This window comes from Micropterus salmoides, unplaced genomic scaffold (genome assembly GCF_014851395.1).
Source record: "Micropterus salmoides isolate LMB-PRFRI ecotype aquatic unplaced genomic scaffold, ASM1485139v1 Ms_hic_scaffold_18, whole genome shotgun sequence".
Taxonomy (NCBI): Eukaryota; Metazoa; Chordata; class Actinopteri; order Centrarchiformes; family Centrarchidae; genus Micropterus; species Micropterus salmoides.
The window spans coordinates 4621599-4909956 of NW_024040928.1; the positions used below are offsets into that span (position 1 = coordinate 4621599).

The 288358-nt window shown below is 40.6% G+C and overlaps 3 protein-coding genes and 2 long non-coding RNA genes across 6 annotated transcripts in view; 3 read left to right on the plus strand and 2 right to left on the minus strand.

The window, feature by feature from the left end:
- LOC119908477 overlaps positions 1-3461 on the minus strand; it is a 4748-nt gene extending 1287 nt beyond the window's left edge. Inside the window, exon 1 of the long non-coding RNA XR_005445292.1 lies at positions 2448-3461. This is a non-coding gene — a long non-coding RNA (uncharacterized LOC119908477). The remainder of the gene's footprint in view (positions 1-2447) is intronic.
- Positions 3462-49962: 46501 nt separating this feature from the next.
- lrfn2b (leucine rich repeat and fibronectin type III domain containing 2b) lies at positions 49963-207964 on the plus strand. Its single transcript, XM_038727542.1, has 6 exons — positions 49963-50396; positions 92903-92960; positions 126033-126142; positions 138111-138210; positions 192006-193402; positions 204921-207964. Exons 5-6 carry the CDS (start codon positions 192027-192029, stop codon positions 205888-205890), a joined length of 2346 nt encoding a protein of 781 aa, XP_038583470.1. The 5' UTR covers positions 49963-50396; positions 92903-92960; positions 126033-126142; positions 138111-138210; positions 192006-192026; the 3' UTR covers positions 205891-207964.
- A 16824-nt stretch (positions 207965-224788) lies between these two features.
- Positions 224789-227421, plus strand: zgc:112001 (uncharacterized protein LOC550384 homolog). Its single transcript, XM_038727278.1, has one exon. It carries the CDS (start codon positions 225026-225028, stop codon positions 225920-225922), a length of 897 nt encoding a protein of 298 aa, XP_038583206.1. The 5' UTR covers positions 224789-225025; the 3' UTR covers positions 225923-227421.
- Positions 227422-238539: 11118 nt separating this feature from the next.
- LOC119909578 (G-protein coupled receptor family C group 6 member A-like) lies at positions 238540-252214 on the plus strand. Its single transcript, XM_038727843.1, has 6 exons — positions 238540-238750; positions 240598-240889; positions 242877-243719; positions 244515-244730; positions 249139-249256; positions 250046-252214. Exons 1-6 carry the CDS (start codon positions 238542-238544, stop codon positions 251185-251187), a joined length of 2820 nt encoding a protein of 939 aa, XP_038583771.1. The 5' UTR covers positions 238540-238541; the 3' UTR covers positions 251188-252214.
- Positions 252215-284177: 31963 nt separating this feature from the next.
- LOC119908456 lies at positions 284178-284969 on the minus strand. 2 transcript variants are annotated; one of them, XR_005445276.1, is made up of 3 exons: positions 284871-284969; positions 284626-284754; positions 284178-284351 (listed from the first exon to the last, which is right to left on the minus strand). It is a non-coding gene; the product is annotated as an uncharacterized LOC119908456 (long non-coding RNA). The 2 variants fall into 2 exon arrangements; XR_005445275.1 differs by lacking the exon at positions 284178-284351 and having other exon boundaries at positions 284355-284754.
- Positions 284970-288358: the final 3389 nt, after the last annotated feature.

A 288358-nucleotide genomic window follows, 5' to 3' on the forward strand; every position in this document is an offset into this window, starting at 1 on the left:
TTCAATTTGAAATGCAGGACCTTCCGTTTTAATGCAGATTTCAGATAGACTTAATAAAGAAATTGCAGTATATTTCCAATTATATTGATAATGATCCAGAAGAATGGAGAATTACACAAACCAGCGTGTCAGTGATCTCAGTCTGTCAATTAAGTTCTACCTTTCTGTCTGTCAGCCTGTCAGTCTTTGTTCCCTGCACCCCCACCACAATGCCAAATAAACTGTCCCACTCACTCATTCACTGACTATGGGCACCCCTCTGACAATTTATCAAGTTTCAGACAAGCAGCTTGCCAGGCAGGCGGTGGAGCTGATGAAAAACAAGGTGTTATATATAAAGCTCTGGAAAGTGGGTCAGCCTGCTCCTGAACACAGAGGTTAGTGCATCTGATGGTCCACGCTGGTAGGCCTCATAATTAATGAATCTGTCCGCTTAAAGCTCTGTGAGAGATTTATACAGCACAATAATCCTTCTATAAATGATCCAGCGCTTTACCTAAACCTCACACATTACAGCACACAAAACTACTGCACAGTTTTTCATAATCAGTCAACTCAGCTTCAGCGAAATGTCCATTGGAAGTACATAGATGTTGCAGCAATGTGTGATTTGCAGGGTAATATCATCAAGATCTATTTGTTTTATTAGCCCCAAAATACAGAGCTAAGTTAAAGTGTCTTAAACATGTAGATGTAATGTAAACTACATGTGCTGCTGTGTGCTGCACATGGGAAATAATGTTTACTGTGTTGAGAGATGGGGACTCGAGTTTTTGACTCATGTCGTGACTTGAGACTCGGACTTGAGATGTGGGATTTGTGAACAATCTTTTTATTTTTTTCAGCATTAACATTAAGGAAATGTCTGAATGTCATTCCTGCCGTTATTATTAGAATGCGTAACCTTATGCTTCTTGTGCACTCAGCTACAGATGACCGTAAAGCTACAACAACAACAACAACAACAACACCATGGATAGCACATCTGCAGCTGTTGTGCTATAACCTTTGGCTATCCTTACTGTGAAGGAAATTCTTGTGAGCTAGTTATTGATGACGAAGGCTTTAGTTCAGAGACAGCAGTACAGAGTGAGAACAGAGTGTAGTACCAAAGGATAGAAGGATACCTCCTGTTGGGGATATTTATCCTTCCTAAAAGATACTGTTCCCCCTCTACATGTGTGTAATGATTCTGTTGGATATTGGATCAAAATAAGACACTATGCTTACCTAAGCTAACCTAAGTCATCCAAGTCACATGCAACACTTTGTACATTCAGCCAGTGAGTCTGTCTGTAACGAAACAAAATAATCTTGACCTTGGGTTACCCAGGAGATGGACCACAGCGTGCATCCTCATCAAAGTAGCTGTGTCAGACAGTCACAGGCCTGTGTCACCTTCAGCTTAAACTGATTTCTGACAGTTATAAAAGGGAGTTACAGTAGTCGAGGGGAGAGGAGCTAAAAGCTTGGATGAGTTTCTCCAGATCTGTGGCATAAAATAAAATACTTAACCTTGGCTGTATTTCTCAAATGATAAAAACAAAACAACTTTCCTTACATGGGGTTAACAAAACGAGTCCTAATCAAAACCTACCCCAAGATTTCTGGCCGAGGGCTTAACATAAGTTGCTGGTTTGCATGATGATGATGATGATGATTTCTGTATGCTGTGGGACCAAGTACAATGTCAGATTTTGTAAGGTTTAATTGTATATATTTTTTTCACAACTTACATTAGATTATGAAAGGGAAGAGAGGGAAGGTAAGTAGGGTTTGATTCTGATCAGTGGGAATGGTAATAGTTTCTGGGTTCAAGGTTTGCTTCACCATAATTTTAGTAATCTTTCTTAAACACTTAAACTCTTTAATAACAGCCGATACTCAGGCTCATACCATCAATTTTACTATTCAGACTCACATAAAGGCTCTTTCCAAAAGGACAGCAAATAACAGAAGACTGATGGGCTGGCCAAAAATAACAAAAGGCAGGGATCCCTTCCAGACTAACCCACAAACGATCATAGGATCTGGGTTATCCCCTCTAAAATGAGCTAACCTTTGAACTAAACAGAATTAACAGAAATAAAGCCGCTAAAAGTGGACTACCGGACCCATCAAAACAAAGTGTGACAGCCCCTCTGCAGGGTTCACACTGCTGTTGGTGTGCTTTCTGTCTCCAGGGCTGCAGACCTGATTGGCAGGGTAATCAGCGGCATGGGACACAGCTGGGCCCAGTGTGCCCCATGCATATAAGCCAGAGCAGCAGTCAGTCTTGGGTTAACTGCCTCATCTCATAACCTACCTATGTTTGGTTTCTTGTTGTTTTTACAGCACAACAGCCATGCAGCACTTTCTCACTCAAACACTACTGACTTTACAGTTTCTTCACATTCATTGGTTTCGCTTATTTTCTTATTAATAAGTCACTTTGTTATTTAGTTTACCTGTGTGTCTCCCTTTTTTTGTCCAGTCCATGAGCCGGGCTGTGACAAATGGGGGCTCGTCCAATGCGATCTGTTTCTTTTGGCCTTTGTAATGTTTCTGGTAACTTGGAGTAGTGCAATTTGTCCACTCTTTCCCCCTGTCTTCTCAGGAAGACTTGGTAAGGTATCAAGGAAAGCTGCGGCTTGGTAGGTGGAGTTTGTGATTAGGGACTGAAATGTGTAATTAGTGGAACTTGTCTCTGGTGTGTTGGTACCACATGTCCACAGTACAGTAGAATAGTAAATTGCATTAAGTGCTACAGGAAATCTATTTTGAAGGATAACTTGTTTGAGGATGGCGTTTTCAAGGGCACTGTGCATCCTTTTGATTCTACCTCTGGTCTTTGCTAAAATCCTGGCTTTATTTTTGATCAGCAAAAAGAACTGTTTTTGGACGGCTGAGAAAATGAGACAGAACTTAAAACACTTGAGCTAGAACAGTATAAGCTAATCTCCCGTATTTGTCACAGCCCGGCTCATGGACTGAACAAAAACGGGAGACACAGGGGAAAACTAAATAACAAGATGATTAAGAAAATAAGTGAAACCAATGAGTGTGAAGAATCTGTAAAGTCAGTAGTGTAGGGACTGTCCAGTCGCTCCATGATCCAAAATGGCGGGCAGGCCCGCGAAGCTAAAACAAAGGGTTAGGAACCAAAATTGGGTACACGCTCTATCTGCCCTCACAGAGATGGCATGGAGCACAACTTGAGTACCGTGCTATCTGTGGGTTCCAGATGGATGTGTGTAATTTGTGTAGAGTGTGTGTGAGAAAAGGCACAGAGACAAAGGTACATAAGATCCTGGTTGCCACAGCAAGACAAACCACTTTATCACACCAGAACCCCAATCGTCTTCTTTTAACATATTAACAGACCCTTACAACAGTGGTTCCACTGTTGTAAGGGTCTGTTGTACTTCTACTGTGCATGCACGGAAGTGGTGACGCATACGTAGTAGAAGTATAACCGGTCGGGAAAAATGCTTTTTAAACTTTTCAGCGATTTTTATCAGATTTGAATGCTGATTCTATTCATGTAGTTTTTATGTCCCAATGACCAGTAAAAGTACAGTTCTGGCTCTCTCCCCATTCATTCAGAGAGCCTGGTCTTGTTAGTCCGAAATAGCAGCCCAGAGGCGTTGCCAAGATGGTGCCCGAGTGGCATGACTGCCTATAAGGACTTTGGTAGCAGCCTGGTAACATGCGAGAGGGGGGCTTAAAGAGACAAGAGCATCTACAGCTTGTTTCAGACAGAGGCTGAAATGAAGGCCTACATGAACAAACCAGTACATGAAGAACCAGTATAAGACTTATTGTATTGAACTTTGAATCGTGCAAAGCTGCCATACAGGAGTCACAGAACTAAAATATAGGACTGGAAATGCAGTATAATAGGTCTCCTTTAAAGGTTGTGAGGTTGTCCCAGAAGAAAGTTGTCTGGGGCACTGAAAGTGATTTTTTAAGATACATTTTGAACAGCAACCATTGTGCTTTGATTTAAATAAATAGAGCTATAGGAGCTTCATCTACAGAAACCACAGGAAAGAATAAGACAGTATCACTCACACTGTTTCACAGTACACTGTAAAAAAGGATTGGATCAATAAGTTAAAGTAACTTCTTTCTATAATTTACCTCCACTTAACATAAAAAAATTTACGTAATTTAATGAGTTATCACTATTCCAGCTCAGGGTCGTAAGCCAGTTCAGTGAAATGTGTGTGTGTGTGTGTGTGTGTGTGTGTGTGTGTGTGTGACTTGATAAAACGCAGTTATTTGCTGTGTTCTGCGGCAGGACACAATATTACCACTTTGTCACAAAGAGAGGAGAGACAGAGTTTGAATTATTTGGGAGCGTCACAGGCTACCACCTTTGACTTACTTTATCTCAGCCAATAATCCTAACTTGACTTGACACCCGTGCGATACTATCCTTGAAGCAATATTATGTTAATTCACTGCTATCGATCACAAACTAGTAAGTCGAAAACTTTGCTAACACAGCTAAACATCATGCTAGTGTGACAACTCAGGACTTAGTGCTGTCCCCAACAACAGATTTACATAGCCCAATCAGAATTTTCAAGTCTTGCCTGTGGTCGACTGATCGTCGAAGCGTGTGTGTGTGTGTGTGTGTCACTGTAAATTACACTGTACATTCCAGATAAACTGAGGCTTATGGGGTGGTGGTGGTGAAAGTATTATAGTAACATAACGAGTAGTGATCAAAATATTATTTAATATTACAAGTGCACTGAGCTGCTCTGGGTGCGAGACGCACTCATTCTTGGCAGCAAAAATTGCCATGCTTCTCCTCCCACTGGGGTGCATGGCGAGTCACCATAGCAAAATAATAAAACATGCAGACCATAAAATATTATAATGGAGTTTGGTTTAATGAAGATCTTAAGCTTTATAACTTAACTTTTCAAGACACAGCTTTTCACAGTAGTTTGAAAAGCTGTGTCTTGATTTCTTAGCAGCTTTAATCACTATTCCAGCTGAAACACTGTGTTCAGCACACAAAGATTTCAAGCAGGTTGGTCAGGCTTCTGTGGTCGGCTAATTACCTAATTTGGTTATAATTACAGCTGCCACAAATTAGCTAAGTGCAAATCTAGTGTCAAAAGCTAGAATTTGTGTTCGTACACCCCATTTGTTTCTCATCCCTTTCAGCCATTGACCTGCCGCTTCCCAGAACTGCATGGTTGGATGGATCGACTTAAAGGGACTGTTAAAGATAAGTAGGATAGGATTGTTGCAGTGCCTGCTAGGTCACCTTAGCCATTTAAACCATGTTAAACAAAGGGAAAGAGGTGGAAGCCAAGGTCATGGCTTTTGCTAAGTTTAGACAGGGGGCACAGGCTGATAATGTTCCTTCAAGGCTTATGTGAAATCCCTTGTGTAAAATAACAGTGGAAGACAGCAATGAAGAAAATCCTCAAAGCTCTCTTCTCTGAGGAGCTTGTTTCCTGTCTCCTATGCTGTTACGTGATTTGTTAATCGTTAGTCGCTTTCTCTGGAGTCTGAAAGAGAGGCTGTGGGAGCCCCAATATCAAGAATAAAGCACAGTCTAAAACATGACATTGGTGCGCTCTCTCCAGCCTCCCAGTGATTGTGTCTGATTATGTGTTTGTGCCAAGGGCTGGCGTTACTGTCAGATACTCAACAGGTAAATAAGTGCTGAACCAGGCACACACAACCACAACCACCCAAACCGGATCATTTAAGCTAATAATCTGAAATTTTATGTATAGTAATGCTGATTTATGTAATGTACGTATACATCACTATAATAGAAATTCAACATAGTATATATACACTTCAGTTAAGCTTTTACATTAGTGTTTTTTTTAAAGGTTATGAGGTTGTCAAGGGAAAAAAATTGTCTGGGGCACTGAAAGTGATTTTTAAAAATACATTTTTAACAGCAACTATTGTGCTTTGATTTGAATAAATAGAAAAAGAACTAGGAAAGCTATAACAGCTTCACCTACAGAGACTCCAGAAAAGAATAAGATCACTCACATTGTTTCACAGTAACCACAGCAATGCATGCTCAATAGTAATTTTATTTATAAAGCTCTTTTCAAAATAGTTACAAAATGGTTAACATGGGGAAATCAAGAAAAAACAATTCAATACAGCCACAACTACAGAGAAGAAAACTGAGTGAAATAACCAACAACACCATAATATAAATTTAAGATAAAAAGGGTTAAATATTAAACAAAACAGATGTTGTGTTTAGTGTTTTTAACAATGTAACATTTAGGTAAGTTGTGGAATCTCACCTAGAGATTCCATTCAATATCCGTTGTGTGTCATGGTTTGGGGGTTTTGATGTTTGGTTTGTCTTTTGGTTATGGTGTTTAGTCTTCCCTGTGGTGCCTTTTAGGTTTCAATTCCCATATATTTGTGTGGTCTCGTCTCTCTGTTGTATTTTCTCTCTATTGTATTTTCCTTATGTCATTTGTTCCTTCATTCTGTTTCCTGTCTTACTTTGAAAGTGTGTTTCCTTGTGTTTTTTTTTTAACTGACTTTATTGAAAATGTCAGCACAAACATACAACATATAAAGACATACAACATTTCATTCTCCAGAGGTACAAAAATAATTTAATATTCATTAAGGCTTTCTGATTTAAAAAGTCCAGGTTAAAGCACCAAACTGAGTTCTTGAGTTCCAATATCAGTCACTTCCATGAGGTCACAAGTGTTGAATATAGTTGTACAGTCCTTTTGAGCTGTGCAGTTTTTTGAATATTTTATGGATCCATATATGCTTGTTCACTCAAAGACAGCTAAGAATGGTTTAGAACCAGTCAATTTACATTTGTGGACATGGTATTTGGCAAGTAAGAATAACAGAAAACATTTTTCTCTGCAGCTTTACAGAAGGAACACTCAGTTTCAATATTCAATTTAAATCTTTTAAAGAAAGATTTTGCTGGGTAGAGCCGGCAAATCAATTTAACCCTTGTGTTATCTTCGGGTCAAATTTGACCCGTTTTGAAATTCTTTTGTATGAAAAATATGGTTTTATTTCATAAAATTACACCAAAATAACATGGATGCTTCCACACTACGCTCTAAACAAACAAACAAAATGATCACTACTTTCACTGAATTGTGGGTATTTTATTCAAATGTGTTCCATATTTGGTCTTCCCGGGTCAGATTTGACCCGGTGTTGCAAAAGGGTCAATAAGTCACGGTGTTTTGGTTTTCAGCAGATGAAATCCCCCCCCCACACACACACACACACCCACACACATACACACATACACACACCCACATCCCACACCCACCCACGGTAAATGCTCCGTAGTTGTATAGCGCCTTTCTAGTCTTTTCGACCACTCAAAGCGCTTTTACACTACATCTGCATTCACCAGTCACTCACATTCATACACTGAGCCTAAGTGCTGAAACGGAAACTAACATTCACACACATTCATACACTGGCGGAACAGCCACCAGGGGAAATTCGGGGTTCAGTATCTTGCCCAAGGACACTTCGACACGCAACCAGGGGGAGCCGGGGATGGTACCACCGACCTTCCGATTAACGGCCAACCCGCTCTACCTCCTGAGCCACAGCCAAGAAATCCAGACAGATGGACCCTCTACCTCCGCAGCAGCTTCTACTAACCCAGCTGCAGCCACAAGGAAGAGGTGCCGATTCTGCACTGGCAAGAGTGATCTCAAAACCTGCATCAGGTGCCAAAATTGCATGGCAAACATTTGCAAAAAACATGCCATTACCACCACACACTGCCTATCATGCAAATGATAGCACATTCACACAGAGACACACACCTGCACTTACACATGTAAGTAATAAACATGTATATTATACAAGTTTTGAAATGTTGAAGTTTTAGAAATAAATGTTGACTGTTCTATGTAAATGAATTTATTTAGCTCTTTATTTACTCTGGTATTTGTGAATAAAATTCCATCAAATGTTGACCTAGGAATATATATCAGTCTGTGATTATCCAAAATATATATAATAATTTCTGCTGGTTTCCTAAAAAAATTTAAAATTTAATGTAAATGAGGTTTATTGAAGTGTAAAATGAATTGGTGATGAGCTGGAATAAAGTTTGCTGACATTGTGTAACACAGAATTGGGTGATCATTTTTTACATTATGCTTTAGAAACAAGCAAACCAGACCGGGTCAGTTTTGACCCATAAGGACAACAGGTGTGTATATGTGCTACCTTTAAAAATAATGCAATGCTTCTAAAACAGTATCCTGACTCAACTTTGACAAATACCAGTCTGTGATAGTCCATCAACTTATAGTCCTCTGATTTATACTATTAGTCAAGATAACTTAGAGTTTCTGCATTTTTTAACTAAAAAATAAGATAAATGAGATTGATTGACCATGAATTCCAAGAAGAAGTGTAGAACTAGTGGTAATGAGTTAGAATGGAGTTGGCTAAGAAGGTGTAACACAGAATTGGGTGATAAGTTAAACTGGATGCTTTAAAACCAAGCAAACTGGACCGGGTCAACTTTGACCCGGGAGGACAACAAGTGGGATTATTTGCAGTCATTAAAAATAATGAAATGGTTTAAAAACACTATCCAGACCAAACTTTGACATATACTAGTCTGTGATAATCCATCAACATATAGTCCTCTGATCTTAACTATTATTCAAAAGAATTCATAATTTCTGCTTTTTTTAGCTTATAAATTTCGTATAGTTTCATAAAAATGAGACATATTGACCATAAATTCCATCAAGAAGTGTAGAACTAGTGGTAATGAGTTAGAATGGAGTTGGCTAAGAAGGTGTAATACAGAATTGGGTGATAAGTTAAACTGGATGCTTTAAAACCAGGCAAACCGGACCGGGTCAACTTTGACCCGGGAGGACAACAAGTGGGATTATTTGCAGCCATTAAAAATAATGAAATGGTTTAAAAACACTATCCAGACCAAACTTTGACATATACTAGTCTGTGATAATCCATCAACATATAGTCCTCTGATCTTAACTATTATTCAAAAGAATTCATAATTTCTGCTTTTTTTTAGCTTATAAATTTCGTATAGTTTCATAAAAATGAGACATATTGACCATAAATTCCATCAAGAAGTGTAAAAATAGTGGTAATGAGTTAGAATGGAGTTGGCTAAGAAGGTGTAACACAGAATTGGGTGATAAGTTAAACTGGATGCTTTAAAACCAGGCAAACCGGACCGGGTCAACTTTGACCCGGGAGGAAAAAAAGTGCATGGTTGACGGGAAGAAAACACAAGGGTTAAACAAAACTTCTCACTTTATTAGTAAGCAAATATTTAAATGGTAATAACCACACGTTATCCCAAGGCACACTCTTATACTATTCCAATACGATATTACATACGAAATAGAAACAATATCTTTTTGGAATAAAACTTTTAGTTTATTATTTACCTGTTGCTTTGTGGAAAAGCATAAACTCCCCACAGCAGTGTCAAATAAATTGATGGTGTGATTAAGTGGCCATGGGAAGTTAACGCCCCCCAGCAGCATTCTGACTCCTGAAGGAACGGCATCAAAAACAATATATAGTCTCCCATTAGTATCAAACAGCTGACCAACAGGTAAAATATTGACTTGTTTTTATACAGAATGTCCTTATTATTCCAAATATAACATCAGTGTGGAGAGAAGTTGTGTTTAAATAAGAGAGACCAGGACAAAAGCATCTGCTTATGAAAGTTTGATAGTTTGACAGGGAGTTTGCTGATATTATAATTACACAATAAAAGAAAGGCCAGGCCACCAATCTTGGAAAACATTGCATTTGGAAAGAAATTCCATAATGACAAAGAATTATTAACAAATTGTCTAAGCCAATTGATTTTGAAGGTGTTGTTTAGAGTTGTGAAGTCCAGAAAATTCTAACCCCCACACTGAGTAGTGTTCATAATCACAGACTTTGTAACGTAGTGAGTTTTGTTTTTCCATACAAAACTGAACAACATTATCAATTCTTTTGGATAACATAGTGTCATCATCCAAAGACAGAGCCAAGTAAGTGAGTCTGAATATGTATCTGCTTTAGATAGTAATATTCTGCCTCTCAAAGATAAATCCCTGGTTTAATTTCTCAATGATTGAGTTAAAATTGAACAGACTTCTTGCATTTTGGTCTGTGGAGATAACTGCTTCGAGGTACGTTACCTAATCCATCACAGGGATATCACATAAAGAAGAGACATTATACTGTTAACTGCCATTAGTTCACATTTTCACAAGATGCCTGTGAGAAACCATGAATTAATTCTATTGCAGGAGGAATCTTTCAGGAAAACAGTTGTGTCATCGCCCAGCTGACTAATAATATTATGTCTATTAGCTATAGTTATCTCCTCCCAAGGCACTGTTAGAGACATGAGGAGCGAGGAGTTGAGAGGCAATCAAGAACAAATAAGGAGAAATTGGGCATCCTTGTTTGATGCCATTTCACACTCTGAATCTAGGCGAAGTGCCAAATTTTAATTTGACTGCATTACTGCCTTTCTTATGTAGGGTTCTGACAGTTCTACAGAAACCATCTCCAAATCCAAGTTTTTTAAGGGCTTTCAAAATAAAACAGTGTTGAAGTGAATTAATCGCCTTGTAAAAATCAAGAAACAGTATGAAGCTATCGTCATTAATGAACTCATTATTATCTAATGTCCAGTACTCATCTAATGTTGTTTGCAATGTCGTTTCCTCATGAACACGGACTGTGATTCATCTATTTCAGTCCAACACTTCTTTAAGTTCATTATCAAAAATAAGGGCAAACATTTTATAATCATTGTTTATGATCATCAGTGTTGTTAATCACTGACGAGGTGCAGGTGCGGGTCGTTGGCTGGGCTCAGCAGCGGAGGGAGAGAGAGAGAGAAAGCACACACAGGGGAGGAGACACGGGGAGGCAGGCAGAGAACAGAGAAAACCATGACTGTTTGAGGTAACCTCGTTAAATGTGCATGTGGCACCTTTTTACGTCAGTTTAATTCAGTTAGAAACTCCTGGACTTTCATAGCTCCTGTGTTTCAGCAGGTTTTCTGCTCATGTTCAAAGTTCTGCACATTCAGAATCTAACTGGGTTCTCTTCCAGAATAAAGGATGTTTTGAGAGGTTAAAGGATAAATCATCATAAACTTTACCGTGTGGAAGGGATCCATACCACGGATTCTGCAACCCGTTGCACCACCACTACCCGTGGTACTGTGGGGATTTAATTCTTGCATGTTTTGTTGTACAGGATCACAGCCCCTGTGTGGTCCACATGAGGAAAGGTCTAGATAGACTATCAGAGTAAAAATGGACTGTCTACTGCATAAGACTAGGCAACTTGATGAGTTTATTTTTTGAAGTAGCCCATTAAAATATTCCTGCAAATGCAGTGAAGAAGCTGAGACAATTATTTTCCTTTTTAAATCTCCATGAAGGCGTTTATAAGATCACTTTAAAATATCACTTTTGCTGCCCAGCCAACTAGTGTTACCTGTGCCTTTTAATATGGAGATGTAGCCAACCAAACGACTTGTTTTGCAGTAGCACAGGCTGCCAATACAATCTGATTATTCCTGAAGCATCTAAATCTTCACAACGGAAAGAATTATTGTCGCAGTAACATGAGAGCAGCTCATTGTTGAAGCAGACCGAGGAAGCTGTGCGTCATGCGCAAAACCCAACAGGACTGTTTTATCCACCATATTCTCTCTCTCTCTCTCCCCCCTGTCTGTGCATCAGCTGGTAGCTGCTGAGTGAAAGATTCACCGGCGACCTTCTGTTTATGGACTCACCGTCGGACAGCGCTATAAAACAAATAGTAACCAATGTGTATTAAAGAAAAGAAACAGGCTAATGTCCAAAGCGATGCTCTGTTCAACAGCGCCGTTAATGAAAAGTGAAAGTGTTTCACTTGCCGGCTAGTGAAAGAGCGAGACCTAGGCTGCTTTCCAACAGGCCACCAGTGCCATGGTGTGCGCTGAAAAGATATTTGCCTGATTTTCTAAATGTTTGCATCCGCCCAGCTCTGTGACTGTGGCAAGCGCCCGACCAGCGCTTACTGCATAACCTCGCGCACATAGCCTGGATGACAGCTCATTTCGGTTAATGAAGCAAATTACAGACCGGTTAAGTTATAAAAGGTATGAATGGAAAATGTAGCGAAATTAAGAGTAGTCTTACATTAGATATACCCACCCCTGCTGAAGACATCATCACTGCTGCCTTCAGCTAGAAGTAACAGCAGCACAAAAGAAAAAGCTGCACCGGCCTCGAGCAACTTTTTTTCCCCCTCCCTCAACATTTCTATAGGCTACATTTTGTCCGCGACTGAGTGTGTGAGTGATTGACTGGTCACTTAGTAAACCGCCTCCTATATGAGCCAGCTCCGAAATCGCCTGAGCCAGGAAGGCAATGCGAAATAAAACTTTACATTAGGAAAGAGGGGGGGAACAAAACATGTATAATGGCTGCTACACGTATCAGGTGATTAACCTCACCTTAAGTCCACACACGTTCAATTCAGTGACTCTGAAAAAGTGCAGTTCACAGCCACTTCAGGTGGAGCAGAGAGGATAGACACAGAGCTACAGCTGTGGCCCATCATCTTATTCGCACGCTAATTTGCAGGAGAATAAATAATAATTAAATCTCTCTCTCTCATGTAATGTTAAGCGAGTAAAGTAAAATTTTTGGCCTTTTTGATGTTTGATTTTTAAAAATCCTTCTGACATCCGGGGCTAACGACGCCACTGATCTAACATATGCTCCCTTAGCGTTTGCTTTATATATGTCATTTATTTTGTAGTTTATTATATTCACATCTCTCCTCATCAGAAAGATCCTCCCTTTGGGAAAGAGAAGCTAGTTGTACAAAACTTCATCTTCAGCCGCTCTTTTCTCCTTTAACCGACCAAATTTATTGAGAAACCTCTCCATCTCACTGGCTAGTTTGCCAACATTTGCAAAATCTAAAAATGTTTAATAGGCACCACTTCCAATTCATCTTAAGCCCTGACGCCTCGGTACCAGTGGCAGGATGCAAATATCGCGGAAAATGCAGATTGAGAAATTCATCTGGGACTAGTGCACTACTACTACTACTGCATCACCCAATCCATGCTAGACACCTCTGTGAAGTTAGGAGGCTCAGTTAGAAGCCCAAACCAACCATTTTTATCCATACCAAACACACAAACACCAAGCATCTAAATGAGCTCATATCACAACATAAATCTCTCTGTCATCACTGTACATGGCCGCAGTTATAAGCATCCAGTTATCTCTAATCACAACGTATCCTCATGTTTTTACTTGCTTGGAATATTCCAACAGCCTTTTCACTTGTTTAATCCAAAAATCTATTGATCGACTCCAGACTGTCCAGAACTCAGCTGCCAGGCTTTTAACCAGAACAAAGAAATTTGATCATATCACTGCTGTTTTAGCTTCATTACACTGGCTCCCAGCATGTTTTAGAATTGACTTTTTATTGATCACTTTTAAAGCTCTTCATGGCCTCTCGCCTTGTTATATCACTGGAAGTTTAGTTCCACACACACCAGCACATACCTTAAGATCCTCGGGCAGAGTTCTGCTGTCTGTTCCAGAGTGTCGACTGAAAACTAAAGGGGACAGAGCGTTTGCTCAGGGGCTCAGGGGCTCAGGGGCTCCCCCCCCCCCCGTTACTCAGACTGCCTGCATTTAGAGAGAGCACGAGACAGAGAGTGTGAGAGAGAAAGCGCATTGCTCACAGCTTCAGGGCCTCTCCGCGACTTCTGAATTGCAAAATTGTAATCAGTACATTTAAATATAAATGTTTAACACCGCATAGTAATTAGAGAATATCATGACACCTGACGCTCTGGGTCCTGCTGTCTCTGTACCCCTCGCTGTGAGACACTAATGTTTTAGGGTTCTCTCACACCTGTAGTCCGGTTCATTTGGTCCGGACCAAATGAAAAAAAGAATTATACACTGTTGCATTTTAGTTCTGGTCCGGTTCATCTTCACACTGTAGTTTCACAAACGAACCAGAGAAGTAACCATGACGTTACACAGACGTACACGTAACTTGATTGGACAGCTTTGGCGACTGTCATCCTGCATCATCAGGACCCACATGGGGAAATCAAACTCGTGACTGAGAAGTTTGTGCAGCCCTTTAATGCTTCAGATCTGTATCGCAAAGAGATCACAAAGTAATCATTAATTAAAAGCATGATTAGTAATGCTAGACAGTATAGTATACTGCGGTATCCCTGTCATACATTTTTTATGGACTTAATGAACTGACAGGGTAAACGGAATACTACTTGCCCTCTTTTTTAAAAACAGATTTTAAACCTATTAATCAGGGAAATACCCACGCTGACAAGTAGGCTATACCTTTATAAAATGATTTTCATAAACAAAGCGGCTCATATAGATCAATTAAAAGATCGGTGAACACACGTCACCTACAGCAGATGGATTTATTAATGGTTTAGCTTTGGGAATAAATAATGCTCATTTCGTCTATGAAGATTCTCAGTCATACATCGTTGGTATCTTCACCTGAGGCCAAGACTGAACGACCATCGTTGGTATCTTCACCTGAGGCCAATAGGTTGCGTTTGTTGAGTTTCCTGGGAAGTGATGAAAGGACAGCATTGTAAGTGGGGGATAAGTGGTGGCGTAGACCCCCTCCCCTGTTCAATGACGGCTTCTCAACCCTGGTGTAGATGGCTTCCTTGACACCTCTTTCAAACCATCCATCTTCTCTGTCTAAAATGTGCACCTGGTGGTCCTCAAACGAGTGTCCTCTGTCCTTCAGATGTAAGTAGACAGCAGAGTCTTGACCTGAGGAGTTGGCCCTTCTGTGTTGAGCCATGCGTTTGTGTAGTGGTTGTTTAGTCTCCCCAATATACAGGTCTGTGCATTCCTCACTGCATTGGACCGCATACACTAGATTGCTTTTCTTGTGTTTGGGTGTGCGGTCTTTGGGGTGTACCAGTATCTGTCTTAGTGTGTTCTTGGGTTTAAAAAACAGAGGGATGTTATGTTTGTTAAAAATCCTCCTGAGTTTCTCTGATACTCCAGACACATATGGAATCACAATGTTGTTGCGTTTGACCTTCTTTTCCTCCTCCCCTGTAGTTTTGTTCTTCTTGGATTTTGTGGCTGTCTTCACAAAAGCCCATTTAGGGTATCCACAGGCTGTAAGTGCCCCCTTCAGGTGGTTCTGTTCCTTCTCTCTGGCTTGGGCGCTTGTTGGTATGGTTTCTGCTCTGTGGTACAGTGTTTTCATGACCCCTAGCTTGTGCTCCAGTGGGTGGTGTGAATCGAAGAGTAGGTATTGGTCTGTGTGTGTGGGTTTTCTGTAAACACCAATCTGCAGGCTCCTGTCCTCTTCAATGTGTACAGCACAGTCCAGGAAGGCCAAACTGTTGTTGTGAACATCTTCTCGTGTGAACCTGATGTTACTGTCCACAGAGTTGATGTGTTCTGTGAAGGCTTGCACTTCCTGGCTTTTGATTTTGACCCAGGTGTCGTCCACATATCTGTACCAGTGGCTCGGTGCTATTCCTCTGAAGGAGTTGAGGGCTTTATTCTCCACTTCTTCCATGTAGATGTTGGCCACAATCGGGGATACCGGTGAGCAAATGGCACAGCCATGCTTCTGTCTGTAGAATCCACCGTTGTACTGGAAATAGGTGGTGTTTAGACAGAGGTCGAGTAATTTGCAGATTTGGTCAGGGCTGAGTCTGGTTCTGTTGTCCAGGGTGTTGTCTTGTGTTAGCCGTTTCCTAACGGTTTCTACTGCCTCTATGGTGGGGATGCAGGTGAACAGTCGTCGTGTCGTGTCGTTCAGTCTTGGCCTCAGGTGAAGATACCAACGATGGTCGTTCAGTCTTGGCCACAGGTAGTCTCAACGACTGTAACGACTGTCGTCACAGCAACAAGGAACACTAACGAACCAGCGGTATCGATGACCCGAGATAACGACCCCACTGAGGTTAATAGCTGAGTTTCCCTGCCAGTCAGTCAGAACTGAAGAAGTCCTTTGGATAAGGGACGAAACGTCTTCCAGTAGCTTCAACCAAGTCCAGTTGCCCTTCATTTTAACCTTCGTTGAATGCTCATTTCACATCTCTGCTATCATCCTGTGTTTGGTTCGTTTGCTTTCACACCACAAGCGAACTGCACCAGAGTTTGTTTGAAAGCGTATCAAGTATCCTTGAAGAGGTGGTCTCGGTAAAAAAAAAAAACAGAACAAAACACACCAAGCATGCCTCATTCACCCAAAGGAAAAAACAAATCAAAACACACTCTGTCCTTAACCCAGGTGAGAGATCCAGGGTTCATGACAGTACCCCCTCCCCTACGGGTGCCCTATCAGGCCTGTCAGGATGCAGTCTATGAAATTCCCTGACAAGGGAGGCATCCAGGATCTGCCAGTGGGGAACCCAGCTCCTCTCCTCAGGGCCAAAGCCGTCCCAGTCAACAAGGTACTGGAACCCATGACCACGGCAGCACGAGTCCAAAATCCGGTGGACCATAGAAGCGGGGAAGCCATTAATCATCTGTGGAGGCGGAGGAGCCAACGGGCTGGTGGAAATCGGTTTGATGTGAGAGACATGGAACAAAGGGTGGACCCAAAGGGAGCGAGGAAGTTTCAGTCTGACCACCATGGGGTTGATAACTCTGTCCACTACAAACGGGCCAATGAATCTAGGTGACAGCTTCCTGGAGTCTGTTTTAAGGGGTAAGTCCCTGGTGGAAAGCCAAACCCTATCTCCCACAGATTAGTTGGGCGCCGGGATGTGGTAGCGGTTGGCAAAACGTTGGTACCGACCCAAGGCCTTGAGAAGAGCTGAACGGGCCCGAAGCCAGGTTCGGTGGCAACGGCAGATGTGGGCTTGGACCGAGGGCACAGGAACGTCCCTTTCTTGGGATGGAAAAAAAAAAGGGGGGGTTGGTAACCATATAGGCATTCGAACGGGGACAATCCTGTGGCAGAAGTAGGCAGGGTGTTCAGGGCATAATCCACCCATGAAAGCTGAGAGACCCAGGTGGACGGGTTGGAGGACACCAATAGGGTTGAAACAATTCATCGATAAAATCGATTAATAAAATACATCGACACAAATTCTTTGCATCGATGCTTCTTTAATCCATTTAACTACACAGCACAGTGTTTCGCACAGACATTTATTACTGTCGCACATCGCGCTTATGCTGAGAACACGACGTGATTATAATGGAGCTGTTTGCAAAGTGGAGGAAGAGAGAGAAAACAGCGAGGGACAAAGAAGAAAGTGTCCAAAGTATGGGATTATTTCAAGCTAAAGAAAACAACTCTGTAATGTTACCATCCGTCCACTGTAAAACGAAACTTATGTCGCCTCTGCAACAGCGCGATGGCAGCCGAATAAAAAGCAGCCAGTGGTCTGCTAGTGGACCACAGACAAGGTAACAGCAACTGTAGCATTTAACTGAAATCACGATTGATTGTTGAGTTGAAGGCTAGCCAAAGTAAGCCGCAGACCTCAGCTGAAAATGTGCACACGTGCGTTTGTTGTTCTCCTTTTTGGGCCGTGACTTGTAACCTCGCACTCACGAGTTAACTGGGTATCGGGGAGCTGCACCGCCGGCAAGCAAAAGTACTGCTTAAACGACGCATCGATGAATCCTTGAAATAATCTATCGAAGCTTCGAATACTAAAGTCATCGTTAGCTGCAGCCCTAGACACCAAGCAACGCAGCGCTGTCTCCATCTTCTGATTTGTCCTCTCAGCTTGCCCATTCGATTGCAGGTGGAAACCCGACGTGAGGCTGATGGTGGCACCAATGGTGGAACAGAAGGCCTTCCACATAGCTGAGGTAAACTGAGGTCCCTGGTCCGAGACGATGCCAGTGGGGAGGCCGTGGACCTGAAAAGATCTAAGACTGCCGTCTTACCCTCTGAGGGGGGGCAGTCCAGTGACGAAATCCAACGCCAGGTGTGACCAAAGGCGCCGACGGACTGGCAGGGGGAGTAGCAGGCCGGAACTGGGCTGACTGGACACTTTATTCTGGGCACAAGTAGAGCAGGCAGAGATAAAAGACTTGGTGTCTGCCTCCATGAACGGCCATCAAAACAGTCTGCGGAGGAAGGCCAGTGTTCAGGTCACACCAGGATGACAGACTAATCTAGAAGAATGTGCCCACTGTAAGACAGAACTGCTGACTGAGTCTGGTACAAAAAGACGTCTGGGGGGGGGAGTTACCTGGATCAGGTTGAGTGCGTAGGGCTGCCCTGACCTCCTTCTCAATTCCCCAGGTCAGAGTGAAGTTAAATCTACCAAAAAACAAGGCCCACCTGGCTTGGCGGGAGTTGAGGAGCCTGGCTGAGCGGATATATTCCAAACGACGAATGGCTGTTCTGCCCCCTCCAGCCAGGGCCTCCATTCTTCCAAAGCCAACTTGACAGTCGTAGGGGTGATGAGGCGGTAGGGATAGCGCCTGCTGCTTACTGAAGACCTCCTGGAGGTCATGATAATCTTCGGGAACAAGGGAGAGGTGAGGCGCGGGTGGGCTGGCTACTTGGCGGGAAAGAGATTGGGGCAAGGTAGAATTCAGATTACAGGCATGGCAATGGGTACTCCAACTGGTAATCTTAGCTGAGGTCCAGTCAACACTCGGGTTGTGTTTTACCAGCCAGGGATGGCCCAAGATAACAGGAACAAAAGGTGAGTCAATTATGTAAAATCTTTTCTTGATGGTTACCAGACAACTGGAGATGTACGGGGCTGGTTTGGCTTGTAACTGTAGCGTGGAGGCTCACTGGGAGTTTTGAAAAGTGCTCTACAAATAAAAATTATATTTATATTACTTTATAACTTTACAGCTTTCAAGAACATCAATAAAAAAACTTTACAATCAGTTCGAGATAGCAGTAGTTTGAAAAACTGTCTTGATTTCTTAGCAGTTTTAATCACTATTCCAGCTGAAACACAGGTTGGTCAGGCTTCTGTGGTCAGCTAATTACCTAATTTGGTTGTAATTACAGATGCCACAAATTGGCTAAGTGCAAATCTAGTGTCTGTGTTCGTACACCCCATTTGTTTCTCATCCCTTTCAGCCATTGACCTGCCGCTTCCCAGAACTGCATGGTTGGATGGATCAACTTAAGGGACTGTTAAAGATAAGTAGGATAGGATTGTTGCAGTGCCTGCTAGGTCACCTTAGCCATTTAAACCATGTTAAACAAAGAGAAAGAGGTGGGAGCCAAGGTCATGGCTTTTGCTAAGTTTAGACAGGGGGCACAAGCTAATAATGTACCTTCAAGGCTTATTTGAAATCCTTTGTGTAAAATAACAGTGGAAGACAGTAATGAAGAAAATCCTCAAAGCTGTCTTCTCTGAGGACCTTGTTTCCTCTCACCTATGCTGTTACTTGACTTGTTTATTGTGCCACTTTCTCTGGAGTCTGAAAGAGAGGCTGTGGGAGCCAAATTATCAAGGATATAATACAATCCAAAACATCACATTGGTGCGCTCTCTCCAGCCTCCCAGTGATTGTGTCTGATTATTTGTTTGTGCCAGAGGATGGAGTTACAAGATGGCGCTGAGTATAGCTGCCTCGGTGTTAGATGCGCTTTGTTTTGTTTTTGTGTGTTAATTCAGTTTTTGGCTGTGATTCCCGGAGCTCTTTCACCAGGGAGGAGCTCATGAACATCAGGGGAACAACTCAAACGGATTTAATTCCAACTTTTTATAGGACATTTTTGGTGAAGGGTTCTCTTGCTGTCGTTCGCTCTCAGCTGAGCGTGCCTGACTCCACCTGCAGGTGGATCACAGACTTCCTGACGGACAGTAAGCGGCACGTGAAGCTCGGAAAACATGTCTCTGACTCCAAGACCATCAGCACCGGATCCCCTTAAGGCTGCGTTCTTTCCCCCCTTCTCTTCTCCCTGTACACCAACAGCTGCACCTCCAGTCAACAATCCGTCAAGCTCCTGAAGTTTGCGGATGACACCACCCTCATTGGGCTCATCTCAGGTGGGGATGAGTCCGCCTACAGGTGGGAGATCAACCATCCGGTGACCTGGTGCAGCCAGAACACTCTGGAGCTGTGGAGATGGTCGTGGATTTTAGAAAGAGCCCAGCCCCACCCTCCCCCATCATCACTGTGTGACTCCCCAGTCACCACTGTGGACTCCTTCGGCTTCCTGGGCACCATCATCTCCCAGGACCTCAAGTGGGAACTGAACATCACTTCCCTTACCAAGAAGGCCCAGCAGAGGATGTACTTCCTGCGGCAGCTGAAGAAGTTCAGCCTACCAAAGACAATGATGGTGCACTTCTACACCACCATCATTGAGTCCATCCTCACCATCTGGTACGCTGCTGCAACTGCCGGGGACAAGGGCAGGCTGCAGCGCATCATTCGCTCTGCAGAGAAGGTGACTGGCTGCAATCTTCCTTCTCTTCTGGACCTGGAACTGTTTCAGACTCTCCCCTCTGGCAGGAGGCTGCGGTCCATCAGGACCAAAACCTCTCGCCACAAAAATAGTTTCTTCCCGTCTGCAACTAGCCTCATTAACAAGGCCCGGGTCCCCCACTGACACTCCCCCCTTGCAAATGATACAAATGTCTCTGTACATGTAAATACGGTTTCATCTCGTGTCGTGCACAGACCTGGCACGTTGCAGATATCTGTTGTTGTATATTTTTATGTTGTCAGTGTATATATTTATATGTACACAATATTCTCTTCCGTTGCGTTACTTCTGCACGGCACAGACCCAGAATAATGCACATGTATATATCTGCAACGTTGTTCTTCTATTCCATATTTATACATTTCTACATTTATTTATGTCAACTGTTTGTTTGTATATGTGTAGTACCTTATCACCACAGCTAATTCCTTGTATGTGTAAAACACTACTTGGCAATAAAGCTCTGATTCTGATACTCAAGTAAGTGCTGAATCAGGCACACACAACCACAGCCACCCAAACTAGATCATTTAAAGGAGACCTATTATGCTTTTGCACACAAACTATTGTGCTTTGATTTAAAAATGGCTACAAAGTGTTTAATATGGGGAAATCAAGAAAAATTCTATTCAATACAGCCACTACAACTACAGAGAAGGAAACTGAGTGAAATAACCAACACCATAATATAAAATAAAGGGTTAAATATTATACAAAACAGATACAAAATGTTGTGTTTAGTGATTTTAACAATGTAACATTTAGGTAAGTTGTAGAGATTTGTTTTAATATATGTTGTGTGTTGTTGTGAAACAACAGTGTGGATTTGTGCATTTTATACCAAATAAGTTTGGACTACAAATTCTTTCTCTCTCCCTGAGAGAAGGAGGAGGGGGTTTTGATTATCAACCCTCTACAGACAGCCAAAGCAACTCCAAGCAAGAGGAGAAAGGTTTATCTCCCTTAGTGCTGTTTCTGGGCAGTCTGATCGTAAAACTTGCCACCTCTGATACCGCAGCCAGATAACGCGGTGCCAGACTGTTAAAATGACAAAAGAAACACTGACCAGAGATTAGCGTTCTCAGGAACAGCCTATCAAAACTCTTCGTAAGAGAGGGCAGGAGAAACCCTAAACTGCCCTTCCATACATGTAACCATGGCAACTATCCTTGCTCTTTGTTTAATTACCTCACATCAAAGGATATTCTCTTCTTCATGCCCAGGTGTGAGGAACTCCAGGACACCCAGGGACAGCCCTAAATTCCTTTGTGTAAACAGAGTACTGTCTCCTCAAGATTTAATTACATTTTTCAGTCACTTAACTAGGTCTCCCCATTCCATTTTAGTAGTTATGTTACCATGTTGTTGTTGTTGTTGCTATTTTTGAAAAGAATCTAAATAAGTTAATTGTGCAGTGTTGTAATTTTCAGCAAGGTCACCTGACGTTATTTATTTTATTTGTAACCGATGCTTTGTTCACAATACTTTCTGACACTTCCTTTATAAATTATGATAAAGAAATGTCATCCTATACTTGATTAATTTTCCAGCTCAAATTTAAGGTTAAAATGACTAAATTCCCCAGCTCCTGAGAAGATTGTTTTAGGGTGAAACAAAGGCTTGTTTAAAGAATAATCAAAATTCAAGATCTACTCCTCATGTAACCTGAGCTCCCCCAAGTGGACAAAATAAGTATTACATGCCATTGTCTGAAATGTCGTTTAATGTATGTATGTATCATGTCCAATAATCTGCTTATATTCTCTAAGAACGTGTAACCGCCAATATTTCCAGAAAGCTAGTTAAATTCTTCTCCTGTGATGTGATTCATTCTGAAATGCTAACTTCAAAGTTGAACTACTGACAATTGTTTTCCTTTTTATCAAGTGCTTAAAACTAAGAACGAAACAACCGTTTGGCAAAGGAAAGACAGTCTCTCGGGAAACTGGAGACAAGCCCTTCCTCAAGGAAACAAAGGACTGCCCTCTGGGAACCACGCCCCAACAGAGAAAACAGCAACACATGCGCTTGTTCGCGCTCTCTTGTCCTCTGCTTGTTCCTGGCTCTCCAACTGCGCTTCGGCACGCGCCCAGCGTGCCCCTCTCCTGGCAACACTCTAAGATTCGACCCGGCACAGCAAAGGCTTGTTCGTTTCAAGCCATGCACGCGAAGTGCAGCGATCTCAGCTTTCCCTCTTTTCAGCAGCTTACTTGCGTTTTATTTTCTTTGGTTTTGTTTTGTTAAAAGTTATCAGTACGTTAAGTTACACTAGTTTAATTGAAGAACGACCAAGTTCTTTTCTTTTTAAGCTTGATTCGTCGAGCTAATCTCACTGAGGTCAGACCCTGCTACGTGGTCCCGCCAGCAGTAACAAAGGACGACCAAACCTTTGACCCAAGCCAGGGTTGAAAGGCCCCATTGCGAGTTTCTTCAGTAAGCCGACAAAAGACGGACGTCCGGAGCAATTCCCTGGCAGAGAAAGCGACTGGCCGACGGCTTTAAACTGTCCTAACCGAGAACACACGGATCTCAGCCAGTGTGAGGCTGTTGACCAGCACCCGGCTGGGAGAAGCGACACGCAGTAAGACCAAAACCCTGCACTCTGTGGTCAGTGATGTCCCATAGTTGTTAATAGATTATCTTTAACTCTTAAAACTTATAGATCGCGTTCCTTAGCTGCCCGTATGAGTCAAATTCTCCCCACAATAGAACCCACATTCTCATTGTTTAGCCATTGTTTATTTCTTGGATGTATTTAACCGCATTTTTATATCACCTTAGTTAGTTAGTTAATAAACTTCACTGTAATCAAGGAATTGTGTGTGTATTGCCTGTCTCCAAGTACCTGCCATGAGAATTTACCCCTTTGATATGAGATTGACTGACTGATTTATTTAAGATAATTGAGCGATTATTAACTAACTGATCACTAATGAATAATTGTATAATTATTAAAACGCTACCCAGAGGTCCGGAGACTCTGGGTTAATCAAAACTCCGGTGGTAATATTTTCTGAATATTAAAATTCATAATTTGGTATTAATTCTCACAAATTTATTAAAACAATGTAGTCATGCTACAGATGTTTGGTCTTCCCTCTGTTGTCTTTTGTATTTCACTTCCCATATATTTGTGTGGTCTCGTCTCTCTGTTGTATTTTCTCTCTATTGTATTTTCCTTGGGCGGCACAACCTCACAGCATTAGGTTGTGGGTTCAAACCCCGGTTGCCCTGGCCTTTCTGTGTGGAGTTTACATGTTCTCCCTGTGTCTGGGTGGGTTCTCTCCGGGTGCTCTGGCTTCCTCCCACTGTCCAAAGACATGCGGGAACCCTAAATTGTCCTTAGGCGTGAATGGTTGTTTGCCTATGCCCTGCGATGGACTGTCCAGGGTGTACCGCACCTTTCGCCTGATGTCAGGCGGGACTGGCACCAGCCCCCCGCGACCCCGTACGCAGGATGAGTGGTTGACGATGGATGGATTTGTTTTCCTTATGTCATTTGGTCCTTCGTGCTGTTTCCTGTCTTACTTTGAAAGTGTTCTTCCTAGTGTGTTTTGTGCTGCTTTTACTCCCTGTGTCATCCTTAATTGTTTGTACATGTCTGTTCCCCTGATTGTGATCACCTGTGTCTCATTATCCTCATCCTTCCTGTGTATTTAAGTGGTTAAGTGGTCTGTCTGTTGTTAGTTGTGTGCTCATTGTGCTCCTCGGTCTTCACCAGTGTTTCTGTGCTGTTTTCTTTACAGTGGCTACCAGTGTTATACGGATGTCTCTTGTGTCCTCCACTGTTTGTTTTGTTTTTATATTTTGCTCTGTGAAGAAGAGCGGCAACGGCATGATGTAATTCATTTTTGTTTCTTATATTAATGAGGAAGGTTATATCTTATTATCAGTCTAAGCATATATAGTTACTTGCCAGTGGAGCAGGAAGCTTCACGTACGTAATGATTTATTTCTGTGGTCTGTGTCCATTGTGCTTTGTCACATTTTGTTTTATATTGATCCACCTCAGTCAAGACAATTTTTTTTCACATTTTTAAATGTGGAAATAAAAAAATTAAATTTAAATGAATGTGCATAGAAGTAGGTGTATGTACATTTACTTATTGTTTTGTCAACTGATTATTCCTATGGAAGCCCTAGGCGGCCATCCATTCCAATTTTTTTTACTCGTTTTCCCATGATAATGGGATAAGTATCTTGTGATCTCGAGATAATGACTGTTGTTTTCTTGAATGCATGGCTGCTTAGGGCTTCCCCAGATTCCTAGGCCAAGAATGAACAATTTATTTTAACCGAAATCTGGACAGTAATTTTTAAAGACATTGCACTAGAACAAAGTGTTGGGCAGATAGGTGGCCATCCTTAGTCCTTGTCAGCAGTAGGAGAAAAATGAAAACTAGCTCTTAGATGACAGCCTGACATATAATGCAATTGTACAGTACCTGACATAATATAGAGAGCAGTAAAACCTTTTTGAATGCATGTAGAAAAATTGTAACCATGTGCACATTCCCTCAAACAGCTCCACTGAACCTTTTTACATGTGTGTTTTTTTGTCGCAGATGAGTGACACATGCCACAGCTGTTCCAGCACTCATTAAAATCATCAGCGGAACAGCCATCTGCTCTCAGGGAGAGAAGGTGCAGCACACAGAAAAAACGAGGAGAGCTCTCCCACCTGCTGAGGAGTCATTTCCCCTCCATTCTCAGTACAAAGTAGTTCATTGGTCTTTGGTTTCTGGAAGTCAGTTGAGTAACAAAAGGTTGGGCAAATGTGGAAGATTTTATTATCCTCATTAACAGAATTACTGTTGCTTCAATGAAATTCTGATTCAGTATTTTAAAAAACTGTTTCATAAGTGAAATGTTACATTTTACATTATCAGAATAAATTCTACCAATCATTGGTATGAGGGAGAAAACTACACCACTAAATAAGTGTGATGATCATGTATGTTGATTCAAATCCAGTCTTACCTGTTTATCAATTTTGTCTCATTCTAGGTTGTGTTTACACAGACCTCTGAACTGCGGGCGCTGCAATGCAATCTCTATGGGTTCCTGGAGGGCTGGCACTGACGTGTTTACGTCATGCGCCCAGCAGCAGAGCTACGCTTCTGCTGCCTACTAGCTTGTTGCTTTCACTATCAGCTGCTGTTTCAACAAAAAGTACATTCAGGCTGAAAATTCAACCATGGTGCTGTGTCGGGAGATGCAGTTACTTCACCAGTGGTGAGTTTGACATAATACAGGAACAGTCCACTAGGCAAATTTATGCTGTATAAAATGCCATAGGCGAAGCTAGAGCTAAGCTAGTTAGAATTTTATGCTTCTGTTAAATTTGATTGTTATTAAATCGTGTTTTGTGTGTGGTAGTGGAGTCAATTTAAAGTTAACTTTACTGCACATAAGCTAACCAGTAAGTTAACAATTATTTTGCGTGTTATTTTTCTTTTATTGCCAGAAACCACAGAAGAAAGAGGCGGTAGCTTGATGTGGCCATCACTGGCATCTTTGTCAGAAGAGGATAAAAAGAAGATGAAGGAAAAGTAGGAAAGCAATACAGAAAATAAACCAAAAACAATAGAATATACCTTTTTATATTTCCCTTTTATGCATATAGCACAACTATCTGTTGCTAACAGTTAGCTATTCAGGCAGTTCGGACTTCTGTACTTTAAAGCTTGGACTTGGCAAGTTCGGTTTGGGAGTACAAACTCCCAGGAATGGAGCACGCTGTACGTCATTCAACAACAGCAGCAGACTTGATGACAGCCGGACCCGTTAGCGGGCAGGACCTCACATCTCCAAAAACATCGTACCAAATCACCTTTAAATCACCTCTGTCTTGACAAACCACATATCTGGATTTTATACAGCTATATTCCCTCATAAAAAACACGTAAAACTACTATATGTGACACAAGAAGAGCAGTATTATAACCCAGCAGTATTAAATACTTCTTATAACCTTTAAGCCACCGTGTGGTTCTTTAGTTAAATGCTTTTACCGTGAAGAAGCAGACTGCCAGTAAAAACTAAATCTTCTACCAGTCAAAAAACGTCTTTACAGATTGTAAATACATTGAATACTATGTATTACTGAACAAATTAAATACAACCATAAAAATTATCAAATATTTTTTATTTAATGAAAACCTCAAGGATTATAACTTTAACATGTTTCAAGACAGGTAGAAACCCTACATACCAAAATACTTTTTTAAGGTGAATTAACAGTGGGCTGATCTTCCATAAGGATGCTAATAGCGGCACACCCTGAGCTTCTTCCCCTCTCTGCTGCCAGGCTGAAACACCATATTTTCTGTTTTAGGATATCATCTGTGGCAGCATGGGAGATATGACTCTTTCTCACAGCATCTGTAATCACACAAGGAGATTTTCATACAAAATTTCATGAACTCCTATTGCAACCAACAGTTTTTACAAAAGGATACATGCGGACCACCACATATTGATTTTTTACTAGGCCTATTTAAAATAGGCCTTTAAAATGATTGCAGAGCGTCGTAACGCGGCACATCCTCTCTCTCACTCTATGGTCACCGGTGATCTAGTCGGCGAAAGTCGGCTGCAGTCCTCTCGAACGCACATAATATTTCTTCCTCACCAGCTTTGCGCAGCACTCCCTGCGATTGGCTAGTACTCGTTGTCTCCGTTGGGTAGGATGGCTGAGGTTAGGATTAGCCTATCAGAGGCAGAGTAGGGGCAGGCTCAAAGCTGGTGGGGGCGGGGGTGAGACAGTGGAAACAGCCTGGCTCTGTCCACATGTAATAAAACCCACTTCACTGTACCTCTAAAGATCACTAATCAGCGCTTTCTGTTATTCACAGTAGTTTATTCTAAACAAAAAACAAATTATAACAAGTGGTTATATAATTAACTATATATTGGCCACAACCTGGAACCAGCAGAGACATCAGGAAAGCACTTCAGCTTTTTTACACATTAAACAAACAAGGTATTTTCTGGAGATTAAGACAGTGTTCAGACCGAAAACAGCACTGTGTTCAAAAAACTTGGTGGAGGCATGTCCTCATGTGCCAATTAGAAAAACACTGTATAACTGTTTATAATATTATGAGAAACTATATAACAACTCTGGAAAGTAGTGCGCCAAAAATTATTTTATCTTGCATGACAACAAAAATCATAATTTAACAGTCAAGTTTCAGAGTCTACCAGAAATGTGTATTAGTAGTAGTAATGTGTATCTTGGCAATTCAGTGCTTTGCCAGATGCTGTGTTATGTTGTCAATTTTTTAGCCAACAGACCCTGCAATGTTTTGTGAAACCCCCAGCGTTGACTCCCAATCCTCTGCGTTGATTAATAATCATGGTTGTGTTTATTTAAAGTAGTGCTAATGCCAGTTTGAACACTTCCTAAGACTGCTGTGTGACTTCAGATTGTTTTAAATATATATTACAATCACTTAGACAGGAGCAACATCTCCAATGCCATCTGGCATAGAGTGTTGCATGGTGATCCCTTTCCAATTTATCCTCTTCCCCGCATCATCATGTGGGCAAGGATGTACCATGTGGAACGTTTTCTGTTGTGGCCCCTCTGGCTTCCAGGAAGATTCAATTTTTTGTAATTTTCAATCATGTAACCAGGTGTAAATACTGTTAATTAGATTTTTTTTTATTCCCAAGACCTTGGTAACCAATTTTTAAATCAGCCTAAACCTAGCCAAAAGAAATATGTATGTATTCATGTATGTATATAGTCCAACAACTTCAACAGAATGAGACATCCTCTACTAAAACTATCAGCTGATCCAGTTTCAGTAGAAAATAAATAAAATACTAACAAAATATATATAATACAGTGTTTCCCACACATAGGCCCAGGTAGATTAACAGCCATCCAAGTAAATTTGGTGACCCATTTTAAAATCGTTTTTGATAGCAGCGCTGCGCAGTGCAGATTCGCTCAGCACATCCTCTCACTCGGTCGCTCTCTCAAACATGGACCCGTCTGTGAATTGAATGGTTGGCATCAGAAACAACGCTGCACAAATCTGTCCAACACAACTCTGTCAGTGACGTAGACCCATCTTTAAAACAGTTATTAGCAAGCATGTAAGGAGCCCAGCTAATAAGGAGAGCTAAGTTAACTTTAGAAAACAGCTGTCGAAGTTAGCACGCTATAACTGGTAGTCAACAGGTGCGTTTGAGATAACTGGCTGACTTTCGCCGACTTCATTGATAAGGGAATAAAAACAGATTTTTGCTAAATGGGGTTTGGATCCAAACTAAATCTTTTAACCTCTTAACATTCCAACGGCTCGCCCACAGGCTGTCAGTTCCTGGCAGCGGCTTTTGGTATGTGCACCCAACTGCTATGTTAACTTCATACTCATGTGATACACCGTTTGAAAGCTAAAATCCTTGTGATTCGACCAATGCAAACTATTTCAAGATACAATCACCACAGTGGGTACAATCAGCCGCTGAACTCTGACCTTTCGACTGACACCAAATCCGACCCAACAGGAGCTCACATGTCCCTTTCACAGCCTTCAATAGCCAACGAGAGTCCGCGCTGTAAGGAAGGGCCAGCCCCTATTATTTCATGGGTAGGCCAAGCCAATTGCAAGCAATTGTGCCGATGACTGGCACTTTGTGTAGCTAATAAAATTCTGAAAATAACGATATCCAGCTTTAAGTAGGAAGTTCATGATCTACCAGCAAAAAAACACATCTGCGTCAAGCAGCCGCCTGCCGCCAAGGGGCGGTGCTGTTTTAGAAAAAATACATACAGACAAGTGTAAGACATACACTCAGAAAACCCTGTGTAAAATAGTCATTTTTCATGGTATTGCTATGAAATTTTAAACTAGGACTAGGTAAGGCTTTATCCTGTGGTCCTACAGTGTTTTCCAGCTAATAGGTCCCTGCTATAGTTGTCTGCATGCATTTGTTAGCAAGCATTTTCAAGCGGAAAATTTAAAATATATTGGTGTGTTATTGTGTAAACTTATATTAATCAATTCCAATAGCACTTACAATCATTACTTTTGGGTTAGACACTCCAGAGTGTTATCTTTCAGAGAAGCCCAAAACCATGCATATACTCCAAATGGTTCAAGAACAACATTCAATTTACTTTGGATATGCCTTGAATAGGCATTTTGCATGAATTTTACAGGAATGTTTTAAACACCAAAGGCACACAATCAAGGCAGAGGTAGACCAGCAACTCCCATGTTCTGCAAGTTAAAATTACTGTTTTTTCAGTGGCTAAAATACATTTTGCTGCTGCCTATGTCCACAGCAGTACATTGCTTAGCTTCCATGCTGGTTCTCCCGCCTGCTTCTCCAAAAAAGAGGGCCTGACACCTGATTATATATGGTAAGTTTAAGTCATGCAGGGGCTAGTAACTTAATCAGTATATATACACACAAACTAACTTTAAGGGAACATTACAATTAAATAATAATATATACATAATTACAGAACCATTTAAAAAATGACTGCATAAACTACCACTAACAGCTTTCACTGCTGAGCTGTTTGTGGATATATACCAGAGATCAACTGTCCGACAGTGGTGTGAAACTGTGACGACTTTGTCCTTTGACTTTTTGTAATTGCCCTTTTCTTTGTCTGCTTACTGACTGTGTGTGAGAAGGTCTGTGGTCTGCATAGGATTCATCAGAGTATACAGTGGCTGTGTCCAAAATCACTATATAGTGGAATATATAGTGAGCTCGCCATTTTGTAGTGCTGTCCGAATGTATAGTGATAATTATTATACCCTATATAGTCCACTTAATGTATCCCAGAATGCATTTTGAAAAGTAGTGTACAGCCGATGGTCACTAACATGCGTGCGTTGCACTAATTGTCTGACGGCAATGACGTAATTAACAGCGTCGAAATAACGATCGGAGTAGTGTCGGAAAGTGTTGTTTTAATAATGCGAGTGAGCTCACTATATAGTGCTCTACATTCATCTCCCTACATAGGGAGTAGGGAGTAGTGAATGAGTGGGGATTTCGGACACTTTGCTCTCTAAAAAACTAAATAAGTGATTTTCGGATACACTTGACCTCCAGATTCAGGCACAAACAGGGCACATTTGTCAGCCCTATTTGGAGGTTGGGCTGAGTGAAATTTAAAAGTGATAAAATTATCTTACCCTGAAACACACTTTAACCATCATGCCAAGTATTTGGCACAGATAATGTTGTTAGTATTTCACACTCCTCCTCCGTGGTTTTAACGCAGTGGTGAAACAGCCTCCACACTGTGTTGTGTATTGCTCTGCTGGGCCTTTGAACTGCCAACCTTACTGCAGAGCTTTGGAATCAGTTGGCGGGCTAAATCTCCAGAGTCCCCCACTGTTCTTTCACAAAGGTGACATCTTATTCCAAGTGGCATGACACAGTTATTACTCATTTAAAATGGCTTAGGGCAGACTCCATGTTAACTTCCTGTTAATGTCCCATTACGGTTACACCAGCTGAAACTTGTTGGATGCTGGTGCCACCTACACCAGTGACATTCAGAAGAGGGAGACCTAAAGTAGACTAATGTTTCTATTATCGCTTGGTCAACCAACCATAGCCTCTGCGCCAGTCTAGACCTGACATTGGCCATGGTCAAGCTGTTGCTTAATAAAGCAGGGCATATACCTGCTGTGAGTTTTAATGAGGGTGACTCAATAATTGACAGAGAGCAAAACATTTTCATCATGACATGTTATTTAATTACATTTTACCATTGCCTACTATCTGCCTTGGCCCACAGTTAAATTCAGTTCAGTGGTTCCTTTTAAAATCACTCAGTGAATCTGAAACAGATCAGAAAGTTTAACACTAGTTGAGTCCCCTTTTTGTTTTGTTTTTTGGTAAAAGGACATTTAACAACTTTATAATACACTTGTAAAAGTTACATTTCCGACATCTTTTCAGTTGAAAATTATAATTGTTCACCTTCTAGAAAACCTTTCAGTATTTGAGGCATAATTGACTAACATGAGTGCCTTTACATTTTTGTTCAGTGGAACCTAGGTTGATCTATTCTGGAACTGTCAGGTTCAAATTGACTGTTATTTCAGTCAGAACTGGGGATGTATGTATGTCTTGAAAAGATAGCTCCAAGGGCAAAACATACCACGTGATAACTTCTTCACTTAATAAGCCCTTAGCCAGGAGCTTCTAAAAAGAAAACTGAACATGGTGGGAACAGTCCTAAGAAACAGACCCTCAAGGATATATTAACTTGTTTTTGTGAAAAAGTTATTCTTGTAAAAAATTTGGGGAAAATCTGTCACTTAACAAGTGTCACTCTGTCATATAATTAAAATATTTGGAATAATGTGTACAACTTGGAGTCATGAATATGAAGGAGTTGGTAAACAGTATGTGTATTTGATGAATAAAAAATTATATTTATGGTAAATTTTTTTACCACTTAAAAGCGTGAAAAACAAGCTGTGAAACCATGAAACAAAAAGAACTCCACAAAGCTCAACTATTTACTTCTCAAATAACCCTTGTACACTAAAACTACATTTAGTGTATATGCTTTGGTAGAGTTTGGGGTTTCTGTGTTTCTGGCAGTGTACATGCGTGATAAGTTGGCTCCACTGGCATTACATCAAACTTTTTTTGAGAGAGCGTTTAAAACCCCTCTCAGACTGTTTCCACTGCTACTTGTCAATGCAATTTCACAGATGACTGTGAACTCCAGTCCACTTTGAACTCCTTGAGATGCCCTCACTGTAACTGAAGAAAAGGGCAAACAGTTGGAGATGCTGCAGAGATCTGAAGTCTTAGTTATATCCATAGACTTCTATTCAATTTTTAAGTTCCAAAAACAGCCTAGGGTATGTTTTGAATCCTAAAGAGGGTGGTTTGAAGACTTTTTTTCTTGGCCACAAAAAATAAAAATGTATTAAAATTCAACATCAAACCCAGTAACGTTTTTTACATTTTGTATAACCCTACACTTGCTGCTTTTAGATTTAAATCACCTGCCCCTTAGTGAAGGCAGCAGTACGAGTAGACTAGCAGCTGTCCCAGTCAATTGACTCTAGCATCAATAGAGAATTATAGCATGTAATCCTAAAACCAGACGTATTTGATCCATGGACTCCCTTTTCTTCTACTCTGTGGTTGTCAGCGGGAAAAGAGGTTTAATATTTGGTCCTAAAATGTGTGTCAAACTCAAGGCCAGATCTGGACAGGACAAAATTGTCAAAGATGATTTTGATTTTCAGTTTACATGCCTTCAGTATTCTCCCCAACACCCCACAACATTCTGTGTTCTAAACAAATGTGGTCTCCACTTGAAAATGTAACATAGTGACAAAAAAGCAGAGAGTATAAATCCTTAAATGCCGACTTGGTTTTTCAGTGGACACGGAAAACAGAACTTATGCAAATTGATGACATAAGCTGCCCAGAGAGGGCCAGCCTGTGTGTGGCAGTTAAAGGTTTAGTAGGTAACTTTAATAAAAACAACTTCTTGGCATATTTGCTGGAAGTATCACTATATCCTGAAAGTACTACCAGAAAGATAATGGGTTCTTCTGTCTCCTCCTATGGCATTTGCAAGAAGGAACAAAAACAAGAATGTTACAGTCGGGGGCAGTCTGTAACTCGGTGTCAGTCACTGCTCGTGCACACACTGCGCAGCCCCCCTTCTCGCACATGCTCTCACAAGCTCAATATCTTCAGCATGTGGCTCTACATGAAGCTTCGGGCTCAGTATGTACGATGCTATGGCACACGTATAGATGAGTGGGAAAGAGACATGATGACAAACAGTGGGGAATTAACTAACTGTGGTTGAGTGGTGTGTGTGGTGTGCTAGCCTCTGATCACGCTGTTAGACAGCTTCACAATTGCCTCTGACACCTGGGGGCTTCTGCCCTGAAGTGCTGGAGGGACGTCTTGGAGAAGACGAAAGGGCCCTCTGAAGGATGAGGGCATCCGGCTCCTTCTGCTGCTATACAAACTTGTAGGTTTGTAGATAGTGAGAAGAACAGGTTTTGATTTGTGTGTGTACAAAGGTTTCTGTCGCCTCTAACATTCTCTGTGGTCATTCATTTTAAATGTCAATATAGCCACAGACACAGCAGAGCTGTTGTCATGTCATGCTTATCAACTATTTCATACTTTTGTGTGACCACAGAAACAGAAAAATATGTAAATGAGAGCAGTATATTTTGAATATGGCTGCATTAAAAATCTGGATGTGTTCACAGAAAGCAGGAGAATAAACAGAAGCATAACAGGCTGCCAATCAGAAGAGTAGCCGACTGTGTTGCTGTCTAAAAAACAACTTTGTCATTTATCTCATTTTAAATTCCAATATAGCTGATCACACAGCAGAGCTGTTGTCATTAATGTGTATTTATGTTTATTTTGTGAGATATTGCAGCCATAAAATAATGATAGGATCATTCTTGCTTTCTGTCCCAATCCTGTCATAATGTCACGACATTCTGGGGCCAAAAGCAAACAGAGAAGGGCTGAGGAGGAGATACTACAGGACCGTAACATGTCAGATGTAATGCCTTTTTGTTGTTTGCCAACTGAAAAGAAGAACAAGAAGAAATGTATCCATTTTCATATTGTTCAGGTGTCTCACTGTGGACAGAGGTCTCTACTACAACAAGCTGGAAACATTAGTGAAAAAGTCATTTTCCAACAGCAGATTAAAATGTATACAGCTTAATGTAGATGTTCTCACAGAATTGTTATTTGATGAAACAATGATGTCACCTGCCTTAACAATGAATAACTGACCTATTCAGGAAGAACTATCACTGCTTAATTATTTATTCATTTGTGCTTATAGGCAATGTCGGCGTCAAAGCTAAATCATTATACATTGCATTAATTAATGCGTAATTAATCAAAATATTACCAAAATTGCAATATGGCCAAGTGCAATATCCAAATGAATGAATTACTGCAGTTGTCGCACTCTGCCTGTCAGCCATGCCATGTTTTGCACTCTTGAGTTTTGGCCAGTTGATTATCTGTTATTTTGGTCTGTTGGGTATTGGGGAACACAGTCAGCTCTTTGAATGCTGAGGTGTTTATCAGTGGCCCTATACCACCAATCCGAAGAGGAGCTGAGAGATTCAGCAGATTGATGGCACTGAACACGTGGCTCTCAATGGCATGTACTGTCCATTCAGTGTATTTCATTGAAAACTTTTACTTTTTACTTCCTGTGGGACCGCAGACATCTTTTTAAGGCAGATGGAATTTGCCTTAACAAGTTAGGAGTTAAATTGTTTAGCTCCAACCTGTTTTACTTTCTGCGTCACTCATCTGTTCCCTCTGCCAAGGACAAGAGACAAGAGGAATCTAAACAAGAAGAAGACCTAACACAACACACCAGAAACCTTGAAGGAGAGCCACCCCAGCCCCCACCGGAAGAGAGCTCTGATCATGGGGAACATCTGAGCCAAGAGGAAGAGCCTCCACCTCCCTCACTGAAATCCAACAGTGAGGATTCACCATCTCTACCCCCCCAATCCCCATCTAGGTCACCCTTATCTCCAGACACCCTTTCTCCCCTCTTCCCCCTGTTGGACTTCACTGATCACATGGAAGACCTGATTAGAGCTTGGACCAAATTTACTCCCCGCCCCTTCCCTCACTCCACTCCCATTTTCTCTACCCTAAACCCCCCACACCGTCCACCTCCACCAAGTCCTCCAGGTTTGACACATGTGTCACAAATACAGCGCACAACCCGCCTTCCCGCTCCGCAATGGTGAAAAAGCCCAGTAAGCTCTGTTTGATATGTGCTGGGTCTAGGCTACAAGGAAAATAGCACTCATGACTCTTCCCAGGACAAGCCGGGGCCCATAGTGCTGGTAGTCTTCTCCATCCCTGTCTTGATAGGTAACAGAAAAAGCACGGTGAATGTGTTAAGAAACAGGAAGCACTCAACAGATCCTGCAAATTTAGTATTAATTCCTCGTCAGCCACAGCCTGTTGAAAAAAGTGGGCCAGATAATGTTTTTAACACACTAAATTTAGCTTTGTTAAACATTAGGTCTTTGGCAGGAAAAACATTTTTAATCAATGATTTTATAATCACTCACAATCTTAATTTCATGTTTTTAACTGAAACTAGGTTGGACCAAGATAACAGTCCAGCTGTCCTTATCGAGTCTACCCCTCCCAACTTCAGTTTTATGAGTGAAGCTAGAGTGCATAAGAGAGGAGGTGGAGTTGCCATTTTGTTTAATGACTCCCTCCAATGCATAAAGATGTCTTATGGGAATTTTGCTTCTTTTGAATATGTGGCTCTTCAGCTGAATTCCTCTTCTCAAGCAAATTTTCTAAATATGTACAGGCCCCCTAAATAATGTGCAAACTTTTTTGATGACTTTGGTGAACTGCTGTCTATAATCTGTATTGACTTTGACTGTGTGGTTATTGTTGGTGATTTTAACATCCATGTTGACGACCCCCAGGACAGAGGGACTAAAGAACTGTGTTGTGTTCTTGATAATTATGGACTGACCCAACATGTGATGGAGCCCACACACAATAAGGGGCACACTTTGGACTTGGTCATCTCCAAGGGTCTGGACATTTCCAAGGTTGTGGTGACTGATGTTGCTCTCTCTGATCATTCCTGTGTTTTCTTTGAGAGTGCTATCTGCGTGCACACAAATGTTAAAACAGAGGTAATCACAAAACGGCATATCACTGAAAACACTAGTGAAAAATTTATTGAGGCTTTCTCCTCGACACCCGCCCTCTCACGGGTCTCAGTCATTGAGCTTGTAGATAATTTCAGTTCTAAAATTACAAATGTTATTGGTGAAGGTGGTCTCTGGTAAGAGAAGATCTCCATGGAGAAATGCCACGCTGGTTAGAACTCAAAAAAGAGAGTGTTGAAAAGCTGAACGCAGGTGGCGGAAAACAAATCTCCAGGTTCATTATGACATCTATAAAGAGAGACTTCGCATTTATAATTTAGAGCTGAGAAATGCAAGGCGGTCCTTCTTCTCTGACATCATCACCAAAAACACTAATAATGCACGTGCCCTGCTTGCTACTGTCGACAGGCTAACCAACCCTCGTGTGTCTGTAGCTTCTGACGTTCTATCCACCAGGGCCTGCAATGAATTTGCCTCCTTCTTCACAGACAAAATTCAAACAATTAGACAAGCAATCAGTGCCTCAGGTACAGGATATGTCTTGTCCCTGTGTCCACTTAAAAACAATTCATATAGCATGAGACAATTTGATTCTATTAACCATAAAAACCTGGGGGACATAATACAACATCTGAAATCCACCTCATGCTGCTTTTATATCTGCCGACAGGTTTTTTCAAAAATGTTTCTAAATGCATGGCCTCAGATCTACAACAAATTGTCAACATGTCTCTCCTCTCAGGTTTTTTCCCATAGGTCATTAAGCCACTCTTAAAAAAGAGCAATCTAGACAGGTCACTAATGAGCAATTATAGGCCCATATCAAATCTCTCGTTTTTAAGTAAAATCATTGAAAAAGCTGTTTTTCTACAGCTTAGTGCTTTCTTGGCACTAAATAACTGTTTTGATGTCTTCCAGTCAGGTTTTCGACCACACCACAGCACTGAGACGGCTCATGTTAAGGTCTTCAATGACATCCATTTAAACACTGACAATGGCAGAATTTCAGTCTTAGTATTATTGGATCTCAGTGCTGCATTCGACACGGTCGACCACAACATATTACTAGACAGACTTGAAAACTGGGTTGGACTTTCTGGCACAGTACTAAACTGGTTTGAATCCTACTTAAAGGACAGGGACTACTATGTGTCTATAGGTAATTACACATCTGAGCTGACAAAAATGACGTGGAGTTCCCCAAGGCTCCATTCTGGGGCCTCTTTTGTTTAACATTTACATGCTTTCACTGGCTCAGATTATGAACAACACAATATGTTACCATAATTATGCAGATGACTCACAGATTTACACAACCATTTCACCAGGGGACTATGATCCCATACAGGCACTGAGTAACTGTATTGAGCAGGTCAATGATTGGATGTGCCAGAATTTTCTTAAATTAAACAAGGATAAAACTTCCTCAAGTTATTGTTTTTGGAGCCATGGAGGAACGATTGAAAGTCAGTGCTCGACTTCAATCTGTAATGTTAAGAACCAGAAATCAAGCCAGAAATCTAGGTGTAGTCATGGACTCAGACCTGAATTTAAGGAGCCACATTAAGACAATTACAAAGTCAGCCTACTATCATCTGAAAAGTATATCAAGGATTAAAGGACTTACGTCTCAGCAAGACCTGGAAAAACATGCATTTATCTTCAGTCGATTCGACTACTGTAACAGTGTCCTTACAGGGCTAACTAAGAAATCCATCAGACAGCTGCAGCTGATTCAGAACGCTGCTGCTTGAGTCCTCACTAAGACCAAAAAGGTGGATCACATCTCTCCAGTTCTGAGGTCTTTACATTGGCTTCCTGTATGTCAAAGAATTGATTTCAAAATCCTGCTGTTAGTTTATAAAGCACTAAATGGTTTAGGGCCAAAATAAATTTCTGATCTTCTGCTTCGTTATGAACCATCCAGACCTCTCAGGTCATCTGGGGCAGGTCTGCTTTCTGTCCCCAGAGTCAAATCTAAACAAGGAGGAGCAGCGTTCAGTTATTATGCTCCGTATATCTGGAACAAACTCCCAGATAACTGCAGGTCTGTTGAAACTGCCAGTTCTTTTAAATTAAGACTGAAGACTTTGCTTTTAATTGAATATTTAAGATTTTTCTTTTTATTGATAACTTACACTGCACTGTAACTTTTACTGTCCTGTTTTACTCTTTGTTTTTAGCTTTTTACCTTTGCTTTTAATTAAATATTTACACAGTGATAAATGAGTAGGTAATTGAGTGAAAAGATAATGGGAGTGAGATTGAACAGAGTGAAGGAAGTGGTCTTAAATCTCGCACCCGAGGGATTTGCAGGAACCTCTGTCCACCTGTAAACGCGCAGGTGGGTCCAGAGTATAACTCAAAGTGGCCTGCTGACAGACATGTCCTGGTTTTTCTGTAGTGTCCGAAGGTTTTTGGAGTTTCAGTGGACCCAAAGATTGCTATGGACCCGAGTACAGGCTAGCTAGAGAGAGTAGATTAAGTGTACTTCTCTGTTTATTCTCTTTTCAAAATAATTGTAACTCAATTATTTGCTCAAGCCCTCAGCCTTTTTTTATTTTCCTTTAAACCCTTTTAACCCTGATTGTAACATTGTAACTTTCATTATATTTTATGTTGCTTTTAAACTTTTTCACATTTCCCTGTTGGTTTTATGTTGTATGTAAAGCACTTTGAATTACCAGTTGTTCCATGCTTCCTGTTATGAGGTTCGGTTCCTGGTCCTGTGTTCTCTGTTTAGCCTTGTGTATTTCCTAGTTTATGTACTGGTTCTGTTTAGCTCACTTTGTACCTGTCTGTCATGTATTATAGATTTAGTCCTGCATCTTAGCCCTGTGTCTTAGCTCCTGCAGCTTAGCTCCTAGCTCTGTGTCTTAGTTCATGTCTTAGTGTTTACTTTTGGTCTATGGACTTCTGTGTTATTTTGCCCTTGTCTGCTCTGTGTTCTCTTTAATCCCAGCTTCAGTCTGTATTCATTGTTGGTTGCAGTTCTTGGTGATCTGTTATGTGTTCAGTAACCTATGTCATGTCTGTTCCTCCAGTTATCACACTGCATGCCAGTCTCTCTGTTTTCCCCTGCTCTCTCTCTGCCTGCCTGTGTCTCGTGAGCATCATGCCCCTCACCTGTGTACCTCCTCCCAGCTCATTATCCCTGTGTATATATCCTTGCTTGTTTCCCTCAGTCTTTGTCCGGTCATTGTCGTGTGTATACGTCGTGTGGATATCTGTCTGTAACCTCGCCTGTCTGTGTTTTGGATCATGTTTTTGGAGTCAGCCACTGACTGTAAGTGTGCTCACCTGTTGTTGGTATTAAACCCTTTGAACTGTTCCTGCCTGTTTACCGTGTCTGCGTTTGGGTCCACCAACGTGCCTTACCACACAACCCTGACAGTAGTGCTGCAGAGATCTTGTTCTCCAGATGTACAGACCCAAACTAATTTCACATCATCCAGATTTTAATGGTTGTTTAGTGAGAATGAAAATTATGATGCAAAAAGTATCAATGCCACTAATTGAGAATCCTATCATAAATTGTTATCTGTAAAAATAATTGCAATGTGATTTACCATATCATGCAACCCTAGATTACATCAACTTTATATACTTACACTTCCACAACGTAAAAATAATCTTCAGTGATGCTGTTTTGTGCTGCCCAGGTTGTGTACAGTGGGTTTATTGCTGAGTTTGTCACTACAAAAACCTGAGGTGAGGTAATATCCAGACTGGAATAAACAGACAACTTAAAAATATGCATTAACATGATTTTTCAGTTCATGTAAAAAGCCATTTTTGATTTTCGGCTGTTTACCTGTTTTACCCCCACCAGTGGCTGGGTCAGTAATGTCTGTTGGTCCACCGATTCATTTCAGACTGAAATATCTAGAAAAACATGAAATTAACTGGCACCAAAGTTGGTTCAGACATTCATGTTCCCCAGAGGATGGAGCCCAGTAACTTTGATCATCTGACATTTCATCTAGCACCATCAGCAGGTTGACATTCTCTGCTTCAGATTAAAATACCTTGACAAATATTGGATGGATTGGGTTCAGATACTCCCCTGACTGTCCATCTGAAAATTTTACAATAGTTTGGGTTATAACTAAATACCTGAGAGACCAATGACATTCCCATCAGCCTCAGCTGTACTTTGTGTTTAGTGCTATTTAGCAAATATTATCTTGCTAATGTGCTTATTTAAGATAATATACAATGTATCCTGCTGCACCTGATATATCACTTCTCACTTCTCACTGTAGCAGATGAAAAGTGCATTTGAAATGTTGGGGGGGGGGATGTGGATTTTTGTGCCCCTGACAATAAAGTGTGACAGGCTTACAAAATGTCCAAAAGCTTCTTACCTGAAAAAAAGGTAAGAAGGTGAAACAAATCTAACATTAGCACCAACTTTGCAGCTGCACGGAAAAGGATTATAATTGTGCCTTACATTCAGCTTTCAGATTCTTCAATTCCCTGATGAAAACATCAATGTTCTCATCAACTGTTTGTTCTGCTTGGGGGGAGACTACATCACGCAGATGGAGCTGTCAGCTATTAACAAACACCTGCCTTCCAATGAAATTATTTAACGGATGACTTCAGCATCTTTTCGCCTCGAGGCATACTGTGATATCTGAAATATCTTTCTGTAGTCTTCACAGCTTCAGGTTGGAACTATTCATTAGTTTCCAGCATGTATTGCTAAGAGGAGACATTTCTCCTGTGTGGTTTTTAATTTTTTTTGATTGAAACTTAATGATTTTATGTGGTAATAAAATGTGTGTGGCTATATTACTGAATTATTTAATTATATTGCTTTTGGTTATAACATGGTTATAATTGCTCATTGCAATAAAAGGCATTTACTTAGATCATCTATGCATTTGGACGTGTACACAACCAGAACACTGGTTTTCTGCAAGACCTTCAAATTATACAACAAAATACATTGTTTGTCCATGCCCTTTAGATCCGAATAGCAGGATGGCATCACTTGACATTAACTTCCAAAACTGTTTGGTCTTTTGGTGTGATGTTAGGTTAGGTTAAGTTTAGGAACAAAACCAACTTGGTTATGTTTAGGGAAAGATGGTTTGGGTCAAAATGACTTTTTTAAGGTCAGGGGACTTCCATCATGATGGTCCAAATAATAATTGAATAACATTTTATTTATATAACGAAAATTTATAACAGAAGTTAACTCATTGCACTCTTCATAGAGCTAGTCTACACCATATTCTTTGTAATATTATTAACAGACCCAACAATTCCCACCATGAGTGAGTACTTGGCAACACGGGCAAAGAAAATACCTTTTAGCCGTTAGAATCCTTGAACAGAACCATCTGTACAACAACTGTACATAGAGACATACTCCTTCCATTTTAGTTAGATAGGTTTTGTAGTTGAAATGATTTAAGTAAACCTAAATTCTACATTTCTGTGATCTACTTTAAATTATTGAATATTTCTTCACTTTCATGGAAGTGATTTAAAAAAAGAAATGTGCAATACATCACATTTAAAGATAAGACGATAGTTTGAGAGACAGATAAATGGTACAATAACACAATTTCTTGCTTGGTATTTCAATGTTATGTTATTGCATAAGCGTACTTTAAATCACTTTAATTTAACTTGTCAGTCTTTAACACTACCCGGATCTCCAGTGGAATAGGTTCTCACATAGGCATATATCTGTTAAGCATTATTTGTCTTGGTGCTAATGGATCAGAGAGCTGATCTGGTCCTCAGCTCTGTGGTATTACACAAAGCAGATGGAGGATTTATCTGACTAAGACATGGTACAGTAGTCTATTGTTAAGGCCACAGAGATGATGGTGCTGTTTAAGTGTCTCGACCTGACCTCTGAGCTGCACATGGGGGATGAAATCCTGTGCTCCAAAGTGACATCTGGTTAATCCTCAGCTCTGAAAGACCTGAGCATCTCGTGATCAGTGTCCTCTCCAGTCCTCTTTTCTCTCATAGCTTCCATCTGTAACAGGTGCCAGGAAAAACAGCCTTCTGCAGCACTGCATCCTTCCCTCCCAGTGTCACAGGAGCTCTGTTCCAAAAGCGAGCCTCACTTTGATGCTGCTTGGCTGGAAATGAGATCCCTGCTGCCAGCCTGCTACCTGACTGCTAATGCAAAGTGGGGAGGAATCCGTCCCACAGGCCATCTGTAGAAAACCTGTGTTTTGCATATTGCTCCTCATGAGAGTCTTCAGTGGATAGGCAAATGGGATTAAAAAGCAGTCAGCTTCCATGTCTTGTTAATGGATAGAAATTAGATGGAAGCGCAATGCTATCTGCGTTGGATGACATGCAGACCCAGGACCCACCACATTCTGAGCCTCTAGGGGCTCTAGGCAAAGTGCTGCAGAAAATACCCACATCCACAGGTGATTTCATCCTCTATTCAGTTTTAATGGAAAACTCTATGTTTATATGACATGTACATTCAGCAGTGCATTAAGTAAAGATGTCCATTAAAGGGCATTCATGAGCGCACATGCTCTTACATCTTTCTCAGCAAATAAAATGTTTCAATTAATTTATTTATTTCAATGGTGTTCTGTGTTTTTGTTACATCTTCTGACTAGGTTTAGGTTTCCAAGTCATTCAGAATGTTTGTTCAGCTTCTGAATGTATAGCCTACTTCAGTACCCCGCATGCAGAATGTGACTTATTCACTTGTCCCGGTGTGTCTGAACAGGACATATAGTTTATACTGGAGGGCTGTCCACAGAGGCTCTGTCCCTGGGGGTGGTCTCATTTACCAGTGGAGGTATGTTGTGTGGTTCACAGCATGGCATTACAGTTGCTTCATTCATTCACGTCATCAAATCAAGTTTTGTCATGGTGTTGACAGACATTTCTGTTTGCAGCACCACCTACGCTGGGTGTTTGTGCCCTTTGTACATTTTATATATATATATATATAAAATATATGTATGTATTAGGGCTGACCCAGAATAGTCGAAGATTCGATGCTTTGATGGGCGGAGCCTGATTTGACTGTCAATCTCACAGTCGAAGCTTCGCAGCGAAAGAAGGATCCTGCCATTTTGGTGATATGGGGGTGCTCAATGTCTGATTTTGACAATAAGTTAATGTACAGCCTATTACAATATACATTTCAACGTTTAATGCTGTAAATAAACATGTAAAAGAAATTTATTGTCGTTGATGAACCACACAAAGAATATTACATCGTTTTTAAATAGCCGCCTACTTGAAATAGACCCTCGAGGAACCACGACGTGCATGCAGTTGTCGGCAGCACGACATGCACGTAAAACTCTGCACAAGATCAGTGAAAGGCAGGCAAGAGAGAGAAAAGTGTCAACAATGAGCCTCAGTTTACCTGGAAATTTACAGTGTAAGTTGAATGAATAGAAACTGAGAAACACACACTGTTCAGCCATAACATTATAACCACTGACAGGTGAAGTGAAGAACCCTGAATATCTTGTTACAATGGCACCTGTCAGTCAGTGGGATTTTTTAGGCAATAAGTGAACATTTTGTCCTCATAGTTGGAGTGTTAGAAGCAGGAAAAATGGGCAGCGACTTTGACAAGGGAATTTTGGTGGCCGGTCTGCAGTGGTCAGTACCTATCAAAAGTGGTCCAAGGAAGGAAAAGAGATGAACCGGCAACAGTTCTGTTGAGCAGATTATTATGTTTTGCTTAAGTTTTTTATTTGGACAAAGCAGAGGTTTCTTCTACATATACATACCATTGCAGGTTTTCTTACCGCTTCACCTCCACTCTCCTCCTGCTCTCTCTGTCCTCGGCCCCTGTCACTCTGTCCCTCTGTCACACAGATATCGGTTATTATCACACATTTAGCAGCAGCCGTCTGAAGATTTTTTATTTCTTTTTTGGCCTGAATGGAAGCAACAGACAGGGCAGAGGGGGAGGGAGTGGGAGCTAGTTAGGCTGTGATTGGGCCGGCCCAGTCTCAGCCTAGAAAATTACCCAACGGGCCGCTGTCAGTGCTTTATGGGCTGATCGTTATTTATATAAATAATTTTTTACGTTACTCCAGCCCCAAAGGTTCATCGGCCCATTTGCCCGGTATGCCAGATTACCAGTCCAGCCTGTGTGTAATAGCAAGGCATAAAGCTATTTCAACCTGTGTCAGGCCTTGATTGAGGAGAAACATGACGCAGTGATCAAAATTCCCCTGCTCCTCTGACATTGCTACACTGACACAGATAGCTTGTCATGATCTGGATCTCTGCCTGTTTGTTGTGTGGCTTTTATGTGATCTGTGCCTGTCTTCGTTCTTGGTTTATTCTGTCTTCTAGTGTTAGTTTGTGATCTGCTTTAGTCTGATTTAGTCTCTCTAGTCTTTGTCTGCCTGTACTGGTCAGGAACCCCGGTCTGTCACTCAGTGTTTTTGCATTTCAGTCTGGTCCTGTCTCTTTGTGTCTTGTTGTGGAGTTTGTCTGTGATGTTCTGTTATCTAGTCTACTTTATCCATTCTGTGTTATTAGTCCAGTGCCTGTTTGTTTTGTTGCTGACGCCTTGTGTTCAGACCCTCTGTTTGCTGTTCTGTTTAGCTTAGACATATTTTACAGTTCGCACTGTTTCTTAGTTTGCTATCTCTACTTAAGCAATAGCTCACGACAGGCTGTGGTCTACGATTACTATATCAAATCAGCAACAGCCTGAAGTGAGCTATTGCCTTTATAAAATAGTTACCAAGTATGGCAAAAAGAAAGTAGGCTAACAGATGCACTACAATTTGACAATTTCATCAACAGACATTTCTTTATGAATACAAAAAGTACTTCTACCAGGCTGCCGGTAGGCTACATAGCGCATGACGGTTGCTAAGCAACATCAAAGGCTAGAATTATTAGAACTATTTATTTATATCTATTTGCACGTTTGTTGTGCAGCCACTAAAAAACTGTCCAGCATCAGGAGATAGACTTTGGTAACTTTAATTTACATAATAATATGCTTGCTACTGTGTGCCTGCAGCCAGCAGTGCCTAAAATAATAACACTTTAATATTATACCTACCATAAAGGGCGGAATTGCGTCTCTCCTTGAGCAATAGTCTTTGAACAGGCTATTGAAACTTAAACCTTGATGCAATATCTATAACATCTGGGGCAAGTAGTGGACTGCTGTGTGCGTGTGTGTGTGTGTGTGTGAAAGAGGGAAATGTTGATCATGTAATGAGCAACGATTTCTCTCTACCTCTCTCTCACGCTCTCATTATTTATTTATTTATTTATTAATCTCCGCCGGTAAAATGCGATCTGTAGCAGATTGTATCAGATCTGGATCAGATCGCATTTTAATACGAGGTGTAAATGGGGTGTGAGACCCCCATGAAGCTTAGATTACAACTCGAACCCAGTTTGTCGCAGATCACCTGTCACCTGTTGTGGTCCCGCCCTGTTCGTTGCCTGGTGTATAAGTGTTTGCTTGTTTCTTTAGTCTGTGTCCGGTCATTGTTGTTGTTGTGAATAGAGTTCTCCACCTGTCGTTGTGTTTCCTGATCTGTTTCCTGATCTGTTGCCTGGACCGTGACAACCTCAATGTCCTGTAAGCCTGATCTTTTGTTGTGTGTGATTTAAAACCTTTGCAACATCTGTCAGCTCCTCGTGCATTTGGGCTCAAACCTACTGCTCACTTCTACCAATCCTGACATATCTGGCCTTGGCCAGATTAGTTTGACAACAGCTGGAGCTGAACTAGATCTCAGTCTTGACAGTAGCAGTTACTCACACAGTATCACTTTCTCTTTCGTGATTTTGCCTACAAAATAAAAGTTTAAGAAAGTTGAGTTAAATGATAACTTAATTTGAAAAGTTCTGAAATGCATTAAAAAGTGTCTGTGGCTTGTATGACCAGTGTTGGACAAGTTACTCAGAAATTGTTATAAGTTAAATGTAAAAATATTACTTTACTTATTACTGGGTGATAATAGTGACTAGTTACGTTACTCATTATGTTACTATATTACTTTCACTACCCACCCCTCAAAACAAAGAAGTCTCTCCTGACTTTTTAATCATATTCGTAACAGCAGTAAGGAGTGTGGTGTTTACAAAACATATTACATCTCTAACGCCACCGGCTGACATAAAAAAATTAAGTAAGTCAATCCTGAGTTTTGATCTACTGTTAACGCCCCTCTCTCCTGACGAGTCCAAGTATCACTGGCAGTAGCGGCTGGAGTTTCTTTCTTTCTTTCGTCTAGGATGGTGCGTTCAGTAACGCAGTGTTACTTGGATTAGTATTGTAATATAACTGTTTTGGAAATGGTAATCTCTTACACTACTAGTTACTAGGAAGAGTAAAAATTACCTATAATATATGACACATGACACACCTCTGAAATAGCCATCAGGAAATGTGAGATTGGATTCCCCTGAACGAGAAGCGCAGGAATCTCCTCTGCCCGGAGATGCTGGGGAAATGAGATCCAAAAGCATCCATAGGTTGATGGAATGCTGACAACTGAAACTATCCTTTGACTATTGCCTGCCATCTAATGGCTAAAAAACTGGCCCGATGCCACATTTATTTGCCGACCGCTGTGCTACGCTATAATTTTGTTTTCTTGAGATCTCTAATTAATTATGTCGTTATCTAGGGAAGTGATCCAGTGACCTCAGGAAAACCACGTTATTTTGAGGCAATGACAAAAATAAGTCGAGATCTCGAGAAAACAAATTAAATTAACTTGTTATCATGTAAAAACAGAGTATATAAAATGTATTAATGTATGGCCTCTTAGGGCTTCCGTACTATACACTGATAAGTGAGTATCATAAAAAGCATTCTGCCAGTCAAACATGATACAGTTGTTGTCTCTCAAGGTTCTGAGTAACTGACTTTAAACAGTAGTACCAGAAGAGTAGGCGACACAGGTTTTGGTGGAAAGCATGAAGATTATACAGTATGTTTCGTTTGTGTCCTGAATTGTGTTGCATGAATTCACAGAGAATATGGATTGGCAGCAATCACTCAATATATATATGAGATTTGATGGTGACAAACTATGACAACTACACTCCAGTCGAGCCTTGCACAAGCAGGAGGAGTGAGCCTGTGTGGCTGTGGAAAGTTCAATTCCCTCCAGGCTCCTGCAGGATTTCTGAGTGCTTAGACCATTTCTGTTTGTGTAAGAGCGTTCACATTTTTGTGGCACTCCATTCAAAGACTTCTGACTCCTCAGCATGAGCCTGGGAATTTACTGATTCCTCTCTTCCTACGCGGTTTATTGTGAAATGAAAGTGCATTAGAGATTAGCTTTCACATTCAGTCAGTGCTGCTGGGACCTCCGAACATTCTCTCACAGTGCAAGACAAAAGCTCTTCTCTTCGCACCATTCAAAACCTCCAGCTTTTCTTGCAGCTTTTTGGAGGCATACAGTGCTCTACAAGCCGAGATGTGCAAACAACTGCTGTTTTAAACAATCCACCTTTGAAAAGCTTTTAAATGTATGTAAATACCTAAAAACATCTGTCCATCATGCTGTTTGAATAACTGTGCATTTCCTGGTGTATCAGTTTGCTGGCTACTTGCTATTTAAAGTTCTATAGAGATTATTTTTCTTTTCTTTTATTAACAATGTGTAATGAGAAAGGGATCACCCTCTGTGCAGTTTTTCATGACATACAGTAGGTTTACTTATGTTTCATGATATCCAGGCTGATTTGGCTACTTTGCGGTTCAACTAGCTTGTGGCCAGGATCTCTTTTGTTTTGATCAAGGCTTGTTATAGGCCTTTTCCTTGGATCAGTTTGGAATAATACTTCTGTTCTCTTAACCCAAATCACCAGTTTACACCTGCAGACCCTAGGAGGGTGATTCTTACTGTTGTTGGTGACCCCCTGACCTGGCCAAAACATTCCATTGTGCAAAAGAAATGTAAAAATCTCAATTAATTAAGAATTCGGCGGATTAGATTTAGAGGCATGAGTATGTCAGTGCTCACCAGGGGATGACGTTTTTCCATTTTGGACACTCCATGAGCTTTGTACTAGCATCCACAACTTGACACACAGAACTGTTTTGTAATCGAACAGGCAGATTTGCAAAGCACGTTTATTGAGAGGACCTTAAGAACGTGACTTTAACAAAGTTGAGTGATTAGGTGTCGGTGAAATTAAAGTGAATTTATGTTTTTTTTTGTTTTCTTTTGACGTTTACCCTACTAAATAGATGTTTACTTCCTTGTGATGTTCATTGATCATCATTATCTCGATCTTTGTTATCATTTTTTAAAATAAATTATTTGCCCAAAGCTTAAGGCAGTTTAAGTTTAAAAATTAGATGCCATTTGGCCAATAGATGTTGCAGCAGTTTCTTTTAACTAGGAAGTAATCTCTTTCTGTCTCTGTGTGTGTGTGTGTGTGTGTGTGTGTGTGTTTGTGTGTACGTGTGATTGACAGTCCTTAGCGTATCTCGAGAACCGTTCCATCCAATTGACTTCACACTTGGCGGGTGTATTGCTGAGGGAGCGCAGTGTCGAGTGTGAAGTTGATCGAATGAGTTTTCGAGAACACTGCAAGCAGCACTTCCAGTAGCCGAGCAACAGGACAACGGCCACGCCCTGACCAGACACTGCAATGATGCATTATGATCTTTGTTAACAAGTTTAACTGCATAATTGATGGTGTATTACCGTTTATTGTTGACATTTTATAACACATCCACCACACACCCAAAGGTTACTAGTACAGAAGCAATGAATGGCAATTTGAACCTAATTAGCAACTAAATAATTAATTGTGAGATTTTACCCATTGCTTAATATTTAATGTTGAAACTGAAGTTTCACCCCATAGTCTGGGTTAGTTGTTACATACCCTGGGTTGAAATGTAATATTATGTAATAAGGAGTATGAGAAAAACATGGTATTCAAAGCTTTTTAATCAACACTTAAAATATTTTTTAACATAATCGGTGTATCTGTGGGTGGGGGGGTGGGTCGAAGTACTGTTGTTGCTGTCAGTCACTGTAGTGAACATAATAATACAACTGAACAAAATGTGCAAATGTACACCAACTTAATATTAATGTGTGTGTTTGTACTTCTTTGTCTTGCACCATCAAAGTGGTGGCAGACATGCAGCACTCATTGGTCCTCGGAAAGGCCTTACACTAACATTTGAAAATAATAAAACATTTCTGTGAATGTCAGACACATACTGAAATTCAAAGAAAACCTATAAATACAACTAAACATTTTCCCCATGTTACAACCATCCCCGGTCCTCCCCACTGCTGAATTTGTTGCATTGAAATATCTTTTTAGAAAACCAGAAGGTAAGTTCTAGGCTATGACTTTGGAATCACTAATTAAATTAGAAAAGTGTGTCCAACATTAAAAAACACATTAAAGTGCCTTCATTTCAGCTGCTCCTTTTTGGATCCAAAAAGTCAAATCAAGTAAAATAAACTGTGTTGCTCAAATTTGACCCTCTGAAATCCAGACCAAAATTTAGGATGAACACAAAATCTGGGATACCAAGGCTCACAGTGATCCAAGGAAAATAATTTCAAATGACCAACTACAAATCTCATCCATCCATCCATCCATTGCCAACCGGTTATTCTGCATACAGGGTCGGGGGGCTGGAGCCAATATTTGCTATATAAGCTGCTGTTTCTATTAATGATAAACTGAGCGTGATATGAGAAGCCCCATGTTTGCATTTTAAATGTGTCATATGTCAATACATTTCCAGTCCACTTGCTGCCTCTCTCACTGTCTCTGCCGTCAACTCACAGGGCGCAGTCAGTGCGTGGAGGGAACTACAGGCTGCAGGCAGGCGCATCAAAACGCAGACAACATCGCAGAGCGCGGAGATTTTCATTCCGCTCCGAGAGGACACTGTCTTCTTTCTTCCCTTCAGAGCGATGTGAGTGGATGTTTATTTAAACGCGTATCAGAGCAGAAATGCCTGACTCCCCTGAAAGTTTATTCATGCTTTCGCGTCTTCTCAAACTTAAAATAGCCCACATTTGGAGCTGATCGATGCTGGGAGCCAGTGGAGTTGCGTGCTCGCAGTAGTGTGGTGAGAGCGGTGGCTCGCTCGGGTTTCACGCGCAAGGGGAAAAGAGTGATCCACCGGCAATACCGGGGATCCAAGAGGGGAGATTACAAACGGTAATGGAATTATGTTGAAGTGAAAAACTACAATGCCTTGATCATCGACTGCATCTCCTGGACGTGGAAACCCTTCGAAAACGCCTGATCCAAGAGGTAAGAAGTCTATGTATATTACCTGGTATGAGTTGTTGCAGCAGGGAATGGGTCAATGTAATACTTTGTGATAATTGGACCAAACGCGGTGTCTGCTGCACCTTCACCCCAGTGCCCAATTTAGCTCCAGGCAGTGGCCATCTAACGGAGTGGAATATCAACGCTGATCATTATTTCCCGCCATGTAGGATCCCAGGCTGATGTTAATGTAGGAGATTCTCAAGCGAAGATACCCAGTGTGCCCCCCCCCCCCGTGCACTCTCATTCTGCTCATTATATTGTTGCAGGACAAATGAAATGCAGCTGGGGCATTTAGTCAATACTCTGCCTCTGACAGTGTTTTCATATACTGTATGCACCAGCATACAGTCCTAATGGAAAAAAAAACCCCACATGAAACTAGTTCAGCTTGTCCCTGCAATGATGAAAGCAGCTGATTAAAACCCCAGCAGAGGGGAAAATGCAGCAGGTGAATTGGTCTGAGCACAATCTCCTGCTTGACCATATTAGCAGCTTGATTATTGAACAGAGCACATTTGGAATTTGGCTCTCCTTTCTTGTCTTGTCCTGGCCTTGGGGCGAACATTTGTTAATGTGTGTGGCCTTTATCCAGACACTTTATTGCAACCTTGACTTTTACCATGCTTCTTGCTCAGTTAACCATGTGGTGGTGGTGGCGGAGGGCTGAATAATACATGGCATTGTAAGTCCATCTCAGTGGTGAGTTTTCCACAGATGGGGGCGGATGGCTAGAGTTGTTTACTGGGCTGCAGCTTTCTTGCAGAGGATTGGAGGACGTGGATTCAGGTGGAGCACCACCCCAAGCGAGGGAACCTCCCGCCATAATCCTACTGTCTACTAAGAGATGAACTTTGCCTCATGTGGATTAGATCCACACTCTAATTGACTTACCATTAACCCTTCCAACACATATTTTGGTGTAACGATGGAGGCAAAGCAGCACCGTGTCCTGATTGTTGGGGGTGGGGACATAAATCTACCTCATCGTCCGTCACTGAGTTCCCAGGCGGGGCGCCACAGTGAAACTGCTAATCCCTCTGTAATCATAGCTTAAATCTGTCAGAGCTATGACTTGCTTTACCTCACTGGTGCACTAAATGGAAAATGAGTGAGAATGCTCTACTGCGAAGCAGGAAATGTGCCACGGGGGACCCGTATTTCAGTTTAGTTAGTTCTAGTGTGGTAAAAAGTGTCACTTCAGAATGAGAAGCTGGCTTTCTGTTGTCTTACATCCACGCTTTTGTTTTAGCTCATCACTTGGGATGTAGTAAATACTGGTCTCAGCGATACTTGATTATCTTGGCTGTAATTCTACTCTGATGGCAGTATTAGTACCTCTCCTGAGGAGAGAGGTTTGTGTCGTGTGTTTGTGGGTTCTTATGTGCTGCTAAATATTCTGTGAGCTTGATGGTGGGCAAGTTGGTGTTTGGGTTCTCAAATTAATACCTTCTCTAAGCAGCCCCTGGGCCTCTCAGCGGATCTGCTGGCTATAAATAATGGCACATATGTCACCATGCTCTTGGCTGACGTACACTAAGACTCATCCTGAGCTCCATAGGGACCAGCAGAGAGCTGCGTCTCAGCCGTGAATGAGGCACGGACAAAGGCACACCTCAGGCTTCATCCACATCCTCCATTTACATTTTGTCTCTACCTTTCTGTCATCTCTGCTCATCAACCCTCTCTCCCCCCCACCCGCCGCCGCCAGCAGTGTGTTTGTTTAATGGTACCTTATGTGCTGTGAAAAGTCCAATCACTGTGAGCAGCAGGAGACAAGAGCGGCAGTCTGGGACAGATCGAGACGCCAGTCATTGAGTCATCGTCTCATAGAAACAGCAGCAGGGCTTTAAACAACGCTATAGCACCGTCATGTACACTCCTGAATCATAGTTTGTACGGCTGACCCCATGCTCAACATGGAGACGATTAACAGCCTGTTTATTCCCACAGAACAGTAACAGAAGGCCAGTTCAAGCTTTAGATGTGCAAATGTCCACGTGGTGTAAATTTCTGTCAGCAAGTCTTTGTGCCCCAGAAAAATAAACTGGACACTTGTTTCATGTACTCTACATTATGTACTGTATTTCCCATGCTTGGTTCTATTTAATTATACTTAGTCATTAAGTGATCACACACACTGATTTCTTTTTTGGCTTTTTCGTACAATACAACAGAAGCTCTTCTACCTGCTGTCAAGTTGCATCACGTTTTCTACTGATTTTCGGAACATAACTTTGTATACAATCCCACCTTCAACCCGATTTATAATACGTATAGAAGCTTGAGCATGTCCGCGGTCCACAAGCCTACCGGAGCAGGATCAAGGCTTTGCTCACCCAGCATTTCCATACCGTATCCTCAAGTTTATAAAATAAACATCACACACACTGATAGACCAAAGTTCATGTTTTCTGAAAGAGACACTGTCAACCTTGGATTTGGGTTTAACACTCGCAGCAATCTTTGGCAGTTACTGGAGCGAGAAACACCAACACTGTCTTCTAGAAATGCGTATATTCTACTAATCTACACCAAAAAATACGTTAAAAAAATGCACTGCAGCCTGGATCACCCTGTGATGTTCACTGACAGTGTATTTCATTGGTTTTCCTACAAGATTATCTTCCGCCAGCCAAGGCATGTTTTTCTTTTTTATGGTCATGTTTCCGCACTCGAATCACTTGATGTTTAGAGAAAGATGGTGGTGTGACTGGTCTTGTCAGTCTCCCTTCTTCAGCATTGTAGAAATACGAACCACTTCTTCCACTAGACAAAACACTGCCAGTGAACATAATCCATTTCCTCCTAAATATATTTGGGAAAAAGTTTAGTGGTGTGCAAACATAATTTTTAGGACATGGGATTGAAAAAATTTAGGGTAACTTTTAGTGAATTTTCGGCAGAGTGGTGGAACTGAAGTGGGCCTAGTAATGAGTATTCATTATGGTTAAGTGTGATAGGCCGTTGCAGCTGTCAGTCAAACACAAACTCGGTTACTGAAATTGACCTTGAAAACAGCAGTTCAAAATGATCTCAGCACAAGGCCAATTTAGTAGCTTTTCTAAGGCTTTTTTCATTGTATATCACATGATCTTCCATATGCATGCAGTTGCCTGGTTGTATTAAATGTATACACCCAAAGTTGACTATAAAACACTGGGTAATATTAGTTTGAGCTGGAATAAGATGAACTCAACATGTAATTCCGAATTTTAGGAAAAAGATGAGTTGAAAATATCTGCCATGGGTGTGATGTTTTACTGTAGGTGTTAACAAAACAGCACAGAGGAAAAGGAGTCAAACGATTTCTTTGACTCTTCTTGATGTAAGTGAAAAATCTGTTAAATTCTTTCTTCAGGATCATTCAGTGCTTGCAAATGAATGCAAAGGGAATGTTTCAGTAGGCATTTAGCCTTTTATCAGCAGAAAGTGGACAGGTGACAGGAAATAAGGGTGAGACTGGACTTGAACCAGGGCTGTAGCAATTTCATGGTCAACGATTTCAACCCTTGCCCACCAGGATGCCACAATCTGGTGTTTATGAAATTAACAAAATTGTCAGAATCAGCAAACACCCTAACAATCACTGACTAAGAGGGGGCAGCCCCAGTGTATCTGTCCACTGCTGATGATCAGTAACAAACCTTTGCTTCAAGCAGACGTAGCCTTGCTGCCAGAGCGAGCAATTCCTGCCTCCGTGGTGCTCTGTGTTGCTGTAAGGTCACAGTCAGCCGGACCTACTGTTGTGACGGTCAGTAAAGGAGCAGCCACTGAGTCAGTTACAGCAGCCGACCGGGCTGGAAAGAATGAAAGGCGGGAGGTAGAAAGGGCGATGCACAGCGGGACTCTGCTCCCCCCCCCCCCCCCCCCCCCGCCCCACTCCTTCCCGGTTGAGTCCTGATGTCAGACTCTCATCTGTTGCTATGGAGGATGGCTGCACTGTCCCCTCATAGTCCATCAATTCTGCCTCTCCCTGAACATCCCTAAAGCTGGGATTATATAGTCATGCCTACAAGTTCGTCAGCCTCAATTTTCTCCAAGAAAAACTGTGTAAGTGGATATGTATGAGAGACTAGTGTTCATACTCCTGAGAGATCTGCCTTGGACAGAGAGAGAGTGTGTGTGTGTGTGTCTGTCCTTGGCAGGCTGGTAGGAAGTAACATACAGCATGCCAGGCCTTCTGAGCCTTCTTCTAGGTGGCGGAAGCAGCGTTTGGGTTAGTGGTCTGTCATCCATATGCCCTCCACCTGCCTGAAGTAACACATGACCATCTGGGGGAGATTATCATTTCTTGCATCAGTGTGCACAACGGATTACACAGAGCTCCTTCAAATGGAACACAAACAAATGTATGTATTAGAAACAATCCTAACTGAGTGGTCAGCCCTGTGGGGATTCTACGTGACATACGGTACATCTAACAAACTTAGTGGTAAGTCTCAAAAGGGAAAGGGACTTTGTTTTAATGCAGTTAAGTGGCTGCATTTCTGGCACGGTTGTCAGGATTTTGAATTAGTGCTGAAATGATAATAAATGTTGAATAGTAAATTCATCAAGTAGTGTATGGACAGAAAATTGCTACAAACAATTTTGATAATCACCGAAGTCATTTATCAGGCCAAACACGATCTGCTTCCAGCTTCTCTAATGTGTTGCTTTTCTGTTTTCTCTCTATATCTTTGTAAAGTTAATTTGAATTCCGTTTGAGCTCTGGAATTTTATGGCGTTGTAGTGTTTGTAATTACTGTTCATGTATTCTAGATTAAATCCTTAATCTGTTTATTAATACAAATGAAATACTTGTTAGGTGAAACTCTTGTGGGTATTTCAATAAGTAATAAATTAGCAGTTACCATACATTTACAATTTAATCCATTAACAGTATATGAACTGAAAATGTAGAGACGATGGAGGTGTGCCGTTTGTTGGCGTACAAGCTTGCGTCCTTAGGTGCTGCCTCTGTTTGTCTAATAAGATGCTGCGCTCACTGTGGCAGCCATGAGAGGAGTAACGCTGCTGACTGAGTAAGCTGTAACGCCCTATGCATCTACAGCTGCTTTTATTTCAAGCAGTCATAATGTGCAAACAAGTATCACTTTATGTCCGTGGTAGCAAAGGTAATGCTTCTTGTAACGGAATAATCACAGTTGTGTTTGCAGTTTCTAGTAATCAGGCCTGACAAAACGTTATTATAGGTAATAAAAATAGCCTATTGTTGCCGATGACGTTTGTGTTTGGAAGGCCTATGTTTAATATCCTTGTTTATATCTGGAAAACAGACTGTAGTCTTTAATTAAAATGATTCACGGCTGGGTTAGGCTATAAATAAAAAAAGGGAGTGTGTCTCTTGCAATTATCCTTGTGACATTATTTTTGCTTGCTCTGTGCCAACCAATCAAGTCCTTTTACAAACAGTTGCAATATGGAGTTTTGTAGTATTGCACTTGCCAAAAAGAAAGTATAGCTCAATCAGTCCTTTTTACCGGTTGAAATACATTTAAATAGCCAATACAGCCCATATAGCCTATGTAGTTTTGCATTTGTAAGTGTTGATCAATGAGCCTCCTACCTTTTGATTGAAAGGTTCTCAAAATGAATTGATTTTATTTATGAGCGTTATATTTGAGTTGTGGCTGATTTTAGCTCACCCAGTCCTTTTAACCTGTTGAAATACCTTTAGAGGGCCAATACAACCATTGACAGGTAGTTTTCCACTTGCCAAAAATTGATTACAGGCAACAAAAGTGTGTCTGGTCAGCTTCTGTCTGGGCAGTGTGAACTGACAGTTGGTTTTCTGAACATGCTAAAGACTGAAACCAACTACTTAGAACCAACTTAGAATGTTGGTGTTAGTTGGGCGCAGCCTGGGCAGTATAAGCGACTCCTTCAAAGGGGGGGGCCACAGGATGAGAAGTGAGGCAAAGATATTGTGTGAGGTGAAAGGGAAAAGTGCTTGACGGTGTTCTAAAAATGACAGGAAATTAGTTATTGTAGTTTTGCCTGCTTATCAACATGGCCAGCAGTAGCAGCAGCAATTATTTCCCCTTGGAGTCAAAAACTCAGTCAAGGTACAAGTTTGTTTATTAGTCATTATACAGAACAAAATGAAATTTGTAGTTTACATTTAGCTGACGCTTTTATCCAAAGCGACTTATAATTGCTGTACATGTCAGAGGTCACACGCCTCTGGAGCAACTAGGGGTTAAGTGTCTTGCTCAGGGACACAATGGTGGATGTCTCACAGTGGGAATCGAACGCAGGTCTCCCACACCAAAGGCAAGCATCTTATCTATGCACCATCTCCACCCCTCAGTAGTTCCTTCATGCTACGCACACAACATATAATTAAGTGTAGGCCTATATTAAAATATGGTAAGGAATAAAATAAAATGAAATATATATTCAATTATTTATATACATATAGGCTATAAAAACATGTAGCCTATACATCCTGAACATTCCACAGTGCATTTTTTGAATTTGCATCTGGGGTGAATGTAAACAGCAGCAACCAGATGATAATATTAAAGTTTCATCTTCACAATAAACCTTCAACAGTCTCTGAATTCTGTTGTCTGCTCAACACGAGTCCCATTTTGTCCACTGCACCTGCCGTGGCGCCTGGTCTGGTTTTTTGGGCTGGGTGGTCTGCTGCTCTCCAGCAAAACCTGTTTTCATCTTCCAATGACTGTATTTATGTCATGTTTTGGCAATAAAGCCGGGGGAAAAAACCCATTAAAAACAAAAGTGTAGCAAAGTTTGAAGAAGCTATGGGCTGCTGCTTCTACAAGCGCTGCCTGTTGTCGAATTTGGACATGACACATATTTTTAGATTTAGTGTGATGTACAATGGCAGATGATATCATTCTAATTTATTTTTACCTCCTGTGTCCTTGGCCCCGCGTCCTGGGCGAATATTGTAGATAGGGGCTGCTGTGGGGGGGCACCTTTGAGGTTGAAAATGTGTTTCCATTTGCCTAATCAACAGGAACTGCCTGCTCTTCCACAATGAAAAAGATTACCCGTACATGCATTCGCCTGTGTGTTTATAATCTCTGAACGGTAGTATATAAGAAGAAGGGCTCATGTTAAAGCGTGCAGCGAAATAACTGTTCCCATGGCAATGTTATACTTGTACCTGTTTACTTCACAAATGATGGGAACTGCTGTACGAAAGTTTTCCCCAAATCGAAGTAATGATAGCAGTGACAAATCCGATATTTATTATTTTTGCACTACCAATGTCATAATATAAAGCTCACAATGCAGTTTTTTCACATAGAACATGATTCTTATGTTACTGGAATACTCTCCTCTCTCCATTCATAGACAGATATTTGCCTGTGTTGGAAAGCTGTGGCACAACATTTTAAATTAGGCCTGGGGGGTGATGGTTTGGAGGGCAGCAGTTGTTACTATGTTTTCTTGGGTTTAAAAGTCATGATATCAACAGAACTCAAACGGTAGCCAAAATGATCCTCCTAATTAACTGAATTGAAGCTAAACTGACCTCCACACAGTTCTGACACGGGGGTGGGGGGGGCTTTGGCGGGGATGAGGCTCTGGAAATGAGGCTCTGGCATGTTGTTGAGCTCAGTCCTGAGGGAACGTCTGGCTCTGTGAGTGCTGACCTGTCAGAGCCAGGACTGGGTCGGCTATACGAGAAGGGATCAGAAACCATGAATAAATGAGCAGGGGCTTGGCATTGGGCCAACACTGCTGACAGGCACTCAGGATCTAGAGAGGATTAGGTCTGGTCCTCATACAACAGTCCACTAGACATATCATTTACCTGACTATTTATCTTGCACTTCATTCTGAAAAGGGCTCCAACAATAATAGTAATTTTTAGCATTAATGATTAATCTGTAAATAATATATGATGAATTGTTCAGTCTATACAATATGAATAAATGTGACTCCTAAGGGATCACTACTACATGAAAAGCCAAATGATCAAAAAAAGCAGCCAAAGGAATTGCCGGGCTACTTTTTGGTAGTTTGACAGAATCTCAACTCAAAGACGACTTACTAGTTTTTGGCAGTAATTTCAACCACAGCTGATGTGGTGAACACATATTCAGTATAAACTGATTTTCGAACCAGCTATTTTTTCTCTTTTACTTTTTGTGAAATATATTTATATTTAGTGTTCTCAAAAAACTGTATCCCCCTCTGGCTTAAACCATGTATAAGCTTATCAACTAATCAGTTAATTGACTAATATTTTCACCATTAGTTAATTAATATGGGACACAATTGGGTTGGTAGAAAGCATCTTTGGTCTTTGCGCTAGCAGCCTCTCTGCAACTCTACTCTGCAGTTTCTGTCACTTTATCCTTCCGGTACCACAACGTATCTGTAACATAAGGATGCGCTCAAATCAGATTTTCCAGGCTGACAAGAAACCCTCTTTGTTTCCTGGAATGAGGTCACACAACTGCGGCAGAAAAAATCGGTCAACGGAAAAGCTTTTTAGATGTCATCTTCTAATCAGAATATGCTTTTCTCATCGGAAATACCGCTGTGCTCTGGATCTAAATAGATCATGAGGCTGTGCTGCTCACTGTTTGACATTCAGCATAAGCAGCTTATTTCCTGGCTGCAATTGCTATTTCTTAAATGTCCTATCTAGTAAATAACCTGCAGTATTTGTCTCTGTGTGCAGCCCCTGTGGGACCTTGAATGGTCAGGAGGGTACAGAGATATGAAAACAGAGACATTGAGCTGTGTGTCTGAGTCAAAGAAGCCCAGTGTCAGCTCTTTCCAATGTGGCCATGAAACGGGTCCACTCTAAGCCATCAGACTTACCACTGCTCCAGTTGGCCTTTTTATAACTTTTTAATATTCGCTTTGCATTGGTCACCAGAAATTCATTGCCACTCTATAGCCATGTAGGGACGAATGTTAACAAATTTTAAGGTAAAAGAGATAAGAGAAGAACAACAAATATTTGGGGCCAAAAAGGAGAGAATGACTTAGAAATGCATGTATTTGTACGTATGTAAGTATGTGTGTTAGTATGTGTGTGTATGCATGGTATGCACACATACATTTTAAGTCAAAAAATTCTAATTAAAATACAAAACTCAAAAGGTAAAGTCCACAAAAACTATACATGTTTGTATCATATTCCACAGAAAGTGATTTCTCATGTATTTATTTTAGTTATAGTTATCCCGTTTTGGTCGAGGTTTTCAGTTATAAATTACATGATCCTCTAGGCTGAAGTTGCATAAACACCACATGTGTTATGATCTATTTCTGTGATGAAATTCCAAGTTTCACCTGTGAAAATGCCTCAAGTCATAGCCTACAGGAGGCAAATGGCTTTTAAATTTGTCACTCTTCAGCCGGAGTCCCGAATAATGCACTTTTTTTGCAGTGATATACAGTTAACTATGATGAGATCACTGAGTTTGTTTATTTAGTGATAGCTGTCTGTGAAAAACATTGGTGGCAATGTAACTGGAACTAGAGAGAAAAGTAAGGAGGAGGTTGGGGTGAGCAGATGGATCCGGAACCCAACTTTCACCCGGAGACCCATGTTTGTTTCTTGTGTGAAACAAAAAGTCAACAATGATGCTTTTTCGTTATGTTACATAAGTTACTTTAGTGACATTACTTAGTTAGAAGAATTTGCAATAAATGCATAATATACGTTGATTACAGCGGTTGACTACAGTCTTCTGACCGGCTACCGAAGCGATTTTGAACCGAAACGAGGATCTTTTTCTGCGATGTTTCACAATGTAAACCACTAGTTTTATTTTAAAAGTCTAACTGGACGTTGCATATCTATTATTGCTAACTTGACCTCGGAGCCCTACACGTGCTAAAAAGGTACCCAGGGTATTAAGAGTGTTGACCAAGCGTCTATGTTTGATGAGTTTGGAATGAGAACGTGTTGGTGTGAAAGCATATGACGTAATCAAATAAAATATGAGAAATCCAAAATAGTTTAGTTAGAAGTTGAGAAATAGTATAGAAACCAAACAGCTTCCTTCTATTACTAAACTGGCGTTCTAGTTTAGTAAAAGTTTGTTAACATACATACATCTAGTTTGTTTGTTTTCTCCGTTCTTTACTTTTCATAACATGCTGTGTATAGATATAGCTACTTGCCAACCCTCCATATTCTCCTGAGAGTCCCAATTTTAAATGCCCATACCCCTCTTCATGCTGACTCGGCAACAAAATGACTCCACATTCCAGTTTGGTCTCCTAATTTAGGCCTTGATGTCTGCAGGTTGGCAAGTATGCTGCACTGCATCCCTGAGTTAAGTTATACTATTAATAAAGTTCTGGTTGACCCTTAGAAGAAGATCTCAGGAAACTCAAGATGGCTTACACAGCATTGTTTATTAAAGCCCGGTTGAGGATATCATAGGATTAGGATACAGACTGAGAACACAATGCCTAGCCAACACCACAAAGTAAAGAATCCCTCTTGGTCCACAATATTTATCCCTACTTTGTATTCTTAACAAGGCCATTTTTAACTGCCATAATTATGTGTTGTCATCCTGCTGGATGCCAGACTCTAATGCGTTTACCTACATTGGGATTTGAAGTCACATGTGTTGTATTCTGTGCGGAGACATTCAGTCTGTTAACATCTAAGAATGAAGTCTTACCCCAAACTTCTCATATCTTTTAGCCTTGGCTTACCCAGAGGTAACATCCTATGCTCAGATCAGCTGTCTGGTTTTCTGACAGTGCATACAGTATATTTGTGATATTGTTAAATGTTAATCAGTTAGCAGGACCCGGGGCTCAGTTTTTCTGTTGGGCTGCCTAATACAAACACGTTCAACTCAGTATTGGTCCATACAGCATACAGTATGTGTGAAAAAGCAAGATGTGAGAATAAAAACAGCGAGAGGTAAAAAGCAAAGAGAGGTGGAGGGAGGTTGATGCATGCAGAGAGCAGAAAATGTGGAGGAAGAAGAAGAAAGTGTTTTATTTTGGTATCACGTCTTTGTTAGAGGGCCTATCAGAGGGTTACTGTGTCAGTCACTGCACCACAGCCCTTTAGCCAATTAGAGGCTCCACTAGCCCAGTGTTGTTTCCTTTGCCTCGCTCTCCCTCTCCTGCACGTTGAGCCCCTGAGCCTGAAAGGGAGGATGCTTTTACTTTTGTTTGTTTGTCTCTCCAGTTCCCTTAATTAGCAGAATGGAAAGCAGGTAGATTGAATGAAAAGCGGATCCTATTTGCTTTGGCAGAGCAGGTGCCTCTTGGGGTCTCTGTTGTGTTGTTCCTGCTCCCTAATGAATGGAGCTCTGTACTGCCACTGCCCAATCAGCCAGCTGATTCCCTGCTCCCTCTCATTATGCACACACACACACACACACACACACACACACACTCATAGACTCATTTTACACAACATGGCGCATGGCTTTCTTGGTATTTTTAGCCACTACTTCTATGAACTGTCCTTTTTTTAAAAACAGCGTGTCCAGAAAGGATTGGTAAGTGAATTTTGACGGCCTATAGGAGCCCGGAGTTATGTAACATCTCTCTTAATGTTTGACAGCATTTCCATGTTTTCCACTAACATTGCGTCATCAGTGACATACTCACTGTTACGGTTCTAAAGTGTCCAGCCCCCTTTGTTGTTAGACATAATTAATGCCTCCCTCTCTAGAGATTCATACCACCCAACCAGGCACTCGAGGGGAACAGATAACAGAGCTACCAGCTTTACCAGTTTTAACTTAATATTCATGGTCTTCTGCAGCGGAGATAATCAAATAGGAAGGGATTTCCTTTGAATATTTTATTAAAATAGTGGCTGGGGCCTCTATTTAACTGCAGAGAAAACTAGGCCTTAATTCTGGAATTCCCCTGTTCTCTAAGTACATTTGATCATATTTTGCTAATACGCCTCCCTGTTTTCTGATCTCTTACTGTTTTAATTTGCTGCTAATTCAAACCCAGCAGCTCTCTCATGTTTACCTGTTGATGTGGGAAACTTGTAACTCTGGTCATTCTTCCCACACAAATCTGGCATCAGGAGGTAGAGCGGGTTTGCCGTTAATCAGAAGGTCGGCGGTTCAATCCCCGGCTCCCCCAGGCTGCATGTCGAAGTGTCCTTGGGCAAGATACTGAACCCCGAATTGCCCGTGGCGGCTGTTCCTATGAATGTGTGTGAATGATAGTTTCTGTTTGAGCACTTAGGCTCAGTGTATAAATGTGAGTGAATGGTGAATGCAGATGTAGTGTAAAAGCGCTTTGAGTGGTCGAAAAAAGACTAGAAAGGCGCTCCAAGGTCCCCACCTAGTAACGAAAGCAGTGCATAGATGTGAGGGTTTTGTGCAATGGAGGTGCAGGGTGGATGCCAGTTGAAGGAAGCCCATGAGCCAGTTTAGCTATAAGAAGCCTTGGGGAGGTTGATTAGCTGACAACCATCCACTGTCAGCCAATTGTCTCTTGCTGCTGAACATGACAGCCCACTAGACTATTAAAGCCTTCCATTGACTCATATAGTGTAATCCTTCCCTGGTAGGCTTTTAATTTTAATGTGCAAGAGGTTTTATCGCCGATAGCTTAACATCGAAGGAAAGAACAGCAGAGTAGAAATTATTAGTTAATTAGTGAGTTAAAATAACACACTGAGTACTGACAGAATTAATACTTCGGAAATGGTGGTTGTGGTGAATTTACCATGTTGTACCATGTGTAATGTAGTACCATCATAGTACAGGTAAAATTAGCTGCTGGCCTTTATTATGTACTGGCCATGCTAGCTATTATTTGAGACTGTATTACGCAGAGTAACAGTGATTCAGCTCTCAAAATTGTCCGTGTTTAATCAGTGAATGTCGGGGAATGGTGTCTTTAATAGTTACCCATGATGTGACTTCTTTCAGTCGTTGCTATCATGTTGTCTGTTTCAGTTTTTTTTCAGCGGTAGATACAACCAAACAAGGACGCTTGGGTTTTTGGTTTAAAAGCTCAACCCGTTCTCATCTCAGGCGTCGTATATACATGCTTTGATAAAACTGTGGCTATTGTACGCAAAACGTTATATTCAAAATCAACGGCCGATGTGCTAGCAGGTAGACATGCATATATTTACTGACTTAGGTTTAGGTTCTAACTTCTGTTACTGTTACGGTTAGGGTAAGTTGCCTCGGGACTGTCAACGCCTTAAACACAAACATCGCTAGTTAGCTAGCTAGTTAGCGACAGGAAGCACTACTATCGTCATATACGGTCTCTATATATGCAAAATTGACGTGAAATAAATATGCTTCAAGTGTGTATATATGACGCCTGGCACGAGAACAGGCTGAAAAGCTTGTGGGATAACTTAAGCCTAATGACCAAGTGCTATGTGGGAGTGCTAACTCCAAGCTGCAGCTTGTTTATAGTAGTTTTGCTCACACATATGCATTGTGTTACTGATTTGCTCACTGCATAGCTGTTATCGTGAGGCAAACCTAGAAAAGAGGAGGGAGGGCCTAGGGGACTGGAACAGCAAGAAAAAAAAGGCTTTGAAGTGAAGCTAATGGTGGAGGAAGAAATCAACATACATACTGTACAAGGAGCATGTGTGCCTGCTATCCCTGCTGTGTTTGGGCCTGTGTTCTGCATCTGGTATTCTACCTTTACCACATTATAATAATAATGTTAAATCCAGATTGGTGTTTCACCCATTTACCAGTCACTGAATCAGGGGATAAGAATCAGAAGACAAATGTAGTATGTGTGTTTATTCAGTACATTTCAGTACTTTGTGATAATGTCAGTTCACTATACTATAGGAATTCTCCTCACTAACACTACAAAACAGCAATAGTTGATTGTGTTATGAAAACGAAATGAATTTGTGCACAGTCCTAGGCAGACTCTCAACACAATACCATAAATTCTCAAACCGTTGTCAGGGTCTATTTACCACAATGTAGCGACAACCAGGCTTTTGTTTAGAACTGATTTATGTGAGACATACCTTTTATCCAATACCCTCTGTTAATGTAAACTCAAAAACGTTGTCATGATAAATTCAGTATAAAGTACATTTCCACAGCACTAATTCCAACCAGAGTCATGTCTTTCTCACCACTCCACTGATCTCACTTTAATTTCCTTCCCCGAAATACTGATTTCAATTACCAATTCTTTTCCACTTCTATTTTGGCAATTTTAGGGCTTGATGTTTAGTTACTATGAATTACCAAACAGTGACCATGCAGATTTGTTTTCAATGGGTGTAATCACTCCCTCAGAAGACTGTAGTCAACCGCTGTAATCAACGTATATTAAGCAATTTTTGTAAATTCTTGTTGACTTAATAATAAACTGCCATTTCAGAGATGGATCTGTTAGGTCAGCGAAACCGGACGTAATGTTTAAGTCAGCTGCTAGCCAAAAGGCTAAAGGAAGAATGAGGGAGAGAGGCGTTCTTTCTACAGCTGTAAGTACTGTCATTAGGCCTAGCTTAGCTGTGTCACACACAGAGATGCAAAGAACTTGGTCTTCCGTAAACGTTGTGCAACCAGCAAAAAGTTTTCAACCATGAACAATTTTGGATTGAAGCATCTGCTAAGAAACTTGAAACTTAGCCTGTAGAAAGAAACTCCGGCTGCTAATATTACTGCCATTGAAGCATCCACTCGGCAGGACAGAGTGGCGTCAATCACCGTTTTGTGTTTTGTAAAACCACTGAATACTTCTCTTCTAAATGCATGTGCAAAACAGTAACGTTAGTTCTGAAGTTTAGACACTTGCTTGATTTATTTTTTTTTATCTCAAACAGTGGCATTAAAAACGTTATATGCTTCGTAAAAACTATACTCATTGAAACCGTTATGAATACTCGATTAGTTCACTAAATCGGGGGAGACTTGCTTTGTTTTTTCTATGACGTTAGGGAATGGTATGTTGTCTGGAGGGACCTGCTTTGCTTTTTATTATTTTTAAATAGCCTATATCCATAGCTTATAGATACAGCATCCTCTGGTCTGAGAGGCTGCAGTGTTTTCAGTTTGGCTGCTTGTTGACTCCTCAGGTTAATTTTTGCTCCAGTAAAGTGGATTCATTTCTAAAATGCGCTGCTGAACAGGTTTCCTGTCACTTTTAAGGATGGGGTGCGGTGGTTGAAAGTAATTGTAATGGAACGAGTAACGTGACTATTTACTTTTAATGCCCAGTAATAAGTAAAGTAATATTATTGCTTTTTAAATGAGTAATAAGTAAAAAGTAAGTCATTCCAATTTCTTGAAATTGCTAGATATGCTGCTCATGTGCCGCGAAGGCAGAGTGCTGCTTTCTGCCCCCGGTTGCGCGCACATCTCTGTGATGATGTTGCACAGAAACCTGTCTACACTGCAGCAATTATGACAGGAGCAGAGGAGCAAGAAGGTGATGCTGTTATAGAGCAATAGAGTCCAAGGAGGGAGATTGGGCTGGATGACGTTGTCCAGGACGTAAGATTAGAAAACACTTCTGTGTGTTGTTCTAGATGACATTGGCACACAATGTATTTTGTGGTTTTGAGGACCTGCTGGTACATTATGTTGAATTTATAATGTGAGCCATCATAGTTACAGGTTATTCTGCCCTGTCAGTGTTTTTTATCTGGCCTTTATCACCTTTATTTGTTCATGCTGCCAATGATTGGAGATTATTTAAATACTGGCTTTATTATTTATTTATTTATTTTTTAGTAATTTTAGTAATAATAGTGACATCATCATTAGAAATAATGATAATAATAATCATGTTGTGTTGAAGAAGACTGTAAATGATAATAATTCTCTTCAATACGAAGAGAAAGAGCCCACTGGGATGTTCTGTTCTCAAGCTGTGGCCTGTAAAATATGGGAGTGCTTTTGGTCATATATATTGACTGTTTTTATCAATATTTCAATGTTTTGAAGATAACTTCCAATAAAAGTGAACATATAAACAGTAAATATGGCCAAAACATGGACATTCGCCTGGTATATGTTTGAAAGATTGTATAATAACTGTTGCATATCAGTTTCTTTTCATCAAATTTACAGTTACAGTTGTATTCAAGGTGTATTAGAAGATATTCAGGTGCATTATAATCTACCTTATGATGGTTTATTGCATGAAAATATAGCTTTTTTTTACTAGGCGAGGATGAAAATATCATATTTTTTCTGTATTGCATCTCCATGTATTCTGTAATGGTAAAATAAATATGTTAATGTGCAATGGATTTATATTTCTTTGCTTCTTTGCAGAATTATGCATCTAGGCCTAATGGTTGTGGAGATACTACTGTTTTATTTTTGGTATGTTATTCTAGGCGTTTTTCCTGGAAATAGGTGCCAGGGTCCATGTGGTTATGGTCCTGTCCATGAATATCACAAACATGATCGGAGGCAAGGGGCAACCAGAAGAGTCCAACACCCACTGAAAACGTGAAAAATCAAAAAACAATTTAAATCTAATCTAAGATTGACAGCAGTTCAATATTGAGTAAAACAACAGCAACATGGAAGTGACGGAAAATAGTATACTATATACTGTATATGTCATGTTTGTGTTGAAAATACACATTGAAAAATGCAGTGTGGTGAACAGGACAATTGGTCTGTTTTTGTACAGATGCAATTAGTGCTATGGAAAAAGAAATTCCACCCCCTTAATATTTTTTAGCCATCCTTACTAACTTTCATTTGTTCGTGTTGACCGCTATGGCTTTTATATAACAATTTATGATATGTCACACGCTCTGATCCATTCAGCATCATAGAGAGTGCAGTAATCAATGTGCATGTCTTTACTGTATGTAGGTGAAATATTCAGCACAGTGGTGACTGAGGTTACTGTTGTTTACTCCAGATTCCAGTGTTTACTGTAGAGCAGACCGCAGTGTCCTTCAGGATTTGTCTGGCAGTTGGTTCTGTACTGTTGGCTCACATCAGGTGTCCAGCAGCGTTTCTCACACAATCTGAACATTTTCGCTGACATATCTCTGAGGACGGTCCCAGGGATTAGTCCCTTTCCCCCTCATGCAGTGGCCTGCCATCCAGCCCCAGGATGGCTGCCAGCCTCCTGGATTGGCCCAGATCAGCCAGTGTCTTTAATTCTGTAAATGAAGGATCAGAGGGGCAGAATTACAGGCTGTATGTTGATATTCGATATAGATAAGGTCAGGATGCCTACAGATTCACATAAAACACACAGCAGTTGCGAGGTGATTGTGTCCTATCTAGCATAAGGATGGTTTGCTGTATTATGTGGTTTTAGCTTGGATGTTGAAAACGCAATATGTCATGGTATTAGGAATGCTTTTGTAAAGGAATAGTTTAAAGGTTTTCACAGTTTGCTTAACACACATCCGGCAGCATTTGTGTGCTTGCATGTGTGTAATAAAATCTTGTTACTGAAAGTTCTCTTGCCATGACTAAAATATTTTTTAAAACATATGATCTGCTTAATGAGGTAGCTTAAGATGGTGTTAACCATTCCTGCTGCAGTTTTTTCACTTTTACCCAGCAGCTGGGAAGCACGACTTCTTGGGTTTTGAAGAGCTGCAGCATTTATTCGTGGACAAACTGTAACCTAGACTGTACATTTACTGCCTCTTTGTGTGTCCTCTTGTGAAACACAATTAAGTGAAACATTTTCTTGCTACCAGAATACATCTCAGAAACTACAACTCTGAGCCATCAGTTCAGCTTTTACATTTTAGCACATGAACATTGACCCTTTGTATTCTTCAATTTTCCTTTAAGTGTGCCCGTTGCATTTTCCTTCACCTGTGTGATGATGGGACAGTGGATAAAACACAGGCCTTTGGTGTGAGAGACCTGGGTTCAATTCCCCACTGGTTTAAATACCCACATGTACCAATGTGACCCTGAGCAACACACTTACCCCTAGTTGCTCCAGAGGCGTGCAGCCTCTGATATAGGTGTATAGAGGCGCTTTGTTGTACCTGTAACCACACATTTTGTCAAAAAGACCTTCAAACTCTGTTTAGCTCTGTTTTGGTCTCTACCAACTCCTGAGAAAAATATTTGTCTTTTTAGCTGCTTAATGCCCGTGTGTTCCATTATGTTCACCAGCTAGTCTGTAACCGCCTCTGTGTTAGTGTATGGGCAGGTGGCCGGCAAAAACAAAACAATGAGCTAGAAGAGGGTCAGAAGCTCAGTACAACTGACGGGAACTGCAGAGTTGACCCTTTATATCTATAGAGGGAGCACAACGTTAAACATTTTTGCTACTGGCCCCACCGGGCCAGTGGGTTTGAAACTTACCCGAAGACAACTTCGACTGTCCTTCCCTCCAAAAGTTGGAATTTATGAGTCTTACAACCAAACCAATGAATTAAGCCCCTTTTCCACTGCATGGTACCAGCTCGGCTCGGCTTGGCTTGGCTTGGCTCGACTCGCCTTTGTTTGGTTTTCCATTGCGGAAAATTTGTACCTGTACCTGCTTCCAGCTACTTTTTTTCATATCACCTCCGTTCAACAGCGCTTGTGATATTTACACAGTGCAGTGGATACGAGTCGCCTCTTGCCATTGGTAGCGATATGTCAATCACAAGGTAGTCCCGCCCTAAAGCATACCATGCTTCATCTTCAATTTTCCCCTAAATAGGACCATCATTTACTAAATGAACATCATGTTGTGTTGAAGAAGACTTTAAACTAACAACTGAGATCATAAACTCATTATGAAAGTGGGAAATAGGCTAATTTTACCATTATTTTTAACGGAACTGGACATCTCTTTGCAACCAGAGGAGTCGCCCCCTGCTGGCTGTTCGAAAAAATGCAGGTTTAATGCAGGTTACTTCCGCTTCACTTTTTAGACCCAGAGGTTCCCGCTTGATTGAGATTACAGATTAGACATTGATTGGCCAACGGTGCATGCCAAAAGCTGTAAACAACTGAGTTTATTATGCTTTTCAATATATTCAAAATAGTATATCCAGATGTTTTATATTTCCTTATATTGCTTTTATGTTCTATGTAAAGCACTTTAAATTGCATTGTTGTTGAAATGTGCTATACAAATAAACTTGCCTTGCCTTGGTTAATTTACATCAATTACACTGATAAAGAGTGCAGACAGATTATTATTATCATTATTGCCACTCATGTTAAATCAGATATTAGCATGAATGCAGGAGACAAGGATTCAGAGCGGTCTTAATGTGATACATCCACTCCAACAAAAATGTTCCTTGTTTTTACTCCATTGCCTCTGTTGCAGCTGTAAAGAAGTAGATACAGTTTTGAGCGTCTCAAAAACAAAATGACTTGTTTCATGATCAGAATTTGATTAATTCAGTCTGATAACATTTGAAAAGTCTGGAACAGACTGAACAAGACTGAATTATTTTACCTCTATTCAAATTAGCATAAGGCTAAACCCGGGAGTTAGCTGGCTCCACCAGGGGATCTCTCTGGTGTCGTGTGCTCTTTGATTAGCCATTCAGAAAGGCCATACCTCATTAAAGCAACAGAAAAACAACAAAACAAAAGCAGGTTGTTTAATTTAGTCCTTCATTGTCATCCCTTTTTTTTCTTTTCGTGGCACAAATTGGGTTCCATATGGTCGTGCTTTTAACACAATGCTTGTCTTCATGTTGTCATTCGCTCTCTTCAAACCTAGTGGCTTGATCTCCTGTTGTGTTCCATTGTATTATATATTATTATATTATCTTTATTGTAAAGTTGGTGTGCATTCTGTATATTTCCTCTCATCCTGTGCATGATTTAATGCTGTGTTACATGTTATCAGCTTCCCTGCTCTTTGTGGAACAAAAGAGGAACACAAATATCCAGCATGGTTTAAGAAGCAGATTAACATATCAGACTGCGGTATTCTCCAACTGGCTGCAATGAAATTAGTCCTCGCTGATTAAATCTCACTGCATTAAAGTCATCCCAGCACTCTGTGAGGGAAAAAGCACAACTTAATGAATAATTGTGTAATATATCCTGTGGCTATGTTGATTGCAAATTACTTAAGTGCTCCTGAAGACATGCGGTGTGTTTTATTAATGACTGACTCAGTGAGGACCAGTCACTGTTAATATGCTTAAGCAGGCCTTTGAATCAATTGTGAATCATAAGAAGTGAAGACATGCAGGAAAACCCGCTCAGCATTTCCAGGCCTGTTCTTATACTTTCCATATAAAATATTTATAATCTTTATTTCTACCAATGATCCCTGTGTACTAAGCACATTCAGCCCTGTTCATATACTCCTCAAGTGGATATTTATGACTTATATTTGCTTCAAAATGAAGTAGAGCTTCCCTGAATTAAACCCAGATTTAACAAAAGTGCTGGGGCTGGAGTGAAACATCAGGGGAATACAAATCACCTCCTTGCTTCTTGGTGAAAAATTGCAGCGTTCCCATTGGATCGTTTTGCCCGCTGTGCTGCTATTTTTATCTTATTAACATTAACAAGCACTTATGAGGCTCTCAGTGGTGCAGAAGTGCCAGTGGTCATAATATTTTTTCCAAACACAACCGTCTTCTCTGGGCATAACAAATTCCTACGGCCTTCCTCCGTTTCATTACAGGCTTCCACTGATTTGTCTCTCGTGTGGAACAGCGTGTACTATAACCTCATTACCAATTTAATCTGCCTGCTACCTCACTGTGTCACGCATTTGGTACACGCTATCACTACAAGTGCCCAAAATACATTAGGAGATACCCAAATAACTCCTAACCCTAACCCCTGCAACAAACAGATTTATTTATAACTCTTTCCTACAGCTCCTATGACTTCCTCCCTGCCTGCCATACTGTTGTAGTCCTGTTCCCACATTCAGAAGCTATGGGATGCAGTCAAAGCACACTGATACTGTGTGGATGGTTATACTCTGCAAAATGCTTGGCTTTATCTTTTGATGTATTTCTTTTATGAAACAAAAGCAGTTTAACCAAATAAACAGCTGTTTCAGTTGCAATATATGTTGGGCTGGACAATAACAATCCAATAATTATCACGATATAATTTTTTTCAATAACAATATAACAAATGTTCAATAAACATTCAATAAATGTGTGATTGTATTCAATTGAATCATACAAATTAGGACTTAATTTTTTTATTAAGATGTTTATTTTGTTGAGGAGAAAGGACTGACTTTCATTTTACTCATGCATATTTGTAAACAAAGATTTTATCATAATTGTTTTGAATGTTCTACCTCCGATTTGTGAAGTGTTCCACTGTTTGGCCTCAAGTGTTGACCATAAAGAAGAGTTTAAACCACATTTAACCATCAGGTTTCTTCAACTTTCACTCAGGAGAAAAAAATCAGCTTTTAAACTTGAAGGGAATAATGATTTGATACTTATTGTGATAATTATCGATATCATAAGATATGAAACTTTTCATCATGATAACATTTTTGGCCATATAATCCAGCCCTAAATATACTTTTTTGTAGAATTCTGTATCATGAAATATATGTTCCCACTGCCAACTTTCCAAAACAGCAGCTTGGATGACGTTCTCTGTAAAGTGCAATTTATACTTCTGCGTAAAATCGTCACCTATGGCGTAGCCTGACATGCACCTCCTCAAAAATGTAACTACACGTCGAGTCGGCGCGGACTGTAAGCTCTGTGATTGGTTGCATGGTAAGCCTCGCAATGCCTCTGAGCCGACAGGAAGTGTCCCGTGCTTTGAAGTAATTTTTACTAGCAGCCAAAACGGCGGCTGTAACACGGAGGATGAAATGACTCGTTTCATTATCAGAATGTGATTCATTTGGTCGATAACATTTGAAAAGGCTACACCAGCCGCACATTTACAATTTTACCCCCATTCATGTTAGCGGAGGGCTAAACCAGAAGTTAGCCTGCTCAGCTGGCAAAAGTCAACACAGTGGACGCAGTAGCGCTACTGCCGACTAGCGTTTGGGGTGTAATTGCAGATTGACAAACACACGGACGCACAAGTATAAATGCCTGGCTACGTGCAAAGCCTACAGCGTAGCTACGCACATAGACCCTACGCAGAAGTATAAATCAAGCTTAACCCTCTATTGTCAATCTAGCACAGAAATGTCCTTTCAGAATAATACACATGGTCAACATTGTGAAACGGTTGTAGTTTGGTTAGGTTAAGGCACAATATTTTACTCTCTCTGTTACATGTACTTAAGTACATTTTTTGAGTAAATTGTGCTTATGTTTAACGCTGGATACTTTTTACTCGAGTTGTTTAGAGAAAAATGATTACTTTTACTCTACTATTTATTCATTTACTATCTGTTTAGATGCAGATGGTCAGCTGGTCACAGGTCAAATAGTGCTAGCAGCTGATATTTACACACTAACTAAATGCTGGTCTGAGGTCACTACGCCAGCGAACCGAGCTGACACTGAGCAGACAGAGAGCAGAAAGTGTCTGTGGTGTTAATGCTAATACGTTTCATAATATACTGTATGCACAGTATATCATGCCTCAGAACTACCACTACTCCTGCTTTCTGCCGTAGTGTAAGTATTCAGTCTAATGGTGTGCGAGCAGTGTGCTAAGATACCAAATCAAGCCTTTGAGCAGTGTTTCTCAAAAGGGGGCTTTCAGCGGACGACGGGGAGCACTGGAAGCTATATTTTGGAAAGAAGGGTTATTGTGCTGCTCTTGGGGGGCGTTAGTTTTGTTTTACGAGTTTATACCATTTAAATAAAAATGTTATCTGCAACATTAAAACCTGCCAGTTTGCTCCACTGTGACTGGAGGAGACAGTGTGTATCTTAACTCTTCTTCTCTTCCGTGTTTCTGTCAGCTTCTTGTAGCTCAGCTCAGAGCATCATCTATAAAATCGACACATGGCGTTTACTTTGTGAACTCTGGAAACTCTGGCTTTCTTTCTTGGTTTTGTCCAGGGAAAAATGTCTATCTCTTAAAAGCCTTGTTTTTGCAGCAGTTACAAATTTACAAGAGAGATATCCCACTGTTAGACTTCCCCTGAAAGCAACTTCATCCATTCAGCACCTGATGCGACACCAGTGAATGTCGTGATAGTAATTAATTTAACTTGCAGAGTTTTAACGAAAAAACTGAGGAGCAAACTTGTTCTTTTAGACTGTGAACTTCGATTTAACAGAGGTGATGATGTTAACAATTGTGTAGATTTGTGCTGAGATTTCTGTCTGATGAGAAGTGTTTTTTTTTAGAGATGTGCAGAAAGTTTTTTGAACATGAGGTGAAAATACTGCAGGAGCTATTAAAGTCTCGGAGTTTATAACTGAATTTAATTAAATTAATTTATCATTGAGGTGAAAAGGTCCCACTGTCACATTCAAAGAGGTGACTTCTCCAAACAAAGAGTATAAGGGACCTCCATGATGGTAGGAGGCCGCTGGCCCAAAAAAGGTTTACAACGACTAATCTCATTGTCTTCATATGATGGAGAGACCTGGATCTTGGTGGCTCACCCCTGATCTGGGGCTGTCTGTGATGGGAACTGGGGCTTCTCTACTAGAATCATCAAAGCTTAAAGGCATAATGAGTAGGCTTTACTGGTTGCAGTGGTATTTTCTTGATAGGACAGGTGAAGAGAGACAGGAAATGTGGGAGAGAGAGACAAGGCATGAGATGCAGCAAAGGGCTGCAGGCTGGACCTAGGCAGCTGTGTAAAGGACTCCGCTTGGTGAACATACAGAGAGCAGCGGAGTGAGATGGAGACATGGATACAACTTACTTGCTACGTTTCTATAGAATCCTGATGTCACACCCGGCTTGCTGTTATTGGCTGGGTGCTACACACCCTCTGCCCAAAGTTAAGTTACAGACTGGGAGCTTGTAGCCCGAGCCTTAAAACCTCCTCCTAGCAGTCCAAAGCTCCTGTACTAGCCAACATTCCCCGCTGCTCAGAGCTCCCAGGCCGGGCTGAGATACCTAAGCCAATAGTGCTGGGTAGGGCAGCTACAGTTAGCAGCAGTTAGCTGTTACTTAAAAGCAATCTGTCCATTGGGAAACTCTGTAAGTTACTCAGGGTTACTGAGTGATGCTCATTTTACTTGCTATTGTTGTGTTGTACAGTTTTCTTTTTTTTCAGCTATGATTGTTTTTAAACGTGCTATATAAATACAATTTGACTTCTAGAATTTGAGTTAACTACTTATTGTAGCTCAAGGGGAATTACCTATCTCAGTATTTATGCTCTATACACTTTTTTTGTGTGTACATAGTGTTTCAAAGTCATTAGCTAAATTAGCTAACATGTGCAAAAACATTGGTATGGTTCTAAAAATATTCATTAAATCACGTCTAGCTCATTTGTTTATGCACAGGGCTCACTAATCCCTCTGTAGATGTATCTCAGGAAAATTAGTTAAACAGATCAATGTACCTCTGCCCCCCTTTCTGTGGAATCTCTGCTTGCAGAAAGCAGGTCACGTTATAAATAGCATTTAATACCATCCTCTGTACTTCTGTGCTTTAAATTAGCAGCGCATGTGTGTGTGTGTGTGTGTACACACTGTGGCTTTACAGTGAATGCATTTGTATAGAAATAGTGTATAAATAGGCTTCCATTCAAATTCCTACCAATGAGTAATTATAGTATTATTCTGATTCTTATCATCAAGTGTAACCTTAGATATAGTTGATAGATAGTTGCAATGAAAACTTTGGAGAAAGTGATAATTTTAGAAATGTTAACATGTTTGTTGGGGACTATTTTCACAGGTGGATGAATCCACATTTGGTGCTCTAGTGAGTGTTTGGGCCAGCAGGACGCTTTATGTGGGACCGGGTCTACAGTGTGTGTGTTCATGGTAACATGTCATCCAGTGCAACAGTGCTGCTCACTGATGAGTTTTACAGATACACACACACACACACACACACACACACACACACACACACACACACACACACACACACACAGTACTTGTCACTAGATACATTCACTGTTGGTTTGGGTCTGCACATGGGATTTGTTTGTTGTTTGTTTTATGTTTTTCATAGATATACATATTTGTCATTGTAAGTAAAGATTTATAAACCTTAAGTTAGACAATCTTTCATGTAAATCTGTGATCTAAAATCCGAGGAAACCCATAAATTAGAATCAATTCAAGTTAATGGCTTCACTTCACAACCTGTATGGTAAGAATGATCAATTATCCATATGTAGGTTCCGTATCCGTATGTAAGTTTTAGTGGCATCTAGTGGTGAGGGTTGTGAATTGCAACAAATGGCTCACTGTGCATCCACTTGCTCCTCGGATGAAATCAGTAAATAAACTATATATACTTATTATAATAAAAGTAATTATTGTAAATTCAGCAATAAAAGAAAACTAACCTTACGTTTTCTCCATGAGGTTGTACACTATATCAATTTAAATTCTAAATCCAACATCAAAAGGGCTGGGAAAACTGTCAACGTATGGTCCTCTTTTAATATCTTTATATAATATAGACTAGCCCTGGCAAAGTTATTATTATTTGTATTAGAGCACTACAAACTCCCATTTCTAGATCACAGGGAGAAGTGGGATAAAGTATACCATCAGTTCAAGATTTAAAATGAAGGTCAAATTTAAAGATGCAATACTTCACCACAAGTGTGTGGACACTGTTTGGTGCTGTTTTTTAAGGTTTGAGCTAGGCTCAGATGAAAAGAAATGTTAATGCTGCAGAATGCAATTATGTTTTAGACAATAGCTGGCTTTCTAGCCTGGTTCCAGACCTCAAGTTGTCAAATACCGACGTTTTGTCATTCCCCTGACATAGAAGTACCTTTTATCGTCTGTATGATACAGACCAAGCTTTCAACTAACTACAACATAACCCATTCATGTCAGGTGATACTTGTTCATTAATCAAAGTTTTACAGTTTTTTGCCGTTGCTTAAACTTAAAACCAGGCTTTTGAACTAAAATAACTCAATTCTTCAAAAAGGAAACACAGTAAAAATTGATAACACACTAATCAGAAGCTTCAGTAGCTAGCTAGCAGGAGTGATATCAACAATACTGAATGTTAGTACTTTCTAAATGACCACATGGTGCAGGCGATGAGAAATGAAGGGATTTGTGTGAAGAGTTCAGGGAAAAGAATGTGTTTGAAATTTTAGTTCAAAAGCTTGCTTATAGTGTTTAAGCAATGGAGAAAAACTGGAATAACCAGTTTTTGTTGTATTGTTGTGAATTTATCTCACCAATGTGTAAGACTGTGTTGTAGTCTGTGTGTTTTTGAGGGCTTATGTGTCCTGTTTGAGGGTAAAGTTTGTTTTTTCAGCAAGATTGAATAGTTTTGAGTGGAGAGCTTCATTTTGACCTGAAAATAGGAAGTTTGGGGAATTGGGTGAGAAGTTGTGGATTTGTGTTTAGAGTTTCAAGAAAAAGAGGCACAATTTCAAGAAGTGTGTTTAAGCAATCGAGACAAACTGTGAGCGACATCACGTTACATACATATTTTAACCCAAACCGTGATCTTTTCCAAAACATTCTACAGCATGTTACACTCTGCTGGTATTCTCTTTCACAGGGCTGCACAGGCCTGTGCTCTGAGAAGTGAGAGCAGTGCGGCGTGGCAGGCAGTAACCTGCACCGGGTGAGAATCTAACCCTATGTGGTGTGGAAGCACAGACATGGTCTCTGCTGATGAGCACTTCTCTGGGTGGATGTGGGAGACAGCAGAGGATGGATGCTGGGGGAAAGAACCAGCAGGCTGCTGTAAAATCAGCAATTAGGAGTGTGTGAGTGTGCATGCTGGGAGTGTGTACGCATGTCTGTGCTTATTTAGTAGACCTCACCACCATCAGTGTGTATTTATATTCTTCTTATAGTTAAATTTCACTCCTTACCATCCAGATTTTTGGGAGAGAGGAGTGTGATGACTCATTCTCATAGCTTGAGGAGACGATTAAAAAATAAATAGACAGTTTGGGTTACTCAGGGGAGTAAAACGCATTAACTTGTGAGCTTGAAAAAAAACTTGGAGTTGCCGTTTTTTTAGCCTTGCTCTCGCTCACACTGACATCTCACTGTCTTCTCCTGCCTCTTTTTCGATTTACCATGAAATAGGCTTACTTGGTGGATCTAGGTAAAAACTAAGAGGGGCTGGTTAAGATGAGGTGTGGCTAGTGCAAAAGGTGACATGGCTCAGTATTAGCACCCAATGGGTTGTTTGGTAAAGGAAAAAAAAAAATTGCATCTCTCTATGAAGTCAAATCATTATAGCTTGTTCAGGTTTGATTATTTTATTATTATAAAATGCAGAGACATGTGAGCATAGAAGCAGTGTCTGTATATAATACACAAAAGGCATGGCAGGTAAACAGTGCAGTATAACAGGGATTGTGTGATGGCTGAGGTACATTTTATTACAACATTAACACATGTAGTATGAATATTTTACATTGCAGATGTAATATGAATTGTGTGTAATATAATCAAATCTCTGACAGTCGACAAAAATTAAAGAAATTAATTTTTAAATAATAACAGTACAGTTAGTGTAGACTGAAATGTGGACTTTGTTGCTTTCACACAAAATGCATTGAATAACCTCACTCAGTCCTAGGGTGTCGTATTTGGTAGGAAAGGTCCCTACTGATATCCAGCGACTACTGAATTGTCCATACCAATAATTTAAATCCAAAAATCGTACATAAGTTTACATACAATATAAGCACGCATCAAATTTGAGTCAATGTACTGTATTTGATACACAAATGGTTAACAGCTCTCATTCCCTACCACAAGTCCAATACAGTTTGAAAGATAATATTCGTCCCCCTTCACAGTGGTTTGGTCTGCTTCCTACCTTTTTCAGACCCTCAGCGATTTTATTTCTAAAAGGTCAGTTAGGGAAAGTGAGAAATATAGAAGCTAATTTATTCCCTTGAATGCTGCTCAGAGTAATCTCAGAGAGCGTCTCTCCCTCTCCTCTCGCACCATGCGGGAGGAGTGAGTGAGTTCTGTGGTTATGGGGATGCTCTGTGTGTCCGTCGTCGGTCGCTCAGTGCAGCAGACAATGTAGTAGTTTCATTAATTGGCGTCATTAGTTGAAGTAGAATCAACCACCACCAAGCCTCTGTGTATTTACACTCCATTTTATGCATGTTTACAATCCATCTCAGAACGGTGTTACTTTTCCTTTCACCTTACTATCCATCCCTCAGCCCTACAGAGAAAACTGTTTCCTTGTGGAGGTGGGAAGTTTATGACCAGCGGGGCATGCTGGATGTCTGGACATATCTGCTGCAGACAGTCAGGATGGATCAGACAACAAAAAGATCCATTCTCAGGTGGATTAGAAGAACAGAAGGTCTGATGTGGATGAGAACTAGTGGCCAAATGCAGAAGGCAGGGTTGAGCACTGCTGTGTTTCAATATCATTAGCTGTCCTGCACATTTACTTTATGTAGAGTGAATTGTAGTTTAGTTTTGTGTTAAATTACTGGAATTGCTTTAGTATTATTTTTTTGCACTTTGGAGTTACTCTTTGCGAAAAAGCAGGTCACAGCGTTTCTGATTAATTTATGTGACATAAAAGGTGAGGCGTGCAGTAAAGAAGTGACATTATTTCTGTTGTAATAGAATCATGGTTTATGCCACATACCGTAAAACTTTGAATAATAGCCCGGGCTTTTATTTGCTAAAATCATGAATTGACCCTGCCTAAATTTGGGACAGGCGTCCATATGGGACAGGCCTTTAATTCCTTTTGCACAAAACTGAAACTACTATGAAACAGTTTATTTATTTCAAACAGAATAATACTTGTATAAAAATGATCAAATAATATAAAATACACGTCATTCATTTGATCTAGCTCCGACAGACGGCTTATGCGCTTTAGGCAGCAACCGTAATGAAAACAACAACAGGGTGCAGGATGAGAGAAGTGCGGCAGAAGTTAGCAGGCAGCGATGGACTTCACATGACAGGATTTACAACTTGGATTAATTTTTATGAAAAGCTGTTTTGATTCTTTGGATGGGTGGACCCTTACAGACAAAGAATCAAGGAACGGACACATTCGGACTTCACAGCGGACTTAACGAGCGCTTCAAAGGTAACAGCAGTCATCACTTTTTTTCTTGTACCAGGCAGGTTACACCAGTAAATCTATAAGAATTAGACTTTGGGTCTTGTTTGCGTTAAATGAACTGAAAGATAGAATTGTGGAGAATCTAACCGATCTAACGATGTTCAGCATGTCCATACTGACACATTGATCATACGTTTAAACATTAATATTTGCATTAACGATCTGAGCAGCTTAGAAGCAGCTAAAGCAGGCAGCCCCGCGGAGTTTAAGAGGTTTTATACATCCAAAGAACTTCTATAAAAACCAGACCAGGCGTTTAATGGAGACCTGCGTTTATTTGTCAGAATGTGTTCCCACACCAGGCCAGTCAACGGGGTAGGCGGCTATTTGGGACTCGGCAATTAATTGAAGTTTTACGGTAAATAAATAAAAGATACTTTTAGTACTACCAGTAGTGACACTAATTGCAGTGCTCTCTGTTGTTAGTTATTTTATGGCCAGTATACAATGAGTGTTTCTGTTGGCCTTCAGTGTTCAGGTACAAGAGTCGATCCTGGGACAAAGTATTTTTGGTGTATCAGTGTATTTTGGATGTGAGCTTCAGGGAGAGTTTTGATAACCGATGCATTCCATTTAGGTTTGTGGGAGTTTTTCCTTTCTTCTTCTTCCTTTCTGAAAAGTCATAATGTCTGCTGTGAAAAGGACTTTTATAAGTACCTGGGACCTGGGAAAATAAAAACAATTAGCCCAGGTCACGTGGACTGTCAAGGAGGTCATTTTGGCCTCATGTCGTTTCACCTTTTGCGTCCTGATTTTCAGTTCTATGTTGTCTTAAATTAGAAGGAATACATTTGAAATACATACTTTAACCACTTTTCAATTAGTATTTTTCACAAGTTAAGTCCAGCAGCAGAAGCTCTGAATATGAATAAAAATGATGCAACCATAAGACAACAATCAGACTCTTGACAGATAGTCAAGACTGTAGGGGGGTCTTTCTCCCAGGGTGCCTATGAAGACACCACTGAGGAAGAAATGCATAAAATTATGCAGCTGGATTCTAGGGCTGTTGCGATAACCACAAAATTGAAATACTGCGCTATTGGCCAAGCCTACTGCAACCGCAACGTTCATACTTTACACTTTAGGGCGTGTAAATTAATAAATTAGTGCTTCAAAAGTTCCACAACCGTAACGGTTCAAGGACGGACCGCCATGGGTTGTACGTGACCTGACTTCAAACTTGGAAGCTGTCAGAGTTGCCGTGTTTTCTGTTGTTTTACTGTTTATTTTAAAGGTTAGCTAACTTGGGGTTAGCATATTGCACGGCTAATGTGGCTAGCACGCTCGGCGAAGTTGGACTAACGTTGTAAAACAGTCGAGAGAAACTGAACTGTAAGCCTCATTTGAAGACTAACTAACGAGCGTAGTGTGCTGGATGCCTGCAGCTGTTTTCATGTTGCTTTCTGTGGTAACGATATAGCTACGTGTGAAAAACACACAGTCAAACTACAGAAATTATTTTGCTCTGCAATGTTGTGTAACTCTGACTAGCACCCAGCAGCTAGCTTGCTCCAACCATAAAGCTGCTGTTAGCGGCTCACTGTGCACTGAGGTGACAGACACACTTCCTATGCTGTATGGCACCAAATTACTTCATTTATCAAAAATAGCAATAATAGCGCATACCGTTCCTTTGAGCCCCAACAAATTACTGCGGGGAAATTACTTCACTGTGACAGCCCTACTGGATTCTCCCATGAGCCCCTTCCATATAGCCTCTGCCAGCAGATATGAATATGTTCAGGTCTTTGTAGTACAGTGTTGCTGTTAAGGTGCCTGTGAAGATACAGAGCTGTGTGTGTGTGTGTGTGTGTGTGTGTGTGTGTGTGTGTGTGTGTGTGTGGAGGTCTCTGGATTTAGCCTGGCTAATCAGATCAACTTGGCATGAAAGACAAATAGGCCTCAGGCATTACTGTGCTCAACTCATTTAAGTGGAGCATTCCAACTCTTAACAGTCCACTGCTCGGTGAAGAACCTGCACACGCATCACTCCGTTCTCACTGTTTTGGTATAGATTTGACTGCTCGATGATGAACCATTTTTGTAGTTTCCACACAGCAGTTATACCACACAGCCACTTCGTATTACAGTTGTAATAGTGGCTGCCAAGTACCGCAGGACTCTCTGTAGTGCCACTAATAAAACACCTTCTGTAGAACAATGGCTTTTGACAACAGTTAAAGGGTTGATTTACCCAAAACTCTAAAAGAAACATTCCCTCACTTCCCTATCTAATCATGCAGATAATTTTATCTCTGAAATATCCACCTCAATCACAGTGCAATGGAGATTGATGAAATTTGTGGTGCTGAAGGTGAATTAAGCTTTAAAATTTTTAACAACATCCAGAAACAACTGGATTATGCACATACCTCACTGTCATCATTTTTACTGGAATAACTTTTTATTGGAGAGTCAAACCCTATGAAACCAAAACTACCTGCATTGATTCCACCAAAGGAAAGTGATGAAATAATTTAGGTGATGCAATCCTTACCCAGCAGCTGTTTCGCTCTCTTGTGAGACTGCACCAGACATTGTGGTACATACTACAGCAATTTTCCTTCTGGTTGCGCAGCACAATTTCAGCTAAATTGAACTTTGACCCCAAATACTGACCTTCACAGCACATGTCCAATGGGTGAGTGAAATCAGTTTACATAAGTAACATGATCTGAATGTGATACATGATCTGGATAATAAAGAATCTGATCAGAGGTCTTTGAGGGGTAATTAAAGGTTAATTTCGGGCCCTAGTTTCACATATTTTGTGGTTGATCAGACTCAGGCTGTTATACTAGGTTTTAGAAAACATCATGGAATGGATCCCTAAGAGTGACTCCAGGTGACACCCTCTGTTTAGACCCAGAAACGCTAGGAAATAAAGTCTTGCTAACAGCTCCTCTGTGTACACAACAAACTCCTCTCACATGACTCACATTTCCACCATCGATCCGATATAAAATCTGCAGATATTGGGCATATTTTCATTATCAAAGAACGCTGTAACATGCGCCGCTGCTGTTGTCACGCTCTGGGCATCATGTGCTGCGCCTGGATAGAGCCACTCAGACGCAGTGCATGCAGCAAGAGCCAAACAAACATGCCATTGATGTTTTTCACTGTTTAAGAAGAAGACAGCTCCATTGCAAATTGGCACCAGTCCGTCCTCCTCCTCCCCTCTCTGCTATGATTCACTGCAGGTAACAATGTGCCAAGTTTTAAATTACATGACAAAGGAAGCTGAAAAGTTACACCACAGACAGCTTTCAATTTAGCTGGTTTGTACATTTTCAGCCTTGTTTGTTCGCACATCCTATGGACTGAAGTTTTAGGTCTAGACAACATTTGCTTTTATTTTGTGCCATAGACAGCTCCTGTTACAGTGCTGTTTGCAGCTCAGTAAACATATGGAGCTTGGTTGTTACGGTTTTACATAAAAATAAAATGTGGCACTGGCATTTTATCCCCTTTAATTTACTTATTTTTCAGGAGTTTCATGTCTATGTCTACATTTGTAAAATGATGTTTTTTTGTAGAATCACATGTTATTTGTCTTATTTAATAACTGTTTCTACAACAAATGAGTAATAGGGTATAAGTAGTACAGGAGAGACTTAGTATTCTCTTCAGTGAAATGTATGGGCATCGGCCAAAATGAGTTTAAACATATCGCCATATCAAATATCGGCCAAAATCCAACATCATGCATCCCTAAAAATAGGGTCCAGGTTTAAAAAATAATCAATACCGAATGTTCTTGTTTCTCTCAACTCTGCCTGCATTCTGATGTCAATATGCAAATTAGGTAGAGGTGGGTGGAGCTGGCAGACAAGTCAACAAACATGACATGTCTCAGGTGAAGAGATTCTCTTGAAGGACCACTACAACAGGCAAGGTGGGGGTCGCACGTTGGAGGAAGTCAATCAGAGGCCTCTGTAGCCAGTGGAGAAGCTCGCTAACACCGGCGCCCACTTGGCGTGACACTCATCTTGCAGGTCCGAGCGTCTCTTGAGAGTGTCCTGAAGGGATTTTTCCTGATCCAGCTTGGATACACAGATACAGATAACATGTAACACCAGGTGGAAATAAGATCTTTAAGCCAAAACCCCTCCGGTGCATGTGAGGTTAACCTTTTTTTAATTTAAAGCATACCCTCTTTGTCAGACAAGCTCCACTCTCAGAACATCCTCCAAGTGCTACACCTCTGGTGATTATGGATGATCTATTCAAAACCCCTTAGCCATAACCTTTTATTCTTCTACATATTTTATTCCTTATATATTGTGCATTTCTTTTGACTTGCTGCATCACATTATGAAGCGCACTATTCCTGGTTTTTTGGGTTTTGCAAATCCATATTATCTAGCAAGAGAAGGCAGGCAAAGTTCTTAGAATCTGCACGTGTTGTAGTGAGATGTTTACATCAATATGAAAACTTGACATTTTCCATATCCTGTAGAGTAACAGCAAAGTGCAAATTTGTATCTCAAGATTTAGTTTGAAGGTGAGCTTAAAGACACATTCCCCCGATTGTCTTTATGGCATCTGCCGGTGCCCACAAATCCTAAATGGTGCTTGCAGCTCAGCAGTTTGAAACTCAGCTATGGCGTTATAATGACGATAAATAAGACATTAGTCTGGCTGGATCCCACAGGTCACCAGCTGTTCGAGACATTCTCCCTCCACAATAACAGTAAAGTAACTTAATACATTTGCATATGTTACAAATACACTTGTTAATATTTAACATTTACTTACCAAAACTAAAACAATGTGTCCAAAATGTCCACGGCTCATTATTCAAACATAACTAGTTCAACAGTTTATATGAAGGACATGACGTACATCTCAACCAGATCCTAAGCAGTAATGGCAGAAGTTATGTGTCTGTAAGTAAATCTTCCACAGAGCAAGGTCACAAAGTACCTTACACATGCAATACTGTTAAAAATAACACCATTAATCTGTACAAAGAAACAAACAAAACAACATTACAAACACTAGACAGCACGAGGCAAGGGCCAGTTTGAATAAAAGAGAAGACCAAAGTGACCTAGTGGTGCTATAAGGGTGGTGTGTGTGTGTGTGTGTGTGTGTGTGTGTGTGTGTGTGTGTGTGTGTGTGTGTGTGAGAGAGAGGATGTTTCACTCTCCGCAGATGGACGCCACATTCCTCCTGAACGTGACCTGAACTACATTTTACTCCCTGATGCAGTAGACTCAAAGCTCTGTGAGCACTCAGCTCAAGGAAACAAAATGAGGCTGTGCGTCCTGAAAACAGAGGCAGAGAAATATCTAAATGACAGACACGTAAGTGTTGGGTAAAAGACGGACCAAACACAGACGCAGCACACTGCCCTTGACCTTAATGGTTGGCAGTTCTCCTTCCTTCAGCAACTTTTGTGAAGGTGCTAGTCTAATTACTCCACTGATGCTCCTTAATAATCCAAAGGAGCAGATTGTGTTTGCATGTGGCAGCTGTTAGCACAAACCTAGAACACATATCATTAATACCTTAATTAATAAATTTAAATTAATAGGCGAGTCATAAATAGCTCCCAACTACTTATAATGGCCGGTTGTGGGTCTGCATTTTAACCAAATATGCAGGTCTCGTTTAGACAACTGGTCTGTTTTTTATGGAAGTTTATGTATAAAACCTCGAAAACCCTGCCAGTTCACCTGCTTTAGCTAGTTCTAAGCTACTTAGATTGTGAATACAAATGTTTAAATTTTTGTCCTTAGATTCTCCACAATTCAATCGTTCAGAAACGAACAATGAGCACCAAAGTCCAATTCAATCAAATTTACCGGCATGCTAAACAAGAAATGAACAAAAAAAAATGTGCCAGCTCCCGACCTTTGAAGTAGTCGTAAAGTCCAAATGTGCCCATTCCTCGAATATTTATATTACTTTAGTCTGTGGCTAAACTGCTGTCTAACAGGACAGCGAGGCATCAAGTGCTGTTCCTGTCTCATGAAATGCCTCATGAAATGCCTCATGAAATGCCTTGAAACTGCCCCCCTGGCCAACAGCCAGTTCTGAAGGCAGCATCTTGATGCCTGTGACCCATAAACTAGAGCGGATGGAGGACAAATAAGCCGAATTACATACATATATATACAAATATACTGTACGTTTCCAGTTTCCAGTTTTCTCGCTTCGATTATTGAACTATCATATTAGTCCGTGACTGTAACCAACCAAGTTTGATCAGTATGATTTCTGAGGCGTCTGTTAGCCATTTGTCTTTTCAATAGCTAGTTAGCTGATGTTAGGGCTTGCGTCCCTTCTGACAGCATAAGAGGCGCAAGATGGCGTGCTGACGTCACATGTTGCCCTAAGTGCTGCCCTAGAAGGCTGTTCGAAACCAATGTTAACAGGGATGCCTTCACTTGAAAATTATGCCCTCTGAGGCAGCTGTCTATTATGGTAGCGAGGCAGCTGCCTTCAGTTTCTAACACAGCCTGTAAGTAAGGGTCCACTGATCAAACGAATCAAAACAGCTTTTCATAACAATTCATCCAAGTTGTGAAGATGTGAAGTCCATCGCTCACTGCCTGTTAACTTCTTCCACACTTCTCTCTGCATCCTGCACATGTTGGGTATGCTTGTTTTCGTTACCTTGATGCCTTAGGAAAAAAGTGCATAAGCTGTTGGCTAGATCAAATGAATGATGTGTAATTTACATTATTTGATATTGGATTATTTTAAGTAATGTTCATACTGTTTGAAATAGTTGCCTAGAAATTTGTACGAAAGTACTTAAAGGCCTCCTATCCCAAATATAGGCAGGGACAATTCAGTGATATTAGCAAAGAAAAGCAAAGTTTTATTGTACTTATACATTCTTACTTAACACAGTGTGGTGTAAAATTGGCATGTGACGTCCCACTGTCCCTGCCTATATCCCAAATATAGGCAGGGACAATTCAGTGATATTAGCAAAGAAAAGCAAAGTTTTATTGTACTTATACATTCTTACTTAACACAGTGTGGTGTAAAATTGGCATGTGACGTCCCTATTAGCTACATTCTGCGGAGTTTTGCTCTTTGCTCTAGCTTGTTGCTGTTTATTGCTACAGTGACCTAGTTTCCCTGTGGTGATGATCAGACTTTCATCTCATTTTATCTCAGAAGTATGTATGTGAAAAGAACAAATATTACATGCAAGGAGAATTGGCAGCTGAAAAACATGGCTTTACATCTGTTTTTCATCTAAATGATTGCTTCAGTTTTATACTGCCAGTGCATTAAAAGCAGAACTGACGTGCTCAACAACCCATGGAGATTCCACATTAGTACATAATTTCAGTTTGGTTGTTCTCCCTGTTGTTCCAGAAAGTCATTCACTGAAGAATTGGGCATTTAATGTGTTTTTTATGTAGGGAGATCATTACATTTTGTTTGTGTGCCTGACAGTACTGTTCCTTTCATTCCTCTCTGATGTAATTATAGCCATTAGGTCTGTGTCAGGGTGTCATATTGCCAATAGAAGCTGACAGCTTCTGCATACATGCACAAGTTGTTAATCGCTTCCCATTGAATTCATAGTGTGTATATCCAGTGAAAGACAGACCTGGCTGCTGCCATAGACAGCACAGGTAGATCTTCTGGGTGAGATTAAAAGCTGATTCTTGTCAATAATAGTATTCAATGTTTCAACTCTTTGTAGAAAGTTTTTAACTATGTTAACTACATGCCGTATCTGCAGCCTCTAATTTAGCATTTAGGACTCTGTAATTTAAGCAGAGCCTCTACTGTACAGCGCGGGTACCTTTAACAATGATATAAATCTTCCGACACAGCACCTGAGCAGTAATTTATCCTGCTTCACCCACTTTCTGCATGAGCTGTTGCAGCGAGTCATGAGATGGCAGTCCTAGAGGCGATGCAGTAATTATACTGTTCCATGAATCTAAAGCCCTATTAAATTATTATTTTGTGCTAACAGCATAGAACACTGACCTCTAACGACACCACTTGATTATCTGGTTTGATTTGTTTTGTGCAACAAGCACAAACATTTAATATTGATGTATTATCACTACATAAAGCTCTTACGGTGAATTGTTGCCTAATTAGACAGAGATACAGAGAAATATAAGCATTCACTTGGAGTCATGTTTCTGAACCCTTGATGAATCTTAGTCCAACATTCACTCTCCTTTTAGTTCTAGTTTGGTCTCCACCAACTCCTGAGAAACATTTCTACATCTTACGCTGCTGAAAGCTCCACTGTGTTCACCAGCATGGCGAGCCTGGTGTTTGGTGATGTAGTGCACAGTGGCTTTTTTAGAGCTTTTGCCGCTGGAAACAGCTGTGTGCTGCTGCTAGAAACGAGGCGGAGTGAGTAAAATAGCTGGCCTAGAGAGGCTAAAAAGCCCTGCAGAGCTGAGTGGAGCTGCAGAGAGGGTTGATAATTCACATCAGTATGACGAAGACCTTTCACATGACACATTGTCATTTGATCCATTGAATAAAATTAATCAGTTAATGCATCTTTATGGAAATCTTAAAATTGCATTTACTCTTAATAATCAAAATAAATTTTGTTGAATTATTGTGGAGAGTTTTAGGTGTAAGTGGTCAGGAAGTTGCTGTTGTCATTACAGTTGTAGCATTACTCTGCCCATGTAAATGTACCTTTGCTATCAACTAATTAAATTCCCTTACAGTAGACGTTAATTATGGAAACGTGCTTTTTCATGTATAATAAATGTGTGCATATCATATACACACTTCAGGACACTAAAAGAGATTCAGCACCTTCTGAAATGTAAATTCAACAACATCTGCCCTTGAAAGCGTAGCTTGCAGGCTGTATAATAAACATTGTATATTAATATTTGTGGTATTTTGTATTTTTTCTAAGGCATTTTCAGAGCTTTCCTAGAACGCTACCTTGGCTAGAGCAGGTTATGTTAAAACAGCAGAGCAACAGTGAAAACATCCCATCCAATATACTGATATGTGAATGTAAATGAGACTTGTAAGAACACTCTGCACATGTGCACACAGCCTTAGAAAAAAAAGCACTGCTCCTCTCTTGTTTGTGCTTTGTTTCACTTTGCGGCTGCCAGTGACAAAAGTTCATTTGGGTCCGTCAGGAATGATAAGCATGCACCACGCTCAGATTAAAACTTAATGTGCTCTTGCCGGCTGACTGCTTGTCAATGGAATGGACAAAGCAATAGGAGGCAGTGCAGTGGAAAGATGGAAAGTGAATCTGCTCTCTCCATCCTGAAGCCCAGAAAAAGCTTTTCCCCGAGTCAGCCTTGTTTTCTCTTGCAGCCAGTAATACATCACAAGTGCAAGCAACATATCAGCTACTTCAACCAGTTACCAAATCATTGCTCTTCATCACGGCTTCTCCTATGAGTTGTGCTCTAGTGTGCATGCAAATATCCTCCACTTTTTAGCTGCAAATGGATTCATTAATCATACAAAAGTGTATTAGTCACTTTCAGAGTGAGAACCAGCGAGCACAGGTATTTGTCTTAGCCACACTGCTGCACAGAAAGGTAAGTTGTTACTTCATCATCAGCTGCTGCATGTTGTGCAAATGCTCTACAGAGTCACAAGTCAGTGGGCACATTCACAATACATTTACAGTACAATCACCTCGCCCACATGCACCCCTCACTCTTCAAAATCTAAATTTTTGTCGCCCTACTTTTTCGGAGAGAAGCTTTGATAGAAACATCCAGGTTGTCTTTTATTTATTTATTATTACTGTGTAGTTGCAGTAATAAGATTCATTAATAGATCTGTTTTGCCCTGGGTTTCACCTCTCAGGCTTCCTCCTGGCTGTCCTAACCCTCTGATTGGGCGAGGTTTTTGTGGCCATACATAGCCTGTTGTTAGAGACTTGACTTAACACAAATGCGATGTCATTTTAATGATCAGCAGTCCAAAACCTGAAAGATTTACACGTGACCTGCAATTTTCACAACAAAACTCAAGGTCTGCATACTTTTTCCTGAGCTTTCAAATGCATCTCCTGGTCTTTAAAGAATGAACAATGACTCAACAGACTTGTGACAGGACATCAGATTTAACTTGAGACTTATTGCTTAAATGTGTCTGCTTGGATTTGATGTCCTCTTCCCTAACCATGATGAAATAGGTAAGACTCTGAGGTGTATTTCTTCCATTAACCTACCTGGGTGGGTTAGCAGTGTCCATGCAAAGTATAAAAGGCAGAACGCTGGAAGAGCATATCCACACTGTAGCCAAGTCAAGTAGGCTTTTATTGTCATTTCAACCGTATATGCAGTACACAGTGAAGAGGATTACATTAAAGTGCACACACATTACAAAACAATTGACTAAAACAACAGACAGACAGAGCATAACAGACTCTGAGGTGTATGTACAGGGTATGGTTAAACACACAGAGGTGTCTAACAGGACAGCAAGGCATCAAGTGCTGTTCCCGTCTCATGAAATGCCTCCTGAAATGCCTTCAAACTGCCCCCCTGGCCAACAGCCTGTTCCGAAGGCAGAGAACTGAGAAAATACAACGTGTGTCTTTCGCACATAGCTGCTGCCTGGTAACGTCCCAAGACTCCATAAGTAGAGGTGGAGAGACAGCATTGATTTACCCCTAATCTGTGGCAGTAAACACTACACATACAGTATAAGACACTATTTATGCTATATTCAGAGAGACATTTATTGCAGACAAACAATAATGTTAACCGTGATGTACTGACACAGACACACAGCAGAGAGAGTTGAGGGACCTGCTGTGCATGTTTTTTGTGGAGAAAAAATATGTAAATATATACATATAATATGTTGTAAATATAATAAATATTTTTTGTAATATTTTAAACTCCAGGTTCATTTAAATGTTTTGTACCACATTCTTTAGCAAATAGAATTTTGCTGGGTCATCACTGGACCTAAATACACAGGTTAAGTACAGACAAAATGACCACCTTTCATCACGTGAACGAAGTTCTGTATAGCAGTGGAAATCACCAGTTTCATCATATTAAGTACAAAAAAATTAGCAGGAAGTAGAATTCAGTCTATTTTTAATAATAATTAATACACATGGATAAAGTGCAGTTTGTGCATTTAACATAATATGACATTAGAAGCCTTCATCTGTAACATTACTTTAATAATATATGGAGACTGTGATTCAGCAGAGCAGTTAATCAAACTCTGCAGTCACGTTTGCAGGAGGTGATGATTTGTCTGTAAACTCTCTTAATGATTAACAGGCTGTAAACTATTTATTTTGATGGAGCAGCAAACTGGCAAATTGAAACTCCCACATTTTTTCTCCACAGATTATAGATGTTTACTTGACTTTGCCTGAGCCAGACCGGCGACTCTTTTGAAGCAGCTTCAGAGGCTGACAGGCAGAGTAGAGACCTCGTCTCCGTGGCAGCAGTGTCAGCCCACCTGAGTGACTGACAGCAGGCCACCGCACGGATCCCGCTCATGTTTATTAATAACCCAGTTTCCCGGCCTGTGTATAGACCCCGACAAGGAAAGATGCAGCACTCGCACAATGGTTTTATAAGGTGAAGGGAGGCATTCCGAGGCTGTCGCTTGTAAATCGCTCTCGCTGTTATAGATCAAGATCCAGTGACTCAAAAACACCAGTGGGAAAACACTGAGCTGCAGCACACACCTCTCCCTTCCAAACACTATGGACAATGGACAGAAAGTTGTTACTGTGATGTAGAGACAGAGCTCAGTTAAAACTTTCTGGATGAAAGATACTTTTGTTACAGATTAATAACTCACCACTCTGAAACTCTTGCTCCAGTCCATGTTGCAAAGCTGGTCAGCTACAGCTGAATCGAAGCTGTTTACGGGCTTCTCACTGACCCGCCCTTCTCTGCTTCTGATTGGCTAGGAGTCCTTAACTAGGAACTGCGCAAGTGCAACTCCCAACAAAGATCATTTAGAGACAAGATGTGTCACTCCATAGCTAAAACGAAGCCTTCAACACAGGGTGAAAAGAGGAGCTGCAGCAATGTGCAGTGTGACAAAATATAAGGTGTTTTTTTTGAAAATTAAACCATGTAAACCTGTTCTGGTACAACCCCTAAATAGGATTTTGAACCTGAAAACGAGCATAATACCACCTCTTTAAAGCAAAGCTGGAAAGGTTTATGAATATTTCAACAAAAAACAAGGAACTGATAGGGATAGAATGAACAAGATTTGTTAAGTAAAAACTGTTATTCAGGTTTTGACTTATGTTGTACTGACCGGATTAATGAGATAAGCATACGTTTAACACACGTTTGTCAATTATTTACCTTCAAAAAAAGTTTAAAAGCTCAGTCACACCAGCTCCATGCTTCACATTGAGATTAAGTGGATGTTATTCACTTCATCATCGTCTGTTTTTTCAGCCAAGGCAGGGATTCAAACCCACTGCATTACCATTGCATTTGCTTTGCATCCTCAATCAATGGGACAATGCACACATCTCTCTTTCAATAGAATGTATTTATAGACCAAAGGGTTAATCGACTAAATTTGTCAGATTAATCGATTCAATTCAATTTTCACCTAAATTTTTAAATCCCAACAGAAGTTATCTCATTACGCTTTTTCATATATAGAGCGTCTCTGTGATATTATTTACACAGACCCAACAATTCCTATCATGAGCAAGCACTTGGCCACAGTGGCAACAGAGGCAGAAACCTCAAGCAGAACCTAGACTCAGGGTGGGCGGCTGTGGGGGGTAAGGAGAGAAAAAGAGAGAGAGAGATAATCGTTAGTTGCAGCCCTAATCACACTCACAAACTATCAGGGGGGGTTGGGGGATTTTATCTTGGTTATTTAAAACCACTTTTTTTGGTGTAAACAGATTTTGCAGAGCTGCTTATGCTTAAGCTTTGACCTACTGTTCTAGACTGACATTTCAACTGCTTTTGCCTTCAAACTTGTTAAAGAAGGTTAAACTGCTTTCTGTGAATACATTTTAACTGACACTTCGGCTCCTGGTGATGTTTAACCTTCAGCTGACACATCGACTGCTTTTACTGCTCACACTTGACTAGCATCTCAGTTCCCTTTGATGCTCTCACACGGCCTGACATCTTTCCCGCTTTAATATTATTAGATGCATTCAAATGCTACATTTTAATGGACAGTTCAAATGCTTTCATACTTTCATTTCAGCTGAAATTTCAGCTCCTTTTGGTAATTATCTTTCAACTGACATATCAGCTGTTTTTCATTGTCTACAACAGACGCTTCAACTCTTTAGGAACTTCAAGTTCAACTGGAACTAAAAAAAAACGTTTCAAAACAGTCACGCCTGTTTAAAGTGTTCAAAACTACAATGACGTTTTCAGCACAAGAGAACACACTTTCTTAACAAAATGTATCCTTTTGTATTTGGGTGTGTTTAAAAACTGATGTTCATGTTTGGTGTTTTTCTTTTTACAGAGATGGCCTTGCACTCCGTTGTAAAGCTGTGTCCCTACCACATCTTAGCAATTAACAGGTGAGTAAAAAGTTACCATAGCTGAGAGTTGTGGTGGCCAAAACTTGTAACCTGTTTATCATTAAGCTAACCAGTGGACCAAAAGAGCTTCAGTAGATGTTTGAACATTCTAAGTAGATCATTACTATCCTCAATGAGATTTGACTTGCATGCTGCATACAGAACTTCAAAGTAAACTTGGCATTTTGCTTTTAATTCTGTTAACACTTCTAGACTTCCATGTTGTTCATCTTGGAATTATAAACTATACCCTTGACTCGATAATGCTTCGCAGAGTGCTGGATTTGAGGGATTATGTTTGAAGCAGGATAAGTTTTACCAAAACTATCCAAATCTCTCGACTTAAAGGGTTTTCAGGTGATCTTTTTGAGTCTGGGAAGAGCTTCTGCCTCTCATGACTCAATAAGAGGAGACAGCTTCAGACGTGTGCTAGCAGTAGCCCTCTAATCCACGCCAGCGATGGGCAGTGTGTTTGAGGCTTTAGCCGGACCCGATGAAGGAGAAGCTCTTACAGGCCTAGACGGCCATGATCTAAGTAGGCAGCCAGTGAGGCAGCGGATTGAGGTCACGTCAGCCCATCCAGAGCCAGAAAACCTTTAATGCGGCCGGCTGGGCTTGTTTTGTGGACTTGTGGTGACAGGATGGTTTTCATGCTTGGGTGTGAAGGCATAGAGGAACATATAGGTATCATTTTTATACCGCGAGGAAACTAATTCAGAGCAGAGGAACGGGGCATTTGTATTTGTGACAGTGATATTAAGTTTGCTCTTGTGGTTTACAGCCAGAAACCCATCAGGACTTGTTGAGATGCTTTGTGTTGTTGTTTATTCCTGCCAAAGAGCCGCTGTGCAGGCTCCCGTATCATCTGACAGCTTTCAGAGACAAGGGTGGATCCGCTCAGATTACTGCCTGTGTTCCAGCAGAGTCCCCAGAACCCATCCTGTGACACGCCGCAAGTCACCAATCCATGATTTATTTTATACAACACGGGGTGCTTCCTAATCAATGGGCCATGCAATCGCAGGGGGTCCCAGCACCCCTTCACCTGCAGCGCTAACATACAGATCGGAGGACCGATTCATGATGCAGACGGAACAAAATAACTTTAAACCTTCTACCACCAAGTGTGTCCTGTTATGTCTGATTTCATAGTTCTTTTGAATGAAAAGTCCCTTCAGTGAGTCATTCTAAATCATTTTCCGTGACATTGTTGGCGATTGGAACAGTTGTGAATGGTGAGCAAATTCATTTCATTTGAACATTTTCATTACCTCTGAATCTGCTTGTAGCGCCAGTCCATGGCTTCAAAGTTTTGGCTATCGTTCCTATAAGTTACAGAGTTTTTTTTCAGGTCTTATTTATCTAAAGCCATTTACTTGGAAGTGTAAACAAAGAAAAATGCTGAAGTCACTACCCAAGTTTCTGTTGAAAATATTCAACAGATTTCCTTCCTAGATCAGCTTTGACCTGCTGTATCTACTGCTGCACTTAGATTTCACACATTAAGTGGCTTTCCAACTGAAACTCAGCTGACCTATCGACTGCTTTCATTGTTTACACATCACATCACATCACATATTTGCTGTTAATGCAAACTCAAAACCTCCTCCATGTTTGTCTGCTGTAGTTTGTTTCCATAGTTTCCCCAGCACTAACTCTATCAGTACAACAGAGTCATGCCATATTCATCACTCTGCTGCTCAGCTTTTCTTTTTAACAGAAATAATCATTCAATTATTAATTAGTTTGTTCTACTTGTTGTTGTTTTTTTCAATCCGTTATATGTGACTGTCAGTGAAGCTCAACATGTCCTCCAGACATCCCACATTAAAAGCCTCTCAGCAGCTAGCACATAGAAGCGACTGAAAACAATCTGTGACAAAAATACTTTTCTCTTCAGTAAGAGAAAATGAGTGATGACTCTGCTTTTGTACCGATGGAAACTATTAATAGTTCTGTGAAAGTAGCTGCATTTCTATGTGAGCAACTAAAGTGCAGGGAAATCCCAACCAACAGGACTTTTTTTTATTTTTATTTTTTATTTGAGACTTAATTTAATACTATCCAAGGAAGGTTAAAATCCTTCCTTGGATAGTATAACTATGACCTGATTAGTGGTGTAAACAAACACCAACACTTGCCCGGTAGTACAATTAGCAGCAGTGCCATGTATAATAATACATCCATGAGCAGTGTGTGCCAGTAAGTGACTTCTGGACAAGAGAAAAGGTCCTTGTTGCAACATTCCCCTGATACTTTTAATCCGGCCCTAACGTTAAGGATCCTGAATGAAGCTTGAAGCTGTTGGGGGGGTTATTCTGCAACTGACCAATGAATAATGGTTTAGTCAGCTATGGGCAGCCCTAGACATTTGATGTTCTTGAGAAGCATGAGCAGCATGGGGTCACTATTCTGTAATATTGCACATTAAAGTATTTTTTTTTTTGTCTATAAACAAAAAATATGATTAAAAAACATGATTCACAATGCAAATTGCATTTAGTTGCGTAAAAAAAGCTGAAGATTATTACTGCAGATTTAAGAGGATGAAACGAAAAGCTTTAGTTAAAGAAGGTCTTCACTCTGATCAGGATTGTAGCTTTGGTCAATATATACGGTGTACTGTACTGCGTGCAAACCAAGCTCCTCAGCTTACCTGCTCTGATTGTCCCAGGTGTCTGTGGCAGCTCTGCTGAAGGTGGGTTAGTCTCGGAGCAAACTCGCAGCACCGTGAATGGTCTCTCTCTCTCTAGCCTGTGGCACTGGAGGTATCACTCTGGCAAAGGGAATTATTAAAAACATGTTCCCCATAGAACCACTTTTCCCCACGGTGAGAGAACAGACACCTGGCCACTGTGTCTTTAAGCTGAATCGATTTCTGTTGCAGCAGACCCACAATCCCACAGCACAGCATGCTGAGTGCTCTCTGTCTGGGTGTACAGGGTGCTGCACAGAGGCAAACCAGCCAACCACTCCCACTGTTACATTGTACATTGATTTTTACTGCCTTATATTGCAAAATGACCATAATATATCAATATAGAGGAGAGAGGGCGGTAATGGGATTATTGGTCAATTCAAATGATTCCATTACTTCAGCAGATTGTAGATTTTTTGGCTTTCAAAGTGTGCTTTCTGCAGTGACAAGGCCAAAATGAGTGAGACAAAAGTCAAAATAGTATTAATTTTACAGTATTTTTCATGGTGATATACAGTTTGCCTCTGTTGAGGAAATGTAACATTATTCATGTTAACTACAGCTCAGTTTCATATATAAGGGGGCAGAAGAGGTAGGTTGGTGGGTTCTGTGCCACAAGATGACACCAGGCTGAGAAAAATAACATTGAGATATATTGTTACCATTCCTCCAGTGGCCTGTGCTATGATGCAGGATGTGAGTTTAGCAACTTCAGGGTTAAACCTGGATTTTCAGTCCTACGATGGTTTTTCACCTCTTACCGGGTTACATCGCTGTGCTAACTTATGTTGAGTGGCTAACACGCTCTGGAGGAGGTTATGTTTGAGATAAGATCTATAAAAGCACCACCAATCGGTTCTCTGTGGGTACGATGTGTTGGGTAGGCCACTTTTACATTGAAATTACCTGAGACATGCTAAAACACCATGTAACAGTAGCCCAAGTCAACAAGAGTTGTAAAGTTATTGAGCTGCCCCAGTAATAATTGCTAATATTAGCTACATTAGCCACCACTGGTCATAGCAGCAAGTGTTTTGAACAACCCGATCTCGAATTGAATTGAGTGTGTTTTATTGCTTGTGAATTAAACTTTTCATTTGTCAGACGAAGAATGTGTTGTTTCTTCTGTCACGAGTTTCATAGTCTCACTCAAAACACCAAATAGAAACTACCATGGCTAAGTGGTGAAGCCAGTGCTCAAGTGCAAGTGTAGCTGCAGTTCTTCTAGTGGCAGCTAGGGGCTAGCTCACAAAGAAGGCAAAGGAATTATTTCTTTTAAAATACAGGTTGAACAAATTATTTGTAGCTGTGTTTAAAATCTTTGTCCAGATATTTTATCTAACATAAAGCATGGATTGGGTTGTCAGCCTTTCACACTCGTTCATGGTGGTCACCAGTGCAGTGTGTATGCTGCATTTATGTAATGCTGGCAGAATGAACAGAACAGTGCTCATGCATTTTTCCAAGGTTAACCCCATAGTCACACACCATATAAATAACCGAAATGAGCTACTTGTTGTGTTAGATATTTGTGATGGTTCACTGACAAAGCTGACAGCAGACACAAACGGTGTGTAGCTCCTTTATAATTACCTTTATTAACTAAATTAGAGTTCATATGTGAATGTGATTTTATGTTATGTTATTTAGGGTTTGTGGCCATGTTTTCAGACACTTGTAGGCTATAGCTTTTTTTTTTACCAAGAGGGAGATAAAGTTGTTTTGTCAGTAAGTGGCAGACCTGAATCAAACATTATCTTAAAACTAGACTGTGCCAAAGCTGCACACTTCTACAGTTTATGAATTACAACATCATTATGTGCTGAATGGCAAAATTAACCTGATACACAGGCTGAATTTCTCTTTTGTTTTCACTTATCCAGTCTGACATCGTGTTCAAGTCAGCCGTTTTCACAGGAAGATCATGAATTATGAGGTGTAGGCGGTGAACCAGAGGTCTGAAACCAGGCTAACTTTCTTTTGCTTTTTGTTTTTTGTTGCTGTTCTTGTGTTGATAATGTACTCCCATTCCTGCTCTACAGCACTGATAGAAGTGGCAGTACTACAGTGTTCACAGTCTGTGAACAGGGGGGAAAACCGTTCAAGGGCAGCTAATGCATTTGTTTGCCGTACATATTCCTGAGAGGGCAAGTAATGTGTTTAGCATAAGAACAAAACTGGGAACATAGAGTCTTGTTATGGGCTGCAGCCGCACAGAGCACCCAGCCTGATGATGCTGCAGGAGTGAAGGTTCTTCATGCTGCTGTGGGAGTGTCTGCTCATCAGACCGCAGCCGTGTGCACATGCGTTACCAGTTTTACCGTGCTGCATACTGTCCATGCTGGGCGCCTCGCAGCTCTCATATAAAAGAGGATGTGGAAAGTATTAACAGTGTGTAGGTCAGCACCTTTCAGTTCAGTCTTTGATCAAAGGCACCGCTGTGGACTCCTATTCCCAGATGTCCACAGATGATTCTGATAACGAACGCACTCTTTTCTACACAAGAACTTATTAATAATTTACTGGATATTTGCATGTGCACACTAATAGAAGGCCCCCAGCCTGTGCCTTTGATGCATCTCCTGTGTCCTGCATTAGTGCCTAAGTGGCTATAGTCTGTGACTAAATGTGAAGAAGGGGATTTAGTAATGAAACAGTTTCTCTCCCTCTACTGACTGGATTTTACTCAGAGGCTTTGCAGAAATGCTACAGTAAACAAGTAACCCCCCTTCCAGCATATTTAAATAATGCAGTGCAGGAGCGGAGGTAAGTCAGGGGCAAATGTCTCTATGAAACGTGGCCTTGTAGCTACAGACACGTTGGCGCGGGCAATGATGACAGTGTAGGGGGGCAGGGACATATGGGACTCACCATGCAGATTCAAAGTGGCAGGCTCTCTGCTGTCCCTCATGAGCCTGAAACTTGAGGGTATTTGTGCTGAATACGTAATTTAAACACTGCTCTGGTTGGGAAGCTTGTTTCTTCATTTGCCATTATACATGCATATGACAACATTTTTAATTTCCTGGGTGTATTCCCATGCATCATTTTTCTTATTCTGTACAGAATCTGGAAGCTGTTGATTGCAACAAGCAGGGTGTCCTCCTTTTGTTTAAAGTTCTTTCGAGTTATTAAAAACAAGATTTTGTAAAGATTCTTTTATTACTGAAAATTGTGCTAAAATTTAAACCATTTACATTGTTTTACAAAATCTGTTTTATTTTCTAATTATTTAATTGTCCATGTATGTGGAAACCTTGCAACAAACACCTGACAATATGGAATAGTAGTTTTTTTGTCATGTTATGCTACGTATTTAAGCTCATTTATTCAAAACTAACAATTAAACACATATTTTAGGAACAAATAGAGGAAGAACACTACTCTAAAACCTTTTTTTATGACTATAGCAATGTGGGCAAATAATGGATAACATTCACTGCTGATAAAGCAACAACTCATTATGTTTTTATGCTTATCTAACTTCATGTTGCGTCATCTCAGTTATAACATATAATTTAACAGATTAAATAGTACTAGTTAAAACTGATTTCTTTACAGTACGCGAGTATGATACTTTTCTTATATCATGTGAAAGCCCTCAAAGCAGTGAGGACAGAGGGCAACCTGAAACTGCACACAGACATATGTGGTTCCCTTTTCAAAGCAGCATCTCATGGTTCTTGATGACAGTACTTCTTGGCAGTGCTTCTCAAAGAAACATGTTAATCAAACTTTACTGCACATACAACTTTATATATTTATATTTTATTTTTCTTACCTAGATTGACCTCCTTGAAATGTTTTTTTCACAGATATGCCTGAGGCATTTAGCACATGGCAATCACTTTTGGCCATCTTGGATGGATGAGGTCATCAAGCAATGAATATTTACCTAATATTTACCTTGAAAGTCTTTGAGTAGTGGTGGGCAGGGCCATTTCTTCAAGGTTCAGCTCACAATGAATGGCATCTAGTATCGCAGTAGGTAGTCAGAGGCCAACCAGAACAGATGCCAGAGGTACAACAAAGATGGCAACAGGACAAAAGCCACTCAAATCTGACAAATGATGGATGAAAAATACCACAAATTACTAAAACTCTGTACTATAACTCACTGTTTAACTGTCCTACTAAAAATCTGATCCCACTTGGAGTGAAATTTGAAAATGAAAGCGAGATCATGATCTTGCAAAGCCACTTTCGCCTATCAGTGTTCTCTGGGAATCTGGCAAGGTTGAGTCTTACAAGAATGTTTACAAGAAACGGTTTGTTATTGGTCAAAAGATTTCTGTGTCAACGTTTAGCAGCTCAGAAAAAACGTTCTTTCTACAAACATCTCAAAATGGACGTCTTCTGCTCATTCCATTCCAAAATCACTTTCTTAGCAAGTTGTCTATGTCTGTGTTTTCTTAAAACAAATGTGGACCAACCAACTTTCTGTATTTTTGGAAACTGAAATAATTGTGTGGCCTGCTTTATTCTGTCCCATTTCTAGAGAATCTAGAATTGTATTTCTATTGGATAAAGGTTGAAACTGGCGCAATTTTCTTTTTTTTAACATTAGGAATCAGATCAGGCACAGGACAAACCCGATAAGGATTTTTTTTTTTTGCAGTTTTTTGTTGTGTTCTGTCTGTGATTAATCATAATTAGTTCCTTAAAAGTTCACTAGTCAGACATTCTTTATCTTAACACAGGAGTCATGTTAAGGTTTGGAACCTTGCTTGCTCTGTCTTGTCTAGCCTGCTAAGAACTTCTCTAAAACTCATGTATCCTCCATGATGCCGCTAACTAAGGAGCAGCAACTCCATCGGTATGTTTAAAGCATAGTTGAAATGGCAGTTAAAAGCTACTCAGTTTTGCGATCACTGAACCAGAGATTTTATCTGACATTTTTCACCTGCTTTTAATTTAATTGTCTGGTAAATGTTTGTAATGTTTCATTGGGAGTAGTTCTCATTGTATGTCTTGTGTCTTTTTCTGTGTAACCTTGTGTGTTTATGTAACTTTGTGTGCTGTTGATTTGTGCTGGGGCTGAGCGGTGTGGCTCGTGGTAGTGTTGCGATTGTTTTGGTGGAAGACGCGATATGTCTGGAATGCTGGTTGGAGATGTTGTGATCTTGGTGGCATTCTGATGAACTAGTCAGCCTTAGCAAATGTATTTATTATTGTATTGTTATTAACCATGACCTGCCAAGGGACTGCAGATGCGAATTAGCTTAAAGCTATAATCTGGTACAGTGCATCAAATGGTAACGTCTATGTTTTACTGTATGCTGTCCCTTTTAAATAAAATAAACTTGTGATGAATATGAATATGTAAATTTTGGTATTTCAGCCGGTCTAAAAACACTTAACTTGGTCAAAAGACGCCTGCAGCATGCTTGCTGAAAATAGGGTCCATGTTGAAAAATACCAAAGCAGTTACTCCCATGGCCCTGACTCTGATTTAAGATACAGGATGTTGTATCCTATACTCTGCAAGGTAATCAAAAAACACATGTATGGAATGGAATGGAAAATGTATATGGTGTATATTGTTTTCTTGCAAGGCAATCAGAATGTTTTAGCACTTGGCCTTGACAGTGACTAAGATTCAGCAGCAGTTGCAAATTCAATGCTAAGAAGAGACTGTGCTGGCTGAGTAGGTGTATCCCAGAGGGATAGTTACCCATACATCTTCATAAGCATCAGTGGACCGGGGCCTCCAATCTCGATGTGCTGCCGCAAATTTAACTGAATAAACAAAGCTGTCCAAGTTATTCATTGCTGGCCAAACCTTGTCTTTTTTTTTTTAACCTCTTTTGCATCTGTGCATGTGACTCACAAATCTCCTTGTATAACTGTTTGCTTTGCTTTACATTAACTGCAGCAAATCAGCACCCTGTTAATAACCCAGTGTTATTAGTATACTTAGGCCACATTAGTTTGTAAAGTTTTTCACACCTTTACCACTTCTTTTTATAAATTCCAGGGATTTGCAGTGTTAGTGGACCTGCTTTGCTTTGTGTGGTTAGTATTTTAAGATTAGCAAATGTTCTCCATACACTGCCCAATGTAACATCACAACATCATTTTAAAAAAGTGTTAATACAAATCAACCATATAGCCACAAACCTCCCTAAAAATAAGACAATTATTTGTACAAATTGCTTCATAATTTTCCATGCACACAAAAAATATGTATCTGACTGCACAATGCCAAACCTGTAGTCAGTAATGATATCACCAGACAATTACATTAAGCACCTGAATTTGCCCGGGCAGCCTGGATATTAGTAGAAGGATAAAATAAATTATACTATCACATTCAGCAAGAGCTCATCATTCAGCCCCTTCAGAGATAAATTCTCTAGAGCTTTTTTTTATAGGCATCAGACTTATATCTACTAGATATTTACCTGTTTTGTGGTTCTCTGATTGGATAATATAGCCAGCATTTATGTACATATTTGGAACTGTTGTGATGCTTGTTCAAAATTCGATTGGACATTTTCAGCACAATTTTAAGGCCAGCAGGCAAGTAACTTAAAATAATTACTGAAAGTGTAGAGCTAGGCCGATGGTACATCACTTAGTATTTGCTTATTGCATACATTGTATCAGTGGATACGTTGACAATAAGTTGCAGTACAGACATGCCAAACTAGTTTTGAGGTAACATAGAAACAATGTCTCCATTACGTAGTTTGTCCACCAGAGAGCACTGATTTGGCACTGAAGTTGATTCTTGTCTTCTTGTTAGTATGTATGAAGAGTGTTATGTTATTTCTTCTTTTTAAACCTTCTGTGTCATCATAATAAAATGATAGACACAGAAAATAAGGCAGGTCACCCACTAACCAAGAGGTCAGCAGTTAGATCCCCTGCACCTTGTCTGCATGTCGAAGTGTCCTTAGGCAGGATACTGAACCTGAAATTGATCCCAATGGCAGTGTGTAAGTGTGTGTGAATGTATTAGTTTTTTTCTGATGTGTAGCTGGCACCTTGCATGGCAGCCACTGCCATCAGTTTATGAATGTTTGTGAATTTAACATGTAGTGTAAAGCACTCTGAGTGGTCAGAAGATCAGAAAGAAGCTAAATTTACCATTTATAGTAAATATAGTGGAATGAGGCCATGATGAAGATAGAATGTGGCGATGACTCGTGAGTGTGAGCTACAGTACTTGATTGAAACCCATATATGTTAACATGTACGCAGTGTCCTTGGAGGGGGTCTGGGTAAGTGCACTTATGACATTGGTATAATGGGATCAGTGAGGGAGGGGTGCGTGTGAAAGCCTGCTAGCTCTCCTTGAGTTTCACAGATTGTGATATCAGCAGTGGGAAGCAGATACGGTGTGTGTGCAGGGTAATAGTGTTGGCTCTGCCCCAGGGGAAGGATTGCGTATCGCAGTAATGAATTGCACGGGAGACAACTGTGTGTGGTCTGCTGCCTCATGTGAGCACACATAATGGATATATATTGTGTTTCCTTTAGGCGTGTGGACTGCCTAATTGGCAGATGGAAAACCCGATTCTAGCTCCTTATTGGAGACCCAGCAAGCACACTGTGTTATCCAAGTCTACCCCAGTCTGGTTCCTCCTGGCCTCATTTTGTCAACGGTTTTGCCAATGTCATATGTGTTTATTATACTTATTTGTTTTCCCTACTGTGGACAGTATGACCCTAAAAAGTACGATACCCTTATGTAAAAGAAAGAAAGGTTTAGTCGGGCTGCATGGGAAAAGATAACAGGAGACTTAACTCATGTGTCAAAAAAGTAGATGCATCTTACAACGGCTTTTTCTTTGAACAAAGTACGTTTTTGCAGATGTTTTATTCTAATAAGTGGGGCTAGTTGCATTAGGATTCATGTGACTTGTAAAGACTTGTTGTGAAATGACACATAAGAGGCCAGTTTTCTCATAGAACCAAACAGTTCTTTTAACAAGTCCTCCAAATGAAACTACAAAATACACTCACCGGCCACTTTATCAGGTACACCTATTCAATTACTTGTTAACACAAAGAGCTCATCAGCCAATCACATGGCAGCAACTCAGTGCTTTTAGGTATGTAGACGTGGTCAAAACAACTTGCTGAAGTTCAAGCCGAGCATCAGAATTTGGAAGAAAGGGGATTCAAGTGATTTTCAGCGTGGTTGGGATTTTCACATACAACCATCTCTAGGGTTTACAGAGAACATTATGAAAAAAGAGGAAATATTCAGTGAGCGGCAGCAGTGTGCCGGTCAGAGGAGAATGGGCAGACTGGTTTGAGATGATAGAAATGCAACAGTAACTCAAATAACCGCTAGTTACAACCAAGGTAGCTATGCAGAATACCATCTATGAACCCGAGTGCCACTCCTGTCAGCTGAGAACAGGAAACTGAGTTCAATTCACACAGGCTCACCAAAATTGGATATCGAAGTTTGGAAAATCGTTGCCTGGTCTGATGAGTCTCAATTTCAGCTGTGACATTCAGATGGTAGGGTCAGAATTTGGCGTAAACAACATGAAAGCGTGGATCCATCCTACCTTGTTTGAACGGTTCAGGCTGCTGGTGGTGGTGTAATGGTGTGAGGGATATTTTCTTGGCACACTTTGGGCCCAATTGAGCATCGTTTAAACACGACAGCCTAACTGAGTATTGTTGCTGACCATGTCCATCCCTTTATGGCCACAGTGTACCATCCTCTGATGGCTACTTCCAGCAGGATAATGCACCATGTCACAAAGCTCAAATCATCTCAAACTGGTTTCTTGAACATGACAATGAGTTCACTGTACTCCAGATCTTAATCCAATGGAGCCCCTTTGGGATGTGGTCGAACGGGAGATTCTCATCATGGATGTGCAGCTGACAAATCTGCAGCAACTGCGTGATGCTATCATGTCAATATGGACCAAAGGGTCTGCAGAATGTTTCCAACACCTTGTTGAAAGTATGCCACAAAGAATTAAGCCAGTTCTGAAGGTAAAAGGGGGTCCAACCCGGTACTGGCAAAGTGTACCTAATAAAGTGGCCAGTGCGAGTACATTATTTGTAAATGCCACCAGAATGACACACATCAGCTTTATTTGATTTGACGCCCTATTAGCATCATTTGTCAATGCCTTCCAAATCAATACACGGTTTTCTGACAACCCCATGGTAAAATTTTGGTTAGATTAGGGCACAAAAATGCCCTGGGTAGGTTTAGGAAAACATCATGGTTTAGGATGAAATCACAATTTCATTATGTCATCATGGTTACAACCCTCACCACAAAGTTAAAGCCAGGGAAACAGCGTAACAGAGTTTCGCTGCACTACCGAGAAAATCACCACTGTAACCCCTTCTAAACCAAAAACTTAATAATTGCACATGTTCCGTCAGGAATCTGATCTGAAATAGGGAAGAGTTGAACAAGAATGAAACCAAGATTACAGGTTTTCCTGACATTTGCCTCAGGTAAATAATTAAACTTAAAAAAAAACTTTCTTATTATTTTTATCCCACAGGGGGAAATCCATGTGGTCATACATGTCTTCTTTAACATACAAATGTACACTATATACACATACACACACACACACACCCCATGCACCCACACACATGCCTTTATATTCTGAATGAAGGAGAAGCATGTATTTAGTGTATTTATTCAGTGCTGTTTGTAATGCAATTCGATACTTGACCAAACAGACATGACTTCAACAGGAACAACCTAGGGCTGTTGACAGTATTCCAATATATTGCATATGTTACATTGGATCTGCAACGGAGCTACAATAGTGTGTCACCAAAACTAGTATTTCCCTTTATCTGTGAATCAGAATGGCTGTTACTCTACACACACTGCCCAGCGTGCCACTACAGCTTGTTGCCAAGTAAAAGAATTACTGTTTCTGAAATTCTTCGCAGTTTTACCGTTGACATATGTGTATCCAGGGGCCGACTGGCCAATCCCCAGTGGCCTGCAGGATAATTTGGCCTGCCATTGATAATTTTGAACAAATTTCCGTCTAAGCAAATTTGTGCCAACACACAGTCTAGTTACCTGCCTACAAAGGCAGCTCTACTCTGACAGCTGTTAGGAAGCATCAACTCATCTTATCAAATGAAACAGTCCCTTCACTCATGGTTTCAGTGGTAAACCATTACAACAGTAACAATTACCTACAAAAAACATTATATTCTAAGCAGACACGTTTTAAGAATACATCAAATTTGTATTTCAAACAAATGGCAAACTTATTAGCAAGTTTTAACAAAACTGTCTTCACCTCTATGCATCATGTTGCCTACAGGTTTTTACAGTAGCCTGCTAACTGCTTTGAAATGTGTTTAATATTTTTTATTTGCTCCCCAGTCCCTTTCACACAGCCTGTCACAGCTGTTAAAATAAATGGGTTTCATTTTTCTTATATGGGCTTTATCTTATTTGAGGTTGAATATTATGAGCAGTTTGCTAGGGATATTGAAATACTAAATTTTAATATGAACGTAGGCTATTTATTTTAGGTTAGTAGCTGTCTTAAAGTCTATCACAGAGACTGGTCACATTCTGTCCTGACGGTGAGTTTCCGGTAGCCTAAATGTTGAGATTCAGTCTTTCAACCACTAGCCTGTTTGAGCACATTTTATGGCATGAAGGGACTTTTCATTTCAATGCGTTATGAAGTTAATTTAGAAGAATGTTTGGAACACTTTTGAGTGTGTTAAATAAATTAATCTCATTTTTTGAAGTGACAAGTTTTTTAAAGTGAGGGGGAACGACCCGTGTCTTTTATTGTGGAAATGCCGACACAGCTGAGCTGAAAGAATAAGGCTGATATTTTCATACAGCTCATAAGAAAACATCAAATCAATGCAATATTATAGACTATGCCTGTTCATTTAGGCATTCACACTTTCTGCGATTTCTGTCTCCCCACATGTATCAGATGCAGGCGTGCTACTGTCGTGTTTCTGTAGTGTTACAGTTTAATCCTCGTTCGTAAAATATGGCGCTCTGCTGACAGTGGTCATCTGCTGCTAACACCGCCTCTTTTATGTGAACGTGCTCCCGGCTGAATTGGGAAACCCTGGGTTGACTTACCGAGCTGATAACCAGCTTCGTGGTACCGCTTATCCCGATAGTGATAACGAATCATATACTGGGTATGTAGAACTGGCTTCGTGGTACAGGCCAGGGGCTTCAAAATGTGAGGCGGGCCTCCCTATGGGGGCTCAGTGAATGGAAATTAAACAATATTACATTACTTATTGCATTAGTTATCAAAAGGAGATCACATAGAATAACCTACATGTGTGAGAGCTCAGAGATACAGTAGTTTTGGGGAACAGTTTCCCCCCCATCAGAGTCGGAAACTAATAAATGGCTTAGAACAGACCTTTTTTTAAAACTATTTGGTATAGTCAGACGTTATGTCAAACAGCAATATCAGGCTATTTTGGCTCAAATGTTGAGTGTCTATGGGATAAAATAATGTAATCATGATCTCATAGACATCCAGGAATTGAGCGAAACTGATCAAGTAAATGAAATATGGGGGTGGGGCACAATTTCCCAAGCTTTTTCTGAGGAAAGGCCCACAGTCTCAGACAAACCCCTGCCATAGACTGTGTATAAAAGTCCACAAATATTTGCGGTTTGCGGTTTGCGGTTTGTGTGAACAAGGTGGCCTGGGGTCGAGTCAAATTCCCGGCCTGAATTCTTGTGACAGTCCGCCCCCGTGTGTATCAAGTAAATTTACATACAGCAGCAATGCACCCTACTACTCTTGTTATTGTATTTTGAAGTGCAGTCACGGACAGTTGGAATTGATCTATCCTTGAGCTTCAGTTTTAAAGCTAACGCTTCTTTGAACTGGCCATCATCGAGAAAGCGTGTGGTGCTATACAACCAGTGTGTGTGCACATGGGAATGAGTAACATACAAAATTAAACAAAACTAAACCCTGCTCAGTCCCACAACTGCTAAACAACTCCCTCTACAAGTTAACAATTCAAACATGAAGAGGAATTCAATGACAGGATAGAGGCTGCAAAGCTCTATCACAATATGAGGATATTTGGACCACATGAATTACTTCATAACACAATACATACCTGACTAACTTCAAGGGCTGGAACAACCCTCCCCTATCAGTGTTATATGAGTACTTGAAATTATACATCAATGATGATTTATATTCCTCAACATTCAAAAACACTGGTCAATTCTCTACTTCCTACATTAGCATCGCCCCAGTGACAGCATTGACTTTTCTGAAAACGGTGATAAATCTAGGTGAACCGTTTGATTAATATTTTAGGAGGAACTCAAGGAACTGGAGCTGGGGTTTTGCCAATTGCCAAGTGTAATAGCAATTATTCTGTTGAGTTTTCTATTAGAGCCCTTTTTGCTTATTTCATTGGCTTGGTCTCTATCACATCATTGTCATGTTTAAGTGTAGTAGTTGGTGTGGGAACGTCTTCAAACTTGAGTCTACCTATAATATTGTATAGTGTTGGTCTTTTCCAATGAAGTGAAGTTCCAGTGAAGTTGAGATGGCAGTACTTTCAAAACTGTCAATCACAGTGTAGCAGCTGGTAATAGGGGTGTGTTGGTTTTTCACTACAGAGTAGGTCACGGGTGGTATACAGTTGCAGCATAGTGATGTGACAGACGAGTGTTTTTCACCTTCTTGTTAGAGGCCCTGATTTAACATGCAATACTGTTGAAGAAAAAAGACAAGTCTAAAATGTATTTCAAAAAATAAAAATCTTTACCAAAATGGTTGATTTTCATTGAGAAAAACCATTAGACAACAAAGGTGAGGGGAATTCTACCAAATAAAATGTGTCAATGTAACAGCCAACTCACTAATGATTAAATGTATAAACCAACACAAACATGACAATTAGCCTACTTAGATAAACCATGATGTTTTGAACCGACACAATGCAAACACTAAGTAAAAGTGAAATTTGCATTTTGGAACATAAAACAAACGTAAACTAATCACTAAAGCACTGCATGATAGGATGGCATGTTGGCTCTGCTCTGCCTTTGTTTCAAAATGTAGATAAATATATTTATTCAGTACCTTATTGTGCACCAACCCTGCATTTATGCACACTGTGTGAAAATAAATAGACTTGAAGCAAAATAAATGAACAAACGAAGTTTGAACCAAAGCAAACACACCTATTACAATACAAGGAGCATCTGTGGAGTTAGTTTGGCATCATGGTGTTCAAACACTTTAAAGCTAATTACTGTAAAGCATTTCCTGACACACAGTTGTGAGTCAGAATGTACCCTTGAATAAAATTTAAAATGTTATGTTATGAAGAAATGCTACACTACACTTTAAAGCTACAAAGAGAACAATAAAAATACAAGCAACTGGACGAAAGTAATAATTACTGTGTTACACAGTAGGGGCAATGGGTTTGAAATACATAGGCCTTTACGAGGCACAGAGGGTCTCACAAATCATGCTACTGAGTTGCATTTTGGGAAATGTACCATCCGGTGTTTTTGGTGCTTTACTCATACTAGGTTATATAAGTCAGGATTTCTCGACCTCTGCTGCTTCAACTGCCATCTTTCTTTCTTTTTTTTCTTTTTCTTCTAAGTCCCCAAATGTTATGGAAGCACAATATTAAATGACTGAAGCACATTTATCTGATGAAAGTTACATACTTTGATAATACTTTAATAATTTGAATGCAGGAATCTGTTCTGTTCTGAACATGACTCAAGATACCAATTTAGCAGTTCTTTGATTACATAGATTTCACTTTCTGAAAACTAATGTGTTGGAAGAAATATTCTGATCCTTTACTTAAGTAAAAGTAGGAATACAACATTGTAACAATAAAGATTTACAGGTGCATTGTTGTTTTGCGGCTTTACATTAACAGCTGTTTTTCATTACTCTTCAAAGACAAACATTGGTATGGACAGTTCTAATGTTTGATGAGGTTGTCTAATCCATAAGGCCTGTAACAAATCCTCTGTCTCTCTCTAGACAGTTTGTTGGCTTAGTCACTGAGTCTTGAACACAGAAACTCCAAGAAAAATCAAACCTTTTGATTACAGTATGTGATCAAAATACTTAACTGTTGTATGTGGATTTAGTTCTCAAATTCTCAAATAATAATAAGTTTGTAATTATTCATTGATGATGATGAACAAATAAAGGCCTGTTGTGAATAAAGGCTGAGTAAAATATATTGAGGGTTGGAATCACCTCTTCTGTAATGGACCATATGGTAGGTCAGGGTAATGAATTTCTACAGCACTAATTCAATGAGTACACCATATACATACCTCTCACAGAGATTCTGTTTTCATTCACACTCTTTTCCAATTGGATTTTGCTGGAGCTTAACCAGAGGTGGGGGACTGTGCATGTATGGAAACATAGCTTGGTGCGCTTACATTGCTGCAATTATGAGTCACTGCCCTTCTAACTAGAATACCTAAAGAAAAGAATAAAGAACTGTATACTGCCATTAGTAAACAACAGACTCTACACCTGGATCAACCCGTTCTCATGCACAACTTGTTACGCACTGGGGATCCCCATAGCGTCATAGTTCAACACACTGGGTGAAGCTTTGTAGAGTCACCTTTGAACTATAAAGGTAGGTATATGAAATTTAACAAAAAAGACGGAGTAAGGAGGTGGTTGGGGTAGACTGAGGGCCAGTAACCAGACTTTCAACCAGGACACTGATGTTTGTTTCCTGTGTGAAACAAAATGTAAGTAACGTTACTTAACTTATGTGTCAATTAGTGTACATAGTTATTTTAACCCAAACCATGATCTTTTCCCAACTCTAACCCAGTACTTCTGTTGCTTAAACCAAACCAAATTGCAACATTTCACAACTTTAACAATGTGCCGCTTCAAAGTGGTGATGTAACCGGACTTTGCATATTTATTGTTGCTAACTGTTAGGGGTGGTGATGGTGCAGTGGATAACACACATCCCCTAGGTGTGAGAGACCCAGAGCAAGATACTTAGCCCCTAGTTGCTCCAGAGGTGTGTGACCTCATACGGTACACTCACCTAAAGGATTATTAGGAGCACCATACTAATACTGTGTTTGACCCTCTTTCGCCTTCAGAACTGCCTTAATTCTGCTGAAAGTATTCTTTAGAAATGTTGGCCCATATTGATAGGATAGCATCTTGCAGTTGATGGAGATTTGTGGGATGCACATCCAGGGCACGAAGCTCCTGTTCCACCACATCCCAAAGATGCTTTATTGGGTTGAGATCTGGTGACTGTGGGGGCCGTTTTAGTACAGTGAACTCATTGTCATGTTCAAGAAACCAATTTGAAATGATTGGAGCTTTGTGACATGGTGCATTATCCTGCTGGAAGTAGCCATCAGAGGATGGGTACATGGTGGCCATAAAGGGATGGACATGGTCAGAAACAATGCTCAGGTAGGCCGTGGCATTTAAATGATGCCCAATTGGCACTAAGGGGCCTAAAGTGTGCCAAGAAAACATCCCCCACACCATTACACCACCACCACCAGCCTGCACAGTGGTAACAAGGCATGATGGATCCATGTTCTCATTCTGTTTACGCCAAATTCTGACTCCACCATCTGAATGTCTCAACAGAAATCGAGACTCATCAGACCAGGCAACATTTTTCCAGTCTTCAACTGTATAATTTTGGTGAGCTCTTGCAAATTGTAGCCTCTTTTTCCTATTTGTAGTGGAGATGAGTGGTACCCGGTGGGGTCTTCTGCTGTTGTAGCCCATCCGCCTCAAGGTCGTGCGTGTTGTGGCTTCACAAATGCTTTGCTGTATACCTCGGTTGTAATGAGTGGTTATTTCAGTCAAAGTTGCTCTTCTATCAGTTTGAATCAGTCGGCCCATTCTCCTCTGACCTCTAGCATCAATAAGGCATTTTCGCCCACAGGACTGACGCATACTGGATGTTTTTCCCTTTTCACACCATTCTTTGTAAACCCTAGAAATGGTTGTGTGTGAAAATCCCAGTAACTGAGCAGATTGTGAAGACCGGCCCGTCTGGCACCAACAACCATGCCACGCTCAAAATTGCTTAAATGACCTTTCTTTCCCATTTTGACATTCAGTTTGGAGTTCAGGAGATTGTCTTGACCAGGACCACATCCCTAAATGCATTGAAGCAACTGCCATGTGATTGGTTGATTAGATAATTGCATTAATGAGAAATTGAACAGGTGTTCCTAATAATCCTTTAGGTGAGTGTATGAATATATAAATTGACAACATAAAAATATACAACAACAAAGATCAGCAATCAACAACAAATATGTTTTTGTGGCGAGAGGTTTTGGTCCTGATTGACCGCAGCCTCCTGCCAGAGGGGAGAGTCTGAAACAGTTTGTGTCCGGGGTGGGAGGAGTCAGCTGCAATCTTTCCTGCTCGCCTCAGAGTCCTCGAGGAGTCCAGGTCCAGAAGAGAAGGAAGATTGCAGCCAATCACCTTCTCTGCAGAGTGAATGATGTGCTGCAACTGCCAGGGACAAGGGCAGGCTGCAGCACATCATTCGCTGTACCAGATGGTGACGGAGGAGGTGAGGATGGACTCAATGATGGCGGTCTAGAAGTGCACCATCACTGAACTTCTTCAGCTGCCGCAGGAAGTACATCCTCTGCTGGGCCTTCTTGGTCAGGGAGGTGATGTTCAGCTCCCACTTGAGGTCCTGGGAGATTATGGTGCCCAGGAGGCGGAAGGAGTCCACAGTGGTGACCGAGGAGTCACACAGGATGATGGGGGAGGCTGGGGCTGTGTGCTTTCTGAAGTCCACGACCATCTTCACGGTCTTCAGAGCGTTGAGCTCCAGACTGTTCTGGCTGCACCAGGTCACCAGATGGTCGATCTCCCACCTGTAGGCGGACTTGTCCCCACTTGAGATGAGCCCAATGAGGGTGGTGTCATCCGCAAACCTCAGGAGCTTGACGGACTGGTGCCTGCAGGTGCAGCTGTTGGTGTACAAGGAGAAGAGAAGGGGGAAAGAACACAGCCTTGAGGGGAACCGGTGCTGATGGTCCTGGAATCAGAGAATGTTTTCCCAGCTTCACGTGCTGCTTCCTGTCCGTGAGGAAGTCAGTGATCCACCTGCAGGTGGAGTCAGGCACGTTCAGCTGAGAGAGCTTGTCCTGGCGTAGGTTCCTGGGGAGTCCAGGTGCTGGAGGATGTAGTGAAGGGCCATGTTTACTGAATCATCTACAGACCTGTTGGCTCTGTAGGCGAACTGCAGGGCGTCCAGGAGTGGGTCAGTGATGGATTTAAGGTGGGACAACACAAGGCGCTCAAAAGACTTCATGACCACAGAGGTCAGGGCGACAGGTCTGTAGTCGTTTAGTCCAGTGGTCCTTGGTTTGTTGGGGACAGGGATGATAGTGGAGGCTTTGAAGCAGGCTGGCACATGGCATGTCTCCAGTGAGGTGTTAAAAATGTCTGTGAACACCGGAGACAGCTGATCAGCACAGTGCTTCGGGGTGGATGGGGAGACAGAGTCCGGCCCAGCTACTTTGCGGGGTTTCTGCCTCCTGAAAAGACCGTTGACTTCCCTCTCTGTGATGGAGAGAGGGAGGGAGGGGGTGGAGCTGGCCAGCTCTGAGGAGGGAGGGGACTGAGGCTGAAGCTGAGCGGAGGAGTCACGGGGGATGGTGTCCGATTGACTCTCAAAGCGGCAATAGAACTGGTTCAGCTCATTTGCCAGGCAAGAATCGTTTATAGAGTGGGGGACTTTCGGTTTATAGTTTGTGAACAAGATGTGTCTGCGAAGGGCGCGCAGTATTGTCAGGGACACCTCTCGCTCTGGCTACAGACTTTTTGACCTCCTCTACTCTAGAAGGTACTACAGGACTCTCCTTTCCAGGACAAGCACCCTCAGGAACATCTTCTTCCCTTCATCTTTCACCTTGATGAAACTCACCACAGTGACACCTCTATACTGCATGTACATTACTCTGCACATTACTACTTTTGGCACTCAATCTAAACTGCATTTCGTTCTGTCTCAGTATGTGTAAAATAAAAATTTTAATTAAAATAATATGTAATTTAATTTAAACCATGTTAATTGCAGAGATCTGGAATAAGGGTAACATCCTTACAACAAAGTCTGGCAGAGCTTCAAGTCTTTGGTGTATGCTTACCAAAGACAGTTTGGATAATAATTTTACAATTCACCTTGATTTTCTCTTCCAAAAGCTGGAGGTTTGTTTCCAACCTGTTAGACTGTCTGGCTGCTCGTGTTCCTTGCCCCATCTGACTTCTTTATAGTGAAGTCAATGTCTTCCCAGATCTCAGCAAATGACTTGTTGAGCATATATGAGCAGTGTTTCCCACATATTGATTCGGCAGGTTTATCAACTGCTGCCCAGGTATATTTGGCGACCCATTTTAGTATTTTGCAGAGAAACACAGAGAGAGACGTTTTGTGGTATTACAATACAAGATGTGCATGTGGTGGATGTTTTACAAGCACAAGGTAAAGCAACAGTGAACAGTGAACGCACCAGAGCAGATGTCATTTGGTACCATAATGGTTTGATTGTTTCGATAAGCTATGGCGTTAACAAGCCACATGTGGCTCCGCTGCTGCTGTTAAAATGGAATCACAGGTGGAAGAATCCAAAAGACAACATCTGTGTCTTTTTGTCAGCTTTATAAAATGTACAGCTCATGGAGGCAGTCAGCAGAGCAGACACATACAGGCCGAGAGAGACAGAAAGAGGCGGGGCAAGCCGGTGTGTTTCCAGTAAGACACCTGAAAAGTGTTCTCTCATTAATAAAGCAACAATACAGAGCTAACATCTGGGGCAATGCGATCCTGTGTAATGATACCTCAGAAATGCCAGACAGCTCATGATTAAGTGAAAACTGTGAGGTAGTGTGCATAGCCTCCTCAGAGTTGTGAGGATAAAGGTGAGCAAAATACCAAATGACCAAATATTTCCTCTGCAGAGCTGTCACTCATTACAGCTCCACAACTGTCCTGAGGCTCAGAGAATCCCATTAGCCGGAGCAGAGAGTGGATAGGGTTGGACAAAGACATAGTCTCATCTTTGTTTTAATCAATGGACAGAGTCTGTGATTGCTTTTCGCCCAGGTATACGTGTCTGACATGCCAAATGGTTGGTTAATACAAAGCAAATGGACAACTCGTCTTTATCGCTGATTTATTCCTGTTCCCAAGGTTGATGAGTCCCTGTGGTTTGATCTGCCGTCTCCACAGACATGTAGATTTTCTTAGCAACATAGCCATGGTGTTGCTGTTGCCATCTGCAATGAATAACAATGGGTGGATGGCTGATGTTCCATGCCACCCATACAGACCACAGCTGTTTTGTGGCTTCAATCGGCCTCCCAGAGACGGAGAGGTGGTGCTGTTCACAAAGCAAAGATATCCTGCCTGGAAAGCTCCAATCCTCTGTGCTGGAGCCATACTTCAATCATCTACTGGCCGTGGCTTAACCACAAATCCAAAGATTTTAAGCTCACCTCCAGATTATCATCCTTCTCTTTTGAAAAATGGAAAGGAAGGGCCACATTGGGGTAAATTATTGTAGGCAGGATGTGTAGTATGTGTAGTATGTGGGGAAATTAAGGCCTGCTCATAGCTTGTGCTATGCTTTATCAGAGAGCCTTATCACTGTCTTTTCATACGTTCCAGTTGTTGTTTTGCAATGCACACCTCAGCTGTGTGGAAATGTGCCAATTGCAAATTTACAAGGAACACTTAAAGGTTAACTCATCCAATCAGAGGTGAAATTATAAATATAAATAGACTAATTACCTAAAAAACAAGCATTTAAAGTATACATTCATGAAATGGTAAATTATAGTAAATTATAAGATCATAGAACATAGGAGCTCCATTCAAAAGGTAGATGTGAAACACCCAGATGCCAGAAATATTTTAAATGCCAAACATTCAATGATGAGTTTTTCTTTTATTGCTGTTGATAAGGTCACTGAGGGGGTGACGTTAACTTTCTAAGAAAATGGAAAGTGCCTTTCTGGATTTCTAATCTCAGAGGGTTATTGTCTATCTGTGAGAAATTAATGAAGAATTTAGTATTAGAACGTTCTTTTTTGTAGTTCTTTTAAGACCAGAAAGTTTCAATGAGGTGGTAAATTCTGTTTTATAAAACAGATTGCTCAAATCAAGTAATTTGATTAGTTGTTAGCCATGGCATATACCTGTATATAAAGTATACAAAATATATACCTGTGGCTATGACCTGTGATTCCTTTACACAATTCAGGATCACTCCTTGAAGGAACAAACAGTAGTCTAACAAACTGCTACAAAACCTCTACAAAATGGAAACATTTATGGTCAACTTTGACCTCCATGGTGGCCAAGCTATGGAGGAGTGTATTGAGCAATGTATATCTCCAGGGGGAAAATCACCTGCTGAACCTAAAAGATGACATGCATACATAAAGAGGAGGTTGGCGAACTGGAAAAAAAATGAGACAGACAGAACACCGTCAAAAAAATGGTTCTTCAAATGCTTTGAAGATTGGTGTAAGGATGAAGGTTTTAGTTTTAAACCCTGAGAAAAGTCAAATAATGAGTCAGTGAAATTTTGCAAAATTTCTGTGCCACTGTCAGAAATGGTAAAGATAAAGAAGGTGCTGGATACCAACACTCCGGAGGGGCTAGTAAACAAAGGGTAGTCTGATGTTCAACTACACTTCAGGCGTAGTGGAAATGAGGGTAATCAGTAGCTCAAATCCACGCCATTCAACATCAAATGAGATGAATCCATGCTTAAGTATGCAACACTGGCCTTCAACGAGCATTCAAAGAATCACAATGACCTGCAGGAGAATAACATAGAGAGCACAATGGGAGTCATGCTTGAACAGCCTGACGATCCTCTCTACCCCGTTTCATCTATAGAGAAATGTCTCTCCCACCTACCCTCAGACGCACCAGCCCTCTATCATCACCCAAAGAGAAAAGTGATCTGTGGTGTCGAAGATAAAAATCAATGTAATAAAAAAATATAAATAAAATAACTAGTATGTTGCATAGCAACCGCCTTGAACAATGTGTAGACAGCCAGGAGGGCCCATTTTCTTGCCAGAATAATGCTTTATGCTTAGTGCATGTTAATAGAAATGGGCTAAACTTTTTATTGCTATACTTACTGTAACCGTGACATACTGAAATTATATCATAGGTACAGAGGTTCTTAGCTGTGATATAATCACAATATGTCAGGGCCTGTCATGAGCTATTGCTTAACTATTTCTGTGATGGTATTTTGTGTAGTAACTGATAATGTCATATTTTGTCGGGTACTTTTATTCTGAGGTTTTTCTGTTATTCTTGGGCTGACCACCTGTGTGTCTACCTCTCATTGGATAATTTACATTAATAATTGATATCAGCCATCTTGTAGTGTATACACAGGCTGTGCTTTCCCCATTCTGTTAAACACACTCATGAAGGCCTGGTCCTGAAATGCCTTTTTCCATATTTTGTTTTCTGTCCAGAAGCCACTATTATGGCAAGTTGTTTTCCCTATTTTAAATCATTAATGTGCTTGGTTAACAACCCATCCACCGCACAGATTTTGCACTCTACAGCAGATCCACATTGTAGTTGTTTTTCCTATTGCCAAGAGGTTACCTCCCTCAGTCAAGAAAGTTTTACTTTTTGTGTTGGATTCTCTTAGATCTCTGTCATGGCGGTCTTTTTTTGTATGTTGCTTAAATAATCCAGGTTAACAGGTTTAAATCAGCAAAGTTTCAGTTTAGCCCTATGAAACAAACCCAGCACAGGTTCTGGCTGTTGATCTGATCCAGTGATGACTGAGCTGATTCACTCATTCAGTCATTGGTTTGCCAACCGACTATCACCTGCCCACTGACAGCATGGCAGCAGTTAGCTGGCCCAGGACATGCAGAGAGGCTAGGTATGGATATCAGTCTGCTGCTGAAAGGGGGCAACCATCTGCCACTGCATATGGAGCCAGTCCAAAGTATGGACAGCAACCTGTGAAGCTCAGGATTCAGAGACAGAGTTTGACCTTTACTACTGCCACTATGCTCTGGTGATGTTTATACTACTACAAATAAGTCTTGTATTGTTAGATTTGAGCAGAGCAACGATACACTGGGTTACAGTCTTCTTTATTGAGCCACAAATTACATTTAAAGGAAAAACAATTACTAGAGGTTTTAGGGTACACAGAAGTCATGTTTGTTAAATATTTCTGTACAGTGGGGAAAACAAAAACAATCAACCATACTTATCCATAGTCGTTTTATCACTGCAGTAGATGGCACCCAGTTTGGAGAAGGAGACATGAGTAAGAGGCCGAAGCTAAGCAATTTAAATCGCTCTCTATAATTTTACCTAGCAGAGTTTCTGCTCTACCACTGGCTCGATCAGTTAGTTAGTTTGTTAGTTATGTTCATTACTAACACTTTTAAACCAAAAAAGTCACAAAATAATACAAACTAACTAACCAACTGAATCAGCAGTAGACCAGCAAGTTCAGCGTTCAGAAGTTGTGACAGATTATAAGAGATTTTAAAGCACAATAATTTATAGTTCATTCTTACTCTTGCAATCCAAATCCCATTCAAGTGTAATTTTGTTTTCTTTAACTTGGGCCCTATTTGCACATATTTTGGATGGTGATAGGGCAGTGGGTAAGACACATGCCTTTGGTGTGAGAAACCTGGGTTCAGTTCCCACTCTGACATCTGTCAATGTGTCCCTGATTAACACACTTAGCCCCTAGCAGGCCCGGAGGTGTGAGACCTCTGACATATATAGCAATTCTAAATTGCTTTGTGTCAGCTAAATGTAATTTGCAATATTTGCTAAATTCCTACTAGGTACAAAATGTTTTAGAATCCGTGCAGTAGATGGCTTTGTGGACAAAATCTTTATGGGATATGTTGCAGCCACTGCAGCTGGTTCGCGGCTGACTGCTAAAGCCACCTACTGCATAGATTCCAAAACGTTTTGCACCTATTCGTCATTTGGACCCCGAAATATGCAAAAATAAAGTCCAGGTTCAAAATTACCAAAATTATCCTTTAATGCCAGGAAAGGCAAAAAAGGATTAATGTCAGCAATGATGATAAAAATAAAAATGCTCATGATACTCATTATATATACCTATATATTAAGTCAAACTTTTAAAATACTAAGACAAAATGATGGATTATCTGGTCCAAATTCTCAATTGTCATGAAATAAAACACTCTCATTCACAATTGTAATTTAAAAAGTTAATTATGACTTTCACCCTACAAATAAAACAAAAAAGTCAAATTCTTTTTCTGGCAAGAATGATCCTCCACAGATGACAGATGTGTATGCTTGATTGAGAACCACAGGGGTCACCGGTCGAGGTCTCCAGATTGCTGCGTTTACAGATTGGTTTATTGGTACATTATAGGGTTGTAAAGGCTTGCCCCGCCTCTCTCTGTCTCCCCCCCCTCGCCTGTCTACTCCACTTTCTTACCTTTTATAAAGTCGTCTAAAAGACACCGAACTCGTCTTTTTTCCGTATTTTTCCACCCACGATCCATTATCACAGCAGTAGGTGAGCCGCTTGTGGGCTTGTTAATGACACAACCTATCAAACAACCGAAACCAACATCTGGCCCCTGTGTGTTCACTGCTGCTTTACCTGGTCCCTGCTTGTAAAATATACACCGTGACTTGTGACGTCATCGGCTACCAAGCTTTTTAAAGTCTGTGCGAGTGAACACATGCACATAAGACGACCGCTATTCCCCCCGATGCCATCGTCCATCCCGATGTTTCAATGTAGACATCGCCTAATGTAAACATTTTCTAGTATAAACCGTACTGAGGCATACCATGCATGCCTGCTATTCTACTGGTGCACAGTGCTACTAATTGATACAGACACAGTGGCATCTGCCCAGTCCTACCACAGCCTCTGTGAAACAGCTGGAGGTTAAGTGCAGTGTTGGAGGTGTTAATAGTTGGGTTGTTGAATGGGAAGGGGAGAGTATCACTTGTTTACTGTTCTCTCTCACACACACATATACACACACACACACACACATTGGCAACATTCCAGTAATTAGCCGTGGGCTCTGACCTTTAGGCTGCAGCTGTGTATGTGTGGAGGGAAGGAGGGAAAAAGATCCCTTCAGTGTCAAAGACGTTTCACCCAAGCCAGCATGTGCATGCAAATTTACTCCAGGAAATCATTCCCTTTTGTGTTTTCACTTTGCATTTTCTTGCCTAATGATGTATTCATATCCTGGCATGTTGATTAAGTTAATGATAGAAGAGACGGGAATTGAACTCATCATGTTTTATGGATCAAAGACACAATGAGATCTGTGCCACTTTGCCCATGTGTTTTTCTCCCAATTAGGCAAGTGGCTGACACTGCCTGGCGGATGATAGGCCGCTGCTGCTGATGGAGATCGATAGGAGGCACGAGATGCCCGTGGGAGTTTTGCTTATTGGGGTGTCACAGCCATCTCCCTGCATTGATATCACACAACTAGCTTAATGTATTTATTATCATCTGCATCATCTTCTCACATATTGTCTGTTGTCTGGTTCAATCAAAAAACATTCTTTGACTTAAGCCATTTCCCACAGAGGACTTGGATTACATGCAAAGTTGCATCAGAGTACAAGATTTAAACGAATTATGGAGCGGATGAGCGGATGTTGTTGGCTAATTAATGTCAGCTGATTCAGTTTTTGTCCGCACGCAAAAAAAGTCATTCCATCCTTCACATCTCATTTTCGTTCAGTCTCAAAATAGCCTAGAGTTTATTAATGGAGGGCAGGATCCAAGGTAGTGTTCTGTGTGAATGCAGTTGTAAGCCATATATTTAATCTAGTGCATTGGATTTGAATAGGACTTAAATAGTGAGCTGCAGTGCGCATGAACCACCTACTCACAGGGAAGGTCAAATGCTAATAGAAGGAGATCTCGGGGAACTGTGTTGTCAAAGAGTACTGCAGGTCTTCTCTAAACTGAATGGGTAAACAGTCTGTCTGTTCGTGACACTGCTTAGTGTGAAACACGCTGCCTTGCATACATAATTTTAACATTTATCCCTGTGCAAAAATGCAGTTACAGTACGTCTGTACGGATGAATGTGAAGTCTATAGTGTATCTTGAACATGTCGAGCGGTCTTTCTGTCCTTTGTCATTGTACTGGGACACCCTGCTAAACTACCGCTGCATTCGTCATGTCATCTGAGGTGATCAGTATGCGAATGAACAAATCTTTGATGCCAGGATCAGACTATTAATCTATTATTGTCTTTTGAGATGGTCACAGTGTCAGATTAGGCAATCATAAAGTCACACATTGTTGCTGGGACAGCAGTCAGTGTCAGTGCAGGAAGTAGCGTACCCTCAGTATATCAAGGTAGTGGCTAAACATAGGTGGTACATATAAGGTAGGGGAATGGCAGTCTGGGTGGAGGATGAGCATATTGTGTGACTGACTTTCATGCAGGAGACCAGAGTTTGCAATTAACCTTTGGCTTTCCCTATCCCACAAGCGGCCTAGCCATCAGAAGCACCGGGAAATGACTCGGTGGGCCGAGGGCCGTTTTGTCCTGCCGTTAATTGCCAACTTGACCAGCGGCTGCAATAATATAGCAGCCATCAGGCGCGTCTCAAGGCCTTTTCAGATGGGGAGCGACGCTTCGCCTGCATAACTGCTTGGATCCGTCACTGCGTTCCCAATGTGAACAGACGGGCAGACAAGCGCTCCGCGAGTAAACTCCAGGCACTCCATGGGTAGTAACAAAGTCCTTATTGGCAAAGATGCTGGGGATCTGGACGAGAAGAGGGGAAGGCTTCTGCTGAGCTGAACTGGGCCTGGATCTGGTGAGCAGGAGGTGAATGGGGTGGAGGAGTGTGATACTGACTTCATGATTGGCTAAGCTGAACGTGGTGAAACCTAATTGAAAAACTAGGCAAGAAAGCCCATAGTCAGCTGTTGAGGGCAGGGAGAGAAAGAATAAATAAGAGAGTAATAGGTATCTAAATTCAGGCTTCACCGGTAGTGGCCATATCATGTAATTACAGAGTACATTACACCACACTGCTGGGTGCCTTCCTATTTTAAAGTGGTAACTGTTACCAATATTGTTGCCGGGGCGTGAGTGCACCGTCGGCTGAGACTGGCTGCCTCACTGCGGCTTTCAACTAGGTCATGGATAGAAAAAAATAGATGTGAAATGGCATGTTTTAATAAAGAAGTAACTAAAAGCAAAGCATGCAGTTATTCTTTGAACCAAGATGTGCTGTACTGCTTGTACACAAGGGCCTGCTTCAGCATGTTTTCTTATATAGCACCGAATCATGACATAACATGCCACTGTATTGTTTGCAGTCACACAGGGTCCCTTTAACATGATGTTCCAGGCAGACCTGGGTTATGTTTCTGTTTAAGTTGTTTGTGCAAAACCAGATAAAGGGGGCATTGGGGGACAGGGCGATTAAGAACTTTATGAACAAAACTGCCTGTGAAACATGACTCACTGATGATAAATCAGAGTGTGACACATGATGGTAAAAGCAGTAATAGGAGTGTGAAATTTAGTGCTGATGCTGCTGCCTGTGATAATCCCTCCATCTGGTTTCCCATTCACAAATGCAAAACATGCCAGCATAGAAAATGAACTGCATTAACTTAGTAGGAATATAGTTTTAGAATAGCTAATGGGTACTGTTTTAATAGTACTTTAGCTAGCTAAATATATGATATATTTTATAGATAAGAGCAAATGTTGGCAGTTGTTTTCCCAACTATACCTTCACATTTTACTAAAACGCCTTCCTGAAGCTACTGAATCAAATATTTGAAGAGTAAATACGTTGCATATTTATGCTACATAGATGTACAGCTCCTGCACTCACAGCCAGTCAGACTATTTGATTTTAAACTGTACTTGCATAAAACAGTAACATCACCATTCAGCTGCTGGGTGATGGTGCAGTAGCCTAATTAATGTGTCAATATACCTTTTGTTGTAACTTCATATGGTGATAAAGATGGCTGAAAACGTTAATTTGCTGTTCCAATGTCACTGCTTCCAGAATTTCTCAGTAGATCATTGTACACTGTTGGTGTGATGGACAGATAACTTAACAGGAATAAAGATGGCACAGTGATTCACTGTTGAGCTGGCAGAGTGGCACACAGGTGATGTAACCTCTTGGCAGAGCAGCTGCTAGCTGCTAGCTTCTGGGGTGTCTCACAGGATGGTCATGTAACTTTGATTAGGAACACAGTTGTTCTCTATTTACAGAGAACATGCTAACAGTAATTGTGTCCATTTGTAGAGACCTTCTGGCACCTTTTCCTAACCTTAACCATACCATAGGGACTCTTGGCAAATATGTTGGAAAGAAAGAATTTTCAACATGTTGGCATTGGATGTTAAAAAAAGGTTTTATTGAGCGTAATTTAGGGTTTCAAAGAACTTTCCAATACAATCATTCTTGTTGGGCAGTAGGGTTGCATTTAGACATACACGTCTTGGTGTGCAGGTTGGCTGGGTGTGAAATGAAAGGGAGAAATATATAATATTAATACAGAGAGAAAGCAAACAGGAGGGAAAAGAAAGCTTTGAGAAAGCCAGAGCGAGAAAGGGTATGTGGAGACAGAGAATTAGAAGTAGAGCAGAGAATCAGGCATCAGGGTTCCTGCAGTCCCATAATAGAAGCTGCTGCTGAAGTCACATGCACTAACAAAGACCACGCCAGTAAGATATGGATTTAGAATAGTTTATTGCGTGTTATGGATGGAGGAGAGCCAAGATGATGTAGGAGGGCTGGAAAAGGGTCTGGGATGGAGGAGTATGAAGATGGTCTGGTGTCTGCTGATGGCAGGGGGATAGATGGGAACCAAGGGAGTCGAGACTCTGAGAGGGGGAGCCATCTCTTCATAGATTAATGGAAAGAGCCCCCGTTGCTCCTGTATTCAAGCAAAAGAGGTTTGGCAGGAAGGACAACGTGACAACGGCGTCAAAGGGGAAGTGAACGGAAAAGGTGTACCTAAGTACTTTTTGCGCGGAAATGGGATGACTGTGAGACGTTGTTCCTCAATGTAGTTATGAAACTTATATAAAACTAAAACTAAAAAAAACCTTATTTCTGATGTTCAGCATTAAGTAGATTTGAAGTGAAAGCTGTAAATTGTGTCTTTGTTGGTCATTGTATTTAGTCAGATTGAATGTGTGGTAAGGATGAACATCCTGTGCTCACAACATTAATTAGAGAGTTGAGACTGCTCCTTGGAACAGACGATAATGCAATCAGAAATCATAATCCATATTGAGCAAGGCCTGCTGTGGGCATTAAACTAGTGGGAACTAAGTAGCTTGTGGGTCCTAATGAGCAGGGCTCACTTTACTGTGACTGATGGCTTCCTGGCTGATGATGAGAATTTCTTAATGCTGTGTTTCTCCTGGTAGCGGACTCTGTCAGAGTTTGGTGCTGCTGGTTTGTATCACAGCCTGCAATGTCCACTGATGCATAGCACTGCCTCCTGTGACCCTCTGTCAACTAACAGATAGGGCCAAATCAGCAAAATCTAAACATGTCAGCAAAATCAGGCAAAACGCCCTGATTCTGAAATGCTCCCTGTGGGAAATGCAGCCTGCAGACAACCGAACAAAACTGGGTCACAGCGAGCGGTTGCTGGTAAGCAGAGTAGAAGCCGTAGGTAGAAGCACAAAAAGGACAAAATAGGAGATGATGCACTTTAAGGACCAGTCAATCAATAATCATGACAATTGTGATCTAATCTTGATTATCATTTGGCCATAATTGTGCAGCCCTACTAATAGAGCCAGTGTGAGTCTAGCACAGCAGGCTTGCCTCATGCTCTGAGAAAGTATCTCACTTTTCTCTTCTATTTGTGCACTCCACTCACTGCTGAGCTGAAATCTGCAAGTGTTACAGCGTTTTGAGAGTGGGTTGCAAGGATGTCGCCTCGAGCCAGTTTTTGTACAGAAGCTATGGTTTTGTATTTAAAAAGAATTGCAATTTGCAGGTATCCACAATATTCAAATTAACGCTGATGTCTTCAGACTTACTATAAACGCTTGTGACACATGCTCGATGAGGGGCAAAATCAGCTGTCGATGAAATCAGAAGCAGAACAATACAGATGAAGTAATGCTGCTCCCATGGTATTATAACAAATAACACACACTGCAGTGCACTGGAGAATTGGCCGCAACCTTGTAATTATTATGAAATATAGAAAAGCCACCACAAGAATTAGAAAGTATAATTCATCCAGATGGATAAAACTGCCCTTTACCAAGTGTGTAATAAGCTCTGAGCATTGTTTTCATACTACTACTTACCACCACCTGTGTGAGTAACAGCTTTTCCGTATATGTTTTCTGCACCATTTTTGCGTGCCATAATTTTATTTGGAGGCACTGTTTGGATGAAGGGCCTTCATCATGCATGGACAGATGAATATTGCGTCCCATCAACCGCTTGTCCTGCTTACAAGGTCGCGGGGGGCTGGAGCCAATCCCAGCTGCCATCGGGCGACGGACAGGTCGCCAGTCCATCGCAGGGCCACACATAGACAAACAACCAGTCACGCTCACACTCACACCTGAGGACAATTTAGGGTCACCAATCAACCTAGTCTGCATGTCTCTGGACGGTGGGAGGAAGCCGGAACACCCAGAGAACATACAAACTCCACACAGAAAGGCCGGGGACGACCAAGGTTCAATCTTGCGACCTTCTTGCCGTGAGGCGACAGTGCTAACCACTGTACCACTGCGCCGCCCAACATTGTGTCACAATGCTATTAATTTACATTTTGATGTCCAAGTGTAACCTGTGATGTACATGTAAACAATCTTTGTCCTTTGTCTTTGCAGAGAGTAAGGGGTCTTAACTTTGTGGTTTCATGCCATGTGTCCTTTCAAAGACTTATGGGTTGCTGCAATGATTGCTCATACCATACCATCATACCAAATTTCACTAGTTTCTGCATATTAAAAGTTCCAAACTAATGCTATGCAGTTTGAAGAGTTTGTACACAGTTTGAGTCTCTGATCAAGGCAGATGTGTTAAGACTGGTATTCAAGTTTCCAAGACTGTTCACTCTGCACAAATGTGTTTTTTAGCTTGTCATTTCATGCTATGGCTGAAGACTCTGAAGTGGAATAGGCTATGCCAAAAGGAGAAGAGAGCGTCATGAACTTTCAACTGCACTGTGTGCAGACAGACATTTGTAGAATGCAATGAAAAATGATGCAACCACTTCAATATAATTTGAATTGAGAGTCTACCAGGCAAGTGCATGGACAGTGATTGATTGCTTAAATGCACTCTGTATGTCTTCCCACAGGAGGTTGTGACAGGGAAGATGTGTTCGGAGCCCCAGGCACTGCAGAGGTGTGAAAATGGAGTCCTGACCTCAGGTGGTTCTTCCACCTCATAATCCTTACCCTATTCACTGTAAGTTTTTCATCCAGTCGTTGATTTTCTCACAACAAAGACAACTGTGTGCCTGTGAAGATCACATAGTCATAAAGGGATGCACAAAATGTCAGAGCTGAAGGTCAAGAAAGTGCAGGATCTTACGATTTTAGAACAAGGGCTGGCAGATATGGATTACGCTTCTGGGAATAAAAGGTTGTGTTATTGAAAAGTCTGATTTAAAGGAGTGTCTCTAAAGTATCACTGCTTCCATGAAACCAGCTCGAAATGTTGATGTAAATATTGATGTAGGGGAGGTTTGCAGAGTGCACAGTATCTCAGCCATATCACCAAACTAAGGCAGAAACTGGTAGTTGTTGCCGCTCTGTGTGGGTTTGATGCCCTCCTAAAAATGCCCCATCAGTCACTGTATTTAGTTTTTTCTTACGCTGACCTGCCTTTCTACCTCACCTTTCAAATCTGCCCCTGCAAACAGAATGTTAGTATATGTTCCTGACTGTTGCTGTGAAACACAGTGAGAGACAGTCTCTTGTTTAATGTATGCATACTTATGCCATTGTTTTGTAAAAGCGTGCAAGTGAATCTGTTGGTGCTGTTTTATTCAGCAGCACATTGGTTTTGATCGTTTCGATAGGCTACGTCAACAACAACATTGTCTGCATACAGAGCAGACACATAAACGGAGAGAGTGACAGAAAGAGGCAGTAAGAGAAAGAGGTGTGGTTTGTTTGTTTAAGTGAATCATAATCATGTTTTTTTATTTATGGTGTTGCCCCTAAATCTACGAAATTCCAGACAGACCAACGTTGGATTATTTGGCAAAACCCTGGGTGATGTTTTTGCCAACATTTTTTAAATCAATTATTATAGTTGTGGATATCCACTCTTTGTAGTCACTACATTGTTAGTCTCGAGGACAGACTATGGTTATGGAAAAGAAATATCCAACATGATTTTTTTGTGACAGGACACAAAGTTTACAGACTACTACACCACCCTGACCTCCACACGCTGACTCACTGGTGTACTGGACCATCTGGCATACCGGGACAAATCCCAGTGGGCCGCCTCATCCATAAGGTTTTTATGGCTGTCCGGCCCTGTGTGTCTCTTAACTGTCCCTCTCTGTGTGATTCAGAGTGCACATGAGACTGTGCTGTGTGGATGTTCTGGGACTGGGCTCACTGGCCAATTTGTGCTTATGTTATGGGCTCTGTCGTAGCCTGCTCCTTTGCTACTTTTGCCGCTGTAAAGCGGACAGACTGTGACTAGGGCAGCACTTAGTGAGAAGCATGGCTTCAAGAAAAATGCTTCCATTAGTATCACAACTGCACCGGAATGGATCAGAATTTGATCCATAACATTTGGAAAGCCTACATGGGGACAATTATTTTATCCCCCTTCAAGTTAGCATAAGGCTAACCCGGAAGTTGGCCAGCTTGTCCAGCAGAAGGTGGTATGCTTTCTCTATGGGCAGTAAAATTCTGCAAATGAGGTGCACATCAGTGAGATGGATGGACAAGAAAATGTCAAATAGTAACAAGGGGCTGAAACAATTAATAAAATAGCAGGCATTTGAGGTACAGCCTGTTTGGGCATCAGCATCCTCAAGTGCAATGTAACGTAAACAAACGCTCATGTCAAGTTCTAAGGTGACATCTTCAAATTTCTTGTTGTGTCTGACCAATATCTGGATCCAATTTACACTGAGGAGCAGTCAAACCTCACATTTAAGGAACTTTAACCAGCAAATGTTTGATCTAATACATATTACTATAATTGTTGACAATTTACGCCAAACAAATAAGTTCATATCGATTTACAGACACCCACAAGTAATTTGTATTTCTCTAATATACACCGGACACTCCCATTTTAAGTCAAATGACACAGTGTGGAGGCCAAATGGCAGAGAATAGCTGGCAGTGTTGTTATATTGAAACACCCAGCTGATCCAGTGAGGTTGGTGGTCTGGGACATGACAGAGCAGAGGGCTGGAATGCAAAATGCTATTTATACCACTAATAAAACAGGAACGCCGGTTTTAATTTAGCTTCTATTTCTGCTATTTCTGCTGGCTTTCCAGGAGGGGAGTGTGTAATGTGGCTGCTTGGAAACAGATCATCAGGGATTGGCTTTTATTTAAGATTAATATTTAAGCAGTGGGCAGACCACTGCAAGCACACTTTGTTTCTTGGAAATTTGAGGGCTCTTTCTTAGGAAGTATGCATACTGACCCCAAAATGTCAGCTCCGGATTGTCTCCTCAGGCTGACATGGTGGGGACAAGCAGCACAAAACCAAACAGGAATGTCCCCTTGCAATGACAGGATCTACTGCGGAAAAGCACCTATTGTATAAGTCATTGCTAGAAATGCTTGGTATTGCCTCGAAAACACCTTATCTATGTTGTGTTAAATGAAGAGTGATTGTAGTGTGAGATAGGTTTCCTTGAGATGAGATTTTCTTGCTTCCAGTTTGGTTTTATTGCATTTTCTTTAGGAAATGAGGTTCTGAAATGTGAAAGCCACACTAGAACTGCAACAATTTTTTTTAACTGAGTCAGCTATTTATTGTACTGTATGAAACATCTTTTTAAAAATTTAATTCTTTCCAGCACAGAACTGTGTCTCTAAAATGACATATTTAGGACAGTAACAAACCCAAAGAAACAACTTGTTTTAAGGATAGTGTCAGCTTGATCTTTTGACATTTCGAGCACGCTGGGGTCTCATTTATAAACGGTGCAAAACAGGGCTGGAAACGTGCATGCACCACTTCCCAAGCAAAGGTTGTGATCTATAAAAAAAAACTTGACGGGAGAATGTGCGGTCCTCCACGCAAACTCTGAACCATGCGTACACACATAAACTGGAGAAATGAGAAACGGCGACTCACATGGCAGAAGGATGAAACGGTTTAAAATGAATATAGCCTACTATTGTAACTATCTATTGTGTAAAATAAATGGAAATATTACCTCTGAGCAGTGTTGGGCAGTAGCGTCGCTACAAGTAGCGCTGTTACTAGTTTAACTACATTTCTCAGTAGCTTAGTGGCAGCGTCGCTATTTTCTGAATCAAATAGCTTTTCAGTAACGAAGCTCTTTTATTGGCCGAGTAGCTTCCACACACGCTACATTTTCTCAAGCGTTACTGAAGGATCAGTAAGTGACGCCACCGCCACACACGGACCTGTATGTGCAGCCGGCAGAAGTGCTTCCTGTGATGGTGACATCACGTACTGATCCTTAGGCTGCGACTTTGCTGCAGGGGAATAAAGACACACGCGATAGAGTTCACTTTCTATTGTGATAGTTGTTGTAACACCTCTTGTGACAAGGATCAGGGTCCAGCCTGGACACCTCTTCCTCTAGTGAGAGGAAACTTTGATATGTAGTGGCAGAAACCTGTTTCCATGAGAGATCTCTCTCTCTCTCTTTCTCGCCCATTGCCATGAATGTTTAGGTTGTTTAGGTTGCAATGTTGCCAGAGCACTAATTCACATATAAACAATAAAAAATGTATAAGCAATTAATAATGTGATAATTAAGTTACTTTATACAAACAATAATGGTTCTCCGTTTGTTGCATGAGGAAATACATTTAGCTGCAATGATATGGCAGTAAGTAGGAGAGTTTGTGTGTGTCTGATTTAGCTCTCTCTGCACACACACACTGTTTGGAGCAGGTTTTTAGTCTTTCTTCTATTGCTACTGTGGAATGAAGTTGGTTCAATATAAACTAGGCCTATACTGTGTGTGTGTGTATATATATATGAGTTAACTAAGCTACTTTTGCCATGTTTCTGTCGCAACTCTCTTGCTACATTTCACTGGGGGGGTAGCTTCTGTGTAGTTAAGCTTCATTTAATGTAGCTAGTAGCTTAGCTCACTACATTTTCCAAGTAGCTTGCCTCTGAGTATTAAAGGCTTAAAGCCTTTCTGAATAAACAAACACCGTTTGATTTAGATTTTCCCACAAGTGTGGGGAAAAAAATCATTTAAGATCATTTGCTGCGCACAAAAAGAATCAGATTTAGGATCATAAAAACAAACGGAGATATCTGTTTCTGCAAAAGAACACCAAACACTCAAATATGCTGAACAGTTTAATGGGGAATCATATTAATAAATTGGCTATACTTGCATGCAGTGCAATTTATTCTCATAAATAAGGTGAACAGGAGGATAAATTCCAGTTAAATTGATGCTGTTTTTCAGTCGAGCAAATACGAGTGCATTTTATGTAGCCTATTGTTATCAGATGTTCGTTGCCTTATCGAGCCAAACGCTGTGCGCTAGCTTGTGGATGTGATGCGCTGCTTGTAAAAACACGTTATGGAAAATATAACACTATTTTATGAAAGAAATATTTCAGTGTGTGTCACATAAAACAAGTCATATTTCTTTTAACTCATCGGCAGCCTCATTAAGTGAGTGGACTGTTTGTGTAGCCTAAATAAATGTTTAAACACAAGCGGAATGCATTTGGTTTATTATTTTAACCGGGGAATCCAAATTAGTACCTGGGTCATGCCGTCTTGTGTGTGTGTGTGTGTGTGTCCCTCCAGCCAGTGACGTCACTACTCAGGAGGGAGGCCCCTTCCTGCAGATTGGTTATAAAGGGGTGGAGCCCCGGTGCCCCCTTTCCTCCGGTGAACAAGCGTGGCGTAAAAGTGTGTTTTTTCCCCACCAAACAACATGCTTCAGCTTTACCAAAAGGAACGTCAATGTCACATAGAGTAAAATTTTGTTTTGTGGCTTTTCAGTCGGAATTTTCCATCCTGTTCTTCATGCATTCAATACATATTCATATTAATGAGGGGCTTTATAGGCAACTATGGCAAGGAGCTCGCTCACATGTGCCACATTTCAAGTTGATTTATAAAGGGAACTTGCCTACAGCTCTGGTAAGTCTGAATATTTTTTGGCGTATACGCCATTTTTGGCTTTTGGGCGCATGTACACTTTTTGTGAGTATTCTTCGTACATGCAGTTTTATGTTTTGAAGTTGACACGGTAGGTTCTCGTTACATTACATTTAAACAACTGCTTCAAGACATTCTACATTTAGAAACAGTAAGAGATATGGGCCACGGAGCAGTCTGAATGATTTTTCAGTCTGAACAGATGTGTTTTCAGTCGGAACCACCGTTGCGGAACTTTGTTGAATACCCAATGGTTTCCTGTTTAGGCCTATAGTCCTACATAGCTATATTTATGCTGGCCCCTGCGGACAGACTGTGACTGGGCAGCACTTAATGGGAAGCATGTCTTGCTTTAAGAGGTGGCTTCAAGTAGAATGCTTCCATTAGTTTCCCATTAGTTGAAATATTATGCAAAGGAAATGAGCATATATCCAGACAGAGTGTAAATGTGAGGCGTGAGTCTGGAATGTGTATTAGAGCAGGCAATAATTCATGTTGGGAGAAAAACAAGAGCCTCTTACCTACTGCTGAATTTTTCATTGTTATGTGGCGCAATCAAGGACCAAATGTGGGGAGAGGAAATGAGATACAGAGGAAGTTGGCTTTTTTTTAAGATGGAGGAGAAGATGCTTAATCTTCCTCCTCAGAGTGTGCTGTTGTATGATGTTGTGCTGCTGAAAGAATAAATCAGAGAATGTAATAAGGGTATTCATTCTGTATATTAAGAAGGAACTACATCCAATAATTTATTTTAGCGTATTTAACTTCTGTTTACTCATCACTGAATAAAACTATGGAATGAGCAGGAAACCTCTGTATGAAGATAAGAAAAGTTACATTCTCAGAATAAAAGCAGATTGTCAAGGTGTGGCCAGTGACTTTTCAAGATCATAATCAAAATGGGATCAGAGTTTGAGCAGGAGAGTTGATCTTTGACTTACACCTACAGCTTTAATAATTTGTGGAAATTTCCATTCTTCCAAAACCATGAAGGTGCAGCTTTTAACCAATTTTAGCTAATTTAGCATTTAGCTAGTGTAGCTTAAAGAAATAGTTCAACAGTTTGAGAAATATTCTTTCTTGATTTCTTTCTGAGAGTGAGATGAGAAAATGGATATCAATCTGATGTCTGCGTGTTCAATATGAAGCTAGAGCTGGTATCTATTTGCTGAATCTGATTTTCACATGGATTTTGTTGCTTACTTTTTCTTACCTACTTTCTTCTGTGAGTGTTTTTAGAGTAAATACACCCTTTTATTTCTGCCAGCATAAAAAAATTCGGGTATATTTCAACCTGGTGTGTTTTGGGGATTAGGGGAAATTAGGGGATTAAGGGAAACGAGGAGTCATGCAAAGCAAAGTATGCCAGGGCAAGCTGCACGAGCCTCCTACAGCTTTCCAAATAAACATGATTTTTGCCTCTAAATCCGACTGAAAGTAAACACAAGCATCAGCAGCTTGGACCATCATGGCGCAGGGATCTACATCAGGGTCAACTTGCTAGCTCTTGGTCTCAGCTACTAATGTCATTTTGGATCATAGTGGGTCAAGGAAAATGTATAACCAGTTGCTAGTGTTAATTGCTGGGGGGTAACAGATATTACAGTCACTCACATAAAATAGCTTTTTATATATACATAATCATAAGCAGCCCCGCCCGCCTCCAATCAGTCGAGGCAGATGGCGGCCCACCCTGAGTCATGGTTCTTTACAAGGTTTCTACCTGCTAAAAGGCAGTTTTTCCATGCCTGTGTAACCACGTGCTTGCTTATGGTAGGAATTGTTGGGTCTTTGTTAATAATATTACAAAGAATACAGTCTAGACCTGCTCTTTGAAAAGTGTAATGAGATAACTTCTGTTATGAATTGGCGCTATATAAATTTAATTTAATTTAATTTAATTTAATCTAGATTTTCTAAGTCTGGCATCTGAAGCAAAAATGTTCCTCCTCAGTAAGCACAGGAGAGCAGTGAGTGCAACAACACCACCAGATTACCGAGGGATGATGTCTTTCTGCCTCGGCCTCTATGCTGCTTTTATCGTCTTCCATTTGATTTATCTCCTTGTCTGTGTGCTGTGCTTCAAATAAATACAGTAGCTCATGAAAGGGAAATCTGAAGGGATGTCTGGCGGTTTTCCTCGGAATAATTCACAGGTTAAGGTTTATGAGTTTCATCATTAGACAGTATAACCACAGTGAAAGAGAAGCCTCACACATGCAAGCAAATGCATGTGCACAGATATATGCAGGGTGGTATGGTCAGCTGTCAAGGTACCCAGAGGTAGATCCCCCATGGAGTTAGCCATATAAGTTATTTCTTGAGTCCTTGTTTCCCCGAATCTCTACATCGGAGGTAGTGAGTGAAATTTTTGCACAATCCACAGAGCCACACTAGTGGCATATATGGGAAAGAAGCCAGGTTTAAATATACCGTTATTTTAAGCAACTGTACAACACCCCACCACACACAACCTATATTGGGAGCTGAGCCCTTTGAAAATGCGTTATCTTATTTAACAAGACATATAACAGAAAACCTATTAAAGCTTTCCATCAAGCTCATTATCTTTCATCTCTTTTAATTGACTTATAAAAAGCCTTTGAATCTTTCATCTAGATAACCTAAAGCTAATGAGCTTTCCAGGTGTACCATGGTGTAATCATGAAAAGTAGGTTATTAAACATTTTGGTGCAGCAGTGATTTTCTGTCAGGATGGATTAGCTTCATTTCTGGGAGAAGCTCCCTCATATAAAGGCCTCCCACAGTGCAGAATGCATTAACACACACTCACACACGCAAGGAGGTGGACAGGAATGTCCGAATACTTTTGGCCCTTCATAAATAATGAGAGTCACCTAGGTCAGAGCTGTAAGGTTTGAAGATACTGAGGCTTTAAATGTGTGGTTATCATGCTTAAGTGTAGACAGCACTGGGCTCAGATCATACCCCACACAGGAACTGGTCTCAATTAGTGTTCAGTTGCTCTCATGCATGTTTATCACAAGTGTGGTTGGATCACAGCTGGCATGTACACGCTGTTTTAAGTGTCTTTTTCTAGTTTATTAAGAATAACTTATACTGCACCTTGGAGCTGTTTCCCATACTTTTCACTTTTAACCAGTGTCTCACATTCAGTATATCAGATTTTGGTCTTTCTATTTTGGAACTGACAGAAACTATAAAGAGGTGTGATCACTCAGCTGTTAAAAGTCAGATGAATATGTAGATGCAAGTATTATGAGACTGGTCTCTGACAGGTCGACTAGATGCTCCCATCCTATTTCCATTCTGTAAATGATTGTGGGATCAGGTTGCCATGTCTCGTCTCGCATCTCATCGGCTTTGCAGATATTGACACAAGGTCTGTATGTGGTCCTGTTCTGTTCTGCGCTGTTTGAATTCATCAAAGACGTAAAGCTGTTAAAATTTAAAAACCCCAGACACTGCTCTCTCTTCTGTTTCCCAAGCCGGAGTGCTGCGGGAGGAAAAACGATGAGAGCAGTAGACAGTAGACATCCATTGCTCAAATTCACATTCTGTGAACTCAAGTGGTACAAAGGTTGGGTTGGAAACAGATCAGACATCACAACTAACAACAACTGGAAAGGAAATACATTAGCTCTGTTGAGACTAAAGCTAGCATTGCCATTTACTCTGAAACGGAACATGTGCTAAATAGCTCAAATACAAAATGTGTAAATTAGCTGTAAATGTCAGCACAGCAAAAGCCACAAGTCATCATCATTTATCTTTGTCCCAACAGAGTTTCCATGGATATTAGTTACAGTGATGCTGGTGTTACAGGAACTGATTTCAGGAGGGTTTTCCTGCACTGGGGCTGGCTGATACTCTATTAATCATAGCTGGACAGAAAGCTATTTGAGCTGAACATCTAATTTCCACTTTCCTCAAGTGTGTAGAGTGTGTGGTGGGGCAGAGTGATGTATGTATAACTTTCTGTGTGTGTCTTTGTGTGTGTACTGTTACTTACATTTATTTAGCTGGCGCATTTATCTTTTCATCCAAAGTGACTTATAGTAAGTGCATTTAACCATGTGGGTACAATTCAAGAATTGCAAAAAATCAGGCAAATACACTAACTTCATCAAATATGTTCCGCGTCAAGTGCTACAGAATTTTGTAACTTAGAAGAAAGGGGGTCCGAGAGAAGAACCCCCAGACACAGATCCTCTCCAAGTTATCCTGTAAATTCGCTTTGAAAATCAAATTGTTCTCACTCAGATTGTCAGACTGCCACACAATGTATCCGGGTCCACAATAGAAAAGGACTTAAAAACAGGCAGAAACAAGACTCTTTACAGAACACTCCAATGCCAATGCTTTTACTTAATGCCACTCACAATAAGTAAATTCAACCATGTGGATATAACCCACCTGCGATGGACTGGCGACCTGTCCAGGGTGTACCCTGCCTTTCGCCTGATGTCAGCTGGGATTGGCTCCAGCCCCCCGCGACCCTGTACGCAGGATAAGCAGTTGACGATGGATGGATGGATGGATGGATGGATACAACCCACAAATTACAACAATCATGCAAGTATATCAAGTTCATCAAATATGCTGAACTGCTTCAAGTAATACATTTAGAAACAAAAGAGATAGAGAAAGTTTTATTATTGTTCAAGTTGCAATGTGAAGAGGAGTTTCAGGTCTGTGGCGGAAGATGTGTAGAGTTTGTTTTTTAAGGTGTCACTGGGGAGCTCGTATCATCATTGTGGATCCAGGACCGCAAACAGTTGCAAGTTTGTTGAGCGGTAGATAGGAGCCCTCATAGTGAGGGCTTAGCAAGCCAAGACACAGATTCTCTTTAAGTTATCACGTAAAAGGGTGTTGGCAGGTTAGAGGGTCAGGTGAAAACGCCCCTCACTCTTCTTCGATATGATCATTTTTGGCGATGAGGCCCGATTGACAGTGCTCTCCTTTGGCCTCCGGATGTTTGGTCAATGCTGTTACAGTGTAAAATTCAAGGCAAAGCTCAAGAGGCAGTATAAGCCCTCCCTATAGAGAATAGCTTACAGGACGACTCTGTTAAAGCTGCAATCCTGCATGTGTATGAATTTGTCCCAGAGGCGTATAGGCAAACGCTTAGACTTACCTATGTAGATGTTGCTAAAGACAAAGGAAGCTCATTTGACAAATGCTGTACTGCTTGCAAACGTTGAGGCCATCTTTAGGGATGTTTGATAGGAGAACATTAATGGATACTTGCTTGTGGTGTGTGTCAGTCACTGCTGAAGGTGTGTGTTGGCAAACTCAAATGGCTGTACTGAGATAATGACCAAACACTAGAGCTGCCCCCTAATAACTGCTGCCTTTAGCTAGTTTTGCTTAGTTAGCTGTCATATAATCTGACTGCACCTGGACTGGAAGCTTGAAGTGGTGTGAGAGTGTTAGTGTTTGTTCACACCGCTGGGATGAAGAGGTTTTCGGGCGCAGGGCAGCAACGGGGAATGCTGTCATTTGTTTTGCAGGAATTTGATCATAAACCAAAGTATTAATAAAAATGTTGGCCTGATGATGGCAGTAGATAAGTCAGGGGCTCACCAAACTTAAGCCAAAACACCCGATACACCCTATACATCTTTTCATTGAGGCAATTCATTCAGAACAACCCGGGGGGGTGGGCTTCAGCGGGAAAAGCTGCCGGGGAGTGGCGCCGGAATGAGCATGTTTTAAAATAAATGTACAAAATAGTGGGGTGGTGATGACGCAATGGATAAGACTATTCCTTTGGTGTGAGAGACCCGGGTTTAGTCCCCCACTGTGACCCATCCACCAATGTGTCCCTGAGCAAGACACTTAACCCTGCAACATCTGACATGTATAGCAATTCTAAGATAAAAGATAAAAGTGTCAGCTAAATGTAAATGTTCAGTCCCCTTGCTGGTTGTTCCGACACATTCAGAATCATTACCACTCGTCGCTAACAAGCAGCTCGCTTTTTGCCACTTGAAAAATTTATATTTTAAAGGCTCATTACTACGGTTTTGTATTTCTCTGTAATGGAGCACTGTGTTTATATTGTTACTTATAACACTCTTTCAGGTCTCTAACTTAAACCATTTTCTGATGCTGCAACAATGTATTTTTAAATTATTATTAAATTATTATCATAAGCGTGTGATGACTAGTCGATTAATGGCTTGAACTAAGGACTACTGGTCAACTAGGAAAATCTGTAGTCGGGGGCAGCCCTATAAAACACAATGTATGATTTTAATCTTTCAAATTGCATGTAATTGAAATACAGTTAAAAAGAAATGTTGCTGATACGCTGACTCACTGTCCTGCCACTGCAGTGCAGTGAAGAAAAGAGTTGATAAACATGCATGTCTGACTCCTACAGTGCATATACTGTAAACATATAGATATCAAAATTATTTATCTGCACACTGCATTGCCACACAGATATTTGTTGTCTGCACCTACGGTTTGTACAGAGCTCAGTGCTCTCTCTGACTAGAATACACTGCAGACTGACTTGCAGCTGAGAGATCTCATTTCCTTTGGTGAATTTAAACACTTGATGAAAGACTTGGAACTAGAAGCTATGAATTGTTGTCACTGCTTTTAAAATAACCAATTCATTTAAACCAATGTACAAATTGTACTTTTAAGTGGTCTTAAAGTTATACTGTTTATTTGTGTATCTTAAAAATCGTTGAGTGCCGGTGCGTCTGGTGTTCTCTGTAAGTGCTCTGTCAATATGCTGCTATTTTGCCCAGGTCCCTCCTGGTAAAGAGTTTTTAAATCTCAATGAGAACATCTGGTTAAATAAAAATAATAAAATAAAACAACAACAACAACAACTGTGTACGGCAATGAACTATTCCTTTAAAATTTGAAATTATCTTGGTTTACTTAAAAATGGTCAGCAGTTTTGTAAAGTAATATGGTGAAAACAGTTGTATGGTCCTTAAATTGTGTCTTTCTTCAGGGTGCTTGTTAGAGCCCGCATGCTTGACTGTAACTTTTGTTTTTGCGTGACAGAGCATGTCTGAGCTGAAAGTGTGCTGTCAATCTGTGTCCTCCAGGTCGGCTGTTTCTGTTGGTGTGGGAGTGAGAGGCGTGGAGGCTGTGATTAGCGGGCTGAGCCCATGAGTGAACCTATGGCAGAGAGACAGCACAGTGCAGGTAAGACCTGCCAGAAACACAGAAAGACAAACAATCTGTGCCCAACTGCAATACAACAAAACAGTTAACTGTACAAGGTCGTACCTGGGGAGAGAGCTTTCTGTTGCAGATTGTACTACAACATGACTTTTTCTCTAAAGCCTACCTAGCAGCCCTTAGAGTCTGTGATCCATTACACCCAACAATGCGAGTGGTAGATCCAACAAACAACACACAGATGATTATACTAATGATGTTCTTAGTAGAGCCAGACTGATACTGAGATCAGTATTTGACACCAGACTAAGTGTTCTCAACTATACTTACTCTGTGAGGCTGTACTTAGGAATAGTTGTGCTTTCAGCTAAATGTTAATGTAAGCAAGCTAACATGCTCACTGTGACAATGCTAACATGCTGATGTTTAAACAGGTATAATATTTACCATGTTCACCATCTTAGTTTAGCATGTTAGCATGCTAACATTTGTTAGCAGTACACACAAAGTACAGTTGAGACTGATGGGAAAGGTCATTTGTTTTCAGGTATTTGGTCATAAATCAAAGTATTAATAAAAATGTTGTTGCTGAAGTCAGGGGCTCACCAAACTTAATCCAATACACCCTGAGGGAAAAATGAACGTGTGTATCAAATTTAGTGCCAATCCATTCAATTTACTCCAGCCACCCGGGACCCAGCAGGAAATGCTCCCAGAATGAGCACCAAAACTGGAGCTGAGCGAGGGAGCAGTGGAACTGGGCTCAGCAGCCTCCCCCTAAATCATTTTATGTAACCCCCAAGATATATTTTTAAATAATTTAATGAATATCATACACCAGAGATGGAGACTCGAGTTTGAGACTCGGACTCGAGTCCAACTTAAGTCACACACACAGTGACTTCAGACTTGAATTGAGACTCGTCCTCAAAAGACTTCAGACTTGACTCGGTTTTCGAGGTGCAGGACTCGTGAACAATGTTTATTTTTAGGAAACGTCTGATAGGCATGCTGTTATTCCCCTTCCTGCGTTACCTATAACCTGCCTACGTAACACAACTACGTATCAGCTGCGCACAGCCACACAGGAGAGAGGACAACAAACACCCGCAGCTGCTGTGCCATTCATCATAAAATTTGGCTTTAAAACTTCATACAACAAGACCCAAACAAAAGAAGCGCTGAATGCAAAATAGGTTAGTAACGTAAAGTTAGTGAACGTGTTTAGCTCAGCATTGGCCATCTCAGAATCAGAATAAGCTTTAGAGAGGGTATGCGCATGATGTCACAGAACGTAGTTACGCTCACTGAGTGGCAAAAAGACGAGCAGCAGTGTTAGCTTGAATCAGCTAAAACACAAACAACACATCTAAAATGGGAAGGAACTGGACCGCTGGTTCTTTGGTAAGCAGTTAGGATCACTGTCGAGTCCGACTGCCTTTAATTTGAGCAAATAATCACTTGTTTTACTCCCAGTTTGCTAAACGCAGCCATGGTAACAGATGTTTTGCCACTCAGTCCAGCGTGTTCCGGAAGGGGAAGTGACATCAACACATACCCTCTATTGCTATGTGTACACATATGAGGAGTTTGACTCTGTACAATTGTACAATGCTCACGATGTGCTTACTATTACAATAATACAATGAGACAATAATAATCACACACAGGCTACAGTATAGAGAACACATATATACACACTATGAACAAAAACAGACAGAGACAATAGTGCAATGAGCAGAGTGCAATAGAGCTCTGAAATAGAGAATGATGAATAAATAGTAGTGGTAGCCAGTAAACAGGTGGCAGAGTTACTGGGTTATTGCACAGGAATAGTTCCTGACATTGTGAGTCAGAGTCAGCTGTTCATCAGAGTGATGGCTTGTGGGAAGAAACTGTTCTTGAGTCTGTTGGTTTTGGCGTACAGTGCTCTGTAGCGCCTACCAGAGGGGACCTACCAGGTTGTGTCCGGGGTGAGATGGATCTGCAGTGATGTTACCTGCCCGTTTCCTGACTCTGGAAATGTATAAGTCCTGAATGGAGGGCAGGTTGGCACCGATGATTTTTTCTGCAGTCCTGACTGTCCGTTGTAGTCTGCTCCTGTCCTTTTTGGTGGCAGATCCAAACCAGACAGTGATGGGGGTGCAGAGGACAGACTGGATGATGGCTGTGTAGACGTTAGCTTGCTTGTTGCTTTAGCTACGACCTATGGGATGTTAACTCCGACTGCGTTTGTTTGCTTGCCAAACTTGTGGTAGTCGATTAACATAATCATTTACGTCCCACTGGCTGCCATCACATTAATTAATATTATTATTATTATTATTTATTTAGTTATAACGTTACACTGGTTTGAGAGTCTGGGCTGTGTGTTGACTTACAGTAGTTAATAAGCTGTCATTAGTTGCATCGCAAATTACATGGTTGTGCTCTGTAAATGAAAAACAGGTTACAGTTACAGAATTCCTTATAGCTATGCAGTTTTATAAGCAGCCTGGATTGAACGCAGCAGGTGACACAACATTCATTATAACCACGAGTGACTTGAGACTTGACTTGGACTCTAGCTTAACGACTTGTGAGCATCTCTGGGGCGGCTGTGGCACAGGAGATAGAGCGGAAGGTCGGTGGTTCAATCCTCCAGGCTGCATGTCAAAGTATCATTGGGCAAGATAATGAACCCGGAATTGCCCCTGGTGGCTGTTCTACCAGTGTATAAATGTGTGAGAATGTTAGTTTCTGTTTGAGCACTTAGGCTCAGTGTGTGAATGCAGATGTAGTGTAAAAGCGCTTTGAGTGGTCGAAAAGACTAGAAAGGCGCTATACAAATACGGAGCTTTTACATTTTCAGCATCTTGCATTTATATTTACATATATGTGACGACTAGTTGACCAAAGACTACTAGTTGATTCTGAACATCTTTAGTTAGGGGCTGCTCTAGTGACTAGATGAAAATGCAGGGGCTCACTAATGTCAGGATTCATCCTGTGGGGACCATGGATGTATGTTCAAAATTTTAATAAAGAGGTAATTTTATGCTTTTTGGCTTTTCCCCTTTCATTTATTGTGTTATATGTGCACGAATGTGCTCAGTAATCTCCATGTTGGAATATTTGTTTTGTATCAACATGTTTGCATGATGTGGACACTAGAGGAAAGATCAGGGGGGCACCAATGAAATTACTGAGATCATTTCTTACATTGGCCTGAACTTTATAGACGTTATCCTATTTAGGATTTTATGTTTTGTTGTCTGATTTTAATACTCTAATGGTTAGGAATCAGTTAGTAGACCATAATTCTTTTTTTTTTTCTTTCTGGCACACTACCATCTTGGACCAAGCCGGTTGAGCTGGGATTGACCTATGGTGCACTCCTTCTGATTGGCAGAGCTGAATGCTGCATGGATGTCAGAGATACGTTACTTCTGATTGCTGAGGCTGACTACAGTCTTTAGTGGATTCACATATCCAATAAGCGGCAGTAACAAGACTGCGGAAAAGGGGAAGTAGTAACAAGAATTGCCTTCAGGCTGATACAGAGCAGCTTTTATACTTTATGCAAATCAATGTTTGCAAAAAACTTACCTGCCCAGGAAGACAGGACAACGTGAAGAAGCAGTTCTTCTGAGATATTGAGCCATTTTGGAGTCCAAAAGGAAAAATGTCCTCACTGCTGAAAAATCATATAGGAATAATGTATATTTGAGCAGTGATGCTGGACTAGGTTGAGAAGAGCAGCTGGTGTGTTCATAGGCGGGATCTATCAGTGCTGTAGGAGCTGTGTGGGGTTCATCACTCTTCAAGCTAATCCAAAGATGTCCTTAGGAATGACAGATGCTTGACTTTAAAGGCACTGACAGCAGATGCCTCTTTCATCCACAGAGGGCAGCCATGCATCACCTTCCAGCCCTCAAACAGCAAATCAATCTGTAGCAAGCAGGTAGGACAGGAAAACACAGAGCAACACAATCATACAAAGGAGCCAATAGAAACATGTTGAATGCAGTGTACATTCACTGCAGGTGCCTTTGCAAAAAGTCCACGGCTTAAATAACTGTGGATATGTGTATGATTTTTGTGCTTCTTTCGGTGTAGATGTGTAGTGCCTTAGATGGAGGCATACTTTATACTGAACAATATGAATAAAATATCTAATGCGATATTTCTGCAATTAAAACTGATTTTATTTTATTTTTTTCAGAAAAATTAAACTTCATGTCTATATCAGGTGTTTATAAAGTACTGAAGGAGACTTATTTATAAACGGAGAAGGTTATTTTTAACCAGTCACTTGGAGAAAAGATGACTTACAGGTAACCTAAATAGATTTCTATAGAGAAATGACAAATTTAGCACACATTTGAGATTGGATTTTGATTTCTGAAATGTGCCTTGCGTCCTAAGACGTTTCACACACACATCAAAAACACAACATTTAACCAAAACACCAAAACATTTACCACAAACATACACTATATCACATCAGACATTACAAAAGTGGCTGCAGAGCAGTCAATGAATCGCTTCCTTTTACATTCAGTGCTTAGTCTACACAGGAACACTGAGGCATACTGAGTACCCACACTCTGATTTACAGAGCAAAAGACTTCTTTAACCTGTTCAGTCAAGCCTGTTGGACTCTTAATCATTAGTTTGATGGCAGCAGCCGATATTCTTCAGACAGAGACAACATCCTTTAGTGTGAGCGGTTTTAAAAACTTCACTAAAGCGCTAGCTAGTAGATACGCAGCAAACTGAACAGAGAGAACTGTACTGTGGACTGATTCCATACTACATAACACTCTGTATTGTCGGCTGAAAAACAATATCGGATTCACAAGATCTGTTTGAAAAAAAACATACATAACGATCATTAAACTATACCTATTTGCTCATTATCATTATTAAAATTAAAAGGACCCTGTCTGTCAAAATGACGGACATGGGGTGTCATATGCTGCACAGATTATAAAGCCCCTTGAGGCAAATTTGTAATTTATGATATTGGGCTATAAAAATAAAATTGGCTTGACTTGACTATACTGGTCTTTTCGGCCCTATACCGTTGGTGTTCCTTTGAAGTTTCAGATTTCTTGAGAAACCCACAGGGGAGGGTTCAGAGCAGAGCTATGCCTTTTCTCTGTCAGGTCAATGAAATTTCCCACTGACAGGATTTCATATTCTTTCACTCGGGTCCTCTTATCCCTAAAGAGCCTGAGCAGCGAGTGCAGCTGAGTGGATCAATCTGAGAATTGCCCGTGAAATTCAGAGCCTTCCCAGGCTGAAATCCTTCTGATTACGTTTCATGGATAATGTGGGGATATTAACACGCCACATCGAGTGTACACAATCTCTGGCCAGCCTTGCTTCAAGTATTGAGTTGCATCCCCTTATGAGCAGCTTCGCTTGCTTGAGGCTTCAAAAGTCTTTTCAAATCACCTTTAAGTTCTACATCTCCCACTTAGACTGACGCAAATGGGATGCTGAAATCGATGAAGGATCTGAGTTTTCTCTTGCACTCACTCAATTTCACTTACATTCCAACTTTTTCAAAAGTAAAACTAATCCGTTTGCCAATTTCTCATTATTATGTTCACAAAACTGTAGCTACTCATGAATTGTTTTTGTTCTCATTAAAATCTGGAACCTGTTGCACAAAAGCGATTCGCTTGCATTTAACCCATCCCTCAGGGGAGTAGTGGGCAGCCACTGCACAGCGCCTGGGGACCAACTCCAGGTCTGAGCCAGTGCCTTGGTCAGTGGTACTGACTGGAGAACCTAACCTGTTTTTGTTTACACCTCAGCACACACCGACATATGTGTCAAAACAGCTGCTTCCGCTACACAGTCAACAGCAGGAACTAATGCATGAGAACTGTAGCAGAGGGAGAGACAGCGCCTGGACAAGATGTGACCCTCAACCAGTTCATCATAGTTTGTAATAAGGCAGTGCAGTGAGGATCCAGACGTTTCAAAGAGCAGACGAGCGTCTGTTTGTCTGTTAACAGAGACTCCAGTCTGCAGCGGAGTTCAGACACTTGTCTGATAAACCACAGAGCTGCAAAGTAATGTTAGGCTTTGTGATCAAAGACAGTTTTTATATCACGTCAACATTTCTGTCCATCCCTCTCTCTCTCGTCTACATGCACTCTCTCGCTTGACAATGACGAGCACGTCGGCTTGGTTCATACCAGGCCCCAAACGACCCTCCAAATGTGCAGCATTTCACTTGATGTTGCCCAACAAGAATTCAGAATCTCAGCAGAAACAGTGAACTGACAGAACACAGGCAGGGGAGAAAGTGGCAACATCAGCTGGGGAAATGGGGGCAGGGCATCAAGGCCACTGTGTCCACAGGGCACATCGTTTGTTGAGGGGCGTAAGGTCAAACTGAGGGGCGGCCATGGCTGTCATGGCCCCCGTGAAATTCACCAAACATGGTCTCTCAAAAAGTGCAGATAAATTTACAATCCTACAGGGATCTCCTGTGTGGGATGAAGTAGGGTGGGGGGGGGGGGTTGATTAATGAAACTTGCAACATGAGATAAAGAAGCCTTTGTGCCTTATCTTGCCTGCTGTGTACAAACTCAAAGTATATTAATTAGTCATTAATTTGCCATTTTGCTTTACATTTCCAAGAAAAACAGAGCTCTTTTATTTCTTAAAAGACCCTTAAAACTTACCATGTTTAGATTAAGGGGAAAAAAGTAAACACAAAGGCTATAGTATCTGGGGCCATTTTACCAAATTTGCAACATTTGCGTGCAGCAATCATTTGTGAAGCGTGATGTTACTATTTGGGATCTGCGTGTAAACATTGCTGGCAAAATCGCTTTTGTGAAACGAGACCCTGGATTTGATACTAAAAAAACAAAATGAAGTTCTCATTGTTGCCTGTGCCACTCAGAGACTTTTAGAAAATGTTAATAACTTCATTAAAGGTTCATGTAAGTGACTATTTTTTCTACATTATCTCTATTAGTTTTGTAGCATAATAACCCTTGAGCTGACATACATAACGATGCACAAAATAATACGGAACTATGTCCCAGAACAGCTCCCCCTTCCCTCTCACCACCACTCACTAAACCACTTTGTGTACTCACTGGTGTACATGATGCTTCTTCATTGGTCCACCTAGTAGCTGAAGGTGGTTGCTCGTCTTTCCTCTGCATGGCTAAACATTTATTAGCGGTAATAAGAGCAATTCTAATAAATTTAAGTATGTTTTTGTTTACTTTTATCCCAGACGTGTCTCCCAGTAGGATTATTCTTGGATCTGCAGGGATGATGTAAGTGACCAGTGTTTCCCATTAATTAACGAGACCATGGCGGCCCGCCATAGTTTCAAAATTCACATCTCACAATTACATTTCAGACCTCTGAAGTTGTGTTTTGCGCCGCTGCTGTAAGCTCGCACACTTTGGCATTTGACTCGAGACGACCACTTTTATTCTTAGGTAACTACGGCAACGTTAACGGCCTGTTTCTGTCACTCGTCTGTGAGAAGGCGATTAAGCTAGCCACGCCAGTGCGAGCTGATACGAGAACCACATGCAGCATTATTTATCAAATTGGGTCAGACTCTGGTCGGACTTAATGAATTTAGCGTGAGGACAAGGCCCAGTTTTCAAAATAAGGTATCTAAACAGTATGGGAATAAAATTAATGGGATTAAATTCACTGAAAGTATAAAACATCTTACATGTGTCCATTAAAAGTAATAAAAAAAAACAACAACAATAACATGTTAGGGAAATTATTTATTCTATTTTCTATTCTTTGATTTAGGGTTTTTGGAAAAACATTAAATTAGTTGACTTTTGTTGCTGTTTATCACCATTTATAGCTCTACAATAGGTTTATGATCAAATAGTTTATTAGAGCACAACATTGTTTACAAGCGTACAAAGCTCTTCATAGATACTGCACCAAATTAATGCACTTAACTTTAAAATGTACAAATTTTCTTCTAGGGGTGCATGCCCAACGGACTCCCTGAGAGTGTCCGAGGTCCACCCACCATAGTCTCTTAAAATCCTGTGGGAAACACTGAGTGACTATAGAGACGATCAAAAGCAGGACTTGACACATGACGTTCACAGATTTTGGTGAGTTTCAGTTTAAATACAAGGGGTCGTTAAGGGACGTTTGTCTGCTGGTGACTGGAATTATTATCATTCACGTATTCTGCTGTAATTGACCCTTCGCTAAGCCACGCCCCGAATACACAGCTGGCCAATCACAGCGCAGTAATGGACTCGCTCTAACTGAGGTCCGACACTTTCATGGCTGCGCTCCATTGACTCTAATGCAAAAAGAGTCGTTTTCTAGCTTTTTTTTTGCTGTATTTTACTAAGACATGGTCAAACGCTGTTCCTGGGGCTCTTGTAATAGTTACAGTCGCTACCCAGAGAGGTTGATAAGAGAAATACGATTTATTCTCGTTCCAAAACCTGAAATAAATCCAGAAAAATGTCGGCTGTGGGTTGTTCCTAATGTAATGTTAGTTAGCTAACGCTAGCTAACTTCCTACTGAATGTAACGTAATAAAGCCCTACTGTTGTGCTTTTTAATGTTTGTAATGATGAACAGAGGCCTACCCAGCTTTACAGGAACAGTGTTGATCCCTAACATTGTTGACTTTTGTCCCAATCGTCGGGGGATCGTGTGGTTTACTTCTACTGTGTGATCGGTAGGCTTTAGAAGAAAATGAAAGATAGAAGATCTTTCATTTTCTTCAGTTTGACATCATGAATACAACCTTCAAATGTATAATGCAACGGCAAAACTGTGTGCTTCTTTCTGAGATCGCTTTTTCCAACCAATTTGACAATATTTCTCCGGGGATTGCAGTAATAGACAGTTTTTTGGACTTAGCAACAGTAACTAAGGGGGGGGCGGGGCTTAGAAGGGTCAGTTTTCATTTTGATTGAAGCTCTGCTGCCTGCTCATTGGATTGAAAGGTTGCAGGTCTTTATGTTAAACAATAATCAAAGTAGGGGAGAGCCGGGATGATTGAAACACTTTTCAGATACGTCATTTTAAAAGATAACGTTAAAGACAGAAATAATTTGTTGTTGTGATCAACAACTCACGAGTGTGTTCTATCAATAGCAGGTGCTATCTTGTAAAAATGTGTAAAAACGACTTTAAACGAAAGGTTGTTTCATCCGTCCCTACTGTGTGGGACGGATGAAACACAACGATATACATTTCAATTGTTTATGTTATTCTTGTTTTTATTTAGAATGCTTAACAGTGTCCTTCTTAATTTGCAATTGCAAACATATTATGTCCTTTTTCTTAATACAGTGTTTAATAAATATACAAACAGTTAACACGCATTTTGATTAGATCTCGGCTACCCTTTTTATGGTCATCTGCAGCCTGTTTTCCTGGTCCACTGTGAAGACCCTAGTATTTGCCTGTGAGTATCCTGGTGGTCCAGCCTGCAGCCTAGTGGACTCTGCCCCCCTCCTGCAGTATCTAATGGATATGATGACTCCTGACTTTTAAACTTTACTAGCTTCTAAACTGTAAAACTTCAGGATGTGTTAAAGTACTAACTAATCTGTCATGTGATCAGGACCATGGCACATGAAACAGTAAACACTGTACTTTAAAAAAAAACAAAAAAAAACAGAGGCGCTTGTGTGAATTTACTTTCCGTGATTTAAAACAGTTTCTTCTGTATAACTCTGTGAAAGTGTGACATATCCACCAGATCTTTCGCGGTTCTTGTAAGTACTGTGTACTGTATGTACTGAGGTAGTTTGGCATATCAGACTTTTATAGTCTCAGAGAAAATCGCTGTGTTTCATTCATCCTGCGTTTCAATCATCCTGGCTCTCCCCTATATCTACAGATTTCTCAAGAGAGATCTTTTTTACCCTGTTTTCTCTCCTGAATACATGTTCAGTGGGCAAGAGTAAATACATGACAGCTTCAACAGAATAATATTGACTTTTCTATCAGGCTTCCAGAACCTGCTTTCTATGACCCGCTTTATAGTAAACTGGCTTGTCACCCTTCATACCTGTTTAAGAGCAAGACGAGTGACAAGCAAATCTCAGCAACATGGGCTCCTACTGCGTAGTCTGATTCAGTGTTTGGTTCACTGATAAGCTGATTCAGTTTGTCAGGTGGTATTACGGCTGTCGGCCGTCATGCTGCCGACTATCATCTCTCAGAATTAGAGGGGTCGTAGCAATCTCAGCTCCCGTAGATCAAAGCCACCCCTCCCGCCCCCCCGGGTGGAGCAAACCTCGCTTAGGCCTAAAAGGCAGAACACCACAGGCGGCGTAGGGGTCCGAGGTCAGGGAGAAAGCGCTCATACTCATTAGGCAGCTCACGTAGTGCTCAGTCTAGAGAATAACAGGAAGGGAAGAGGACACAGATATGCTGTTAGCACATAAGAAAAAGTTTTAAGCAATGCAATTTAATATACAGGAAAACCTTACTGCTATGAAATACTTGTTCTAATTCCTTTTTATTTATTTATTTTTTTTGTCATTCTGCTGCCGGGTGTTCTTGCTAAAATGTCCACCCTCTTGCACTGAAAGTCTACTGACTCCTGGCGTGTTACGGTTTTGATGCGTCCATAGCCCGGCGTCAAAGTCCATAGGAAGCGTCACAGAAGTATTTCAGCAGCGGAGCGTGCAGCCTGCCCCACATTACTGACTTCTATTATTTTGTAATTTTTGTGCTTCTGCTACCTTCTTCACAGCTCTATGTGACCCCGTTTCATTCATTTCAGATTCAGAGCGTTTCGCCTCCTTGATTTTGTTGACATGTTAAGATTTAGTTGATTTGGTAATCAGTGTTTGCATTTTGTGCTTCTACTATGATTAAGTAGGCTACGTAGTTAAATGATTCCCTTTTGTGTCTGTTTTAAATGTGTTTATTGTTGTTTTACGATCAGAAGTCTCTGCAGGGTGTTTTATTTTGAAAATTAAATTAGGCGTTATGCTGTAAGGAAAGACAGTGGAGCTATTTGAAGGCAGTTTATGTTACCAGAATAAATCAATCATTTAGTTTAAAAGACAGCAGCATCTTACTGCGGTGACATAGAATATAGTGTTTGTGTTTTGTTCCATCTCCTGTCAGGTGTTTCAGTTAATTTGTCCACCCTCTGTATACTAAATATTCCCATACCAGATATGTACTTCTAATTTTCAGCAGATATAAAGTGTTTAACCTCTAGTTAAATTAAATAATTAACCAATCAATAATTATATCATAAATATTGGTAAAAACAAATGCTCAGTATGAGTTAATTAAAAGAACTTAATGTCTCTCTAATGACAGACAGCTGACGGCCTTCCTCCCCTCCCCTCCAAACATATCAGCTCGACATCCCACGATAAGACTGTGTACCATGTTCAATAGCCTCCGCTCCTACTCTCTCCACTGAATCATCCTCTACTTTCCCACATCCTCCTCCCCCTCAACTCTCTCTAATTTGCCCTCATCTGAAGAATTCCCCTCCACCTCCATCCTTAACATGTATTTTTACCTCGTCTCCGAGTATTTCTGTGTCTTCTCCTGCGCCAAAGAAAGAAGTTTTCTGTTGGCTGTTTTCAAATATGTACTGCATACCAACTACCTTTTTTAGCTTTTAACGGCGCTGATGTAGGCACTGACACTCTACCTTCTTGTTGTGTATTGAACAGATGACTTACCCATCAGTGATGAGAATAACCAAGACCTGTTGCAAAAACAATTTACTACAACTAAGGGATAATATGACAAGAGGTGTGGTGGGGAGGGGGCCTGAATCTTATATATATCTTATAATATTTTATTATCTAAAAAAGTGTGACCCTCCACAGTCTATATATTTTCATTGAACTTGACATTGAGAAAACAGTGCAGAACCCAGAAATGGTTTTACTGCCAATGAGTTTGGTAACCGTGAACGGGCCCCAGCTCAGTGGCTGATGAAGGGCCGCAATATTCTACCCCAGCCTGAATTACAGCAAATAGAATAAAAATGAATAAGATCAGATGGTGTTGTAAACTGGTGTGTTCGAGATCAGATGTCTGACTGTCCATCACAATCAAAGAAATAACATGATGCCAAGTCGCTAGTTTGAAACGTTTCCTCCAGACAAGAGCGCACCGTTCCATACCAAAGCACACGTTAATACCAATGCTACATTAAGGTTCTGTTCTCGCAGACTTGTGTTAGAGAGAGAGACAGAGAGTTGTGTGCAGCTGTAACGCACAGCCATGTTGGCTTTTGCTCACGGTGACATGAGCAGTTGTAAGAACTGGCATTAGATCATGTTGAAATCACACATCTGAATGACATAACCAGACATAGAAAATTAAATAAGGTGAGCTATCTTCAGAGGCAATCTAAATATATTTTGCCGTTCTTGTTTTAATGTATTTTATGTGTCTTGTGTAGATGTCATTACAGCTGCCCAGTGATTGTCACACATTGTCATAACACAATAATAATCAGTGTCTCTTAGTCCAACTGACAGCACGAATTGGCCTTTTCACAACGGTGAAAAAAGAATGTGCGCTTTACTTGAGACGTTAAGTCAGTATAAGTAATAAGATCTGCATGGTCTGTGTTTTTTAAAACCCCGATCCTCCGCATGACCACATGAAGGTTTTTGTTGTAACCTTTTGATCTCTTTTTTTATATAAGTAAATCTTGCAAGGGAAGAACTAAAATAGACCTATGGAGTAAGACAAAAGGACTAAAAAAAGAAATAAGACTCTGCCTTGCTTTGCTCTCTTAAACAAAGTCTACCCTTCCCTGTTTTCAACCCCCCTTCCCCCCAATAACAATGGCGCATTCCCTAAACTTCAAGGAAGCAAGCACTACAACAAACCAAAAAACTGGAGGCAAACAGCATAAATGGCAGAGCTTTCAGTTAGTGTGCTGTGTGGAGGAGAAAGAGAAGAGGATGTTAATATCAGTGTTGGCATCATCCACGTACTCTATTAAGGTTAATTAGTACCACTTCTGAGGCCAGAAACACAAATGGCTCTCTTCTTCTACACCAGCATCCAATCCAAACACTTAAATTATCACGCAAAAGAGAAGGTGTGTACATAATTTCCACAAATGCCTCTTCACAGATACTCTGTTACAAGAGACCATCATTTGTCAGCATGCTGAGTCCCTGCTTTTATTAGATAGCTCTTTTTTGCATTTGAAAAAAATGCAGGATACTCACTTGTATCCTGTTAACAATCCATTGCGATCAAGTTAAAGGGAATGTGGCCACAGTTCTGTTGGTAGCATTTCAAACCTCTTCATGCTTTTAACCAGGGTCGGAGGCAGATGTTGTAAACATTCGGGCCTTAGTCCAAACCTACCGGGAGATGGGGAGCATGATTTTTCCTATTTACAGCAGCTATATGATCTATTCTTCAAGCTTTTTGAGACAATAGAATGCCTAAAGGTCTGTACATCATTTGGGAAAAACCATAACACAACAAATGCTGAGGATCAGTCATTTTTGCTCCTGCCACCTAAAAAGAGGCCGATTGTCTGATGTTACTATTTTTAGCTACAATCCACCCCAGGAGACCAGTGTTTGTTTCCCGTGCAAAACAAAAAGTGAACATTGATTGTTTTTAGTGAATTTACTTAGTTTCTGTAAGCTACATAAGTTACATAACTAACATTACTCAACTTCCCCAAGTTAAGTCACGTAAGTAATTAAGTTATTTTAACCCAAATTATGATCTTTTCCTAAACCTAACCAAGTACATAGGTGCCTATACCTAATTAAATTGCTAAGTTTCACAACATAAGCCACTAGTTTTATTTTGAAAGTCTAACCAGACGCTGCATATTCATTGTTGCTACCTTGACCGCGGAGCCCTACACATCCAAAAACGACGCCAAACATCACCATGTCTCTATTCTCCTCTTCTTATCCCACCAATGTGCCTATCACAGACTTCAGCTTTAAAACTTTCAAAACTACCAAACTGAAGCTAAATATGTTAGGTTAGTCACCACAACACCTCATTGCTACTAGGCCAAGTGTTTCCACCTGCAGATTCACACACCTGAAACAACGCCTGTCCGCAGCTCACTGGCTGATGCTGCTGAAGCACTTTCTGTTCTTTGTTGTGCTAGCGAGCTTGCTCACTGAGGTGACACAAGTGACTGAAACAGATAAACACAAACCCCCTATGACAATGTTAGGGTGGACCTATGACGAAATTTCCCCAGTAATAGAACATATGCTCCTTTGAATTGCCAGTCCACTCAGAGAGACTGAGGTGAAACAAAGCTGAAGTTATTTTAAAAACCTAAAAGATTTGGGGCTTTTGAGAAAACATTCAGGGCCAGAGCCCAAGAAATGCTGTGTGTTGCGCAATGTTTCCTCCTGTGCTGGCTCTAACTAGATTATAAATCATCTGTGCTTTTTTGTCAACAAAATGATTTACACTGTGCCATGTCTTATCCAAGTTACTCAAGTTTAGGATACATTTAATAGGCATAAGCAAAAAAATATGTAAGGGGATTTTCCCACAGTCACTCAGCTTTTACTTGTTGAATGTCACACCCAACCAATTTCAATCTCCGCCTTAATCTCAATAGAGTCTAACATAACATACTATAAACTCTCAAATAACAGCAGTCAAACCACAGCTGAGTTTTAAACAATAGCTGTGCTCCAACAAGATTGTTTTCTAAGATAAGATCGAAGAGATAGAACTGTGTGCTTTAGTTTTAATGGCTAATTATTATTAATTAAGTATAATTTAGATTTCCAGACAGACAGAGCCATTACTCATCACCCTGTCACTCTCCTATCTTTCAATAGAAACACTATTTTCATTCATTTGTTGTATTTAGTCATGTGTACTTCAAAAAAATGTTAACTTGCTATTTAATTTTTGTTTAGTTACGTTTTTCTGTCTGCTGTTTAACTCATTTTAACACTTCCAAAAACCTTCCAGTAGTTCAAAGGCCATGATTCCTCCATTTCCCAGTCCACTTTTAATGTGTAACATAAATGAAGTATTACCTTTTATTGACATTAGCTTAACATTGCACAAAAAAACAGACAAACGTAGAAGCAATTGGATTTAATTGATGAATTGTACTGATAGAATTACTGCTGTGGAAGTGTGTTCTCAGTACAGTCCCAGCAATCGGAAATATATTTTTCCACTAAAGGGGGTGCTGAGAGCAAAAGCACAAAAACACAAAAGTTAATTTTTCAACTGTAGAATTACCCACTCAGTACAAATTGCCGTCACAATTCTTAAAAATATAAAAATAAAATGATCTTATCCTTATCTAGGGAGTGTTGAGTGTGCATTAACAGCAGCAGTGTAGGTTTGCATATGGACAGTAGTCCCACTATTGTGGGAGGACAGAGAGAGAATCATTCATAAATTTGGTGCTTAAATATATTCTTTGAAATACAGCCTTCTTCCCTCTTACTGCACAAGTGTTTCATCCCTGGTGGGTTGGTGGGTGAGGGTTGTTGCTAACAAGAATAAACAAATTTAAATAGGTGCAGATCCAAAAACATGGATGTTTCTAACGATAAATTGAAAAGAATAATAGATATAGCTATGTTTATAATAGAAGTCTCTATCAAATGAAGTCAATCTTTAGTCTGCAGCTAAGGTAAATAAATAAAGGCCACTATTTGAGAACTTACAGGAATGCTCTTACAGTCATTAACAAACAAACTTGCTTCAACTGACTGTTATAGCTACCTCACATTAATGTAAATGCACTAAATATAGTACAGTGTGCTGATGTGAAGTGAACAGCACTGCAGGCTAGAGCAGCAGCATATCATGTTCTCCCTCTTAGGGGACCACCATATGGAAACAGTGTGTGCAGACATTTTCAGGGTACAGCGAAATTGCTAACACTGCTCTCTTCACGCCTGTTAGCTTTGAAAAGTTAATAAGTCAGACCATTTTACAGTCTGCTGACTATCGAGGCAGTGAGATGTAAAATTTAGCATGGTTAGGACAAAATCCACAACACACAGAATGGATGTTACATAGTGCCTTGAACTATATTTCATAATTTGCATGTGATTCAATGGGATGAGTGTTGCTTGCTAACATGAAAGTTCATCATTTAGTATCTACACTGACCAAGACAGCCATTTGCAGGTCAACAAAGTCTGTGGCTCTTTATATTGTGTTATCTAACAGGAAACATCTAATAGGTTTCACTTGATTAGTCAGATATACTGTATAATTCCAGATATCTCCAGATAAATTTAGCAAGAAATCGACAGGAACAGCAGTCTACTGTGCTAAAGTCTGACCTTTTGTTGACTACCCACCCACCCCGACCTCCTCCTAAAAAAATCTTGTTAAAATATTCAGTTGAGTTTTAACCTTTAATGTCTTGGCTTCAGATTTCCATGCGTTTTATAATTTATATATTTAAATATGCTCAATTAAAGATATCTATAATTACATTTTTTACTACTCCGATCTACACTGAAGAATCTTGAAATCTTGAATCTGAGTTTCAACTAGTCATGACTTAAACCTGCAGTGTGGGACTTGTGTCTCCCCCTTTTGACAGTGAGAGTAATTACACAACACAGCCATGAGCTGCTGCTGTCGCTTCATTTGCTCCCCCTTCAGCTCTGGCAAACCAATCATTGGCCGGTTGCCGTAAACACTTCACTACCGGTTCTTGACACCACATTTAAAGACTCTGGTATACTGCGAGTACAGAGAGATCTACCTGACAGTGAGAGGATTAATGAGCATTGTGTTAACTCGTTTGGCTGATATAAATGAACGGATGTTCATTTATATTTAAAAGTCCTGCTCTCCAGCTTTAAATAAATATATCTGAAAAATCACATTTCAAATAGTCGCGAGTGAAATCTTTAATTAAATTCTCCATGCAACTCAGTGGGCCATCCTCACTATTCAGACTGTAACTATACTTTTGACTAGGCATAAATCCATTGCAGATATAGATTTCTATCTTTGGTGTAGCTAATGTCTTTATCATAAGAAAGCACAGAGAATGAAGGCATTCTGAAGTTACAGAAAAAGAACTTGCACTTAAGGACCAGTCCACATACAACAACTCCGTGGGTGGAAATACGTACCGGTCAGTCTACTACAAAATAAATTAAAAGTCTGACGGCACAGACAGGCCGCGTAGCTATACAGTATTAAAGAGCGCAGTTCATTGAACGTGCTCATGTTCAACATATCCGCTTGTGAACTTACTGTTGAGTTAATCTCAATATAAAATACTAAAATAACACAAAGGAGTAAACATGAAGAAAGCTAGCGCAAGGAAACCATGCCAGGCTGAACTTTCACTATCTGCCTGAGCCATTACATCGGCGCACTGCTGAAGAGAGAGGATACATGGGTGTAGAATCCATGGCTCAGAGATGGTCCAGAAACAAGCTGCAACCTCCAGGTCTGAAAAGTGACGCTAATGCTGAAGTACCTTAAACCTGCATTCTTTTAATGACCAGCAGGGGGCGACTCCACTGATTGCAAAAAAAAAGTCTGATTGTATAGAAGTCTACGGCTGTGTCCAAAATCACCCACTACTCACTATTAAGTGGACTATATTGTGAGCTCGCCATTTTGTAGTGCTGTCCGTATGTATAGTGATAATTATTATACCCTATGTAGTCCACTCAGTGTATCCCAGAATGCATTTTTAAAAGTAGTGTACAGCTGATGGTCACTAACCAAGCACTATATACCATCATGCATTGTGCTGATAGAAAAAACAGTCCACCAACTGATTGTCCGACGGCAACGACGTAATTAACGGTGCCGAAATAATGATCGGAGTAGTATAATAATGCTCACTTTTTGGGATGGGGATCGAGACCCGGTTCCAAAAGGACCCGGTTCCAAAATTTCTCAAAACCCCCAAAAATCAATAAGGTTCGAGCTTATCGATACTACTATCGAGACTTGCGGGTCCTATGCTGTAACGTTATGTCTCAAGCGTCAAATCTGATTTAATTTGAAACGCAATGGATAAAAAAATCACGAGGCTGCAGTCTCTGCCTGCTCTCTGTCGGCTCCTACACACACACACACACAGCGGCAGCAGCAGAGCGAGAGGCTGGGCCGTCACGGTGGAATACGGTGAGGGTTAAATTAATGTTAGCGTCAAACTACTGTAACGTTAGTTGATGACAGCTACGCTCGTTACTGTAAGTACGTAGAATAAAACCTTCTCAAGTAAAAAGACAATACTTTATCAATGCACCTGTCTGTAAGGTAACGTTAAACATGTAGAAATGGTTAATTTAATCATCTCTGTCCTCAGTCTCTCATCCTGTAGGTTTTATTACAAGCTAACGCTAGCTTGGCATTAGCTAAATGTTAAAAACAAGCTAAATAGAAAGCTGTTGGTCTGGAGCACAGACTGGTCTGTAGTCTTAAAAACTCAGCCGCTCCTTCTTCTACCTGGTAACGTTACCTGCAGCCAGCGAGAGAGGAGGAGGGACTGATACAGACTGATGGTATTCTTTCTAAACGTCACTCACTACTTGTGATGTCAGATAAAGTTATTGAGTTACTTTGCTGTTGTAAACATTAATGTTGCTGCTCTAGAAACAACATTTAGCTGTATTTAAAATATTAAATTAAAAACAACCAGGGAGTTAATATGCACACTTCAATATATGTTTATTTATCGCAAGTGATATGTCATGTCAATATATAATGTTATCGCAGATTGAATATTTTCCTCATACCCTGCAGGCCTACCTCATGCCCGTTGGTTCTGGTCTTACAAAATAACCATCACTAAATAATAGTAAAGTACTGATAGTGGTATTGATAAAGAATTGGATTGTTAAGCATTCTAAATAAGGGTATCGATATCAATAAAAATTAACGATCCCCATCCCTACTCACTATATAGTCCTCTACATACAACTCCCTACATAGGGAGTAGGAATTAGTGAATGAGTGGGGATTTCGGACACTATGACAAAATGACCCTACTTCTCTCTTGATTTATTACCTCAGTAAACACTTTTGTAAAGAATTTATGATAACAATCGCTAGTTACAAGTCTTCTTCAGGACAACATGATGTTCATTTAGTAAATTATGGTAAAAATTTAGAGGAAAATAGACGATAAAGCAGAGTTTGCTTTAGTGCGTGGCTACCTTATGAGTCACTACCACGACAACCTGTCAGTCAGGATAGAGGCGAATCATATCTGCTGCACTGTGTACATTTATCTAGCCGTGAACTTGTTTTTGGGTCCTGTCTGTGTTTTCATCTGTGAGCTTTGACCCTTTCACAGTGGTTTTCAGCTCAAATGTAACATTTTGGTCGCCTAAAAAACAAGTTCAGCATTCGGTTGTCCTAACAGACACACTAAGGAGTCGGCTGTTCATTTTTCATTTTTCATCAGGTACGTATTCTTTCTCCGTGATTTATGGATGCACTTTGCTAACCAAGCTGGCTGGCTCCACCCTAGTTTGGTTTCAAAAATGCTTAAGAGTTCAAACACACACACACACACACACAGACACACACACACCATTCCTCCCTCCTCTAATCATCCAAGTGAATCAGCAAATGTCGTGGCTGCAGTTGTCTTCACCCTGGGCAGTTCTCCCATATCAAATTTTGCTCTCATTTTCCGATTGGCACATAAATCAGACTTGCTTTAATCAGCGTTATCACTACCGTCCAAAACAGATACATCATTACAGCAGGTATCCTTGGGATATTCTCATCTTTTGCCCAGTCCAAAACAACAAACAACAACAGAGGGTGTTATCAGGATTAACAAACCTCAGTCTCCCTCCTCGTTGTCTCTGGGGCCGGACCAAACAGTTAGTTTAAAATGTTTGTTTACTCGGCCGGGATTCGAATTTGGCATCCAAGGCGCTCCTGAAAGATTTTTGTTTTACAGTAACATTTAATTAACTACGGTAGAATAAGTAGTCCTTGTGTGCATCATTTTTGTTTTTATAAAATTATGAAGGGCTGTCTATCTTGAATTCAGAATGAATACAGACATGGTTTGACCAACAATAAGACTAAACACAAGGCACAGTGGGCAAAGTGTAAAAAATGCACAGGTTGTGTGTGTAAATGTGTAAAATGCTTATTTGAAGGATGACACTGTGCCTTTATCTGCATAGTTTCCTCTGTGAGCTACCTTTCAGTTGCTCATGTTGTTGACTCAAAGGGAAATCTGGATTTGTATAATCTGCGTCTTTAGCCTGAAAAGTAATTGATAACCTTGAAAATAGTAGTTTGACAAACAATATTAATTTTCACGCTGTGTCTGTTGCTCTTTGGCATCAGATGTGTCTGCAGTTGAAGGACCTGAAAAAGTTACTAAGCTGACATGATATCAAGATTTTCTTTTCAAAGCTGGGTCTTGCTTTCAGTGGTCTGTCCATCATTCCTATCAGTAATAAAAACATTGTATTTCCCAAGTGAAGTGCTGACATCTGAGAACATGAGGGCATTGCTAAAAGAAGTCTGGTCCAAAAACACGAGCAGTCAGAAAAGTTGGAAACAAAGCTCCAGGTTAGCCAAACTTACCTGGAGGAGAAAAAATAAAATAATGACCCAAACTGTTTGTTGTAAATCTGTCACAGTTTGCAGGCCCACTTTCCGCTTCATCTGTGAACGACTGTATGGAGGTGTCCATGCACACAGTTATTATTAGCAATATTATTATTCAGGTGTGCTCACTTTCAGTTTGACCTCCAAATAAAGAGGTTTATGTAAATTGGATAAACAGTTTTTTTGACAAACTGTCTGTTTGACTTGGATGTGGCGATCTCACCATGTTCACAGATCTACTATTAACTATTAATCAGAACTATTAATTTGGTGAGTGAAGTGTAATTATAACTATATACCTGTATTAGAATTGATGGACAAAACTATGGAGTAAACCAGACTTTTCTTTAACCCTTTGAACCCATGGCTGTTATGCTACGCATGCTTAGTTTTCACTCCCTTTATTTATAGTCTTTGGGGATAGTCACTCTCTTAACTATGTCTTAACACAGACATAGACATAAGTGGCATCATTTGGTATAGCAGTGGAAGTAAAAATGTCCCGGGACAGTAAAAAAAAACATGCTTTGTAATGGTTGCAGTTTTTTTGCTTGCACGCCACACAGTTTAATGAATGGAGAGAGGAGAGTGTTCCAGACTGTGTTGATTAGGCAGTATGAGCCTTAGTACTGTCAAAACAATTACACTAGGGCTGTCACCGACTAAGTATTTACATAGTCGAATCAGAATCATCAAGTCCTGCCTATAGTCAACTGATAGTCGAATGTGTGTTTTTGTGCACAGTGATTGCGAGCCGAAGCTAAACTGAGGCTTATTCTTGACCATTTTTCTCTCTCTTGCTCTCTCTGTCATTCACCGGTCAGAGTTTTGCGTGCATTCCATGCTGCCGACAACTGCATGCACGTCACGGATCCTTGCTTGTCTATTTTAAGTTTAAAAATGATAAAATATTGTTTGTGTGGTTCATTAACGGTGATAAATTATCGCACGAGGTGCGAACAACTTGGCACAACACAGGTGAAGCTGAAGCTCCGTCTCTTCAGCAAATGTTCCTTCTGTCACTACATACACACACACACACACGCTACGCCTACACATGCACACTGACGACCCAGGGTTAGGGTTACAATTTTGGATTTATTTACGCACTTTAAAAACATTTTTACATGTTTATTTACAGCATTAAACATTGAATGTATATTGTAATAGGCTGTATGTTAACTTATTGGGAGAAAACTGGTAGTTCTATGTAAAATCAGACTTTGAGCTTCCCCATATTGCCAAAATGGCATCATCCTTGTTTCACTGCGAAACTGTGAGATTGACAGTCGAATCAGGCTCCGCCCATCCAAGCATCAAATCTTCTATTCGGGGTCAGCCCTAAATTATAGACAAAAAATTTTATGGATATTGTAACACCGATCGTTTCCTTAAACCAGGGTGTAAGCCCCATTTTTACACTATACTACTTTTGTTGCAAATCTGCACCATGAAGTTAGCTAGCAGTCCCTGTTTGCAAAGCAATCAATGATGTACAAACAGTAATCACTGCATTACTGTAAATACTGAAAGACCCATTAAAAATGGTGACTATGAGACAGGATCTGAAGTTACAAGGAGCCTCTTTTTTATGATCTCTGCGCGGATGTTTATGAGTGATCAATGGACATCTGAGATACTGCTATTACTGGCATATGATCTCAGCAGTATGTATTTGTTCTGAAACAACACAAGGTTTTTCACCAAAACTGAAAAGCGTACTAACAAAAGTAAAGGGTACGCATGCACAAACAAGGCAGCTTGAAATGCACTGAAAACAAGTGACACCTGACTAATATTTTTCACCAGTTTTCACCCCAAAAAATAAACCTCTTCTTGAGGTGGAGGTTTGTCACGTATAGGGATGTATTCCCTCCCTCTTAATGCAAGCAGCGTGTCCGAGCAGAGACAGAGGACAAGTGGGAGAACAGCGGGATAAACACTTGCTGAGCTGGAGGAGGCATTCAGACAGAACAAAGGACAGACCCACCCACTCTCCTGTCTCCCTCAGCCTGTTTCTCTGTCTCTCTCATACACAGACAAAGCTCTTGCTGTGTCTGTGTACACGTATGAGCTGTCTCATACATGGGCTATCTCACATGCTGCTTTTATGTAGGCATGAAAATAAGGTTGTTAAAGTAAGATTTAAGGTTCAGGGGGTAGGAAACACTTTCCGTCAGATAGATTCTCAAGTTCCACTTCTAAAATCCTGATGTTTGTACATGTAATTAGAAAGTGCAACGCATCAAGGCAACTCAGTTGATGTCTACAGCACACTTCAGATGCACTGTACAGACAAAAGTATGCCAATCCAGACAGTATGCCCATGTGTCCCATTCTCTTTTCCATAGCTATTGAATGCCTTGAGACACGTTTCAAGTGACTGCTGAGACCTTCAATCCAACAGTTGCTACCTTGGTTACTGACAAAGCAAAAAGCTAAAACAGTAGTAGCAGCACGGCTGTGTTGGTCTGTGAGTCGATCAATGTGCCACCACTTCGGTGTCAGCCATTGGATAGACTGTCATGACATTTTGTACAGATACTAATGTTCCTCTCAAGATAAATTTTAATAACTTTGGTCTACATCTAGCGGCATCATCAGGTCAAAATGTTCATTTTCAATCAATTTTTTAATCAAAATTTTATGAGCTTACTGCCAGTGGCATATAGGTCATGCCTCTGGCATGGCTAGAGACCCTTAAGTCGTGTTAACACAAATACTTTTTATTCATTCACTAATTAATTCCAGTCCTTTGCTGTTGTTTTTTATTGCTGTTCCTGAAGATGTTTCAATTAATATTTAGCAGGAAGTGTTTTTATTGCTCAGTCATGTTATAATAATTAATACAAATGATGGACAAAAATAAGTCCTAAGTTGAAATAAGCCATTGTGGTCTTTTAAAATGGTTCCTCAGTTTTGTGTACTGTTTTAGTAAGTAGTGTTTTTATGCTTCCTCTGCTGTCCTACGGTACATATGATCTTAAATTTGAGAGTTTTTGGTCCTGCAGATAGTTTGTTAATCCTGCACTTTACATCCATCTTCCCTCCAGAATCTATGCAAGCGCCCCACTGCAGGCTGAGCATCAGAGACATGACTGATCCAAGTGGCAGCTGTCTCCTCCAGTAAGCACATGAGCTGAAGATAATTGTTGTTAATTGGAGAGGGAGCCATTATTTTTCAGCATTTAGCCCTTCAGCATAGCACCATGAGTCAGTGTGTGACAGGGAGAGGGGGTGTCGGTATTACTGGGACACCTGGAGAAAACAAACAGGGATTTGGACATACGTGCTGCCACGGCTTGACGGCACCAGAAATCTGTTGCCTCCAGAACTAATGGATGAATCTGCACAGGCGAGACGAAGTAACGTCTAGTAGCTGCTGGAGGAACAGACTGTACTTATTTATCGCCTGTGCTCTCTGCTTGGTTGATCTTTGGTGGTTTTCTGCAATTTAAATCAGCGGTTTGTTGCTGCTAAGTTTGTGTTTGCCAACCTAACCTCTCTTTTCAAATTCATCTGATTGCACTATGATGTTTTTGCACATATATTATTATTTTAAGGGTAGCAATCAAGTGTAATAAACCAGTTCTATTGCTCTACTGCCGCCCATGTTAAGGGCAAGAGATCAACCTGCGTAAGGCTGCTATGTTGTTTTGATCATTTTAATGAAGAGTTTTAGCGTTCCATGGTGGTGTAGGGGAAATGGAACACCAGTAACGGTCAATAACCATTTACACTGGTACACACCGCCAGGTTGGGTGTGTGGATCTTGAAGGGGGTCTCACTGAAATTTGACAGATACACTTTTATTACACTGTGATGAGCTTCATGATATAAGTACAGGTGTATATACAGGTATGTTAGTATAAGAGATCGCTGGTAGAAGGACAATTAACGCAGCTCATTTCCACAAACACATACCACTGTGGAACTAGAGGCCTAGATGTGTTGGCAGCAACATCAAACACTGTGAGCTGAATCCACCTCAGCTGTCTGACACCGCTGGTGACAGGAGAGACGGATGCAGCACACACAGCTGATTAAGTCCGGCAGCCAGCCAGCAACTCGTGTATTAATAGGCCTTCTGAGCTAACACACGTCATTGTGTTAAAACATCCCCACTTTCTATTTTTTCAATCAAGCAGAAAACACACAATCGGGTAGCTGAGCAGCCAAGTTAACAAAATGCTAATATCATCATGCTAACATTCTCACAATAACAATGTTCACATGTTGATGATTCGTAGGTATTAGTTGGGCTGGGTATCAAGTTCAATACTTTTTAGGCACCGACCGAACTGCCTCAATACCATCAAGTATCAAAAAATTTGTTGTCTTTCGGTACCAATTTTGATACCTTAAGGTTTTATCTCGTCAACGTCAATGAGCCAATAATCAGAATCAGCCTTACTGCCAGGTATGTGTACACATACGAGGAATTTGACTCAGGATTGTATATTACTCACGATGTGCTTACTCATACAAAAATACCATAACACAATAATAAAATAATAATAAAATAAAATCAGACACAAATACAGAGTAGACAACACTAACATACACACTATGAACAAAACAATATAGACATATTGACAAATAGTGCAGTGATCAAGTGCAAAGGATGCAGGAGTAAACTATTCTCATTATGTACATGTTGAAGTTGGATATGATATACAGGTACACATACATCTGTAAAAAATAAATAAGACCTATGACCCTATGACCTGAGGTAGGTGTATTGGTATACAGTACATACAATATGACACTGAAATAGAGAATGGTGAATAAATAAATAATAAGTGGAAACCAGTAAACAGGTGCTGATTAGAGACACTTAGTTACTGGGTTATTGCACAGGAATCGTTCCTGACACTGTGAGTCAGAAATCAGCTCTTCATCAGAGTGATGGCTTGTGGGAAGACACTGTTCCTGAGTCTGTTGGTTTTGGCGTACAGTGCTCTGTAGTGACTACCAGAGGTAAGAAGCTGGAACAGGTTGTGTCCGGGGTGAGATGGATCTGCAGTGATGTTTCCTGCCCGTTTTCTGACTCTGGAAAAGTCCTGAATGGAGGGCAGGTTGGCACTGATGATTTTTTCTGCAGTCCTGACTGTCCGTTGTAGTCTGCTCCTGTCCTTTTTGGTGGCAGATCCAAACCAGACAGTGATGGATGAGCAGAGGACAGACTGGATGATGGCTGTGTAGAAGTGGATCAGCAGGTCCTTAGGCAGGTTGAGCCTCCTGAGCTGACGCAGGAAGAACATCCTCTGCTGGGCCTTCTTGATGATGGTGTCAGTGTTGGGCTCCCACTTTAGGTCCTGGGATGTAGTGGATCCCAGAAACCTGAAGGATTCCACAGCAAACACAGGGCTGTTGAGTATGGTGATGGGGGGCAGAGTGGGGAGGCTCCTCCTGAAGTCCACGGTCATCTCCACAGTTTTGAGCGTATTAAGCTCCAGGTTGTTCTGACCGCACCAGAATGCCAGCTGATCAACCTCCCGTCTGTAGGCCGACTCATCACTGTCCCGGATGAGGCTGATGACGATGACGCCACATGAAGCATGCAGCATGCTTCAATATGGCGTCATTATCATCAGCCTCATCCACATCGGGCACATCAAGCATGCAGCATGCTTGATGTGGACACACATGGGGCACATCAAGCATGCAGCATGCTTGATGTGCCCAAATCTAAAAGTGATTGTGATTGGCTGTGCTGATGTAAACACCACAAATATTGCACCAGGCTTGATGCAATATTTGTGATGTAAGATAATTGCTGGCAAGAGCAGTGACACGACAAACCTGGTGAAGCCCTTGAATGTGCATGGAATAAACTTAAGAGCAGAAAGTTGCTCAGTCTTTGACTGCAACAAGACAGAGCCGGTATCGATACTGCTGTTGAGACTAGCGGGTCCTATAATGTAACATTATGTCTCAAGCGTCAAATCTGATTTAATTTGAAACGTGATGAATAAGAAAACTAATGGTTTTAAAGATGGCATCAAAACGCGGTATCAAACGGGCCCGGGCCTGTTTATGATCAGGCTGCAGCCTCTGCTGCTCTCTGTCGTTTCCTACATACACACACAGCAGCCAGCAGAGACAGACGCCGCAGTTAGCTCCAAACTACTCGAGTTGCCGACAGCTACGCTCGTTACTGTAAGTACGTGCAAGAAAACCTTCGAGAGTAATAAGACAATACTTTATCAATACACCTGTCTGTAGGGTAAGCATGTAGAAATGGTTAATTTAATCATCTCTGCCCTCAGTCTCTCATCCTGAATGTGACAGCAAATGTTAAAAACAAGCTAAATAGAAAGCTGTCTGTCTGGAGCACGGACTGGCCTGTAGTCTTAAAATCTGACACATCAGCTGCAGGCTGAGACAAACCAGCTGCTCCTCCTTCTACCAGGTAACATTACCTGCAGGTAGTGAATAACAGCTGAGAGGAGGAGGAAGGTTAGATAAAGACTTTTATTCTTTCTAAACGTCAGTCAGGATTGTGATGTCAGATATTGAGGTCATATAGTGACTATGCTGTTGCAAACATTAATGTTGCTGCTCTAGAAACATTTAGCTGTATTTAAAATATTAAAGTCTAATCTTATAGTTAATTTTAAAACAACCATGCAGCTAATATGAACCCTTCAGTAGCCTATAGGCTATGTTTATTTATTTATAAGTGATATGTCATCTCAATGCATAACAATGTTATCGCACATTGAATATTTTCCTCATACCTGCAGGCCTACATCATGCATGTTGGGGCAGGTCTTACCAAATAACCGTCACCAGATAAAAGTAAAGTATCGATAATGGTATTGATAAAGAATCGGATCATTAAGTGGTCTCAATAAGGGTATCAATATCAATAAAAATTAACAATCCCCATCCCTTCTTGTGTAGTACTTAAGTTAACGTTTCTGTGTGCGGCGACTTATTGTTAGTCATTCATCCAAACAATATCTAACGTAGATCCCTGTTAATAGGACGAAGTTATAAATAGCTAGCTAAATTGGATGTCTTTAGCTAACTAAATCAATGATAAAAATGCTTAAGGTTCAGAGTAACTGATCAAGTTTAACTCACATTAAACTACTGCTAAGTATGCAGCAGTGAGACTCACATACTGACTTAAAACTGTTTAATTTCCACTGAAAACTATTCAAACTTTAAACTATTTGCACTAATTTATTGTGTTTTTTATTTTGTTCCTTTGTTGGAACTGCAGTGGCTCAGGAAAGGAGTCTTTGAGACTGTAAAAATGTCAAGAAACTAAAAAATAAAAAAGTATTTTGAAGTAACGTAATCTTGTTAAAGTGGATTTCTTAAAATTGGTATCGCAAAAAAGTATTGTTGGGAACCGGTATTGTACCGGTATCGAAAATCAGTATTAGCATGCTTAATTAGCACTGGGCTGAATGGGGGAAATGGGAAGCAGGTGAGTGAATTGGAAGGGAAGGTCAGGTGACTGGGTGGAGGGAAGGGGGTTATTGCAGAGCAGATGAGATAAGGTGGAAAAGTCTGAAGGCAAACTATATTGGTTTCTGAAGAGAGGGACAGAATTAACCAAACAGGACTGAGGTGGAAACACAAACTGACATTTCTGACATTTTTCAATGATGCCAAGAGTAAAAGTCAGGAAAAGACCAAAGTTAGTTTGGTATTCTGAAGACCTTGAGATTTTCTGCCAGTTCACCTACATGTGGAGAATATTTTAGCAAAGGCCAAAGTGGTGGATTGACTGAACGAGCCACCAACCTTGCCATTCATAGAGTTAAGCTGCTATCTAGTATTGCTAAAATGTTATGGTTTTATGACTGTCAACTAGTGCTGTTGTCTATGCAGGCTAGTTTGTATAGCCAATCAAGTATTTTTACTGTAAACTATTTGCGTAAAGAACCAGTCACAATAACACAGTTCAAAGCTAAATCCAGTCTCTTCAATAGAATCAGCGAGATCAATGGAGATTATTTTGCGAGGGTGATCAGGGAGGTCAGTCTATGAATCTTTTATTTCAAGCTCAACTTTGGTAAACTTTGATATGCATGTTTGCTCTTGAAGCAGCCTGTTTTGCCTGAGGGCCTTTAAGAATGGCTTCATGGGAAATGTTTTGGGAGAGGGCTTTGACCTCGGTGGGGTCTTCATCATTGGACAAAGCCAGCAGGAAATACTTCTGGAGCACAAAGATTGAATTTGGAGATAAAGTCAACACTGGAGATGTCATCCAAGCTGCCAAAACAATATCACAAGAAGTCATGTCTTAGAATCAATACTGCTTTGTGTTAACTCTGGTGAATGAACATTGTGTATTTAAACCCATGTTCTTGAGCAGTTTATCACCTTGACAATCCTTCGCCTTTCAGAGATAAGAAAGTTTAGAATACCGCTATACAGATTATCATAGAAATGACAATGTTTGAAGTGCAGTGCCGAAGATCCGTTTATTATATGTGAGAAAGGAAGTGTTTGAGGAGTACTGACCTGTTTGAGGAGATATGACACATTAATGGGACCTTTCAAAAAGTTTCATGGTCTCAGCAAAGGTCAAATGTTCAATGTATGTTTCCAGGGTCAGTATGTTGTCAGTATGTTTACTATTTATCCTTTGTTCTCTTGCTGTTTGAACATGGAAGATAGCCATCTTAGCAATGTCTTACAATGTTAGTTTATATCAAGAAACACACATGCTCAAATGGCCCTGGGAACACAGGGATGATCACCATATTTAGGGCTGGGTATTTAAAATTTTACGATACCAGTACCAAAACCAGTACACTTAAAGTGATACCGATACAAACTGAGCACTTCATTCGATACCTTCCATAAAATGCCACCTGCTGAAGTCATAGTAGCTGATTGGTAGCCTATTATTAGTTTTATTGTTGTTATGGACAAGCAAGGTTATGTTGGTTTATTTTTTTCTTGTTTCAAATAACTGTTACATAAAAGTTTTGGGAAATCGTATCAGATCCTCCTCATCCTAATGAATTCATCCCCATGGGTAGTAGGCTATTCTACTGGGAAAGACTACAACTTGCGAATTTTTTTATCTTTGAATGAGAGAGGAGGAGTGAAATAGTTTAAAACGGGAAACAAATTTAAGGTATTTTTTGATACGGTATTGAAAGTAAACAACGGAAAATTGTTAATTTAACTTTTCATCAATAAACTGAATAGAAAGATCTCCAAGGGCACTTTTCCTTTATTGCAAACCTCCTCCAAAAAGTATAAAGCGAGTAAGGAGTCTGTTTGAACAAGTCACTAAACTAAATACTCAAACAGAGGAAAAGAGAATCTCTACGTCCAGCCGATTAAACCAACTACACCTGAAGCAGCTTCAGCCGGAGGCTCCGTAAGGAAAATCAGCTGATTGCTGCTGCGCCACAAAAGCCTTTAATTGATGTGATGGAACGCAGCGATCCATCGGTGACAAGTGATGTGAACAGCAAATAAAAATGTACAGAGAAGTGTTAAATAATAACATGAAGATGAAACCAACAGAAAGCCAAGCTTGTGGTGATAAACTTGTATAACAGTGACGAACATGCCTGAGACCGCAGCCGAAGGTGAGCGGCTGTTCAAATCACACATGGACTCTGTGCGTGCAGGCCTTTTTTATATTGTTTATGGTGCAGGCACATAAAAGAAAAAAGGCGTGCTCTTTTCGTTCTTTCGGTGTATTGCTTGCGTTTTTGGCTGCAAGCAAAGTCGATACCATAAAGGTATTGAGTAGCGATACCCATCCCTAACAATATTAGCTGTTGCTCCCTGGCACACAGTGAGTTATGCTGTTATTCACTGTTACTCATCGCTCCACACAGAGCAGATGTGTCATCAATATTTTAGTTTCCATTGTGGTTTGTCGCGTTTTGTTTTTATCGATAACTTTTTCCACATCGGCTAAGCGTAAAAAACATCCTGTGCAATATTTCAACTCTTTCCAGCATTTCCACTTTTTTATGCACAAATTGTAAATGCACATAAAACAGGTAATCTAGGCTTAGGAGTTCCCCAGTTAGCCCTGTGAGTAGTCCCTACGTCCCCAGGTTTCTAGTACCAGCTCCTTGCAAGGAGAGACACATGAACTTTCTGGTGTGACCAGGGTTTAAAGCTTTAACTGTCACCTTTTTGTTATTGTGGCCTTCAGTCAGAAATCTGTTTGAACATAGTTTGATTAACCAGAATTACCAACAATTTAGGAGACAGGGGCCCTCAAAATTGTCCCATATTGCACCATTCCACCATTGGGGAAAAAAATCGATACAGCATAGTATCGTGATATTTGCCATGGCAATACTGTATCGATACACGGACGCCAAGTATCGATATTTTATTATATATAATATAATTGCAGATGGGACTTTTAACTTTTTGGTACTAGAATAATAAAATCTATTGCTTTTTTAGTCCACTACAGAACTTAACAGGACCATACAGAGGACTGAAAGAGTGATATGAACAAACAGAGAAATGTATCTTTTTAGATAAACAGATGTTGACAAAGTTTGACATTAGGGACCTAACTGGAAGTTGGAAAAAGGTAATAAATTGCAATATATCTCAATATATTTAAAAACAAATCGCAACATAAATATCATGATGATGACCTCTGGTGATTCCCACCCCTAGTAAACAAAAAATAAACAGTAGGGTTCCCTGATTAGTGGAAAGCTTACAAACAAGGTTATCCACAATTTCAATACTCTTAGTCCAAAATTAAAGTGACAACCAGCAAATAAAGCCATTTTATACGTTATGGGGTAGATGCCGCTTTACTTCTCCTGAAGTTTTAATGCTGTACCTCCTATCAGTTGAGGAACAGTAGACTTCTGAGTGTTCGGGTCCGCCTAACACATGAATCCATGGTTATGTGAAGGTGTGAAGATCTTTCCTTTTTCTGTTGAAGCCACTGGTCAAAGGCTGACGATCCTTTGCTCGACTCATTTGGACTCCGTATGTTCTTCCTGTTGCTGTGTGTGGCTCCACTGATGAGCATGTTGCCCATATCGACCACCAGCTGATCAGGATGTCTGGGGAAAGTAAATGACATGGAGAGTCCCTGTGGGTGAAAAGGTTATCAGTCATGATTGGTTGTTCTATTTGAGTTGTTGCATAGAGCTGTTGTTTAATGACATTCAACATGGAAATGGGTAGGAAGTTATGAAGATTCCTAGTCCCTGGTAACATTCTTGCCTGACTAAAACACATCTTCAGAAATGGATTTGCAGCACGCCATAGGGATATTGTATTCGGGGACATTTGATATGGAGTGCATATTTCTGAAGCCGAGTTTCAGTTTCAAAATATTTTGATAGGTTTGGTGAATACAAAAATGGATGGCGTTTTTTCTTGGACTGGATCGGTTCAGTGTGTTTTCAAGAAAAAAAAAATGCATGATACAATATATTATACATTGTGTGCCAGCTATGAAAAGCACTGACTCAGCCACGGCTGCTTTGGTGTTACTGTTTTAAATTGAAGAATTCAAGCCAAAATCCACATTGTAATGTGACAAGAACCGCCATCATTTCTTTCTGTTGAGGCCAACAAAATACTAAATTAATGTTGAGTTTTCTTTCTCTGCCGATTTAAAAGAAAGGCTGTGGATGGGAATCTGAGCCTGTGGAGTAAACACTGACACTTTTTCCTGCTTCCCAGCTCTTCACCTTCTGTCTCTACTTTGTGCTACTGAGCTTGGCCATGTCTTTATCATTATAAGTGAAGGTTTTGAAGTGAACAATATTAATGGCATTTTATCCCCATGCAGTCGAGGCTGCCATGGCTAACTGTACCCACTGGTCACACCACACACACACACACCTTTTTATTACACCAATGCCTTATTTGACTGGAGAGCTGCAAATACATTATCTACAAAGTGTTTATGGAGGAACAGTGTATGCTCAAGACAATTTATACCTCTTTGAATCTTTCTCTTTCGCCTTGTGTTTGCCACAAATGCAAACTGCATTCAGAGAGGCCATAGTTCCCCCTCAGGAGAAAGAGCACTTAATGGGAGTTATATTGACTACGCAAAGTACAGAGAAGAAATATCCACCCTTATTAATATTTCACTGTGCTCTCATTACCTCAAGATTACCCCATGTTCTGTCGATACGTTTTTATAAGGTAATTAATCCCTTTCTTTTACAGTCGGCCGCCACAATCTGAGGCGTAAATGCTCCCCTTGAACGTCCTGTGAAGCATCTTAACAAAAGCAAACTTAAACACTAAACTGTGTAAAGTGGGTCAGCTGCTTTGCACAGTTCATGGTCTACAAAGGACAGCATCCCTATGGAGGAATGCATTCATCTCAGAATCATCTAGAAAGAGCTCCCCGTTGGTTCACTGACAGCATCAAGACCGCTGCAGGAACCCAGTTAACAACATCTCCTGCTGTGCCTCATTGTAGTTTAATGCCATGTGGGGTTGTGGGAAATGCTCTAGCTGCTATGCGTTAAGCTCAGGCTGTAAGGAAATCACTTATAGAAGCGTTAAATTAGAATGCACACAACAAAAAAGACCAGCCTTTATTTACCTGCTCAACTGTTGAACCTAATGACTGCATTATCTGCCAGTTACTGTGATGATAATAAATCCCACCAGGGGTTTAGCTTAATTCAAAGCCACACATCAACACTCGGATGAAAACTGTAGGCTTTTTTTCTCCCCGTGTTTCTGTGCCGAGATTGCAGTGTTTCCACAATCTGGGCTCTGAAAAAGCACAGCAGTGGGTGAGAGCCACATAGAATGAATGTATTTGTTAGCAGCAGTAAGAATACAATCATCATCGTCGTCATCATCATCATCATCATCATCATCATCATCTTCACCACCATGACTGCCATACCAATCTGTGCCCACCATGCTGTTTTCAAACGGTCTGGTTTTATCTTTCTCAGCACGTCCTCCTGTGGAGCTCTGTACTCCCGGGTGGTAAAAAAGCCTCCTGGGTAGAGGAGTTAGAGAGGAGAGTTGCTGGTTCAAATCCCGTCTAGGAAAACTGGACAGGTAAGAAGTGAGAAACCATTCATTCCCTCAGCAATTATGTTCTTGGCCAGATGAACAAGTTATCCAATTAAGCCACTGAACCTACTTTGTGGCCAAGTGAACATGCCATCTGTGGCAGTTTGTCTTAAAATCTGATTTAGATATTGGACATTAAATATTTTAGTTTCAAGATGCTTTGCAAATTATGAGAGCTCAGGACTTTTTATTTGCTGAGGTTGCCATGTTTTTTACTTGTTACTTCTTAATATGAAGCATTGTACTTATGACCATGGGCTGGTTAATCTACCAGCAAATATGTGCTGTTGGGTTCCTTTTTGTGTATATAAACAATGTATTTCTGTCAAAACAATTAGTACAACTGAGCATTGAGGATTGAGAGGATTAAGAGTACTGCAGTGATTTAGCATTACCAGACTCACAATGGACATGTAAAAAAGAGACACAGATGCAGCAGAATCAGTTATCTTGTTTTGATTCTTCTTCCTTGTCAAAACCTGGCACCTACATTACCCACAATACAACTTTGTCAGTTTGGTCAGAGATTCGGGTGTGTTATGCTAGTAACAACAAATGTAGCCGGGAGCCTGCGGCAGAGATGGGCATCGGGCCACAGAAGTCTTTAAGCTCAATTTTTCTAACTCCAAACCAACCGATTTAAAATGTCAAGGACAAGCCCCCTGACGCTGTGCACAGTGATGATAAGATTTAAAGCATGTTCGTTTTGTTTTCTCTCCTACCTTTCTGCTCACATCAGAAGATCATCACTGGCAAAGCTGTTAATGGGTGGCCCCACTTTCAACATCAAATCATACACAGGTCATGGCAGAACTCTCAAACTCCATGTTACAGTGATAGATATATTCTCTTTCGCTCCTCCTCTTGTGGGTTTTATGACAAGAACCACCTTCTCCACCTGCACACTTGCACATGATCAATATTAAAAACAATAGTGTAATCAGCCCACAATAATTAAATGCAACGTTGATTAAAAGATATCATTTTGGTATGAGCCTCTGCTAGCAACACTGTTTGACAGGCAGGGGGTGTATGTTCTTACAAAAATGTGAAGGTCACAGACTCAGAGCAAAAAGGCTACACTCTGAAGTTCTGTGTATCTTTGACAGTAGCTAATATTCAAACAATGAATAATAAATATCCTAAACTGATTAAACATCATATTGAGTAATATTCATCAAGTCAGTCCATATGGTCATCACAGTCATGCTGCATTGAAAAAAAGCAAAATGATTCTCTCCAGCTGTGCTCGAGTGTAAGTAAGAATATTCTGTATGTGTGTGTGTGTGTGTGTGTGCACCTGCCAGGCTTTTGTGTGGGAGGATGTGGGACGAGTCTGACACCCACAGATAAAAGTGAAGTTAGCAATCTCGAAACGCTCTCTGAGATAGTGAGATCACGACCGGGCAGTTCTTTTTTGAAGCGCTCCTGTTAAAGTGCATAAGGCAACGGCAGCTCAGTGAGTGAACAAGGAACAATGGGCTGACCTATAACACAGCAACAGTGTGTGTGATGATCCAAGCATGACATGTGGTGTTCAGCGTTTCTATATTCAGAGTGGAGTGGAAGTGATAGTTGAGTAGCAGTAGTAGTAGTAGTGATTATTTCAAGTTGGGAGAGGCTGAAAGAGGGATATGCAGGTCAACCTGTGATTACATCACAGCAGCTTACAGTAAGTAGTGCAGGAAGGTGTACTCAGGTAAATCTCACGCAAACAAAAGGTTTTGTGCGATTCACAATTATGCAACATACATATAAGATTTTACATAACATTTTGTAGTACTTAGCAAGAGTCAGTTATGTATTTATTTCATGATTCTGTCACAGAATCGGTGGATAAATCATAAGTTCAAGGATTTATTGTCCATTAATGAGCTTACGTATAGGTAAAGGCATGCACACTGGCTGGTAGTGGGCAGATACAGGCCCAGGTAAGGGTATTCCAACAATCCAGCAAACAACAAAGATAATGGCTAACAGCCAGGCGACGCGATTACAAACAGGCACTTAGCAAAAAGGATGAACTGAAAATAGCCATGTTTCCATCTGTTTGTCAAGCAGACTCTTGAAATGTTGCCAAAATGAAAATTAGGCGCATTTCCATCAACTGGATTGGAGCGAATAAAGCAGGCTACGCAAAGCGTTGTTTCATCAAAAGTTGCTGATGAATGCTATGCATGGCTGTAATAAACAAGAAGTAAGTGTAGAAAAGAAAGAAGAAGTTGCTACCTGCCATGTTTCCACGCTTTATGGGAATATCCGGGAAGACACTGACAACGTTGTGTTTGCTATGTCAGAACTTATTCCGCAAAGGTGTTACTTCACACTCTTCTTCAAATAAGGGAAAAACCACCTCAAGCAAGCGTAAAAAACTTTATAAATTTAGGATGTTTTTTTTGAATTGTGCTTTTTGCATCAGCCTTTTCTATTGTGATATTTCAAAATGGGCCTAAAAAAGCATCGATGGAAACATGAAGCTTATGAGAAAGAGTAGTGAATGTAATAAATGCTGAGTGGACGATGAGGGAAGTGAGAACAGGTGCGTAGTTGGGGGGAAGGAGGGAAGCAATCCAGCAATGAGGACCAATGCAGAGGGCCAGGGATGAAACGGTGTGGTTGAAGAGAGGAACCGTGACAGATCCGTATCAACAGGGTTTTATGTTGTCTGTCTGTCTGGCCTCTAGCTTCACAATGATAAATTGGCTGTAAAAGGCAGTAAATACCGTAAATGAGTTTTTTATGTTCTTTTTAAATTTATTATATTTGTGTTAAAAAACATTGAAAAGTGTGTTAAGCTTCCTGTAATGGCACCGAACCTGCTACACTGGTTCTAATGCAGCGTTTCAGAGCGGTCAGAACTGGGAAATTTCCAAGTTGAAATATCCGACTTCCGACCTCAAAGCGTTTCAGGTGCATGGTGGGGCATGACGCCAAATGTAAACAATAAACATGGCTGACCGTGACAAACTTTCAATGTACAATGTTTCTTTGGCAAGTTTATGCACAATTAAACCCTCAGCAGTGCACTTGGTGTTAATTAAAAGGATGGCCTTAAATATACGTTAGACTACTCATTAACTGTGTATCCTTCTAGCTCCGTCAGTTTGTAATCCGCAAAAGTTGGAGGCTATATTTCCAAATGTTTTGACATTTCTGGGCATTTTTAACTTTTTCCTGAATTATTTTTGTGCAGAGAAGATGACTTTCAGGGATTGTTTACTGTAAGCAGCTACCTAATAATATTGATAAAATATTTCTTCATCAATTTACATGAAGACCAAGTTTTACTATTTGATACTAGTATGTATTATTTTAATTTGATACTTTACTTTGCCTTTTAGTTTATAGTTTACCATTTACAATGTTTTTTTCCATGGGAGCTGCCATTGTTGCGTGACCTCATTCGGCTGCTACTCGTGAAGTCGGTGTACTTCTTCAAGTGGTGTTCCAGAATAGTTTTTCTAGTTGGAGAAATTTCCCAGTTCTGAGTTGCCTGGAACAGAACAGAACCACAGTCGTTCCCTCACTCTAACCATTCCATAGTTTCACTGCCCAGATATCGTCAAAAGCGAGAAAAGATGTGATTTGGGGTTTCATCTGCCGATGTTCTTGTCTGCTGATAGGATTATAGGAATAGTCAATAATTTGATACAATAAGTAAACAAGTGGAAAAACTTTGAATAATGTTATTTTCCATGCTGTATTTTTTCATGCAGTTCTCCTGAGTATTAAAACACATCTCAACTTGCAAAATCTTTGGCATAATTGCGTCTTTAGATTTGTATTGTTGTGCGCACGTCATTGGAGTTGGTTAAAGAAACCATTTCTTCATGTTGAAAGGAATGGAGCGAGGATTTATTAGATTTGTGTCAGCAGCTGGAGGTAAATATTAGTTTGTCTGGAGGATGGTGGAACAGTGGTGAATTGGTTTGTTACATAAAAAAAAAGAAAGGTTTACTTTGGTTGAAACGTGTTGTTTTAGGCTCTTTATTATCCTTTCATTAAAAGCCTTTATTGTATAACTTTGTGTTCACAATGGGACGGCTCTGTGGACAGTGGAGGAGAGTACTGAGAGAGTGATTCTGGCAGGCAAATGGGTTAACTATAGCTTACCGCTTCGTGTTGGGATGATAATTCCACAAACACAGCTCTCCGTGCTCTCTCGGGCTTTTCGTGTGATTGGCCTCAGAGTCCGGGAGCTGAGATGTATGAGCTGAGCTGCATGCATAATATATGTGTGTTGTGACTCGCTTATACCTCAAAGAGCAAGCGAGTCCCTTCCTGACAGCAGGGCACATCATAAACAATGAGAAGCAGGTGACGGCAAAGAATATCAAAGATGCTGTGTGCTGTAGAGCTAAAGTTTGTGTTTAGTGGGCTTAAACACTGTTCAGTGCGTATTGATAGGTATTCATGCCATGTCGTGGAGACAAAGCTTGTTGTGTCCTTGAATTTCCTGACGCCTTATTGAACTTGTAATTTACATTTTACAGTTTTGACATTTAGCTGATGTTCTTATCCAGAGTTACTCATAATGAATGAGCAATAGAGTGGGAGTGGAGTGTGTTGTTCAAGGACAACTTTCATAGGACAACTGGGTGTTTTGGCTGCTTTGGGGACCAAATCTAACTTTTTAGTTGGAGACTACTATTTTTAAACAATGCTGCATTCTAAAGTAGGCCCACTGTATATAGCTAGCTGATGCTAACAGTCACATTTTAAAATTAAATGGTAATGCATGCTAAAACACTCCAACAGTAACAGCGCATGTTGGCTTGTCATGACTTTTTACCTCCATCACTGAAAATGATGGCAAGCAAGACTTTCCAGTATCATCTAGCCATCCATTATCTTTCTATACCTGTTTATCCATGCATGACGTTGGGCGAGAGACAGGGTAGACCCTGGACAGGTTGCCAGTCCATCACAGGGCACATAGAAACAAACAAGCAATTTAGAGTCTCCAGTTAACATATTAACCTGCATGTCTTTGTTAACAGTATCAATATAGCACATTTCATTTTTGGGGAAATGCAATGCGCACAGAAAACACGACAATGAAAATTATTCAAATGCACGGGAGAAAACACATGTTTTTATCTGTATTTGAACATTGGAGCACTTCTAATGCAATCTGGCAAGGTGTTCCAGGAGCTAAGCCCATAAAAAACACACTTTGGAGTTAACCCTTGGAAAACCAAAAAGACTGATTCAGAAGAGGGAACTGCAGTAGTCCAACCAACAAGAGATACATGTACAGGTTTCTCTGCCTCAGCCTAAAACAAGAAAAAGGGGCAGTTTTTGTTATGTTCTATTATCTGTTAAATGTTTTTGAAATTAAGATCCAAAACAAATGTGACAACCAGATATCCAATGTGTGTGGTACTTTCCAGGGACAGTTTTAGCACCAGTAACATTAATTTTGCTTTTGTCTCTGTTGAGCTGATGGGGGGCTGTGGGACATCTCCAGGGCCCAGTTGTTCAAAAAATTTAAGGATCACGTGATCCATCTTACTTTTGTGCCGGTTATTCAAAACAACATTGGATTGGCTCACTCTGATCCAGATTACCAAATCCAGATTTCTAGTGCTCTAAATGGGACTACATATCACAACGTAGGCTGTTAATGATATGCAGAACAACAGGTAGAACAGTCAGCGTGAAGTCACTTTTATTTGAACAGATAGAAAACACACAATAAAACAACACAAACATGAGACCCCTCATCTGAACCACTAAAAAATCCAACAAAAACAAACAGTATTCACAAATACACTGTGGATATTTTGAGCATGTGTTGTAAATCATAAAAAGGCTAAATGTAAAATAGTTAACAAAATAAAGAACGTTCAGAGTTCTTCTTCATTTGTAAAGAGACCAGTTTTTAGCTTTTAGGAGGGAATCTCAGAATGAGGGACTGACTGGACCAGCAATAAGAGATGCAACTGTAAGAACTACTTTGACTGGTTCAGCTCTGATGATTGTGTTATTGTAATTAATGTACAGTAATAAGTGACAGTTAAACATTATTTTATGGGAACAAAATAAATTTTTTCGAACATGTTGTGCTTCTTAACTATGGGGCCTAGAAGCAACATGTACACACTAGGCAGTGGACCCAGTAATAATCCAAGCAGGGTTCTTGTTAAGAAGAGAATGAGAATTACAAAACAGAAATGTGAACACATGAATTTTGAAACCAGAAGTCATGTTTGGAGTGACTGGATTTGCAACACGGCCTCACCTTGGTTAGGTTCAGGAAAATATTGTAAGTTAGGTAACTTACCTAAAATAAATCATGGACACAGGACTCAAACAGTGGTCTCCTGGGTTAAAGTCCAGGTTTCTTTGGCACCTCTTCCACATGCGGACTTTCTCGCTCTTTATACTACGTCACTTGACTTTGACGGCGGGTGCTTCCAGAAGTGAGAGGGCTACAGCGTCCCAGATGCGTCCCAGATGCGTCCCAGAAGCGGTGCTCAGCTCCGCTCCGCAGAGAATAAGTAGCAGGTCTATTTTTGCCGCTAGCCGCGTCAAGCAGCACCGAGCAGATCAAACCAGGCAGGAAGTCAGACACCGAACGGCATAGAGAATCTGGTTAATTTTTAAAATAAAACACCATGTGGAGTCTCCTGATCGTAAAACAACAATAAACACGTTTAAAACAGACACAAAAGGAAATCATTTAACTACGTAGCCTACTTAATCATAGTAGAAGCACAAAATGCAAACACTGATTACCAAATCATCTAAATCTAAACATGTCGGCAAAGTCCGGCAAGTGAACCGCTCTTATTTTGAAATGCTCCCTGTGGTAGTTGCTAGATGCACCCAACAAGACGAGAAACGAAAGCGATCCACAGAGAGCTTTGAAGAATGTAGTAGAAGCACAAAAAGGACGATAAAAACAAGTCATTAACGTGGGGCGGCTACACGCTTCGCTGCTGAAACACTTCTGAGTGACTTCCAGTGGAAGCTGACGCCGTAAATAAACCGCTGCGCACACGCAGCCTACGTCTGTCCCTCAGAATTCCGGTGATGCATGAGCATGAAGGGAGTTTTGTTAAAATGTACTAATAAGTTTGCCATTTGTTTGAAATACAAATGTTACTTTATGATTTATGTTTATTAAAACGTGTCTCCTTAGAATCTTGTGTGTTTGTTGGTAATTGTCGTTCATGTGGTGGTTTACCATTGTAACCATGAGTGAAGGGACTGTTTCATTTGATAAGAGCTGCTAAATTCTCCCGGTACAGCGTATTGTCACATACAGTTGTTGTTTCTTTGTGTCCAGTATAATCAGTTAAGCTAAACTTCATAGTCCACATAGAGGGCCCCCTACCTCCGCTTATGGGCTTCATTCTTGATTTGACCTGTTTGATCTTAGAATTGATCGTGTTTTACAAAGTAGTTTTAACTAGCACAGCACTAATTCCATCAATCATCTTCAACTCTACACTGCTTTCACGTTATCTTTTTAACAGAAATATTGTTTTTGTTAACTAATTAATTCAAGACATTATACTTTGCAGAGTATTTTTTTCAGTGTTAAGTTAATGCGAATTCAACCCAGCACTTCCTGCAAATATTCATATTAAAAGCCTTCCAGTAGCTCAAAGAACATCATCCCTGCTTTCCTGGTAGGCTTTCAATGTAAAACTTAAGAGGGATTAGATAAAACAGCCAAGTAGAAGTGACTGGAATGACTTTGTGAATGCAAAATATTTAGTCATATATAGTCATTTATTTGTTATTTTCTTCCTCTGTTACAAAGAGAAAGAACAGATAAACCAACTCGCAATTTATGCAATCTATTATTATTATTAATAATGATGATGATGATTAAATTTCAGTATTTGTGGTATATCTCAGCTTTTAAACCAGTCTACATCTTTGATTTAATACCTGCAGTGCTGTGGTTTCATTTCATGGGTTTTTGAAACCTGGTGTTAATATTTTATAGACTCTTTTTGAAATCTTAGTTGTTGCCTCAGAGAGGGAGTGTGTGTTGCCCTGCACTCTGCTGCCCTGGTATTTGAGTAGATTCCTCTCATTGGAGCCTGTTATCTCTCTCTGTATTGTCCCTGGAGAGGCTAGACCATGAAGGTCAGTGGTCTGTGGCAATGTGATCTATAGTGCAGAGAGGGAGGTTAGAGGCTGCTGCTGCTGGATTACAAGAGCAGGAGAAGCTTTTTCATATTTGCAGATAGAAGCAGAGTGCTGCCTTCTAAAAATGCTTCAGTCCTTTGTTTTGTCACTATTAACACATTTGCATTTGTGATACCGTTATCGTATCATAATATTACGTAAAGGTCTGGAGCTGCAGACTTCTGCAGTGTTTGGGAAAGCCTTGAAAGTTTGTCTTGAAATACAAAAACCAATACATTTTAGATCAAAAGATGTTATGTTATCAGTAGATAATGTAAATTATTCCGTGTGTCTTTGTTATGACTTCGATGTTGAAAGATTTTAAGACTAAATTAAGATTTATGCTGGATTGACAGCTCATTGTGGTAAAACATTGAGTAGGAAAACCTTTTCATTTTCTGCCTGCTCTATAATGTGATCATTTGTTTGTAAATGCAACAATAACGTGTTTCGAATTTGCATATCTCACATCTTTAAGTGAGTAATTAAACCTTATTTGTATAGTTCTTTTAAAGACACAAAGTGACAAACATACAAGAACAAAAACACAGAAGATAAAGTGACCACCTGAGCCTTGTGAAGAGGAAGTGAGCTAAACACACACACTAAAAATACATACAATACCTGGGGAAAAAAATAGATTTAAAGTATACATAGTAATTACACAATCCATAATAGAATATACGATAAATAAACAATATGTGGTAAAAGTACACAAATAATACATAGTATGTAATAAAATACACAAAATGAATACATAAGATGCAGACCTATTGTGTACCAACTATTGCTTGGCGTATTAGGCATACAGTATACATCCAGTAAGAGAAGATAATAGTGCCCACCTTGCCATAAAGCCAAACAACACATTGCATCAAATCAGTTTCACTTTGTACTTGGCCTGGACAATAAAACAAGAACAATAATTATCGCAATATAATTTTTTTCAATAACAATATAAGAAATATACAATAAATGTTTTATTTTGATTTTATTCACTTGAGTCATACATGAATTAGGACATAATGTTTCTTATTAAGATGTTTATTCTGTTGAGGAAAAATGACTGAAATATGTTTTACAGAATTTTACTTAAAGATATTTGTTGACAAAGATTATATCATAAATATTTGTTCTGTCTCAGATTTGTGATGTAATCCACTGTTTGGCATCCAGTGTTGACCGTAAAGAAAAGTTTAAACCAAAATTAACCATCAGGTTTCTTCAACTTTCACTCAGGAGCAAAAATCAGCCTTTAAACTCGAACGAAATAACGATTTGATACTTATCGTGATAATTATCGATATTGAAAGATATGAAACTTTTTATCGTGATAACATTTTTGGCCATATCGTCCAGCCCTACTATGTATGATATATGTTTGTACTATATCAAACATATATCACTAAATGCGCAAGAGAGGGAACCCATATCTGACATCGCATGACAACACAACGTGTCATGTCACATGGCTGCTCAATAACCAGTTTATTGCAAAACCAAATATAGTAGCCTTTACATGCACATGAAGGTTAATGACATCCCATTCTTAATCCGTAGGGTTTAACATGGAGTTGGCCCACCCTTTGCTGCTTTAACAGCTTCTACTCTTCTGGGAAGGTTGTCCACAAGGTATAGAGGTGGTAATTTTTGACCATTCTTCTAGAAGCGCATTTGTGAAGTCTGGCCAGAAGGCCTGGCTCGCAATCTCCGCTCTAATTCATCCCAAAGGTGTTCTGTCGGGTTGAGGTCAGGACTCCGTGCAGCCCAGTCAAGTTCTCCAAACCAAACTCGCTCATCCATGTCTTTCATGTTTTTCTCCTTGCTTTTTGCACTGGTGCGCAGTCATCTTGGAACAGGAAGGGCCCATCCCAAAACTGTTTCCACAAAGTTGGGAGCATGAAATTGTCCAAAATGTCTTGGTATGCTGAAGCATTAACAGTTCCTTTCACTGGAACTATTGAAAAACAACCCCACACCATAATCCCCCCTCCACCAAACTTTACACTTGACACAATGCAGTTAGGCAAGTACCGTTCTCCTGGCAACCGCCAAACCCAGATTCGTGTGATTCGTCACTCCAGAGAACACGTCTCCAGTGCTCCAGTGTCCAGTGGCAGCGTGCTTTACACCACTGCATCCAACGCTTTGTATTGCACTTGGTGATGTAAGGCTTGAATGCAGCCGCTCGGCCATGGAAAGCCATTCCGTGAAGCTCTCTACGTACTGTTCTTGAGCTAATCCGAAGGCCACACCACGTTTAGAGGTCTGTAGCTATTGACTCTGCAGCAGTGGTGTAGTCTACGTGATACGCAGGTATACGCCATATACCCACTAGGAACGTGTTTGTAGAGTTAGAGTCAGTCTGCATGCCTAGGTGCTTCATTTTATACACCTGTGGCCAAGGAAGTGATTGGAGTCAGTGAGATGAACAATTTGTGAACAAACTGTTAGATCAGCTACCCCTTCAGAACAGTGCTATACCTATGGATGCTATATCAATGTTTTTTCTATAGTGTTTGTTCTAAACACACAGTAACTGAAAAAGTTTATAGTGCCTTCATGCTTAACCAATTATGAAATGTATAATAATAGTAATATGTTGACATATGAAAAAAGCCATGAAATAATTCAGCTGTTCTCTTTTTTCAATTTGCGTCTTGGAGAACGTTAACAGCAGCAACAAGCTAGTCGTGAAAATATGGTTTTCGATTTCACATAAAAAGTTTGACATTTGGGAAACAATGTCCACTTTGGCTGTGTTTGAGCACAAAGCCTTCACTAATTCTCTATTCTCTAATGATGTTGCCAGTCCAGCCTTTAAAGTTTCTCCAACAGCTGTATTTGTTTCTCTGTGTGGTTTTCAGAAGAATGTTTAAAATGTAAAATGCCAATGCTAAGCAGCCCTCGTCACTCTGTATCTGTAACCCCAAGAGGATAGCTCGCAGCTCTGCCGCTAGTCGAGGGGAAAGCGTCTTTGTTGAAATGCTGGTGGCTGTTCTTTGGAAGCGAAGCGGACCTATAGAACTGCTGTCACACCAAAGAGGAATCCAAGAGACCAAGCAAGAAGGTTAATTAGCCAGACAATAGAAAAGCAATTTCATGATGTCACTTCTGCTTCCAACTGAAATTATTAATCTTTTGAATAGAGCCTCCTGGAAGCAGGGTTCAGACCAGCCTATCGGAGCGGGCGGGGGGGGGCAGAACTGGGCAGACACTGAGCCACCGCTGTGGGGTTATTACAAGAGAGCGACGGGTCTGTGGAATAATGACTGCCAGGGTTTTTCTTTGTTAGTTAGCTGAATAAGCTGATCTTTACCCTGGGTGGCTCTTAAGAAAACGCCTCCTTGTCACTTTTGAGAAATTAGATCCGTGTAACTAGAAAAATACACACATCCATGTGGGAGAACTTGAAATGGCACAGCAGCAGCAGAAAGTGACACAGTATTGTGCTTACATCTTAGAAACAGCCAGTGTGCATGCATGTAGGGGCTTGTGTGTGTGTGTGTGCATGTGTGTCAGGCTGTGATACAATTATGAGTGCAAACGCAGATGTCAGTACCCGTATACAGTCACATAAATTGGTCAGAAAATGTGATCCGATCTCCATCTAAGTCACAACAATTGACAAACACAGTCTGCTTTAACTAATACCGCCCTGCAAAGATGACTGCATGAGCACAGCATATAATGGTCAGTGAGGTTTAGAAGAATCCTAGAGTGTCAGCAAAGACTTATAGAAATCTCTGGAACATGCTAACATCTCTGACTATACATCAAACACATTAAGAATGGAGTTCATCAGAGGACACCACACAACGCCACTGCTGTCCAAAACAACATTACTGTGTGTCTGAAGTTTGCAAAAGAGCACCTGAATGTTCCACCGTACTACTGCCTAAATATTCTCTGAATAGATGTCAAAGTCAAAGTTGAGTTGTTTGGAAGGAACACACAACCCTGTGGGTGGAGTAAAAAAAAAACACAGCATTCCAACATCAAAACCTCAACGTAACTGTAAGTATGGTGGAGGGGGAATCATGGTTTGGGGCATTGATGGAAAAATTTTGTCTAGAAATTTTGCAGGACAAAGTAAGGCCATCTGTCCACCAACAGATGGGTGATGCAACAGGACAATGACCCAAAGTGTTTAAGTAAATCAACAACAGAATGGCTTCAGCAGAAGTAAATATGCCTTCTGGAGTGGCCAAGTCAGAGTCCTGACCTCAGCCACATTGAGATGATGTGGCATGACCTTAAGAGAGTGATTCACACTACACAGCTCAAGAATTTAGCTGAAGTGAAACAGTTTTGTAAAGAGTAATGGTCCAAAATTCCTCCTGACTGTTGTTCAGATTTGATCTGTAACTACAGGAAACGTTTGGTTGAGGTTATTGCAGCCAAAGGAGGGTCAACCAGTTATTAAATCCAAGGGTTCACATATTTTTTCCACCCTGCACTGTGTTTGCCAGCAGCCATACCAATGTAAACCCTGCCACTGCTGAATGACTGAAGCTAAGCAGGTTTGGCCTTAGCCAGTATCTGGATCGGAGACCTCCTGGGAAAACTAAGTTGCTGCTGGAAGAGGTGTTGATGGGCCATTAGGGGGCAGTCTTCCCTCTGGTCCTAATAATAAGATCCCAGTACAGTGATACTGCACTGGGGATACTGTGCTGTACGAGATGACGTCCTTCGTATGAGATGTTAAACCGAGGTCCTGACTCATTGTGGTCATTAAAGATCCCATTGCACTTGTCGTAAATAGTAGGGGGTTCCCTGGTGTCATGGCAAAATTCCCAACGTGGCTTTCACCATCTGGCCATTTAATCATCCCCCATATTAATTGGCTCAATGTTTCCCTCCCTCTCCGTTTCAAGCTGATGTGTGGTGAGCATTCTGGCGCTAAATGACGGCCGTGCATCACCCTGCTACACATTAGTGGTGGTTGAGGTGAGTCCCTATGGAAGATTTTATCAGACTTTAATATTTGTAACCCACAGAAAACAATCCACAAATGTGTACTATGATGCGCAAATATTTCACTATCTACAAATATGTAGTTTTACATTTGTGAAGTGTAAAATCATATCTACAAAAATACAGTGACAGTTTTTGCACATTTGCAGATTGCTTTCTGTCAATTTGTGGGTCATGTTACATTTGTAACTTCCTTTTTACACATTTGTGGAATTTTGTCCAATGTGTACTATGGAAATCTGTAAAAAAAAATATACACAAATATCTCACTACCCAAAACATGTATTTTTACATTTGTGTTATGTAATATCATATCCACAAAAATACTGTGCAATTTGCAAATATGTACAATTTACTCTGTACACACATATTTAAATTTCAAATACAAAGTGTTATTTACGCATTTGTAGATCTACTTTTTACACACAAAACAGTTTTTGCACAGTTGCGGATCATTTCCTGTTTCCACGTTACATTTGACTTCCTTTTTACTCATTTGTGGAATTTTGTCCACTCTGTACCACAGAGATCTGTAAATGTGAGAGCAGTTTATTAGCTACACCAGCAGGTGGCGGTAGCGACATTGCCTCTCATGAGTTGTGAGAATATCCATTGCAGTACCCAGGGTCATCTGTAGGAGACAACAACTTCTGCTTCTGCTGGATCACTGGACTTTACTCTGTCTAAATTTACAGTTTCAGTTTTCTGTTCTTAGATGACGTGTTGTCTGTTCAGAGATGGTATTCTGCATGCCTTGGTTGTAACAAGTCATTATTTGAGTTACTGATGCCTTTCCATCATCTAGAACCAGTTTGCCCATTCTCCTCTGACCTCTGACATCAACGAGGCTTGTTGGTCCAAACAGCTGCTGCTCACTGGATATTTTCTCTTTTTCGGACCATTCTCTGTAAACCCTAGAAATGGTTGTGCTGAAAATCCCAGTAGATCAGTAGTTTCTGAAATACTCACCAGCCCATCTGGCACCAACAACCATGCCACGTTCAAAGTTACTTAATTCCCCCTTTCTTCCCCATTCTGATGCTCGGCTTGAACTTCAGCAAGTTGTCTTGTCCACGTCTACATGCCTAAATGCATTGAGGTACGTGGTAGTGTACCTAAAGTGGCCTTTCAGTGTATTTTGCCCAGCAGAACAAAACAACAACAAAGCAAGCAGACCTGTTGTTTTATCGTTATCTACTCTCTTCTATAACCCTCGGCCTGCTGCCACCTAAACAACAGCTCATTTTAACTGTCTCTATTAAGCTCTGCACTCCACATTCATCAGCTAAAGTACAAAGTCAATGTAACATTTTTCAGACTCTGCAGCCTTCTCAAGATGACAGGCAGATTTCTGCCCAAAGACTTTTTGAAGCTGTTCACAGAGCCCAGCAGCAGCAGAACGCTAATCGGAGCTAGTCTGCCATGTCTCAGAGATTAGATTAAAATATCAGAGCCCTGATCCTGTTTCTTTAGCTGCTCTCCTGCAGACAAACATTTCAACACACAGACTTACACCCAAATCTCATGTCGGTGCATGTGATAAGTCTGACTGTCACATTTAAGCTGAATCCTTCCAATTTAGTACTGCTGAATGTTAGCAGTTTGCTTATATTTAGTGCAGTATTTAAGCTTTACAGAGTTTTAAAATGCCATAAGGTGCAGTGTTCTTTAGTGTGCAAATGCTACCAAAACAGCATTAATCATGTGACACTTCAACTACACATTCAGTGGTAGTGGAAACTTGTGGTTGGTCAGATGTAATAGGCCCTACTGAATATGATAACTTAGAATTTTAGTGTGTACAACCTTTTGGTCGTTCCTCAGAAAAATGGAGTAAAAGGAAAAAGAGGCATTGCTGAAGTATATATAGGGTTGTGGTTAGACAGAATTTATCCACTATCGTAAATAATCTGAATCTTTTTGAGTTACTTACCCACTCTAATTAGATCAACAATCTGTACTTAAAACCTGAAAATGACAACGAGCAGAAGAAATGTTTGAAGATGTTTCTTACACAGTGAGATGTTCTGCCCTGCTCGGCCAGGAGCAGAAAAAAGAAGGGTGGCCCACACAAAAAAAGTTCACAGTTCATTTATTAAATATAATCATCGGCAAACTGTGGTGTGTGAAGTCAGCAGTCAGTGGTGCAGCGTGCGTATATTAAGCTGCGAAACTGTAAGAGCAAACCTAAAACAACTTGTAACTTTAATGAAGGGTAAACTAGACACAATCAAACCAAACAAAACTAAGGCTGGTGAACCTTCTAGGATGGAGAGAGAGAGCAAGAGAGAGAGAGAGAGAGCAACTTTGTCTAGGAATATGGGAATATGCACTACTGAAGCACTGTTCTGTGTCCTGTGTCACTGTACAGGTAGTACTGTGTAGGGGTTAATTAAAAACTAAACCTTTCTGTACCAGCTACTAACAGGCCAGAATTTAAACGTAATGCCACTCAACAAGAAAAGGACGCAGGCCTTGCCTGAATCACAATGAACTCCACTAACTTTCTACCAGTGGTTCCAAGTGTTGTTGCTCACTCGACTGTCGACGAAAGGCCTCCTCCTGTTTTAAAAGTTGTGCACTGAGATCGGTAGGTTTTAGTTTATTTAAGTTAACAAATACACGCATACAGAAACTAAACCAAAATACGTGCTGGGGATTATCATGCATTGTCTCAACAAAAATGGTTGCACTCAGAGCAGCATGCCACTCTCCTCTTCTTCCTCTATGCTTACTTCTCTGGTGTCTGCAGTCTGACAGGCTCATATTAGGTGAGACCTGCCTTCTTGAGATAGGCAGCCAGTCAAAAATGAAAAATGACATCCCGCCACTGTGACAACTGATAGGGGAAGATATGAGATGGGTGCTGCCAGAAGGTTACTGTTGTTACCTCATCTTGACTTTTTAAGCTAGAACTGTACTCTGAAGTGATTTAAATATAAACAATGACAATTAAGCATACTTTATATATTTTATTTTTCACTTAGCAGAATTGTTAGTGCCTACAATGAATGTGCTATTAGATTCTACAATATTCTGAATTTTGGGTTGTAAAGTATTTCAGACTTGTAATGCAGCATGTGACTTACAAAGTACTTTGAAGAGGAAATTTGTGTTCGCCTCGCATGCACTATCATGATTTTGAGTCTTTCACTGTCTATAGATGAGATACATGCAAACGAAAAGCAAGCGCCCATGTTGCCTTCAGGAGCAGGGTTCATATTGTTGTTGTCATTGAGTGTACATATCCATTATCTGATTCTCAGAGGGGACATGCTGTCTGTGATGTGGAAGAGAGAAATAATAAACCAACAGGGAAGCCTCCCACCATCAGCTGCAGTCCTAGCAATGTAAGAACAGGGAGGCACATTATTCACCAATGTGTGCAACAGCATTTCTCATTAATGTATTGCAAGCAATGTAGAACAGCAAAATGCTGGCCCTGTCATATGGACAAAAAAGAAATGGTAACGTGAGGGAGCCTGAAAGTTGAAGGGCTTTTATCTTCATTGGGCTGAGGATGAAAACACTCGTGCGTTTGCTAAAAATGAACGAACAACTCTTTGGCGCTGATTCATGTAAATGCACCCTCCCACGCTGAGTTTGAAAAAAACTCTCACCCTCCCCCACCTACTCATGGCTTCTGTATGAGCTAAGATTATTTCCTCCCCCTTCAAATGCCTCTGAATGGTTTGGTCCGCTGCCTAACTATATCAGACCCTCAGCGACTTTATTTCTACAAAGCGACTAACAACAAATCTAGTGAGTTATTCAGACCATCAGGGGGGAAAGTGAGAAATATACTGGCTAATTTTACCCCTTGGATGCAGCTCGGAGTAATCTCCGTCAGCATCTCTCCCCCTCTGCTCACACCATGAGTGAGGAGTGAGAATGAGTTACTATGGTTACGGGGACGCTGTGTGTCGCTCTGAAACAACACAGGAGGAGAAAAGAGTGGGGTGGTAGATAAGCAGCAGGCCTTGTATGTGATGAGATTGTTTGGTTCGCAGTTAATTGACTCCCTGTGACCTAAAGATTTTGGTTAGATGTCCTGACTGTCTAGCCTTGTAAGGGAATCCTTTTTGAATTCGGTCTTAATCTTTAATCAAGGCAGGATTGGTATCATCCACTAGTTGCACCCGTTGGCTTAGACCCAACACACCTCCATCTCTCCATCCTCCTCCTCACTGATAACATGTTGTGCTCTGTGTAGGAGGATCTGGTTCATTCACATCCATGCGTGGATGACGCAATACACGTTCCGGCCAATGGTTACACTTTATTCTACTTATCCGCAGGTGGAGCTATTTACTACTGAGCATTTCTCACATCCTCCAACATAGACCCTCTCTACTGTTCTAACAATAGATTAATTTCTAAAAATCTACTGGCATGATACTGCAGTAGACAGAGTAACCAGTTAAAGACAATAACTTATCTTTTGCAACTCCTTTTGCACAGAATAAAATATGTAGTTTTAGTGTCCATATGTTTCTGCTGGTAACAGTGTAAGTGTACTGGGAGTGTACAGCTTTGTGAGGTACACTGATGCTGTTCCCACGTTTCACCCATGTGACTTTTTTTTACAATCCCGCAATGACTGCTGCAGTGTGCTGTCATGAGACAGATTGTGTGTCCATCAATTTCACTTCTGACGCTTTCTCTTCTCTTTACTATTCAAACTCAGGTGCTGTCTGTGCAGAGTCTGGAGCTCACGCTGAAATGAAATTTCAGCTTGCAACAACACAGTTGGTAAAAACGTTGAATGATCAGGAAATTCAATATTGAATTCAATCTTTCACAACGGTTAGGGAAATTGCGGTTATCACGACAACACTGAGACCCACATTTCCAAGTCTATCTACTGTAACCGTACGGGCCTGCCTGTGTTCAGATAAGTGTCGCTGTGAAATGATTCGGAAGTCAGTCGCTCCCCGTCCACCTATGGGTCAGCGCTTGAAGGCCGGAGCCTGGCAGACCCCGGGGTCGGCATGGCCGCGTCTGTCAGGAGCTGTGATGAGTGTTCACATCAAGGCCTTCAATGATTACTGCTGTCCTGGCTCTGCTCAACATATGACAGAGCCACCTGCATGACCGCCATGCTTGGCTTGACAGGAGAGATGTCATTTTGCCATCTCCCTGACCTCCAACACCATTCATCCTCCACAGAGCGCCCTGGACTTTGGCCAGATGATTTACTAAACATTCTTCCTCAGTGTGCTGCTCTGCTCTCTGTGATGAAATGCTTCTATTTGTGTTCCCCTGGTCCTGTGAGCACAATCTAAAGGACTTTGCTGAAAATTTGCAATGCACTATATGGTAGGCTGGATATTAGAAAGGAGCTAACCTCATTGCACATTCAATAAAAAAGCACATTTTCGGTATTTAACTGTATTTTCATTTCTTGTCTATGCATTATTATCAATTTTACAACTTTTAAGCACAAACAAATAAAGGCCAGCTGGTACACTGAACTATTCCTCATTATTACGACCCTTAACACCTCTATCATATCATAAGAACACATCTTTGTGTGGCAGAAAACCTTGTGCTCTGTTGAAAGTGAAAAGAAGTGAGATGCAACCCAGTGCAAACATGACAATATTTGACGATGCAGTGGTGTGTGTTTGGACATGTGAGTGTGGGTGTGCGCAGCCATGTGTGAGTGTATGTGCACTGTACAGATGTAGATGTGTGCATACATGTGTGGGTGTGAGCCAGCAAGGAAAGAGGGATAATCTCAGTTTATATTGGAAAGCATTCATGCTGTTTATCTGCATGTTTGTTCGTATATATGAAAAACAATATTGTGTAATGACACTGTGCATGACATGATGCAAATGTGCACGGTGGTATACTGATTTTGTTTGGAATCCTTTCTATTTTAAGCTGTTGGCTGTCTGAGTTGTTTAGAATTTGTTTGATTAGAGAGATCATCACATTTACAGTGTACAAATAAAATTTCAGGTGTCTCCGTGGTAATAATAAAGGGTAACACGGGGGAGACTGCATCAGTTGGTCACACTAGAGGCTCCATTTTATTTGACCATTGAGATATGTAAATTTATTAGCATCCCATAAAAATACTACTTATCACCACAGTCCCCCCGGCGGCCCTCAGTTACAGCTCATATCTTGTGTCTGAGTGCCTTCTGTCTAATGCTCTGGACCTGAGTTACTGTGGTATATTCTCAGATCTACAACATTATGATTACACCATTATGTACACCTGAGTTCTCAATCCACCAGGAGAAATGGACCTAGGTCACAGCGAGACCTAGATAGTACATAATAGAAACAGACGATGTGTTCCATTGACAAGACACTTTATATTTTGTGTAATGTCAATGCCCCGATGCTTTTTAAATCCCATAGAAACATGGTTATTGTATAATAGCTGATTGCGTTAGTTCAGACAGAGCACTGAAGTCACACTTCAGTGACGCTTTACTATCAGCTGTTTGGCTACCAGGTGACTAATAGCTTCCGAATACTTTGCACAGGTGTAGAACGCAACCATTGTAGAACATGCTGACATCACTAAAAGTGAGTTTGATTGTGCAAGAAACTGAAGTAGTCAAATAATCTGACAGGTTGGAAACAAACATCCAATTTTAGAGAAAAATATTTGGAAGAGAAAACGAAGCAGAGAAATATAAATATTATATAAACTGTCCATAGTAACGACCTTTCAGGTGTCCTTTGTTTCATGTTAAACTCTGAATAAAGTGTTCAGGCTTAACGTTTGGGCTGTTCAGACTCACAGCACACACCCCCTATAAGTCTGCCTCAGGAAATTGTAAGATAAGATGAAAGTGCAATGATTCCTGTGGGCTTCAAGTAAAGATTTCAAACGAAGTGTTAAACTGATCCCATTTAACAGAGAATTTGGGGGAATTATTTCAACATTTTGATCATTTCTGGTAGGATTTAGTTGGGCATGTGGCTCCATCTCAGATTTTTGAACACCTTTTGTACCTGAGGGCCTTCTGTGGTCTGTCAGAGGGCCCCGGTTGAATTGATACTAAAGCTTGAAAGATGAGAAAGTTTATGAAGATTATCATAAATCGTCTGTCTTTATTTTTATTTTTCTCACACAGGTTCCTTTGTATGAGTCTACCATGGACCACATCATCTGCTGCCTGCTCATCCTGGGAGCCACAGTGATGATCGGCCATGCCTGCCCAAAGTACTGTGTATGCCAGAATCTGTCAGAGTCCCTGGGGACATTGTGTCCCTCCAAAGGTCTTCTTTTCGTGCCTCCAGACATAGACCGAGGCACTGTGGAGCTCCGTCTGGGAGGCAACTACATCCTCCGCATTACACAGCAGGACTTTGCCAATATGACCGACCTGGTGGACCTGACCCTCTCCAGGAACACCATCAGCTACATTCAGCCCTTCTCCTTTGGTGATTTGGAAACACTGCGCTCGCTTCATCTGGACAACAACCGCTTGACGGAGCTAGGCCCTGATGACTTGCGAGGCTTGGTCAACCTGCAGCACCTCATCGTGAACAACAACCAGCTGGGAAGCATCAATGACAAGGCCTTTGAGGACCTGGCACCTGCCTTGGAGGATCTAGATCTCTCGTACAACAACCTGATGTCTCTACCCTGGAATTCAGTCCGCCAGATGATAAACCTGCACCAGCTAAGTCTGGACCATAATCTGTTGGACTTTATTCCAGAGGGCACCTTCACTGACCTGGAAAGGCTGGCAAGATTGGACCTGACCTCGAATCGCTTGCAGAAGCTACCCCCAGACCCTATCTTTGCCCGTGCCCAGGACTCAATGATCCTGACCACACCCTATGCTCCACAGCTGTCCCTAAGTCTAGGCGGGAACCCATTGCACTGCAACTGTGAGTTACTGTGGCTGCGGAGGCTTGAGAGAGACGACGACCTGGAGACTTGTGCCTCCCCTCCTGCCCTAAAGGGTCGTTACTTTTGGAATGTTAGGGAGGAGGAGTTCGTGTGTCAGCCACCTCTCATTACCCAGCACACCCACAGAATGCTGGTCTTGGAGGGCCAGACGGCTAGCCTACGGTGCGAAGCAACTGGAGACCCTTCTCCTACCATCCACTGGATTTCCCCTGATGATCGTCTGCTTGGCAACTCCTCCCGAACCGCAGTGTACAACAACGGAACCCTGAGCATCACCATCACGACCTCCAAGGACTACGGCACCTTCACCTGCATTGCCGCTAATGTAGCTGGGGAGTCCACCGCCTCCGTGGAGGTGTCCATTGTCCAGCTCCCCCACCTCAGCAACGGCACCGGGCAGCCAGTCCTGCCAAAGTCACGCCTTTCAGATATCACAGGGACCACCAGGATCAGCAAGGGGGCTCCCAAGAGCCAACCTGAGAGGACTGTTACTGTCTCCGAGGTGACAGCTGTTTCAGTGCTGGTCAAGTGGACAGTAAGCAAGTCAGCTCCCACGGTGAAAATGTACCAGCTCCAATACAACTGCTCTGATGATGAAGTTCTGATCTACAGGTAAGCATTTTTTAGCATAGTTTAGTAAACTTGAAGTTTAGGCACAGTTTCTGTGGCAATTCTTATATATATATATACAGTAGGTGAAATATAGATGACTGGGTTCATTTAAATCTGCACTCAATATTTTTAGATTACCAATGGGTCTAACTGCTGAAATGTACTGTGTCTCCTTGTGTAGTAATGAACCCACAAACAACAAGGCAGAACTGGAAAATTGGCAGAAAAAGTGCAAAACACACTACAAAGCTGTCACCAAGACACCCACTGTACACAACAACAGATTCAGTAAATGGCCGGAGAACATAGTGGAACATGTAGTCTAAAAAATCAGATATTTTTCTCAGAAGCTGATGGAGAACAAATCAGATGGGCCACGAGAGTGATTACTGGGCGAGTCATAAGGTGGCCAGATACAAGATTCTAAGTGAAACCCAATATTGTGTCTACTGGATGTGGAGAATAGTTTGGTAAGATGTCCGGCATAATAACTCCAGAAGATAATGTGTTTTCAGCTTGTTCAGCTGCCCCCCAACCGGCCAAATAATTCAGTTTATTCATCGGATATGCCGATAATGTGTTGTTTCACCTAAACGTACGAGACATTTGGACCAGCAGAAATGCTAATGTTTTGAACACTGTGTAAAACAGCTTTCTGTCTAATTTGAAATCACACCAGTGCCGTTTTATGTCAGTGCCAATATTTTTTCAATAATTGTGCAACACTAATTTTATCTTTTATCTTTATTACCTAAAGATGAGGATTGAATGGCACACAGGGGAAAAGCAATGGCATCTGAATGGTTAATCTACAGAATGCTGTGTTTTGAAGAAGCATCTAATCTGAACAACAGATACATTGAAACATTCAAACAAGCACTTAATCATTGAATGATGTCTGTTTACAGAATCACATAACAAGACTTCCCAGTGAAATCAGTGTATTGCAGAGTTTTCTGTAATATTTCACACTGATATGGGCACCAAGGAGTTCATCCATCATCCAATATCTGTATTGTCCGTCAAAATGTCTAAAAGCAGCAAAAATAAGTATTTTCCCTTCTTCATAACCTTTTCATCATCTGATGTCTCCCTCACAAAGCACGGTGCTGTGCTGGGCTCAATTATGCTCAGCAGTCCAGAACCAGGGGAATGTCTAAGCTCAGGAGGCAGCTGCATTTGATGGGGATGAACTGTATTAGATGAGACTTGTGCTCGACCGCCACAGCCTCTAAAACGAATGTGAAAACAGCCAGGAAAAAAAATCCAATTCCTTAATGCCATTTAAATTAGTTACTTAACTCAAAACTGTGAAGAGCAAGATGTTTAGAGCTGTAGCCTCAGGGCTGTGGCCACCTTTTCATGTACTTGTGTTCTTGCATAAAACATTTTCAAGAATCAATATTAAGAATATATAATAGATGCTATTTTGTTCTGCAAATATTAATTAGTCCGTTCCTCATTATAATCTGTTCAAACATGCAAATCGAGGTTTGCAGAGTGTGCTACTTTTTATACAAAAATTGGATGTCTAAAATCCAAACTGAATTGAAAAATGAGTGTACCGTCACATTTTGGACTATGGGAGAAGGAAACTCAGGTGGCAACAGTGAAATAAATTAAAATGGTCCGCTGGCACTTCCAATCAATTCTTTATGCTCCATTGCAAATTACATCTGCTTGTAATACGTTCCCAGAAGATCCTCCAGCCTCTCTTCATTTATGTGTGGCTTCAATCTGAACACTATCTAGGGTCTCCCCTCATTTTAACAGGTGACAAGTTTCATATAATGCTACTAGAACAGAGCAGACAATTATACAGTGGAATTAGTTCATAGTGAAGAATTAGAGCTGCCTGAGACTGTCCTCAACTGAAAAATGACAGCATTGATCATTTGTTCAAATGGCTACAACGACCTACTGCACGATTATAATTACCTGACAAGGACATCTAGTTGGAATGATATTATAACGATTCCGCGCTTCACTGTTAACGTCCAGCGCTGGAAATAGTGTGTTCTTTATGGAAAGAGGTGGACAGTAAGAGTGTGGAGGTCAGGGTGATGGATGGGTGTGTAGTGTGTCTGACTTTCTCAATGCAAACAAATGCAAGTTGTGTTTTAATATTTAATACTATCATTACCTTAACCCATAGTTTATTCCCTAAACCGTCACCATACCGAAGTTGCCATGCACAGATAGTGAGAACTAGACTAGAATAGTACAAATGAGAAGATTATGGTACTGCAATTTGTTGTGTGAAGTACGAAAAAGAGAAAGAAGTTCAAAACTTGCACACTTTCTCACCTCCCACAGAGGGTGTTATTGTCACATTGTCTCTTTCAGAAGTTGCTAAAATTGCCAGATTCTGTGTTAGCATACAGATACCTTAAACCTGACCAAACCTTAACCACTGAAATCAGAGATCTGTAAACACCCATATAAATCATTTTTGTAGCTGTCATTTGTGATGGTTTGGGTTGGATGTTGCATTATGAAAATACAATGAACCGGTGGGGGGGTGGGGCATTTTCTCCATTGACAACATTAGGTGTCAGCTAAAGCACCTAAAATATCTGGTTCTTTGATTAAAGGTTCCACACAGGAAAGTACCCACAGACCAGGGAGGCATCGGGATAACTGCAGTCATTTATTTGGTGAAGTAACTTACAGTCAGGTACAGACAGAAAGACCGGTAGGCAGGCAGGGACACTGGCAGGTGGGCAGATAAAGGTCCAGGTAACAGAAAATCGACTGCAAAAACCAAAAAGGCAACTAGAATGAACTGGCCAGAAACAGAAAAGTGAATCATATATATGGTGAGTATGTACCCTTATGAGGGAGAGAAGAAACAGGTGAGCAGGGAAGGTCACTGCAGGGCTGATAGTAGGAAGTAGGAACCGACGTGTCAACGGATGAGGCAGTCAGGCGATGTGGAAAGGGGAGAAAGTCAGAAAAAACTTAAAATTAAAACAGAACTTTCGGGCTGCCATGAGAGTATGGTTTTCTGCCTTAACAGGGACATTCTCTGTGCTGTGCATTGTTCTGAAAGCAGCCAGAAATGTTTCACCAATAGATTCATGGAAGCCGAGCTGAATACAGGAAAGGTGAGTGGAGACAAGTCTGTAAAAGTTTAGATATGAATGGAAGTTTGGAAATAGGCCTGTAGCTGGTGGGATTCAAGGGATCCTGGCAACTTAATCATTTCAGCTATCCTGCTGTTGTGCACAGCAGGTAAGAGTTGTCAGCTGTTTCCTCTCCAAACACTGGAGTTGGAGGACAATGTTATCACTGCTCCAGTTTCCACAATTTGCACATTGTTACCTGAACTAAAGGTTTGCACATGATCCTTTATGTAGGATGGGTGGATGTGAATGTTCCAGAGAACCTATTTAAAATAGAAAAGGCTGTTGTCAGGCTGAAAAGAAGTCTTTTTTAAATTCCTGAAAAGTGTACTTTCTGAGATGTTCCAAATTTGAAGAAATGAGGTTGGAAGAGTAGCCACGCACTCAAGTAAAAGTCATATTATTTTACAGTAACAAGTACTCAAGTAGAAGTTAAAGTTAGAATAACAACTTCAGTAACAGCCTAGAAGTATCTACTGGGTAAAGTGTATATACAGTGGGTACGGAAAGTATTCAGACCCCTTTAAATTTTTCACTCTTTGTTTCATTGCAGCCATTTTCCAAAAATCAAAAAAGTTCATTTTATTTCTCAGTAATGTACACTCAGCACCCCATCTTGACAGAAAAAAACAGAATTGTAGAAATTTTTGCAAATTTATTAAAAAAGAAAAACTGAAATATCACATGGTCATAAGTATTCAGACCCTTTGCTCAGTTTTTCACATCTGGATTTGGGTATCCTCTGCCATTCCTCCTTGCAGATCCTCTCCAGTTCTGTCAGGTTGGATGGTAAACGTTGGTGGACAGCCATTTTCAGGTCTCTCCAGAGATGCTCAATTGGGTTTAAGTCAGGGCTCTGGCTGGGCCATTCAAGAACAGCCACGGAGTTGTTGTGAAGCCACTCCTTCGTTATTTTAGCGGTGTGCTTAGGGTCATTGTCTTGTTGGAAGGTAAACCTTCGGCCCAGTCTGAGGTCCAGAGCACTCTGGAAAAGGTTTTCGTCCAGGATATCCCTGTACTTGGCCGCATTCATCTTTCCCTCGATTGCAACCAGTCGTCCTGTCCCTGCAGCTGAAAATCACCCCCACAGCATGATGCTGCCACCACCATGCTTCACTGTTGAGACTGTATTGGACAGGTGATGAGCAGTGCCTGGTTTTCTCCACACATACCGCTTAGAATTAAGGCCAAAAAGTTCTATCTTGGTCTCATCAGACCAGAGGATCTTATTTATCACCATCTTGGAGTCCTTCAGGTGTTTTTTAGCAAACTCCATGCGGGCTTTCATGTGTCTTGCACTGAGGAGAGGCTTCCGTCGGGCCACTCTGCCATAAAGCCCCGACTGGTGGATTGCTGCAGTGATGGTTGACTTACTACAACTTTCTCCCATCTCCCGACTGCATCTCTGGAGCTCAGCCACAGTGACCTTTGGGTTCTTCTTTACCTCTCTCACCAAGGCTCTTCTTCCCCGATAGCTCAGTTTGGCCGGGCGGCCAGCTCTAGGAAGGGTTCTGGTCGTCCCAAACGTCCTCCATTTGAGGATTATGGAGGCCACTGTGCTCTTAGGAACCTTAACTGCAGCAGAAATTTTTTTGTAACCTTGGCCAGATCTGTGCCTTGCCACAATTCTGTCTCTGAGCTCTTCAGGCAGTTCCTTTGACCTCATGATTCTCATTTGCTCTGACATGCACTGTGAGCTGTAAGGTCTTATATAGACAGGTGTGTGGCTTTCCTAATCAAGTCCAATCAGTATAATCAAACACAGCTGGACTCAAATGAAGGTGTAGAACCATCTCAAGGATGATCAGAAGAAATAGACAGCACCTGAGTTAAATATGAGTGTCACGGCAAAGGGTCTGAATACTTCTGACCATGTGATATTTCAGTTTTTCTTTTTTAATAAATTTGCAAAAATTTCCACATTTCTGTTTTTTTCTGTCAAGATGGGGTGCTGAGTGTACATTACTGAGAAATAAAATGAACTTTTTTGATTTTTGGAAAATGGCTGCAATGAAACAAAGAGTGAAAAATTTAAAGGGGTCTGAATACTTTCCGTACCCACTGTATATTAAGTCAGCACAATACTTAGCTTTGTTTCCTTACTACTAACCTTGGAAATCCAAGAAGTCGTCCAAATTAAGCTACAAAATATACTGATTTTAACTGCCTCCTGGAAGTGTTTTCTGATCTCTAAGGTTAAGGTTTGATTAGGCTTAAACACAAAAAATGACTGGGTCTGGGAAGCAAACAGTGCGCCATGTAAAGTTTGATGTTTTGTTGACCCTTCCGTCCACACTGACCTTCTCCTTTTACCATCTCTCTACCAACATTACAAGACTTCCTCTTTTTCTCTGGCTGTGTTACTGTGTTACTTGAACATAAACACTTGCTAAAATGACTGCTGCTGTCGTTCTTTCTTGGAACTTGCAAGTTCATCCTTGACCTTGGAAACAGCAGTTAACAAAACAACTCAATGTCCTCTTACTCGCTTTTCCTGGAGATACTAAAACATTTTACTTTGGGAACACTGACTATACTGTGTGTAAAATAAAGGTTGAGACTAAAAGTTAATTCTAGACCCTTCTTGGAAAGTCTAGACAACTGAGCCAACTCCTTCTGCTAATGAAGACTATGTTGTTTGGTTGAAAGCTAAAGAACAAGATATTCAGTTGTTTTGCCATTATGGAGGATCATTTATTAAATTACTTGTCAAACAACCCTTGCCATTATTACCCACGACAAACATACAATATACACTGAGCATATATATACCATTTGCAAAAACATAGAAAATATATTAAAATGTCATCATTGGCATATACACTCACCTAAAGGATTATTAGGAACACCTGTTCAATTTCTCATTAATGCAATTATCTAATCAACCAATCACATGGCAGTTGCTTCAATGCATTTAGGGGTGTGGTCCTGGTCAAGACAATCTCCTGAACTCCAAACTGAATGTCAGAATGGGAAGGAAAGGTGATTTAAGCAATTTTGAGCGTGGCATGGTTGTTGGTGCCAGACGGGCCGGTCTGGGTATTTCACAATCTGCTCAGTTACTGGGATTTTCACGCACAACCATTTCTAGGGTTTACAAAGAATGGTGTGAAAAGGGAAAAACATCCAGTATGCGGCAGTCCTGTGGGCGAAAATGCCTTGTTGATGCTAGAGGTCAGAGGAGAATGGGCCGACTGATTCAAGCTGATAGAAGAGCAACTTTGACTGAAATAACCGCTCGTTACAACCGAGGTATGCAGCAAAGCATTTGTGAAGCCACAACACGCACGACCTTGAGGCGGATGGGCTACAACAGCAGAAGACCCCACCGGGTACCACTCATCTCCACTACAAATAGGAAAAAGAGGCTACAGTTTGCAAGAGCTCACCAAAATTGGACAGTTGAAGACTGGAAAAATGTTGCCTGGTCTGATGAGTCTCGATTTCTGTTGAGACATTCAGATGGTAGAGTCAGAATTTGGCGTAAACAGAATGAGAACATGGATCCATCATGCCTTGTTACCACTGTGCAGGCTGGTGGTGGTGGTGTAATGGTGTGGGGGATGTTTTCTTGGCACACTTTAGGCCCCTTAGTGCCAATTGGGCATCATTTAAATGCCACGGCCTACCTGAGCATTGTTTCTGACCATGTCCATCCCTTTATGGCCACCATGTACCCATCCTCTGATGGCTACTTCCAGCAGGATAATGCACCATGTCACAAAGCTCCAATCATTTCAAATTGGTTTCTTGAACATGACAATGAGTTCACTGTACTAAAATGGCCCCCACAGTCACCAGATCTCAACCCAACAGAGCATCTTTGGGATGTGGTGGAACGGGAGCTTCGTGCCCTGGATGTGCATCCCACAAATCTCCATCAACTGCAAGATGCTATCCTATCAATATGGGCCAACATTTCTAAAGAATGCTTTCAGCACCTTGTTGAATCAATGCCACGTAGAATTAAGGCAGTTCTGAAGGCGAAAGGGGGTCAAACACAGTATTAGTATGGTGTTCCTAATAATCCTTTAGGTGAGTGTACAGTGAATATGTTATATTGTATATATTATATATATGTTATATAGTATATATCTCCAGTGTATGGTTATATATGAGAATGTGCAAAGAAAAGTAAGGTTAATTCAAAAAGCAAAAGGAAGGAGGTGCCTTTCTCAAGCCCCTTTCAGACACTCACCTCACTGCATTACAGAAAGTTTGAGACACATTTTATGTGTTAGATGTCAAGGAAACATGTAAATTTTTTAGGCTGCAAATGAGAAGGTGTCATTTTGGTTTGCCAGCGTCGGGTCAGAGGAGCATAAGTGGATCAAGAATGAACTCTTCACACCATCAAAGAGTTCAACGACATCATCAAATCTTCACATTCTCAGTCAGCACCTTCACATAGTTTGTGCTGTCCTGTAAAAGAAAGGACTGCGCAGTAAACACATCTGCCTTTACAAAGGGGATTTGAGGTTCTACCAGTAGTTGGAGGCAACTGAATACGTTTACTTTAAGTACTGTACTTAAATACAAATTTGAGATACCTCCATATTTTGAGATATTTCCATGTTTTGCTGCTTCTACCATACATTTTAATGTGCTATATTGTACTTTTTAGTCCAGTACATTTATCTGAAAGCTATAGTTTCTAGTCACATTGACGATTAAGATTCTCTACACAAAACATATTGTTAGTTTATCATCTTATAGATTAAACTACCTAAATGTATACAAAGTAGTTTTAAGTAGCTCAATCATTAAAATGCTGCTCCATATGAATGCATTAGTAATAATAATTTATTACTATAATAATATAATCTGCAAAACTAGTATTTTTACTTAAGTGCATTCTGTTTATTATACTTATGCAAAATATTGAATTCAGGACTTTTCCCTCCATGTTAGATACTCTGTACTCATATCTATGCCACGATTCTCTTTCATGAGAGCTTACTGATGGCTCTCTTCAGTGTTGGCTGCAGAACACTGCATGGGCATAGGTTTCTCTGGACTTGGGCTTTATTCCTACTTACATGAACTATGCTGAGTTTCAAACAAACACTGGAACACAAGCCACAGGCCTAAGGTGGCACCATTTTCAGCACACCTCTGTCTTCCTAATGCATTCATCCATTACAGTTAGATGGAGGGGATGTTTTATTACACCCAGGAGATATTCAAGGGTACAGACAAAGACACAGACACATGTCACAGCCCATTTAATCCTCTACAATACAGCTGCAGAGTCTGAGAGTGAGGAGCACTCAGTGAGAGGCCATTAGGGATTTTTGTTATGTAAGCATAATCAAATTTCCCAGCAGCACCCCAATGTTTAGGCTGAATCGATGGGGCAGGAGACCATTTGGCATGACCTTGTCTGTATTTGTCCAGAGGAAAAAGCCATGAGAAATCTATACAGATACTGAATGAGGTTTCAGTGATTCTTTGCAGCCAAAAAACAAATCGAGAGCCATGAAATAGTTTAATGTTTGTGGACAGGAAAGATGCAGCCCGGAGTAATGATTTATTTGTTTTGTCAGCTCTTTCTTTGAACTGAGAAAATACGCAGAATATTAAAACTGAAACTGACAAATCTCTAGCAAAGCTTAAAGAAGCCTAAGCCAAGAGCCTATCTCCTCCTCCGTACCCTCTCCCACACTTCTTTTCTCTCATTTCCCCGCTTTCACTCTGATTAATGCAATGGCCTCACGCCATCATCGGGAGTTGAGCAGGCCATTCGACAAATTGCCGCCTGAAGGGGCGGGAAAAAACTTTTATCTCCCCCGATAAGCATGGGCATAGGTTTCTCTGGACTTGGGCTTTATTCCTATGAATTAAAATGAATTAACCAGTCTATGCAGACAACCTGAAATCAATTAGACCCAGACAGAGGAGTGAACAGCGCACAGCAAAGGCATAACTAGGCTAAAGAATTTCGCTCCCAATCCCAATTATAATGGTGTAATGAACTGTAGCATAAGTTGTGGGAGAAGTAGAACTTTTTATTGGAAAACAGCTTCTTTTGTTTGAGCTGTGGTGACTAATTGGGATAAGGCAAACACTGAGGTTTTGATGCTTTTGGTTCTGGACACGTCTATGATCTTTGTTGCATGTCAGATAAAGGTCCCTTTTGAGAAGAATGTCAGATACATTGGCCGGTCACAATGTGTAAACAAATGTGGGGTCTCATACTTGTGTCAGAGGATGTCATGTGACACATTTCTGCATGCTGCATGTTAACTCAAAAGGTATTCCAAACCTCATGACGAAATATGCTTGTTCTCGTTGCCTTAAAATTACCCATATTAGTGTTTTCTAATGCTGCGTTCAAGACTGCTTGGTACTCGAATTTCCCAGTTGCACCTTGAGGTCAGAAGTCAACCTCAAGATCCAAGCTCCAGGTGCATGATGGTTCATGACGACATGACGAAAAAACATGGCTGACTGTGACCAAACTGACAAGTTGCACACAATTGGTCGGCTGTGGCTCAGGAGGTAGCGCGGGTTGCCCGCTAATTGGAAGATTGTGGGTTCAATGCCCAGCTCCTCCAGGTGGTATGTCAAAGTGTCCTTGGGCAGGACATTGAGCTCCATCTGTGTGTGAATGGGTAAATGTGATGAAGTGTAAAAAGGTGCTATACAGAGCATCTCATCTCAATGCATCATAACTGACTGACTACCTGCTGGAGGGTTAGCTGGTCGACATGCATAAAGTCAGTGACTTGGGTTTAGTTACTAACATTTCTGATGGGTATGGTAAGGGTAGGGGGCTTCAACACCTTTAACACGAACGTAGTTAACAATCTAGCTGTCGCTAGGTACTGAAGGGTACCTTTAGCGTCAAATAACTACGTTTTGTCACTCTTTCTGAAAGCATTGGTATTGGACGCCCTGACATGAGAACGGTCTGAGCATTTACAAGGCGCTATACAGAGCATTTGCCCTTGGTGTACCTGTAATAAAATTGGCAACGTATTTCTGTATCAATTTACTTGCAGAACAGGTTTAATTAATCATAGCAAATCTGCTTTATGTTGCCTTTCAGTTTGTGGTTTATCATTTACAATGTGTGCCATAGTTGTGTGATGTCATTCAGCTGCTTCTCATGAAGTTGGGGTTCATAATTTTTTTCCAGGTTCAAAAGTTGGTTTCGGAGTTACAATTTGCCTCGCATGCAGCATAATCTGATAACCCAATCTGCAGGATGACATCGTTTGTCTGTGTCTTCCACATCAGTTTCTCATCACCGTTACTTTGGCTAGGATTACGCAACTACTACTCAGCAGTCATTGCTATATTATTACATGGGTACTTATATAAATGTAAATGCTCCGTACTTGTATAGCGCCTTTCTAGTCTTTTCGACCACTCAAAGCGCTTTTACATTACATCTGCATTCACCATTCACTCACATTCATTCATTCATATACTGAGCCTCAAACAGAAACTAACATTCACACACATTCATACAAACAGCCGCCAGGGGCAATTCGGCGTTCAGTATCTTGCCCATCATAATCATCTTAATACTCTGAGATAACATACATGTTTCTTTCAGCTTTATTGTGCATTTCTACCTGGGGTCTATCTAAAGGATAAACAATCAGGTTCATGACTGATGTGAATCCCTGCAGGTGGATCTGTGGGTCTGGAAATGAATGAGTAATACCATATCAACAGCAGGCAAGAGTGTAACTGCAGCAGTACACACCTCAACATTATGATGGTAGTTGTTAAAGCAGGAAAGAACATTTCTTCCTCAGCGCACACACACACTCATACCTGTGCCTACAGCATTACAGCTCTCCAGAGCTTAATACCCCAACGCCTGACACACTCCCTTGTGTTGTTGTTCCTACCACAAGGACTCCTGACAGTTCCCACAGGTCCAAATTTATCTTGGATTGGCCCCCATAAAAAATGTGCTCACTCTTCAGCCTTTCTTGCCTTTCCTGGGTTTTTTTACTTATTTATTTATCATTGCTCCAGAGCTCCAATTTGAAATGGACCCTCTGTTCACTGCAGCAAGACAGATGGCTCTGAGAGATAAAGCCAATTACTGTTGGCTGTCTGTTAAAGCTGCAACCGCAGTGGAGGGAAACTCAAGGGAATGGAAATGGAATTCCTTGCTCTTGGTGCTTTAATGAAATATTGAATGGTGAATAGAGCTTGCATTACCTACTCCTGCGGTTTCTTAAATCTCCATGTGCTGAAATTACATGTGTATCCTCAGATGCTGATGGCTCAATCATTTATAGTATTTACTATATCACTCTTCAAGGTTTTCACAGCTGTCTCTGTGAGTGAGATACTACTACTACAACCTCTTTATCTTAATGCAGTAATTAACCTGCAGCTCTTAATTGTTTTTCTTTGTCTTTGTTAAGGATGATCCCGGCCTCCAGCAAAGCTTTCTTGGTGACAAATCTGGTGTCGGGGACCCGCTATGACCTGTGTGTGCTGGCCGCCTGGGATGACACGGCCACCACGCTCACGGCCACCAACGTTGTGGGCTGCACCCATTTCTTCACGCTGGATGACTACCCTCAGTGCCAGTCTCTGCCCAGCCAGCTTCTGGGAGGCACCATGATCCTCGTGGTGGGGGGCATCATTGTGGCCACTCTGCTCGTGTTTATTGTCATCCTCATGCTACGCTACAAAGCTGCAGATACTGAACCCCCGGTTGGGAAGCTGACCAGTGTCAGTGATACACACTGTCAGACCAACGGGGGTCGACTCGGGCAAAATGGACTTCTTATGCTCCAGTCTCAGCCTCAGCCTGAGCCAAACGTCAAAGCCAAAGTGACTCTGCAGGATGAGGTGGTGGAGTTCAAGTGTGGCTCCCTCCAGAGTAGTCTTACCTCTTCTTCTTCTTCTTCAGGCTCCATGGCCGGGGACTCTTACAGCCCCAACAGCACACTTGCCAACATTTGGAGTTCAGCTCCATCCAAGCCCCGGTCCAACCTGGACCACCTCCTCGGGGCTTTCACCTCGCTGGATCTGCGGGGGACCCAGGGCCGCGACCCGGGAGCTTCCAGTAGCACTGGGATGGTGACAGCAAAACTCCACACAGACAGGGAGCCACTGCTAGGCCGGACGCTGGACTCCAGCCTCAGCCGGCTCCTCATGCTACCTCTGGACTCCAAGCCGAAAAGGAGCCAGTCCTTTGACATGGGAGATGTAACAGGCACCGGGGCCGCTCAGCTGTGCAACAAACCACGCAGGATTAGTAGTATCTGGACTAAGAGGAGCATGTCTGTAAATGGCATGCTGCTGCAGTGTGAGGAGGAGGGGGATACAGGAGGGAGCAAGGGGACAATAGACAGTGCAGACTGGGTAATGGAGAGTACTGTCTAGGAAAGATGGAGGGCTGTCACGCTGTTAAACCCTGCCCAAATGGACAGCCAACAGCCATGCCAAGACAGACCTGCTGGTCTAAGAGCCTTTGTCCTGCATGAAGCACACTCATTCCCATCCCTTCCACTCCACTGCTCTGACTCAAGTGAGGCAGGACAAGTGGTTTTCAAAGTTATAGCCAAATACAGACTTTAGGAATAATACCTGTGGATTGTATTGTCTCACACTTTGTACAGAGATGGATTGAAATGGCTGATCAGCCACCAAGATCAGAATGGAAATGACAGCAGTTACAGAAATATGTGACCATGCCCATGGACTGTGATTATCCTGTATAAATTCGTACAAATAAGTATGTAATGAATTTAAAGTTTTATATTTTTTATTTTGCTGGTCAAACACAAATGACTCATTACTGGTCTCTGTCTTGCCACAAGAGCAAGACCTGGCCAGTGGTTACACTATAAAACCTTCTACTGTAAATTCATCCTCAGTTACCTACTGATGCAGTTTAACCTTCTCTGACTGAATGGTGCAGTATTTATAGGTAGATGTGATACTTTGACTCATTAGATTAGATTTATTGACAGAGTTGTATGTAAATATATGTACTTTCTATACAGAGTATATATTTGAGGGGTCACTCAATAATTCTGTATGCTAAGCAAATCAAATTTTATGTGACTGCATAGATTATAAAACCCATCATCTCTTAAACTATGGTTGTACTGTATGTAAAGACTAAAATGCCAAATTATTGAGGAGGAAACTGGTGCAGTTCCAAGGCAAGTAGGCCTGGTTAGTTAGTTAGTGTACATTGTACATTTGTTAGGTCCAGTTTTTTCAGAGTTATTGTCATTTCAAAGTCATTTTTGAAAGATGCACTTTCTGTTTTGTTTCAAAACAGGATAACAACCCAAATCCAAACACTTTCTCCCAGCTCTCTGAATTGCCACATTCAAGGCAATATTGGATACTATGGCAAAATCAGGATGATTCTGGTTTATTACAATTTGAGTCTTATTTCTTTATATCTGTACTAATAACACTGTATTCACCAAAGTCATTGTTCTTGATCTGGCCACATCACCATAAGAAAGCCAAACAGGCGTCCTGGAATTTCATCATTTTAGGGGCTCGGCCACTCGACCTTTGGTGTTGTAGTAGTTTGGGGGCACCACGTCCAAATGCCAGTGCCGGAAGGCTGTCAAAATAAAAAAGACAATCATTTTCACAGAAATTATGGATCTTATTTTAAGGATTAAGGATGATTTTAGTTTTCTAATGTGTTAATGCCAGTCAGTAATCACAACCATTCATCATGGACGCTCACTTGGGTTCTCTGACAGGTCAGTCTATATAATGACATCACACTAAAAGTGTGTGACATTCATGTTATTGTATTAATTTGAATGGCCAGGATAACTTATACGATAGTTATTAACACCAATAAATGTTGAGAACGTTTCACACCTCGGCACACAGCGAATTTAAACACCAAATGTCAAATACATGTATGTCAAAGTAGCCACAGCAGCTACGCAGTCAACAACAGGAACTAATGCATGAGGACTGCAGGAGAAGAGGAGGGAGAGACAGCGCCTGGACGACAGAGAGACCTGACCGGATCCAGACATTACTTACATTATCGACACATCTCTCTCGCTCTTGTTTGGGCAGCTTAAACTTAAACTATCTTCATAAATAGTCTGGTTTTCCAGCGGTTCATACCAGGCTCTAAGTTGACAGCCCACTGGTTATATGCGCAGTGTTTCACTTGAAGTTGCCCAGTAAGAATTCAGAATCTCAACAAACGACACTAGCATTTAAAAACAGGCAGAGGAGAGAGCCAATGTGATATCATGGAATGGCAAATAAATAGCATGCCACCACAAGGACATTTCAGCGTGCCATGTCAACGCATTTTAAAGTTTTCGTTTGTCATTTCACGTTGTTCAGTCCCTATAGACTTAAGCAACACAAAGGAGGTTGACCCTAGCTGTGCAGCTGTAGGGTTAAAGCCTAGTTCACACTACATAATTTTTAGCCCGATTTGTCACTCAGTGACCGTAAGGCTGTGATCAGGGGTAAATCAGCAGTCAATCGGCGGTCACCAGTCGTTATGTGTGAACTACTCAACGACGCATTAAAACGGCTCCCCAACACATTTCTGACACATCGCCGATCTAGCATGCCAAATATGGAGGAGTCGGCCGACTCAAATCCACATCCAGCCAATGAGAGCAGGCAGCTACTTTTTTACTGCAAGACACTTTTTCCTCCCTCCAGCTCTCTGTAGCTCAGACCATCCCTGCTACCTGCGCATGCTAATGCATTCTTTCACCCACATTCTTTGTCTTTATAATTGCTATCTTATAATGACAAACAACAGCTGTTTCATGTGTGGTGTCGCGTCATTTCCCGTTTCACATTTCATGTGTGTTTTCTTGCCCAAACGTGGTTTGGAGACCAGACGTCGGGTCCTTGTCAGCTCGCGTTGTGTGTGACCCCCAGTCACCAATTAGTCACGTAGTGTGAACACCACAGCGATTTCAAGACTCCTGTCACAAGACAGCAAGTTGTGTAGAGTGAACAGGCCATCGGTCATTGGCTGGTGCTGAAAGTTGTGTAGTCTGCACGAGGCATAACCGGTCGACATGCATATTTAATTAATGATGGTTAAGGTTAGCAGTAAAGTACATCGGGGGGATGTCAATGCTAGCATTGTTAGCTAGCAAGCAACTTAAATTTTAACGTTGTTAACGCTATGTAGCTAACGTTAGCAACGATGTAGCATGGTAACTTACGTAATGTAACGTAACGTAACCTTATAACTAACGCTAACGCTATGTAGCTAACGTTAGTGACGATGTAGAATGGTAACTTACGGAATAAATAAAAACCAAACATAATGTTTCATTCAAGAACTGAATGCCGGGACCAACTCAATATCAACCCGACCACCCCTCCCCCACCTTAGTGTCGTACTTTCATGGCTATTTGTATCCCACACACGCTGATTTTACCTGTGACAGTAGGCGTAAAATGGCATGCTGTTTCTGCACAATAAAAGTCATTGCAGTCTAAACGGCGTGAAATGACACGTGAAAAATAAAAAATGCATGGGAATACCACACCAAATGACTTTTGATGATACCAGGCTGGAGAAAACAGCATAGTCATCAAGGCCACTGTGGCTGCAGGGCACATCATCTTTTTAAGGGCATAAGGCCAAACTGAGGGGGGGGCATGGCCACTGTGATATTTGTCAGTGCAAGAAACACAGGCAGTCAGACAATCAGACAGGTTAAAAACACCCTCGCACAAGTACTGGGACACAGAACATTTATTATTGGGCTTCAAGGAAACACTATGATTAAATAAAAAAGCTGAGTAACAATTATATAACTTTATAGCCTATCATGTGGTATTTCATGTCCTTGAACCTAGGTCGCTATGTACTGCAGTTTTCCTCATCATTCCCTGTCACGCCACTAGCGTGATTCTGATCTGTATGTGAAGTAACCAGTCCACCATCACCAGCAGGACATGAAACCTGTGTGAGGACACCTAAGTGTTACGGAGAGGTTTCTCATTTAGTAGATAACCCCAATAAAACGCAGATCAAATTGGGATGTCCTTGTGGATTACAGTGAAGGTACAAACCACAGAACCTTGTCAACAACCACAGCAGCTCTCTTGCCATATTTCCTTCAGAGCCAAGTTGTATAAAACCAGAATTTACCTTTATATTTATTTTAGGGGAAGTAGCTAGTTTAAAAGTTTATTGGTCAGTATCTTAAAATTTACAGGCACAGTTAATGAATCTATTATTTTGTTAATCAAGGTTGTGAGTTACTAACATCTTTCAAAAAGTCCAGGAAGTGGTTTTGAGATTGTGCTTTCAGTCATTTTGTACGGATACACTTTTCTAATGGCTGACATCATATTTTAGAAACTAAATTCTTCCTTGTTCTCCTCATACACTGGTCAGTGCTCATAGAATTCATCCACCTGGAGGATGTATGGGTTTAATGAGGGTTTAATAAGGATATGTAATAATGAACTTATTTAATGAAAGTTGATTGCCCAAAAAGTTTCTATTGAACAACACAAAGTTGTTTGCTTTTAATGTCAGGTGTTGCATGTTTCTTCTGAACTGACTCATGAGACAGTTTAGTCCAGTGTATACACTCATGCTGTCATTCACATGTTGTCTGAATGACTTTTTTGTGATATTTCTAATATGACTGCGTGTGTACAGTGTCTCTGTATATTTGATTTCTTTTTCGTACCATGCTCCAGTTGTAATATGTGCGGTGGTTGAACAATAGCAGATGAGAAGCAGCAGCTTCAATGTGTGCACATTTCTTACCTGGAGCTGTACAAGATGTTTGTGTGGTCTAATTGTTGTTTTTGCTACTATGATAAAACTAAAATCCTAATGAGACAGCCATGTGATGTCAGAGCATTTCCTCTATGATTGAAGCAGTTGAGTAATACAGTATCTCACAAAAGTGAGTACACCCCTTACAATTTTGTAAATATTTCATTATATCTTTTAATGTGACAACACTGATGAAAAGTAGTGAGTGTACAGCTTGGACAGTGTAAATTTGCTGTCCCCTCAAAATAACCCATCACACAGCCATTAATGTCTAAACCACTGGCAACAAAAGTGAGTACAAGTGAAAATGTCAAAATTGGGCCCAATTAGCTATTTTCCCTGCCCGGTGTCATGTGACTCGTTAGTGTTACAAGGTCTCAGGTGTGAATGGGGAGCAGGTGTGTTAAATTTGGTGTTATCGCTCTCACACTCCCTCGTACTGGTCACTGGAAGTTCAACATGGTACTTCATGGCAAAGGACTCTCTGAGGAGCTGAAATAAAATAACTGTTGCATTTTTTCTGGAATCCTGTGGGTCACAGGATCACAGTAATCATTCTTCCGGGATAGGGTATTTTTGTGGTGTTGGGATGACACAGGAGTGAAAATCCACTCTCATGTCACCCTCTACTGAAAGTCACACAAATAATATAATAAAAATGTATGCAATAAATCAAAGCAACAAAACCTAAAGGCTCACAATACAGGTCAATCTGAGCGTCATTTGAGCATCAGGGGCCGTGTGTGCAAGCATAAACGTGGCCATATTTAAAGAGCCACCTGGAAGGTCATCTTAAAACTGGGTTCCAGGTACCAAATGCAGACCACTTGATTCCTACTAAATTACAAGAAAAGGTCAGTGTTTTGACCTGAAGGCTTCACGTATCCTGAGCAGCAGATTCTGTTACCACAGCCTACCCAGTGCCCATCTTGATGTTATAATATCTTGACGCCCTATAATGGACCCTTACATGGTGACCCAGTGAAAAGCAGGTCAATTCATATCAAGAATGTGCTCCCTGGACAAAAGAATATAGCTCGATGTTTAGAAATGTTGCTCACACAGACCAGGAGCCAATTACCAAAAACTTATCATCAAGCTAAATATCACTCTGAACTATAAATCCAAACAATGTAGGTATCATATCTATGGTGGGACTGCTGTTAACCTCTTGCTTCAGGCATAAACCCAGGTATAAGCTCGGCATTCAACCAGGAAGTCCTTCTCTCTCTCTCTCTCTCTCTCTGTCTCTCTCTCTGTCTCTCTCTCACTGCTGACTATGGGCGTTCATACCTCATTTTCAAATCACCTTTCACCACAATCAGCTCAGCCAATCATGAAGTCTCTATCACAATTTAAATCTGTTCACTCCTCTGCTGAAAGCTGTCATTTCAGTATGAACCACTGTGGCGCTCCTCCATCTCATCCAGATCCCCAGAATCGTCGTCATCCCCTCATCACACCACCACACAATTCATCTGGGGGATTTCTATGCCTCTGCATTAATTTAAATACCTTGTTGTCATGAAGGGGTCTTATCGCCAAATGGCTTTTCACATTCTCATTCAATGTATCACCTGTCAGTGTATATTTTTGTTGTTCGCTCAGTTAAGTCTCTCCTGACTTAAATGGGTTTAAAGCTTCAAACTGCAGCTCTGACCCTTCCACACCATTGGTTTAGTTTTTCTGCCCCGGCACCTGTCACTCAACATGATGAGCTGTTAACTGGCCTGAGAGCGAGGTCCTCGGCATCTGTAAAGCCGCCACAGGTAAAGAGGAAAACGACCACTCTGCAATTTAAAAGGAATACTGCAGAGGTTTGTAACTGACACAGTTTCACTGTCCTTTTGTTTGTCCTCAGCATCAATGAAAAGCCTAGTATTTAGCCCCCCAAAAATGAGAATATACAGTTTCTTTCTTAGTGTTGTTTTTAGGATGTACTGTCTGTCATAGCATCAGAAGCACATGTCTGACAGATAACAATGCATAAATTACCTAAAAAATGCAAAGGTTCACTGACTTATGACTACATGAGACTGTTGCTCGCTTGATTTCATTGGATTTGCTTTTGTGCTTGTATGTCAGATTTTCCCAATATTTTGTTTACATCACGAGTTCAAACCTTGTGTTAAGTAGGAAGAACTTCATTTTCTTATTTGTTACAGTGTGCAGACCTCCACTAAAAAAACTGTTCTAGTTTATTATAACTGACGTGTCAATTCACTGACAGTGTTTTGTAATTAAAATAAATGTGTGCTTACTAAGTTAATAGTTGAGATTTGGGAACACAGCGGCGTTCGAACATGAGCAGTGTGACTATCAGACAGGTGAGAAACAAACCAACAGTTTATCCAGATTATCTAAACCCCTGATGTCAAACTGAATGTGAGTGCACCTGAAATGTTGCTAATAATCCCTAACTGCACAGGGAAACAGTGAGGGTGCACAGCTACAGTGAGAACAGTAGGTCAAAGAAGAATCAGGAAGTGGGTCTGCAAACTGTGATGATGTTTGCAAGGGTTTGGTTGATTGTTTTACTGTTTTTTTCTACCAAATATGTTCGGTTGTCCTAGGGGGTTTGAGGGAGACGGGTGCTACTCCCGGCGGTTAGCCTAGCTTAGCATAAAGACTGGGAGCAGGGGGAAACAGCTAGCATCTGTCCAAAGTTAAAAAGAACACCTACCAACTAATTAACATGCTGTATTTCATTTGTGTGATATGTGCAACAAAAATGTACATAATTATAACACCGGTTAACACCCTACTTAAAATTCTTTTCCTTTCACTTTACTTTACAGACACCTGATACATGTCTGCAGGCATTCCTTTCAGGCGACATACAGCCCAAACAACCTCCATCAATTGTCACCTCATCTGTCTCTGGTCTGCTTTTGGGTTCAGATTCTGAAACCTGACACCAATAGGGTAGGGCGGCCTGTGTGTAAGCTGAGACAACCCCGGGGCAAATAAAAAGCTATTTAAATTAGAAATAGACCAGGCAATCAGGACCCACTGCTGCTCGTTAAACATATTGCTCTGAGGCCATGATAATAACTGAAGGTGATGTCCGTGTATCAACATTTTTATCAACTCTCTCCAGTGTTGTCCAGAAACTGTTAAAACCCATCAGTGAGCCGCACTGCTGCACTGGGTGATATTTTGCTTCATCACCGTGAACATACACTGTCCTGATGAGAGATGTTTGATAAAAACTACACTGTCCAGCCTGTTTTAGGGAGTCTTTTGCATAATGAAACTGTAATTGTGTGATCCATTTTGAAAGATTAACATGAGGGGTTGTTATTATCTTATGTGGACAATATAATCATCGGCACATTATCTTCACAGAAAGACAAGTTAATAAAAATGACATCTTTCTGGACATCTGGGTCAGCTCCATTCACTGATGGACACCATGTGGTACAGTCAAATGCTTAAAAAAGCTAGTAAGTGGACTATCAGTTGACATTACTTTGTCACACATGGACATTTGTTTCATCCAGGCTTCCATTGTGCACTTAAGGAGGATTTTTGGTCGTAATTTAAATCAAAAGTCCAAACAGAAAATTATCATCATATAATGATCTAATTACAAAGTTTATTACTTTACTACACTACACTGTCGGCTCTTGTGCTAAATAATATGTATGGGCCTCCATTTGTCCACATTTTACTTCTTTTCTTACTTTTTATAAACCTGTCGACTACTACTAACGTTACTTCTTCTTCTTCTTCTTCTTCTCCGTCGTACGTATTCAATGCAGTGATGAAACGCGCTCTGAAGAGCCATTTGTCCAATTGGATCTACTGTAGAAACAAGTGCCGCGCAACATGGCGACCATGTAAGAGATCACACCGTGTATGTAGATAGACATGGCTCATTCTAAGGTAACAAACACACAACGGTTCATTCTGTAAGGTCTCTTTATACACCACTGAAAACATAGTTATGTGTTTCTGTCAATAGATCCTCCTACATACTACACACTGAACCTTTAAAATGCGAAAGCTTAAATGGAAATGCTCAAACTGAAAGCTTGTAAAGATGAAATTGAAAGGGCAACATCAAATATGATACTCAAAATGGGAAATAGAAAAGCTTAAACAGTCAAGTCACTTAGAGAGCAAAATGCTCTGTTGTCATATGTGTCTGCCAGAGGAGCTGGATAACAGTGAAGACCGGCTGTTTCTGATCGGCATTACCAGTGCAGTATATGGCTACTGTGAGGAATGATGGATTTATAGCCTAGACTACAGGTAATTCTTGCCTGCAGTGGTTGTTGTTGTCATCTGAGCATCATCATCATCATTATCCTCCAAGTCATAATAGCCCCGAGTACACAGCAACAGAGAAACATAGTCATGCACCAAATCAAATCACATTTATTGGTCACTTCACTGTGGACAAAGGTGAGTGAAAGTCTTGAGTGCTTGCTACACAACAGTGTATCTGTATAATACCGGTTTAGACTGGAGTGCAGTGTTTGAGGTTAACACAAGCTCCTGTTTTTCTGTTTCTGCACTTACTTCACCTGACTACTTGGTATCACAGCTTTGGATCAGTGTTTCCAGAAGTGCTAGCTGGGTCACAGAACAAGCTGGATGAGCTACAGCTGATTCTGTAACCACTGGATCAGTAGACACCACTAGACTCAGGACTTTTTCTCTCACTCAGACATACTGACACTTTATTAAAGACTTGTATTTTATTTGATTTTGTACAGTTGTTTATATTTTTATATGCTCCATGATAACCTTGTTTTATTTTCTTGTATTTTGCTTGTTATATCTTGCTATTCCCTACTGGACATTTCTGTACTCCCTGTAATTGCAGCTCTGGCACTGAAGTGCAATCCTGTCTTAACCAGAAAGATGAACAGACTTTACATGACTGAACACATTTGTTTTGTTTTACAATATTTGAGTCCAGACCTGCACGCTTTTATTTGATGTGTTTATTTTTCCTCCAGAAATCAAATCATTTAAATATTTGTACAAAATAAATGTTTGTGAAAGCCCACTATGTGCTTTTTCGAATACCGTATTCAAATCGGCTCCACAGCTCTCGAGTCATGGTGCCATGGCCAATTTCCAAGATTTGCAGTTTAAGAAATAAATATTTTCAACAAGTGATGAGTAAAAATTCAGCAAACATTGCACATTTAACCCAGCCCCGGTTTCTCCATTAACATTGATCTGAGCAGGCAAAACCTTTGTTATTTTCACCAGGTGGCGACAAGTTGTTATCAAGTCCTTACCAGAATCCAGTGACTACTGAATTGTGCCTAGCAATAATTTGGATCAAAATATTAAAATCTCTTGTTCTCTACTACAAGTTCAATGTGTTATGCCCCCTTACAAAAGTTGTTAAATTGGTGGCAAATTTATTACCCTGCATGCTGTTCAGAGTAATCTCAGTCAGCGCCTCTCCCTCTCCTCTCGCACCATGCGCATGCAGGCAGGAGTGAGAGTGAGTTACTATGGTTACAGGGACACTTGTGGCTGTGTTCGAAACGGGCTAAACTGCTGTCTCAGAAGGTGTCTAACAGGACAGCGAGGCCATAACGGCCGGTTTTGAAGGCAGCATCAATAGTGATGTGATGCTGCCTATTACCCATAAACCAGGGCGGCTGTGGCAGCTTACGAAAACTGGTCAAGATGGCGGACAAACAAACAAAGCAAGAACAAAGCAAGTTTTTAGTAGTTTTCTCGCTTCGATTTTTGAAAAGCTAGCGAGAACTAAACACTGAACTATCATCCTGTCAGTGTCAACTTGTTTCCAGATTAAACTTGGTAGAAGGTAGGTATATCTGTCAAATTACAACAGGTTGTAAAGTGAAATTAAGTTTGTAACTTCCTTCTGCTACATAGCAGACAATATACAGTAATACCAAAGCAATCATAAAATGGTATACAGAAATATATTCTATGGAGCAGTGCTGAGGATGAATTTGAGTTTAAAAGTCTGATAGCTTGGGGGGAAACAATGTTGAAACTGACGTGTGTGAGTACAGTATTAGTCTTACTGATTCAAAAGAATGTCCAAACCTACATAAATGAGAGCCAAGAACTAATAAACAACTGTTTTGATGAATTATTTAGTAAATAAAGTACAGTATATTTGTTATCGCCATCCAAAACTATACACGTTTTCTGATCTCATATACTGTATATGTGTATTGTCTGTGTGTTTACTGTATACTATATGTGCAATACATGCATGTATGCAAGCATGTGTGCATGTGACTGTATGTGTGTGTAAGTGTGCTATGCGCAAAGCTGCATGTACAGTATCTGTATACTTAACTATACTACAAATTATACATATGACTGTTTCTTAATCTGGTTTAAATTTAGGGTTCAGTTTGGGCACAAAATTACTTTGTTGAGTTTAGGGAAAGAAACTAGTCTCTGATGTTGAGTGCTGGTAGGAGACAGGGTCACACTTTGCTCCTGATACAGAACAGTCTCACAGCCCACAGGTCCCGGTCAGGTCGATGTAAACACATATCATTTTATCACTAAGGCCAGCAATCTTTTTGTCCCTGCACTCAGCCTCCCAGGCAGCACAAGGATTTCTGTAAACAGAGGAATCCATTTTTAATATATCTATTGTTTTCTGACCAAATAAAATGCTCCTTCAAGGTTTCCTTTAAAAGATAAATGTCATGTTGTAATATTTACAGAGTGATATAAAGGTTCAACCAGGGTAAATAAACTCCCATGGTGTTTGTGTCATCCCAGACACTGCTCCCAGATCAGTATCCACAGCCAGACCTTCACATGCAGTGATGATCTCTGGCATCTGTGAGCAGCGGGGGCCATCAGACACCAAATAATTAAACTAATGCTTTGCATAGAAATCAAGACCCCATGCAGATCCGCTCACATTATATTTCAAAGCGTGCCAAAGTGCTTGTTGAGCCAACTCATTATGACATTTGATTCAATTGGTCAGAATAAGAAAAGTGTAATTACTGGGGATAAAAGGGACGTGGTCACCGCTGAAACGCATCGCTGACCACCCACCAAATGCAAATCCAATCAAAGGCTTAGCCAGAGGTGATCAGAGGCTGCAGCTCCAATCAAGTGAATCTTAACAGTCGTGGCAATATGATCAGTCACGCTGAAATGTGAAACATTCACAGCCATGTTCTGCTTTGGTGTGAGATCTGGGGGGGAAATAAATAAATCAAGCACCGAGAGCTGTAGGCAATGAGGCAGATATCCTGTGTGTAGAGAGCTGAGGCGCAGCAGGGCTGCAGTGTAATGGATTACATGTGATGAGATGACAGGATTACAAAAGAAAAAGGGCCATAATGCGCACACAGTTGTCTCTGTAACATACTGTGTGGTTTACTTGCAGCTATCAAAGTGTTATGTTTCCTATAGCCTTCTCCTTTTAAACAGTAATGACACGGGAGCACAGGGCTGTTCAGTGCCGTGCTCAGACGCACTCACTTGAGCTAAGTGTAGAACTTTATGTGATAGCAGGTGGTTGTATATGGGAGATGGTAACGCCTGTTTCTGTTGGAAGATGTGAAGGCCCTCCTTGATCTTTCTCTGGTTATCTACTGACTCCTAGTCGATGATCTTTGACCTCCTCACAGTGGAAGGCAACTCCAACTGAGGAAGGCCAAGAGATGTGTGTTAAAAAGCTTTTTGAAACAAGAAATATGTTGGACCTGCTGTTTTCAAGATCAAGCTTGGACCTTCAAGCTCAGTTTTATGGTTATGCTGTTTGTTGATGCTCTGTTTTTCATGTCTGTCCTCAATGAATTGATTCAGCTTTATACTTTCTGTTATGAGTGGTGCAGGCACTTTACTTTCCACATTGTTCCCAACTACAGTAACTAAAATAACAGAACCTCACCTATACTGTAGCTTTGAAGGGACATTTTGGGGCTAATATTTGGTTATTATTAATAGGACTAAAAGAAAAAACGGTGGCTGTTTATTATCATCACAGTTACGCCAGCCATTTCGTCATTTTGTCAGGTTTATCAATAAGAGTAATCCAATGTAGGTGCATTTAAACCTGCATTAATGTGTTTTCCTTATTTATTTATGAGGAAATATATTATATCCCCTGTTTGGAGGTCATTCAGACTACAATACAGTTGAAGTCCTCCTTCAGTAGATCACTACCCCCTCAGTGTGGACAAAGATGATTACTACACAACACCAAAGCTTTAAATACCGTCCTGAGGTTAAAGCGCACCGTAGCAGTACCAGTTTGTGCTGAAACACATAACAATGACAGCGTAACAGACAATTTACGTCTTGTAGAGACTATTGTTATCTCCATCTTTAATAGGCACATACTGTTTTAGTGGATTTGCTGGTCTTGTTCATGTTCTTTTGGATGTGGAATTTCATAACCAATAACTTTGAACATCTCTAAACAGAAAAACAGTGTTGGAAAGCATATATGTAAAGTAAAAGTAGCAAATACCGCAATATCAAAATACTACAAAACAAGTAAAAGACATTTTAAGTAAATTTAGACAGTAGGACAGCATGTGCAGATACTTGTGCATCAGACAAGACATTAAGTATTACAGCTGGTCGAGGTGAAGCTTAACATACACATGGGTCTTACAATCTGTAACAATGCATCATATTTTATAAATTGATGATATCATTTGCATGTTACATCTTTATCTGCAAAGTAGTGAAATGTAGTGAAGTAGAAGTATAAAGCAGCAGATCATGGAAATAATCAGTACCTTAAAACTGCACAGTAGTAAAAGTACTCTATTGTTTTCCACCGCTGCACACAACATGGGAATGAAGAAACCACCTAATAACAAACTTCTTTTCCTGTTTGTCCAAGCCTTTGATTTAGAATAGCAAAAAAAACAAAAAAGAAACTAATCATTTCATCTCATCAGTAGATGTATTTGAGGCTGCTGAAAACTCCCCTCATGAACCAACCCCCTGAGCTTCTATGATGTGATTATAGCATCTTTCAAATGATTCTGATGACGTCTGTTTTTGTTGTTGATGCTACCACTGGCAGTAATGTTCACATCCTTTTAATCCTTTAAACTTTTGGAGATTGTATTGGTACTGTCACTTGTTCTCTTTTTGACAGGCAGATAACCTCCCGCCATCAGCAAGTGGAAATGTCTGTCGTGTAAACTTGCAGATTTAGATTCATATCCAGTGAAAATAATTGCATTTAGTGGATGGGTAAATTGCTGAATAGGTCCATTGGTCACAGACCCAGGGTCCAAACTAGGGTTGCCCTATATTGTAATATAAATGTGATATAACGATATTGATTATGAATATTGTGATCCAAATATTAATTCTGATGTTCTTAAACATATGTAAAAACACATGTAAAGTTGCACCTCTGACTTTCCTCACTTTTCTTTTTTTCATTTCTCTCTCTCTCAACGGACGCATCTCTCCACAAAATGAACAGAATATTGTACACTTTCTGTGACATTTTCGATATGATATTGCACAACGTGATTTTGCGATAACAGTACTGAGTCATAATATATTGTGCACCCCTAGTCCAAACGGATCCCAAAAGCCAAAGTGCTCCATCAAGTATGGCCTATATACTGTATGTCCTGATCAGTTGTTTGTGTATTTGACTGCTTTAACAAAATAGGACCTGCTCCACAGGTTTTTATTAATGGCCAGTTTCAAAGTGGATCTGCTTGTGGAGGAAGCTTTGGGAGGGAGTTAGACAACCTCTGTTCAGTTCCTGAATGGAAAACATACTGAAGTCCAGGTGCAGTTTTCAACCAACATGAGAACTTTGCAGCTGGAGAATGTAACTGATAGAGAGGGAGGGGAAGTAGTCAAGGGGGGTGTGGGCCCTTTTTATCTGTCTGTGCTCAGGGGCCCATCCCCTCACAATCTGTCCCAGGGTGTAGGTGTGACTTTCTTTGACAGTTTAGTAAGTAAGTCTTGTTAATTGGGTCTTACAACAGCTTTGTGTGTTCTGCTATTAGAAGTGCATCATGTTGAGTAACTCACCATGTTCCCACTGTTGCTGCAGAAAGCTTGTTGATATTAAAACTCAACTGCCTTAGTTAGTGCTTTGCCAAGTGTCATGTCTGTCTGTCTGTCTGTCAACACAATAGAGCTTCACGGCCGTGGAAGATGGAGTCTTGTTTTAGAGGTGTGTAGTAGTGATCAAACTGAAGGCTGTGATCAAAGATGATCAGTTTCATATTATATGAATATTCTGTGCTTTTTGACATTGTACGCACCTTCCTTAAAATTAAGTATCTCGTTTTATAAAATTGAATATACAGATTTAATATCAATAACTATGTGTAAATATATTGTCTGGCCATAATAATTAAGTAATTATATTTCATGCTCATTTTTTTCCCTTCCTTACGGTCATAGTAATTTAAAGCAGGCGAATGAGGATCTTCTTCTTCTTCTTCTTCTGGCTTTCCGGCAGACTAGATGCCTTGCGGCATATTGCTGCCTCTCACAGTTCATTCTCAGTATCGTTTCATGGCATCACCATTCTCAGAGGGGTAATCCTGTTGCAGATATAAAGTCCATGACTGCTTCCACTATCCTCGATTGGTTCTCAGGAGGATACAAAATGTCTCTCCATGTCACTGTCTGTATTCCAGCTCCTGATGTCGCAGAGTAAAGTTGATCTCTTTGCCTTTTGTACTGTTGACATTCCATAAACACGTTTAACAGTCTGTTGTTGATTGCAGGTTCTACAGAGTCCATCCTCATGTTTGCCCATCTTTGCCAGATCCCATGCAAGTTCCCAGTCTCAGTCTTGTCTTGATTACAGAATGTATTCTGTTTTTTCCCAAGTAGCACTGCTCTGTCTACTTTTTTTTGCATTGAATAGTAGTGACGACCTCTTGTTTCATTTTTCCACTCCCTCTTCCGCACTGCTGTAATGTGTTCCTTAATGACAGTCCGACATTCAGAAACCCCAACACAAACTGCTAGCTCGATGTCTCTTTTCAAAGCCATTTTTGCTGCCCTGTCTGCCACCTCAATCCCTTCCACCCCAACATGTGCAGGCACCCAAAGTGGGCAGCATCCATAGTGGTACAACTGACCAGTGAACTTGTGGGGCCACCCCTACCTCCCTCAGTTCCTCCACCTTTTTACTGATGTTAAATATAAAACATTCCTTCCTCCTTTTCCCTGACTCCCACTCCCATACATTAAGAAGTACTATTTTTGTTGGGTGTTCTCCTTTATTTGCCCATTGCTTAACAATATACTGCATTGCCAATTTCTCCCGTCGAATTGATAGCGGCATTTCCCCCACCTCTACCAGTAAAGCCGGGACTGGAGTTGTACGAAGGGCCCCACAACATAGTCTCAGTCTTAGCCTGTATTACTTCCAGCCTTTTTAAATGTGTTTCAGCTGCTGTCCCATGACATACACAACCATAATCTAGTCTAGACCTTACCATTGCCCTGTAGATCATTAGTTGAGTGTCTCTGCCTGCACCTGAGAGGGAACGCATTACATTTATCACTTTTTCACACTTGTTTACTACATTATTTATTTGCTTTCTCCAAGTGCACACCCAAGAATTTGAGATCTTAAATCCCCACTTTTCACCCCAACTAGTTACCTTGTTCAGTGCTACCTGCATTCGCCCCGTCATTTGTTTGATATTCCTGCCCCTTTTCCAGATGATCCCATCATCCCAATTCCTTCAAATATATCACTTATCATAATGTTTAAAAGGACTAGACTTATTACACTTCTCTGAGGTGTTCCATTATCAATACCTGTGCCATCTGAAAATGCATTTGCAACCCTAACTTGAATGCTCCTGTCCTTCAAGAAATCTTGTATCCAGTTAAGCATCTGGCCTCTGACTCCAGCCTCATAAAGTTTTGGGACAAGCCCCTCCTTCCGCAGCATGTCATACGCCTTTTCAATATCAAGTAAAACTGCCATTAATACTTCTTTATTCACCATTGCTTTCTTAATATCATTATCAAAGAAAATTACAGCATCCGTGTTACTTCTCCCTCTACGGAAGCCCCTTTGTACTAGTGTAAACCATACCTTCTTCTCTAATTTATAAACCAATCTGTCTGTGACCATCCTTTCCATTATTTTACAGAGGACTGATGTCAGTGCAATGGGCCTGTATGATCCTGCCTTTGAAGCATCTTTCCCTGGCTTTAATATTGGGACCACCAGTGCATGCTTCCATGAGCCAGGTAGCTTTCCTTCCTGCCATGTGTAATTTATTAAGGACAAGATTTCCTCCAAAACCAGATCACTTAGATTCTTAAGGATCTCATAGCTAATACCACCCTTCCCTGGAGCTGTTTTCCTCCCTTTTCCAATTGACCTGTGTAATTCTTCTAGAAAAGAGTAAGTTACAAACATCAGAATTATCGTGATTTACCTCAAGTTCGTCCTGATTTTGTTCTAATATCTCATTTCTTTTCCTTATACCTGCTTCACCAATGTTAGCTCCGCTGTGAACTGCTCTAAAGTTCACAGCGAAGTCACATAGTTTTGCTTTATCCAGATTGCTTTATCTAGAAAACAAGCCCTCCTCCTCTAAAACTGGCATTTTCTTTTTCCTATTGCTTCCTGACATACGATGTACTGCCCGCCATATATCTGCTACTGCTGTCTCTGCCCCTAATTTTCCACAGTATCTTCTCCTGCATTCTTTTTTTGTAGTCTTAATCACTCTGCGTGCTTTGGCTCGCAGTCTTTTATACTCTATTGCACTGGGTTGCACCAAACTTAGCCTAGTTTGAACGTAATTTCTAATTTAAGTCGGAGTTTACGTGCTATAACGTTTTAAGGGTTGCACCAGCTGAACGTCCAACGAAGACACAAGTTACAACTTAAATCTTCGGTTAATCGGTTAATGAAGCAAAATGCAGATCACAGACTGGTTAAGTTATGAAGGTATGATTTGAAAATGTTGCGAAATTAAGAGTAGATTACTGGCACAAAGAAAATATTGGATTAAAGAGTAAAAATATAAATAATAAAGGAACGTTAAAAGGCCATCACTTATTTTTATTTATTTATTTTTGTAAATTTGCGTTACTTGTAACAACTTACTACCCGCCCTGCTGCAGGCGCCCTCACTGCCGTCTTCAGGTAGGCTGTAATAACTGCAGCACAGAATAAAAGTCTGTAATATTGAGGCACTGAGCTGCCTTCAGCAAACTCGTATTTTTTGTCCCTTAACTTTTCAGCATCACCTTTGCGTTGTGTCGGATGTTTTCTATAGGCCTAACTTACACGATTTTTGTCCGCGTTTCAACCGTTTAATTATGTCTGATGTGGAGTGACTGATTGATTGACAGCCACTCATAGTAAACCTCTCACCTAGCCAACTCCGAAATCGCTGGAGAACCGTTAAATTACGTCTATGTTGTAGTTAACGGTTTTACCACTGGATGTCACTGTGAGACTAGCTGTAGATTAAGGTTTCATAGTTATCACCTAATCATAATTATTTCCTTGTATAGCTCCCTTTTTGTTGGTTTGTTGCTATTTTTTTAGCCGTTAGCCTCTTCAGTATTGCAAACGTTGAAAGAGAGAGAGACAAACAGATGACAAAACCCGTAATAAACTCTGTTAAGAATAGTGCTGTTCGCTGATTGGCCATGAGATGCGTGAACGTCATTTTCTGCGACACTGTTTTGATTAGTATGGACTTGACGCCAGAGTAGCTAAGATGAACCTTACGTCTCGGTGGTGCAACCAAACATCACCACAACTGAAGTCTCAAACTAACTAGTTTCAACGTATTGTTTAGTGTGGACTTTGCACCCTAACTTTAGGTAGAACTTAAGTATTGCTGGTGCAACAGGCTGCTGGTGAATGAGGGTCACTTTCAGATGTCTATATATATATTTTTTTTTATTCAAACCCAAAACATTCTGGAGTAGTTCTGAACATGCAGTTGAATAATAACAACACCAGTGTCTCAGAATGCACAGCAGTTGATATCCAAATATACGCTCCTCTCTGACAGGGACCACATCCCTGCCCTAATTATAATACAGTGCAATTCAATTTTGCTTTATTGGCATAAATAAAATAAAAATCAAAGAACAATACTGCCAAAGCTTAAAAAATAAGACAAAAGAATTCATTTAATGTATGTGCGCGCACGCCATAGGTCAGTAGTAGAAGTCATTTTATGTTTAGGATCAATAAAGAAACAACAATATATTAAAAAACAAAAAAATCAGCGTCAAAGAAAAAAAATCAAGTATCTAATGTGAAATATAAAAAACAAACAAATAAACCCATGAATTATTTACAAGGTTGTTTATATTCATTGTAAATAACCTTGTCATTATACAGCATAAGGCTGCATAACGAAATGAAATTTGTAGTTCCTTCCTGCTACAAACGCAACATATTAGTAAATGTAGGCCTATATTAAAATATGCTAACATATACAGTTAAAATTTGAAATTTTTACATGATTAATTCTCTCCAGGTCAGGAAATGTTTCACACTGGTTGTCAATAAAGTTATTTTTTACTCGCCATGAATACATAGTGCGCATGCGTACCAGCTCGGTCCTGCAGAGAGGACTCCAGCAGCTGTTCAGGAGGAACGTCTCTAACTGGCTTTGCAGGTGGCGCCCTGTCGTCTTCACTCACTGTTGTGGAAGTAAACGTGATGTTTGGGTGTTCTGTCCGCAACTCTTCGGCTCCGGCGCGATGAAGGACGCTGTAACTGTTATAACTCGTTGAGGACAGAGGTTACTGGGTTCGCTTGTCGCCATGGCCTCTTTACTAACCGTCAGCTCGGCGGCTCGGAGCAGCGAGAAGCACCGGACGTCCTTCTCGCTGCTCTTCTACCGGGCTGTGCGGGACCTGAAGCCGGTCTGGATGCTTGAGGACATGCGGACGATGGAGACTTTTTACCAGGAGGAGGACGCCAGCCAGAGGATTTACACCCCGTCGGAGGCGTTGCTCTATGCTATAGTTCACGACCACCAGGCGTACGCCCAGTACCTGCTCAGCCGGTACACCGACCAAGCGCTAGCAAAGCCCGGGGAGCGCTTCTGCTGCTGCCCGTCCTCGTCCCCGCACCTGGCCATGGCTGTCCGCTACGACAGGCGCTACATTCTCGGCCTCATCTTACAGGAGGCTCGTCGGGTACCCAGCGCGCCCTCTTACACGGACCGAGCCGCAGGTCTTCACGTGGAGGACGGCAGGACCCCTTTACATCTGGCCTGCGAGCTGCTGCGGCCCGAGGCGGTTATCATGCTGCTGGGGAGCGGAGTGTCCCCGCACTGCCAGGACCACAACGGCGCGACCCCGCTGGATGTCATTCTGGAGAAACTCAGGGACCCCAAGGAGGTGAAGGGCGGGGAGAGGAGGCGGTGTCTGGACACCCTGCTCATGTTCATGCCAAAGGTTCACTTTAAAATGAAAGGAGCTCTGGACAGAGAGCCGGAGCGCTGGAGCGAGGTGCTGGGCGAGGAGACCTACAAGTACCTGTCAGGAAGAAGCCCGGCCCCGCTGGTCCTCATCGCTATGCAGACTATCCTGAAGCAGCTGAGCCCTGCGACCTTCCCGGACAGCCTGCACGAGCTGCCCATCCCCTCCTCCCTCAAACCGCCGGGTCTGCCTGTGACCCAGCGGGACAGGCCGAGGGTGGTGCAGCATCAGTGACGTTGTGATGTGCTGCATGCTCCACTGTATGAAAACTGATGTGTTTTAGCATGGGGTGTGTGGGAGAGCCTGTATAGCCATAAAGCGGTAACACTTTACATTATAGGGCTGCACAAATAAACACTGTCAGGGAACAAATGGATGAATCTCATCTAAAGATAAAGATGTGACTTTTATCATGGTGTTAGCCCGCTGGTGGAACTGGTTAGAAGGGTAGCCAGCAGTGGGGAGACTAGGAAATAAACAGCCATATTCTTTTTACAGGCATTCAAGAACTAATAATGAATTTATTTGTCTAACCTCATTCTAAAGTGTTACTTCTACTACTGCTATTTAAGCTACTGTGTAATAGGCTATAAGAGGAGTTGACCAACCCGGTGACAGTTTGAATGAACTGTTTTATGGCTGATGTTAATTTATTTGGCTTGTATTTAACAGTAATGCAGAGGAAAGTGATCTTATAGATCATGTGATGACTTTTCTGGCTTTCTTGACTCCATGGATTTGTTAATGTCTGCTGTTCTTTATCACCTGACCTACAATGTCTCCACAAGAAATGACTAACGATGGCAGACAGCAACCACGGGGACATAGTGTTGAGTACGAAAGTTTATTCTTAACTTTGGAGTTTGACAAAAAAAATTTAAGCCTTACCCCAAGGTCCAGCCTTTTTTTCCTGAACCTTCTGCCATACCCTCAGTCTGACAGCTGAGCTAACAGCCTAGTCTTTAGAAGGTTTTACTTTAAATTTGTAGTGCATCATAATCCTAATAATTTCAACTTCTCGAAAGCTTCCTGGAACGAATGATGTAAATCTGTACCAACTATTGCATAAATAGTGACACATTTCTGTAACAGTTATTAGAATAGGTTTAGTTAGCCCAAGTAAATGTAAACAAGTGCTGGATTAACCCACGAGGGGGGGGGCCCAGGGCAAACGGGCTGTGGACCCCACTTGACCTCTCTCCCACTTTCTATGCATTGTGTTTGTAGTGCTCAGTAATTTGGCCCCCAGGCGGATCAGTGGACAGATGGCCACTGTGCCCGGTTGGTTATCCAGCCTTGCTGTAAATACATTTGTACATTCTTGCTGACCTGCCATGCACTGACTAAATGCCTCTCTGGGTAACACACGCTTGGTATTTAATTGGTTTGACTGATATTATTCATAGAAGGTGTACTGCTATATTATCAGGAGACTTCCCAGGAATGAGTGTCGAGTGCCTGCCTCACAACAGTACTTACCCCACATCCCTAACTAAATATTTGTTTAACCAGGAGACCGGTGATTTCCAAAGAAAAAGTTTGACTAATACAGTGTGAATAATGCATTTACAGGTGAATATTAATTTGAAGTGTAACAGGAAGTGTACCAAATGTCAAACAGCTCTCTGATGAGCAGATAAGATGGAATTTAAAGATCCACAGGGGAATGATAATCAAACTGCTGCACTTTTTACTTAATAATCATTAACTATTAAATCATATTTATGAACTTACTGGTGTGGGATGGTTCATTTTGGAGTTAATCCCCATGAGACAGCTGGAGTTTCTTTGTTGTTGTTTTTTACAATTGCTGGAGGAGGGGTAATATTCAGAGAAAAAAACAAAAATATTCCCGGACATTATAAAGTCATGCATTTGCAAGAAAAAGCTCTGAGATTAAGCCCAGCTGTAGAACTAGCAAAGTCCAAGGGTAAAGTGAATTGTTGTGGTAGGATTATAATGAAGAAAGGGCCGGCCATATTCAGCATTAGGGTAGGGCAGTGCTTCATTTTTAAATCAGGATGTTGAACACAGACAGACTGCTGCTCTGGCGCTCAGGGGGAGAGAACATGGGACTAGCCAGGGTGCTAAACTAAATTAATCTCTTATCACAAACAAAGCATTATTTAATTACATTTATTAATTAGAGCATTCACAGTAATCATTCAAAATCATCAGGAGGAACAACAGAGGTTTCTCACAAATGTATGACTGTATTATCACAGAATATCTGAGGGTTTTCTTCTCATAAATTTAACAATTAACAATTCACTTTGGCCTTAGAGCTAGCTGGTTACCCAGCTGGGCTTAATCTCAGAGAATATCAGAGGTGCTTTCATGTGAATTTATGACTAATCGCAGAGATTTTGGGTTAATCCGCCGGTGTACGTTCCCTTTTTCAAAACTCTTCACACACACAGCACAGCAGCAGTCGATGTGGAAGAAACTGTGGGCCACCTTTCATTTCTTTACACAAAATGCGTTGAATGACTGAATTCTTTCAACATCCATGAACTGTTTTGTCACTCAAACTCACCCTCCACATCAAACCTCCGTGTATTTACACTCCATTTTACACATGTTTACAAACTATCAAAACCTTTAACTTTTAATTAAATTGATTGATTTTAAAATGACCACAAAACGTGCATGCAGCAATCAGTAATTATAACAACTCCTTGACACAGTTTCTTTTTTGCCAAGTTTTCCCTGTGAACATGACAAAAGAGGAAAGACTAAATCATGCCTGCATAGGTGTTGCCTCAGAATGGATGATATTACATGAGAAAAGTTGATCTACAGGAGAAACAGATCTGAAAGCAGCACCATATAATTAACAATTCATGTTGTTTACACAGAATATGCAGTCAATTAACCCATTTCATGCTATGTTTTTCTTTACATACAAGCTTACCCAAAACCAAAACTATGGATATTTTTTGTGTTATTTACAAATGCTAGCATACATGTCAGAAATGAAGACCAAAACCTTTCAAAACCTTAAAAAATGTATGATGCATCTACTTCTGCTACAATAGCAGCTCAAATATATAGTGAGGAAAATAAGTATTTGAACACCCTGCTATTTTGCAAGTTCTCCCACTTAGAAATCATGGAGGGGTCTGAAATTGTCATCGTAGGTGCATGTCCACTGTGAGAGACATAATCTAAAAAAAAAAAAAGATTTTTTTAACTATTTATTGTATGATAAGTATTTGAACACCTGTCTATCAGCTAGAATTCTGACTCTCAAAGACCTGTTAGTCTGCCTTCAAAATGTCCTCCACTCCATTTATTATCCTAAATTAGATGCACCTGTTTGAGGTCGTTAGCTGCGTAAAGACACCTGTCCACCCCATACAATCAGTAAGAATCCAACTACTAACATGGCCAAGACCAAAGAGCTGTCCAAAGACACTAGAGACAAAATTGTACACCTCCACAAGGCTGGAAAGGGCTACGGGGAAATTGCCAAGCAGCTTGGTGAAAAAAGGTCCACTGTTGGAGCAATCATTAGAAAATGGAAGAAGCTAAACATGACTGTCAATCTCCCTCAGACTGGGGCTCCATGCAAGTTCTCACCTCGTGGGGTCTCAATGATCCTAAGAAAGGTGAGAAATCAGCCCAGAACTACACGGGAGGAGCTGGTCAATGACCTGAAAAGAGCTGGGACCACCGTTTCCAAGGTTACTGTTGGTAATACACTAAGACGTCATGGTTTAAAATCACGCATGGCACGGAAGGTTCCCCTGCTTAAACCAGCACATGTCACGTCTTCAGTTTGCCAATGACCATTTGGATGATCCAGAGGAGTCATGGGAGAAAGTCATGTGGTCAGATGAGACCAAAATAGAACTTTTTGGTCATAATTCCACTAACCGTGTTTGGAGGAAGAAGAATGATGAGCACCATCCCAAGAACACCATCCCTACTGTGAAGCATGGGGGTGGTAGCATCATGCTTTGGGGGTGTTTTTCTGCACATGGGACAGGGCGACTGCACTGTATTAAGGAGAGGATGACCGGGGCCATGTTTGGCGAGATTTTGGGGAACAACCTCCTTCCCTCAGTTAGAGCATTGAAGATGGGTCGAGGCCGGGTCTTCCAACATGACAATGACCCGAAGCACACAGCCAGGATAACCAAGGAGTGGCTCTGTAAGAAGCATATCAAGGTTCTGGCGTGGCCTAGCCAGACTCCAGACCTAAACCCAATAGAGAATCTTTGGAGGGAGCTCAAACTCCGTGTTTCTCAGCGACAGCCCAGAAACCTGACTGATCTAGAGAAGATCTGTGTGGAGGAGTGGGCCAAAATCCCTCCTGCAGCGTGTGCAAACCTGGTGAAAAACTACAGGAAACGTTTGACCTCTGTAATTGCAAACAAAGGCTACTGTACCAAATATTAACATTGATTTTCTCAGGTGTTCAAATACTTATTTGCAGCTGTATCATACAAATAAATAGTTAAAAAATCATACATTGTGATTTCTGGATATATTTTTTTTTAGATTATGTCTCTCACAGTGGACATGCACCTATGATGACAATTTCAGACCCCTCCATGATTTCTAAGTGGGAGAACCTGCAAAATAGCAGGGTGTTCAAATACTTATTTTCCTCACTGTATACAGGTGTTGAAGTTCTTTCAATTACATACACAATGCAGTAAAAAGGGGACTTTCTGGAGTTTATCAAATGTGGATACAGAGGTTAGAGGTGTTATAAGATTAAGTGTTCTCGGAAGAGATTGGTTTTCAAGAGCTTCTTGAAGTTAGAGGGGGTCGCCCCTGCTCTGATGGCACCGCTACCGCTTGTTTCACCATTGTGGCGTTACAGCTGGGACTGAGATTGCTTTGTGTATAGGGATGGCAGAGTCAGGCGCCGTTTGTTGGAGGAGCGTAGTGGCCAAGAAGGAACTTAAAAGTATTTGATGGTATTTTTACACATTTTGAACCAAAAGCCACGTAGGTTGGATTAATTGTTGATCACTGGCTGCAATTTCATGTTGCTAATAAAGCTTTTACTTCTGTAGTTCTGTCACCCACATCTTTTTCCTACTCTACATTCTGTAAAGTAAAGATGACACGTTTACATAGTTTGTTGCCAAAAACCTTCAAGCCAAAAATATAGGGTGGTGTACAGTAAAAGGAAACTGAATTACAAAAAACAATGGATTTAACATTGTCTACTACAGTGGTTACCAACCTTTTTTTCTTTGGCGCCCCGCCTACTTTTATCTAAGAAAAGCTGAGCCCCCCCCCAACAGCTGACAAAACACTCACACAGAAAAAGATGATGTAATTACCTACTAATAGCAAACAAATGGAGTCAAATGACACCTCCATGGCTCTGTGTAAATCAATGCCAGCTCTTGGTTGGCCTTCACCAACAGTCTCCTGGTGTTTTGTTTCTAGGTATTGTTCAATACCAAGAAAAGGGGCTGATAAGGTGTAATATTTCCAATATAGCCTACAGGCCTACCGCTTGCACTAACTTAAGTGTTTTCAACATATACTTTACTTGCGCGGGCCAGACAGGTATAGTTGCACCTGCCAAGGTAGGGGAGAGCAATGTAAGCTGTCTCGTGTGTAAGTTGTCACACTGCTCATAACTCAACAGTAGAGGTTATATGTCAAAAATCAAATAGCTAATTTGTGTGACTTCTTTTTCTATGTTCAACTTCCTGTTCACATGTGGTCAGGGTCACTCTAATCTGAGGTTAGCACAATTTTATTATTTTTTTGCTTCAAAAGTAAAACATTTGCACTTTACATTTTATGTATTCCACCCTTATTAGGTATGAATGTTCAAAATGATAACTTTGCACAAAGTAGAGGAGACAATAACGTGTCTTTTGATACGTCAGCTAAAGTGCTATGTTAAGCTAACCTTGAGATTTAGCCAACATTAGCACACGTCAGTTTGGGGCAAGTTGTCTCAATGACTTTGGGGCAAGTTGTCACATGTGATTACTTGCCCCAGTACAAATAAACACATAGAACATGCTCAAAAAACTATGTGAAATTGTGTAATTACCTCTGACACAAGTATTAAATGATTCTGTACATAGAATATTATACTCTGTAGTTTACAGCAGCAGCCACATGCCTGGACAAGACTGAATTCATGAGTATATACGGTCTTATACCGTAGGCATGTAGTACGTTAGTAGATACAAACACACACACACTACATGATCCAGTGATTAATTTAGTTAGGCAACAAGGGTAACAGACAAATAAGCTTGTAATTAATTTGTAATTGCAAGGAGGAATGTGTTTTTGAAGGAAGGAAGAAATCAGCAGAAGACAGAGAATGACAGTAGACCACCTGACATGAGGTTAAAGGCAGTCAGGTCGGTGAAGTTGAAGAACAAATCAAACAGAAGTACAGCTAAGGATTTTGATGTAAGCTGCTGACATCTCTTTTGGCCTTCAGTTAAATCCTGCCACCTGCTGGTAGAAAGGGGAAACAGCTTGGTTCATTACGGTGCAAACCACATTAAATATTTATTAGGGGTCCCAGTACCAGCGGAGCTGGGAACCCTATTGTAATCGTTCTCGTTTTTATAATTGTTTTTATTCTTCCGCCGCTAATTCCACTACTGCAGCCCAGATGGTAACTGCAAGAGACGCGAAACTCATAGGGTAGGTACAAGCCCCTATAGGCGCTATAAGCAAGGTCAATGCGTTTGGTGCGCTACTAACGCTACTAACAGGAAATTATGTCATATCTTCGCTTTGAAATGGCCGATCGACACCAAATTTGGAGCGTTAATGTGGGACGCCCCCTTGAGGGCCTGTGCAAAATTTGGTGCAACTCGCCCCTAGGTGGCGCTATTTAATCCGCTATTAAAGTGCTATTAAAGTAGGCCTACATAACTAATGAGAACTACAGGCGGCATTAAAAATATTTAATCTACTTAACTAAATATATAATAAGTATTTTACACTGGAGAAAATTGCAAAGGAAAATAAAAAAATATTCAACTTTTTAGATTTGTTTTGGAAGAGTTTTGTTTTGACACATAACAGTAGATGGTGGAAGCTGAGAGTTTTTAGCAACTATAGTGCCATAAAAAGAAGCTGGAAGGCAGGTGAAGTTCTGCACACCCTTCAATCTCAGTGATCAGCTTCCTCTGGTAGCAGTGCAGCCTTCTCTTTGATATAAACACAAGTCAAAAGGTCAAAACCTTATTGCCTGTTGGTGCCACAGAAGGGGGCAGAGTGACCTCTGCTGGTTGAGCTTCCACATAGCAAGAAGGCCTATAAATATGTTAGGAAACTAAAATATGAATTAAATAATATAAACTTAAATAAATAGACTAACACATAGCACAAACATGCTTTCATGCATGCATATTGTACTCAATCCTGAGTGAGACAGGAAGCCAGTAAATTCAGAAAATTCTAAAAGAAACTTATGCTTGTATAGCATACATCCATGGCAATAATAAACATCATATAATATTATGTATTAATACAAATATATGAGCTATGGCTGCAGAACTGATTGTGAAGCCATAAGGTAACACTTATGAGGTTCTCAAGAGCAGCAGGCGTGTAGAAAGTCCAAAAACATAATTAAACTATAAAAGAAAAGGCTGCCAATGCTGGGAATGTCTTCTCAGGACATCAGACAGGTGTGTGAGGCCATATTTAAAATGTTCTGGCTGATATCGTACGACAGTATGTTTAAATCTTTTCATTTCAAGCAAAAAACTATTAAAGAGCAACAAAAACTACCTTGGCATGTGGCCTTCTTAATTTCTAATAGTGTCCCTCAAAGTGTTGACCACAGACTCCACACTCCTGTTACTGAAGGAAAGTCTGACCACCCAGTGTTCACCTGATCAACAAACAGGGCCACAGTGCTGACTTTGAAGGTGCATACTGTACTTGCTGAGGCCCAGCAGGTCTTCTGGCTGGCAGCTTTTCTGCACAGTTAGCTTCAACTTTTTAAAGGTTTCCCTTATCTAGGCCTATGTGTTTTTTGAATAATATATACATAAATGCCAATTTGTTTTTACTCATAGGGGGAGGAGCTGCTCTCATAAAACTTAGGAGGGAAGAACTACTTGGTCAGGTCAAAGTTCAACTAAAAAGTAAAACTCTTTTTTGACTTTGTTTTTTGTTTGTATTTGTTAGCATACAATATCAGCCAGAACATTTTAAATGTGGCCTCAGAGGCCTGACTGACGCCCTGAGAAGACATTCTCAGCGTTGACAGCCTGTTTCTAATAATGTAATTAAGTTTTTGGACTTTCTTTTGAGGACCTCCTCAAATGTCCTTCATTCAGAGTCAATGTTCTGCAGCCATAGATTGTACATTCAATGCCTTTGAAAGCATGTATGTGTTATATATGTTGAATAAATGTTGTATGGAAAGATTTATGTGGATTGTCTTCACTTGCATTACACAGTGGGAGTGTTGGATGTTACACACTGGAACGTGTACGGAGAAGAAAGATTCACACAGTATAAAGCACACTGGTAAATCCTTCTTTTGGCCAGATGGCCCATATTAGGACATTTCTGATGTGAGTTTGTTGTCAGAGCTGCTGAGAAGCTGACAGCAGTGTTAGAACCAGGTTAGAACAGAAGGGCATGCAGGTTTAACTCTGGGCAGAGGGTGAATGATGAAGATGATAACTAGGTTGCAAATAAGACATAAATATCACAAACCAAATGAAATGAACAACAATAAAAACATCTGTATCAGTAATCTGGATTCAAAACGTTTAATAAAGACACAGTACAGGCCTTACATCCTGCCATTCATTACAGTGGAAACCACATTAAATATGAATTTAATATTCAAAATATAGCGCTGACAGTAACAACTCTGCACACACAATCATTTCTTGGGTTCACCTATATTAACCTACCAACTGTAGTGCACCAAACAATGCACTTAAATAAACGTGTACCTCTTGCTGTTTGAATAAATGCACAATATTATAGTGCATAATCAACTACTGTTGCTCACGAGCAGAAAATTTACTATTTGGCTAATCGTGTGAGGTAGGTCTGTTTTGATAAAGTATCTTGAGTTTAGGTAAACGCAATGTCACAGTTAACTGTCAGTGTGTGCTTTTGACTGCATGGTGGGACCTCCATGGATCGGATTGGTTTGTCCAGCACTTCACCTGTCAGTGGTCATAATGTTATGGCTGATTGGTGAATACTCTTGAACTTTTTTTTAGCAACATGTGTTGACATAAGTTGCCAGCAGAGGGCAGCATTGTCCAATTTTGGAAACTTTGGAAACTACACACATACCCACCTCTGACTCCATGGAATAGCTTTTTCTGCAGGCATATCCCTCCCTCATTATTGAGATGCCCTTGAGCAAGACCCTTAGCCCGACTGCTCTAGTCGAGTTGCTCAGTGGCCAGCAGAGGAGGCTTCCTCAATTTTCGGATAACCCTTTACATTACAGTTCTGTAATAACATGGTACTAGTGGGGTAATGGTTTGATAGTAAATAGGTAAAAATAAGGTAATACCATGGAGTTACCAAAGTAATAACCAGGTAATAGCTTGTATTAACAATGTGTATATCTGGGTAATAGTAGACTGAAATGTATGCACAAGGGTAATAAGGGGCCAAAACTATAGGGTCATAAACACATTTAAAATAGCAACAAGGCAAAATAATTTAGTACTTTGTTAACACTATGGTATACCATAGAATGGTTATATCTGTGCAATATTTGTATACAAAAATGGTGACATTAATGGGGTAATAACATGATAATTATGAGGTAAAGGGTTGATGTATTTAATATTATAGACTACTAATACCTTCACAATCATATGAACATTCTTGAAGGTCAAATTGGAGATTACCCTCCCATTTGTTTCAAACGTTTTTTTGTTTGTCAAGGTAATACTGTGGAAATGATGTGTTTAAAGCAATTGTTTACTGGAAAGGTGGTACATTCTGTGTAATAACCCCGAATTCAATTCAATTCAATTCAATTTTATTTATATAGCGCCAAATCACAACAACAGTTATCTCACAGCGCTTTTCATAAAAGAGCAGGTCTAGACCGTACTCTGTGATGATATTTACAGAAGCCCAACAGTTCCCACCAAGAGCAGCACTAGGCGACAGAGGCAAGGAAAAACTTCCTTTTAAGAGGCAGAAACCTCGAGCAGAACCATGGCTCAGGGTGGGCGGCCATCTGCCTCGACCGGTTGGGGTGAAGGGGAGAGAGAGAGAGAGAGAGAGAGAGAGAGGGGAGGGAGGCAGCCTACACAATATACACACAGAGGTACAGACAGTAAAGGTGATGTTGCTATAGATTAATTAAAAAATGGTACAGATATTTATAGTAGTGTTAATGATAATAATCGTAATGTTAATTATAATAACAATAATAATAATAGGACTAGTAACAATAGTTGCAGCAGAGGGTGTCGAGCAGGAACACGGGGGCAGCAGGTGACCCGCAACCACAGATCCAGACTCCACAGCTCCAGAGCCAGAAAACCTGCAGGAAGTGATAGGAGGAGAGGAGAGGGACGAGAAAGCACAAGACTACCAGAAAGGGGAGAAGTTGTGTTAGTAACATGCAATAATGGGATGAGGTTGCATACAGAGGGAGAGAAAGTAGAGGAGAGAGGAGCTCAGTGCATCATGGGAAATCCCCCGGCAGTCTAGGCCTATAGCGGCATAACTAAGGGATGGTTCAGGACTACCTGAGCCAGCCCTAACTATAAGCTTTATCAAAGAGGAAAGTCTTAAGCCTACTCTTAAATGTGGAGATGGTGTCTGCCTCCTGAACCCAAACTGGAACCTGGTTCCACAGGAGAGGAGCTTGATAGCTGAACGCTCTGGCTCCTAGTCTACTTTTGGAGACTCTAGCAACCACAAGTAACCCTGCATCTGGGAGCGCAGTGCTCTGGTGGGGTAGTAAGGTACTATGAGCTCTTTAAGATAAGATGGTGCCTGACCATTAAGAGCTTTGTAGGTAAGAAGAATGATTTTAAATTCTATTCTGGATTTTACTGGAAGCCAATGCAGAGAAGCTAAGACAGGAGAAATGTGATCTCTTTTTGGTCCGAGGACAGATCCTTGTGGAACTCCATGACTAACTTTGGCATGCATGGAGGACTCATCGTTAACATGTACAAACTGAAATCGATCTGATAAATAGGACTTAAACCAGCTTAGAGCGGTTCCTTTAATGCCAATGAAATGTTCCAGTCTCTGCAATAGGATCTGATGGTCAACGCTATCAAATGCAGCACTAAGATCTAATAAAACCAGTACAGAGACAAGTCCTTTGTCTGATGCAATAAGGAGGTCGTTAGTAATTTTCACCAGTGCTGTCTCTGTGCTATGATGAGCTCTAAATCCTGACTGAAAATCCTCAAATAAACTATTGCTCTGTAGAAAGTCACACAGCTGTTTAGCAACTGCTTTCTCCAGAACCTTAGAGAGAAATGGAAGGTTAGATATAGGTCTATAGTTGGCTAAAACATCCGGATCAAGTTTGGGCTTTTTCAGAAGAGGTTTAATTACAGCTACTTTAAAGTACTGTGGTACATAGCCTGTTGATAAAGATAGATTGATCATATCTAGTATAGAAGTGCTGACTAAGGGTAAAACTTCTTTAAGCAGCCTAGTCGGGATGGGGTCTAAGAGGCAGGTTGATGGTTTAGATGAAGAAATTATTGAAGTTAGTTGGTAAAGATTGAGGGAAGCAAAACAGTCTAAACATATTTCTGGTTCTACAGCTGTTTCTAAGGTTCCTGAGTTAAGAGATTAGTCGGTGCCAATTGAGGGCAGGTCTTGGTGAATTTTGTCTCTATTCGAATCAGGACTGGTACTTTGTGTAACCTAATAAATGAAGTAAAATAAACTAGAATACAGACTGAAGTGATCATAAATACACATTGCTCTAACTAACATTTAGACTTATCACCTTCAGACTACTGTTTTCTATCAGCAATAATCTAGTTTCCTGAAACATTGTCATGCAGTCATGTTGAACTTGAACCTGCCCATACCTCTGAGAGTCTAGCACTGCTGTCAATCAAACTGTCACGGGTCAGCTACGTTTTATGTCTTTGATTATGTTTTATGAACATCCTCATGTGTAAGATAAGAACATTTCAGACGGCGCCCTCAATGGTAATACTAAAAAATAGAGAATCAGAATAAATCCTTGCATAAAGTTACATAAAAACACACAGAACTTTACATGGGTGCTTTAAAGGGCAACACAAGAATAGACATTTTTACTTTGGTCTAATTTGTCCGGGTAATCTGGGTTTTGCAGAAACATTAGTATCAATGTTCTGCCTACCCAAACCTGACAAATTTTATTAAACAGATGGTTATAAACCCTGATCAAAAACTGGTTAACTAAAACAGAACTTTATTCCCCACAGGCTAAAGACATTTTCTTCTTCTTCTTCTTCTTCTTCTTCTGATTTTTTTTTCATCCGAAGGACCTAAGGACAGTCAGCCTAGTCCAAAATAGACCTGAGGATAATTAGACCCTATCCAAAACATGTTGGGATTTTTGAACGCCCAATTCTGCCAAGCACAGGAAACAAACAAAACACAGTTCCAGCTGGGTTGTCTCAACAAACAAAGAGCATGCCGGTTCAAAAACACATATAGTTATAAGCCATCTGTGTTCTTTGGTACTTCCTTGTGCTAGCACCTGTCGGAGTGGTAAATGCTTGATGACATTTGATGCATGCACCAACACATTCTTTTCAGTTCCGTTTAAAACAGGTTTCTTACAGGAACTGTGTCTGGCACCTCCCAAATTCCACGTGAGAGATAAAAAGTGTTCTCACATCCCTGAAGAGCTTTATTACCTGCACCATTCATGATGCAGAAGCATCGTCTGCTGTGCAGCCTCCTCTTGGCCCTGGTAATGCTGAGCGGCATCCCGGCTCATGTGGGAGCTCGTGACCCTACTGAGTGCATTTGTGGGGCCCAAGCTCCCGGGGACGTTGTGATAGGTATAATGTTGCCATGTCATCAAAAAGTGCAGGCTCTTCGTGAACGGATTAGACCTGACAGCTTCCACTGCTCAGAGTGAGTATGAGAACAGATATATTTACTACATGTATGTTTCAGGAAGTGCATCTTTCATTTTAAGTAAGTGAGTTGTAGTGTTATTTTATTCTTGTGTGCCTCCACATTTGGTAGAGCTGGTTTGGTATGGAAGGGGGTATTATTATGAAGTATGATAGCACTATCAAGATATGTCTGAATGTCAGACCAGATTCTGGCAGTGTTTAATAAACGGATGGTGCGTACCATTCTTCAAGGTATGATAAGACCAAATGAAAGGGATTTTGGCCATATATGACACTGCTACATGTGTTTCCAAGTAGGAATTGTAAAGAGTTTGGACTGATTCAAATGGTTTTCCTCCACCAGATTCTAAATTTTAATGAAATTTTTATGTATCTATATTTATCTGTATCTTTTCGGCTACACATTACAGGGGCATAGCTACACAGTAAAGGTACAGTACGTAGATTATTCTTAGTATATTTGAGCCAACGTTCATTCTACTTAGAAGCATGAAGAGAAAGTGCCACTCTACACAGTCAAAATTTGTTTCTCTGAGTCAAGTGAAATAGCTATGAGTTTGGTGCAGTGCACTAGGAGTGGGGGAAAATACATATATGTATATGTCTAACTAACTGGCATATATTTTTCACAAGTTTCATCATTTGTTTTGCGAGGGGGTAGCTTCAATAAAATCTGGCTTTTATCTACATCTTTTCAGTCAATGCTATGATCTCTTCTTGACTTTATTTATTTTTGCCTGTGAGAGCACTTGGGTACATTATCAGTTTGTTTGTTTTTTTTAATTTAAAGAGGTCATATTATGCGTTGTAGCTTTTTCCCTCTCCTTTATTGAGTTACATCTCTTTTTTGTGCATGTAATAGGTTTGCAAAGTGAAAAAGTCCAAAGTCCAGCCCAAAGGGAGTTCCCATCTCCCACAGAAAACTCTCTCGCTCTGAACTTCCTGAAAACAGCTCGTTTGCAGTCCAGCCGCTTCACTTTTGATCACTGTGATGTCACAACAAAATGTGCGTCATAATGCTCGCCAAGCGGCTAGTCCAACACACCCTCAAAAACATTGATGGAAATAAACTCTGAGCTGCAGCACACAACTCTCCTCTCCTTTCCAAACACTAGCTGCCCTCCAGGCAGTCGATGGACAGAAAGTTGTTCCTGTGATGTAGAGACAGAGCTCAGTTAAAACTTTATGGATGAAAGATGCTTTTGTTACAGATTAATAACTCACCACTCTGAAACTCTTGCTCCAGTCCATGTTGCAAAGCTGCTAAGGGGAACATGTACAGATGAACTGAAGCCGTGTTTACCGGCTTCTCACGACCCGCCTTCTGATTGGCTAGTAGTCCTTAACAAGGAACTGCGCATGTGCAACTCCCAACAAAGTTCATGTCGAGGCAAGATGTATCACTTGCAGTGGGAAACAGCTAAAACGAAGCCTTCACACAGGGTGGAAAGAGGAGCTGCAACAATGTGCAGTATGACATAACCATGGTGTTTTTTGAAAATTAAACCATGTAAACCTGTTCTGGTACAACCCCTAAATAGGATTTTGAACTTGAAAATGAACATAGATCAGATGAGTCATTCCACAATAAACAAAACTGAACATCTTACATTACGAATACAGATTACTTCGCTTCATAAAACCCACAGTCCATGTTACACCAGCAGCATGTCTGATATATGACAATAGTCACAGGATATTGCACCTGTGACTTCATGGGCTTTTAAAATATAATGTAACTTCTATGAACTGAAACACCTCTAACCAAAATGTCTTTAAAGATTTACATGTATAAAAATGTGTGAATAGCTTGCTGTTTTTTTGTTTGTTTGCCATTTTCAGTTTTGATCTGGCATCCTTTTTGAAATCCTTGTCTGCAATCCACGAAATTGAGGAGATAAATAGAGCTGGCTTCCTCCCGGGAGTGCGTCTTGGATATTTGATGTGTGACACATGCTCATATGCAAGCAAAGCTTTGCAGAATGTGGGGCATATGCTCGCAGTCAACAGTTCTCTCGAAATGCAGTGCGACTATACTGACTTCAGGCCCAGAGTCAAGATTATTTTAGGAGCATTGTACTCGGAGGTGTCCATCGCTGTGGCCAGACTGCTGAATGTGTACATGGTTCCTCTAGTGAGTCACAAATACTTTCTGATCAGCAAATAGAGTCTAGACATAGAGGGTGTTTCATGCCCTGGTTGATAGACTTAATTGTGGGAATTTACAAACCCCATTTCCAGTAACGTTGGGATATTTTTCCAAAATGCAATAAAAACCCAAATCTCTCATTTGTTAATTCACATGTACCTTTATTTAAATGACTTAAGTACAAAGAAAATATTTTCAATAGTTTTACCACAAATGTAATTTTATTTTCTATGTTTAAACAAAGTTAGAATTTTATGCCTGCAACACACAACAAAATTTGGAAAAATACCATTGTGTCACATCACCTTTCCTTTTTAACACTTTCTAATCTCTTGGAAAGTGAAGACACTGATTGTGCCAGTTTTGCAGTTGGAATTATTGTCCATTCTTGCTTGATACAAAATTTCCACTGCTCAAAACTCTGTGGTCCCCGTTGTCTGATTCTCTTCTACATGTTGCGCAATAATTTTCAATAGGAGACAGATCTGGACGAGCAGCAGGCCAGTCAAGCACAAATATTCTGCGTCTACGAAGCCACATTGTTGTAGCCTGTGCAGAATGAGACATGCCGTTGTCCTGGTGTAATAAGCATGGGTGTCCCAGGAAGAGACATCACCTTGATGGCAACATATGTCTCTCTAAAATTCCTATATATGCCTCGAGATAATGGTACCTTCACACACATGTAACTCACTGAGGCTGTGGGCACTGATGCACCCCCATACCATCCCAGATGTTGGCTTTTGCACCTTTTGTTGATGACAATCTGGACGGGCTTTTCCATCTTTGGCACGTTTCCCCCCGAAAACAAGTTGAAATGTGGGCCCAGAGAACTCGGCGGCGTTTCTGCATACAATTGAACTGACTTCCGCCTTGCGTAGTACAGTTTCAGGCTGCTTTTCTGGATGCGGCAGCAGACCATGTTAAATAAACGGTTTTCCAAAGTACATCCAAGACCATGTTGCTATATTTGTCACAGAAGCATGACGGTTTCTTAGGCAGTGGGGGCTTGGTCACGCATATTCAAAAGTGGTTTCTGACCTTACCCTTTACACAATAAGATGTCTTATTTTGAAAGACCTAAATTCTTTGCATTCTTGTATTCAGAAATGTTCCCTTATATATAACTTTTTTATATTTTGACACTGGTCAGTATAACTATGATGAAAATCTTTCTCTTTGTACTTTTGAAAGTTAAATAAAGGTTCACGTGAATTAACAAATCACAGATTTTTGTTTTATCGCATTTTGGAAAAATAACTAACATAATAAATGAGGTTTGTAATAATGTATTAGTTGTGGAGGCTTTAATGTTTAACCTGCATTTGTTCAAGACACACTACAAGATATTGGAAAATATGTTTGGCTTCTTACAGGGAGTTGCAGGATCAATTTCATTTTCAAGTCTATACATTCAGTACAGGCCCAAGACATGTATCAGACATCATCCCAGATTAGCATAAACAGAATGGATGGAAGAGGAAAACAGTTAGCCTAGCTCCATCTAACTCCAAATCTGTCATATTTACACATGTAAATCTTCTTACTGTACAACAGCAAGCAAGCCCAACACATCAGCATCACCTTAGAAGTCCTGTACAGGTAATGTGTGATGTAGAATATGTATGCATATGTTGCATTTGAGGCTAGCTGTTTGCCCCTACTTCCAGTCAATCTGCTTGGATGTTAAACTGAACCCTGAGATTGGATTTTAGTGACTTTCTCATCTAACTCCCGGTAAGACCTCAAACAAGTAAATATTTTAATATTACTAATCCTACTAAGGTTTGAATGTATATCCCTTAATTTTGTTGTGAAATGGGTGAAATTTGCGGATTTGAAGGGACGTTTGGGTGCTATAGCAAATACTAGGACTGTATTTTCATAGTCTGTTATTCACAAATTATTATTAAAGCTGATTCATTTTTGGTGTGTTTCAAATTCTTCTGGTACATTTTTATCTCATTGTCAGCTGAGCAGCACCTCATCTTCACCAGAACTGAGTGATAAGCTTCGTTACCCAGTTTTTCTACGCACTGTTCCCAGCGATAAGCACCAGACCAAAGCAGTCGCCACACTGATGAATCACTATGGCTGGGACTGGGTCGGGGTGGTGTATGGGGATGACGAATATGGAAGAGCAGCTTTCCAGAGCTTCCTCATAGATGCTGAGACAAATAGTGTGTGCTTGGCCTATCAGGAGGTGTTGCCTAATTACCTTGATAATTCATACAGCGTGCAACGTATCCAGCAGGTCGCTGAGCAGATCCGCTCCTCCAGTGCCCAGGTGGTACTGCTTATCCTCAAGACACAGCTGGTCGAAGATCTCTTTAAGGAGATGATCAGGACCAACACATCAAGGACCTGGATTGCCAGTGATGGCTGGTCCAGGAGCTTGTCCCTTGCCAAAATGGATGGCATAAACAAGGTTGGGGACATCTTGGGCTTTAGCTTTGTTGCAGGCAAGGATATATCATTTGATACTTATCTCAAGAATCTTACTGCAACCCCAGGAGGATACAACAACTTCATTGAAGAATACAAGAACCTGAGATTCAACTGCACCCCAGAATGTTACTCCAGCAAGCCCCCTTCCTATTGTCCCTCAACTGAACTCCTGAAAATCAAATCTCCCAACGCATGCAAGTTCCAGGATCCCCAAGAACAAAATGATGACTACCTTGTGAGCGCTCTGGATACCAGTGAAGTCTTCTTAAGCAGAGTAGCCGTGTGGGCCGTAGCAAATGCTCTCAAAAAGCTACTAAACTGCAGCAGTTCCACATGCTTGGGAGAAATTAACTTCCCACCATATAAGGTAAGAATTTAAATGATCTTGACATTGAGAGAGCACAAATTCAAATTTGAAAGTTTACAGTACCCTCTTTATGTTAAGTAGGAATTAGAATGTACTGTGTGTTTCCTTCCCTTACTGTGTGTCCACACAGAAAGCGAAGCAAAATTTTTCTCATGCCAGGATTAGAGTCAATAAAAAACGTGGAGAGACTTGAATTTGCAACGGGTGACATGACAACGCAAATAAAGCAAACTCAACGAAAGAATTCACACGTATCGCAGAGCTTTGCAGAGTGTAGTGTGGGGAGAGCTAGTTGGGGTGGAGGGACTGAGCTGCTGTTAGCTGACAGAAAGCTGTTGAGCTTCTGGACGAATAAACACCAGAATTTAAATCATTGTTTTTTCAACTTTAGGATTAATAACTGGATTAACTGGAGCAGCGAGCCACTGAGTTTCCGACCTCCACTGTCGTTATTGTTGCCGTCTATGTGCATGGGCTCTATTTTTTTGGGATAAATTTCAGTTCTAATTTCCTTAACATTTCCGTTTCCCCTGCAGTCAGCAGTCAACATAGGCAAAATCACTCATAGTATATATGGACAATGTTTTGTGCTCCAACCATTATAGCTCGCTTGTTCACTATATGTTAGTAAAAGGTGTAATGTGAGTCAACACAAATAATTCAGCAGTCAAACTTGCGCTACTAACACAAGGCCTTCTATATAAACACACCATTAAAATTCTTTTAGTAGTTTTGAAAATTGTGACAAACTCCAAAGGGAGCAGTTTAACTGACATTCTGTTCTTTGCTTGGCAGCTTCTTGAGGAACTGAGGAAGGTGAAGTTCGACCTTGACAACCAGACTTTTTACTTTGACGAAAATGGTGATTTTGTAAATGGTTATGATCTAATCATATGGAAAAAGGATGAACTCTGCAGACGATTTGAAAGGATTGGGAAATACGATGTCCTGACGAAACAAATAGAACTCTATCAGGAAAATTTCACCTGGCTTTCAACAGCCAATACCACGGTAAGACAACACCATACGCACAGCATCCACTCACTTTAACAGTGTAGTCACTGTCCATGTGTCCTGGGGCACTATAGCACCAGAGTCAAGACAAAAGGTCAAGTGGTCACCGAAGACATTAAGGGCCTGAAACAGACAGTATTATAATTGGGCATATTTGTGTGGAGATGGTCCATGTATGCCTGCAAGAAGAGACTGTCCAGAAGCTTACAATGTTATCCCCATTTGTATGATTAATTATGCTAGGACTGCAAAGACTTGCACATTATTAACAATAACAATAAACATAATCATAATAATAAACATCTTCATTTATGGAGCACTTACATTCCAAAGTGCTTTACAGAGACACAAGATGAAATGAAATACCACAGTGAATAATAAAATACATGAAGGGCAAAATAAGAAATAATAACAAGCAAATAAAAAAACTGGCTCAGATAAACTCAGGATATGCTTTACGATGATTTACGATTTTAGAAAAGACACTGACTCAGACGGTCAAATTTCCTCTCGCGGGTCATTCCAGAGGACTCTGGACCCTGATAGCAAAAGCTCTGTCCCAGTTCATTTTTTAGCCTTGACTCAGGAAGAGACAGGAGACCCTTGGCTAAAGATCTTAAATGACTGGGATGTAAAGAGACTAAAAAGGTGTGATGTGATTGTACCTCTTGGTTCTGGTCTGTAGTCATTTCAACGTTTTTTTGATAAGAGAAGATGCTGTTGCAATAATCCAGGCAAGAGGAAATCAAAGCATGGACCACACATGCATCTGCATCTCTAGAATTTAAAATATATCTTCTTCTAGCAATATTTCTGAAATGATAAAAACACGACTGGACCAGCTTAGTGATACGTTCAAAACACGTCAGTCAAACAGGACACCAAGCAAAAGGCTTGATTCTGCATCAGCATTCATTAAGAGCTCATTAGTGACTCTGAGAAGGGCTGTCTCAGTGATACTGATGAAAACCAGATGATGGGCGACTTTTCATTTTCATTTACTGATTTGGCAGACACTTTTATCCAAAGCCACTTACATTTGAGGAGCAACATACAAGCATCAATACAGTAAGAGATCTACGACTGACAATACATAGCAGTAAGCATAGCCTACGCATAGGAGCCGTTATACATGTGATTGATTGACTAGTCACTCACACTATGAGCCAACTCCGAAATTGCCAGAGAATTTCAGAGTTGGCTCATAGCCAAGGCGCTTTACTATGAGTGACTAGTCAATCAATCATACACTCTGCATCAGACATAGGCTAAATAAACAGTTGAAACGAGGACAAAAATCATGTGGGCCTGTAGAAAACGTGACAGAAGACAAAGTTGTTGCTGAAAAGTTAAGGGGAGGAAAAAAGGTCACTGGAGGCAGGTGCAGCAAAGTACCTCAATATTAGGCTTCTTTTCTTACTTATAGCCTACTTGAAGACAGTACTGAGGACGCCAGCAGCAGGGGTGGGAAACATGGGTGGATAGAACAGTCCTGTTGGCCTCTAAGCACAACACACAGCTTCTTCTGAATGTAGGTTTACCTGCTTCGACAACGAGCTGCTCCCGTGTTGCTGTCACAATGATTGTCTGCCAAGTATTGGTTTGTGTTCTGTCTGGTTGTTATTTACTTGACCATGTTTAGTCTGCTTGTTCGCTGGAGGCAGGTGCAAGCAAAGTGCCTCAATATTAGGCTACAGACTTTTCTTTTGTGCTGCTGTTACTCAAAGCCTACTTGAAGACAGTTTTGGGGACGCCAGCAGCAGGAGTGGGTTTAAAACTGTAGCCTACATTTACTCTTTACTCAGTAATTTCTTTGGGCCAGTAATGTACTTTTTATTTCACTACAGTTTTCATTCATACCTTCATAACTTCACCAGTCTGTAATCTGCATTTTGCTTCATTAACTGAAATTAGCTGTCATCCAGGCTGTGCGCAGTTACGCGATCAGCTCTGGTCTCTGGCACTTCTCACAGCACAGAGCTGGGCAGATGCAAACATTTAGAAAATCAGGCAAATACCTTTTCAGTTTAAGGCTTTATTGTTCTACTAATACAACTGAAATCCAGCACACCATGGTACTGGTGGCCTGCTGGAAAGCACCTTGCGTCACTCTTTAACACCGACAAGTGACTACTTTCACTTTCCATTAATGGCGTGTTAAAAGCGTTGGGCTTTACGCTTGACGCACAGCTTCCTCTGAATGTAGGTTTACCTGCTTCAACAACGAGTTTCTCCCGTGTTGCTGTCACATGATTCTTTGCATTGTTAAGATTATATAGATGCTTTGGGAATAATCAGATTGTATGGGCTGCCTGTGTTATTTCAAAGTAAGTGGTTTGGTGGGCTACATGTCCATAATAACAGAGACAAGCAAACATAGTGGCTTGGCAGCAAACTGATATTTTAAAGTGATTTTATCAACACATTCATGGAGATTTAAAAAGGAAAATAATTGTTTTAAACAGAAAAGGCTAAATTACAGATGATCAACAAGCAAAGCAAACTGCAGTCCCTATAAATAACCTGTTGCACAGTAATATATATTTAAATATATAGTAGATAGAGTAATTGTACTTCTTCTTGAGTAAATTATGAGTACTCTACCTGCCACTGGGCAGCGGCACCAGTACTGGCTCTGATATGGTGAACATGTGACAGAAAGCAACAGGGCGACTCACCTTAGTGGATTTCTTTACTTTAGGAGAGTTAAAGAGAGTTTTCTAGTGTTATTATTTTAAAGGCTCATTTAGTTATGTACTCTACTTGCATACAATTCTCAAGAATACAGGAATAAAGGTCTCTAAAGACCCAGAGCACCAGGGACAAACTCCTGGGCCCTTTGTTTGCCCCTGTCTGTGACCATCCTTGGCCTTAAAAACCTGTTTTTTTACATTTAAAAAAAAAATGTCACGAGCATTCAACAGTATTTTAAGAGGAAGAGGACAGAGGTCACAGGAAGAGGAGTAGAAATAACTTAGGTGGACGAGCTTGTAAGTTGTATGGATAGCTAGTAGACATAGTAAATTCTAAAACTCTATGGCTAGCTACATTAACTAGCAGGTTATATGCAATAGCATGGTTTTTATGGTACTCTCCATCTCCATCTTCTGTCAGTGTAAATACCCTCTTTGAGCAATACTAACAAGTACAATATGTTTTCAAAAGTCATTAGAAATAAGCATTTAAGTTCTTTATTAAAAAAACAAAAATGGTAGTAAGAGCTATAAGCGTCTACCGCATCAATGGGGTAAAAGAAGTAAGAGTTAATGAATAGTGCAATCAGCACAAGAATTTTAAGGAAATAGAAGAAGAAGAGCACAGGAAGTGAATGTAATAGGTTATGAGGGAAAGTGTTCTTGGAAGAGATGAGTTCTCAAGAGCTTCTTAAAGTTAGAGAGGGATATCCCTGCTCTGATGGCGTGTGGTAGGACGAAGCTGGATGGTGTACTGAGAAAGGTAGGGTCTGATATTTCGTAGGTAGAGCTGATTTGTATGTTACTTTGAAACCTTTGTTTTCCACAGCAGCAAGAAGCAGCTTTATAAACATTTTTTGCAGGCCTGGGCTTCCATCAACCCCAGCTATCTTTAGGACTGGTTGGACACAAGCAGTTTAAATGTGGTCCGGGACACAACCAGTAGACAGAGAACTGTTCAAAAATGATAGCAAATGGGGTCCAGTACAATCCATGATTTCAAATATACCAGATCATAACTGCACCTTTCCAGTGCGTGATAAAAGACACAGGGCAGCTGTAGTTGAATGCTAACATGGTCTTTATTTTGTAGCATGTGATATGGCCATAAACTCCAGTATGTTTCCGCTTTTTCGAAAGACAAAGTTTAGTAGAACAAAGGCTTAAAGGTGGGGTATGTGAATTCCAGTGTCATGATATAGTATGAACAGCATCACAGCAAGTAATGTAACTTGACAGCTGTAACATGTAGCTACTTTGTGGGTTAGCTAACTGTTGTTACAGTTGATGCTGTGAAGCTAATATGCAGAGAGGATGAGACAGTCCCAGAGCAGCACAGCAGCTCCAGACAGCGACACTCACAACTCTCCTGCTGCTAGAGCTAACATCACAACAACATGTTTTGGTGAACCAGAAAGTAGGCTGAATGTCTGTGGGCAAGTCATTTAACGTTATTGACACACAAATCATGGCTGTCATAGGGTCGTGTGTCTCAGTCTGAGTCACTTTGTTTGTTTCCCATTTACAGAGCAATGTACCGACCCGACACACACACACACACACACACACACACAACAGACAGCGTGGAGATATTCACTGAATTTGACAAAAAGAAGTGTACTGGATTACTATCACATACCCGACCTTTAAATATCTACAGTCTATCTCTCTACAGACTGTTCAGTTCTAAGTTGTCATCTTGTTTATCTAAGTCCCCTCAGTCTAGATGCTCAGAGCACTGCAACCCTGGCTGGGTAAAGAAGATCTTGAACGTGTCCTGCTGTTACAACTGCACCCAATGTGTGGAGGGGACCTATTCAGATGCCCAGGGTATGCCTGATTGTCATGCTCATTTTATATTAAATTTAGCTTCAAAATGTAAACAAACATGACACATGGCATTTTAGACTAAGCATACATCGGAATAATGCTGTCCACATGAGGTCTCTTCTCAATGCACAGTATCTCACAAAAGTTAGTCCACCCCTCACATTTTGTAAATATTTGATTATATCTTTTCATGTGACAACACTGAAGAAATGACACTTGTGAAAAATGTAAAGTAGTGAGTGTACAGCTTGTATAACAGTGTAAATTTGCTGTCCCCTCAAAATAACACATCACACAGCCATTAATGTCTAAATCTTCTTATCGCCTAGGCCATCTTTATGTAGGGCAACAATTCTTTTTTTCAGTTTTTCTTTGCCATGAATTGCCATATTGAACTTCCAGTGACCAGTATGAGGGAGTGTGAGAGCGATAACACCAAATTTAACACACCTGCTCCCCATTCACACCTGAAACCTTGTAACAATAATGAGTCACATGACACCAGGGAGGGAAAATGGCTAATTGGGCCCAATTTGGACATTTTCACTTACGGGTTCACTTTTGTTGCCAGCGGTTTAGACATTAATGGCTGTGTGATGTGTTATTTTGAGGGGACAAAAAATGTACACTGTATCACAACAACATGTTTTGGTGAACTGAAGTAGTGAGCTATACACTCGGTACTTTTTATTGTAGCAAACTGTCATTTCGTCATTGAAAATGACTGCTGCAGACCTAAATAAACCAGAATGACCTTATCCTACTTAACCAGTACATCACCATTTTCAGATCTTCATAACTGCAAAGAGTGTCCCAATGGAACCTGGTCTCTCAAGGGTTGGAATCATTGCGAGCCAAGATTGGAGTCCTACCTGCGATGGAATGATCCTCATCCCATCACCATGATGGCAGCTGCAGCCTTTGGCATTCTGCTCTTGTTGGTTACCTTCATTATCTTTTTGGTGTACAGAGATTCCCCACCTATGAAAAGAGCGGAGGTGAGATTGTCCTGTGTGATGATGGCTGGTCTGGCAGTGAGCTTCGCAAGTGTGATATGCTTCATGGGCAAGCCCATTGTGCACCTCTGCCGGGCCCGCCAGGTAATGTACGGGATGGGCTTCACCCTGTGTGTGTCCTGCAATCTGGTAAAAGCCTATCGTACCTTCCTGGCTTTCCTTCCCTTTGGTCAAATGACAAACAGGCGACTACACGCACTGTACAAGCCACCTGTAATTGTCATCATCATAACTGCTGTCCAGGGACTCATCTGTCTTCTGTGGCTGATTTTTGACTCTCCTTACATTGATGACGCACCTCAATCTCCACAAAGCATGAAGAGAATAATCCAGTGTCGTGAAGGTGCCACATACATAGGTTTTGGCATTATGTTGAGCTACATAGCTCTGCTAGCATTGGTTGGCTTCCTCTTGGCCTTCAAAGGCAGGACAGTTCCTCAGGAGTTCAGTGAAACTGGCTACATCATTTTTAGCATGCTGATGTACTTGTTTGTGTGGGTGTGTTTTGTTCCAGTCTATATCACCAACAATGAAAACAGTACTCCTGTGCAGGCTTCAGCCATTCTAGTATCCAGCTATGGCATCATATTTTGTCATTTCTTACCCAAGTGTTACGAAGCACTACGGGGGTCAAAGACCGATACACTGGAGATGATTCTGAGGAGATGGCGAGCCTTCTCTAGTCCAAATCGTGAGTCAGACCCTGAGATAGATATAGATATCCCCAGAACGAACACACCCTCACAAATGATTATCAGGTCTTCCATGTCAAGTACGTTTACTAAATTAAAGAGATCAGGAGCACTGAGTGAGGACAGTCCTACTGATTTGTCCAATGAAAAGATTTGTGCGTATCCTCGGGCTAACGGGCTAGGAACAAAAGTGACACGGAGACGTAGGAGTATGTCCTTCTAAAACTGGTTTCCAGGAGCATTTGACGTGTACTGTACTGATATTTTATTATACCCTTATCCCCGTTAAAAGCCATCTTTTGTATTTTTATATTGTATTATTGTATTTTAAGTTCAAATGTGTTTATGCTGAAAACAGAGTTTTATTCTCCAACAAACAGAGGACTAAAGATGACTAATTTGTATTACATGCAACTACAAGTGGTATTACCGTAAAACTTCAACTTTGAAGCGCTCGTTAAGTCCGAATGTGTCCGTTCCTTGATTATTTATATTCCTTTAGTCTGTAAGGGTCCAACCATCAGTTATGAATCCATCAGTCATGTGAAGTCCATCGCTCTCTTTCTGCTAACTTCTCTCATCCTGCACCTTGTTGTTGTCGTAATGTTACTTCAAAATTGGGGCTAGATCAAATGAATGACATTATTTGATCATTTTTACATAAGTATTATTCTGTTAAAATAATAAATAAACTGTTTCATAGTAGTTTCAGTTTTGTGCAAAAAGAATTAAAGGCCTGTCCCATATGGACGCCTGTCCCAAATAAAGGCAGGGTCAATTCAGTGATTTTAGCAAATAAAAGCCCGGGCTATTATTCAAAGTTTTACTGTAAAACAAAAATGCTTTTTATTGACTTGTTATTGTGCGCCATTTTGTGTGCATTATAACTGCAGCTTAACTCAGCCTTCTTTGTTTCAAGGTGATGTGAAGATGCACAGAAGAAGGTAAAAACTGTTCACTGTGTGAATGGTCCACATCACACAATTAAAGACTAAGCGGGTCTTGCACTAAAACAATGCAAGGGGCTGTAATAGTGTTGGACTATTGCTTCAGGTACTAAAAGCTTAAAGATGGACTTGTCTTCATCTCCATCTTTAAACTTCATTTACATTCAGTATTTCTCACCAAAATACATCTTTGAGCTGAACATGATGATACGTTTACATCCTCTTAAAAGAAAAGCTGATTTAACTTAAATGTTTGAATCCTGTGCAGTTCTTGTATCCACCAATAAAACATTGTTTATGCTACTGAGCCAGTTCTACTGAATTGGGGATAACAATATGAAACACATACTTTAAATATGAAATCCAGCACTTCACTGAAGACACAAAGACAATACACATAATATAACATTACACACACAGTAACATTTGTTACTGTAAATCTAGCTGAGCCCCAGTTAAACAGTGAGTCCCTTTTACTGGCTGGGTGCGGCTACAGGTTTTGATATATACAGTATAATATTCAGTCTGGTTTAAGGCCTGTCCCACGTAGACAGAGAGGCTATTAATAAATATATGGTAATCACTACTCGTTGGAATTCTATCTAGTTATTTTATCACTGGAGTCACCGGTTTACTTGGAACAATAAATAAATAACATGATGAAAATCTTATGTATGATCATCAAACTCCACACCCTTCAAACTAAATAAGCGCTGCGTGACTCCACCCTGCCTGGAGGACAGGTACATCATCTTTGACTTGTATTTGCTAGCTGATACATTTAATCTCATACCACATTATTATTTATAATTTTAGATGTAATTACATAGGGTATATATATATTGTGCCTCTTTCAGTTACTTTCTTTCACTTTTAGAGTGGCCTATCTGACATTTTACTTCTATGTTTAGCCTACATGACATGAGTGTCAAGCAGGAACAGAACGTGGAAATACACACTGAGGAGATCAGTGATCTGAGGCCGGTAGCTTTTTGCTAAGTCATCACTGGGTTGTGTCTGATTGGTTTTGATTTAAAGGGCCAAAATTTTTCTAATACACTGTTTCAGGAGATGCTGACTTTGACAACGGCTGTTCATGCCGATGCTGCAGCTCAAACTATATTTTATTTCTGAAACACATGACACTGGATAAGGAAGCCAGGGTTTGGATTAAAGAGCAGCGGCCCTTGAGACAATCCACCCAGCCAGGCACCACCATCGGTGATTGTCCCATATGAGAGGAAAGAGATCCGGGACAGGAGCCATGCTAAGCTAGCTTGGCCTTAAAACTGCTAATGGCTGGTCTGGTTGAAATGGGATCAAGCTGACCAAACGATGGGAAATCAGAGACTTTTGTAACTACATCTTTACAAAGACCTATTCCATCAACTTCCCGAATAAAGCACTCGCCAGGCAGACCATGTTCTTAGCCGACAGAGTGCGAGACTTCGGCAAAATGAGAGGAGACAGACTTTGTGCTTCCATTGATGATGCTTGGTGCTCTAACGCAGACAAAGTAGACACTGTTTCCCAAATTTCTGACTTTCTATGTAAAGATGAAAACCTTATTTATCATCACTATCTTGTTGCTACTGTTTACATTCCACCAAACGCCAATTCAAAAAATGCACTGTAGAAGTGTTTCCTGGGTTTATACATACATATATTTGTATATTTGAATATACATGTATATTTGAATAGAAATAACTGCACAGGCCTATATTGTTTCTTGTATTTATTTTATATGTTATCCTATTATAATATACATTTATTTATCTGTTATGTTCTGTGTGTAACATGAAGGGACTACAAAAGTTTATTCCATTGTACAATGAGAAGGATCTTCTGGAAGTGAATCCTGCTTCTCTGGAAATTTATAATACAAGATAAGGACTTTGTCGCTGGTCTTTGTATACAGCGTGTTATCTTTCACTGCTTACTGTACATGTTTTGATGGTTATGCTGTGTTATTATATTTCAATCACGAGAGACTTCATGTGAGTAACAAATAGTTTACTGACATGTGCACAATGAATATTAAAATGTGAAAAGTCCCTATTGTGACATCATGGTATTTAAAATGAATGGAGTCTAGACTGACACATTGCTTGTGTCCAGACAGGAACCTTTGCTGGAGCATTAACATTTGTTTGTGCATTACCACCTCTCAGTGGAATAGTGTGAAACCATTAGCAGGACTGTGTGCACCTTTGTGCTCATGTATGAGACAAACAAATGGTGATCCACAAAGTTCAACATTCCCATGTCCATGCTAGGGGTCAGAAACACCAAAATTGCACAATGGTTTGTAATACTCACAGACAGGATTTTTAACCTCTCAATTACTAGTTCATGTTACACACTAATCCACCAGGAATGTGTGTTTGCATTGTGTTTGATTGGCCAAAGCAGCATTTTCTTCAGATGACGCAGTGTTGAAGCAAAAGTTCGGTCAGATTAAACTTTTTTTGTCTCAAGACCCTACATTGGCACACTGGCCACATTCAGAAGAATGACAGACATAAGTCATTTTTACCCAAACCCCAATATTATAAGACAAAGCAATGTCAAATACACGCAGGGCTGATTTCAGGCATGGGCAAGCTAAGCAGTCACCTAGGGCAGATACCAAAAAATACTTTTTATTTTGTGACCCATTGCATTGTTAAATAAACTCACCAATCACAATGCACTAAATACCAAGCCAGGAGTTAAACCTGGCAAGAAAACCACCTCAGTGTTGTAGGACTGGACACTACAGTAACTGTAGCTACAGTACCCTGCGAATATATGGTATTAGCGAAACAGAGGGTCAAAGTGACAGGGCCGAGTGAGAGAGAGAGCAGGGGGAGAGTGGAGGTGAAGCGGTAAGCATGAACTCAACCTGTAGGGAGGGAGCAGGTAGGGAGGGTCATTTACACTGCGAACATGTAGCCACCACTTTTTGAAAGCATTTGTTTAAAATGTTCTGGAAAACAGCTTGCACCAAGAAATGTTGATTAACAAATAAAATGCTTTGAGAAAGGTTTATTTGCACAATAATAAAACCTGCAATGCAATGTAAATATAGAAGAAACCTCTGCGTTGTCCAAAAAAAGTAACTTAAGTAAAAAATAAGCTACTGATTACTGCATTATATATTATATGTTATTGTTACATTCTCCCTGTTACATTCTCCCCCCGCTGACCATGATGTACAATTCTAGATAATGGTGACTTTTTTCCCTCAGGTGTTTTAGGTCTGGGTGACGAGAAACTCATAAGAGGGGGCTGGACGCCACCTTTCTTTTTGACTGCTAAGCTCAAGCCAGTTTGCTAGTTCACTGAGAATCTACAGCGACACTGCCCCACCAGATGGACGTGCACAACATAAATGCATGTACTGTAAATATAGCTGAGCCCCAGTTAAACAGCAAGTCCCTTTTACTGGCTGGGTGCGGCTACAGGTTTTGACAAATAAATGCAGGGCTCACTTAGACATGGGCTCTGGTTCTGAGCTGCTTAGATCGTGCATGCAAATGTAAATGTCTAAACTTCTGTCAATATGGACATGCGACACATCATAAAAAGGTTCTCCACAATTCAATCTTTCAGTTCATTTTACAGAAACCATGAGCACAAAAGTATAATTCATTCAGATTTACTGACTTTAAAGTAGTCATTAAGTCAGAATATCTCTTTAGTCAGTAAGGTCCACGGATCAAAAGAGTCAAAACTTGAATCCAAGTTGAAATATACTACGGTAACCTTTGGCATCCTTTCTAAGGTAGGCTATGTTGATCTCTCTCTCTCTCTCTCTCTCTCTCTCTCTCTCTCTCTCTCTCTCTGAGGTTGGCCTAGATGAACCATTGCACCATCTCTCGGAGCTATTTCAAATGAATGATTCTTAATTCATATGTAATTCAGTAGCCTAAGTTTTATACAAATAATATTCAGTCTGGTTGAAATAAACAATTTGATAGCAGGAATTAAAGGCCTGTCCCACATAGACAGAGAGGCTATTAATAAATATATGGTAATCACTACTCGTTGGAATTCTATCTAGTTATTTTATCACTGAAGTCAACGGTTTACTTGGAACAATAAATAAAGAACATGATGAAAATCTTCTGTATGATCATCAAACTCCACACCCTTCAAACTAAATAAGCACTGCGTGACTCCACCCTTTGCCCTTTCCGGTATCTTTGGTGCACTTTTGCCAGAGCAGTGAGTATTCTAAACAATACTTAGTCATATACAGATCACAGAGATTGTCACCACCACTAAGTCAAATAAGCAGACTGTCAAGTGCCAAAGGATGTTGTTATGGATTAACTTTTCTTTTTCTTTTTTCTTTTTTTTTTTTTACAATGTAGTGATATTGTTGTTTGAAGGGAGCATCATCAACAAGGGAACAGCAAAGAAGACACTGTTGCACTGAAATGACATGGCAGCCGCAGACCACAGAGATTGTGACTGATTTGTATTCCTTTGATCATTGTTCTTTTCTCATATTTCTGATGGGACTGGTAGTTTAGTTTTCGTGGCTTTATTTCTGTTTGTTTAGTTAGGGATTGGTTTAGGGTAGAGGGGGAGCCTCCAGATCCTCCGGCCCTTTGTGGGCTGGTCTGGAGGGCTTCCCTTTCTTTTGTTTGTTTTGGCCAGCCCATTAGATTTGTTGTTTTGTTTGAATTAAATTTTATTTCATGTTTATTTCAATAAACTTATGTTTTTCTTGCATAACTCCTGGACTCTTTGATTATGTTCGACCTCCATTGTAACGAGCTTTGGTGGGGGTCAGGAAATGTCTCCAGAATGCAGGAAATTAAGTGTTTAATGCTAAAAATCTTCCCCAATCAAATATTTTATTTATAAATATTTTTCCAAATACTAGGTCTATTAAAATATATTCTTGTCTTGTACTCATGGACGCCAGTCTTGTGCAAATGTTCCGTCTCAATGTTTCATCACACCCCTAATCTGACTCCCTAAATGGATCAATGGTGTATTGGTGAAAGGTGTCCGACCAATTTTACACAGACTAGAATATGAGTGAAGAATAATCAAATTTTAATAAAGTTATTATAATTACAAAATATCATGATTAAAAGCTCAATTCACACACTTTTGCCAATGCATGTCAGGCCTACTGCGCCAAAACGTCCAAAACAGCACTGAATCAATGGCGCTTTCTGTTATTCATTTGAATCTATTCTTAAGCCACATATTCTCAGTAGACAGATGCCTGCTCACCCATGAATAGCTCCTGACATCCCTGACATGATCTCTGTCCTCGGGGGGCTCAGCTTTTACAACGCACTTGTTGTGCAAGCCTGAGAGAGAAAGAGCTGGATGGGAAACAGCTGAGAATAGCACAGCATAGCCACCTGAGACTGTTACACAAGTGTCAGCCAATCACTACTGATCCACCTCAAGCAGGTAAAGCTGCTTGACCCCCCGACACACAGACACACTAGCCATGCTCTACCAAAGCTAAAAGGCTTGTCCTCACTGTTCAGAATACATCAGATTTTCAGCCTTATAAGAAATGTATTGGTTGCTGGTAACAGCAATGATGTTAAGCCAACATGCTGTTCTTTTCAACTCTTACATAAGTCGAAGTAACAATGCAGCTATTGTCACTGACAGTATCTTTCAGTTTTTGTTTTCAGGCAGCTGATCCAGTGATAACAGATTAAATACAGTGTCGCAATGCAGAAATGCAGGGATTTTCTTTTCGCTAGTTAGTGTAATGTAGCAAGTCCAGTAAATGATAGGGACAAAATAGGGCTGCGCAGAGATTAGAGACCTGTGTCTGTTGACAGTGTGTGTGCATGTGCCAGCAGCATTAACGTACACAACAGATGTTATGTATATGTCCTCAGCTTGGCTCTCACAAAAAGCCTGAAAACTGACAGTACTCAGGGGGACTGGTCATTAAAAATTACAGTTAGGAGATAGCATTTCAGAATTCAATCTGATCACTTTACTGTTTTACAGTAGTGCATTTGTCTATGAATGTAAGATACAGTATGTCTATGACATAAGTGGTTACTGGACGACAGTAGTGGATAAAAAAATTCAATAATAGTGATTGCAGATCAGAAAACAGATTCCATTAACAATAGAGGTATTGTAAAAATAATATATATATAAAAAAGTACAGTATGAAGGAAACTGAATTCACAAACGTATAGACTACCTGTCAAATTAGTAACATTGTGCTTCATGTCAGCGTGATGGAAAAGCTTTTGAGTGAGTCCACTCCTAGTGAAGAAGAAAGTTTAATTGCTTACACTGCGCAGTTACTGATACTCTGCCGAGGAGGCAAAGGCACCAGCACAGAACACAGTGTAAGTCCAAACCAAATTTAAACATTCCTTTTTGTCCCACAGTATTTATCCCTCCGCTAGCCCATAGAGTCTATCATGTATCCCATATAAGGTCATTCTTTATTGGCCTAAATATGGGTAGCTATCCTACTGGATGCTAGACTCAAATGCGTTATCACGGTCGGAGGTCACATGTGTTACATCCTAAGAGTGGATAAGAGACAGTGATTCTGTAAACATCTGAAGTTAAAAAATGGATGTCAAATAATTTCCTCCAGCTGAACTCAGACAAAACAGAAAGCCTGGTCATCGGGTCTCAGCAGATGGCAAAACAAATACTGCCATCTGCTGGTTCCCTAGTAAATCACATTAAGCCTTTGGCAAAGAACCTTGGTGTTTGGTTTGATAGTATTTTAAATTTCGAGGAAATCAGGTCGGCTGAGTCAGTGAACTCTTTTAAGTCCCTTCTTAAAACGTATTTTTATAGGAGAGCCTTTCCCGATCTTATTTGACTTTATTTTATCCCTTTTATTTTATTCTATTTTACAAATTTTATATTTTTCTTAAACGTGTATTTTAGTCTTTTCAATCTTTTCATGCTTTTTGAAATGTGCTCTATAAATAAAGATCATTATTATTATTATTATTATCTACGGTTGAAGAAGTACATCAAGCACACCATATGTCGTGGCCTTGGCTCCTAGGTAACATGTACTCCTATCTGCCCAGCTGTCGTTATTTACTGACAGAGAGCTCGACAGCAGAAGGAACTCTTGCCAGTGAAGTACAGGTAAATCTACTTCTTTCTAGGTCTGTAAGTGACCCCAAGTGTCACAAGTATGTGACCCATACCTCACCTGTTACCCAAATTAAGTCCACTAAGAAAACAAACTACTTAAAAAACTACAACATTTAGTTCTCGGAAGAAGTTCAATACAGCAACTGATCTGGTAAACATACCCACAAGAGAATCCCCCTAGTGACAATCAGGGTTGTCAGTAGACTCTTATGTAATGAAACCTACCCACCACCACTACCACCATCAATTTCTTTTTTTAAAATGATCATTTGTTGGATAATTTAACAGTATACACATCTAACTTCAGTAATTCTGCAACAGTTGAAAATACAAAAACAGAATGTGCAGCTACAAAAGACAGAAAAGAAAAACCCAATACAGTTACGTGAGCATGTGGGATGGCACGAGTTGAAGCAAAACAAAATGTGTATGTGGTGGTATGTGTCATGTGAAGGATATGTATGTATGGTGTTGGTAATTATTCCAAATGAAAACATAATTTACCTTTGTGTTTCATACAACACAACTACACATGAGCAAGGTATTTACTAAAGTTGACCAGACTAACAGACAGCACCTTAAGCAGACGGCAGACCTCCAGCAGCATAAGCTCCTTCTGCTCTGTTGGGCAACAGCTTGCCCAGTTCCTGTTAGTGTGATACACCTGGGTGTGGGTGGCAAGGATTACAGAGATGCTTTGGGACTTTGGACTCAGGCTTTCTGGGATTCTGTGATGCTGTGATTATCTGAGAGGGCAGTTTTTTATAAACTCTGTTAATCCAGGGGAGAGTCAATGAGCCTGCTTGTTTTCAGCAAAGTGATGATCACTAAGACAATAAAACCATTTCCCAACCAGACGACCTGGATGAATGGAGAGGTGAGGGCTCAAGGAGGTGGAGGAGACATCAGCAGAGACCACCAAAGATATGTGGCAGGCCATCAAAAACATCACAGGTTATAAAAGCAGGAGCTCCCCATGTGTGAGGCCACATTACCAGATGAACTTTGATCTCCTCAACAAGGAGTCAGATGGAAAGTCTACTCCACCTCCAGAGGACCCGGCCGCTGTCAGTATCCACAGCAGACGTGAGGAGAGTCCTGCTGAGAGTGAATATGAGCAAAGCTGCTGGGCCTGATAACATCCCTGGCTGTGTACTAAAAACCTGTGCCAATCAGCTAGTTGATGTTGTTACTGACATTTTCAACATCTCACTGTCTCAGGAGAGGGTTCCCACCTGCTTCAAGACAGCCACCATCGTTCATGTACCTAAAAAGCCAATGTCTAGTCTGAATGACAGGCGATAGATTAAAGCGGGTGATTAAAACTGCTGAGAAGATCATTGGTACCAATCTCCCGAGCATTAGTGATATCGGTCAGGTGAGGTGCCTACGCAGAGCCCAGAGGATACTAAAGGACAGTACCCACCCAGCCAGAAAATGTTCACCCTGCTGCCTTCTGGGAAAAGATATCGAAGTTTCAGCTGCCGCACCACCAGACTGCAGAGCCGCTTTTCCCCCCAAGGAATTCAATCTGGCCAGGGCCTCCCAGCCATAAGAGAACTATCTGGCTCACCCATCTGCACCTGCACCTGAGAGAAATATGTGGCTCTTCAGCTGCAAACTGCTCCACTATGTTCCCTAGCTAGTCTCTAACTGGGTTTTTCCTGTTGAGCAGGTAGTGCTCAGTGGCTTTTTTACAGCCGTTACTCTGACTCTATGAGAGCAGTGAGAGTGATTCGAAACAGTAAAGTTGCTGTCGGACAGATAACAATGAGATGAAACTCACTCTAAAGCTCCATAAAGCTGAGGGGAGCTGCAGATTCAGCTCATAATTCTCTGAAGGTCCATCACTACGAGTGGCACCTTTCACACTGTTCTCATTGTCAGTTGATGCGTTGTGGTCATAAAAACTTTTTATAGATTATAGCCATTTTAAATTATTGTACCTTGGTCACTTTCAGCCTTTTATAAGTTTACTTCCCTTGTGTGTGATCTTATGATTAGCTCAATGGAAATACATTCTGTAATCTTTACTAATAGCTTTAAGAAACATTTCACATAGAAAGAAAAGAAAAACCAGCTTTTCTCCTTTATCAGTTTCATCATTCATGTTGGCCTCTGTGTAAAAACAAAAAAGGAAATAAATTAAGACTTGCTTTATAGGAAGGTAAAATAAAGGAACCTAACAATTTGACTGACTGGAAGTAAAAATGAAAACTGTAAAATGGCTACTGACATTTTAATCCAATGAAATTTAACAGTTTCAGGGGAGGCTCAGTGAATGGAAGTGAAACAATATTACATTAGTTACCAAAAGGAGATCACATAGAACAGCCTTCGTGTGTGACTTGGTTATTAAGAGAGTTCAGAGATATTTTTGATGACCAGTCAGAAACTAATAAATGCCTCAGGGGGAGACAACACACACAGATTAGTCATTCAAGACTAATTAACACAAGTGTGTGTGTGTGTGTGTGTGTGTGTGAGACACATGACATTCTTTCCGATTTCCCCAGGAAAAACAGACATATTGTTGTTGATCTTTCAGCTGTAGTTTACCTAGTAGTAGCAATTTGGTTGAGTTTGGGGAAAGATTGTGGTTTTAATGGAATGTCGCTAGTCATTCAACGTCTTTGCTGTATTTAATCAGACCACTATCTTTCCCTAATCTTAACCTAGAGCTGCCAAAAAGTTTAGTGATGCTGTATTTGCAACGAAAAAGTGTATTACTACAATATGTAAACCAGCCAGAATAACTTTCCTTCAAAATGTGTTTACTGTGTCATGTAAGTTGTATGTAATTTCTAAGAGACAGTGCAGGTGTCTGTGGTCCTGAAATAATAATAAATCATTACCTACATGAAGCATGTGACATAAATGTTTTCTGGAGATTCCACTCCACTGGAGAGATGAAAGACAGCAGCAGACAAAAACGTCCTCTTGTGTTGAGCGTTTTACTGGTGCTCATTTAATCATTTTATCACGTTGGGTCGCATTCTTCCGTAATGTTTTTAGCTCCAACAGCTGCTTATTTCGATAAACCAACTCCTAATAATCACATAACAATAGCGGAAGGAACTGACTGAAAACAGTTCCTGAAATGCAACTTAAAGTTGTGATTTGAATGTTTAGTGTGTTGTGAAGAGTAAAATCATTCGGTCTTGAGATTTCCTATAAAATCCATGTTGGATTTTATTATCTTTACTATTAGATGCATTTAACATGGGCTTACAAAAACCCACACAAATTATGTTGCAGAATCGTCTTCATAATTTAATCTTATCCCCTTGATGCCTGAATTTATTTACAATTAATAAAAAAATTATAAATGATTTCTGTTGTCATTTGCTTTCAGGTTGATGTTAAATGAAGTGGAAATTGTTAATTTGTCTATAGAACATAGAAAGATATAGTCTTAGAGAAATAGAGTTTCTACCTGAGTGTTCTGTTAGGTCTTTGTTTTTGTGTTCATGTTTTTCCTGTGTTTAGTCTGTTATGGTTTGGGGTTTTGTGTTTGTCTTTGTAGCCTTGTTTATTCTTTTGTTAATTTGCATTTTAGTCCTGTGTCTTAGTTCATGACCAACATTAGTGTTTACTCCTGGTTCTATGTTTGTATTATTTTGGTCTTGTCTGCTTTATGTTCTGTTTAATCGTCTCAGTCTGTTTTCCCTGTTAGGTTGCAGTTTATTTGTATTATTAGTTTTCTGTCTGCCAAGTATTGGTTTGTGTTCTGTCTGGTTGTTATTTACTTGACCATGTTTAGTCTGCTTGTTCGCTGGAGGCAGGTGCAAGCAAAGTGCCTCAATATTAGGCTACAGACTTTTCTTTTGTGCTGCTGTTACTCAAAGCCTACTTGAAGACAGTTTTGGGGACGCCAGCAGCAGGAGTGGGTTTAAAACTGTAGCCTACATTTACTCAGTATTTTCTTTGGGCCAGTAATGTACTTTTTATTTCGCTACAGTTTTCATTCATACCTTCATAACTTCACCAGTCTGTAATCTGCATTTTGCTTCATTAACTGAAATTAGCTGTCATCCAGGCTGTGCGCAGTTACGCGATCAGCTCTGGTCTCTGGCACTTCTCACAGCACAGAGCAGGGCAGATGCAAACATTTAGAAAATCAGGCAAATACCTTTTCAGTTTAAGGCTTTATTGTTCTACTAATACAACTGAAATCCAGCACACCATGGTACTGGTGGCCTGCTGGAAAGCACCTTGCGTCACTCTTTAACACCGGTAAGTGACTACTTTCACTTTCCATCAATGGCGTGTTAAAAGTGTTGGGCTTTACGCTTGACGCACAGCTTCCTCTGAATGTAGGTTTACCTGCTTCAACAACGAGTTTCTCCCGTGTTGCTGTCACATGATTCTTTGCATTGTTAAGATTATATAGATGCTTTGGGAATAATCAGATTGTATGGGCTGCCTGTGTTATTTCAAAGCAAGTGGTTTGGTGGGCTACATGTCCATAATAACAGAGACAAGCAAACATAGTGGCTAGGCAGCAAACTGATATTTTAAAGTGATTTTATCAACACATTCATGGAGATTTAAAAAGGAAAATAATTGTTTTAAACAGAAAAAGCTAAATTACAGATGATCAACAAGCAAAGCAAACTGCAGTCCCTATAAATAACCTGTTGCACAGTAATATATATTTAAATATATGGTAGATAGAGTAATTGTACTTCTTCTTGAGTAGAGATTATGAGTACTCTACCTGCCACTGGGCAGCGGCACCAGTACTGGCTCTGATATGGTGAACATGTGACAGAAAGCAATAGGGCGATAGATGAGAGCAAAAGCAAAACAGAGTCAAAGCACCAGTTTATGGTAGAATGATGATGATATGGCTTATTTATTTATTGTATTCAAGGACTCACCTGAGTTGATTTCTTTACTTTAGGAGAGTTAAAGAGAGTTTTCTAGTTTTATTATTTTAAAGGCTCATCTAGTTATGTATTGTACTTTCATTCTCAAGAATACAGGAATAAATGTCTCTGAAGACCCAGCACCCCCGCCAAATGCTTTGACAGCAGAGTGGACTGACCAGGGACAAATTCCTGGGCCATGTGTTTGCCCCTGTCGGTGACCATCCTTGGCCTTAAAAACCTGTTACATGTCCTTTAACAGTTTAAAAAAAATGTCACGAGCATCCTACAGTATTTTAAGAGGACGAGGACAGAGGTCACAGGAGGAGGAGTAGAAATAACTGAGGAGGACGAGCTTGTAAGTTGTGTGGATAGCTAGTAGACATAGTAAATTCTGAAAAGACTTTGTTAGGCCAACAACATGTCATCAAAGTTTGCATTGAAGACAGTTCTGTGTTCACAAACATTTGTTGCAGGGAGAGTCGGGGCCAAGTGAGACACAGGGAACATCACAGACAGCTCAGAGGTGTAACATTAAGATAAGTGAATACATGTGTGCTGTGGATATCGAGCAGGTTATATGCAATAGCATGGTTTTGGGGGGCATGCCCCCAAACCGCCTAGCCCTTCAGCCCCCCCCCCATGTTCAAAGTTGCTCCTACACCCCTGGCTCAATCTGAAAACTGACTGACCGAATAAAACTGTAAATCATAATAAGACATAGAGGCACAACAAATACACATTCAGCTGTTCATGTCACATGTCTTTGAGCCTGATATTCTGTATGAGGTCCTGGAGACCATGGGATATTAACAGCTCAGAAAAACAAACATAACATTGTTTTGTTACCTTGGTAGATTTTTCCTGATTTCATAAAAAATGCTTACATCGTGTAAGCACGATCACAAGGAACGTCCCCTGTCTCTGTTTCTCCTCTACAAAACACGACACAATATCTCTTCACAAGTTATTCATTCTTGAGGCCTGTGACATTAGCGTTTGTGTGATGACATTGTCTGTGTTTTGTTTTGTTTCTATACAGCTGTCTCCTTTACGGCCCTATCTGGCTCACCCATCTGCACCTGCACCTGAGGGAAATATCTGGCTCTTCAGCTGCAAACTGCTCCACTATGTTCCCTAGCTAGTCTCTAACTGGGTTTTTCCTGCTGAGCAGGTAGTGCTCAGTTGCTTTTTTACAGCCGTTACTCTGACTCTATGAGAGCAGTGAGAGTGATTCGAAACAGTAAAGTTGCCTTACCTTGGTCACTTTCAGCCTTTTTATAAGTTTACTTCACTTGTGTGTGTTTGTGTGTGGCTGCTGCCTGTTGCTTGTTCTCCGGCTAACACACACACTGACGGATGTTGAACTTTCAGCACTGTTTTACTGCAGAAAGTGATGGAGAGAGAATCTGAAGAAATCAGGACTATGGTGCAAATAGTGACTGAAATGTAATTTAGGGTTAAGTGATTGAGTCCTGAAGAGGGAAGTCTTTCACTCTTGTGATTACCTCAATGGAAATACATTCTGTAATCTTTACTATTAGCTTTAAGAAACATTTCACATAAGAAGAAAATAAAACTGTTGCACTCTGTGTAAAAAAAAAGAGGCAACAAATATAAAAGACTTGCTTTATGGGAAGGTATATGGGAATTGATCGGAAAAATAAGGAACCTAACAATTTGACTGACTGGAAGTAAAATGGAACTGTAAAATGGCTACTGACATTTTGATCAAATGAATTTACACAGTTGCAATTCATCTCACTATCACCCATTAACCCTGTGAGAGTAACCTGACATTTACAAAGCACTGCAATTTATTTGTCACTTACTCCACACAAAAAAGACAAGTAACAGGACAAACTAATAATGAAGGAAGGAGAACTGGACTGGACCTCAAAGAAATCCTCTGAAATCATAAAACACAGATCGCATTTATAGAAAACTAGACCTCAGCTGTTTGAAACTAAAACAATAAACACATCATACAATTTACAAAACGTTTCTACCTGGAACATGGATGGGAGTTTCTCTGGGCTGGTTGATGTCCTTCTGTTGGACTCTACAGGTGAAGCTGTTGCTGTGTCTCTTCTCCACAGTCCCTCTGCTGCTGACAGTAAAGAGGTCATCAGGACCTCTGACTGTCTCTGTAGATCCAGCAGAGAGGAGGTTTCCCTCACCGTCCAGCCAAAACACCTCAGGCTCTGGATACCAGCTTTCAGACTCACAGTCTAAAATCCCCTTAGCTCTGTTTCTGTCGGTAAAACAGTAGTGGCAGCTGAAGGAACATATTGACTCTTTGGTCAATAATTAAGTTTTGTAAATGTGTGCAATTGCAAAGCTGATAAATTAAAAGTATCTTGCAGAAAATCTACATTTCCTAGGCTACAATTTTTCACTGGACCTTAAATTTGCAACTCTCCAAAGCTCCCATTTTGTCAAGAATCAAGACTTTTAGGAGATCTACGTTGGCACAATTATGAAACTGTGGCTTTAATCTTTTTAATGTATTTAAGTATTGTTTACTTTCTTAAATCCTCAGTGGGTTGTTATGTTACCAGCATCAGCCTTTACCGTGTAACTACTTTATATGGCCGTTGTTGGGATCAGATGTCCAAATGTTGACAAAAATGAAGTTATAAATATAAATAGTACAAATAGTGAAATTATAAAATGTTCATAACCATAAAAAACACTAAATAACTTTGTTTATAGTTAATTTCTGTGCTTCAGTTCGTCAGTGAACAGTGATGTCCTTCCTCTGTAAGAGGGATGTTTTACATCCTCAATGTCCTCCTGACCAGCATGCCACACATGGACGATTTCAACTTGCAGGTCAGATCTCTTCCACTCCACTATCATGACAACATCCACAGCTGATTTCAGCTGACATGGCAAACTTATGTGATCACCAAATGTTGCCACTGTTAACTGAGGACAAGGCAGCCGAGACTGACTGGAAAGAAATACAGTATATGTATTTGCATTTGTTTTTTAAACCCTGCAGAAGGAAGCAGCTAACAAGAACCCCTTGTAATAATCTTTATTTCAAAATTAAAAGTGTACTTTTAGTCATAGCAGCAGCATTTACCGAGTATCAGTTAGAAAACTGAAAGGTGGAGAGATGAACTTTCTTTGACTTCTGAACCCTATAACATCTGTGCAGTACAAGAACTTAGAACTTCCTGGGCTAGAAAACCCATCAAACATCAACCTGGGAGCAATTAAGAGCTGCAAAATGTAATCGGCAAAACAAATTTCTCGTAGATAGATGTAATTTCTAGAAGACAGAGTTGCTCCATTTTGATTCTTCATGTAGGCCTACATGCTCAGCCAATATATCTGTATTTATTTTGGCCCCAGACAAAGGGCACCCGCTCCCAGGCTTCATCCACCTGCTGTCACACAGTCACTTTGTAATGACAATAAACATCAGCTTGTAATGACAGCTCGTTTTTAGAAAGTTGAAATATTTGACATGCTTCCGTAGATGCCACTACAAACAGTTATTGGCCCAGCCCTTTGTGCTTCAACTCAGCCGATCACTGTTTTTTTTTACTTCTGAGGAAAAATGCCAGTGTCCCAAATCTCTCAACGGCAGTCCTTACAGTCCTTAAATTATACACTGTAAGCCCGAACAGTACTACTAGCTTATAAAGACTGAGGTCGCTACAGTTAAAATCTCTTGCTGAGTTAATCCACCTTTAAACTATTAATGTCTATAAACAAATATGTATTTTGTATTTACATGGCTCAGCATTTCTGAGTGAACACCGCTGGTTCACTCAATATTTTAAGTGTACTGTCGATCACGTGATATGACGTCATGACGTGCCATCCTAACTGACGTTACCTGAAAAATCTATCCAAGATGGCTACCCTCTCGAGCAATGTGGTGTCTATGCGTGGTATCAAGCATTAAACTTTAAGGTAAGCAAAAACACTTCGAAACTACTTTGCTTGTTGTAACATTGGGAATATCATATTTCACGTGATATTTGACTGTTAGACGATGCTATTTTTAATATAGCCTATAAGTTGCTAGCGCGCAGCCTCACGGTGCCGCGCACGTTTTTTATGCGCCGAAAGCGCCAGCGCCATTACGTTACCGTCAGTCCGCCTGCTAGTGAGTGTTAATATCATGTGTACTGTTAATGTCGCGGCTAGACAATTATGTTAATGTTAGTCAATAACTCTTTTCAGCAAGCGATAGTCCTTCCGTTTTTGAGTGTGTTGCTACTGTTTGTGTTAAGCGCCCTGCTTTGGTAAGTTGAATGTGATGTTATTTCTAGCTAACCTACATGCACCCAAATGAGCTAGTGGCTAAAGTTAGCTGTAACTTTTACTCAACGTTAAGGTTATGGGTTAGTAGTTAACGTATCATCTCTGCAAGTTTTCATTAAACCTTTACAAACGTCTTTTCATTATAGGTTGAAGTGGAAGAACTACAGAAAAGTGCATCCTCCAAAATCAAGGTGACTCAAATGTTAATTTAGGATGTAACCTATTTTTCAACATTTATTTTATTTGTGTTCATTTAAAAGTGTAGGAAGAGCGGAAGCTGACATGCTCTGTATGATTTCATAATATCAAAGCATATAGCAAATAAGACCCCATGTATTTTGAATTGTAAAAGATCTAACCTCAGGTAATCCCAAACCTTAATCTCTCACAAAGCCCTGGCCTAACTTTACCCAGACCTGGAGAAGATCATTTGATCATTTGATTGACCTTTTGGCTTAACCTCATGAAATAACACACCCCTCACTCTCTCTCTGTAAAAATTACTTAAAAATACCTTTTATGAGATGCTGTACATTACATATCACAATACAGCACCCGCTACTATGTAATACCTAATTCCATATTAATAGCCTGTTTAATGCTCAGCTGCAAAATACCTACCTGGGTACACTTACATATTAAATAACAACCTGTATGATATTAAAATGTAAAATACCTGCTGCTACACTTACCACTTTTATGATGGGCTGTAGAATAGACAGTGGGTGAAAATTATGTATTAGGGTGTTATATTATTATGTATATAAGGCATTATATTGAATGGGTTTCCTAATATTTTGTCCACTGCTTTAACATACAAGAAAGGGGCAAAATATTAGGAACACCATTCGATATAATTCACCCCACTATGCCACCACCATGTATTACAACCTCAGTAATAAATATGAAGTAGAATTATCACCTTTCTGACAATGTCAACAAAAACTGAAAATGTATAAAATTCATAAACGTAGAATTTAAAGGAGAGCTGTTGTATTGGACTGCATTGGGTTACACACATGCACCTGATGAAGTGGCCAGTGAGTGTACATGCAGTTGTTGTGTTTCTTCAAGTTAACCTAACAGTTGTATCCTCTGTGTCTTTCAGGTGGAGGAGTCAGATGAGCCATGCATCGACACTCCTGTTGCTCTTGTCACAGTCACAGAGGACACTGCAGATCCAGTTCATTTCAGTCCTGCAAGTATTTCTATTGTTGTGGAAGACGATGTTGTGATGAGTGATATCCCTAACTTGGCTGATGCATTTGCATTGTTGTTTGGGTTAATGTATGCATTGCATTTGAACTATCCCAAGAAACTCATTCACACTTTCACATTCATCCAGAAAATCCTAATGGGTCTTGATGATGGTAAACCACTTAAACCCTGCCTACTGAGTCTCAAAAATGACCTGTTAATGAAAGAGTAGGCTAACTTAAGAGTAGTGTTTACACATGTATTTTCTTGTCTGCATGTTGATGTGTTTTGGGGGTTCCCAGTATGGTAACTTTATAGTATGTTGTTGAACACAATGTTACTCAAAGCATTTGAAACTGTTTATGGCAGATTATGTCTTGCCCACCAAATCTTTTAATTTACTTTTTTTTGTATATTTTTTTATTACATTTTCACTTTGATTGCTGTTACTAATGCTGTTTTAATAAGCATTTATTTTCATACTTTTTATATTAAGCACTTTGCTTAGTTCCTGATGATCTTGTTCCTGTTTAATATGTAGAGATACATATGTACACAACACACACACACACACACACACACACACACACACACACACACAGAGACACACAGAGACACACACACACAGAGACACACAGAGACAAATGCACAACCATACACTAAAACATACATATTTGCTGTGTCCATGTAGGTTTGTAACTAAATATTTTAAGAAATTTCACTGCTTAACAGGCTTACAGCTTTTGGGTAGGTGATGAAACTGTGACTTGAGTCACATGGTTAGACACCTGAGCTAGAACAGAGTTTTAACTGTTGACTGCTGTTGATGTTCTGACATGTTTGTATAAAAATTAAGACTGAATAAAAGAAAAAAGAAAATGTACAGCTGAAGTAAATTTTTTTTTTTGTAATTTTAACTTGTAAATTTCATTAGCTTGTGGGTTATACACAAGCATATTTTTTTAGTACCATTGGATCAAAATAATGAAGTATGGAGAAACAAAAAATGTGCGAGTGTTAAACAATATTTTAAGAATAGTGCACTTAAAAAATTAAGTTACTTACCTTTAAATGTTTAAGTTTGATTAGATTGTAACTTTAAAAAAAATCTTACTCAAACATTTAAAGGTAAGTAACTTAATATTTTTCAGTTAGATTTTTTTAAAAGTTACAATCTAATCAAACTTAAACATTTAAAGGTAAGTAACTTAATTTTTTTAAGTTTGATTAGATTGTAACTTTTAAAAAAATCTAACTTAAAAATATTAAGTTACTTACCTCAAAAGTTATTATGTAATCAGTTTCTACAAAAGTTTTGAGTACTATGAACTTATTGGGGTTTACAGTGTATGATGATCCTTATGTGTAATTATATTGGGATCCAAAAGCCAAAATGTGAGCTTCGGATTGCACCTGTGTAGGAGTTACCTCTACAGGAGGGTGTCAGGAGAAGATGGAAAACCAGAACACTGAGGAGTCTGAGCAGAGATTAAAAGGACAGCTTTGTCTGTCTGGTGAAGCATCCAGCAGCTCTGACGGACAAGTGATACAGTGTATTAAAATACTTCTTTGAAATGTTTAGGTAAATTAAGTACTTCTGCCATTCCTAAGCAGGCACTCAGCAGACTTTTTTTTTAAAGGTCAAAATGGAAGCAGCAGAATCTGAGTTTTTTTGACCTTCAGTGCCTCAGGGTGAAGCTCAAGATACAGTGGAAAAGTACAATTGTGCTCCTTTAAAAATAAAATGTTAAAGCAATCAAAATTGTTTTTTTGAATCTTGATATGTAGACTTTATAATAGTAATTACTGTTGTTTAGGTAAGTTCATGTGTATCTGTATGAAGTTAGTCATTTTTTTAATTACCTATCTATGCATTCACTTTGTCAGGTCCTGTATGCTGTTGGAATGTTATGTGTGTATTGAGTATAAGAAACAACAAATAGGAAACAATCACCACAATTTCCTGTCAGAAATATTTAAACACTCTCATGTCGATTTCTTTTAATATTAATTTAAATAAATAAAATCTTAACCTTGACTTTCACTTTGTCAACACATATGTTACATGCAGGGCTGGACTGGGACAAAAAATCGGCCCTGGCATTTTTGGCCCATACGGCCCACCAATATGGATCAGACACAACTCACCAAACGCCATCCTTCCATATATAACGTGTACCTACTGTCATATTCCCCCAAACCCGCTGAGTGATAATTGCCGTGGATAATTGTACCATTGCAAGTGGATCAATGTGATCATTCGCACTCATTTCTTGAGGAGGCCATGGAGTGCACAATTCATACTCAAGTACAAGTAGCCTACAAGTCATTTTCACAGCAGCGTGGGATTAGCCAACACGATGCTGACAAAATAACCTCACCTCAGCCATTAGGAAACTATGTGAGACTGTAAGTAAAGCTATAATTATGGTCTAATTGACCTTAATTCAACAAATCATCATCATTGTCACTATGACATGGCACACCCAAGGGCACCACTTTGTGTTGAAAAGTGGTGAAGACATGTAAGGGCTCAGATTAGGGGTGTGACAAAACACATAACCCACGAGACCTGACATTGCACAACATTGGGGTCAAGACAAGAATATGTGTTTTTATTATTTAGAAGAATACATGTTTTTACTGTTTAGAAAACATATTGTTTATGGGGGTCTGGGGGTTACTCCCCCCGAAGATTTTGAGCATTAAACACTTAATTTCAAACAGAACATTGTCTTATTACCCATTGGGCCGCTGTCCATGCGTTATGTATGGTGGCCCTGAGGTCTCAGGCCAATTACAAAAGCCTCAACACGAATACAAAAGCCATAACGGAAATACAGAAAGCCACTGGAGAGGACTATAGAATGTCTTTTCTACACTGACCATCGGACCGTACAGTAATGGACACCTACACCGTGAGCTTTGGCTTTACGTCGCAGACAATGGGATTTGGACTAAAACAACAACATTTTCAAAGTCGTGCAGTGTATGCCCAGGGCTTCTGATGAGTCTTACTCAACAGAGTGTTCAATTTATGCTTTGGCAAAATGTTTTCAGTTGTCTAACCTCCTTAAGTCTATACACTAATTGGAGGATGCATTATAAGCCAATAATAATAAGTTTGCCCGGTATGCCAGATTACCAGTCCACTCCTGGTTACATGTAAGAATATGTTCGCAAAAATAAACGTATCTGCTGCATGATGTGTAAATCACTGATAAGCTGTGAGCCTTGCTCTGATAATCGAATGCAGTTTTCAGAATTAGATTTAGTTTAAACCAACAGCAACACATCTCCAATAAATGAAAAGACTATAAGAAAAACATATCTTAACTGTCATGAAGATCCAGAAGATAACTGTGACATGATTACTGTAAATGTACATTTGTGTTGCAGAATTTTTAATATAAATATTCGACACAGCAAAACTACAGAGTTGTACTATACCAAGTTACCTTAGCTCACATTTTGATTCAGAATGTGTTCATTTATTTAACAGTTTTTGAGTATTTGAGATTTTAGACACTATGCCTGAGCAAAGAGTTTTTTTCCCGTAAACTATAAACATAGTTTAATTATATATATACAATAAAATCAATGCAAATGTTTCATCACATTTCAAACAAAGCATTGTCTTATTGTGTTGATTCCATACCAAGAAGTGATGTGTGTACTGGACATCACTACAATATGTGTTTTTTCAGGAAGACTTAGAAATATGTGAGCCAAGTTCAGGTGTGATGAAGAAATTTCAGAGACTGATGAAGACTTATATCGCCGTGTGCCAACGGACAATGTGAGAACACATGAAATGCCAAAGCCAAATCTGAAGGATAACATCTTGTGGTCTTTTTTATGTTTCTATGTGTGACTGTGTCTGTAGGTTTTCCCTCTTAAGTCATCTTAACCTGAACACCCAATCTGCCTGGTGTTTAAATTCAAATGCTGTCACAAAGGAATCACATACTATCCATGAGCTGCACTCTCATCTGTGGAGCCAGGAAGGTCTTGTAAACATTCTTGTATGATTTAACCTTGTAAGATACCCAAAACACCTATTGCATGGTGCCTGAGCTACTGTCTCTCCCTTATAGGTCTGACTGTCATCACCCTAACAAGGACAGTTACAGAGGCAAAGAACTAGAGCTGATGGTGAACACCCGCTTGTGGGGTCAGCTAATGACGCCAAGCTAGACCTGCCTTACCTTTCCTGTTACATCAATTAACCCCTCTAAGAAATATCTTTATCTGATCTGAGTCATGCTGTTCCTGATATAGAATGTTTGGTATTTTCAAGTTGGCTGGATTACAGCACCGTTTACTATCAGCATTTTGTTGAGATGGATGCTAACTTTTCTTCATGGTCCTTGACTGGCAGAGCTGGTGTCGTCCTGCTGCGCTGACTTTCTCTGAGAATTCTCAAGAATTGCTTGTGTGTAGCTGAGGTGGAGACAACACACACAGATTAGTCATTCAAGACTAATTAACACAAGTGTGTGTGTGTGCGTGTGTGTGTGTGTGTGTGTGTGTGTGTGTGCAGATGTGGCTGGGTGGGAGAATAATTTAAGGACACCATAATGCAAAAGTCAAAACATTATATTTTACTTGTCTTTATTTACAGTAAAGTAAAATTACACACACACACACACACACACATATATATATATATATATATATATATATATATATAAAGTAAATCTCAACATTTCTGGCAATCTTCTGGCAGTCTAAAACAAACAGAGTTGTTTATCTCTTGAGTGAACCCAACACATGTAAACTTTACCAACAGCACAGTGGATGAAGCTAAAAACACCACCTGACAAACTTGGCTCTGATTAACCTGATGAGCTTAAAGTCTTAATGCAAATGCCTCTGTGTGTGTGTGTGTGTGTGTGTGTGTGTGTGTGTGTTGATGCACTTAACGTGACCATCTGTGCATGCTGAAGAAGGAGAGAGAGGGAAGAAACCCCCCAATCCATCTTATCCTCTCAGCTCCTTACCATTTCAAGCCCTGGTAGGTAGTCAGTTCACTCGACAGGTGGCTTTCCCGACTGTTTGACGACAAAATTCTGAGGAGAAAGCATAAAGTAAAAGCCATTGTTGGAGGATTCTAGAAGACCTTGTTTAACCAACTACAAAGATCTCTACCAATGGATTTACACTTTAGCTGTAACTTTTTGTCCTGACAATTTTTTCTTCAGCGAAAGTTTTTCTTGAATCCTGTTTGAATGCAAAAATGGGGTGCGCTCCATCCAAAGAGAAATTATTTTCAAAGCCAGGACCTGGAGCTCAAAAGGCTGAAAAACCCCAGGATGGTGTTGATTCTAGACCTGCAGAGGACAGCGAATGTTTGAAGACTGACAAAAGGGAAAATGAACTTCCACTACCCGCTGACGAACATCCTGCGAAAGAGACTGAATGGTCTCAGTTGGCTTCCAACACAACAGCTGCCCAAAACGCAGAGGACATTAAAGAAACAGAGGTGAATGGGATTCCCCAAGAAATAGCTGATGAGGTTGTACAAACAGTTAAGATTAAAAAGACAGCGAAAAAAAAGAAAAATAAAGTCAAGAGAAGGTCCTCTGAAAAACAGAAGTCCTCTATTATCCAAGCAAAGGTGGACTTCCCGCCACATATGGTGAGAGCTCACCAGGCAGCCTATGCCTTTCTAAACCCAAACATCTCCAAATATGAGACCCTGTTGGGCCTACTGGACCAGGCCGCCCAGACGCAGTTGTCCCTCCAGCCCATGATGTCTGCTTTTGTGTTGCGCTTTGAGGAGATCAATCAGGCTCTAGAGGAGATGGCTGAGGAGGGGGAGCTGATGTTGAAGGAGCATGGGGACTACATGGCCTTGCCTTCTGGGATGATGGGCCCAGCTGTAATGCAAACTAAACCTATCACTGCGACAACCAGCCCCCATGATCCACCCCTAGATCTGTTACAGCAACTGCTGCGGCATTCAACAGAGAAAATGGCGCTCGTGGGGGGCTCAGTCCATACACTGAGTGACACCACACTTGGGGAGGCAGTGGAGTATTTTTCCTCCCTTTCCAAGCTGCTGTTTGAGAAGCTGCAGTCCAAGCAGGCAGCGGAGCGGAGGTTGGCTCAAGTTCTGGCGCGGGTAGAGGGGGCTGCCATGAGGAAGTCTAACCCAGAGGATTCGGCACTGCACAGTGAAGACAGCGGTATCGGGGGTGAAAATGAGAGTCTGACTGGGTCTGAGAAGCACCGCCGCCACAGAGGGAGTGCTGGATCTGGAAGTTGTGGGTCTGGAATCAACATTCGTGGTGCAATTGATACTCTGCCCAGTAATTTACCCAACCTGGTAGGTCATAATGAAGATGATGAAGAGGACGAGGAGGACGATGATGATGACGATGAAGAGTATGAGGAGGACGAAGGTGACAGGCCTGAAAGGAAGAGGTCGAACTCTTCCCCACCAGACCCCAGTCAACCTCTTCTCTACAAGCGTGAAAATAACATGCAGGATTGGCAGCCTACAGTCAAACGACCCCTGACTGCTGTCACAGCAACCAAACCAGAACACTATTCAACCAACACATGTGTAAACATAATGGAGCTACAAAAGAGCCAAAGGGACTTGGATGAGCGAATGAAAAAGATGGCTGAAATCAGAGGATACAAAGGGTTAGCAGGGCCTCATTATAACCTGTATAGAGCTGCGCTAAGACGACATTCAATAAGTGGATCAGCAGGTGCACAAAAAGGCCCATTACCAAGTTTGGTACCCCAACCACCCAAGCGCCACTCTGTCAGAAGGCTGATAAATACCTTTAGCCAAGGGGTTGATGGTAGACCAGGGCAGAGCCTTGCCAATATTCCACCTCATATCAGGAGGCCCAGGAAAAGTGACATCCGTCTGTTATCTGAAACAGTAAATGGTAATGAGGGGGGTTCAGTCATCAATGGCAACAATAATAACAACAGCTGGCCTGACAGTAAGGATGACCTGGATGTAGATAACCTACCACCTCCACCCCCAGAGGTTCTGCTGACAATTCCTTCCAGAGGACTGAAGGAATACCGGGAAATGTGGAAAGGTCACAGGAAGATTCAGTTCAGAGATTCCCAATGATAAATCAAAACACTGCAGTCTCCCAGCGCCTGAAGGCATCCATACAGAATGTGGAAGTGCTGCCAAACCGAGCCAGTGTGAGGCAAAGATCAATCAGAATCTTGCCGGCCTGTCCTGTCAGGCAGGACGCTGTTATGGGGGCGCAAGATGCAGAACAGCAACCAGAAAATGATCAGGATCCAGATATGGAGAAGGCTCACTGTCTTTACCAACAGGCACGTAAGATAATTCACCTGAACAATGCAGCAGAATGTCCTGACAAGAGAAATATTGCAGAGTTAAGCGACAGAGGACCTTTACCCCTTCAAGCCAGAATGGGCCAAAGATGTGGAAGCAATGAATTTTATGAGGGTGAGATGTCCTCTTGCAGCCTGCCTGTAACAGCACCGCCGGTCTCTAGAGTCCGCCTACCGCCATGTTGTCCCACTGTGCGACAAAGATTTCCAAGCCCTCCTGCGTTCAGACCTCAGACCACCTCTAGGCCCTCATCTCGCCCAGGTTCTCCAAGAACGGTGACACGTACCACAGACAACACTGAAGAGATCATTCCATCTGTGTCCTTCCGCGATGCCCGTTCAGTCTTCTGTCTAAACGAATCAGAGAAATCTCAGAACTGCATCTCCTCCGGAAGTTCTGTACTTCCAAGACCATGGGGCGAGGCCTCCCGAGGCAGGCTACCCATGAGAGGGACAGAAAACTCTACCCGTCGTACACAATCAGAACAGAGGCCTAGTTTGACTTCCCATTCAGAGTTTCCCAAAGATGACACTTCAGCCTCTAGCCAGGCCAAGGGGAGACATCCGGTTACCACAACATATAGGTAAGTAATATCACAAAGTTGTGGGTGTAGGCAAACCTTGCTGGTCTTTCAGATCTGATACCACACTGGTTTATATACCTGTATGCACTACAACAGATGTCCTACTTTCTTTGTATAGCGCTTACATTTTTTTGATAACCTATACTGTAACATGTCGTTTTAAATCAAATTCTGTGAGTTGTTAAACAAGGCATCTTGTTATTGGAATTGAATCATAAATCACGTAACGCTGGCTATTTGAAAAATCATTGGTTCAAGGCCGACCTATGCCTTCAATTTATGTTGTGAGAAAATCAAACTATATCCAGTACTAAGCATTAGACAGCATGCACATACTTATTGTAACACTGCACTGTTGTCAACAATGCACTAATTGCACTGTCAAATTCCAATTTTAGCAAATCCCATATTTGCTACATGTCAATTAGCTGCACACCATGTTATTAAATTGCCTTTTTTTCTTCGACTTTCCAACACTAAGGTTCATTGTTAACAAAGGCAATATAACTTCAACTGATACTCCATCTATGTAGTATTGCACTTATATTAAGGTGAAGCAGGAACTTGCAGAGACATTTTTTTTTGACTGTCAAAATCAATACAGAAGATTTTGTGAGTTTTTGTCCCTCGTATGGGTCAAACTCCAAAAGCAATGGAACCAACACTTCCCAAAATGCAACTTTATAGTATCTTTTTATTAGACACCATTTTTCAAATTCCACAAGCCAACTGGTAAAGTCGGCTTTCTGTTAAGAATTTAATGTCCAAAGCCCGAAATGAGATCTCTTATCTATTTTGGCCCTGTTTGGCCCTGTTTTCAAATTACATTAATCCAGTCCTTCATAGCGTCGATGGGTCGTTTGATTCTTATTTCTTTTGTTTATAACAGTTCTAAAGTGTAAGATTTATATCCGGGTAGAGTTGTACTTTTGAAGAGATTCACAGTACATAACAACATAGTGTTGTGACACCTGCAGACTGTTTTTCAAACAGTTAAACTCTAATTCAAACCTACAGCCACACAGCCCATTTCATGAGGGCTAATCCAGATGGGATTAGCCCTCATACTCCACCTCTCCACCCCTGCAGTTAGGTGAGCTCCACGGCCTGCTAGCTCACATAATCCATTTAGGCACTAAAACTCCTTTCCCCCTCCTGTCTTGCTCTCCTATAGGCCGGGCAGCCCTCTGATGACAGGAGATGACACCCATTTGGATCCATGTGCCACTGTGACAACAGCCTAGAGGCCAGCTGTGATTGGCCAGGGTTTCTAAAGTGAAATACGAGGTGGGAAGGGAATGCAGCTCGGGATTATGGATTAACAGGATTCTGAGGTTTAGCAGTTTTCTCTTTTCTTTGGTTTCCTGATTTAAGAGGTTTATCCCAAGGTTTTAGATACATTTAAAATATTAATTCAAGAGTTAAAGATCTGAACTCTTTTCTCTGATTGACTTATGAAAACACTGTCAGAATTTGTCTGTATCAGTTTTAGAAGGGTACAGTTAATTTGTACTGACTGTTGAATCTATAAACTACCTTGAATTTGTTTTAAATTAAAGATACATGTACACATTTTGTTGTAGCAGCCATTGGCACAACCAAATCAGCAAATTTCCTTTCTACTCACTGTTGAACCTCAGAGCTGGGAGAAAAATTTGGGATTTGTTGTTGCTATTGGCTGCTATACCAAAATCAAAGAGTACACCTTTAATTCATCAGATACATCAGATGGACTTTTCTTGTATGTATTCCATTTTGTGTTTGTACGGTTTGTACTAGCTTTCTATCTCTGTCAACCATGTTTTCTACCTTGACTGTGTCCCAATAAAAGAAAAAAATCTACCCAAAGCCAGTCTCATCATGTCTTTTTTGAAAACACAGTGGACTGTGTTATTTGTTTGACTTTGCTTTCCTGGCAAATGCCAATCTTTCACATTCCACACCCCCAGTTTGTAAGGCAGACTTCATGTTTGTCAAACTGTAACTTAAACCTGGTGGAGAGCTCCTTTTACAAGGTCCCCTGTGGAGTTTACTTGTAAACAAACACAGTTATGTCATGATGTAGTCTCAATGTCCAGATATGTCTGATATGTTTTAATGTAGGCAACTTACTGGTCAGTATACTTCCTTCGAGTGTCTTGCCCTCTGAAATGCTAATTTCAGATGATATTGCTCTAGTCAAAATCAGAGTGTTGTCTGATAAAAGTAAAAGTTCTTGGCTGATGGGTGAATTGATAAAGATGAAGCAACGGGCTGCAGAAAGGCCGAGAGTAAATGTTGTAAAATCCACCTCAGTATCTTGACGGCATGCATGAGCTGTGAACCAGCTAGACCCATCAGTTCATCTGCACGGGCTGTCTGGGTATTCCCCAGGTATCCGTGAAAACCAGTAAAACTGCTTCAGCGTTCATGCTTCAAGCCGCTGGAACTTCCCACATTAATCATGTTAGGTGTGCGCCAATGCTATCGCCTGTCGTCTGGGTTTGCCGGTCTTCACTAATAAACTATTTTATTATTACTTATTTCATTGGTTTAAACTCACATGACTTATGATTATTTATATTTATTCTTATGGTTTTAATTCATGTCTTATTCATGTTTACTGGTCAGTTGCTGGTCTTATTTTATTTATTTATTATTATTCCAACTTTCCTAATGTTTTAATGTATTATTCGTGTATGTTTCAATTGTGTTTACTTAAATCTAATTTTTTATCTTTACAACTTCCATGGCAGCTTATGCTCTGTGCAGCATACTGTGGAATAATATGTGCTATATAAATACAGTTTTGCTTGCTTCAGTTAATTTGACTGACTAATGTCATCACTGCTTTCCCTACATTTTTATTTTTAGGAGCTCATTAACTTTGCCTTTATATGTTTAATTTCGTCATTTCATTATGCTTTGACAACTGACTACCTCTCTCTTGTATTTATAAATGCGTATTTTGCAATTTGCATTTGGACAGAAGATGGCAGGGATCAAAATCTAAAATAAGGGTCTCACGTGAAAATCTTTCTGTTCAAGGTGGACTAAAGCATTATGCAGAGCAAGTGAGATGTCATCATCACACAGATCTGTTTGAGTAGTAGGAAAACTGTAATGGGTCATTGGTTAAAGAAATGTTATATTTAATATATATATAAAATGTTACCAGTCTTTCCAGACAATTGATTATATAGTCATATAGTCAATAGCTAAACAGTCATTTAGCAGGGGCAGATTTAGTCATTTTGGAGCCTAAGGCAAACACAGCATGGGGCCCTCCACATCCCTTGTTCGCTCCCCTCCGTCCTTATTTATCTAAGAAAGACCTATTTATTTAACTTCTTCTCTTCACCTGCCTTCACACTGCTATAATGTTGGATCTGTATCTCATTAGTAAAGATGGCATGCAGGTGATAAGACATGGCCCTGGGATGCACCTGTGTTTAAAACATAAAATTTGCTCCGACATAATGTCATTTACAGACAGGCCAATGGAAAATAAAGTCTTTAATCCATAAAATAAACCAGCCTTTTACACCAAGGTCAAAGAGCCTCTGTAATAAAAATGTGGTTCCATGGTTAAAGGCTGAACTAAAATCCCAAAACAAAACCCTTGCGAAACTTTTAGACATCTGCATCTGTTTGGTAAGTGTGTTAACTAATGTAAGAGTTGCTCCACCCACACCTGCAAGCAAATTGAAGGAATAATTGTGGATAATTTCCACTGCTGTGGCACTGAATGTTGATCAAGCAACTTCTGAACTTAACGAGTTAATGAGTTTAGTGAGAACAGATTTTAATTACCCACCCCCTTAGACCATCAGGGCTTGGGGCCTAGTTTGGTGTTATCCTTACTAGGCTGGCTGCTACCTCACTTTCAAAAGTAAGTATAAAAGGTGTATGGTCAGCAATATTATTGCAAAGGTTATCACAAACAATGTCATTATGCCCACAATCAAATCTACAGCAAAACTGTAGTATTTGAGTGAAACATTTACCTCTTCCTAACTCCCAACCCATCATTTTATTGAGACCATTCAAGGCATCCCTCAAATTATCATTATACAGTTTCTTCTTCACATTATTCTATTGATAACAACTTTCCTCTAATTAAGACACATGTCTTTACAAATACTTTGCAGTTAGGATGACTCTTAATAGTCTTGAAAGAACACTGATCAGTGACCGTTGTTAGTTAATTAATTTGCATCTGTACAGCAGTCAAAAAAGAGTGTCAATCAGTGTCAATCAGTGTCCATGTGCTGTCTTGGCATGCAATGTCTCCACCTAGTGGTAGTATTTTTAGACCACCGAGTATTGACCCTTTGGGATTGCTGTAGCCAGCCAGTGTGGAGTCCTGAAACAGCAGATCAAGCCAGTAAAGTTTATTTTTGTTTCACACAGAGCACAGGAAACCTACAGTATGTGTGTAAGTATTTATGACACTTGTGCCATTGACACATTGGTATGTTGAGGATATTGAGCATGTGAAGTGACGTGTGTGTAGTTTATGTTTACATTGTATTGTGGCTATCACAATGCTAGTTTCCATTAGCATGTAGAGATTCCTATTATATGTTAGCATTGAGGTAACAGCGCTAAATTTTTGACATATGGTTGAAGCAGTTATGCTAGTTATGTTAAAGGTTATTGCAACCTTATGTTAAGTGCACAGCTGTTAATTCTCTCTTTTCCTCCTCTTGGTTCTCTTCAACATGTGTTCCTTAATAACTCCAAACAGAGACTTGGCATTCGAGATTTTAAGGCTCCAAGTCTACAATGCCAAGAGGTGTACAAGCAAGGTTTCGACCTTCACCAATTTGTCTAAGATTTCCTGGGATAATAAAAAATGTGCGGTGTAGTGCAATCCAACTCGTTCCATATTTATAATAACCAGCAAATAAAAGTTCCAGATGACAGGACAAACAAAAAGCAATGTAGACAAAAACCTCGGAAACATTAAGAACTAGTATGCAGCGAGATGTAAAATCCTCGGTCAGCCTCCGTAGCCGCGCCCCCGGACAACAGGAGGGAACTGATGATAACTAATGTATTATGCATGTGGACTTCTCTGAGAATTAAATATGTAAAAATGCATCTGCGATCCCATAAGCAAGCAATGGTGCACACTGGAGTTTTATATGTAGGACCAGATGCTGACCAGTGTGATTCAGCACCATTTTGCAGAGGTTTGGACTCGAGTCACATGACTTGGACTCGAGTCATACTCCAGTCACAAAAATGATGACTTTAGACTCGACTTGACAAAATCAAAGAAGACTTGCGACTTGACTTTGACTTTAACACCAACCAACCAAAACCAGTCAAGCTGACTTGACACTCCCCATGCCCAACTATAAATTATGATATAAAAAACTGCGCAGCGCATCAACATAGCGTGGTGCTCAATTAGATGTGGCTTCCTCCAGCAAGAGGGAACAATCACCGAACATCCTAAGCGCGGCCGGCCGCACCACAATCTCTTGTTCCTGGCCCATTACACCCCAGCAACCCACTCCCTCTCCGGTACCTTCAATGGGTTGTGTAGTAGGCCTACTACCAGCACGCTGTGAACTGTTTATGATCAGACCCTCTGGCTGGATGAATTTTACACATAAATCATGCACGACAGCTGGGGGCCTGACGCAGCGCCACACAACTTTCTAAATTCCTCCATCTCACTGAGAAAAGAAAGGTCAGGTCGAAACAGTGTAGAGAGACTGCTGCAGCTGTAGCTTGAAGCTGCTTCCACCAATTATAAAACGGGTGCTGTTTCACAACGACACTCGTTTTATTTTATAAATCCAGCGCACCTCTTTCCTTTACAGCTGAGGCTCTCCCTAAAAGATGTGGTAAATGTTGCTTTACCTGATCGGCATGCTCGTAAAATATCCAATGTGTCTTCTAACGTCAGAGCGATTTATAGTTTTCTCACCGCTGGTTTCTGTCACTGCATCTCCCGACAAAACACCACGTTTTTTTTTTTAGTCAACTTGAGTAGTTCACCTGTCACCTGCTCTGCTCCCCTCCGTGTACACACACCCCTACACAAACATACACACAGATCCCCCTCAGTGACCCATCTGTCACCCAAAGCTGAAACTGCTGCTACCTCTGTAGATGCTGCAAAGTTAATGTTGGATTATTGTTTCTTTTTTCATGGACTATATGTGATTTGATATGAGTAATGCATATAATAGTTTTTAAAAAGAAAGTATTACATTTTAGAAGTTTGATAGTTTGATGTTTCCTAAGGCAATGAGTAATCCTGTTTTTTCCAATTGTTTACACGCAATTTTGAAAACCGGGTTCTCTTCAATATAATCACAATTATCCAAACACCACACTCAATTTGCATAATTCCTAGATTGTTTGCAAAATGACACTTCAGTCAAAACATACACATATTTGTGAAAATGCAATTGTTTTCATTTAACCAACACAGTCCTCAATGATCAGACACGATTGCAGCCAGTTTCACACTGCTGTGATAAATAAAACACATTTGTAAAAAAAGTACTTTTAGGAAATAGCATGTGTTATATTTTTGGCCAGACATTGTTATGTAAGGGATAATTTAGATGATAAAAAAAAAGTGACAAACCCACAACATTCTTCATGATTAGTTTGAGATATAGGGAGAATGTACACAGAGGCCTACTATAAACTTACCAAGCACTGCACAACACTGATGCTGCAGACTGAATATTCCAAGTATTTATTTCAATACTTACAGTATTTCTTAACATAATCAGTTACAGTAATCCAACAATGAAACAAATAAAATCTGTTGACAAATAAAAATTACTGCATGAAGTACATGCACTTTGACTGTAAAAGCAACAAGAAAACTAACTATTCATCATCCCTGTCTGGATCAGGCCATAAGATTTCATCCACATCACAGATTGTCTTCATTGGCAAGGTACCGTTGGAAGAGTCGCCTCGTGTGACGAACCTACACCTGCACAGAAGCTGCTTCGATATGATCACAGGCCTGCTCCGTGGCCTGAATGAGGGGCAAACGGTCATAGGGCCGCAGATCGTATACCTTCCACCGCCATGCTGAAAAAAAACTATTGGATTGAGGAAGGGGGAAGGTATAAGACTTCAAATTCAGGGTGCTCATGGAACCAATTCTGGACCAGAGCAGCCCGGTGGAATGAGACATTGTCCCGAACGACAATGTACCGCATCTGGTCCACTTGGTTTAATGCTGTGACAATCTCGTGCAATCTGTCAAGAAATGCAAGTATTAGATTTGCATTATAGGGTCCCACATTTGCATAGTGGTGGAGGACCCCATTTTGTGTAATAGCAGTGTAAAGGGTGATGTTACCCCCTCGCTGCCCTGGCACATTGGTGATTGCCCTGTGTCCAATTACATTTCTCCCTCTTCTTGTTTTCGCAAGGTTAAATCCAGCCTCATCCACATATATAAATTCATGTTGAATTTATGCTGGACTCTCTGAAACACAGTAAAAGACAATAGGATGCTATTCAATATCTATTGCACAGTATTTTTTTGTGCCAGAACATTATGAGCAGTGCACAATACCACACCATAATAACATGAATACATACCTCCACATACTCATTGCGCAGATGTTTCACTCTCTGAATTTCTGTCAAATGGTACCCGATACAGTTGCTTCATGTATATTTGATTTTTCTTGAGGATTCGACCTAGTGTTGACAGAGAGACTCGTTGGATGTTATTGAAAATATGGTCATCATTGATGATATCAGCTTGGATTTCTCGCAGCCTGATACAATTATTTTAACTTATAAAAACTTTTGAAATGGTTTTAAAATTTTGTGAAGAGTGCATCTAAGCCCCATTCTGTCCTATGTCAACAACCTCCTCCCTGCTGTCACAGTGGTCCGTTTCCTCAGCGATGGATCTTGCACGCAATACCGCAAGAATGGGAACTTCCTCAACCCACCTCTACAAAAAGAGATTTTAAGCAGGAACGTGGAATTCCTTCAAGGCCAGCCACAGGTAAGTGGTGCCAGATGGGGTTGGAGCTGTTCTGAAGAGGAGTGCGGATCAGCTGGCCACAACATTCATAATCGATCTGTTTGAGGCCTTATTGCAGACAGACGCCACTCTTAAACTGTTCTACATAAGTGAAGCATCCATTGACAGGGAAGTGAAGGGCATGCTGAACAGCATCCCTCAGTCTCCTCGGTCTTTGTCACCTGGCTCCCTAACCTCAGCACCGGCCCACCCTTTGAATACACAATTGCATCTGCAAAAGCCAATCAATGGCTCTGATTCCTCAATGGATAGATTTGTCCATCTGTTTTGAATAATAGTTTATGTTATTAACTTACTTACTTAAAATAAACAATATTGTATAATATATATGATGCTGACAGGAAATGATCAGCACAGGGTGAGAGAGGGAGGAGAGGTGAAATTAAAATAAAATATGAAGGAAAGCAGACATTACAGAACATTAATAATGCTTGCCCGAGCTGGCCACTGCTGAAGGTGGATTCAAGATCAGTTCTAGGAGTTATGCCGCCCTCTGGTGGTGGATTTTGATGTAATATACTGTTTCAGTGTACACAATACTTTGCTTAAAACATGACAATTCCATTCTATAAAAATCAGTCTCCATTTATTGATAAACAGATGAATCTTATCGGCAAAATAACAGCTTGAGTCTCTATTTCGTGTTATAGCAATGTACAATGTTGTAAAATAGAGTTTATACCATCCATCGTCAACTGCTTACAGGGTCGCGGGTTTATAGTTTATACCCATATACATTTTTAAAACAATAACTTCTGGCACAGTTCATATATTTAATTATTAATGGAAATTACATACAGTACATTTTTATTTTTCAGTAGAAAAAATATGAATAAAATATTTGATTGCAATAATTTAGACAGACATGATCATCAGATCCCTGCGCATAACTGTTTTGTTGATTTGTAATTAAATAGTTCAGCCGTTGTACGATGTATTCTTGTGTTTCTCTCTGTCTTTGCACTTCCTCACAGAATCACTGATACGATTCTTAAAGATGAGCAGCTCTCTAAGAACTTTTTTAATGTGAGCTTGCACAAGTCAGTCATATGATGATGAAGCAAACATGAAGGGGAGGATGCAAGGTGCACGACGTCGCGAAAAAAGCTGTGTAGCTACACAGCTGCAGCTACTGAGGTTAATCTATGACTCGCCGCTTCAGGAACTCTGCTGTTTATCCTCCTTGCCTCAGGGAGAAGCTGTCCTGTGTGTGCTCAGTTTGTTGTTTACAGGTGGGGGTTGGCTGATTGGGCTGGAGAACACCTGCTGTAAAAGAACACATGCTGATGTGTTGGGGTCTCTTGCTTTTTCCTCTCTCCCCAACTAAATGTGCTGAACCATGCTGAGCAAACTATGTGATTGTTAGGACCTGTTAGTGGTTAAGACAAATTTGCCACAGAATCCAGTGCTACATGTTATAAGACAAAACTAAGAAAGTGCAGTCCTGGAAACCTGTCATCTTTTTTGGCATTTTGCTTTGTTAGTAGGGAAGGGTCATGCTCTCCCCGATGTCTTTGTTTTCCGAGTTAATTGTAAATAAATTCTCCTTTTATTAGGACTGCATAACCCCTTGGCTGCACTGGTCATGCCAATCAGGTTAAATGTTGCAATGAGTGATCCACAGTACAAGCTGTAAATACAGACTGTACTGTGGATTGTAGGGGATTTCACAGTACAGACACCACCTACACTTCTCTCTCACAGTGCCTGTCCCTTTCTCTGTGACTCCTCCACTCTCCTGCCAAAGCCCATCCATCCATCCATCCATCTTCACCGGCTTATCCGGGGCTCGGGTCACGGGGGCAGCAGCTCCAGCAGGGGACCCCAAACTTCTCTTTCCCGAGCCACATTAACCAGCTCTGACTGGGGGATCAAGAGGTGTTCCCAGGCCAGTGTGGAGATATAGTCTCTCCACCTAGTCCTTCCCCGAGGCCTCCTCCCAGCTGGACGTGCCTGGGACACCACCCTAGGGAGGCGTCCAGAAGCCATCCTTACCAGGCCATGCCCAAACCACCTCAACTGGCTCCTTGCGACACAATGAGCAGCAGCTCTCTATCTCTAAGGGAGACACCAGCCACCCGCCTGAGGAAACCCATTTCTCGGACCCGCGATCTCGTGCTTTCGGTCATGACTCACCTGCCAAAGTGTATTTTTAAAAATGTAGTCAAATTATTTACACCTTGTTTATTTCATTTCATTCTTTGTTTCTAAGTTTGGATTTAAATTAAACCCTATGAATTAACACTTTATAATAATATAACACTGTCATAGACACAAACAAAATGTGCGTTATACAATAATTTATTTATAAAATTATATATTATTACACTATAATTATGCCGGTATTAAATTGAGCCATACAGTCCACTGTTATTAGGAACATATATATCTCAGTGGTAAATAAATTATTGGATCAGGTCAGTTTTTGTTTGGACATAACGCTGTAGGCAGTACTTCCCTTCCTCTCTCATCTCCATCACCTTCTCTTTCTTTACCCTCAGTCTCCTCATCTTGTCCCATATCTCTTCCCTCAGTTGATATTTATATGTAAAAGATAAAGGAGTACCTCATTTTAACCTTAATTTTGATTTCAACCCTTCAACCCAACTGGTCATTACAATAACTCCCATATGACATGCATACAACATCTGCTTTGTACTGCAACTGTCGAGTTGGTGATGATTCTCTGTGGGTTTATCACTATGACAACTTTCACACCACACATTTAATCAGTTGTTAATATAAACATATATGTATTATTGCAGATTTAAACTGATCTGCACTTTGTAGCATGTGGTTTACATTCCTCTGATGTTCTGGGTGAGCCTGTGGTAAAGATCACTGAATAAAATATTGTATATTGACATCATGATGATTTTGTGTCGCTACATGGCATCATTCTCATGAGGTGGTGCAGGGTTGCGTTCTCTGCATCTGAAGATGACCTGAAAAAGCAGAAAAATGCCTTGGTTCTCTCCATCCAGCTTCTAAATGATTAATGAGCTCCTTTGTTCTTCGTAGAGCTGTCAGT

What these genes read in the sequence shown, in the direction of transcription:
- lrfn2b (XM_038727542.1), top strand. Translation starts at nt 192,027, where the DNA reads ATGGACCACATCATCTGCTGCCTGCTCATCCTGGGAGCCACAGTGATG. An exon ending in GATGAAGTTCTGATCTACAG is followed by an intron (nt 193,403 to 204,920) that starts GTAAGCATTTTT and finishes GTCTTTGTTAAG; the next exon opens with GATGATCCCGGCCTCCAGCA.
- LOC119909578 (XM_038727843.1), top strand. Translation starts at nt 238,542, where the DNA reads ATGCAGAAGCATCGTCTGCTGTGCAGCCTCCTCTTGGCCCTGGTAATG. An exon ending in GACAGCTTCCACTGCTCAGA is followed by an intron (nt 238,751 to 240,597) that starts GTGAGTATGAGA and finishes TGCCATTTTCAG; the next exon opens with TTTTGATCTGGCATCCTTTT. An exon ending in TTTCAACAGCCAATACCACG is followed by an intron (nt 244,731 to 249,138) that starts GTAAGACAACAC and finishes TGTTTATCTAAG; the next exon opens with TCCCCTCAGTCTAGATGCTC.
- zgc:112001 (XM_038727278.1), top strand. Translation starts at nt 225,026, where the DNA reads ATGGCCTCTTTACTAACCGTCAGCTCGGCGGCTCGGAGCAGCGAGAAG.